General features: G+C 32.1%; 1 protein-coding gene and 1 long non-coding RNA gene across 9 annotated transcripts; one reads left to right on the top strand and one right to left on the bottom strand.

Moving 5' to 3' along the window:
• The first annotated feature begins 96,048 nt into the window (after window positions 1-96,048).
• On the top strand, window positions 96,049-131,002 carry LOC142327375 (low-density lipoprotein receptor-like). Of its 4 annotated transcripts, XR_012756970.1 has the most exons (5): window positions 96,049-96,152; window positions 106,458-106,672; window positions 115,673-115,898; window positions 124,486-124,614; window positions 125,041-125,174. XR_012756970.1 is itself a non-coding variant. In XM_075370375.1 (4 exons), exons 1-4 carry the CDS (start codon window positions 96,098-96,100, stop codon window positions 118,894-118,896), a joined length of 573 nt encoding a protein of 190 aa, XP_075226490.1. In that variant the 5' UTR covers window positions 96,049-96,097; the 3' UTR covers window positions 118,897-119,220. The 4 variants fall into 4 exon arrangements, 3 of the variants coding, with proteins under 3 accessions (XP_075226490.1, XP_075226489.1, XP_075226491.1); XM_075370375.1 differs by lacking the exons at window positions 124,486-124,614; window positions 125,041-125,174 and adding an exon at window positions 118,820-119,220; XM_075370374.1 differs by lacking the exons at window positions 96,049-96,152; window positions 106,458-106,672; window positions 115,673-115,898 and adding exons at window positions 110,567-110,700; window positions 128,482-131,002 and having other exon boundaries at window positions 125,041-125,175.
• On the bottom strand, window positions 110,541-242,271 carry LOC142327376 (uncharacterized). 5 transcript variants are annotated; one of them, XR_012756975.1, is made up of 6 exons: window positions 242,085-242,271; window positions 221,361-221,480; window positions 159,633-159,787; window positions 136,663-136,840; window positions 135,946-136,023; window positions 126,014-127,102 (listed from the first exon to the last, which is right to left on the bottom strand). It is a non-coding gene; the product is annotated as an uncharacterized LOC142327376 (long non-coding RNA). The 5 variants fall into 5 exon arrangements; XR_012756973.1 differs by lacking the exons at window positions 126,014-127,102; window positions 221,361-221,480 and adding an exon at window positions 110,541-110,655; XR_012756971.1 differs by lacking the exon at window positions 221,361-221,480 and having other exon boundaries at window positions 126,017-127,102.
• Window positions 242,272-288,358: the final 46,087 nt, after the last annotated feature.

Here is a 288,358-nt window from a genome sequence, read left to right as displayed (position 1 = left end):
TATTTTAGTGAATTTAAGACGGATTTAATTGCATTCCAATCCGTTGTTAAACCAGCGTTATCGAACCCATTTCATGGGCCGACCGCGGAAGGCTAGGCTTATAAAGCCTGTCCTCCCGACGTAATTCCCCTTCAGACCGTCCACTGAAGTCCTTTCGGTGCTAACTCTTTAATAGGCTAGCAGGAATACGCCACAACGGGGCACTAGCTATAAGGAGGGAGCAATGCGTCCCCTTTTCCGGAGGAGTCGCAATTGCTGGAATATTTTGTCTTACTGTAAGTTTTTTTTAAAATTTAGACCGCGTTTTTGTTTTATGCGCGACTTACCGTGTTTGACGTCTTCAAACTATATAACTCGCGAAAACTTTTCACTCGCGACCCCGGAAACGCGTCTGACGCACTATTCCGTTTATGGCTCATGCGATATGGAGGCCCCTAAGCCTGGTTTGTCGATTTTCGGCTACCGCACCGCACCATCACGGTGGTTCGTCCAGTACGGCGTGAGGCCGCTTCCTTACAACTGTCGGAGTTGGGTCCTCTCGGCAGATGTCCCGAAGATGACTGTGTTCGGACACAGCCGCTCTCCCGAACAGTCTGCGTGCCTGCGCCACCCCCACCTCGGACACGGATTGAAATCTCGCATCAGATCGGAGAGTGGCGTTCCTGACGAACCACGGAGCTCCAAAGATCGTCCGCAACGCGATGTTTTGGACGGCCTCGATCTTCTTTTGAAGCGAGGAGCTCAACACTGCCCCCCATGCCGGGTAAGCATATGTTAGAATCGGCAGTAGGTACAGCCGAAAAATGAGAAGCTTAGTTGCCAGTGGGTACGGGCTGGCACTGTTCAGCACTGGGTATAGCGAGGCTCTGGCGGCCTTAGCCCTCCGGGTCGCATAATTTACATGTTCGCCGAAGGTAAGCCGCCTGTCCAACACCACCCCCAGGTACTTAACTGTTTTCTCAAAAGGGATTTTCTCCCCTGAGATTTCCAGCTCTCTGGTCGGTTTTCGTGTCTTGCATGTGAACATCACGGCCACCGATTTTTCACCGTCGACCCTGATTCTCCACATGTCGAGCCACGGTTCCACTAAGTCCAGCTGCCTTTGGAGCCTCCGGACCGCGTAATCCACATTTGCGGATTCGTAGAAATATGCCGTGTCGTCTGCGTAAAGGGCCGTTTTGACCCCTTCCGACAGCGGCATATCGTTCACGTACAAAGTGTACAAGAACGGGGAAAGTACTGCTCCTTGGGGAACCCCAGCGGCTATTTCTCTGGTAGAGGAAATCGTTTCCCCTACGCGCACGACAAAATGTCGGTCTAGCAGATATGACCGCATCAGTCTGACATAGCGGTACGGGATCGCCGATCGCGCTAGCTTATAAAGCAGCCCGCTATGCCAAACTTTGTCAAAGGCCTTGGCCACATCCAGAAAAACGGCTGCAGTCACCCGTTTCCTGTTCAGGCCTCCGACAAGGTCGTCTATTATTTTTACCAGTTGGAGGGTGGTTGAGTGACCCTCCCTGAACCCAAATTGCTCGGGCCGCACTTCTCCCTCCATGTATCGCCTCAGTTTTTCGAGAAAAATCCTCTCGAACAACTTAGACAATACCGGTAACAGGGAGATTGGCCTATAATTCCGTGGGAAAAGTAAACTTTTCCCCGGTTTGGGTAAACATACGACTTTGGCCGTTTTCCAACAATTCGGGAAATATCCAACGTACAAAATGGACGTGAATATCACCGAAAGTGCTGTAATCACGGAGGCCGGTATGTTCCGGAATGCACGGGCGCTGATCCCGTCGACACCCGGGGCCTTGTCGGGGCTTGTGGCCGCGTGAATTTCAATGAACTGCGGTCTTTTATAGTCTCAGGTCGACCGCTTCTGAGATGTGTGGATGGTTGAAGCCCAGCCGCCGGAGAGCACCGGTGGCCACGGTATGGTGTTCAAGCCCGTATAGGAGTGACTGCCTTTACTGGGATTTGAACCTTGGAACTCTCGAATTTGAAATTAGCTGATTTGCGATGACGAGTTCATCACTACACCAACCCGGCGGGTCAGAGTCCTCGACTGCGTTCAGAGGCAGAGACATTCATCGGTCTAATTTATAAGCTCTCAGATCGTTAAAACTAAATTACTTGATAAAAATTTGGGTTAACCGATTCAAAAATATCGCAGTAAATTGGCTCTTATCAGAAAGCTACCGGCTTGCTTCACGAAATGTTTCGCCTGACACAAGAACGTATCTGGGAAGTATCCATCTGAACTGTAGACTGCTTAAGCTAGAGCTCAATTAGAAATTCAAAGCTGAAGTAATTAAAAAATTGTATAATTTTACAGTTTGAAGTTTTTATATATTTGAAATTAAAATAAATTTCTTACGTTATCTTTATGTTTACACGACTGCCCAAAAAGGAGTGTAATGTATTTAGGATGTATGTATTATTTATGTATGTATGTTCCATCGTAGAAGCTCAACGGCTGAACCGATTTAGATTATGACCCCCCCCCCCCTCCCGAGAGTCAACCGGGCTGGTGTAGTGGTTAACTCGTTCAATTCGAGAGTTCTAAGGTTTAAGTCATAGCGAGGGCGGTTACGTTTGTATGGATTTGAATGCCGGGTCGTGGATGCCGGTGTTCTTTGGTGGTTGGGTTTCGGCTGCCACACATCGTAGGAACGGTCCACCTGACACTGTACAAGACTACACTTGATTTACATTCTTACACGTCATTCTCATTCATCCTCTAAGTGATACCTTACGGTGGTTCCGGAGGCTAAACAGAAAACGAGATATTTGACCCCCCGTTTGAATCCTTACGTTATCGGGAGTATCATAGGCTATATAAATATGCATATATATATATATACACAGAGAGAGAGAGAGAGAGAGAGAGAGAGAGAGAGAGAGAGAGTATACTGTTAACAAGCACATAGTCATGACTATGTATTCATTTTAATGTTTGGCTTTATTTTATAATATTTTATTTTTCTGACGATGATTTGAATCATGAGACCTTGCCGTTGGTGAGGGGGCTTGAGTGCTCAGTGATACAGAGTAGCTGGACCGAAGGTGCAACCATATCGGAGAGGTATCTGTTGAGAGCCAGACTAAGGAATGATTCCTGAAAGAGGGCAGCAGCTCTTTCAGTAGTTGTTAGGGGCGTGAGTCAGGACGACTTAAACGTCCATATCAACATCACTCAGTTCTCTGAGTACTGCGCAGCTGAAAGCAATGGGAAACTACAGCCGCTTTTTTTCCAAGAAAATTAACTTTCTGCATTTTCATATGCAATGATGGAGGCGCCTTCCTTAATAAAATATTCCGGAGGTAAACTAGTCCCCCGTTCGGATTTCCGGGTGGGGACTACTAATGAAGGGGTCACCAGAAAATTAAAAAATAACATTCTACGAGTCGGAGCGTGGAATGTTAGAAGCTTGAAAAAGGTTGGTAGGCTAGAAAATTTAAAAAGGGAAATGGGTAGGACAAATGTGGATATAGTAGGAATTAGTGAGGTTCGGTGGGAAGAGGAAGGCGACTTTTGGTCAGGTGATTTTGGGATAATTAACTCAGAAATAAGGATAAAATCAAAACTTAAACCGACAACGATTGTTAACGTCTATATGCCTACAAGCGCCCATGATGATGATGAGGTAGAGTGTGTATACGAAGAGATTGATGAAGCAATTAAACACGTAAAAGGAGATGAAAATTTAATAATAGTTGGAGATTGGAATGCAAGCATTGGAAAAGGCAAGGAAGGAAATATAGTGGGTGAATACGTGCTGGGCAAAAGGAATGAAAGAGGGGACAGACTTATAGCACAAAGTATAATTAGCAATTGCCAACACCCGATTTAAAAATCATAATAGAAGAATACACACTACGAAAAAGCAAGGTGATACCGGAAGGTATCAGATAGATTATATCATGGTTAAGCAAAGATTTAGAAATCAACTCGTTGACTGCAAAACTTACCCTGGAGCAGACATTGATAGCGACCATAATTTGGTGATAATGAAATGTAGATTGGGGGTTTAAAAACCTGAAGAAAAGGTGTCAGATGATCAGTGGAATTTAGAGAAGCTTGATGAAGACGGCGGTAAAGATTTTTGAGGAGAATATCGCAAGAGGTCTGAGCAAAAAATTTCGGGTAGAAAATGTAGAAGAAGAATGGAAGAATGTTACAAAGGAAATTCTTAAATCGGCAGAAGCGAACTTAGGCGGAACAAAGAGAACCGGTAGAAAAGCTTGGATTTCAGACGATATATTGCAGCTGATGGATGAACGTACAAAATATAAGAACGCTAGTGATGATGAAATTAAAAGGAACTATCGACAATTAACAAATACTATAAACAGGAAGTGCAAACTAGCAAAAGAAGAGTGAATTAAAGAAAAGTGTTCAGAAGTGGAAAGAAAAATGAAAATTCATAAAATAGACAGAGCATACAGGAAAGTTTTGGGGTACATGAATTAAAATCTAATAATGTGTTAAACAAAGATGGTACACGAAATTATAATACCAAAGGCATAGTCGATAGGTGGGTGGAATATATTGAAGAGTTATATGGAAGAAATGAATTATATAGGGAGAAGAATAAGTCGGGAGAAACAATACTGAGATCTGAATTTAAGAGAGCATTAAAAGATTTGAATGGCAGAAAGACTCCTAAAACAGATGGAATTGTGAATTACTGCGCAGTGCAGGCGAGGAAGCGATAGATAGATTATAAAAACTGGTGTGTAATATTATCGAAAAAAGGGAAATTCCGTCAGACTTCAAAAAGAGTGTTATAGTTATGATACCAAAGAAAGCAGGAGCAGATAAATTTTAAGAATACAGAACAATTAGTTTAACTAGTCACGCATCAAAAATCTTAACTAGAAATCTGTACAGAATTGAGTGGAGAGTGGAAGAAGTGTTAGGAGAAGAGCAATTTGGTTTCAGGAAAAGTACAGGGACAAGGGAAGCAATTTTAGCGCTCAGATTAATAGTGGAAGGAAGATTAAAGAAAAAAATCCAAAATACTTGGCATTTATAGACAAGAAAATGCATTCGATAACGTAGACTGGAACAAAATCTTCAGCATTTTAAAAACATTAGGGTTCAAATACAGAGATAGAAGAATGATTGCAAACACTTACAGGAACCAAACAGCAACAGTAATAATGGACAGAAGAAAGAAGCCGTAGTAAGAAAGGGAGTCCGACAAAGATGTTCGCTATCCCCGTTACTTTGTAATCTTTACGTGGGACTAGCAGTTAATGATGTTAAAGAACAATTTAGATCCGGAGTAACAGTATAAGGTGAAAAGATAAAGATGCTACAATCTGCTGATGATATACTAATTCTAGCCGAGAGTAAAAAGAATTTAGAAGGAACGATGAACGGCATGGATGAAGTCCTACGCAAAAGTCCTGACGATTTAGATGTGATAGCGCGGTGATTCGTGTGTCTGCGTTTAGAGTTTTTCGAGATAGATCGATTTATGTAATAATAAGTGTATTTTGGACAATATTAACGTGTAAAAAGTACAAAAATTCAATATGTCAGCCTCAGCCCGCGCAAAAGCCAGTCGGAAATATAAATTACGCATATCGTTGGAAAGTGAAGGTTATGGGCCGCGCACAGGTACCCCAGTGTCCGGTACTGAGAAAGCTAAACTGTTTCGGGAACGTCGCAAAGCCGACACGGCGCGCTCAGTGAACGACGCCGACGGCGCGAGCACCTCTACCGCTGCTTATTATACGTTATGCTTCTTACTTCTCATATCACACACCGATGTTGAACAAAATTGTCGTCGAATATTAATCGAAATAAATATCGTGTAACATTTAGCGTCTGTTTCATGTTAAAATTCAATTTAGTACGCAATCGATGTCTCCTCGTTTTTGTTTCGATCCGATACACTAAAAGCGACTCGCTGACATACAGACCGACTAATTTATCTGTAGAGTCGGCCAAACGAAGGGACTAAAATTTTCCATCGGAGTCTTTCAGTTTTATTCAAAAGATACGACGGTGGCTCTCCTATCGATCGGTCTGTAGCTCGGAGGAACTTCATCCAAGGTCTGTAATGTTTCACATTAAACCAACAGCCGTACGCCCCGACTCAGGTCCACCCGATTTTTTTTAAAGACTTTATATCTAGGGGTGAGTTTATCCCCTTCCTAAAAAAAAATATAAAAAATTAGATTTTTTTTTCAAAATTTTTCTTTGGATATTTGACGTACATTACGATGATGATAAAATCTAGCATAACTGACGTAACCGGTGAAATTCGTCGCGTCTCACCGCAGTTAAAACATTTTTCACGATTTTCAGCTTAGGAATACATCTTATAAGATATTTTTTATAATAATAATTAAATTACATTATAAATATAACTTTAATTTTTGTACTTTTTTACGCGGTACCGTTACGAGAAAATTAAAATGTAAAAAAGAGAAAAAGTATTTAATAAATAAATAATTTACATTTTATGCCAAAGTATAAACTCGGCGTTTGGCAAAGTACAAACTTGTTGCAAACTTTCTCGCGACATTTTTATCGGAATAAAAAACATCATATCGCATATATATATATCTGGGAAATTACGAGGGAGCTGGGGAGAAAAAAGTGAATCTGTTAAAATAACGTAGTCCATTATGTCCAAAACAAATAACAAAGAGGTACAATGAAATGTAACAATTGATATTCACATTAATAAATATCATATACATCTTACAATCTTGTTTAATCGGCTGTTATTTAATCCCTCTCAGCTTTCTTGTAAGAATATACTTTTATTACAGCATATTAAAATGATTATACGGCTGTTATAAAAATACTAATAAAAAGAAATTAACTATGAATAATCGTATTAAAAAATTTCTAAAATATTAATCTAAATTAAAAAATTGTTTAATGGAAAACCGAATAGTTAAATCGATTTTTAACGTTTATAACTTATTTTAAGATTATTTCTTATTACAGGTAAGAAAAAAGTACCCACCGGGTCGGTCTAGTGGTTAACGCGTCTTCCCAAATCAGCTGATTTGGAAGTCGAGAGTTCCAGCGTTCAAGTCCTAGTAAAGCCGGTTATTTTTACACGGATTTGAATACTAGATCGTGGATACCGGTGTTCTTTGGCGGTCGGGTTTCAAAATTAACCACACATCTCAGGAATAGTCGAACTGAGAATGTACAAGATTTACACTTCCTTTACACTCGTACATATCATCCTCATTCATCCTCTGAAGAATTATCTAAACTGTAGTTACCGGAGGCTAAACAGGAAAAAGAAAGAAAGGTAAGAAAAAAGTACGTAAGACCGGTTTAAAACTTATATATTACAGGTAATAAGTTTTCTTATTAAAGGTTTTTAACATTCGTAATTTATTTTAGTTTTATCGTATAATTACTACAAAATTTAGTTTCATTTTCTCTCTTTTTATAGATCGATTGCTACTAAAATATTGTTACAGTACTAAAATTTTGGTCAACGAAGCAAAGAAGTCGGCTTTAAATGTATCATCAGATGTTATGCGACAAGTATACCGTAATTTCTGACTCGTCAGACACAAAATGTATAGAAAACGTTTTACAACTTTAATCGGCGTGATTATACATTTACGCCGATTAAATGTACTTTGCCGCGATTATTAATTACTACTTCTTTGGTTATTATACAGTAATATTTTACAATAAAATTAAAATAAATTACAAACGTTAAAAACTCTTAACAACTGTAAAAATTAATTTTCTAATTTTTTTTAATTTTATTTAATTTACTCGACCGGTTGTTAACGAAGCAAATTTTTATTAATTATTTTTATTTAAATCAAATTTTCTTTTTTACTTTTACCGATATTACTTAAAATTCAGAGAATATAGGATAGAACAGTTTTTGTATACGCTATACGATTCTGTCAAAGTATTAATTAAATAGTTCAAACCGGTACTCATCTCTTTAACGCTGTCTTCTCGTGAAACCGTTACTTTAAATGTATAATGTACTAAATTCCGTTTTCCAATTTAAAAATATCCCCAGAAGTTTAAAATTTATAGTACGCGCGAAGAATGTAGTTCCTAAACGCTAGAAGTTTAATTTATTTTTCGCATATATGCGAGCGTGCCTATGAATCTTAGTTTTCGTACTTGTCTTATTCAGTACTAAATGCAGGTAGTATACAGAGCGTTAATAAAAAAACGAAAATAAATGAAATGAAGAAAGAAACTTTATACTTGCACATGTCAAAACACGTTTAGTTTACAGGCTATCCTTTTTGTATTTTTAACTTAAAATTTTTTTCAGGTACGGGTAGTCATATCGCGATGATGTTTTTTGTACTGCTGGGGTACTTAGAGGTTTTTTTTTTTTTTTTTGTCTTCAGTCATTTGACTGGTTTGATGCAGCTCTCCAAGATTCCCTATCTAGTGCTAGTCGTTTCGTTTCAGTATACCCTCTACATCCTACATCCCTAACAATTTGTTTTACATATTCCAAACGTGGCCTGCCTACACAATTTTTCCCTTCTACCTGTCCTTCCAAAATTAAAGCGACTATTCCAGGATGCCTTAGTATGTGGCCTATAAGTCTGCCTCTTCTTTTAACTATATTTTTCCAAACGCTTCTTTCTTCATCTATTTGCCGCAATACCTCTTCATTTGTCACTTTATCCACCCGTCTGATTTTTAACATTCTCCTATAGCACCACATTTCAAAAGCTTCTAACCTTTTCTTCTCAGATACTCCGATTGTCCAAGTTTCACTTCCATATAAAGAGACACTCCAAACATACACTTTCAAAAATCTTTTCCTGACATTTAAATTCATTTTTGATGTAAACAAATTATATTTCTTACTGAAGGCTAGTTTAGCTTGTGCTATTCGGCATTTTATATCGCTCCTGATTCGTCCATCTTTAGTAATTCTACTTCCCAAATAACAAAATTCTTCTACCTCCATAATCTTTTCTCCTCCTATTTTCACATTCAGTGGTCCATCTTTGTTATTTTTTGTACATTTCATTACTTTTGTTTTGTTCTTGTTTATTATCATGCGATAGTTCTTGCGTAGGACTTCATCTATGCCGTTCATTGTTTCTTCTAAATCCTTTTTACTCTCGGCTAGAATTACTATATCATCAGCAAATCGTAGCATCTTTATCTTTTCACCCCTTGTACTGTTACTCCGAATCTAAATTGTTCTTTAACATCATTAACTGCTAGTTCCATGTAAAGATTAAAAAGTAACGGAGATAGGGAACATCCTTGTCGGACTCCCTTTCTTCTTACGGCTTCTTTCTTATGTGCTTCAATTGTTACTATTGCTGTTTGGTTCCTGTACATGTTAGCAATTGTTCTTCTATCTCTGTATTTGAACCCTAATTTTTTTAAACTGCTGAACATTTTATTCCAGTCTACGTTATCGAATGCCTTTTCTACGTCTATAATCGCCAAGTATGTCGGTTTGTTTTTCTTTAATCTTCCTTCTACTATTAATCTGAGTCCTAAAATTGCTTCCCTTGTCCCTATACTTTTCCTGAAACCAAATTGGTCTTCTCCTAACACTTCCTCCACTCTCCTCTCAATTCTTCTGTATAGAATTCTAGTTAAGATTTTTGATGCATGACTAGTTAAACTAATTGTTCTGTATTCTTCACATTTATCTGTCCCTGCTTTCTTTGGTATCATGACTATAACACTTTTTTTGAAGTCTGACGGAAATTCTCCTTTTTCATAAATATTACACACCAGTTTGTATAATCTATCAATCGCTTCCTCAACTGCACTGCGCAGTAATTCTACAGGTATTCCGTCTATTCCAGGAGCCTTTCTGCCATTTAAATCTTTCAATGCTCTCTTAAATTCAGATCTCAGTATTGTTTCTCCCATTTCATCCTCCTCAACTTCCTCTTCTTCCTCTATAAAACCATTTTCTAATAGAGGTTTTCTAATAGAGGTTCTTAGAGGTTTAAATTTACAAAAATAAAAACGTAATCTCTCAATCCATCGCAAAATGGTGGTATTGTAATAATTTTTATCGTTAATATCTTTGTGACGGCGGTTTTATTTAAACGTTGTAACAAAGAAAGTTAAGGGTATTGCGAAGAAAATGACATCTTATTTATTCAAATCCATTTTACGATGACAAAGTTACGGCAAAAATTCTTGAAGTAACTCGCACTACAAATAAAAAACGGTTTTCATTTTCTCCTAAAGAAAATAAAATAACTTGACGTGATCCCAACCGGAATAATTTTATTAATGTTACTTAGTAATAGATTAATAATTATGAATATTAATACTTAATATTAATATTAATACTTAATATTAATATTAATACTTAATATTAATATTAATACTTAATATTTATCGTGTAGTAGATTGGATTTGTTAAACATATCAGATTGTTATAGCACATCTAGAAGTTATTCAAAAGGCGTATAATGTAACGCGACTTTTTATAAACTACTTTTCAAGTTTCTTCTGATAATCGGTTTTATTTATTATTATATCACGACCGTATAGCATTGTTTCAAAATAATTTAACGCTGTAAAATTCTCATAATTCATCCGATTCAACACCTACCGACCACATAATTAGGAAAAAGACAAAACCGCAACACTTATTACGATTTCCCTATCGGATATACATAATGTATTTTTCACAGCGACAAAAAGAATTTCATTAATTTATTAATATATTGCATCTGTCTCGGTCTTTATTATGTCAGCGACACGTGTAAAATACTTGACGTACAAAAGGTACCGGTCAGATTTACTTTTCTGAACGCAAGTTCCCGAGTTTCTTCGATAAACAGATTAAAATTATCAACCTGTAACGGAATAGGATCGATATTCTGATGGAGAATAGTACATTTGACTTGGAAAATAATGTATCGCTTCTCTTTTTCTAGTAAGCCTGGCATAACCCACCGGGTCGGTCTAGCGGTGAACTCGTCATCGCAAATCAGCTGATTTCGAAATCGAGAGTTCTAAGGTTCAAATCCTAGTAAAGACACTTATTTTACACGGATTTGAATACTATACTAATCGTACATCGATACCGGTGTTCTTTGGCGATCGGATTTCAATTAACTATACGTCTCAGGAACGGTCGACCTGAGACTGTACAACACGACATTTCATTTACATTCATACATATCGTCCTCATTCGTTCTCGGAAGTAATACCTGACTCTGGTGGTTCCAGAGGCTAAACAAAAAAAAAAAAGAAAAAAGCAGATCCCAAAGTAAGTACTGTTATCGTGAAAAATTTCGGTTTTCAGATTTCAACAGAAATATCCATTTTGACCATCCCTGAATCCATTTTGATTAGTTTCGGCACGACACCTGCACGTACATATGTACTTATCTCGCATAACTCAAAAACGATTAGTTGCAGGATGTTGAAATTTTTGATTTAGGACTGTTGAAACAAAAGCGTCAAAAAAAGCCAATAATCCAAAAAAATTGGATTTTGGTTCTTTTTTTAACTGTAGTAATAAGCCCTCATCGAGAGCTTTTCAACTATAAATGTAGTATCATTTTCAGCGGTACTTATTTTCATCGGTTCCAGAGTTATAGCCAAATAAAATTTTAATTAACGATATACTTGGATCTTACAAGAGGAAGGCACATCGGTTCGAATCAGACTTCATCTGGTTTTTTTAACTTTTTTTTTAAATTTAAATATATCGATTTATTAATAATTATTAATCCCTAATTGTAAAAAAATGTTTACGATAAATAATAATTCAAAAATAATAAAAAAAGAATATAAAAAATTATTAGTAAAATAAATAATGTAATAAATAATAAAATAACATAATGGAGTAAGGCAGTGTATAAACGCATACAGTAATAACTATTCGGCCATTGCATATGGAAAAATGAAATTTTTATAAATGCTACAATTCATAACAATCTATTTTTTGATATGAGGCCACCATACTCAAACCCCCGTGGTTGGGACACTAAAATGTTTAAATGGAAAGGGTAAGATTACACGTCATTTTTAAAAAACATAGTAAAACATTTCAAAATACAAAAGATACTGATAAATCGTATTTTATCTTTTATAAAACAGACAGACTGAAAATATTTGCAGGCGCTTACAAATAATCTATATTTAACTTATTTTGAATTTTCAGAACCGTTAAAATCAAACATAAGGTAATGAGGCTTTTGACACTTTTAATCGTATAAAGAATACAATTAAAAGATGGTAATCGTAAAAGCACGGAGGAAAACATTGATACCTGGATAAGTTTCTAATTAAAATCATTCTCTCAAATTTTAATTAAAATATTGGTAAAAGAATTGTTCAGATCACGTCAGTGGTTGTTGAGTTAGGATAATCTGCACACGCGCGTGCCCACACACACATGTATATATATATATATATATATATATATATATATATATATATATATGGTTTGTTACCGATTTAACAAAGTTATTAGGAAGAAATATGGCTGGTTTATGTACATTAGCAAAGAATACTATGAAGCAACTATAAAAAAAAAAAAAACTGTAACCGGAAGAGAGAAATAAAAGCAATGTATCTATCTCTTTTTATAGTAGACAAAACAATGACAACAGTCCAGTGTAATATTAAAAAAAGTCAAGGTTAAAAGTTTCGTATCTCACGTACATGTGTCATACGTTTTAATAAATATATCTGTATACAGAAAGAGAGAGGAGTGAGAGCGCTGTTTCTCGACATAAAGGATTTATTACATATAACTAAGAAATCTGTTCTCTTATTTTATTCTTCCCTTTCGGTTTTGTCTATGCGATCTAATTGTGTGTCATTCTGCTTCAATACAAACACACGCACGCGCGTAAGCAAAGCAAATAAAATGTTTAGCCAGCAGAGTTAAAAGGAAAGGACTATTATAATAATTTTAATACTATACGAATATAATTTTATAAATGTGTCTTGATTAAATCTTTTTAAAAATTTCGCATTTCCAAGCGTACAACGTAGAAGGGATAAAATATTAAAAACCGCTAATTTTAATTAATTTACTCTTTTTATTTTTTATTAACAATATTTATTACGTTTAATTGAGGAAACAAAAGTTATCACCTTGCATTACGGTGCAAATGTGTACGTATATCGGGTTACTTGTTTGCAATAACTCGATTGTTTGTCAACGGAGTTTTAAAAATGGGGTATCATTTTGTTCAAAATAAAATCCTTAATAAATCTTTTAATAATTAAACATTTTATCAAACAAATAATTACAGACATTGAAGAATAAATAATTAAAATAGCCTCCGTTTTGGAATTTTTGACGTGACGTTTTCAGAATATTTTATTTTTTAGAATAAAAAATTAAGTTTTCTAAATTTAATTAACGCAGGTTTACCGCTCCTGAAAAATAAATTTTTTGTTGAAAATCACAGAGTGGCGTCCAGAAGGCAAACAAGGCAATATAGGACTTGTGTCGACATGAACGTTTTTGCTCCTTTTGGCGCCACTGAATCGGTTCTAGAGTTCGGCGATTACGTCCCCCAGCACCGTACGTATGATCTAATTATAAATATAATAGAGAGCTGTATATTTGTTATTTCAGTAGCCGATAAAAAATGAACTGACCTGTGCTCATAATTAATTTACGAATTTTTATATTCCACTGAATATTTTACATTCAATTTATACCGACGTGAATACATTTTTCAAATAAAATACATTTAACTAATTATAAAATCGATTTTAAAACTAAAAAAATAATAATAATAATAATTAAAAAACCGGTAAAATAATTAATAATGAATCTTAATTCTAATATATTTAAATTATATGTAATGTTTATAAAATATAATTTGAAGACAAAAATTATAAAAAAAAAAAAACGATATAACAAATAAACCGTTTTTAGAATCATTTACAGAATTGTTGAAAATGAAATAATATAATATATATATATATATATATATATATATATATATATATATATATATATATATTCCGACACATTAGGAAAAAATAATTACCTACTTTGAAGTAAAATATCAAGGAAATTTTTAAATAAATAGCAAAAAATTAAAATTCTTTACTGTTGAAAAATATAAATAAAAGAAAAAAAAAATTAACCACAATTCTATTATATTGACGGCATTTTTTTCGTTAGTTCCCGATAACCGCAAAATTACTGAACCGGAATAAAAAAATTTTACCTTAACTTTCTTATGACACCTGGAAAGTTAACCGCAGTTAAAATCTCATCTATCTCACTACTATGTAAATCGTAAAATAAAAAAGCTTATAAATAAAAATGTCGTTGTCTATGTTAATATCGACTTCGTCAGAAAACAATTATGTTTTTTACTAAATTTAATTCATCGTCTATAAAATATTATTTTATATCGATATCATAATATAGGTAAAAATAAATTAATTTAAAATAAAATTATAGGAAATGACGACTGTGACCGTTTACAAATTTACGACTGTACAGAGTAAGACTGAATATTTTTAGTTCCCGAACTAAAAATTTATATCAGGGTAAGCCATACCGTAATCGGCATAGATTCGACTTTCAATAACGCCTACGTCACAAATAGAAAAAAACTTGTAGGGCTACTAAAATTTAAAATCGCAGGCAACGTAAAATCTACGCAAGAACGTTCTCAAAGACTTGAAATGCAACGCGTACGCTCGGCTCAAAATCAAATGCAAGCTTTGAGAAATATATTAAGTTTAAATCGGTTTTTGAGTTCTTTAATCACTTCAACGGCGTTCTAAACGCATTAAAAATTTGAATTCGGGAATCTGAATCTTACCTAACATTTTACTTTATCAGGAAATTTGAACGGCGATAAATCATGAGATCAACAGCCCACACATAATTACTAAGAAACTATTCCAAATTTTTCAAGTTCTCTACGCATACAAATAAAATTTGAACATGATGAATCTTTTAAAGAAACAGTAATACTTATAAAATATTCTGACGAAGCAGATACGTCCGTGAAAATACTAACATCGAAGAAAAAAAGTAAATTTGAATACTTTTAACTTCGGAGTCAAGAAATACGAGAAAAAAGTACGGGATGGTGGCTAGCTAATAAAATAATATTACATTTCAGATATATATTTGAATATTTGAGTCGAGCCAATATTTTTCTTTAATATATATATCTCAGTTCAGTTAAACGTATCGTTAATTTTAAAGTTATTTTTGCTGTTGATTAGCAAAAAGGGAATTCAGTAACTTTTACAGGCACTTAAATTATGAATTTCTTTTTTTCTTTTTTCCTGTTTAGCCTCCGGTAACTACCGTTTAGATAATTCTTCAGAGGATGAATGAGGATGATATGTATGAGTGTAAATGAAATGTAGTCTTGTACAATCTCAGTTCGACCGTTCCTGAGATGTGTGGTTAATTGAAACCCAACCGTCAAAGAACACCGGTATCCACGATCTAGTATTCAAATCCGTATATAAGTAACCGCCTTTACCAAGACTTGAACGCTGGAACTCTCGACTTCCACGCCGGTAAGAGTCCGCAGACGACGAAGTCGACGAACTACGTTTACGGTTCTAAACGTGACCTGACCTAAAAGCGAAGTAAAAACGGGGGGAAAAATTAAAAAAATAAGCACGAAAACATTATATTTCAGTTCGATTAGATTTATAACAAAGAATACTTTCAAAATGTACCTCGAATTTTGTCAGACAATTTATTTTTTCATTTGACAACCGCTGCGGGACTCGATATGTCATTTTTTTCATTTTTTAAGGTGACTTTACAATCGCGCCGTTATATAGCAGTACTTGATAGTACTAGATAGCGTACAAAAACTTGACAATGTACTGGAAAAAATAAAATTTAAAAGAAAATATACTACAGCTTGTTTTAATAGTAAATGCTGTTACTTTAATGAAAGTACTGAAGGTGAAACAATTTTTTATAATTCCAATCGCTTCTTTAAAAAAAAAGTATAAGTTTACAAGAGATTATACAAATTTTATTAAAAAAGGAAAAATACGGTATGAAGTGTCAAAAAAAAAAATTGGCCGAGTAAATCAATAAATGTATATTGTTCTAGAAAGGCGATCAATTTTAATAATGAACCCGTTAGATAATAATAGTAATTCGTAAAAATAATAAAAGAATAATCTTAACAAAACGCAGTGATATCCCAAAAAAATTACAATTTTATTGTAAACCGTACGGTAAGAGTCTCGCAGATACCATTTCTTCCGCTCAAAAAAGAAAAATTTCTGTAATATAAATAAAACTGTTTTTAACAAAACGATACCGATATCAGAAAAGGTAAGACGCTACATTTCTATTATCAAAATCTGTTATTAATTTAGAATTTTGTTTTAAAAAAAAGTTAAATATTTGTAATAGACGACAGATATACACAATAGATAACAAACAATGTTTAAGCGTTCTATATAATAAGCAAAAAATAGAACAATTTGTTACAAAACTCTTACCGGCCCCATTTTATTTATTAAACAACGAATAATACATATCACATTTAGAGAAATTATACAATCAATATCGGTATCGTTTTGTTAAAAACAATTTTATTTATTTTTCAGAAATTTTTGTTTTTTTTAGGCGGAAGAAATGGTATCTGCGAGACTCTTACCGTACGGTTTATAATTTAATTGTTTTTTTTTTCGTATTTTTACGAAAAAAGTAAACGTACTTTTACTCAGGTTTCATTAAAGCTATTTATTTTTGTATTTTGTTGTACAATTTAATATTTTTATTTTGTACTTTTGTAGATCTACAAAGCTCAAAAGAATATTAGGTTTTTGGAATAGGAAATTAAAAAAAAAAAACACTTAACCTATATAAACGAGAAAAAAAATCGTACACACCTCTAATATGAACAGAAATAAACATTTCGTCATAAAAATATTTACTTTAAAACAACAGAAATTTCATTGTCATATGACATTAAAACTCTTACGTAAAATTAATTACGATTAAAATCCTTTACTATCACGAGAACTATGGCTGTCATTTCATCTACATTCGGTATAAAAGGTTGTACGTCACTCAGTAACGACATATTCGTCAAGTGCTGCTCGTGGAGTTTTTCGGCACGATTAATATACTTTTTCCAGCCTCAAACGGTAATATTTTTTTAACGCGTTTAATACCGATTCTTTTACGTCTTTAACCGTAAACCTTTTTACGTTTGATGCCACCTTATCTCTTTCTTTATTTTTCCTGTTTAGCCTCCGGTAACTATTAGATAATACTTCAGAGGGTGATATGTATCAGTGTGAATGAAGTGTAGTCTTGTACATTCTCAGTTCGACTGTTCCTGAGATGTGTGGTTAATTGAAACCCGACCGCCAAAGAACACCGGTATCCACGATCTAGTATTCAAATCCGTGTAAAAATAACTGGCTTTACTAGGACTTGAACGCTGGAACTATCGACTTCGAATTTTGTAATCTTGCCGGTTTTTTCCTAGGTCGATAATAAAAACAACTCGTTAACTAGAAAGCTTGTTTGTAAATCTGAATAAAAAACGGAAAACTCTATAGCATGTGAAATATACTGTATTTAATCAGGATTTGAATCAGGGACGTCCCAGGGTCCTGCCGTGAATATCATCGGTTTGGTATTTGCTTCATGTATTCTGGTCGTGCGATCGTCTAAGGTTTTTACCTTCGATATTTACTTACAATATAAATTACCGATTCTGGGAACCTTAAACGGAAAGTCGACCGTTTTTGCTCAAAAATTACTATCGGCTTCTTTCATCTTCGATTTATTTTATATCGCTTTCTTTCGCATTTAGTCGAACCGGTTAATTTTCAATTCATTTTCTAACACAATTTAAAAACGATATTTTTGGCTTACTTGCTTTCTTATTGTCAATGTTTGTGCCCACGCCACCTTACATCCTTTCACCGGTTGAAATTTTACTGTCCAAATAATATATATATATATATATATATATATATATATATATATATATATATATATAAAATGAGTGCTTTATTATTTTTTTTATAAAAGTACTGGAGATGGACACTGCATTCTCGTCTCGCTTCTTAACTGTTTTGCAGATTTTCTTTTCGGTCTTTTATTTTAAACCCAAGCTACCTGAGTTTTGTTCAGATTATAAATAATTTTAAATTCTCTATATTTTAACTTTATATTCTTTACAAGTTTTTCAGTCTTCTTCCAAGGGATATTTCCAAATACCTACTTAACAAATTCCATGTACGTTGCTTTACTTATATTTATCCTTCTTTACTAGATAGATTTCAATAATTAAAAACGTCTTTGTCTTTTTTCAAACTAAATAAATTTTCATCAAACATCGCATCGATTGTAAATATTTGACGTCTGCTTTAAGTAAATATAAAGTATAAAATAATAAATATTATCAGAAATGTATACGCGATTTTACGTGAAATAAAAATCATCGCTGAAACAATCATTATCAAGATAATAAGGTGTGAAGTAGTTTCCGGTTGCTTTATCGAATAGAAAAAAAATACCCTGTAGCACATCCGTATGTAAAGCCCGCTAAAATGCAACGAGACGTTCGTACTGTATAAGCGACATCTTCATTTTGTTCGCCGCAGACTGACCGCGTAGTAAACATCAATATCTTCAGAGAAAGCGACTTCAGTTGCTTTTTCTACGTTTCAGCCGTAACAATCGATGATACAGATAGTATAAACCAAAAACTAAGCGAGCAGCGATCTTATATAGAGGCTACTTAGTAGGGGATAACAAATCTTACTTTAAAATTATTTCGACTTAATAAAAAAGGGAAGTGGTGACATCGAAGAAGAAAAGCGATCAAGTAGCTCCCGTTATGAAAAAATTAAACCGAACGTCGAGTTTTCGATTAAAATTAATTATATAAAATATCGTTTAATACATCTAAACAAGTTATAGTTATATGCAAAGACTATTTAATGTGTTTTACAGCTAGTTTCGTAAGCGGTCCTGCAATACCGCTTAAATAACTGCTCAAACGTGAATAAAAAAATAAATATTAACATTTGCTTATACGTCAAAAATATTTTTGGACGAGACTACTAATTTAGGGTGTACTGAAAGCCTATTTGGAAACCGGCCTAAAACGATTCGAATCGATCGAATGAAAAATACTACAAAAATAATAGGATTAAATTTACGTTAAATAAAATAATATTAAATAAATTTAAAAGATTTCTGTTAAACAATAACGGCCTTACCCGCAGGCGCTGCGTGTAAGGCTAGAGCGGTAAGGTATGCGAGCATCTTGTGGGAAGATAGACCGATCATTACTATTAACCGGTAACAAACAGGATTCCCTGGGGCGTTGTTTTAGGAGGTACAATGATGTTCTCTTATAATATCTCTGAAAACAATCGTCCGAATTCAAAATTGTAACGGGGCGTTTGTTAGTAAGTCGAAGGCTAACATTTGCACGCATCAGGTAGACTCTCTACCTAACAGATCACGGCGATTCGGAAATGTCGATGTAAATTCCCGCTCTTCCGATTTCCAAACTTCAAACGGGGTATTTCCTCCCGAGATATAAGACTACACTTCATTTACGTTCATACATATCAGTCTCAGTCATCCTCTGAAGTAATACCTTACGTTAATTCCGGAGGCTAAACAGAAAAAAAGTTACAATTATTCTGGATTCTGTAATTCAGTTTCTTTTTCGTGTTTCTGTAAAGCCTGAATATTTATATTGTTACTTCTGACTATTATTCTCACAACCTTGAGGATAAACAACTGAGCAAAGATGAGGGTGGCGGAACCTTCTGGATAGACGGAAATGGCGAGCGACGTCAGCTCTGCGCCGCTGAGATAGGCCCCCGAGGAGCTCCTGAATTGACTCCGAGGTTCGACTGGACCCCGAGGGTCCAGGTACTGGCTAGCCGGGGGGGCTAGTATCTATGTATGTATGTGTGTAAAAACTAAAAAAATGGAAAAAATAAAGCTAGAAGGAAAGTTTTAAATTGCGATAAAAACAAAATTCCTAAAGGTTTATGAATGGACTGAAAAAATATTTTTAATCTAATTACGTTTTCTTTATATTACACTTATCTTTACCAATTCCGCGCGCGCAACAGACACACACACACACATTATATTTATATTTGACGGACATTATTTACGCTTTAGAGCATATAAATCACACAAATAATTACAGCGTCATACGAAGTTAAACAAATTCGACAATACAATAATCTCATTTGATAGATTTATTAATTTTTTTCTCGATGTTTACTATTCCCAATCTTATTATATGACTATTATTACCACATATTTATTTTAAACGAAATAAATAAGATAAAAAATGAACCGTTTAGAAAAATACATACACACTGCAATTCCTTTGTAATCAAAAAACGTGTTTTTTCGGGTTTTTCACCGGAAAAAATTGTTTTTCGTCTGTATTGCATTTGGTAAAGTTGTTAATCTCAAAAAAACACACGACTTTTATTTAAACAATTTTCTTGTACGACTTATCGTTTTGGAGCTGTAGCTTGTGAAAGTGTGAAAATGTCGTGAATCTGGCACGTGTTCGAAACCGGTCTACTCGTTTACAACGTTTTCTTTTACAACTTCAGCGCCACCTAGTATTTCAATTTCAAATTATACGGCATAGCTTCAAAGCCATTAATTGTAGAGGAGAATATCCTCTACATTTTTTGTTTGTAAAACTTTTCTCTAAAACGCATAGATTCAGAGAAAAACGCATTTCAAAAACCTTTTGCGTATTTCGAGTTTTTCAAAAATCTACGGGAGGGGATGTTAAAAATCTGGAGTTAAGCTTCCCTCATCACCCCTAACGCACGGACAAAAGATCAATCGGTAGATAAGGATTTTCAAATACAGCCTTTTTTGATGACAAATTGCCTGTACTAATACAGAAATTCACACGTTACAATATGTTAATAAAATAAAAAATCGTTTTCTCTTATTTAATAATAAATAATATTTTCACATATTTTATACTAGCCCGAGAATCCACGACAGTAATATGCACAATTTATGCCTAACAACCACGGTAAACGTTCTTGTTTCCTCTCATCTGGAAATAAAACTTTCATTCATTTGTTTATACGTTCAACCAACTTTACTCGTATCTTATAAGGAGATTTAACTATAAAAATACCTTATAAATCGGTTAAATTGAAAAAGATGTAATTTGTATCTTAAATTGTTCGTTTCCATCAAATAATATCTGCGTTTTTATCAATTTTTTTCTTAAATTGTACGTATTAATTTTTCTCTAATATAATATATAAATATATATATCAAAAATTATCTGTAAGAGTATAAAGGGATCGATCAACATATCAGCGTAGAAAGAGGAAATAAAATGCGTAACCTTTTTACACCACAAGGTTTTTTTTTGAAAATGAAACGCAGGATATTAAACAGATGATTTCAAAATTAGAAAACATCGAGCGAAAAATGAATCTTCGTAAAAAAAATTAATTAAAAGCGATTGAATATATCCATAAAAGAGAAAAAAATTGAACGATACTTTAATAAAATTGTAAAAAAAATTAAAATCGTGAAATAAAATAATAAAATTAGAATAGCAATAGTTAAGGAAATATACGGCTAAAGTGTGTCCGAAAAAGAATCATCCGATTTAAATCGTATGTATTTTGAAAAATATTGAATATTGGGACGACGGTGCACGGTATTTTTATTTTTTGTTTGAACCACTTACCATCAGCTATTCCGGTATCTCACCGCCTCTAGAGTTCGTAGGCCAAAGCCTTTACCTGCAGTCCTCAGACTCAGACTTTTCGTGTTGTGGCACTTACCACGCTACATGTTCCCCCTTCCGTTATAACTTATCCGAATCGACCTCTAGTAGAGGGAAAAGTCGGTTTTCAAGCGTATCGAGACACGTTGTTCCCACAAAAGTGTTCTCTAAGAAAAAAATATTGACCGTACACCTTTTCCCCCGAAACCGCACAAAAAATATAACTTTGGAAGAGTCTCTCTCATGCTGTCCAAATTCACGCGGCATCTTTCCGTACCCCGTCATTCTAATATCGATCGTAGCGGTTCACCTTCCCGCTTAAATGAAAAGTAGCATCGTCATTAAACACTAAGCGCGTTACAAAATAGTCATCTTCTTCCTCCGCCTTATTAAGGACGAATTCACAAAATTCGGTGATTTTGGTGTCACCTTCATAAAGAGATTGCGCTAACCGAATCCTGTACGGTTTCGTAAGCAAACGACACACAAAACAAACCGGATAGACTTTCTGAGAACGTTTACTTTTCTACCGGCACGGCGAGTTTATTTTCGGGGGCTGCTTGAGAAAGTCAGACGGATTCGTTCCATATATTGGTCTGAAATCCATATATTGGGAAATCAAGCGGACTACGGGGTAGTCCGCTTGATTTCCCTTACGTAGACAACCCGTGTCTTTAAATCGTCTATACGAGCCTAATTCTCTTAGCGGAAGGACGTTCAGCGCCGTACTCGCTATGGAAATCACACCGAACAGTAAATACGAACTCACGCTGTGCGAGAACAAGCGTGATTTCTGTCGTGAAGTCGCCATTTTTTCTAACGTTGAAGCGAACGAAGTTCTGGAGCTACCCGGCGGCAACCTCGTGAAATTCGAGAGTTCCCGCTTTCTAACGGTACTTTGCTCGATCAAAACGGACTAAAAGCTAAATAGTTATGAAATTTCAAAATCGGATGATCTTTTAGAAACACGCATATTATTTAACAGAAACTGTACTTACGTAAGAAGATATTAGAGTTATAGAAGCATCTTATGTAAAGTTATGTTTGGAGTATGCGTAAGTACGGATGAAACACCGAGACTAAGAAAAAAAAGAGGCTTAGGAGATTTCAAATGTGAAATTGAAGAAAAAGACAAATTAACAACGAATCTGAAATCTTTAGATCTGCTGTCTGATGAAATAAGATAACAAAATGCGTCTCAAACTTGACTTCCGTAACAGAAAGATTTAATGAATATCTCAGCTTTTCGTTTGGAAAGTACTGAATTCAAATTCCGGTCAGGATCGATTTTTTTTTCGTATAAAATTTCAATCGTTTATTTTCACGCTTATATAACTAATTAATTTATCGACTAAAAAACTAATAAAATCTTGAAAGTAGAATCGAGAGTAGTATCGACGTGGTAAATTCACCAGAATAATAAGTACAAAACAAATAGCGCAATAATCTTCTTATCGACATAGTAACAAATTTTTCAAAATTTGGGAGATATAGGGGACGGGTCTTTTAGTTTAATGAAATATAATCGAAAAAATAATCGGTCACGATTTATTTAATGTAGAAATGAATTTACAAATAATCTACATAGATAATCTATATTATTTAATCTATAGTATTTAATTTCCGATGAAATATAGCATCTTTCATCAGAAATTCCAGTACCTCTGTTTTGACGCGCTTCATTTCATACAGAAGAAATTTATAAATTGAAATCGCTAGAAATTAACTTGAAGTTTTCAATTAGTTATCATTTTTTATTTTAGCTAGTATTTAACGAAGAATTCGCTAATTAACTAAATTACATTAAAGCGGTTGTTTTTGAGAAAAAAATTACAGCATATATTTAGCATAACACCGATTATGTAAAATCAAAGAGTGCGCCTAAGAAGTTCTGTTCCTATCCCGATGTAATTAAGTATAAAGTTGTTTTCGTCTAGACGGTAAAATTATTTCAGACGGTGACAGGACAACAGACCTGTATTAAATCTACAAATATTTTGCACTGATAATGCATTATACAATTAATATCAAGAAAGGTTAAGGATGGAAATACATCGATAAAAAAATAACTCTTATTATACCGGATAAATCAAAGAAAATAGAGGTAAAACTTTAATTAGAGCGACAAATAAAATAAAATCGGATGCGGTGAGTCTATATTAGTTCTTAGAAATATTAAATATCTGCATCGATGATCGGTAGATTAAATAAAATTCAAAAAAATAAACAGCTAAAAGGCATTGAACGCATATTACACAGCGATGAAAAAAACGAATTAAAAAATCATTGAAAACGGAATATTATTTTTTTCTGTAAAAGAGAATATTTTAATTAAATTAACGGGGAAAAAGATTTAACTAGATCTTATTAAGAACAACAGCAGAAAAATAATTAACTCCTTTCTTGTACTCCAAAGAACAAGTAAACTGTTCTATAGCCCGATTCGATAAAATACAGGTAATTTTGTGTTTTTTTTCTTTAGAATAAGTGACTACCGAATAGTGTGATGTTAAATAAAAATACAAGGATAAATTAGAATTGATCGTACAACGGTAAAGATGTTTGCTACTTACGAGCGCAAAATAAAGAGCACACGGGATACATTTGTTTCTTGAAAGTCTTTCATTTTGATGAAAAAGGAATGAAATAAATTTTAATCGATACATTTAGGTGATTTTTCTTACTCGTCAGATTATTTTTTTTACAGAAAATTCTGCGAAGAGGGTTAAAATTAACGATAACATTTTGAGGCAGATTATTAATAGGCGGTTAAGAAAAGCAAAAGAACTAAGGGGGTTTCCTACGTTCTATAATTTGGAGTAGGGACTACATTTCTATGGATGTTATAACAGAGAAATAAAGAATATCTGATGTCAGTAATGTGTGACCGTAATCGGTTTTAAGTAATTCCTTTATTATCGTAATAGCTATGACGACTTAACAATAAGTCATAAATCTGCGGTAGAGGGACGGCCGAGAAGGTTAATCTTAACACAAATTTTGAGTTAGGAGTTTACCTCCTTTATAACTAATTACCTAAAAGGAGGAGAAAATACACCTCGTATTGTTTGCTTTCATAAGACTATATTTACATTAAATATATTTCCTAGATAGGCTTGACGTTAAGATTAATTATAATTTTTACGTTCGAAGAACCAGACATGGACACTAACATCACAACGCAGTGATGTTTACTAACCCACCGAATCGGTCTAGTGGTGAACGCGTCTTCCTAAATCAGCCGATTTGGAAGTCGAGAGTTCCAGCGTTCAAGTCCTAGTAAAATCAGTTACTTTTATACGGATTTGAATACTAGATCGTGGATACCGGTGTTCTTTTGCGGTTGAATTTCAATTAACCACGCATCTCAGGAACGGTCGAATTGAGACTGTACAAATACCTCATTTACAGATACATATCTCTCTGAAGTAATACCTGGACGGTAATTCCCGGAGGCTAAACAGGAAAAAGAAAGAAAAAGATGGGTTACCCGAAAATGTTCGGTATTTATAACGAATCCTACGATTAGCCGTAGGATGTTGAAATTTTAGATTAGGGCTGTTGTAACATTAATTGTGGACCACACTTTTCGATTGCGATCGAAATTAAAATAATATTTTAATTTATGAAATGTTTGGATCTTAAAGGGAAGGCTCATCGATTCCAATCACACTTCATAACGTAATTCAATAATATATATATATATATGAAAAAAAATCAGAAGTTATTAGTGAAATAAAATTTTATGGAATTTTAAAAACGTGTATATCTAATAGATTTGGTGAAGTGTCTGATTATTTAATATTAATTGAAAATTATAATTTATAATCGTATTATTTTTGGATTTTCTACTTTAATTTCTGTTTAATTTTATCTACATTAAAGTTAATTACAGACTGACTGAAAAATAGACCCTCATAAGAACAACAACATATACACTGAGACATGCATGCCCGATCTTTAATAAGGTGCAAAAAATTTGTATCTTTTAGTTCATTACTCTTCTGATATTGTCGCACAATATTCTTGCCAAGTCGGAGCTGATCGTCATTTCGTTTATTTGTTTTTTGTTGGCGATCGTTTAATCGCTCTTTGATTTCATATAATTCGTTATATTATACTTAAAAATTTACGGGCGATGTACTGTATATAGATATTTTGAAATAAAATTAATAGAAAAATGAAGAACGGCAAAGTTAAGATCGTCCAAGGTGAAACGATAATCGACAGAAAAATATCATTATCGGCCATAATGATGTACCGCAACGAAAACTTAACAGAAAATTTTGAAGAAATGAAGCTTCAGTACATCGGTAACAAACACGCGGATGAAAAATCGCTCGATCAGGAGAGAGAGTTAATAGATACTAGGTCGATAAGGGGAAAAGCACAGATCAGGAATATTCTAACATCAGGGTATGGAGTAGGGAAAATTAGTAATCTCAGTTAATTTTTAAAATTTCAAAATACGATTTTGAGTTCTAAAAATTAAAAAAATAAACGATATATGGGATGTATCTTATTTAGAAAAAGGAGGGCTAAGAGAGTAGGATAATCGACTTTATGAATAATATGTAACTGATATTTTATGCGACTGGAATAGTATCGACAAAAATTAGAATAAGGAAAAACAAGTTTTTTTTGTCTTCAGTCATTTGACGGGTTTGATGCAGCTCTCCAAGATTCCCTATCTAGTCTAGTGCTAACAAAAAGTAATGGAAATATTTATGTTCATTTGAAATAATATCGATCGAGAAATAAATTGTGAAGATTTTATTATTTAATCTAGCGATACAAATAAGAATTGTAAATATGTTTCTTTAGATGTTAATGAAAATTTAATTAAACAGATATAACAGAGATGCAGTATTTTTTGTCAAGTGTGCCGCAAAAGGAAAAAATAAAAATTATTAAGTATGTGGTCAAGGTCGCAGACAGCAACGTCGCCAGCAGTTTTGTCGATTTCGCAATACCGGCTAGAATTTGTCAACAAATGTGAACTTACCAACGAATTACACACGCAAGACTATTATTAATAGTAATAATTGGTGGGGAAGACGATGTTACCAATCTATCGAACATTTCTGTTCGTGAGGCGAGTACATAAACATCGGTTGTGGAGTGTAAATCTTTTGTTATCGATAAATCACCGCGCTAAGCTCTTTACAAGATTTACGTGATATAAATATTTTATTTAATTCTTACTTACGGTTCGCGGCTGTTTCTGGATTGCCGGAATATAATAAAAAAAAGGTAAAATTAGATTTTATTATTTTTGTATTTGCGAATGTAATGTGTATTCCATGCAGACTGTAATATTTTCTGTTTAGTCTTCTGTTCTTGTAGCGTAAATGTTATTTACCGTATTGTTTTCCTTTATTATAGTTGACGCGTAAACTCTTCTTGCGATTCTGGTATATAATTATAAATTTAACAAACTTTAAATAGCGTTTATGCGATTTATTATGTTTTTCTTTTATCTTACGTAACCGCTACCCGATCAGACCATCAAGAAACGATAACGAAAAGACTTTAAGGAATAGGAACGTATCTCATCGACCCCAATAATAGTAAAATTTTATATAGAAATAACCCACTACTGTACGCAAGAAAGAGTTGCAGGAATCCAGATTTTTAGACGTTAGCGAATTAAATTTTTATAAGGGTCGTATTTATGTATTGTATTGTAATCAGCAGCTCCCGGGTATTTTTGGGTGAAGGAGGAGTTAGTATTTAGCATATGCAAGCGTATTCCTGGAATAGTAGTAATTCTAACAGATATTACGTTAAAGTCTAGGTTTTTTATTTTTATATAATTCTTGCACTAACTACATAGCAGTGACTGAGATGCGCAGAGCAGCATGGCGCATCACGTGTCCCCTCTGCACCAATAGCAACAGAGTAGGGAAGCGCAGCTGGCCTGGCAGCACACACACACACACTTAACGAGAAAGATGGCGTCATCGAAGTAGCTATACGTCATTTATTATAAACATTTAAATGGCTATTAAAAATTAATATTAAAATTAAAAACCGTAAAATTCTACAATAAATCACAGAATCGTCCTAAAATTGATCAAATCACTTGAAAATGTTCACAGAAATATACTCTATGCCCTAATACTAATCGAGTAAATATTTAATTAATAAATATTTAATAAAAAACAGAAAACTGAGGGACGCGAAAACACGTGGTTTTAATACGGCCCTCTTACCTAAAATATATCCTTCTTTACACGTGAAAAAGATATTGTTTTAAACGGTTAATTACTTAAGAGTTAAAAACTACATGAAGTTAATAAACGAACCCGTAATTTAAATGTAAATCGGAAAAACAAATAAAATAAATTCGCGTGATGTACATATTATTAAATATATAATCAACTTTTTAATGTAATCCTTAACTGGGCCCGCAAAGGGATCTTATCCACGAGTGCGTGGGGTCGCTTTCTTTCATTAATTAAAATTTTATTGGGGCTATAACTCTGGAACCGATGAAAACAAGTACCGCTTACGATATATCGTAGAAAACCTCTCGATCAGAGCTTATTACTGCAGTTAAGAAAAAGTCCAAAATCCAATTTTTTTAAATATTGGTTTTTTTTTGGATGCTTTTGGTTCATCCGATTGTAATCAAAAGGGGAGGTGCACAACTAGATGTTTTACAACAGTTTTAAATCCAAAATTCCAACATTCTACGGCTAATCGTTTTTGAGCTACGCGAGGTAATTACGTACGCACATACATATGTACAGACGTCACGCAAAAACAAGTGAAAATGGATATTTCCGTTGAAATCTGAAAACCGAAATTATTCGCGATTACAATACTTCCTTTTACGTAAAAATAAAAGTTGTAAATTATAAGTAAAAAATAACTAAAACACTTTAAGGAATATATCTTATCGATCCTAATAACGGTAAAATTATATAAATAAATAACCCACAGTATGCGATAAAAGTCGCGGGCATCCAAAATTATATAATGAACTAAGTTTTGATTATTCTCGACGCACAGAATTTTATATAAGTTTAAAAACATTAGATTTAGATAAAATTAATTTGTTAAAAAGAAAAAAAAAATTATTACTAGTGAAATATCTATTAGAATTTTGTTATCGCTTGTAATTTTAGTAATCGTTAATTGTGTAATGTAATGTAGAATATTTAAATAAAGATCACTCGCTACCAGAAGAACGTTTATTATTATTTTAAAAAAAATGTATTTTCAACGGAAAATGTTAACAAGATTAAAAGATCCGAGCCAGGTTGAAACATAAAGTTCGATTGTTTTATAAATATTTCCGTTTGATATGCAGATTTCTTTAATTTCTAAGGCGCTATAAACATTTTATAAAAACTCGGAATTCGCAAGCAAAGAAATCTACTTTTTTGCACCGCTCAAATTTATTCGTTATTACGGGCAATTTTTCTTGAAATAGATAAAAACAAATTACGGCTTCCAAAAATTTACTAAGCATTTTTCAAAAAATAACATTTCAATGGATATAAAATTTATTTTATTACGCAAAAATAACAAAAAAACTTAAAATATGAATCCGATTTACCTATCTTAAAATAATAATCGCAATCTTGACGGGTAATTTACAAATAATATCTAATTTTTCATCTAAACTATTACTTACAACCAGCTCGAACAATATTTATCGTTAAAATTACGGCTTGTAAACATTACAATTACTTTCTATTTTAACTTTAACTTCATTGTAATTACGGCAGCTATCATATTAATTTTGTCCGTAATTCAAACCTAATTTTTTTTTCCGAATTTAGAAATAATTGCAAATAAAATTACTCTTTACTCGCAGACGATAATAAACCGATGAAAACGTTAGTAATATGACAGGATGGTGGATAAATTGAGAAAATGAAGACGGAAATGATTATAATTTTATAAGGAATACGTTACCGTTCGTAATTTCAAAGAAAAATCTGTTGTTTAATTGAAATCCATCCAAATCGTTTTCAGTAAACGGACCGGGTGTTGCGTGCTGAACGGATTTTGATGTCGGTTTTGCTTGCATTGTTTTATAAAGGTGTGATATTTGTTTGATACGTTTACGACCGTCGCCTATCAGTTTTACGTACCTGTAGTTTACAGAAATAAAAACTTCACTAACTCAAAGATGGACTACTTCTTTTAATATACGGTTATTATCAAAACGATATCCACCTTTTCCTGATTACGATGAGTTAATCGATCTACTGATGTATTATGGATTTATTCTACTGAATGTTTTTTAAAATTACGTTAAAAAACGTAATAAATCTTTTAAAATGTTTAAAATTTCTACATCCGTTTATTGAATATAACGGAATAATTAACGAAACGTTCATTATGTTTTAAGCACGATCTGAAGCAGAGTTCCAAAAATTTTAAGAAACTACGTTAACTGAATAAATTATCGTAAAATACGGTAAAAAATAAGAAATTATGTATTACTCGTATTTTAAAAGTTATTATGCATATAATTTCTTAAAAATGTTGTTGCCTTTTTAGTATTATTATGGGGATTAAAAATTCCACAGTAGGAATAAATGTACATTTTTAACGTGGATAACCTATATATATATATATATATATATATATGTCTGATACGAGATAGTAATAGCGTATATAAGTAATTTAAGTGTTTATTGTGGCGATTTTGAAACCGGGATAAAGTTGTACATATTTATTATGCAGCATTGTATGCTTTTTATATTTAACAAATGTAAAAAAATATTGTGTTCTTGTGAAATAGTTTTCTCATTTTCGAGGTTTATTTATTAAATCGCTCGCTAATTTACGTAACTTATATTGGATTTTACCATAAGTTTCATTAATTTTTTATACTGTATTCACTTCTCTGTACAGCGTTTAAAAACAGCTGTCAAAAATGGGAAAATAGAATACGGGTAGAGTTGAAATTTAATAAAAATAAAATGTTGATACCAGTATTTTTAATAATATTCATTTTTTTTTTCTCTTTCCGTAGGGGGAGGAAAAATCTCTGCCAGCCGCCGTCAGGCCAGCACTGACGGCAGTGCGGGGTTCTCCCCCGCTAAAAATCCTGCCCCCCTATCCTGCCGGGCCCGGATCTAAGCCATATGATATGTACAGTCCCTGCATGATCACACAGGCACTCTACTATCCGAATCCGTATGACCGGAAGGCGTCCCCAGGAGGTGATCGAGGAGCGACGACTCCCGAAAACATCTATGTCCAGACAGGAGCCGGGTAAATTCGTAGCCTGTGTTCCCGTGCTTTCGCTCCACCCAGTTCCCGACGTCGCTTAATAATATTCTCAGTATGTACTGTTTTGATACGGCGTAAACAGTTTAACAAATATGTAACGTTAGAATTATAAGTAAATATGAAAAATTAAGTAATTTCAGCGATTAACATTTCTAGACCGATAACGGAAAAGTCTATTTCGTCGAAATAAAGTTCAAATATAATTTAGGCAGACCAACAGGTCCTTTCGCCAACCGCGCGAGAAACCGAAAAAAGGATATTTTTATCCCTTTATAGGGGATTGAATAATACCGGAAAATATGTTCGCTGGGAAACATTTCTGCCCTTTGAATAAAATTTTGAGATACAGGACCTTAAGGTCCACATCTCCTTGCCTCCTACACCTATCGTGACAAATTAATCGCCGTCACGTACAAAAAATCATCGTGCCGATTTCATCCAAATCGGTCCATCCGATCGAGAGATACCCGGTTTCTGGAATTCTTCATCGCTGAAATCGTGTCGTTTGGTTAGAAACAGACACGAACGGTAGCGGTTCGTAGCTAAATTTAACGAGGTTGATTTTCTTAGCCTTTTCAAGGCCGCGGTTAAAGTTTTCTGTAAAATAAAAGAACCGAAAACAAGAATGAATCGATAGCAAAAAACAGGATAATAATCTAATTCTACACTTTATTAGATTCAAGAATACGGCACACCGTTTCTAAGCACATTACGCTTAAAAGGCCTATTCGGTTTAATCGAATAAATAATAAAATGACAACAGATAATATTTTTTAGTAATATTAGGCGATAAAATGTCCGCTTAAAAACACTATACTCCAACGGCGGTTAATTTCAATTTCTATGTACGCAGAAACAAATACGTTATTAGTTTTTACTAATTACCTTCTCTCTAGCCCTTCTGATTTGGCGATCAAAGAGTCCTTCCTTTCAGCAGTCTTCTGATCGCTACTGAAAAAACAAATAAACACTTTCGTATTCCTTCCGCAGATGATCGAATTAGAGAAGCGAACGAAAAAGGAAGTTTCCGTAAACACGTGGCGTAAAAGAAAACTATTTTCCGCCGGCACGCCAGGGTGGGCTCTGCTTTCTCTTCCTGGCAGTTTCCTATGTGCGCATGCGCACAACAGCTAAACACAACGCCGCTAGAACTGTGAAGCGCACAATTCCTTACAAAGATTTTCGTATCTTTTTCATAAACTGGGGGATGGCTACTGACATTAAGCTTAAGGATTAATAAAAATAACCGATTATTGGGGATTTTTCTTAAGCCAGAAATGCAATACTTGCTTATCGCATTCCAATCACACGGGTAGGCAGCTAGACGGCGTTCCAAGAATCTTCAAAAGGTTTTCAAGCTCTTTTGCCAGGGTAGTTCTAGAAAAGCGGATGAACTAAAAAGAAAAGCGCTACGTCGTTTTTAGTAATAAAAAATTACGCGTATAGAATTTTATTTCGAAAATACAAGTACATCGTTAAATTGTTAATTACATTTTTTTTTAATTTCAGTGCTCCTTTGATCAGCCAAAGAAACATAGTTTTTTGTAATTTTTTTATTTCGCGTCGTTTATTATTGTATGTAATGAATGAAATGAAATTGTAATCGCATAAAAATACCGAACCCAAGTTCAGAATCGAACACAGGACCTTTAGTACATCAGACGATTGTTATAGAACCCGACTACTAATGTGATTTATTTTTTCTCTTAGATTCATTTAAAAAATCGTAACGAAAAATTTCAGTCTACATATTAATTGTTGGATTTACATTTAATTTACACCATTATGTAAGTTATTTGAAGACACAATTAGTTTATCCTGGATAATCTCAAGATTTTTTTTTTTTAACCTCAGATTTTTATTCCTTCTTAAACACATAATTAACTAGATGAATCACGGCTGATAAGAATCGCTAAATTCGTGCCTGGAATCAAACCAGAACCTTCGACATGTTAGCAGGTTGTTTGATCCAGTCGACCTACTAAACCGATTTTTTTATGCCTTATAATACACTTTAAAAGGAAAATTCAATTAAAAGATTATCGGTAAATATTTTTTAAATGTTACGAATAGAGTTTAAAATATTTTAACGCTCGTTCCGAATATTTTCAAGTAAAAATTAATCTTCGTGTAATAAACGGTAAGCTATTTAGGAGTCGATAATTTATTTTGTAAAAATAAACGAGTGTAAACTGATTTCTAACATTTTTAATCTAATAAATATTTAAAAAATGGAATATTTGAGTAGACACTAATTTAGTAATTACAATGACATGTAGTTTTTTTATCGTGTTTATGTGGGTGTAATATCGCACTTAATAAAATCTTCGGTGTCTGAAATTTTATTTAACTTAGCTGTTCATTTACAGTACGTGTCTTTTCAATAATTCTAACCTTTTTACGAAAGAATTTCTGTTAAAAAGATCGTTTAATTTAGTCATATTTTATTTGAATAATACAAACAAAGGATACAAATTATCGTTTCAAAAATTGTAATTATATTAAAAATATATATAAACTCACCTTAATCAGTTATAATAAATATCTCGATAAAAATATGTAAATTGGATGGTTACGAATGGATTAGGTTAGCAACACTTCCCTGGAAGCATTGCGTAATATACCATGACTTCCCGACAACAGTGTTGTCGGATTTCATCAATTTTTTCTCTATATTCACTTTTCTCTGCTTCATCTGAGTACGGCAACGATCTTCACCGATAACATCTTCCAACTACCCTACTTTTAAACAAAAAAAAATATAATGAAAAATTATTCCATCTAAAATTTAGTTTACAGACCATCAATTTAGTTTCATTCACAATCAATTTTTTTTTTACATTTTACGTTGTCTAATATTAAATTATTTTTTCTTATTTTAATTGTGATTGCGATACGTTTCGGTTTCCAGATTTAAATGAAAATATACATTTTGACCATCCCTGAATCCATTTTGACTAGTTTCGGCGTGACGTAAAAATATAAAATATTTTGATCTTTAAAGGGAAGACACCTCGGTTTGAATCGGACTTCATCTCCTTTTATTATTTTTTTTCAACTATTTTTTTAAAATTTAAATATACTGATTTAATAATTATTAACCAGTGATTCTAAAACAAAATTACAATACATAATAATTCAATGATAATAAAAAAAAAATGAAAAAATTATTAGCGAAATAAAATTCTACATACTTTTTAAAATGTGTAAATTTAATTTAATAGGTATTACATACGTGTATATGTAATAGATGTTCGTGAAACATCTGATTATTTAATATTAATTGAAAATTATAATTTAAAATCGTATTATTTTTGGATTTTCTAGTTTACTTACGTAACAAACATCTGTAAATAAGGAATATTTGAGTAGACACTAATTTAGTAAATACAATGATAGGTAGTTAAGTTATCGTTTGTGAACCAACGGAATAAAGACGGTTTTCGAGTGTTACATCGCACTCATTAATCTCAAAGGGGAGGGTTAATAAAATCTTTTGTGTATGTATTATGTGGGTTTACGTGAAATTTTATTTAAGGTACCTTGAAGTGCATTTACATCATACTGAAGTACGTTCCTCTCTAAGTTAATTAAACGAAGTAATAATAATAATAATAATATTTTAATTATTTATATAATTTAAAAATATATATTTACCCGTCGATTTCCGTGGTGGAGTGGTAGCATCTCGGTTTTTTATCCGGAGATCCCGGGTTCGAATTCCCGTCAGGCATGGCATTTTTTATACGCTACTAAATTCCATTTCCATATTCCTATACATAAGCTTCTCTATAAATCGTCGTAGTAAATTAATTCATGAAATAAAAAAATAAGTAATTTAAATAAATAAAAATAAAAAAGAAAGAAATTTTATCTGTGATAGTAATGCATAAATCTTAAAAAAATCCGTTTTATAATGTTATTTTATAAAAAGGTAGTCAGTCGGTAAATATATCTCGAGTAACCGACCCAGAGTTAAACACATGATGTAAAAACAGATGTATGTAGACAGCTTCGGGCTTGAACGAATGTACGCGGAAATTAACGAACGCCGGTTTGAAGAATTTAACCTTCCTAAACGCTTGTTGGTCTGTCAAAACATTACTGTACGTTTTATTAAATCTTGCTTTCGTTTGAAACATTATAAATTGGTATTATTATATTTATTATAATGTGAAATATTATTCAGGTATTCAGGAATATGTTTAGAGTAGTATTACTATTAATTTGTGATTAAAACTAATAATTAAAACCAAACTTGTATGTAAGGTAAGTACATAATCAATTGGGTTTTGACAAAAGTTCAATGCAGCAAATTACCTAGTTTTTATATATATATATTTGTGTGTGTGTGTGTTTTATATATAAATAACCTTTATTTATCCACATGTTGATTACAATTAGTAATACTAGATGAAATGTTTCTTACAACTAAATATTAATACATAAAATAACTTTTTCTATACTATCATCCACATTTTATCTTAGTTATATTTGTAATATTTGTAAAATATTTTAGTGTAACTGCTCATTTTAAAAAAAATCTTGTACTAAGCTTTTAATATTTTCTTAAATAAATAATAATAAATAATAAGCAACCCTCCATGACCCAATGATATGAATGGCATGTAAATGAGGTGACTTAGGCTGACAATTCCCGAGACCTGTGGTTAATTGAATTTCAACCGTCAAGTATTCTGGCATATACTGTCTAGTACTCAATTTCATATAAAAGTAGCTAACTTTTACTAGGCTTTGAATCTCATAACCTTTGACTTTGAGAATCAGCTAGTAAACAACTGATTTGTGGTGAGTTAATCAATATTGTGTGATTTGTGTGCTATCCAATATGAGTTTTTATACAGTAATTTAAAAAAGAAGTTTACACAAATTATATACTTGTAAGTACACAGTATTCAAAATAATTTGTTTACAAATTCTCTTAACAGATTTTTAATCACGTGTAAAATATTCTAATGTGCATATACTTTGGATTTAAATTTCTTTCATTCTAACAAATCGTTTAAATGGAGAAAATTATCATATTTTTTTTTAAACTCTCCAATTAAGAGGAAATATGTGGTTTCACCACGATGGAGCCCCAGCACATTTCAGTCAGTCGGTATCAGATTTCAATAATACTTGTTATATATATATATATAATATATATACACATACACACACACATATAAAAACATGATGTAAGTCATTCATAATGAACGCCCATTAAAAACTACTGAAGATCGTGACGGGAAACACAAGTAAACCAAACAGTTTGTTTGGTTTTATATATATATATGTGTGTGTGTGTGTGTGTGTGTGTGTGTGTGTGTGTGTGTGTGTGTGTGTGTGTGTGTGTGTGTGCGCGCGTGTGTTATGTTACCATTCGTTCCTGATGCGTTCATACTGTTATATGTTTTATAAGTCCGATTCTTTGAGAGAATAAACACGTATAAAATTCACTGGAGCGAATATTTGTCAGATAAATGTATTTCTCTTATTTCATATATATATATTACATACACACAAACACGCACTTATACTCACAGTGAAAAAAAAAATAATCCTTGTTCCATGAAATTAAAAGGAAATTTTAAATAATAATGCTCTTTAAACATTAATAACCAATTTTTTTATTTGGGCTGAACATAAACCACAAGATAAAATTAATCTTGTTTTAATGAATGAGTATAAAAATTGTAATAAATTTACAATTTAATACCATTAAATGATTAAAAAAAAAAAAAAAAATTAATTTATGATTAATGTAAAAATATTATTAATTTTTAATTACATAGAATCTGATGTTGACAACACATGATTTTTTGTACGCCTATTAAATTACACTTACACTTTTTTTAAATGTAAATACGTAAAATTTTATCTGATTAATAATTGTAGACATTTTTTCTTTTTTTTTTTGTTTGTTATTGAATTATTATTCATCGTATTTTTTTTATATTAAAAGGTTAATAATTATTAATAAATCAATATATTTAAATTAAAAAAAGAATAAAAAAATGTAGATGAAAAAGGGGATTTGAACGGATATGCTTTCCCCTTTCAAATATTTCATTAATTAAAATTTTATTTGGCTATAACTGGAACAAATGAAAATAAATACCATTTACGATATATCGTTGAAATCCTTTCAATGTGGGCTTATTACTGCAGTTAGAAACTAGATTTTGGTCTTTTTTGGACACTTTTGGTACAGTGGATTGCAATCAAAAGGGGAGGTGCACAACGAGATGTTATAACAGTCCTAAACACAAAATTTTAACGTCCTACGGCTAATCTTTTTTGACTTATGCCAAATACTTAAGTACATACATACGTACGTACAGACGTCACGCCGAAAGTAGTCAAATTGGATTCACGGCTGGTAAAAATGGATATTTCAGTTGAAATCTGAATATCGAAATTTTTCGCGATCACAATACTTTCTTACTTCGTACAAGGAAGTAAAAATGAACTAAAATTAAAACGTGTATTAAGAAACTATTTTTTTATGCATTTTGAATTATTTATTTATTAACAAAATGGATCACTTTTTACGTTTTTTTATATTTTTTTAAGATAAATTCTCTCTAATGATCATCTTATAAGTTTTTTCGGAAATTGTTATTGTTGTATCTGGCCGGGATTAGAACCCGGTACTCTGAACGAAAGGCCGAGACGCTACCGCTCAGCTACGGAAATAGAGTAATAATTAATTTTATTTTTCACTTTTAAGTCGGTTCAGCTATAATTACGTTTTGATTGTTTTGTTATACATTTACCATAACTAGGCGGGAATTCAACCCACGACTTTCAGTGTAACAGGGGGAGAAGTTATTTTCCCGTTGTTGCATTTTTCATTCGTTTTACTTATTTAATTTTAAATATTTAGTGATATGCGATATCAAATTTCTATTCGCGCGCGTGCGATTGTTTTAACGTGCACTTTTGTATTAATAAAAAGTCACCTGATTTGAGGTTTGTCCGAAATGGAACGTTAAATAAACGGTAACTATCAGTTCTATTTTATTTATCGTAAATACAGGGTGATTTAGGAGGAAAGGGAAATAATTTGGGAACCGATTCTAGATCTTGAAATAAAGGAAAAAGTTCATCTACAAACATATGTCCGAAAACGCTTGTTTGTAAAGTTACGGCTAGCGAAGATTTCGCTCGGATTTCAGTTCCCCTGTGAAATAAGTCATACTGAAATTTTTAAGGCGTTATATAAGGGGTAAAATTGATTGTTTCTTATGTTTTTTGTTTGTTATGTTGTGTTTTGACCCCACCTAGCGGGTGGGTTCGGTGTCGACATATTTACGAAACAAACAAACAAATATACAAATAAACTTTTTTATTCTATATATATATATATATATATATATATAAATGGCTTGTTCGTATGTGTGTCCGCTAAAGACCAAAAAACTAATGGACCGATTTACGCGCGGGAAAAGGGGAAAATGAAAAACGGGGAAAAGGTGGAAAGAGAAGAGGGGAAAATGGGAAAGGCTAAAAAGGGAACTGGGTGAGCGATGAGGGAGAAGAGCGAAAGGGAGAAGTTGGAAAGGGAAAAGGGGAAGGAGAATAAGTGAAAGGTAAAATTTGTGAAGTTCAGATTTTTAATATTTTATGAAATTTTCAATTGTGTTCATTTAAACTCTCTCTCTCTCTCTCTCTCTCTATATATATATATATATATATATATATATATATATAGCAATAGCGAAGCATTGCCGGGTCTGCTGGTATTTTAATAAAAATTAAAAAGCAAAAATTGTAATTATGGAGTAACAGATTTCATTTGCGCGCCGCGTGTGTGTGCGTGCGAAATCTTGCAATGATAAATACATGTAATAAAATAAATTTCTTATAGTAACAAAAAAAAAAAATAGTCAATGATCAATGATAAAATAATAAGATAATTTATAAAATTGTTTAGTTTATACGCCGACAGAGGACTTTTGCTAAGACGAATATTAGAGGTAATTCTTTTTTTATTTAATTTTTTTGGGATGACGTAACAAGTAAAGACAACTGACAACTATCACTGTGACAATGCGTCGACGGTAAGAAGGGTTAGGGGGAGGGGGGGAATGAACAAAACAAAGGTGGCTTCCTTCGCTCTGATTGGCTACCGTCGGACAGTAATGATCACGCGATACAATTCAAATACAACTGTAAACTTGAGTATATGGTGTATATGTGTGTGTTTTGCTGTCCAGCAATATATTAATAATCTCTATTTCTTATATAGACGTTCGATATAATTAAATTAAATCAAGATTTGTCGATTATTTTATATTTACTACATTTTATTTAAAATAATAATTAATCTCCCGTAATATTTATAATTTTTTTTTAAAAATTAAAAAAAAAAAGATTCTAATATTACATAATAACAGATAAAATTTTTCCAGTTTTATTTACCGCCGCACATTTATGCCTAATCATATCTCGAATAAGTATAACAGTAAAAAAAAAAATAATACAATTTAAGTACAATTGTTATTTAATTTCAAAATAATAAAAAGTGTATAAAACATAATTTTATAAGATGCCAAAAAAATTATATGCACAAGGCCCCATAAAATTGTGGAGACGATCATTAATTTTGAAACTTTAATACATTTTTAGTAAAATGCATAAAAATTTTACGACTTCCAAATTACTTTCCTATAATCTTTATTTTTCGAAGGAACTGCCCGAGGATGTAAATTCAGAAAAAATGGAACAGTCGAGGAATCGATTACTATTTAATTTAACGGGTTGGTTAATTAGCTTTATTTGTTACGATTTAATAACTAGTAGATGAGTAAAAGATGATGAAAAATGTGAATCTTTACCTAGCGAAAATATAAAACGGAATAATAATATTTCCTGAATGAAGCTGAGGAAACTCGCACGACGGAAAGAGTAGTAGCGTCAATGGAAAGTTCTGGTAAAAGTAATAAAGTGAAATGCTAGCGCATTACATAACGAATACCTTTGTTATAAATACACACTTGCTTAAATTTGAATCTTGGTTCAACAAACGATATTTTTTTCGGTATTTAAAAAACTATTTTTCTCTTAGATTTGTCATCGCTTTTAAGTCGCAAAATGTTTGAGATATCGAGGTCCGAATAATCGACGTTTTAATAAACATTTATTTCAGATTATATTTAATTAGAATCAAAATTATTTTCCGAATTTTTTGCAAGAAAATATCTCTAATAATTCAAGTACTTGAAACAAGCAATAATTTATGTAAATTTTACGGATAAATAAAATATGTGAGGTCGGATGTATAAAATCAGTCATTATTTTACTAACTGTATTATAACAACATAAAAAAAATTAAAATAAACAAAATAGTTATTAAGTATGATTTTTTTAGTTTTTAACACTAGTAATTAAAACGAAAAATATCATAAGTTCATTAATAGAACAAAACTGTATTGTCAAATGGAGAATATAACATCGATTTCAAATATTTTAGGAATTTTTATATATATATATATATATATATATATATATAAAATATAAAATAAAAAGTAAAATTATAATATATTGATTCGTTAATAAATTTAAAAAAATAAATAAAAAAATTTTACCGTAAAAATTAAAAATTGTTTTTTTTTTTTCTATCTTCTTACCGGTTAGTTGGAACCGATTTATTCTATGTAAGTAAATAAGTCAAACGCAATGCAGCGGATGATGCCAAATTTGGCGGGTAACAGGGCAAGGGAGAAGAAAAAGTCAGGTTAAATGGCAACAGCGTCAGTCGGTCACTAAATGTTAGAATACAAAAGCTCCCTATTGAGTCTCTGTACATAACCGAAGCGAACGATTCTTAAATAATTTTTAGGTAATTTTCAGTTTCAGTAAATATTATTCTCTCTTATAAATAATATAATATATTAAATTATTTATTTATTTGTATACTCGCACACGCGCGCACAATTTTTAATTTTAATTGTATATAAATATTGAAATATACTTTTCTATATAAATATAATTTTTTTTCTCACTCAAAATCTGTCATATCAAAACCTTTGCTATAACAAATTTTACTAGATAATAAAAATATGTTTTTATTCTCTCTCTCTCTCTCTCCCCCCTTCACACACTCTCTCCGTTTTCTCTCTCTCTCTCCCTCCCCCCGTCAATCACTCTCACATAGTTTTTTGTAATTTCTTTATTTCGCGTCGTTTATTATTGTACGTAATGAATTAGATGAAGTATAACCGATAAGGAATGCCGAACGATGCCGAGATTCGATCCCAGGATTATCGGTATAAGTCGGTTAATTTACCAACCGATCGATCTAAGGAAGGTCGTTAATCTTTTTTAAAAATAGTTTTCCTCTAAAAGAACGATCGACTAAACATTTTCAACAATTTTGTGATGTTTTTTCAATTTATCTTAAAAAATATAAATTAAACCACGGGAAATGTTAAATATAAAAATTTGTAATGAACTATTTGTCGTATATATGTCGTTGTACTGTTTACGAATAATTTCTGCTTAAAATATTATGTAGGCATAATTATTAAGATATATGATTATACAGAGTCCTTACCGGGTGTCGAATTCATATTATAAAATATTGGTTGCCTTCTACAAACCCACGACCGATGTTTTTTTCCTTTCTTACTTATATTATTAAATATATATGTTAAATAAAAACTACGCCGATAAATTTCTATAGATATTTTTACAAATTTATTAAAGCAAAAATATATGCGTGCTCAAACTTAATATATCTAATATAACACTCACGAAATACCCATTCCTTATATCAGTTTAGTTAAATACGATATAGAATGTATTTTACTCCGTTGTTAACTAATGGCCAAATAACCTAACATATAACTTGTGTTTAGTTTTTCGGTATTGTTTAATCGCTATTTAGAACTATAAATTATTAAGAGATAAATGCAACAAATTTATTTATTTATTATTATTAAATTTATTAATTTATTTTGTAAAAATAGACGAGAGTGAATTGGTTTCTAACATTTTTAATCTAATAAATAATTTGAATAATATATACACAGAATAAAACCACTGCCAATTATTGTTTCAAAAATTGTAATAATATTTTTATTTATTTATTTTTTATTTTTTTATTTTTTTTAATTACGTGTGTATTTTTCACACGTATCTATATTCGCCTAGGTGTGTCGGCGTGTTTTAAGCTTAATAATTTTGAACCGGATAAACCGATTTTGATGATATTTAGAATAGAAACACAAAAGGCAATTTGTCGGTAAAGGTTTAGGCATCTCCAGAGGATGAAAATGATTGTTTCTTTGAGGGAAATTTTCTCAAAATTTGCAAACGTAATCCCGCCTAAATCAGTATATGCGGTACGTGCTTATCTTAAAGAAATTTGTTCCTATATTCTTCCCTTCCCGATAACAAAAAAAAACTATCTTTTTATTTATCGCATATTTTAACGATTTTTTAATGTCTTCCTAAGCGTAGATATATTGCAAGTAGAAAAAAAAAATACCTCGGGGACGATATTGGAGCGATCAAATTTTAAAAACTTTTTTTTTAATAAAAGGAAAGAATGTGTTTCTTTTTAAAATCAGATTTTAATTTTACCAGGACGCGTCTTTTTGGTATGACAGAGAATAAAGGAAAAATAATTAAATTCTACGAATATACTACGATAAATGAAAAATTAAATTTTTATCCTGTTTCTTATTTACGAGGCTCGGTCGATAAATTTTTCACACCGGTATGTTACAGGGAGACAAAAGGTATTATCAAGTATTGCCAGGCGGCGCGCGATAGCTAAAATCTCCCTTACAAACTTGCGATAATGCGTTGAAATCCTTTAACCGTTTGTTTTCAGTAGCAGTTAAAACGGATCGAGTACGGCGAACATCAATAACCTCTGTTTAAAACAGCGCGTATCGATGGAATTTTTAACAACAGAACGTGTGAATCCGACGAATATTTTTCATCGTTTAAAAGAGATTTACGGTAGCGAAACTGTCGACAGCAGTAATGGGAATAGGTGGGCGTTGTAATTTCGCGAATGGAAAGCTGCCAAATCGAAATTTGAGGACGTAACTTGCAGCGGATTTCTGTGACCGACGAGAAACATGGAAAGCGGGTGAACGATTTGCTTCAAAGCGACCGGCGAATCACCCGGCAACGCATCGCTATTCAGTTAAGCGTATCTAAAGAACGAGTAGGTCATATTATCGAGCGACTGGGTTACCGTAAAATCTGTGCACGACGGCTCTGATGGCTCTCCGCAAGCTGAAGTTTGAGCCCGTTCCGCATCCGCCATACTCGCCGGATTTGTCTCGGTGAGATTTTCACTTCTTCCCTCATCTCAAGAGGGATCTCAGAGGTAATCATTTCACCACCGACGAACAGTTGAAGGAGGCTGTAGCCGCTTGGATCCGAGAAAGACCGCCAGTATTTTTCAGTTCCCATTAATATTCTTTGAATATTAATGGGAACGCCATTACCGTTATCGAAGATAGAAATCATTCGTGTCATCGGATTTTTACTAAGAAAGTTGAGAAACGAAGCGGTTTCCTATTATCTCCTGTACTCGGAAGAAGATACTTATAACATCGGTTATCGATTCGATACACTGAATTACAGCTGTTAATGAACCCTACTGACCAGTACGGTTCATCGCTATCACTCTATTCCCCGCAAATGTTACCCGAATATTAAAAATCATTACATTCAGAGAAAACAGTTCTGATTGTTGTCTTTCGTACTATAAATGTTTTATACTGTTTATAATCGTATAATAATAATAATAATGATTAAGACAGATTATAGTTATAATCTGATATACTATAGAAATAATATTATCTATTAATAGTACAGGTCGACAAAAAAAAAAAAAACAATAATTTGGAACCGAGATAAAAGTATATGAATGAGAAGGTATTGTTATGCTGAATCTTAAAATGAAACCGGTTTTTCTGAATGAAAAACCGATGTTTAGTTATGACCCTTTAAAATATTGAGAATTTTCTTAAATAATAGAATAAAAAAAATAATAATTACAATTAATACCTTTATTTCCAGATGTTTACGCTTATCTTAATTTCTTTTTTCTTATTTTTTTGTGTTCGGTGTAGTCTTCTCTTTTTATGATCCAGCAGCATTCACCCGTCGTAGATTCATCTCATCTGCCTTGAATAGTTGTTCCATTTGCAATACCTATATCTGGCGGGACATTATACATATAATCGAATTTCTTTTAATCCTTAACTGGGCGCGCAAGAATATATATTATAGGTATTATATATAACGTATAGGTTACTTATGTTAAAAGTCGTCAAGATCGGTAACAGATTCTATATCCGATGATTCGCCGCTGTAAACATAACCTATAGCGCGAAGCGTATGATGTACGCGTTCTTTTTAGACCGAATACTACCGCTTAAACATAAACTCCGCCAACTGTCCAATCAGGTGGTGTTTCGTGTTTCCAAATCTAGGTATTTTCCCCTTAATTTCACGCCAGAACCGTTCAATGTGTCGCGTGCGCGCGTCTGTATCGACGAAATTATAACCGATTAACAGTCGCACGATTAAAACCTTCAAACTGAAGACAGTTGTACGTCTGTCCTTATGTCGGTTGTACCTGGCAAAATGCATATCTTTATTGTAGGCGACAAAGTCTCGCGGCCTCGAATCTGGACAGGAACTAAAAAACTTTTTTTGGCGTCACGCTTTATTCCACCGAACACCCGGCTTCCTTTAATAATACGACCTCAATTGTACTTCCTTTTCCCTACTTTCGCTTCGTAAATCTCCACCGCTTTACTAATTCTTCCGATCGTTTGCGACCGTTCACAAATTATAACCGAACATACTTCCCTCAAATAACTGCGTGGTGGGAGAAGTCATTAAGTAGCGGATTACGTCTAGGAGGTAAGCATCGATAAGCCGTCAAACGAGAAATAGTTTTTTTTGTTACATTGCGGTTTTCAAAGAAAGTGAATTTATCTTGCGATACAAATTTAACGTACTTAATTTTTCTTCCTCCTCATTCTGTCGGTTTTTCCTACCCGATTGTAACATCGAAAGCCGCCTTTATATTTGTCATAATGGAAAGTATTAAAAGAGCCTCATACCGTTCACAAGCCACAACCGATAAATTTAAATCCATTCTCAAGAACAACAAACAAAACATACCGGGTTTATCTAGGAAACGTCAGGAATGAACGATTCCTTCGTTAAGCTGATTACAGTGCTGTATATCTGCGTTGAACTAAAACGCAGGTGATATTCAGCTCTCCTAATCGCATATTCTCTCCGTTCTCACTACGATCGCGGATGTAGTGAACATCATTACTATCAGAAAAAGTGATTCTGAATGATGCTTCTTTTGCCTCGTATGTTTTAAATGTGTTCATTGTCACAAGAAATACTGTATAGATTATAAAACTATTTAAAAATCTAAAATATTCTGTATTTACTGTAATCGCAATTGAAAATAATCAAATGCAATAAAACCGTGGTGACTGTAAAGATCTCTTCTCGGTTATAAAATTATATATCCTTTTTCAGTATATATTTGATTTAAATATGTATTCGGATGATACAACAAAAAATACAAAGTAGTTTGTATAAAACTATTCAACGTCTATTAATTTCTTCCGCGATTTCTTTTGTCCTTACAGCTTTACAAAGGGAGAAAAATTTAATTATTATTCATAAATTTAACAAAGATTCTTTCCAGCGTAATATAATTTTAAGTTATTATTCAAAAGGGATACCGGCAAGAAGTTATTACGCGTCTAATCTTTGTGTCGATTAATAAAAATTAAATTAGGCCGACAAAAAATTCATCGTAAGTAAATAAAAATCTATTGATATACATCAATAATAACCGCTGTAACCGTTTTATTCATCAGAAAAAACCACTTAATCACCAATAAATATTATTTACTGAATTACTTCAAAAACATTTTCTCCCCGTTCGTGCATCTTTAAATAACTCCTTTACAAGTAACATCTTTAATTTACTTAAGAATCTTTTGATTTTTTTTTTTTTTAATAAAATTTGTTAATTAATTAAATAATTTGGGGCTAGGTAACAGCAAAACCTTCTCTAAGATTCCGTTGTCGATTACAACAAGAAGTTATCGGTTGTTCTTAAATTTTGCCTATGTACATTTATATCTCCGTTGTTTCTATTCCGCTCATAAAAAAATATTTCAAAACATTATTTACGAGTAAATACGATCGGTGTAAAACATTATATTTAACAAGTGAAGGAAACATTTGTTCCAAAAATTTCTTCTTCGCTGTTAAACGTATAAATTTCTAGTACTTTTTGTTTCTCCTCCCCAAAACGGGGGGTTGAAATATATAAATAGGGATATTTCTCCGACCTGGTTAGTCAATATTTCGTGATATTCTCAGTTTCTTCCGGCTGAAAAACTTGCAAACTTTTACGAGGTGAAGAAACGAAGAAATACCAAATTTCTTATGTAACGATAACGGTAATGTAATATCGGCAAAATAAATACCGCTCAGACAATTAACACTGCACGTATTGATGCCTGGAATTAATGAAACCTGACCTGCTATAAAATTACGGGTGGACAAATTATAATAAAATTTCTTATATTATAATTCAATTTTTGCACGCTTTTTCCCAGGATAATGCGTTAATCATTACCCGATAGGGTACACTTGCGTTGAGAAAAATTAGGCCAAACAAAGCCAGTCCGACTAACAATTTTATGACCCGGCACGTGTTGTACCGGGTCATAGGCAGCACTGATGTGTTATCAGTGCTGCCTAGGCTTTTCTTTTAAGCTACAAAACGTTCAAATTATCTGTCAAATTTAACCGATTATTAATAGCGATAAATTGTACGCTATTTTATAATCTTACATCGTGCCACTAGTCGATAGCAAATTTCATTCAAATCGCACATTTTATGCAGTCAGAATTTTATGAAAAATAAATGAAAAAATGTACAACATGTAGGTAGATTGAATAAGATTGAACATGTAATACGTTAAATGACGCGTTACAAAAATTTAATTAAAACAAATATGTCGCCGGGAAAGCACGGCTTCATCCAAGAATATATTATTTTGTAAGCGGCAAATAGAATTAAATCGCAAGAAAATTACATCGTTACATAAAATAACCGAGCCTAGTTATTTTAAAGAATACATTTTTAAATAAGTTTCAGAATTAGTACGGTATTTTTAATTTAGAATAAACATTGCAAACTGCTAACAACCACGTGCTGGTGTTTTTATACGTTAATTTTACCTTAATTCCTAGTAATGTTTACGTTATATCTACAACGACGATGTCATCCCGTAGAAAGTTCTACGAAAAACAGAGGAGACGTTAATACGTCGTGTGAAAAATCAAGTAAATTGTCACCGCCGACCGTTAGCTAACTAACTTTTGTGTAAAAACCGTTAAAAAGAAATGAAATGAAATGTAATAGAATCCTTAAATAAAATTTGGTCAAAACAACATATTAATATATATTTTTTTAATTTTAGCGGTACACAATGATGAAAATTCGAGAATTAACTCTGCTATGAAGTTAGAATGATATCGTATGTTTCGCACTAATTCGGTTTTTCCAGTTTGTCTTAATTAGAAGATAGCGAAAAGGTTATTTATATAAAAACAAAATTGATAGTTTCAGCGCTACAATTAGATTGAAATTTATTCTTACCGAAATATCAGAGTGTGGATGATTTTAATAGGCGTTTATATGACTGAGAAATATCAAAGTGAAATAATATCTCGTTAAGTAATTTTTGTAACGATAACTACAAACTATCGCACGGCTCTGGTCAATGCTACTTGTTTATTTTCTGAAATAAGAGGTAATAATAAAAATAATATTCAAGACTTAACGAATCGGTAGTAAAAATGTTCAAAATTGAGTAGTTTCAACCGTGACTTAAGGTAACATAAGATGTAGTTAAAATTACAATATTTTGGTCTATCTAAAAGAAAATTTATTTACGCCCCTTCAATATTTTCTCACCGCATAAAAAATATAACAAAAACAGTCGTAAACTACTAAACAAAATCTTAAGACTTGCTGTCATAGACACCTACACATACAATACACATAGAATTATGTAATATTATAAATAAACACAAAACATAAAAAAGTATAACGATACAAGAGACGAGATCATTTTGTTTCTGTTGGCGGTTCACTATCTGTTATAACAGTTTGAAAAGTTAAAGATAAAAAACTACGATCTATAAATTAAGTAGAAGACTTATAAATCCACTGATCTGCGGGGTCAATTTTTCATTTGTTTAATTTGAGACAACTTTTGAAATAAACCATAAAAAATGGATTTAAAATTATTCTGAAAGAAAACATACCTTTTATTTTCTGCATTTTAGGAAACCTCAGCAGACAATCTAGGAAAAAATTAGAATTTTCATCTAGTAAACTATAATTTCTTAACTTCCGGGACCTCAGTTAACCATTTTTTATTCGCAGAGGATGACATGAATGCTTTGTAGCGTGTGTGAAATATGCCATGCCTGACCGGGATTCGAACCCAGGACCTCCGGGTGGAAGGCCGAGACGCTACCACTCGCACCAAGGAGGCTGGCGATATATTTAACCTATGTTTTATAATCTGATTCTTTGCGTTTTGAAAATTTTATGTATGCTTTCCCGCGTATGAATTTAATTTTTTCATAAAATTGCATTTGTAAAACTGTTTTTACTTAGAGATTAAGAGTAAATGACTATTATAAAATTTCATTTTGATAAGAAAAAAGAGTTTGGTAATTATAAGCTAGGTTTTTCCTTGTAACAAATTTCCCATGTCATCTTATTAATTTTTAAATAGAATAGTAAAATTCTTCTTTTAATTTTAGGATCTTTTCTATAAAGAAAAACAAAGTAAACTCTTAATTTAATTACCTAGAAAAGTTACTGAATTCCGTTTCTGCTAATCAACAGCAAAAATAACTTTAAAATTGGCAATATTTTTAACCGAACTGAGATATATATTAAAGGAAAATATTGGCTTGACTCAAATATATATCTGAAATCTAATATTATTTCAGTAGCTTTACATGTGAAGTAGATTTAATCGGTCGGGCTTTGTAAGTAGTTGCAGCACTTTTATTTTACTTATCGTTAAATCTACAACAGAAAGAAAGTACTGCTCTACTAGTAAAAATGACACCATCACGTATTTTTTTTTTTAATCGTATTTCTCGACTCCTGAGTTAAAAGCACTAAAATTTACTTTTTTTTTCTTCGACGTTAGTTCTTTCACGGAAGTCTCTACTTCGTCAGAATATTTTATAAGTAATACTGTTTCCTTAAAAAATTCATCGTATTTAAATTTTATTTGAACTTCAAAAATTAGGAATAGTTTTTTAGTAATTATGTGTGGGTTGTTGATCTCAAGATTTATCGTTATTCACAATTTCCTGATAAAGTAAAACGTTTAGATAAGATTCAAATTCCCAAATTCAAATATTTGATGAAATCACAACGAAGTTGAAGTTATTCGAGAATTATTTTGCTCCCCGCGTAGCAAAGTCAAAGAGTTTAAGCGTTCCGTTTTTACTTGTCTGTTTGAATATCTTCAAAATTTAGGTAGTCAACTTCAGCTTAGTAATCAAAAACCGATTTGAAACTTATCGTATTTCTCAAAGTTTGAATTTGATTTTGAGCCAAGCGTATGCGTTGTTCTTCAAGTCTTTGAGAACGTTCTTGCGTAGATTCACGTTGTTTGCGATCATAAATCGTAACACCCCTAGAAATTCTTCTTTCTATCTGTGACTTTGGCGTTACGAAAATATTAATACCAAATTGAATGTCGAATCTAAGCAGATGACGATTATGGCTTACCCTTATGTAAATTCTTAGTTCAGAAACTAAAGATATAAAGAGTGCTACAGTCGTAAATTTGTAACGGTCGTCATTTCCTATAATTTTATTATCAAATTAATTTACTTTTACGTATATTATGATACTAATACAAATTGATATTTTATAGATAACGAATTAAATTTAGTAAATCACATAATTACTGTCTGAAGAAGTCGATATTAATATAAACAACGCATTAAATTTTGTTAAAGGAAGTTATCGATTTTTATTTATAAGCTATTTGTTTTATGATTTACATAGTAGTGAGATTGATTATTTAAACTGCGGTTGGTAACCTTCCAGGTTTCATAACAAAACTACAGATAAAATTTCGTAATGACTGGTTATCGGGAACAAACGAAAAGATGTCAATATATGTAGAACCGAGGTTAATTATTTTGTTTTCCTTCTGGACGCTACTTTGTGATTTTCAACAAAAAAAATTATTTCTCAGAAACGGGTAAACTTACATTAATTAAATTTGGAAAATCTAAATTTTTATTTTACAAAATAAAAAAAATTTAACATCTTTACCTATTAAAAAATTTATTAAGCTTTTTAGTTTGAATAAAATGACAAACGATCGAGTACACAATGAACCCGGCAGTACGCGTTTTTATCCGTTTCTATTTCCTCCATCAAATGTAATAAAAATTATTAATTACAAATAATAATAGTAAATTAATAAAAATTACCCGCTTTTAATATTTTAAAAACCATCGTGTCCCTTCGACGTCGTACGCTTGGAAATACAAAAAATTTGTAAATATTTAATCTAGAACATTTATAACACAATATTCGTATAGATAATCTAGTATTAAAATAGGTCTTTCCTTTAGCTCTACAGTCTTAACATTTTTTGCTTTGCTTCTACGCGTACGTGTGTATGTATTGAGACATAATGGCGCACAATTAGATCACATATACAAAAAACCAAGAGGGTTAAAGAAGTGAACAGATTTGTTAGTAACTCATAATAAATCGTTTCTACTCGCTCAATCACTGTTCCTTTCTCTCTACACAGATATATATGTATGTATATATATATATATATATATATATATATATATACATACATACATACATACATATATATTAAAACGTATTACACAAGAGATACGGAATTTCAATCCTTCTTTTTTTTAAAAGATAATTTTTTTGGACAGTTGTCATTTTAACTACAAATAAGAGATGATTTATTATTGCATTTATGTCGAATGCTTTGTCTTAGATCAGTTCGGTTTCACTTCTTTTTTTAACGGTTTTTTTGTATTACACTAGTTTGCAGCTGTTTTATATCTTTGCTAATGTACTTTACTATGTACAGGTCATATTCTTTGTAATAAATATTATTTATACCATTTCTATCTAAAATTTTCCTTCAAAGATATTTCCACTCCCGTTTGAATTATAAAAAAAAAACTACGTAATCATTTCTTTATTTTTTTTCTCTAAAATATATATATTTTTTCATTTTATATATTGATTTAGCTATTTGTCAATGCGAGCATTAATTACCGGACGATTTACAATCGCTGTAAAAATATGTTTTATATTAAAATTAATTAAGTATATTAGTTCTTTCCACGTCAAGAACATTTGCACAGATATATACCTTATCAAAAAAGTTTTTTAATACTTGTACGACAGATTAATAACAGAAAGTAAATGTTAAAAATTTTATGGTATTTGTTTTTTAGTCCTTTAAATAAATATCCGCTCTCCTAATATTATAACTAAACTATTATTGTTGTACTATATTTTTTAAATGCAGATTATGGATGCCGGTTGCAAACCGGTAAATAAGTACTTATGTTTTATTTTTTATGTTTTAGTATTTTTATGTATTTTAGATTATATATCACGATACAAAAATCTTGTATTTTTATTTAGATAATTATTGTTTTTAACCTTTTCTGATCATGCAGCCATTAAACTGGATATGTACGGTGTCAGTTTTAAAACGCTGTTACAAAATCATTTTATATATCTTTGTCGGTTATTCTGTTTTATATTCACAAAGGAATCGGTTTTATTACACACAATTTGAACGATGTAAAATGTTTTATTTAGACTAGAACGAATATGACCATTTTTCTCTCAGAAATCTGCTTGTGTGTGTGTGTGTGTGTGTGTGTGTGTGTGTGTGTGTGTGTGTGTGTGTGTGTGTGTGTGTGTGTGTGTGTGTGTGTGTGTGTGTGTGTGTGTGTGTGTGTGTGTGTGTGTGTGTGTGTGTGTGTGTGTGTGTGTGTGTGTGTGTGTGTGTGTGTGTGTGTGTGTGTGTGTGTGTGTGTGTGTGTGTGTGTGTGTGTGTGTGTGTGTGTGTGTGTGTGTGTGTGTGTGTGTGTGTGTGTGTGTGTGTGTGTGTGTGTGTGTGTGTGTGTGTGTGTGTGTGTGTGTGTGTGTGACTTGTGCATTATAATTACTATGAGGGTTAGGGATTTATTAAATAGCTCTTACTAGCAACATACCGAAAAACATATGCTGCACACAACAAAAAAGTCATAAATACGTCACTTTTACTTGATGTCTATAAATATATTTTCCGACAAACGATATCGGTAAACATGTAACGCATGTTTTTTTTTGTGAATATGAATAGCCTTTTGGGTGGCGGGAATATTTATAAAACGTAGTTTTCTGAATCTTCTTTCATTTATACTAAGATATATTACTAATCTGTGATTTATGACACGAGTTTCTCATCATATTTTGCCCAATTTCCAACGGATTTGCTTGAAGTATTATTTTTAAAATCGGCAAACTATGTTTCAGAAACACAAAGCAAAAAAAAAAAAAAATAGCGCTCAAGGTTTCTTTCGCTACCTGCGTCAAGGATAAATATGTTGAATAAAGTTGTATATGTAATTTTCAATCGATAATATAGATAAATATGAAAGCGAATAATGTAAAAATTCTTAGCGATTTGGAGTTGTGAGGAGTAATTTAAAATGACAGCGTAATAAAATTTAAACTAGTTTAATAAACAGTATTGATATTTTTCCAAATTTTTTTGTGGCTTTCAAAGTTAAGATGCGATTACTTTACTTCCAAACGGATTTAATTCACAATGAACAAGCAGACGTTTAAATGCCGAGGGGTTGTAATCGTGATAAAGTTTGAAGTTGTATAGTCGACATATTATATGGACAACATACATCATGTAAATTATTAGCGGCTTGAATGTAGATTTGAAAACAGACAGGAGACAACGTTTCAATCGGTATCGGTTTGTAATTGTGATTACTGTAAAATATTAGTGCGGTGTTATCAGCAGTCACGTGAAGACCTTGTGTAACATTATTTACGAGTTTACAAACAAATAATTGAAAAATGTTCTATCTTAAATGAATTTACCTTTTGCTTCTTTTTGTGTCGATAAATGCAATTATTAACCGTTTTATTTATTCAAGTTATTTATTTTAGCATTAATTTTTATTTACTTTAAAGATGTTTATGCGTTTTTAATTTATTTCGCTCGTGGTAAAACCCTTAAATATTTACATTGTATTGTCATACAAACCTTCTAAATTCTCGTCTTCCAAGTAAACGTTTACCTTCTGTGTACTTTTACAAAACCGTTTGGCGAAATAAGTACATTTTCTGCTAAACATCTACTATCCCAGAAACAATTCGTGGATTTCGTTAGTTCAACTACATTATTGCTAATTATTATCGGAAAGACACGATTCTCATTTCTTTATCCCCTTCCCCTTCTAAATTTAACGCATCAAGATTTTGTTATATTTAACAAACTGCATTATACGCTTTTTAAATTTCAGGTTTATCTCGTTCTCGATTATTATAATACACAAGAAAGAGTGTAATGTATTTAGGGTGTATGTTTGTATGAATGTATGTTCCACTGTTGCGGCTCAACGACCGAACCGATTTAGATGTATGACCCCGCGTTGGAATCCTTTCGTTACCGGGAGTTACATTTTGTAGACGATATATATAACGAATTATTGTGCTCCGATCGGAATGAAGGTTTATTTATAATTAGTTTTGTAATATGAGAGTTGCCAGTTCAAATTCTACCTGCTGCGAGAGGTTAAAATTTGTAAACCGATCGATACCTATCCGACCGACTCATAACGGGGGTACATCGATGGTAATAGTTTAAGGAAATCGGGCATGTTGCTAATGAAAATAGTCCCTTGTGTACCGTCGACTATCAAATTAGGCTAATTTTACCGTGATGGCTTTCTGGTTTTTATTTTTTCTCGAGAACAACCGTTCGGTGTTTTTGTGCCGTCAAATCTTTATTTATTAATAAAATGTTACTTTTTAAAAGACTCGCTTGAAAAGTTTCAATAATATTTTGGGCATTTTTGCCAGGGTATCTTAAAATCCAAGAAAGTTTAGTCTGTTATGTTCTATAATCAAACGGTAGAAGGTGACACGATTTAAAAAATTTTACTTGAAGAAAAACTTAAGTATTCTCTAAAATAATATTTAATACCGCGGTTTCCAGAAGAGTAACACGTGATTTTCTAGTTCCCTACTCGTTTGCCGAATACAGAATCAAACCCCAATACACCGAGAGTTACGATACGTAATTGGCCGCAAGTAATCTTTTATAACGCACATCGTTACAGTTTAAGAAAGTCGCTGTCATTTTTTTATTTAGATCAAATGATTTACAGGCGTTATAGTTATAAAAAAAAATAGAAGACCGAACAGTATAAAGCTTTCTTTTACGGTTAAATCAAAATTCCATCGATCGGTGGTGAAGAAATATGATAACGCTAAAAGCTTTAGTAAAACTCGGATACAAAATGAATCGTGGATTTTATATTTAGAAAATTAAATTTGTTAACTTATCCTTGTGTTTATATTTATGAATATGCAATCTTTGCCAATAAAAATAATTGCTTATTCGTAAAAAAATAACAATATCCATCTTTACTAAACCAGATGGATTTACAAAAAAGAGAAGCTTATAATGCTTCCGTTGTAATCTTTAATAATTTGCCAAACTATCTGAAAAATCTTTCCTTCAAAAGATTTCTTTACAAACTAATTTTACAAAAAGATTGTTCAAAAGAATTCCGATATATTTTGAAAGTATGAGATTTATTATTGTTTTTATTTTAAATAATTTTTATGTTTGTCTTTTTTTTTTAACTCTTATTACTTTACAAAACATGTGCTGTATTTATTATGTTGCTGTATTTATTATATAATAAATACATAGATAATCACAAAAATAAATTCATAGCTAATCACAATGCCAAATTTTGTTTTGTATATTACATCTTAATTCAGTTTTTATTATTTCCGTTCTACTACATTTATTATACTTTTTTCTCTATTTCTTTCTTTCTTATTTATTATTATTAAAATTTAAATAGCATAAACTTGAAATAAAATGCTAATAGCGTGGAGCAGAACTGCACTTTTACGCTACTTATGTTATCTTTGTAAAACATTTTTAAACTTTTATTCTTATTTCCAATATTGTTCATTTTTTAGGGTGCTATTTCTGATAATTTTATGTATACATGAACGGATCAGGTTATAAGGGATATTTTCAGTTTGTTGAGGTATTTATAATTAAATATATATATATTTTTTTTTATTAGTTTTCCAGTTGATATAAAACAACAAATGTAAAAATCTCAATTCAGATATATGTGTATTTTAAAAATACAACAGGTACTAAGTATATAATTCATAATAAAAATTTTGTGGCTAAAATATCAAAAATAATCTAATAATTAAAAAAAATAAATAAATAAATAAAAACAGTATTTTTCACTACCTCCATTTTGGATTAACAGGTTAAATATTAATAAAAAGGAACAGTGAGTAATTAACTCATGGTCAAATAATGGGCAGGCAGGAGTAGGTTTCGTAATGAACAAGAAGATAGGGAGGAGAGTGGAGTATTTCAAGACGCATAGCGATAGAATCGTACAACGATTGTTAACGTCTATATGCCTACAAGCGCCCATGATGATGATGAGGAGGTAGAGTGTGTATACGAAGAGATTGATGAAGCAATTAAACACGTAAAAGTAGATGAAAATTTAATAATAGTTGGAGATTGGAATGCAAGCATTGGAAAAGGCAAGGAAGGAAATATAGTGGGTGAATACGGGCTGGGCAAAAGGAATGAAAGAGGGGACCGACTTATAGAGTTTTGCACGAAGTATAATTTGGTAATTGCCAACACCCAATTTAAAAATCATAATAGAAGAATATACACTTGGAAAAAGCCAGGCGTTACTGCAAGGCATCAGATAGATTATATCATGGTTAAGCAAAGATTTAGAAATCAACTCGTTGACTGCAAAACTTACCCTGGAGCAGACATTGATAGCGACCATAATTTGGTGATAATGAATTGTAGATTGGGGTTTAAAAACCTGAAGAAAAGGTGTCAGATGAATCGGTGGAATTTAGAGAAGCTTGAGGAAGAGGAGGTAAAGAAGATTTTTGAGGAGGACATCGCAAGAGGTCTGAGTAAAAAAGGTAAGGTAGAAAATGTAGAAGAAAAATAGGAGAGTGTTAAAAAGGAAATTCTTAAATCAGCAGAAGCAAACTTAGGCGGAATAAAGAGAACTAGTAGAAAACCTTGGGTTTCAGGCGATATATTGCAGCTGATGGATGAACGTAGAAAATATACAAATGCTAGTTATGAAAAAAGTAAAAGGAACTATCGGCAATTAAGAAATGCTATAAACAGGAAGTGCAAACTGGCGAAAGAAGAGTGGATTAATGAAAAGTGTTCAGAAGTGGAAAGAGAAATGAACATTGGTAAAATAGACGGAGCATACAGGAAAGTTAAGGAAAATTTTGGGGTACATAAATTAAAATCTAATAATGTGTTAAACAAAGATGGTACACCAATATATAATACGAAAGGTAAAGTCGATAGATGGGTGGAATATATTGAAGAGTTATACGGAGGAAATGAATTAGAAAATGGTGTTATAGAGGAAGAAGTGGAAGTTGAGGAGGATGAAATGGGAGAAACAATACTGAGATCTGAATTTAAGAGAGCATTAAAAGATTTAAATGGCAGAAAGGCTCCTGGAATAGACGGAATACCTGTAGAATTACTGTGCAGTGCAGTTGAGGAAGCGATTGATAGATTATACAAACTGGTGTGTAATGTTTATGAAAAAGGAGAATTTCCGTCAGACTTCAAAAAAAGTGTTATAGTAATAATACCAAAGAAAGCAGGGACAGATAAATGTGAAGAATACAGAACAATTAGTTTAACTAGTCATGCATCAAAAATCTTAACTAGAATTTTATACAGAAGAATTGAGAGGAGAGTGGAAGAAGTGTTAGGAGAAGACCAATTTGGTTTCAGGAAAAGTATAGGGACAAGGGAAGCAATTTTAGGACTCAGATTAATAGTAGAAGGAAGAACAATTGTAACATGTACAGGAACCAAACAGCAACAGTAACAATTGAAGAACATAAGAAAGAAGCCGTAAGAAGAAAGGGAGTCCGACAAGGATGTTCCCTATCTCCGTTACTTTTTAATCTTTACATGGAACTAGCAGTTAATGATGTTAAAGAACAATTTAGATTCGGAGTAACAGTACAAGGGGTGAAAAGATAAAGATGCTACGATTTGCTGATGATATAGTAATTCTAGCCGAGAGTAAAAAGGATTTAGAAGAAACAATGAACGGCATAGATGAAGTCCTACGCAAGAACTATCGCATGATAATAAACAAGAACAAAACAAAAGTAATGAAATGTACGAGAAATAACAAAGATGGACCACTGAATGTGAAAATAGGAGGAGAAAAGATTATGGAGGTAGTAGAATTTTGTTATTTGAGAAGTAGAATTACTAAAGATGGACGAAGCAGGAGCGATATAAATTGCTGGATAGCACAAGCTAAACGAACCTTCAGTAAGAAATATAATTGGTTTACATCAAAAATTATATTAAATGTAAGGAAAAGATTTTTGAAAGTGTATGTTTGGAGGGTCGCTTTATATGGAAGTGAAACTTTTACGATTGAAGCACCTGAGAAGAAAAGATTAGAAGCTTTTCAAATGCGGTGCTATAGGAGAATGTTAAAAATCAGATGGGTGGATAAAGTGACAAATGAAGAGGTATTGCGGCAAATAGATGAAGAAAGAAGCATTTGGAAAAATATAGTTAAAAGAAGAGACAGACTTATAGGCCACATACTAAGGCATCCTGGAATAGTCGCTTTAATATTGGAAGGACAGGTAGAAGGGGAAAATTGTGTAGGCAGGCCACGTTTGGAATATGTAAAACAAATTGTTAGGGATGTAGGATGTAGAGGGTATACTGAAATGAAAAGACTAGCACTAGATAGGGAATCTTGGAGAGCTGCATCAGACCAGTCAAATGACTGAAGACAAAAAAAAAATAAAAAATAAAAGGAACAGTGTTCAATTATATTTGTATTTCTGATTTAATAAAGAGTAGAGAAGCTGAAATCCTTACTTATTATCACTTTTTAAAATTTTTTATGATTATGTGTTAAAAGACATTTTTTTACAATGTATGTTATTTTATTTATTTATTTTTTTTTAACAGCGGTAAATAGGGTTCTGATCCTTTAATTTCTAATTTTCAAATTTAATAGCTTCTGCCAGTCAAACCATATAACTTAATATATAGTAAATAAGATGGTAAACTGCACTCTTACAATCCTGTAGTTCTGCAATGCCTTGAACGTCTCTTGAAATCAAATTCATTAAGATGGAAAGCGAAACAATAAACCATGTTCAGTGAACTTGTTGCCTAGAGATAACTGAAGATGTAAATAATGCTTATTACACTTCACTCCATAACATTGATCATTTTTGTAGATAATAATGTAGTACAGGACGCCAAGGCTTTTTAAGGGGTTTAACTAAGTAAATGTCTATCCCCGTGGCAGAGTGGTGGCATATCTCTGCTTTTTACCCGAAGGTCCTGGGTTTCAATCTCATCCATGGCATGTTTCTTATACTACAAAAATTACATTTCCAATTCTCATGCACAAGCTTCAAGCTTTGTAGTGAAATCAAGGAAAAGAAAAAAAATGTTTATACCATTTAAAAAAAAAAGAAATGGTTATTTTGTTATGTTATAGACATTTTTGACTATTCAAATAAAAAAGATTTGCGCTTTACAATTAAATTCACTTGTTTTAAGCGGTTGATGTAGTTGTTTTTCATTAATTCCTCCACAAATATAGAAATAATCACGCTTTTTGTATTTTCTTATTACCTATGTATTATAGAATTATAAATAAATATTTCTATGTAAAAGTGTGAAAAAAATGAATTCACAATTTTGGTTATTGTTTTTCAATAAAAAGTAATTATTTATCATTCATCAAATCATTTATCATAAAGATGCAAACTGAGCTTAAAATGATTGAATTGAAAAATGGATTACATAACTTGACCGACTAGGAAAGTTATGGAATTCACTGCTGGCTTTTTTAAACTGTTGTAAATGCGTTTATTTTACTTAGGTCATTTCATAATTTTATACAGAGCGAGTCAAGAGAAATATTCGTACCATTCGTGTCATTTATTGATTATTTGCATAACTTAATTTTTTAAATACCACACAGATGTCCTCCACCATGTTCTACATACTGTTTTAGTTTGTCCCACAGATTTTGCATTGCTGCTTTCATCCTTTTTTCTGAGATCGCTCCTATTTATTCTTGTATGGAGGTATTGAGTTCATTAATCCTATTAGATCTGCTAATGAAACACTTTAGACTTCAGGTATCCCAGAGAAAATAGTCGCATACTGATGGCAGGCCTTTAGAAAATGTTAGCAATACATCTCCTCTTCTGGAAATCACATGACCAACATCTCACAAATCATCATCGTGGATGCTCTGGCAATACAGTCAATTGCTTCACACTGCATTCAAGTCGATCATACAACAAGGCAGTTCAAGAGCAAGTAGATCTTTCAACATCACTAGATATCAGTTAGATTGACTGTCACCACTTGTAGTTCCTAGTTCCTCTTTAAAGAAATAATTCTCTATGATTCCAAAAGCTTGCCAGAGATCACCAGATGGTTACACATGGGCTGTTCAGAGGATGTATACGAAGCTGTTAGGATTTTTATCAGACCGATAATGAAAAATTTGTTTGTTCACTCTGCCCGATAAATGAAAATGCACTTCATCACCCATCAGCAGCGCCATTTCACTGGTAAGCAAGTTAATAAATTTTGCACAATATGTCACCCAATTTTCTCATTTTTATCATACTCAATTAGATTTTGCACCATTATCATTTTATAAGGATGAAATTTCAAATCCTAGTGTAAAACAGTTTTATCAATGCAGTGGGATAAACGAAGGGATACAGCATGCATTGATCCCTGAGGGCTCCACTTCATTAGCTGGCTGATTCTGACATCATTTGGAGGAGTTCTAATGGAACGAACAGGAGCTGGTGGTTTGTTTTTCATAGCAGAAACAGTAATTCAGAGTTTTTTTTACCCATGACTTTATCATATTGCAGCTAGGAACAGCACCATAACATGGAATATTGAAATGCTAATGGAATAATCACTTTAGTAATCACTTTAGTCACTAATTTTAAAATATGTTTCCACTATAAACAAACAGTATTCAGCAATCTACTGCTCTATTGTTACTGAAATGACATGGTATGCAAGGTCACAGCCATTCTGATTACCACTTACACACCAGGGTTACTGATTCAGTTCGTTAACCATTATCAGGCTCCCATGATTCACCCATCTATATGTCATGCATTAAAAATGAAATTCGTGAAAAATGTTCAATGATTTATGATCTTGAGATCAATTTACAATTTGGAGATTCACAATGGCAACACTCAGATTTAAAGGGGAAAAAATCAACCTAAGCAAAACAAATAATCCACGAGATGCTTCATGGTTTAAATTAAAAGTATGAAAATTTTACCAACAGTGGACCAGTTTTTAGAATGCAAAATATAAAATTTGCCAATAATGTAAGATAAAAAAGTTTTATTTAAAACAACACTTAGCTATACGATAGTTTACTAAGCAATTTAATTGAATGATTGTTTTATAAATATATTTACTTTAATGTATTTTAGCTTGCAAGTAAGAATGTAGTTTTTTTTTTGTCTTCAGTTATTTGACTGGTTTGATGCAGCTCTCCAAGATTCCCTATCTAGTGCTAGTCGTTTCATTTCAGTACATCTACATCCTACATCCCTAACAATTTGTTTTACATATTCCAAACGTGGCCTGCCTACACAATTTTTCCCTTCTACCTGTCCTTCCAATATTAAAGCGACTATTCCAGGTTGCCTTGGTATGTGGCCTATAAGTCTGTCTCTTCTTTTAACTATATTTTTCCAAATGCTTCTTTCTTCAGTTATTTGCCGCAATACCTCTTCATTTGTCACTCTATCCACCCATCTGATTTTTAACATTCTCCTATAGCACCGCATTTCGAAAGCTTCTAATCTTTTCTTCTCAGATACTCCGATTGTCCAAGTTTCACTTCCATATAAACCGACACTCCAAACATACACTTTCAAAAATCTTTTCCTGACATTTAGTACTATTACATATAAAATATTTTTTTTTTTAACCACCAGAAGTGATATATAAGCTATGCTATAAAATTCATTTGAATAATATGTTAGGTAATTTTAAAACCTTTTTACAGATGTAACTAGGCTTTCTTTAAGATTTTTTTACTTTAGCCTCCATGAACACCACCATTAGGTATTTCTTCAGAGAATGAGGTGAAATGGCAATTTTGTAGCGTGTAGCATGTGAAAGTGCCATGCCTAACCGGGATGAAAGGCTGAGATCCTACCACTCACGCCACACAGGCTGGCTTACTTTAAGAAATAGCAAGCATCTAACTGTACAGAGAAAAATGATCAATCACTTGGGATATTATGATAAACTAATTTTGCTATAATTTTTCATCATTGGCCTACAGCCCAAATTTGATTGTATCAGAGATGCATTGTATAAACATAGAGAGAATGGCTTTTTCAGATATGCCAAAGAGAATCTTAGTAACTAGAACAGATAATTGTAGTTATTGTTGAAAAGTAAATTAACTAATTTTGAAAAAGATTTACATAAATTCCTCCTTCGATTATTAAATACCAAATATTTTGAATACTTTTATTTAGAAAATTACTAATGAACATATACTAAATTTGTTAAATTGCATTTTTATACATTGAAAAATATCTATTTCATAAAAATAATCTATAATTACTTTAAAAAAATTAAAAAGTAATTTTAATATTGTTCCACCACTTTCCTAAAAAGCTGGAACCAGTCTATCAGTCTTCAATTAACGACTTGTATATATTAACCCAATCTCTGACAAATGTCCCATAGTGTGTTACAAAACCGGCAGCATCCCAAGGCAAGATGGTTTGTTTTCTCATTTATTTAATACCTTGAATGCCTAGTAGAGTACAGCAGTTACGTTATATCGATAGGTTACATTTCATTTTAGATATTTTTCACACATACGATAGATTTATCTAACAAATTTCCCTTTTATAACCCTATTCTTTGTAACCTTGTAAGTTTGGTTATGTCCGCCATATGTCATTGTTATTGTCTACTTCGTGCATGTTTGTGTTTGGTTATTCTACTTATCTGTAATATTACAGATAAAAATAACGTAGTGAACTTACGTTCTACTTACCAAGATTTATGGTTTCTGTGGGGAAAAGTAAGTGATAATTAAAAACTACTAATTTTTTGTTACTTTAGAGTCAATTACATCGTATTGCAGCAAGAGTTTTGAGACTTGTTGCCAGGTGAATTGTGCTACTTACATTATATGTTATGTGTGATCTGTTGGATATCACATTGATATTGTTGGATATATCACATTGTTGCAGGGGATTTATCATGTAAGTTATTTGTATGTCTGTTACGTTAAGTGATATATCCATAATGGTTGTAGGTGACTTGACTTGAATTTTAAGTTATTCTTGAAATTGATGTAGCCATCTTCAAGTATAACTAGGGAAAGTGAGGAGTGTAGTTGTTTCCCAATGATTTTTCTGAACCAAATGTGTGATTGCTTAAAAGCATGCCAGGTCTATTAAAATGCAGGCAGTAAGTATTAAGCCATACAAATGACACTTTCATTCTGTTCATTACGGAACTGACTACAGTGAATATTGTACTCTCAGAGTACAAAATATTGCTAATGGTGCATCTTTTACATCAGGTCGTTTATATATGTCTCGCTTAAAAGAAAAACTGGGATAGATAATATAAAGAAACTAATTAATTACTCCTTTTTATAGCTATTATACTTACTCCTCACTATATTATATTACTCCTTTTAAGCTGGAAGCTTAAATATAAATTAATCAATGTATTATTTATATATTATATTCAGTTTATGAAATAAATTATTGTAATACAAAACTAACTTCCTTGACACAATAACAAAAGAGAAGTTAGCTTCAGAATCAATGAATTGCTAAGGAGGATTTATAGAATTCAAAATTCTTCTAATTTTTATTATTGTTTACCACTTGATTTGACCCATGTGTTTTGCCTATATGTTTGTTTAATTATAACTACAAGGCCAAAAAAAAAGCGTATATATGATCCTAAGTGGATAAACAGTATTTTCAGTATCGATTTATTTTTATCAAAAATAGTTGTGTTTTAAGATCTGCTACGAAATTGAATGAATGAATTATAGTAGTAAAATTTATTTTATAATTATTGTTAAAATTATTTTAGTATTTTAAAATACTATATTTAGTATTTTAAATATTTTAAAATTTAGTATTTTAAAATTATTTTTAAGTATTTTCAGTATCGATTTATTTTTATCAAAAATAGTTGTGTTTTAAGATCTGCTACGAAATTGAATGAATGAATTATAGTAGTAAAATTTATTTTATAATTATTGTTACTGTTCTTATATATTGTTTATAAACATTTAAGAAAAAAATGGACGATTTCTTTACGGGCAGTATGTTCGATCAAGTAAGCATGTTCTCAGCTGAGGGGGACAGACACACATACAAATGCCCTTCAGTAGGGTAGAATTAATGGAGAAGAAAGATATTAATCCAAGTAACTTAAATGAAAATTAAACCGAGTAACTTAAATGTTAATTTCATTCAATGTGTAATGATATAAATTCAATAATTTGTGTGATTCTATGTAATTATTTATTGACAGGTTCATGCAGTTGATCCTAGTAATCAAAGAGGTATCGATATATTAGCTGCTTTATTAGCAAATTTCAGAAATGGAAAGACTGATACCTGTTTCTTGGACTCATGAGGAACATGGTCTCCAGGCATGGACTGCTCTATCATATTTATTATATGTAAATAATAATTTATCACGCGCTGCATATTTAGCACAAAAAAGGTAATGGAAACAAATCAACAGTTTATTCATTATTAGCATTTATTTGATATATATGTTTATTTATATATGTTTATTCATTTTAAATATATATGTTTTTTTTTATAGATTTATAGATTAGCTTAACCCTATCACTGGTAATGTACTACTTTTGACTGGCAAGCAGTTTTTAAGCAAAAAATAACCTATTGAAACAGTAATAAAATTATTTTTAATGAACCGTCAGTTTTAACTCATTTTATGTCATTTCAATTACAAAAATATAGGCTGTAATTAAACATAAAAACCAATTTACTTAGCTTTTGCAACAAAATCAGTAGTAAAGTCACACTCAAATTTCCTTTTTTTTATAACTACAGAAAAAATTCATTTTTATAATCCATAAAAAAGTTTAAATAACTTATAATTATATTATAATTTCCAGGCTATACAAAACACCTTATATCCACATGCGTTAATATAGAAACTTGAAGGAAAAAAAACATAATTAGCATATTTACATAACTATATTTATGTTTGGCCTAATTTATCCTTCGTTCCCTATTTATCACGGTCTGTTTCAATGCATCTGTTCTTTTATCATATGTTTTATTGTCAATATCTCATCATCATTTAAAAATCCCATTCTTAAAACTTATAAAATAAATTATAATTCAGTAAAACATACAATAAATGTCACTGAAAAGTAGAATAACCAAACACAAACATGCACGAAGTAGACAATAACAATGACATATGGCGGACATAACCAAACTTACAAGGTTACAAAGAATAGGGTTATAAAAGGGAAATTTCTTAGATAAATCTATCGTATGTGTGAAAAATATCTAAAATGCAATGTAACCTATCGATATAAAGTAACTGCTGTACTCTACTAGGCATTCAAGGTATTAAATAAATGAGAAAACAAACCATCTCGCCTTGGGATGCTGCCGGTTTTGTAACACACTATGGGACATTTGTCAGAGATTGGGTTAATATATACAAGTCGTTATTTGAAGACTGATAGACTGGTTCCAGCTTTTTAGGAAAGTGGTGGAACAATATTAAAATTACTTTTTAATTTTTTAAAAGTAATTATAGATTATTTTTATGAAATAGATATTTTTCTATGTATAAAAATGCAATTTAACAAATTTAGTATATGTTCATTAGTAATTTTCTAAATAAAAGTATTCAAAATATTTGGTATTTAATAATCGAAGGAGGAATTTATGTAAATCTTTTTCAAAATTAGTTAATTTACTTTTCAACAATAACTACAATTATCTGTTCTAGTTACTAAGATTATCTTTGGCGTATCTGAAAAAGCCATTCTCTCTATGTTTATACAATGCATCTCTGATACAATCAAATTTGGGCTGTAGGCCAATGATGAAAAATTATAGCAAAATTAGTTTATCATAATATCCCAAGTGATTGATCATTTTTCTCTGTACAGTTAGATGCTTACTATTTCTTAAAGTAAGCCAGCCTGTGTGGCGTGAGTGGTAGGATCTCAGCCTTTCATCCCGGTCAGGCATGGCACTTTCACATGCTACACGCTACAAAATTGCCATTTCACCTCATTCTCTGAAGAAATACCTAATGGTGGTGTTCATGGAGGCTAAAGTAAAAAAATCTTAAAGAAAGCCTAGTTACATGTGTAAAAAGGTTTTAAAATTACCTAACATATTATTCAAATGAATTTTATAGCATAGCTTATATATCACTTCTGGTGGTTAAAAAAAAAATATTTTATATGTAATACTACTAAATGTCAGGAAAAGATTTTTGAAAGTGTATGTTTGGAGTGTCGGTTTATATGGAAGTGAAACTTGGACAATCGGAGTATCTGAGAAGAAAAGATTAGAAGCTTTTGAAATGCGGTGCTATAGGAGAATGTTAAAAATCAGATGGGTGGATAGAGTGACAAATGAAGAGGTATTGCGGCAAATAGATGAAGAAAGAAGCATTTGGAAAAATATAGTTAAAAGAAGAGACAGACTTATAGGCCACATACTAAGGCAACCTGGAATAGTCGCTTTAATATTGGAAGGACAGGTAGAAGGGAAAAATTGTGTAGGCAGGCCACGTTTGGAATATGTAAAACAAATTGTTAGGGATGTAGGATGTAGATGTACTGAAATGAAACGACTAGCACTAGATAGGGAATCTTGGAGAGCTGCATCAAACCAGTCAAATAACTGAAGACAAAAAAAAACTACATTCTTACTTGCAAGCTAAAATACATTAAAGTAAATATATTTATAAAACAATCATTCAGTTAAATTGCTTAGTAAACTATCGTATAGCTAAGTGTTGTTTTAAATAAAACTTTTTTATCTTACATTATTGGCAAATTTTATATTTTACATTCTAAAAACTGGTCCACTGTTGGTAAAATTTTCATACTTTTAATTTAAACCATGAAGCATCCCGTGGATTATTTGTTTTGCTTAGGTTGATTTTTCCCCCTTTAAATCTGAGTGTTGCCATTGTGAATCTCCAAATTGTAAATTGATCTCAAGATCATAAATCATTGAACATTTTTCACGAATTTCATTTTTAAAGCATGACATATAGATGGGTGAATCATGGGAGCCTGATAATGGTTAACGAACTGAATCAGTAATCGGTAATCAGAATGCCTGTGACCTTGCATACCATGTCATTTCAGTAACAATAGAGCAGTAGATTGCTGAATACTGTTTGTTTATAGTGGAAACATATTTTAAAATTAGTGACTATAGTGATTACTAAATGATTATTCCATTAGCATTTCAATATTCCATGTTATGGTGCTGTTCCTAGCTGCAATATGATAAAGTCATGGGTAAAAAAAACTCTCAATTACTGTTTCTGCTATGAAAAACAAACCACCAGCTCCTGTTCGTTCCATTAGAACTCCTCCAAACGATGTCAGAATCAGCCAGCTAATGAAGTGGAGCCCTCAGGGATCAATGCATGCTGTATCCCTTCGTTTATCCCACTGCATTGATAAAACTGTTTTACATTAGGATTTGAAATTTCATCCTTATAAAATGATAATGGTGCAAAATCTAATTGAGTATGATAAAAATGAGAAAATTGGGTGACATATTGTGCAAAATTTATTAACTTGCTTACCAGTGAAATGGCGCTGCTGATGGGTGATGAAGTGCATTTTCATTTATCGGGCAGAGTGAACAAACAAATTTTTCATTATCGGTCTGATAAAAATCCTAACAGCTTCGTATACATCCTCTGAACAACCCATGTGTAACCATCTGGTGATCTCTGGCAAGCTTTTGGAATCATAGAGAATTATTTCTTTAAATAGGAACTAGGAACTACAAGTGGTGACAGTCAATCTAACTGATATCTAGTGATGTTACAAGATCTACTTGCTCTTGAACTGCTTTGTTGTATGATCGACTTGAATGCAGTGTGAAGCAATTGACCGTATTGCCGTATTCCTTGTAAATAAATTTACAAGCCATAGTAAATTTAATAGTAGGTTATTGTAAGCTTTATTTTAAGTTTTATTTATTGCTATTAAAAGTGCAGTATTTATTTACCTTAGGTTGGCGATGAGAATAAATTCTCTACACAAATAAATATCCATTCATTCACTCATACTCTATTGGCATACATTATTTAATTTGTCATATAAGTTTAACTATTATGGTGTCTCCCTGTTCAAAAATAGTCATATTAAATTGAATAATTAGTATATGTATCTTTGTTAGAGTGTAATGCCCTGGGAAATAATGGTTTTCATCAGGTTGTCATTACTATGATAATTTTCTCCTTAATTGAATATTTTATGATGATTTAATAATTTTACTATATTTATTTCTATGCCAAATTTGCATGTTTTTTGTTGCTTATTTAACAACTATATTTATAAGAAACATTATCTGCTTATTAAAATCCAAGTTTCTAATTTGTTACCTTATTAAAATCATCATAAAATGAATATAAATAAGATCCAATCGGTATACTTTACTTTTTAAGAAAAAGTGGCCTTTTATATTTTAATATTTAGTTCTTATTAAAACAGCTTCATTAATGTTGTGTGTGTTTTTTTAATTTATTTATATCTGTTTATGATATTACTTTGTAGATTTAGTTTATACTTTGTAAATGTTTGTACTTAATCACAGGCTAGGTCTGTGAATCTACTGGATGTACATTTAGAAAGTATTCTAAGTGTCTTACTGATTCTACATTTCGTGGTCATATTGTTTTAATTCTTATATAGCAACTACATTGAATATAATACTGTACCAAGCTATAGCATTATTCTTCTTTATAATACCATATCTACACACATGTAGATACAAAATATGAAGTACACATACATAAGTATGGATCATGCATCACAAATATGTAGTGTATATATATACTCTTAAGTAATGATATATATCCATGCATGATCCTTAAGTAATTTGTTAATAATTAAATTCAATAACCAATAATGCTTTTCCTCAAAGCTTGTATCAAAACCAAATTAGGACTACCAATTTAGTCGATTAAAAAAATACTTCAAAAAATGTTATCTGCTTTGGCCAAACCACCTAAGTCTTATTTCTCTGTATTCTCTTTCACGCCTGCAGAAAATAAATAATGTCCCAATCACATTATTTATGCAAACATGTTGCCCAACCCTAATTTAATATAATATTATAAAAAAGGTCTATAACGATTGGACAAACTAACATGCACAATCCAGTGTCATTTCTTTCACTCACTCTCCAGTAAAGCATTTAGTCGGGCTTACCAGTGTTCTTTATATCTTAAACCATTCTTCAAATAAAAATCATGTTTTTTGAAAGGTGTAGGTAGCCACTCCTCAAACCAACTGACCCGTTTTTGTTATATTCTCATTTAATCTACTAAACTTTAAAGAAAAAATTGCTGAAAAGGATACAATCCTTCTGCATTCTTTTACTCTCTTTTCAGCAAAACAGAGATTTAATATTAAAGTGACAACTTTTTCCATGCATATTTTCAGCAAATTTTGCCATGATAGTACTATCATATCACAGCGTCATATTATGTAATAATATGTATATATAATATGCATATTATACATATATACATATTATGTATAATTTGATGATTCTTTTTCAATGGGCAAATCATGCATTTAAGATATAATGATTCTGTTCTATTATACTTTGTAATTAACAAGAATAATTGTTTTTGAAACACAACATTAAAGAACTAGTCTTGCATTTGGAAAAAAATTAGTTTTCATTTTATTCTTAGAATCCCTGTCAAGTTTTTTTTTTTAACCATAACTGATACATTAACTGTAAGAAAAACCCCATAACTTTTTTATCAGGTTTCTGAATTATTCTCATTCTTCTTCACCTGACAGATTTTGTTGTACTCATTATGTTATAAAAGCGAGGTAGGTATAAATTATTTAATTCTCTTCATAATAAAGAAAAAATAATCTTGATTAGATTAATAAATAAAATTGAAATAAGAAGTGAAATTATATAATAAACTATAGTAACCTGATGTATATTGGCTCTTAATGAACCTGTTGTAGTGGAAGTAAATCACAAAGAAACTTGTGAATAACATGAAAAGATGAATAAACAAATGACTTTAATAAAATGAAAGTATAATAAAATGAGTTAAATGAAAGAAATTACAAAAATAACTGGAAGTAATTGTACTAAAAATCATTCAGTTAGTAAGATTTAGCTTAATGATATTAAGCTAAAGATTAGTATTTTGTATTAAAAGTGATGATGGTGTGTTTGCAGATAAAAATGAGATTTGTTTAGGTAAAGAATAAAAAATAATTCATATTTGCTCTTTATCAAAATATAATTGCTGTGGACATCCTCTTACTGGTCTTTGTAAGAATAACTAAATTTGGCTTAGGGCAGATTGGCTTAGATTTTCTAATTTTATTGAGTCCGGGCTTGAAGTCTTTTCTCAAAGCCTGGACAAGCTCCCATTGGATGACCTGGCAGAAAATTTTACTTCTGTGGTGGTAGCAGCTGCTGATAGTTCCATTCCCCAGGGCTGTGGCCGGGAACATGTAGCAGGCTGGTGGACTCGGTTTGACTGTGATGAAGTGGTCTGTGTGTCAACTCAGGAGAGCTGTACAATATGAAGGCGATCCTGGTTGGTGCATGGCTCTACTAGCAAATTATCGCAGAGAGAGAGCCAGGTACTATCATTATATTAGGTTCTCTAAGCTTAATTCCTGGGGCTCATTTGTTCAGAAGCAAGCAAATAAGGACCCCTGTGATGTTGTGTACAGAGTCCTTGGACATAATCATAGGAAGGAAGTCCTTTCAGCTTAGGATGGTGTTGTGATGGACAAAGATCATGTTCTCCACTTTGTTAAATGAATTACTTCCTGATGACACTGAGGCTGGTCAAATTTTATATCACCAACATGTTCAGCAAGGAATCGCTGAGTTCCATACTGAGGTACAGTCTCTTGAGATTACCAAGGCGGAGGTTCATCAGGTGGTCTGTAGTATGGCACAACATAAACCTCCTAGATATGATTGTATCACAGTAGAACTCCTTGTTCACTCATTGCCCATGATTCTCAGTTCCGTGACTAGGGTTTTTAATAGGATGCTTTCTACTGGATATTTCCCAGCATGTTGTAAGCATGGAGAATTGATATTGTTTTTTAAAGGTAACAAGGACCCTTCTTTTAGTTCTTATCAGCCTTTGATGCTCTTGCGTGTAATTGGAAAGGTTTTTGGGAAAGTTTTGTATCTCCTTATTATTAGTAGGTTAACTACTGAGCACTTATTGATGGACAGCCAATATAGCTTCCGGCCCAGCAAGAGCACAGAAGACACCATATTGAAGGTAATGAATATTGCTTCTTCCAGTGTATGTAGGTATGTGTTAGGTGTTTTACTGGTTATATCCAGGGCATTTAATAACTTATGGTGTCCCTCTGCCGTTTCAAATGCAGAAACGTAGTTGTATGTAGAATGAAATAAAAGATTATCTCAAGTTATATTAGTCATCGAACTGTCTCCCTCCATGATAGCAGCTCGGAAGTAGGGAAGACCCTATCTAAAGGGTGCCTGCAGGGCAGTGTATTGAGTCCCCTTCTTTGGATAATTGAGTTTGATTCTATGTTACAGTTGAGGTTGCCACATTATTGCTTATGCAGATGATGGGCTATTGCTGGTTGAGGGGGGACTCGTGGAACACGATAAAACTCCAAGCTGCTCGTACATGTGAGATTCTGAGGTTGTGGAGTCTCTAGCATAAGAAGAGTTTTGGTCCAGAAAAGACCACGATGATGTTGAAGGGTCGGCTGGCCAATTCACGCTGAACATGGGTTTCAGTAGCCAGCCTTCCCATTAGGTATGTTCCGCTCAGAAACACTTGAGTGTAATCCTTGATGAGAACTTCAATTCAAGGAACACCTTCAATATATTGCCAAGAAGGGCGTTGCTGCCATTTTGGAATTCACAGAGTTATCTATCCCGATTGGGGGTTGAATTTCTGTACCATGCGTATCCTCTTCAAGGGTGTAAGTGAGACTATTATGTTATACACTTTAGGTGTTATAGGAACATTCTTTTGAGAGACCTGCATCTCCTTCTGTTGGCTGTTGTCAGTGGTTACATGACTGTGTCATGGGAGGCAGTCTGTGTTATTGTTGGCATTAAGCTGATAGATATTCTTGCCGTAGAATGTAAGGAATGTTATATTTCCAAACAGGATGGTCTCCTTACTTTGGAACATATGCAGGAAATTGAAGACCAGGGTTACATCTTGGCAGGCCAGGTGGGACAACTCGAAGGTCTATGCCCGGATTGCAGGGTTGATGATACGAAGAACCATGTCCTCTATATCTGTCCTCGTTATGAGGCTGAGCTTACCATAGTAGTTAGAGAACTTGAGAGTGAATTTCTTTCTGGATCTCCGAGTTAATTGGAAGGTTCGTGGAGAATGGTCAATAGAGGTTGGTTTCCTTCTATTACATAAATCAGCTGAAGTTGTTTGAAGGGAGTAGGATCCTGAATGGCTAGGGTTACGGCTGAGACATTTGATTGGCCGGAGGTAGGCATTTTGGCAACGAGCCTTGGTTAATTCAAAAGCAGTGATTATTGAAGTTGAGTGGTGAAGCCACTGTCAGTATGAGGGGGGGGGGGGTGACTACACTACTGAGGGTATGGTTGCAGTCCTGAGATGTGGTACTCTCTTGCCAATAGCACTCTTCAAATGTCACACAGTTAATTTAGAGCAATAGTTGTTAAAGTTGGGTGGTAGTGCCACTGTCGTTGGTGGGCGGGGGTGACTGCGCTACCGAGGGTATGGTATGCCACACCTCACAGCAAGCAGCTGTGAGGTGTGGCATTGTCTTGCCAAGGGCGGTCTTCAGGTATGATGTTTATTGTAGGTGATGGGATGTAGGTCTGAATTTGTTGTTACGTATAACACATTTTGAACGGTATGAGTTTAGCATTGTATTGAGTCGTTACTTTGTCGATTGTCGATGTATATTCTAGACTAACTCCCTCCGTTTGCTGTTTCATACTCAGCTTTACTTCACTATAAATTATTAACTTTTAAAATTATAAATATTCCATTAATATATTCATATGAAATATTTTTATATAAAAATTTAACTACACTATATATACTGAAATTCTATTAAAAAACCACCTAGTACAGAATATTAAGATGAGATGCATCTTACCTTAATTCTTCATGAAAGTATGCTCATTACTAGGTGGTGTATTTAATCAAATTTAAATGTTATTTAACAATATGTATCTTAAAAAGATTAATTTCAGTAAAATAGTAATAAATATATATATATATATTAATTTTTTAAACATGTTATCCTGTGAGTTGAATTAGCATTTACAAATCACCAGATATACACATATAAAGCCTTTACTAATCCTTTAGATTCATCATCAGTTATTAGAAATACTATAATTAACATTAGCATTGAGATACTTTGTCAATATGTCATGATTAATTAAAATTATTAGTCAGAAGTTAAAATTCTATTATACAGGCCTACCAATTTAACAAATTATCTGCTCAAAATTTATATAGGTAAAACTGATAGATCATTTAAAGCAAGATTTTCAGAACATGTAAGACCATTTAAAAATAAAAACAAAATTTTTCAAATATGGCAGATCACTTGATTTCAAATTGACATAAAATTAGAGTTAGTAAATAATCTTAAAATATTAGAAATTCGTAATGTTAAAAACAAATTGGAACATTTGAAGAAATATATTTATAAATATAAAAATTAGAATTTTAACATCAGACTAATAATTTTAATCAATCTTGACATGGTTGACAAAGTATTTCAATACTAATGTTGGTATTTTTAATAACTGATGATGAATCTAAAGGATTTGAAAAGGCCTTATTAGATTGAAGGTAAGATCAGTCATGCTTTATATGTAGTTTTTAAATACTATATATATATAACTGACCAGTTCTCATTAATAGAACATATTTTTATTTGGCTGTTGTTTATGATGGTGTCAAAAAAATGTAATTGTTTTGATTATTATAGGTGCTGTTTATATATGTACCGAAGACAAATTTCCTTCTCCAAGACTACAACAGTTGTTTACTACATTTCCATTAAGTACACATGAAGATAAAACAAAATTGGGTGATAATGTTTTCATAGAACACATTGCAGACGTTGTTAGTATATTTATGTTTCAAATCCATTAGTAATACATAGATAACATTATTTTTATATTCTGTAATAAGTTCTTACACTAAAATGTTTCCTAAACTGTATTCCCTAACAGTAAATCACAGTATCACAAAAGATTTAACTTTACATCCCAATAGTTGCAGTCAAAGTTACTGAACTCTTGTTAGAAGTAAAAAAAAAACTGAAAGTTTTATTTAATTGCTTGTGGAATGATTAAGTAATATAAAAATATAGTAGTCAAAAGAGGAGTAGAACTCCTTGTCTTCATTGTAAGATGTTGTCCAAACATTACATAAAATTTTTATGTATTTAACTTTTATATCTCTTAATCTTCTGAGAAATGTATTCTCAGAGAGTATGCTACCCATAAAATATATATATCTGCTTAAAGTATTATAAATTCTTTAAAACACAATTTAGCTGTATTACAATTTTATAAATAGATACATATATATATATATAGTATAAATCTATAATTAGACTAGAATTTTCATTTTATAATGAATGTTATTAGATCAATTTTTTCAATATTGTTACCAGGATGGTTTAAAACAGTGTGTAATGACTCAGTTGCCACATTTACTTACTCGGCAATCTATTGGTCTTGTAGTAATTGATTCAATTACAGCTGTATTTCGTGCTGATTATGATCAACATGATATGCTACAAGGGCAAAAGATCTTCGTACTGTCGGTCTGCAGCTCCATTCATTGGCAAATCAATTCCATGTATCTGTATTATGTGTTAACCAGGTAAGATTGCTAAAAATATGTATATTTAAAGCTACTAACAGCTTTTAATGACCAGATGATCAAAACATATAAAATTTCTGTAGTAACATTATAAAATAATTTCCTTAGAATATTGTAATTTCTTAATCTGTTTATAATTCACTATTAGCATTCTTCTCAGTCACCATAACTGAGCTCAATATATAATATGTCAGTGCTTCACGTGAATTTATATGCATTTCTACATACTTTTTTCAAACGTTATTTTAATTATTCTGTTATAAATATCAAACAATTTACTCATTCCTCTTTTACTTCTAATCAATTTTCATGAAACCACATTGCATATTCTGCTCCTTAAATCATTAAGAATAAACTGTACAATTGGGCTGCAATGTGTTTAACTTGTCAGATAAATATTAGATTTTTTACTAATAGTTCTCAAGCTTGTCAGTTTATCAATTTTTTTGACCGATTTGGAATAAGAATGTAGAAATCTAAATCATTTGAGAATAAAAAGAAATGATTTAGTTAATGGGAATACTTCAGTAACATGTCCGATCTGTAGGCTAAACCTGGATAGATTATGATGTATAATTCATAATTTTAATCATCTCCAAGATAAATACTTTGCTACCTGACCAGTCATAGAATTTCAAGAAATCCATGGTTCTGTAGATCTTAGCTTCCTGACAGTTGGCATTTGCAGTTAAATGAATGATATTGATAGAAATTTAATTTTCTCTAAAGTTTTAGCTGGATATTTATGAAAAGATTCCTTTTACTTTTTCTAAAATACTAAAAGGAAACAGATTTTCTGCTACTTAACTTAATAATAGTAACTCATCTTTTAATTTGATTAAAGGTATAAATTAAATTGCTTAAACAGCTTTTCACATTTAGTTTTTAGTGTGGATTTTTCATGACCAATAGCATAGATTAAGAAGACAGCAGGAGATTTCACACATGTAGAATGAGGCATGATTAAAAGTACAATGTTTATACTGAGGACATAAATTACTAAAATTTCCTTTTCCTTCACTTTTTTTTACAAATAAAGTGAAGGAAATATTTATCACTGTAAGTTATAACAGTGATGAATATACAAGCAGTTGTAAAAGCCAATAATGTTGATTGTTGCTATTGTGAATATTAGTCAGATCAGGTGACTTTTATGCTAAATGGCTATACTTCAAGTATAATAATCGTAATATTTTCAGTTTTATTAAGTAAGAAAACCTGCTTGGTTTCTTGTGTATATTAGGTCATATTTAAACCTGAATTATAAGACTAGTTAACAAATAAAATAAAGACTTGAAAAATACTCTGTTGTATCAGATTTAAAATTGAAAATAGATTACATAATAGAATTATAATTATACATCACCAACATCTTAATTATTTACACAGGAAAAATATATGTTTATCACTACTTGGTTAAATAAGTAAAAAATAATGACGGAAGAAAAATCTAAATGAGCTTAAAAGTAGTACAACCACCTGCAAGTGCAGTAAAGCTGTCAAATAATTCTACGCCTTTACAGGGCTACTTACCACTGAATTTAAGAAATTGATTAGCAATATTGAACAATGAAAAATTTTGATAATATTGCAATCAAATCGTATTTTACTCCCTTCAACCCAACGAGTTTGATTTATATCCCCAACAAGAAAGAGTCAAGATTGATTATAAAGTTCAGTAAGCTTCTAAAGAAATAAATAAATGCATTTTGATTAAAAGGAAATATTTTTATGACGCTGTAGGAATTCAATCATCATAAATAATGTATTTTCCTTCGACCAGGCATGTAGTTTTATTTTATGAAAATCACCTGGATCGCAAAGGTAATTTTATACAAGTTTTTACTCTAGATGCCTGTACACAATAGTCTGTGTAATCACAAGTACAGGCAATAAACAACATGCAAATTTTACAAATAACACATAGAAACTAAGATAGATCTCAATATATATGGATCATTCAATAATTAAAGAGACAAATGACTAGAAAAGCTATTATTTGTCAATGACAATGAAACTAATATTTCTTTTCAGCATATCTGACTACACTTAGACACTTGTCCCATCTTTATGTGAACTTTCTTATTCCAGTTGTAAAGAATTGTTCACCTTGGTGTATAAACTGTTCTTATATCATGGAACTGTAAAGATGTAGCAACACCTCCCCATCCAACTTTTGAGCTTCCCATGTCTGTTCAGTGGTTTGGGAATGGGCGTAATTATGCCTTTTGAGAGAGAACCAAGACATTTTCTCCATGTTGCAGATTCACTTTACTTTATAGTGTCACAGTAGTTCTCACTTTTCTGCCAAATAATCACAATAAATTGGACCTCTTCATACTCCCAAAGCACCATTAGCATAATTTAACTGGGTGATATGTTGGTTTTGAATTTTTTCCTGGCAGACAAACTCTGATGCAAAATGATGAATCTAAGTTTCAAGATAAATTATTGTGGGATTTAAGAAAGAATTACCTTGCTCTAAAGACATTTAAGACATAAATGTGAATTCAGATATCGCTATGATTTTGAGTCAACTGTCCTAAAATCCACCTTGAACATAGTTTGGGGTAAATTCAGCTTATTATGGATAATGAAGTGGATAGTGGTGATAATTACATTAAAAATTTCAACAATTTCCCAAATTTTTATGAGTTTGTCCTTGCGAATAAGATCATTATTAGAATTTTTGTAAAACATCAGTAAAACTTCCACTATGATGAAATCGGTTATATCTGTCTACAAGATTTAAACTGTTCAATCCTCTTATTAAAAATGTTTAACAGTTAATACTCTTTTTATTATCTATAAGTGAATTTCTGTTTGTTTCAGCTTCAAATGAAGCAGACATTTTCAAGAAAGCAAAAGAGGTTATAATAATAAATATCCTTTTCTAACAGCCAGTATTTTCTACATCAGCGTGGCCAACTTTTACATCAAAGTTGGCCCCACTGACATAGAAAATATCTGTTTATATCAAATTGCAATTAATTCTGTTACAGTTTTTCTGCTGTTGCCATTTATTTCTAATAATTGAATGGCCCTTATACTATAGCAATATGAAATTTACAAAGCCACAAGATCTGAAATAAACTGAAATAAAGTGAACTTAAGATAGATCAAATACATTATTCAGTTACATTCAGATGTGCTTTCTAATCCCTTTAAACTAGATACTATTTACTATACCAGTAGTAATTTCAGTGAAGATGTTTCTAATTAGATTTGAAAAGGCTTTAAAAGATAATTTCCAGTATTTTGGAAGCAAGTTATAGAATATTTTATAATTTTAGTCTTATTTCATTTCATCATGCTCTTCAGTGGATCTCCTTTTTAAAATAAATTGATAATAAAAATTGTTTATTTCACAGGTTAGTTCTCTCATCCAACAAGACAACAATTGTAGATCAATATTAGTACCAGCATTAGGACTTGCATGGTTCAATTTAGTAATTCAAGGTGAAACTGACAACAGAGCTTTACATGTCATTTTTTCACCCGAATTACCACAAACTTCATGCCCTTATAAAATAAGTGCTAGTGAGATTTCAGGAAGTGAAACAATTTAAAATTCATTTTTTTTATTATTTCTCTCCATTTATATTTTTGAAATTCATTTTTGTACATTTTTATTATTAAAAAGATAATAAAGATATTCCAAAATATTAAGAATAGGAGGAAAATTCTTTACTTATGGTATGGATTTTATTTTATTGATTTCTGATAATAATTATGAAAGTGGTGTGATCAACTAAACATCACAGGTGTGTTACATTAATCCTGTCATGACACATTAGACCAAAAGTTGTAGATAAGTTCTTATTTTACATTACACAGGATTTTTTTAAATTAATATCTTTATTATATTGAACGAACTGCTAACAGTGGAAGTACCTCTGAAATGCATAAACAAGAATGATTCAATAAGATAAGAATATCTTCCATCAAGTCTACTATATTGGCAAATAATTTGAATTTTATATACATACATTATTATTTATTTATGTACAACATATATTGTTTTATATATATATATATAATGGTTATATCAACTGATATTATTTACTTTAAATATTTAACTGTTTTTAATTATTAGTTATTGTTTATTATTATCAATGTTGCAGCAATGTTTAAAGTTCGTTACTGTATGCATTATGAATGTAAAATGCAATAAAATTGTTCATGCAATGCATTTTACTTGGTTTTTTTGATTACATGATTTTTCCATCAATGCAACTTTGAATGCTTATAACTCAATAATAAAGGCATTAAAAGAAAAATGGGTTTTACCAGTTTTTCTTTTAAAATGTTTAATGAAAATCATGTCTTATGTCATATTTTAAAAAAAAATTAAGTTCGATTCAATTAGGCTGATAAAAATTAAAAACCCACCATAATGGTTTTTTTAACTAGGTAGAACCCAATTTCAATTTCTTTCTGCCTTCAAATACCTCTCAGACATGCAGTATAAAGCTGTTTCCATACTTAAATATCACCTGTATACACATGAGGCATGTATTTTCAGTAAGTACAGTTTTGATAAAAAAAATAACAAGCAAATTTTTTTTGAAAATATTCATATTCACCTGAAGTATCTACAATTCTACATAATTTCTGCCTACATTAAGGCACTTGTGTTGAGTGATCAATTTCTGCTTTCCAGCTTTATAGTAATCTACCACCTGAGAAGATAACTACTGCTGAACGGCTGTTTTGACACTAATCATCGTCGTGTCATTGACTGCTGAGGTGCTGCTTTAAATGCAGGAACTAGTGATAGTCACTGGGCACCAGGTCAGGACTATATATGGGTGATTAGTTTGTTGCCAGTCAAATGATGCAGTGAGATCTTGGATGACATAAGCCACATGTGGCTGAGTATTGTCATGAAGCACCACGATTCCCATATATTTCGGTTTATCCAGGTCTCACAATATGTATTATCATTATTTATCATTTTACCCGAAGGCAAAAAATCAACAAGCATTTTACAATCAGTGGCATTGTGTATAGTATACACATTTTAAACAAACAGTAAACAGTAAATAAATACTAACAATCACATAATGGCATGTATAGCAAGCCAACAGATGTAGTTACTCAAGGCACATGCTTGAAACAGCAACAGCTGTGCTGCAGCAGTTTTATATCGAAATGGTACTTACTTAAAAAACATACTTTGCATGCATTCATACAATATGTATCATATATCAGTATTGAATGATTAAGGCTTCTTGTGAAGTTTCAGATTTGTGCATTTAGTTACTTGTTTGTGGCAATTGAGTAATTCAAAGTATTGAATTTTCTGAAAAATGGATAAATTGAAGTTTGAGCTGTTATAAAGTACTTTCTTTTGAAAAGTTGAATCCCAACAGACATACAAAAATTGTGATAGTACTTTAAAGGATTCTTCTGCTTTTTTTACAGTAAAAAGTGGGCTGCTGAATTTAAACATGGTCATAAATCCGTTCAACATAATGAATGCTTGGGGTGCCCAAAAACTGCTATAACCAATGAAATCAAAAATTTTTTTATAACAGTAGATGAAAGATGGACTCACCATCAAATGCCAGAGACCAAACACTGGATGGGAGCAGGTGTTAGTGCACCAAAGAAAGCAAAACTGTTCCATCTGCAGGAAAAATCATGACTACATGTTTTCTTTTTGGATCTCATGGTGCTGGAAAAGGCAGGTCCATCACCAGGGAGTATTTCACTTCAGTTCTGGACCAATTAAATTGTCCTATTCAGGCTAAGTCCAGATCTGGGCAAAAAGAAAATGCTCTTTCACTGTAATAATGCACACACAGGTGTTGGGTTGTTGCTGCAAGTGCTTTCCCAGTGATTATTTTCTCTTCTCAGTTATTTTTGTCTTAGTTTGCAGTGTTGAAGAAATCATATTATACTGAGAGTATTAAAACATAGATAGTCAATCTAAATGTATAGAATTGCAAGATGACTATATTGAAATTTTAAACAATTCTGAAAAATCTTGTGTTTTCTTTGTCGGGTCGAGAACTTTCCAAATGGCCTTTGTAACTAGTTGAATGAACATCTCAGGTAGTAGCATTCTGAAAACCAATGTCATGTTAAATAAACTTATGTTACTATTTTGTCATCAAAAGCCAAATTAAGAGCTTTAGATTTTACAATTGGCAAGTATTTATTATAAGTTGATCATAAAGAGCACCTAACTGTAATTAGTATGCCCATTACCTGACAACTGATATAAACAAATTCATTATCTTGATCCCAAGAGTAAATTGGGAAAAAACTTAAAAGTGACTACTGAAGAAAGAGCCCCTCATGTTTTATTCAGTATATTGTGTTATTTTATTTCTTATAAAGATCTCAGGACCTCCTAAAATGTTAAAAAAAAACCTTTTTTCATATAAAAACCACTACTTATGGCAGGAAATTCATGAATCAAATGTTAACAACCACTAAGCAGTGGGACAATTGTTACAATATATTACCAACGTTTGTGAGAAACACACTACACTTTATCTACAATTCTATCAACTAAATTCTTAACACATGGCCAATTCGTAAATAATCACAGTAAGATTAAAAGTGCAGTTTATTTCATGGATCTGTTAAGAAGGATTGTAACTTTTCTACAATAGCAATAAAGTCCAGTAGAAAATTTTAAAATAAACTATAACCTATAACCTAATTCAAGGTTAAAGACATCTTGTAAGTTTTATATAATCGATTTTTGAAATTATTTGTCAAATCTGAACAGATAAGAAAGGTAAACAAAAATTGAAATGGCATATTTATCAGGAATTACTAAAATACAAAAATGTTTTCTATGTGCAGGCAACATTAATAAATTATATTATAAGAATATGCACAATATTTTAAATAATTTACAAATTTTACTAAGTTACTAAATGATATAGTATTCATTTATACAACAAATACTTTTTAATAAATTAACTTTCATAATTTGCATATAAATTACTCAATATTAAATAATACCAGTTTATTTTAAACTAATTTTAATTTCATTTCTAGATGAAATTAATACACTGTTTGGCCCATTGTGTGTTTACGATCCCAACGATTTTCAAATTAAAAATGAATACATAATTATTTAAAATAAAAAGTTACTTAAAATTGAACATACTTATTCAGCCCAATGATTCAAATTGGAATTATTGCTTTTTGAATTAATATCTCTGTTAGTAATGATAATTTGTTGGATACTCTGTCATTCCCTCCACTAGTGAAATAACATTCACTAGCTTTAAAATTTTTCTAGCCTAGAACATCTGTGTCTAAAGGTTAATTTCTGTCTGTTGTAGGTATGTTTTGCCAGTATTGAAATATCATATATAGCATGAAACAATTTTTTCTTGTTACAATAATTTATTTTGGCCATTACTTGAATAAGTTTAACGATATATACTTATTACAAACAAAAAACATTTTTGTGATTTCAACTGGAATCATCAGGCACCAGCTACAACTCATACTATTAGATTTGTATTAGGAATTTGAGGATTTATTTTATTTACATGTAATAGTTCCTCTGTCATTTTTAGAAAAATAGTTAAATTAAAAACAATTTTAAATTTGTGGTAGATTGTAATTTATAATAATAAAAAAAACTGAACTGTAGTTTGCTGTAAAATATTTTTAATTTTAAAAGAATGCCATCACTAAAAATAATGGTTAATTTTCTTGGCTCTTCATAAGTATAAAGAAAAAAATTTTTTGCCTGATAATTTGAAATAATGATTTTTCAAGAGTAAATCATATTATACTGAGAGTATTAAAACATTGATAGTCTATCTAAATGTACAAAATTGTAAGATGACTGTATTGAAACTTAAAAATTTTTTTAATTTTTGACGTTTGCTCTAGAGAAAAAAAATTTGTACATTTATACACATCAGGACACAAGTGGTGCATTACCTGATTCTTAAATAATTATACACTACAACTGTATTTATGAATGAATAATTTTTATGTTATAATATTACATTTCAGTAAATTTAAAATAAATTCTATTTTTTATGTCTAATTATCATTTCTCCCTCTATGAATCATGAGACCTTGCTGGTGGAGAGGGGGCTTGAGTGCTCAGTGATACAGAGCAGCTGGACTTAAGGTGCAACCATATCGGAGAGGTTTCTGTTGAGAGCCAGACTAAGGAATGATTCCTGAAAGAGGGCAGCAGTTCTTTCAGTAGTTATTAAGGACATAGGTTAGGAGGACTTAAACGGCCATATCAATATCACTCAATCTTTCGAGTACTGCGCAGCTCAAAGCAATAAAAAACTACGGCTGTTTTTTTTCCAAGAAAATCTAGCTTTCTGCATCTTCATGTACCAAAAATAGAGGAGCCTTCCTTGGTAAAATATTCCAGAGGTAAACTAGTCCCCTGTTTGGATCTCCGGGTGAGGACTACTAAGGAAGGGATCACCGGAAAATTAAAAAATAACATTCTACGAGTTGGAGCATGGAATGTTAGAAAGATTGGTAGGTTAGAATATTTAAAGAGGGAAATGGATAGGTTAAATGTAAATTAGTGAGGTTTGGTGGGAATAAGAAAATGACTTTTGGTCAGTTGATTTTAGAATAATTAACTCAGTATCAAATAATGGGCAGGCAAGAGTAGGTTTTTGTAATGAACAAGAAGATAGAGAAAAGAGTGTAGTATTTCAAAAAGCTTAGCGTTAAGACTCATTGTAATAAGGATAAAATCAAAACCTAAGCCGACAATGATTGTTAACATCTATATGCCTACAAGTGCCCATAATGATGAGGTAGAGTGTGTATATGAAGAAATTGATAAACCAGTTAAATACATAAAAGGGAATGAAAGAAAATTTAATAATAATTGGAGATTGGAATGCAAGCATTGGAAAAGATAAGGAAGAAAATATTGTGGGTGAATACGGGCTGGGCAAAAGGAATGAAAGAGGGGACCAACTTATTGAGTTTCGAACAAAGTATAATTTAGCAGTTGCCAATAAAATTCATTTTTCAGGAATTAGAAGATGCTGATTTGATTGCTCATATGAATTTTTGTCAAGAAATGTTGCAGAATTTAAATGGTGATGAAAACTTAATCCATATGTTTCTGTTGGATGAAGCTTATTTTCACTTGAATGGCTATACAAATGTACAGAATAATTGATATTAGTGCCCTGAAAACTTATTTCTGATACATGACAATCTATTTCCTGTGTGGGAGTCTGAAATTACCAGTTGTTATCAGGTTGAGTCTCGAAGAAAGTTACAACTTTAAAATTTGTTTGAAAAATGTCTGATTAAATGCAATGGTAAACTATATTAAGTTTATATATTGTGCATGTGTTTCTTCAGATAAACTTGTCTGAGCACTTTCAATCACCTTCCCCCCCCCCCCCCGTATATATATATATATATATATATATATATATATATACACAAACCATCCCAAATTTCATTTAAATCGTTTCATCCAGTCTCGAGATATCAACCAAAACCAGGTCGATAAATATACATTTCTGGAATTCAGAAATGTAATTTTTCTGTTAAAATTGTGTTTTTTGATTAGAAGGGATCATGAATTGTCTGCAAATTAACCTGACATGCAGAAAATTGACCCAATTAGAATACTTTCCTTTTTGTAGTACATTATATAACTATAAAGGTGGGAAAGTAATAACATGGCTATTGTTGGTTTTATATATATATATATATATATATATATATATATATATACTGTTGGTATTAATTTTGGATCAAAAGTTATTTAAACTACAATTCATTTTTTCAAGGAAAAAAGAGCAATTTGGTGAAAAAATTTAAAAGCTTAGTTATTCATTTGATATTAAGGAGAGAGTAGTGAAAATTTGATGATATATTATCAGCCAATAAATGTCATCCACTAAGCAGTGTTCAGGTGCACATCATGCTTTCTGTGCTAAATCACTTTATAAAAATAATGACCTCAAAATAGGATCAATAATCTGCATAATGGGTGGATATTGTCTGTTCAAGTAATTAACTTATGGGTTAAAAAGTTTGAGGAAACTAGTCCACATCAAATTTAAAACATAAAAGTAGCAAAAAAAGTTGGAATGTCAGAAAACATTGATAAGAGTTTGAATGTTGTGATATGTATGCAAAATGTTCTGATTAAACATGCATTATATCAGTGAATCATCGAATCTTACATAAGGACTTAATTTTTCATTCCTATGAAATTCATTACTCAGAGATTAAAAGAAGCATCTTTTAATTCTTGATTTGGTTGCTCGTAAATGTTTTGTCAAGAAATGCTGCAGCATTTAGATGAAGAAATCTTAATCCACCATTCTGTCATATGAAGCTCATTTTCACTTGAATGGCTTTGTAAATAAGCAGAATTGTTGATATTGGAGCACTGAAAACCCACTTCAGATACATAAGAAACTGTTGAGTAGTACAAAGGTCACAGTGATGTGCACTTTTGTTTTCTGGCATTATTGGACCATCTCTTTTTCCTTGAAAAATAAACTATTAGAGAAACACTGCAACACATTACACAAGCATGGTCACAACATTTTTGAGGTAAGAATTAGTTCAGTTTCCACAAATTACCTGGTTCCAGAAAGATGATGCCACAAGTCATAGCACTGTTTTAAGAAAATTTTTTCAAATCATATCTTCAAAAATAGGGACAATGCCTGCTAGATTGTAAGAAATATTCACGTTAAAATAAAACCTTACTTAACTACAGAAGTTTTAAATTCTCCTGCAACACTGACTTATCCTTTATAAAAGAAATATTTTATTAACATTTAAGTGATTTTTGGATCCCAGTATCCAAACTCCCAATGATTCTAATTTGAATTACTAATTTTATCTTTTATTACAAAAAGAAAATCTCAGAATAAAAACTAGGTTTATTTAGGGCAAAATAAATAGATTATTCATTCTGGAAAGGGTTAAAACAATAAGTAGAATTAGTTGCATTTACAAATGCATTAAATATACACCAATGAAATTATCATCACAGATAAATCTGTAACAGTGTTTCTTGCTTCATTATAGCATGCCAGTTGCTACTTTTTTTTTTTAAAGTTGTTGATGTCCAGTATTTTTACATTTCTGGATTGTTAATATATTCTAATAAATATACTTTTAAAACGCACAACAAAATTTAAGATTAATATTTCATCTTTTAAAAAATGTAATAACTTAGTAATGCATAATTTGATTATTTATTGATATTGCATTATGTGATATCTTAGCTAGATATTCTTATTTTCTTTCTATAAAACTTCACTACATAATCAACTAACTTTTCTTTCTAATGTACTCATTTTGTGTATTAGTAAACAAAATTAATTCATATGCATATGGCGTTAAATTCAACCATATAGATTTCTAATACGTTCACAATTATAGTTTACATTTTATTGTTAAACATTTTTAACTGGCTTTATAACTTGATTCAATTCACTCGGCTCTTTTAGTTAAAAGTAACCAAAACGTACTCTTAATATTACCTAATGTCTGATAAAAAAATATGTATTTATCGTTTACACTGAATGCTTTCTATCAAGTAACTGTTCATAAGCTGCAATTTAATGTAACAAATAGTGATCTTTTAATATTGAAATGAATTCTGTAGAATTACTAAGAGATGAATATTTAACTTCTAGACTCATGATCATTTTTATAAATAAAATAATACAATATGTCAGTGTAACAAGCATTCAAATCGCTTGTATTTTGTAATCTAATTCTAGTCATTAATTTTTTTTTTAGACCGACTAGTAAATGATTGAACACAAAAGTCATATGCAACTGATAACATTTGATTTTACTTGAGTAGCAAAAACCAGACACTAGATTAGAAGACTGATTCACATTATGAGTTGAAATATCAATTTTAAGTTTGATATGGCACCTGAGTAACAAACAAGCATATAAAAGGTTATTTTGGTCATGGTCTTTAGATTAATAAGGTGTTGAGATAATAACTTCATTTATTTTATTCAGAGTGTCAGGGCTAAAGGTATCTAAAAGTAATGGCTTATATTTAGAAAACCAGTTGCCATAATCTCTTAACAGAAAATATCTCCAAGATTTCTTCTGTAAACTCAGAAGTGGAATAGCACATGTACAATAGTACATGAGTACAGTAAATGTAACACATGAACAGGCAAGCTGACACAATGCAGTTGTAGTCAGTTGAGAAGTAGAGCCCACAACAGAAGCTTCAGTGCACCCTTTGGTTACTGGAGTCTCAATCAGTTACGTGTGCAATGATGTGTACAAACTGAATGGAATATCATCAACCTTCCAACATCCAACCAAGTCTATTCATTAGTGGGATACAACTTTAAGAGAGATTGAAGCCTTCGTTTCACAAACCGGAAATCATACAAAAGTTTCAGTAAGTGGTAAGACTGTAGATTGTGTTGCATTGCATTCACTGCCAGTCCTAGAAAGTCAATTAGGCAGGTTACTTACAAACTGAAAATTCCTCATTCCATTGTTCACAACATTATCATCAGCAGTTCCAGTTGTGACGCTATCAGTTTGCTGCAGAGGTAATCCACTGTCGAAGACAATCCTAATTATCTTTATAAGTGGTTATTTAGTGGCCTTTCATACGTGAGGGGAAGTTAACAGGCACAGTTGTCAAATTTGTGTTATAAAAACCACCATACAGTAACTGAAAATGAAAAGGAGATTACAGAAGTCAATGTCTGGTTAGGACTGCACAAAAATGGTGTTATTGGTCCATTTTTTTTTTCATGAAGCCCTCTGTGACAGGACACATGTACCTCGATATGCTTGAGAACTTTACTGTCCCTCAGATTCCTGCAGACTTCAGTTTCCAACAAGATGGTGTTCCACCAGTTTCATCAAGATTTTACTATGTTCTTCAACAACACTTTCTCTGTATGTTGGATCAGATGAGGAGGTCAAACTGCATGGCCACCTAGATCTCCGGTAACACTTCTTTGGATTTTGTTGCTTAGAGATTTATTAAAAGTTGTGTGTGCCAAAGAAAAGTTTGAGATTTGAACGATTTAAAGAGAATTCTTCAAATCTTTTATAGAGAATTGTTGAAGCTGTAATAATGCCACAGATGCTTCTTAACAACTTGAAAGAATTAGATTATCGTCTAGTCTGCCAAGCCGCAAAAATTATATTAACTGATCTCTTAATATAAGCTGTTATTTTTGGATACCTCTAACTTGATCACCCAGTATAAAGAGAAGTCTATATTGTAATTAACTACTGTATTACATTCATCAATCAGTCTACCTTGACATTACTGGTTTCCATAATTGGTTCTCATGTACTAAATTAAAATTTCCAGTTTTAAATTTCAAATTATAATAATTAATGATAAAGTTCATTATTTTTATAACAGAGATGTCAATTATTATGGATTATCCATTAATATAATTCCTACTGATTTTTTTATTTAATTAAAAAGTTCTAGATAGCCCTACTTTTATTATGGACTTCACAGCTACATTAATGTTAATAAACTGCTTAATAATGAATAAGTGGCATAGTCTAAGCAAGAACTTCACAAGAGATGATCCTGGAAGTTTTTTTAGAACATAAATTGATGTCTTATTTGTATAAGATACATCTTAACCCAATGATGTCATATTTAAATTCCCTGGCAGTATGTTGGAGAACACAGTAATACATAAAAAATCAACCAATAAATATTTTTCTCTGAAAATGTCCCACAGTTTCAATTATATTTGTTTTTCTCTCTGTTAGCCTTCTATATAAATATGGAAAAAATTCCAATTATCTTAAAACAGTGTGTGACCTTGGTCCAACAATGGTTCACACATGTCATTCACAACGTTAGTACTGGCAGGAAGAGGTACTGAGGTAGTACTAGCATATCATCACCTAAATAAATTTTGAAACATAAACAATAGCTTAAACTAGATTCACAAATTTTGTAAAATTTTATTCCAAATCTTGTCGTTTAGATCTACTACATTGCAAAAATGAAAGGCGACCTCTGAATTTCATTAGACTTTCATCCAAACCTATTTTCTGAGAAGGGAGATGTAATTTGGAAAATTTTGTATGGTAGGCTTAATTTTTTTTTAGTTTATAATTTTCATTGTTGTTGCTAGTGAAATGCAAAAAACTTGAAAATAGATTGAATCTCTCTCTGCTCATTGTTTCGCGAAATATGGGTGTGTCAATGCATCTATTTTTACTACGAAACAATTGGATATGCGATTTTTACACTTACAACATCAAAATAACATATATCATAGTTTGAAACCATTTATTATCATCTTTCTGTTTCTTAATGTGATTGTTCAGTTGCTTCGTAGCATATTTAGCTTCGTCACAAATTTTATTAAACAAAGGTTCCATATATTCTGAAAAAATTTTTAATTCTGAAGGTGGATCTGACTCAAACTTATTCAATATATCTTCATAAACGCCACTATGTTTAGTAAAAGAATATATAATGGAGTTATTTTGAGTTTTTATCCAATTCCAATCACTTTGTTTTTTCTATACAATACTCCTTGCCAGATTATACTATCTGAAGAGAATACAGCTAGAAAATCAAACTTAGTTTATGGTTTCAAATGGTATTGCCAACAGCTCTTCTATGAATGCTAACATTATTCATGTACAGTTAAAAAACATAAAATAATACATTTTACAATAAACAACATACAGGTGAATTACGTCGCATATATGGTAAAACAATACTTAAAGTTAACATATAATTGGACAGGATTTACAAAGGAAGATATAGGTTCCAAGTTAATATTAAATGCATACATATATAAAATGATATAATAAAGGAATTTATGTAATCAGTTTAACTGTATATAGTGATAACTCTTTATTACTCAAATTAACTGAGAAAACAGATTAATTATATAGACAAAAACTCTGATAAAGACTTAAATAATTAAACATACTGCTTTAATAAATAAGGAAATTAGAATTTTTTGCTTATAGAACTACTCTGCAGTACATATTTTCTTACTGTATGCCAATTAAATGTGCTTAAAATAAAGACAGTATAATTTAATTATGTAAATCCAAATGGTTGAAACTAAAAAGGTGGAGACCCAATTTTATTGTTATTTTTGTAATTTGATAGTGTTAATGATTATTTTTGTACATTTTATAATAGAGGTATAAGATGACTGATTACAAATCTGTGGTAAAAAAAAAGAAAATAATCACTATTAAAACAAAATTAGAGAAGATAGAAACAATATATACAAAAAATGATGTAGCAAATGAATTGGGGGCTTGTAAAATTTAACTAGTACAACAATAAAAAACCAACTCAATTTTTAATTTTTGCAGAAAAATGCTACTTTCAAAATTTTATAAAATTTATTAGAAAATATTGAACATCTTTAAAGAAGGTGGTACTCAAAAACATATCTGTACTACATATTTTTTTAATTGATAAAATATATTAAACTAGCACCAGTTTCTACATCCAATATAAACCATGCTGATGATCAAAACTTTTCATAATAAGTAAAGTATGATTCTCAACACAGATATTGTAAATTTAATAAATCTAAAAAATTTTTAAATAATGTTATAGTTGTCATGGGAAAGAAACCTAAGCATCGCAACAACTTATTCAATGGTGATATCATTTTTATTGGATTCTGTGGTTTTCAAAATATTTTAAGTAAGAAACCCTTCAGACTTCAACATAGGAGAAACCAGAAAACAAATTACAAGAGAGTATGTGGTCAGGAATATAGCAGAACTAATAATGTGGTCAGAATATAGCAGAATCAATAACATTTGAGGAATCTGAATAAAGAATTAAAAACATAAATAGAGACCTGTAATATGACTGACTACCTTTCCACCTCCAAGAGATAAATTCAGATGGTGGAAATAACTTATAAAAATGAAGCATGTCAATATTAGCAGAATCAGTCAAAGAATCACAAGATGTTGGTTTAAATAGTAATGATCCACTTGATAAAATTTTATAAATACCTTTCTTTTTCCTGTTTAGCCTCTGGGAATTATTGTTCAAATATTACTTCAGAGGATGGATGAGGATAATATGTACGAGTGTAAATGAAGTGTAGTTTTGTACAGTCTCAGGTCGACCATTTCTGAGATGTGTGGTTAATTGAAACCCAACCACCAAAGAACACCAGTATCCACGATCTAGTATTCAAATCCGTGTAAAATTCAAAACCTTTAGATGGACTTGAACACTGGAACTCTCGATTTCCAAATCAGCTGATTTGGGAAGATGCATTCACCACTAGACCAGCCCGATGGGCAAGTTTATAAATACTGCATGACTGTAAAACTACCTTCTACGCCACGATTAACAGTGAAAGAATTATCAGAAGTTTTGAGACTCATTAAAAAGTTTGTAACTGTTGTTCCAAATAATCCTGCACATGATCCAAGTATGAAAAATAATAGACTATTTTAAAATGATATAAAATTAAACTTTGTGAACTACAACAAACAGTAGAGCATTAAAAACCAGACCATTTATTTTAAAACCCGAAAGTTTTTTTATAATTTCAATTCTAATAAAAGTAATAATTTTATTATTCAGCAATATTTAACTCAATATAATTTAGTATTTTGTATTATTAACTTTATTCAGTTATAATAAATAAACTAAATGATTAGCACATCACATTCTAAATAACAACCTAAAATTCTTGTTTCCTATGAATCAAACTGACGTCGAATATTAAAAATTAGGTCTCTCATAGGAAAATTATCAAGTAATTAAAAACACATAAATCAGGGGATGCCTGCATGTTTAGAAATATAGCATTAATATAATGTTCATAATCATTACAACCAAAATAAGCATCAGAAAAAGCAATCACTCAAGCTTATTAATTGTGAAAACTAGTAGTTCAGTACCTGAAAACAAAATATAATAATTTATAGAAATGACAATTAATTTTAGATGCATTTAATAAAACCCTTTATTGTTCACTAATATAACCATTTGGTATAAATATATTTATTTTCAAAATTATTCAATTATTTAATGTTTATTATTTTTTTTATAACAGTCAATAAAATCTATTATTAATTGACACATTCAGAAAATTAATTAAATAACATTGTTTAAATTACAATGATTTTATTCAATTATTACATATAAATACGACTTAAAAAGAAATTAAATGCAGAAATTTAAAAAAAACTCAATTTAGTAATTATCTCATTCATAACATTTAAAAATAATACTGTCCATTATTTACAGATGACAAAATTAATTGAGACTTACATAATCTGACATGGTAAAGAGCAAAGAACTAAAAAGAGGAGAATAAGATTTGGTATAAACACAATCAGAAATAAGGAAAATGGCTTCTCTAGGGAAAAAAGATTACTAAAAAACAATAATGTAAAAATGACAAATTAAATAACAGTTAAATTAAAAGATAAGATGAAATGAAGTAGATTGCACTGGAAATTGATATTCTTTCTTTTAACCATAATTGCTGATACAGTTACTTATGCTTAACATACATCTAACCTCACTAACAGATTCTTAAGACAATAAACTGCATCAGCTTACAACCTGATAGTTCTGTAATGAGTGGATGTCTCAGGGATTAGCATTCTGGAAATTGAAAGGTGTAAAGCAAGTTAAAAGTCAATGCCCTAAGCCACATTTAACCGCTTCCCAGCCTCTGATATAATCATGCTGTCATAAAATGTTCCAATATAGTATTAAGCTGTTACCTTTTGGCCAAATTGTTTCTCTCAAAAATGACATCAGGCTGTGTGTTCATAGTTCCTCTTAATCACTGTTCAGAAGTGATGTATTGACTATCAACAGAAATAATATTTTTTTAAATTTTACATCATTACAGTAAAATAGTGTTGACATATTAAACGTTTTAAAACGCGTGCCACTTTCATAATAGGATAAAATGTGATACCACAATTGTTAAAAAATAACTTTGACTTCTATTTTTATGTTTTGATAAATTTTTATTTTAAAAAGAAATGTTCTGTTTATCTTACATTTAGTGAAAAAGTAGTTTGTTATATTTTGTAAACTAAAATTACCAGAAACCAATATTTGTGGACTTATAGTGTTTACATTTGTTTTAGATATAGAAAATTTTTTAATTAATAATTTATGGAAAAATTGAAATTTTGAGTGAAATAAAATGAAAACTGGAAAGGAATTAATAATCAAATTTTTACTAAAAAATTAAAACACAGAGTACACTTTTCCTGCATGTTGTTAGCATTTATTAGTGGCTAATGACAATAAGATGCAACTTAATTTATTTAAAAAGAACTCACTACTGTTAAGAGTTTTCTGGAGTTACAAAAAAAAAAATATTTGAAATTGCATTATTACAACTCAGTACAGAGGGTTGTAGGAGAAATAACTGTCACTTTTTGGCCGTCAAATTTCTCTAAAATTGTATTAAAATAAAGTTAAGACAGCTACTCAACAAGTGATTTTTAAAACATTAAAAATCCCAAGCGACACCAAAAAGGATATATCTTTCAGTCAACACACTTTTACCTGTCAGTAAGAAAAAATTACCCTGTAAACATTAACATTGATCACAAATAACTATTGAAAAAATTAATGAGCAATAAGAATTAATCATAGCGAGTTACTTTATCTCGATCTCATACAAATTAAAATCTATTGTTTACTTTTTTTAGATAATATTCTATTAATGACTGTCTCAGTTAGCCAAGAAGGAAGAATATCTTCATATAATCTGATAAAAAAATAGATCATTTCTGATGACGACAGAAAATAGGCCAATATCAGGGTTAAACTTCAGTATCTGTTAAATAATGACAATTCATAATTAAAACGGAATGAAAATAATACAAATAAATTTAGAAGAAAAAAATTGGTTTAAAAACACACCAAACAACTCATTCACATGTCCTATTTGTCAACTTCAAATACATTTTAATGCATTTTTTTTTTTTTTTATAGTTTTACCTGTGTGATTTTAGGTAATAAATAAAACTGCATAACAATATTAACACATTTATTTTTGGAATTGTCATTTCATTTAATTTCTGGATTGTCCCTCCCACAATCATCTAATTATATTCCTACTTTGGAATACTCCAATCTGAAACCAGTATGAAGCTGGCTGGACATGGCAAAGATACACCAGTTGGAATCAGTGGTATTATTAAAAGGATGCCAACAGATTAATGTCAGAAGGGAATATTATTAGTAGTATCAGCACTTTTTAACTTAAGTCTTATTCTTGAGTAAAATAAAAGTAAACAACACATTTATGTATGCCTACATAAACTTTACCATCTACTTATACTACATGTGTCAGGCATGTTTTTCAGTAAAACAAAAGGAAAGTAATGGTATATGTGCAGTATTATGGACGACTATAAATAAAAGAACAAGAATTTCATAAAGTAGTAAACGAAACCGTTATAAAAGTAATTGCATTTTTTATGAAATACATGGCACTTTAAATTCAAGTGAAGATATAATTAAATTACTGCCAGATTTACAAAATGAGATAATTACAAAAATGAGAATGATAATTCATAAATTTTCACAATCAGATGTATTAAAATTTGTTTAAACTTCATGAATATTACTTTTCAGTTATGTGACATAATCTTACATATTTTAGTGGAGTAAGAACTCTCGTGGCGATAAAGGATGTAACTTATTGCTCCGCTGTGTTGGTGCTTTTTTTTTCTTTTTGTAGGATGAGAACTGAAGGTGGTAATTTTATTGGTTATCTCTATATGATTATTGTGTTTTAGTTTACGGACAAATTTTTTGTGTTTGATCTTATTGCCATAGGCAATAAGGACGATAGTTGACATTACTTTGCTGTGCAGACACAGACAAGTAGTCTGGACGGTAAACAAACACTTAGAAAAATCACTCGCCTCTTATAATAGAAAAATTGAAGAAATTTTTCTAAGCCCTCGTCCATTCAGAAAGGTGATTACTTTTCCTCTGTTTCTCCTCTCCTATCACCGCTATCCCCAAACTCCTTCAGTTTTATGGAAACATAAGCCCTTCCCTTTTGGTTGACTTTTTTTTTAGAAGGCAGATAGTGTTTTGGAAAAACAAAGCTATAACACAGCAATACTCTGATTTTTATTAAGGGTGCAGGAAGGAGGCTATAGACTTACTGGAGCTTAAATCACCGGGTTAGTCTAGTGGTAAATGTGTCTTCCAAAATTAGCTAGTTTGGAAGTTAAGAGTTCCAACACTGAAACTAGTAAATGCAGTTACTTTTATACGGCTTGAATACTTGATCATGGATACCAGTGTTCTTTGGTGGTTGGGTTTCAATTAACCACACAGCTTTGAAATGGTTGAACTGAGACCATACAAGACTACACTAATATATATCATCCTCTTCTTTTTTTTTTCTGTTTAGCCTCCGGTAACTACCGTTTAGATAATTCTTCAGAGGATGATATGTATGCGTGTAAATGAAGTGTAGTCTTGTACAATCTCAGTTCGACCATTCGTGAGATGTGTGGTTAATTGAAACCCAACCACCAAAGAACACCGGTATCCACGATCTAGTATTCAAATCCATGTAAAAATAACTGGCTTTACTAGGACTTGAATGCTGTAACTCTCGACTTCCAAATCAGCTGATTTGGGAAGACGCGTTAACCACTAGACCAACACAGTGGGTTAATAGGGTTAATAGGAGTGTAATTTATATAGGATCCATGTATGTTTGTTCCACAGTAGCAGCTGAAAAATTGAACCAATTTAGATGTATGACCCCAAGTTGGAATCATTTTACCAGGAGTCATAGGTTATATATATACACACGTTTCAAAAAATTATACTATATACAAAATTATCATTCACACGCTCTTTAATTAACCTATATTAAAGAATTGTTAGTTGTTTTTTTTGAACAATCGTTTTATTTAATATTTTTGGTACTGCAAATAATTCAGAGGAAGTTTATTTTTGAATAATTTAATTTTAACCACCGTTAGGTATTGCCAATGTATCTTTCCAAATTTATCTTATGCTTCGTAATTGATAGTAGTTTAATGGTATGTTTAGTGGTGGCAAATTTAGTAACTTATTTTAATTTTAATTTAATTTTTTTTTCCAAATTTAAGTATAATTTTTCAGATATACCTAAATTACAGCTTTGGTATCACAGTTACTGATTTTTATTCCTCCGAAAGATTATCTTGCGCGTATTTTAGTATTATCTCTGAATAATATACAATATTTTTATAATTTCTAATACTGACTTCCAGAGAGCTATTTTACGTTAAAAAGAATTAATATTTCATTTTTTGAATTTGCAGCTAGAATTATTATTGCAGCTTCAAGTGAGCACTGGATGTGAATGTTTAGTGATAGTTTGAGTTTATCGTTCGCTTGTTATTTTGCTTATTTTGTTAACTACAAAAAGTCCTCAAACACCAAATATTTAGTTTAAAAACTGCAACTCGTCCAGGAAGATATGAAAAAAGCACGTGCTAATATAGAAGGAAGTGCTGGTTTATTTTTAAGTTCAGGTAACATTTGTAGGTTATGCCAAATTTCAAACAATGTTTTTCTAATTTAACATACACACATTTAATCATATTAATATGTCGATAAGTTTAACCCACTGTTTTTGATATTACTGTAGTTGTATATAAGAATATTTTACCTACAAACCAAAAGCTTGATCGTAGGTAGGGTTATCACATTGTATTTAGAGAAAAAAAGAATAAAAACTATCTTCTTGCACACCCAGATTTCTTCAGTTATCTCTTCCAGTACTCCCCCCACACAGATACCTACAGAACACAATATTTACACCAATCATGTATATTATCATAATATTTAATATTGACTACTCTATCATTTAAACTAAATCACCATTGAATACAGTGCTTCCATCTCTAAAGTAGGAAATCCATTCTTTTTAAGTTAAATTTAAATTAAAGTTACAGGTACTTCTTACACTACTTAGCAGGGAGTTAAAGAACTTAGGTGTTAAAGATTTTTGAAACGGTGCACAATAAGGCCTTGGAAGAGTAACATTTACAGCACATGTCTGCCTAGTTATATAATAGCGTTCCCCTTTAGCTATCACCACCCTGTTTTTACCACTTCATTGAAAAAGGTTAGAAGATCTTATAAACAAAGAAATCCAATGCAAAATACAGATATTTACTGAAAATAAAGGGAAAGAATGTTTACCTACTTGCACCACACATTACCAGTACACTAGCATTTTGTAAAATTATAATCAAATCAAGAGAGCCAAAATGTTGATCTGTAGCAATGCAATCCAACCCATAGTTTAATTTTGAATGAATTAGAGAAATGATTTGTCAAACATCCATAGAAAAAATATTTTTTAATATATGTAAACAAATATTTCTTATAAACTACTATCAACCATCAACCCTCATCTACCATCAACCCTTAGTATTTAATAGAATTTACCCAAGATATTACTGAAACTGGCATTGTAGTTGTATAAGAGCACAGTCAACACTGGTATGTTAATGGAGCTAATAACCTGGAAGCATATTATAAAGAAGAAATTAGATATTTGATTTTTAACGCATTCCAGATCAATCTACAACCTATCACTATTCTTAACATCTGCAATAAATATTAGCTTTCTCTTACCATAAAATTTATGTGAAATAGGTCATTAACAAATTATAAATAGAATAGGTTCTTAATAACTGGGCCCTGGGGAATATTCAATTAACCTGAAAGTTATTGCTCACACTGTCGCGCATAATTATGGAAAATAGGAAAATAATTCTTGAAATTTTGTCGCATCTGGGAATTACCTTTCAAGTATTACTTCAGATTATGTATGTATGAGTGTAAATGAAATGTAATTTTATGCAGTCTCAGTTCTACGATTCCTGAGATGTGTGGTTAGTTGAAACCCTACCACCAAAAGTGGTAGCGTTTTGACCTTTTGTACAGAGGTCCGTCCCGGTCAGGTATGGCATTTTCACACACGCTACAAATCATTTATCTCATCCTCTGAAGAAATACCTAATGTTGTACCCATTAGACCCTAACTTTGGACCACCAACACTGCTATCCACGGTCTAGTATTCAAATCCCTATAAAAGTAACTGCCTTTACTAGGACTTGATCGCTGGAACTGTGGAATTGCCAAATCAGCTGATTTGGGAAGACTCGTTCACCATTAGACCAACCCAGTGGGTTGAGATGGAAAACCTAAGCTAAACAAACTCAACTTTACTAAATTAGAATTAAATATTCTTTTGTTAAGTAAAATTTCAAAAGTGGAATGACATAAGGAAGGTATCAAAAGTAAACTTTTGCTTTTTTTCAAAATCAGAGGGCTAGTGTTAAAAATCAATTTTGGAATAGGAAAAAAATTCTTGAAATTTTATCTTGGTCAGAATTGGAATTTTTCATATTCAAATTTTCTCATTTGTAGCTGTAGTAGGAAGACATTCTGTAAGCTTAAGGAAATAAATAAAAACTATTTGTTTGATCGACTGTATGGTTGGTGGTAAATAATATTATTTATCAACGTTTAGAAAGCTCATTTTTGAGGGATTATAGATGGATGGTTTCAAACTTCTTGCTACCTATGGTGTCCAGTCACAGTACTCTATCCCCTCGAAAGTTCTGTTAGCAGTGTCAACAACTCTACATCAGATACCCCTTGTAGAAATAGTGAATATTATATGTTAACTTTTTGTAAACTTTACTAAAGTGGTTTTGATCGACTGAAGAAATGTAATTGATCTTGAAAAACATATGTGTAAAAAAGAGTAAATTTAACTTAATCCATTTTGATTCTGTTTAAGTTCTGCAATGAAGGAATAGTGGGAATAAGTTAAAACATTTTTACTGTTAGGATTCCTGTAAGGGAAGATGACAAACAGTCCTGGCTAAGACGATAAAATATCCAGACCTTGTAAGGAAATACCTTTGTGGGTTGATCATTTCTTTTCTTCATTTGTAGCGTTTAATTAATTTTTTTTCTGGATAAGAGGACAATAGGAATAAGGTTACCTGCAGCACTGCATTATTTGGAGACAGTTGGTGAAATTGTTTCCTGAATGATTAGAAAATTGACTCTGGCAGTGAGATAATAACTAGAAATCATAAAACAGATTTACATCCCAACCCCTGTAGGGGAAGACGCCCATCTTGTTACAATTCCAGTCACCATACCTCCTCCCCTTGTCTTAATGTAGGTAGGAGTCTGTCATACGATTTCTGGTCATGGTACTATGTTGTAGTGTAATTTTTCTATATTGAGGACTTCTTTTCGTATACGGGCCATATTAGTTTCTGTGAAAGGTCTGACCTTATTGATTCTATACTTGATTGTTGGTTTTTCATTTGGTTCTTGATATTATCTCTCAGATATTCTTTTTGACTATCAGTTTATTCTTTATGATTGGTATTATTTCAGCCGTTGTAGGTCCAAGGTTTGAATTCCGGTTAGGCATGTCAATTTTTATTCGCTGTTACATACCATTTTCATATCCCACATATAAGCTTCATGCTTATGGGGCGAAAGCATAAAATAATAAATATAGAAATTAACATACTAAAGGTCTGGATGAGTTTTAACAAAGCCTTATTTTACTACCTGCAATTTTTAATGAATCATGTATTTGCACTAAATACTTGGTGTTTTGGGGGTGGCTATAATTTTTCAGATTCTACTTGCAAAATTAAACAAAATATATACTTAGGAAAAGTGGCAGAAACGTTGCAATTTCACCTTCATTCTCACTGTCGATGACTCTAAGAAATACCATTTACATATCCACCATAAATAGGAGAGTGTCGGACTAGCACTGTCTGCAATTTAGTTAAATCACATTAATATTTTGAAAACGTCTTGTTAAAACTTTTTAAAAATTAGGATTCTAAATACCTTCGCAAATTACAAAATGGCGGCCATGTTTATTGTTATCTCTGTAAACATTAACCCTAATGTAATATAAAATATTAACCCTTTTCTTTTGAACAACATGACCTAGCATAAACAATACTTGATAGTATTTTGAAAAAATTCCCAATTTGGGTCAAGATAGTATAAAATAGTAAATAATACTTTATCCATAAGTATAGGTGAGGGTACAGATGACCCTCAAATCCGCTAACCTGATGATAGAACCCATCGTGTAACGTTTTTAAATTACAACCACTTAAATTTTTTTCATCATTCACGGAACAATTAAGAAATAAGTTGTTGGACCTGTATTTGATACCTAAGACGAATGTCATTTCATATTGAACCAGATGTGAAATAAATAAATGACGTTCTAAATGACAAAATGAAATTACATTACAGAAGAATCAAATACTGACCCTCAACATTACTCAAGCAGAACTGAGGCGACCTAATTTGTGAGTTGTGAACCCAGGAATTTGCACGTTTCAACAAATACTATGTCAAAAAAGGGATTTATTCTCGGGTCACCAAAGTGGCTTTACAAAATGTTACACTGGCCAAAAAATGTTTTTACCATCTCTACTCATAAAACTAGGCCTGATGAAGAATTTTGCTAAAACATCATATGCTTTATGATTATTTAATATTACTTATTGATATTTTTTAAATATGAAATATTTAACAAGTTAACAGGTCACTTATTTAGCATAACAATTTAGTGATTTTTCAGTTCCATTTACTAGGTAGAACTTTCGAATAAACAAAATGTTGATTCAGCAGCCTTTTTTCTACAAGGTAGTGCTAATTGGTCTTTGAGTTTGATATATTCAACATGAAAGTTTTTTAAAAGGTACATTTATTACTGATTTTTTATGAAAGTCTTAACATATAGATCAGGAAGAGCTATGTGACAAATTTCATCCAGTTTATCTGGAATAGTTTGAGAAAAAGATACCTTAAATTTACGGTAATGCAAATTTACAGTAATTTGAAAAATCTGTTACTGATTTGAGTGAAGCATGATATCATTATTAAATTTACAATTCAAATGAAGACCTTCATCATACTCAGGTCTACTAACACTTCATTAAAAAGGCCTCTTTTTACATTTCCTTTTATAGTTTCTTTCACTAGAGAGTAGTCTAATGCACACCGCATACACCGAAGTGCAATTCTCAGTTGATCTATTTTTTCAGTCCCAAGATTTTTTTTGTCTTCAGTCATTTGACTGGTTTGATGCAGCTCTCCAAGATTCCCTATCTAGTGGAATCTCAGTATACCCCTTACATCCTACATCCCTAACAATTTGTTTTACTTATTTTATTTTATTTAATTTGTTTTACATATTCCAAACATGGCCTGCCTAAACAATTTTTTCCTTCTACCTGTCCTTCCACTGTTATAGCGACTATTCCAGGATGCCTTAGTATGTGGCCTATAACTCTTTCTCTTCTTTTAACTATATTTTTTCCAAATGCTTCTTTCTTCATCTATTTGCCGCAATACCTCTTCATTTGTCACTTTATCCACCCATCTGATTTTTAAAATTATCCTATAGCACCGCATTTCAAAAGCTTCTAATTTTTTCTTCTCAGATACTTCGATTGTCCAAGCTTCACTTCCATATAAAGCAACACTCCAAACATATACTTCCAACATTTTTTTCCTGACATTTAAATAAATTTTTGATGTAAACAAATTATATTTCTGACTGAAGGCTCGTTTCGCTTGTGCTATTCGGCATTTTATATCGTTCCTGCTTCGTCCATCTTTAGTAATTCTACTTCCCAAATAACAAAATTCTTCTACCTTCATAATCTTTTCTCCTCCTATTTTCACATTCAGTGGTCCATCTTTGTTATTTCTAATACATTTCATTACTTTTGCTTTGTTCTTGTTTATTTTCATGCGATAGTTCTTGCATAGGACTTCATCTATGCCATTCATTGTTTCTTCTAAATCCTTTTTACTCTCGGCTAGAATTACTATATCATCAGCAAATCGTAGCATCTTTATCTTTTCACCTTGTACTGTTACTCCGAATCTAAATTGTTCTTTAACGTCATTAACTGCTAGTTCCATGTAAAGATTAAAAAGTAATGGGGATAGGGAACATCCTTGTCAGACTCCCTTTCTTATTACAGCTTCTTTCTTATGGTCTTCAATTATTACTGTTGCTGTTTGGTTCCTGTACATGTTAGCAATATTTTTAAAATGCTGAACATTTTATTCCAGTCTACGTTATCGGATGCCTTTTCTAGGTCTATAAACGCCAAGTATGTTGGTTTGTTTTTCTTTAATCTTCCTTCTACTATTAATCTGAGGCCTAAAATTGCTTCCCTTTTCCCTATACTTTTCCTGAAACCAAATTGGTCTTCTCCTAACACTTCTTCCACTCTCCTCTCAATTCTTCTGTATAGAATTCTAGTTAAGATTTTTGATGCATGACTAACTAAACTAGACTAACTAAACTAATTGTTCTGTATTCTTCACATTTATCTGCGCCCCTGCTTTCTTTGGTATCATGACTATAACACTTTTTTTGAAGTCTGACGGAACTTCACCTTTTTCATAAATATTACACACCAGTTTGTATAATCTATCAATCGCTTCCTCACCTGCACTGTGAAGTAGTTCTACAGGTATTCCGTCTATTCCAGGAGCGTTTCTGCCATTTAAATCTTTTAATGCTCTCTTAAATTCAGATCTCAGTAATGTTTCTCCCATTTCATCCTCCTCAACTTCCTCTTCTTCCTCTATAACACCATTTTCTAATTCATTTCATCCGTATAACTCTTCAATATATTCCACCCATCTATCGACTTTATCTTTCGTATTATATATTGGTTTACCATCTTTGTTTAACACATTATTAGATTTTAATTTATGTATCCCAAAATTTTCATTAACTTTCCTGTATGCTCCGTCTATTTTACCAATGTTCATTTCTCTTTCCATTTCTGAACGCTTTTCTTTAATCCATTCTTCTTTCGCTAGTTTGCACTTGCTGTTTATAGCATTTCTTAATTGTCGATAGTTCCTTTTACTTTCTTCATCACTAGCATTCTTATATTTCGTACGTTCATCCATCAGCTGCAATATATCGTCTGAAATCCAAGGTTTTCTACCAGTTCTCTTTGTTCCACCTAAGTTCGCTTCTGCTGATTTAAGAATTTCCTTTTTAACATTCTCTGATTCTTCTTCTTCATTTTCTACCTTATCTTTTTTACTCAGACCTCTTGCGAAGTCCTCCTCAAATATCTTGTTTACCTCCTCTTCCTCAAGCTTCTCTAAATTCCACCGATTCATCTGACACCTTTTCTTCAGGCTTTTAAACCCCAATCTACATTTCATTATCACCAAATTATGGTCGCTATCAATGTCTGCTCCAGGGTAAGTCTTGCAGTCAATAAGTTGATTTCTAAATATTTGCTTAACCATGATATAATCTATCTGATACCTTGCAGTATCGCCTGGCTTTTTCCATGTGTATATTCTTCTATTATGATTTTTAAATTGGGTGTTGGCAATTACTAAATTATACTTCGTGCAAAACTCTATAAGTCTGTCCCCTCTTTCATTACTTTTGCCTAGCCCGTATTCACCCACTATATTTCCTTTTTTGCCTTTTCCAATGCTTGCATTCCAGTCTCCAACTATTATTAAATTTTCATCTCCTTTTACGTGTTTAATTGCTTCATCAATCTCTTTGTATACTCACTACCTCATCATCATCATGGGCGCTTGTAGGCATATAGACGTTAACAATCGTTGTTGGCTTAGGTTTTGATTTTATCCTTATTACAATGATTCTATCGCAATGCGTTTTGAAATACTCTACTCTCTTCCCTATCTTCTTGTTCATTATGAAACCTACTCCTGCCTTCCCATTATTTGAAGCTGAGTTAATTATTCTGAAATCACCTGGCCAAAAGTCGCCTTTCTCTTCCCACTGAATCTCACTAATTCCTACTACATCCACATTTATCCTATCCATTTCCCTTTTTAAATTTTCTAGCCTACCAACCTTTTTCAAACTTCTAACATTCTACGCTCCGACTCCTAGAATGTTATTTTTTAATTTTCTGGTGACCCCTTCCTTAGTAGTCCCCACCCGGAGACGTGGGGATGTAGTCCCAAGATATACAGTTTATATATAGACAGACTCCCAACACCATTTTCAATATATCACTACAAAAACTGAGTATGACCTCCCGTTTTCCATCAAATGCAGTAGAAATTTCATTGTATCCACCTTCTTCAATAGCTTCAGCAGCAGCCTGCTTCATTCAAATTTGAGAAACACTTTCTATGGCTGGACCCATAATTTCAGGAGGTGCTAAACCAATCATACAACATTCTACTTGCAGAGCTACTACTCTTCTATTAATATGCAGGGTATATGCTAATTGTAACACTAGTTTTATAATATTTTTACTCTCAAAATTACAAAACAGTTTGTGTACCACAATTTTTGCACAAAATTTTAAATGAAACAGCTAGGCCAAATCAAGTAGTAAATTCGCTTAGGCAATATTTACAAACAAGAATTAAACATTGCTCTAAGCAAACTATCTAGTTAGTTGGTTTCACATCTTTAGGATCGAAACAGAATATCTTCATCTCTGTTCAATCAAAGACAAACCAGTGAACGTCATGACAAACTATGAACATTTTCTTCTGCCTGCTGCAGTAATGAGTATGAGGCATTTTACTTTTCATAATCTAGTTAATCCTAATCTCTTGAGGATATTTGCTTCATTAAACTCGGAGCCCAAATGAAATGAGTCTTTTTAATAAAAAATAAATAAAAATTGTGCATAACCTAACATTTCAGTGGTAAACTGAAAGTTTCTGAGTATGTATTCCGAAATAATCGGTCACGATTAACTTACACCTCTTAGATTTGTTTCATTGTTCGTGGAACAAATAATACTAGTTAGTTCATCTGTATATTTGATACACAAGTTGAATGTCATTTCATTGTAAGCCAGACATGTATGTCAGAGTCAATAAATAATTCAAAACTAATGACAGAACAACTCTTGTTAATTTTAAGTTTGTGTGTGTTTTAAGTAGTGAAGTATTCAGTAGCAGTTTTGAGGATATTTGTATCCCTCAACTGTGAATTAGTTCAGTAGGTTTTGAGTCTTATTCAGCCCGTTAGACCATATGGTTGAATAATGGCTTTGTTATGATGAAATGAAAGTAAGTAATCCAAGGGACCAGTTAGGCTGCTTAACCCGGGAAATTTTCCTACAAAGATTATATATGTAGTTTTACCTTCTTTATGAAGTTGAAATAAATTACAAATTATCCTTGATGAATTTTATAACTTATATAAAATAACTTAATTCAGTTATGTGGTATTATAGTTATGATATTTTTTTTGCTCGTGTTAAAATTTGGCTGATACCACAGGCAATTTTTTGTTCATAGGCCTTCACACAGTAACCAAATTAAGAAACTATTGGAACAAAAAATGACCCATGTGAATTATCTTCCACTAATGATGGGTTCTACAAATGACAAAACTGGGAACAGACTGCAAAATTCATCATCGTACAATTTAGACGCATAATTTTTTGTCAATTCAATTAAAATATATAAAATGTGCCAAAGATTTCTATACATTGAGCTATTATATATATGCTTGTAAGGAGACACTTATGAAAGGAGACATTTAAGAAACTCATAGAACCATATTTAAATTTTGGTCACACATTAGCAGCAGACAACCAGTATAATAGCGTAGGTCAGGCAGAAAAATTAAGGAATGTACACACTGCAGGAATCTGAGAAGTAATAGGGTAGTTATGTTGTACAGATATTACCGAAGTATTTGCACTGTAAATTTGTACACATGTGGTAGCCTTGAAATGGAAGGCTGCAAAAAAGGTCGTACAACAAACCTTCCAGTACCATCTACAAAGCATGGAGAAGAAATATTTGATGTAATTAAGCGTGGTGGTAGTATGAAAAATCGTGAACCTGAATTTGTTGTATATTTGTTATTTACAACAAAGGGGCAGGATTTTCAAATATTAATATCCTCAAAAGTTTGATGTATAAGAAAATTATGGGTCCAGCGATAGAAGTTGTTGCTCAAATTTTAATGAAGCAAAAATTTTAATTCAGAATTTTGAAAATTTTCAAAGCAGAAATTTCAAATTTCAGTAATTTTCAAATGGCAGAATTTTCTCATTATCTGTGCTGCTCAGTTAATTGTACAGAAAGGTAGCCTTCGATATGATAATTGGAATATGTGTTGTAAATGCATACTCATTGTTTGAGGTCACCCACAGAAAAAGCCAGAATCTGTAAATTTTGAACGTCTGATAAAATCATATTTTATAAAAATATTGTAAAAACAGCGAATATTTATTTTCATGTCAGTGTGGTTAGACTAAATTGTCTTTGGAAATAGACAGAAAACTTTTACACTTGCAGTTACAGTTCTGGGAAGTATTGTATCCTATTTCCCAGCTTAAATTAGATATAAAACCACCAACATTTTTCCTTAATTTGGATTCCAGAAATTACAGTAGGACCTTTATTAGAAGAGTTGAAATCCGGGTGAAATTTTTTGCTAGCCATAACTCGAAAACAAAGCATTTCCAAACCTATGTTTATATGAACTTTTTTCATTAGTTTCACCAGTAGAACATGTCCTTAAGTTTCTCCATTTCTTTGTGGGAATTCTGTATAAAATAGATTTATTTTAAAAGAAATTCTTTTAAACGTTCTAAAAATTAATCATGCTGTAATAAATACCATTCATCCTGAATTTCATATTCGTTTAAGTTCTATTTTGGAAGAATGAAACACCACTCTCTTTATTCACAGGTTTTAACTCTCAAAAAATAATAATTAAATGACCTAACTTTTAACATAACTATTCATTTTTGTATAGGTAATGGAGGTTGTGATCAACTCTGCTTTTCATTCCCACCTGATTATTCATTAAGTACATTCCAATTCAAATGTGATTGCGCTATCGGACAGTTAGTAAATAATGTTGGACATAAATGTGAAAACGTTGATGAATATTTGTTATTCACCACTAGAACTGAAATACGTGCTATAAATCTGGATCCAAAATCAACTAGTGTACCTATCAGACCAGTTGTAAGTATATTTTATTCATTTTTGAGATTGATGTTTATAAATTGTTACTATTTTTATTTGTCATTTTCAATTAATTTTGTTTACTTCAGGTTGTAACATTTTCCATATAACTTTTTCATGCTTTGTTTAAAGGAAAGAGTAATATAATCATAAACATTTCTGGTATTGACATTTTGCATGGTTTATGCAGTTTTGTCATCCCTAAATCTTTTCAATTAAATTAAAAAAAAAAACAATTATTCATGCATAATAATAAATTTTTGGTTCTTAGTTCTAGGAACCAATGGATCAATTTGGATAAAAATCTCTTGTACATGTTTCTTACCATAGATGGTCTTATTGCATTTGAGTACAATAATTGAAATTCTTCTATTGAATGGTTGATTTATTTGCCTGATATTCTGGAATTTTCTAAATATCTAATGTTGCATTGTTGATACAAAGCTCACAGGCAGCTGGATCCCTTGGTTGTGTCATAAATATTATTTTACTTGTTATATTTATGGATCACCAAGCAAAGGTGTGTTAATTAACATCTGGCAACAGATGTACACTAAAAGACAGTATTGACAAGTCATTAGTGTTAAAATATAACTGGTCCAGCCAAGTCTCAAACATTCTACCTCCTGGAAGGAAGACAAGTTAATCCATTTCACCACCTCAGTACACTGTGTTGTTAACCTAAGGTAATAAAAATTGTACTATTAATAATATTGAAAAAGAAAAATCTAGAAGGAACTAAAAGGGATTCTTTTCTTAGAATAGCAGGTCCATTTAACAATTTGTTCCTTGTAATACAGACAATGGCATCACCAAAAGCTTTTGTTCGACCAGAAGAATTACCAGATCGGGAAAAAAATTTATAGAAAAATGTAAGGGCACGGACAATGAAAATTATTACACTACAACAATTAAAGGGACGAGTCAGGTACTGATTTTGTAGGCCAGGGAATATAAATACTGCCAGGGATCAGCAGATAGAATCAGTAGTACTGTGAGGCCACATTCGGTGCAGTTGTGATAACACTGACAGTATTCCAATGTGCGCAGGAGTTGTTCGTTGTGTTATTGGTAACAGAAATGAAAATGACAGTATTATATTCATTCATATAGGGTAGTTTTTTTATTAAGGGTAAAAGTAATAATGGTTGCTGAAAGTGAATGGTATGAACTTTAGACTTTTCTATTGTTTTCTAGTTGTTAATGCAATATTAGCTTCTAGCAGTCATTATAACATATGTAGTAAATTTGACTTTATTTTGGTATTTATTTATTATTATTTATTTGTCTTTTGGATAATAAATTGTATTTGCAAAAAATTTTACATTGTTACTCTATCCTTGATGAACCATAAACACGCGACAATATTTTCATGAAAAAAAAAAATATGTAACTTTCTTTACATTGGTTAATTTAAAATAAGAATAAATTTGGTTTTTATACATTTTTATTTTCACTATTAAAGTAAGGCTACTGACTGCTAAGAATGCCAAAGATAGCTACAAATTAGATAACAAGCTAATGTTTTCATGAAAATAGAAGAGAAGAAAATAGAGCTACGTGACTATCCTTCTCTAGTAGGAGTTTGAGGCTTGGTTGAATCAGGTGTATCTAAACACTAATGATTCATTGTTTTTGTATCCAACCAACATTATTTTCTTGGGTTCTAATTAATAATAAATTCTTATCTGGTGACTCATAGATGTAAAAAGCTACATGAACAAGGGCTGATGCTTCTTATAGGCCCAATCAAGAAAAATGTACAAGGTATCTGGATGCTAACAATATAGCATACAAATCAATCAGTCTTGATTGGATGGAGTCTTGTACAATAGAAATCATTCTGATTTCTATGTTGAATTTTAAATCCAATTCGCCAATATTAATTTTAATTGAATCTGGATGCCATTGTTAGCACTCTTTAATATTTTAGTTGTTGTAGTTCGGTAAATGGAACAGTTGTAATCAGCCAGCACATGTGACTCCCTCCAGAAGGGAGAGTGCTTTGCTTCCTCCAAACATTAGGGTTCCTGGAAGATGTATTCCTGTTAGGCTAAAAGACGATAGCACCAAAAGGACTTCAAGGGATGAACTAAAGGGGAATCATTCCGGGAGTATGAAGCTATATGCGCTTAGTCTCCCATGATCAGCCCCAGTCAGTGGAATACACAAGGGGGAGTTACCAGGTTTGAACCCGCCCCCTTGAAGGTTCAAGTACTTTTCAATATTATGCCTATATAAAATAAAAATACTATAAACTTACACATATATATTGGAACATCTTTTTAAAAATCCATTGCATTCTCTCTAATTTCTCACTGTCAGAGTAACAAAATCTATTAACATAAGATCCCATTCCTTCTTTAATAATGTAATCCCTGTACTTGGAGCTGCGTCACATACAGTACATCACTTAACATATGACACAGTAGCCGTCATTCAGCATTCTGAAAAGGCGGCAGTGCTGTCACTGGCATGGTTGGTGTCAAAGCGTATACCCCTCCTGGTCTACTGAAAGAGAGGGAAGATCATCAAAGAGAGGGAAGATTAATAAGAAGGTATGATTATAATACCAACCTTGTATTAAAATTAGGCTGACACCATATAAACTTACTTGTAAAACATATTGTTAGGACAGCTCTGCAGTGGCAGCAGTGCATATATGAAATATTGTGCATTGTCAAATGGTATTCACTCATTAGTTTGAGTTCAAATTTTGTTGTGGAATGTTTGTTTAACATTGTGTGCATTTCACACTTCATATTTTTAAATAGAAACTTCACATTATCGTTCCGTGTTCTTTAATATATTTAAGTGACCTCAAAGTTCAATTTTACAATTTTTTAGGAAAAGTGGCATGCCAGTAGTGATTCTTGTAATGTTAGTGAAAATTTCACATTGCCAAATATTTCTTCGCTGACGCAACATGTCGATGCTGTCGCAAACATTCTTCTCAAAACTAGTTTCACACCCTCTTGTGTAAACTTGGCTGGTATTGAATGTACATTGACATCACTCAATAATGTTAACATGCTCGCTGAATCATTTAGAAGTGATAAGTGTATTGTTCTGGTTCTGGAAGCTTCAACATCTTCAAGTTCCAGTGGACTACACACTTATGATATTAGTGTTTACGTGTTTCTTGTCTAATGAACAAGAAACTGGATGTTTGAGCAATATCTGGGAACCAAATCCAGGGTTTGTTTTTCCAACAAAAGGAAAGAGAAATCTGCGATTTTTGTTTAAATGGCTTTACTGCTGGAAGTGTCTTACATATTCTGAATTTAAGGGAGGGAGTTTTTGTAAATTTTGTGCACTTTTTGCTCCAAGAAATGGTGTTGCATCTAGCATGCAACCCTTAGGTAAACTTTGTAGTGAGAAATTTAACAACTGGAAGGATGCCATCATCGATTTTCAGAACATGAGAAGTGTCTGTCTTTGACAAAGAAAGTTTGGAGGTAGCCGGTACTTTGACTGAAATTTCATGTGAGACGAAAAAAATGATAAACCTTTATCAACTGCAAAAAGTGCAGCTTTAGTACACGTAAATAGTAATAAAAATAAATATTAAAATACATATAAACGTTTTTATAAGTAATTCAAAGTTTGTCCAAGTTGCATGAAATGTGTTTTGGATAATTATTTATGAAATATTTACAAAATGGTCATATCTATCATACAAAAATTATATAAGCTTTTGCATTCAGTTTAGAAATTTTTATTTAGATTTATATATCTATTCGTTCTGTAATATTTTATAAGTATTTGAATTAGATAACTTGAATTAAAAGCATGAATTATTAATGAAACTAAACAATGGTTTTTAGGTTATTATACTGGATTGATTATGGTCATATCCACGTATCGGTAAAGCATATCTTGATGGCAGTCACTGGCAACCTATGGTTACATCTGGTATTGGTACACCTCGTGATTTAACTGTTGATATGTTAACACATGATGTTTACTGGGTTGATGTAAAACTGGATAACATACAAAAAGTTTCATTCAATGGACAAAATAGACAGGTAATATAATATAAAGAAAGATCTATGCTAATAACCTATTGAATCCAAAATTACAAGTTGTTTGAAACAGTTCACAAAAGATGTTGTACATGGTTCCCAGTAAAAATACAGCAAAAAAATCCCATCAGACTAAAAGCAAAGTACTGACCATTATATTTTAGAATGGCAATTTTATCAAAAGATTTTATATAAAAGAATATCTGGTATTCTATAGTCATTATGTGGAGATACACATATTATCTAGTAAATGTTTACCTTTTTATAAATATTTACAAAAAATGGTTCTTTGAAACAGTTTTTAATATTTTTCATTTTTAAAATTTAGGTAAGAAATTATATCATCATATAATGATAATTATTATTTCAAATTTTTACTCTTTCTGTTTAAATGCCTTATATAATTTGATGTTCTACACACTTTCTGGTATTGTAATAATCATAAACTGTTGAAACAATGAACAATTTATACCTACACTACTATTACTACTATTACTTAAGCCACCGGGTTGGACTAGTGGTTCAAATCATCGCAAATCAGCTGATTTCAAAGTCAAGAGTTCTAAGATTCAAATCCTAATAAAGGCAGTTACTTTTATACAGATTTGAATACTAGATCGTGGATATCAGTGTTCTTTGGTGGTTGGGTTTCAATTAACCACACATCTCAGGAACAATCGACCTAAGACTGTACAAGACTACACTTCATTTATATTCATACATATCATCCTCATTCATCCTCTGAAGTAATACCTTACGGTGGTTCCGGAGGTTAAACAGAAAAAAGAAAAAAAGAACTACTTCTGTTACCTAATCTTTTATATTGGAAGATGAGAGTTTGCGTTATTTTCTTTTTTTTTTTTGTCTTCAGTCATTTGACTGGTTTGATGCAGCTCTCCAAGATTCCCTATCTAGTGCTAGTCGTTTCATTTCAGTATACCCTCTACATCCTACATCCCCAACAATTTGTTTTACATACTCCAAATGTGGCCTGCCTACACAATTTTTCCCTTCTACCTGTCCTTCCAATATTAAAGCGACTATTCCAGGATGCCTTAGTATGAGGCCTATAAGTCTGTTTCTTCTTTTAACTATATTTTTCCAAATGCTACTTTCTTCATCTATTTGCCGCAATACCTCTTCATTTGTCACTTTATCCACCCATCTGATTTTTAACATTCTCCTATAGCACCACATTTCAAAAGCTTCTAATCTTTTCTTCTCAGATACTCCGATTGTCCAAGTTTCACTTCCATATAAAGCGACACTCCAAACATACACTTTCAAAAATCTTTTCCTGACATTTAAATTCATTTTTGATGTAAACAAATTATATTTCTTACTGAAGGCTCGTTTAGCTTGTGCTATTCGGCATTTTATATCGCTCCTGCTTCGTCCATCTTTAGTAATTTTACTTCCCAAATAACAAAATTCTTCTACCTCCATAATCTTTTCTCCTCCTATTTTCACATTCAGTGGTCCATCTTTGTTATTTCTACTACATTTCATTACTTTTGTTTTGTTCTTGTTTATTTTCATGCGATAGTTTTTGCGTAGGACTTCATCTATGCCGTTCATTGTTTCTTCTAAATCCTTTTTACTCTCGGCTAGAATTACTATAACATCGGCAAATCGTAGCATCTTTATCTTTTCACCTTGTACTGTTACTCCGAATCTAAATTGTTCTTTAACATCATTAACTGCTAGTTCCATGTAAAGATTAAAAAGTAACGGCGATAGGGAACATCCTTGTCGGACTCCCTTTCTTATTAGGGCTTCTTTCTTATGTTCTTCAATTGTTATTGTTGCTATTTGGTTCCTGTACATGTTAGCAATTGTTCTTCTATCTCTGTATTTGAACCCTATTTTTTTTAAAATGCTGAACATTTTATTCCAGTCTACGTTATCGAAAGCCTTTTCTAGGTCTATAAACGCCAAGTATGTTGGTTTGTTTTTCTTTAATCTTCCTTCTACTATTAATCTGAGGCCTAAAATTGCTTCCCTTGTCCCTATACTTTTCCTGAAACCAAATTGGTCTTCTCCTAACACTTATTCCACTCTCCTCTCAATTCTTCTGTATAAAATTCTAGTTAAGATTTTTGATGCATGACTAGTTAAACTAATTGTTCTGTATTCTTCACATTTATCTGCCCCTGCTTTCTTTGGTATCATAACTATAACACTTTTTTTGAAGTCTGATGGAAATTCCCCATTTTCATAAATATTACACACCAGTTTGTGTAATCTATCAATCGCTTCCTCACCTGCACTGCGCAGTAATTCTACAGGTATTCCGTCTATTCCAGGAGCCTTTCTGCCATTTAAATCTTTTAATGCTCTCTTAAATTCAGATCTCAGTATTGTTTCTCCCATTTCATCCTCCTCAACTTCCTCTTCTTCCTCTATAACACCATTTTCTAATTCATTTCCTCCGTATAACTCTTCAATATATTCCACCCATCTATCGACTTTACCTTTCGTATTATATATTGGTGTACCATCTTTGTTTAACACATTATTACATTTTAATTTATGTACCCCAAAATTTTCCTTAACTTTCCTGTATGCTCCGTCTATTTTACCAATGTTCATTTCTCTTTCCACTTCTGAACACTTTTCTTTAATCCACTCTTCTTTCGCCAGTTTGCACTTCCTGTTTATAGCATTTCTTAATTGCCGATAGTTCCTTTTACTTTCTTCATCACTAGCATTCTTATGTTTTCTACGTTCATCCATCAGCTGCAATATATCGTCTGAAACCCAAGGTTTTCTACCAGTTCTCTTTATTCCGCCTAAGTTTGCTTCTGCTGATTTAAGAATTTCCTTTTTAACATTCTCCCATTCTTCTTCTACATTTTCTACCTTATCTTTTTTACTCAGACCTCTTGCAATGTCCTCCTCAAAAATCTTCTTTACCTTCTCTTCCTCAAGCTTCTCTAAATTCCACCGATTCATCTGACACCTTTTCTTCAGGTTTTTAAACCCCAATCTACATTTCATTATCACCAAATTATGGTCGCTATCAATGTCTGCTCCAGGGTAAGTTTTGCAGTCCAGGAGTTGATTTCTAAATCTTTGCTTAACCATGATATAATCTATCTGATACCTTGCAGTATCGTCTGGCTTTTTCCAAGTGTATATTCTTCTATTATGATTTTTAAATTGGGTGTTGGCAATTACTAAATTATACTTCGTGCAAAACTCTATAAGTCTGTCCCCTCTTTCATTCCTTTTGCCCAGCCCGTATTCACCCACTATATTTCCTTCCTTGCCTTCTCCAATGCTTGCATTCCAATCTCCAACTATTATTAAATTTTCATCTCCTTTTACGTGTTTAATTGCTTCATCAATCTCTTCGTATACACACTCTACCTCATCATCATCATGGGCGCTTGTAGGCATATAGACGTTAACAATCGTTGTCGGTTTAGGTTTTGATTTTATCCTTATTACAATGATTCTATCGCTATGCGTTTTGAAATACTCCACTCTCCTCCCTATCTTCTTGTTCATCACGAAACCTACTCCTGCCTGCCCATTATTTGAAGCTGAGTTAATTACTCTAAAATCACCTGACCAAAAGTCGCCTTCCTCTTCCCACCGAACCTCACTAATTCTCCTACTATATCCACATTTGTCCTACCCATTTCCCTTTTTAAATTTTCTAGCCTACCAACCTTTTTTAAGCTTCTAACATTCCACGCTCCGACTCGTAGAATGTTATTTTTTAATTTTCTGGTGACCCCTTCCTTAGTAGTCCCCACCCGGAGATCCGAACGGGGGACTATTTTACCTCCGGAATATTTTACCAAGGAAGGCGCCTCCATTATTGTTATGTGAAAATGCAGAGAGCCACATTTTCTTGGAAAAAAAGCAGCTGTAGTTTTCCATTGCTTTCAGCTGCGCAGTACTCAGAGGACTGAGTGATGTTGATACGGCCGTTTAAGTCGTCCGGACTCACGCCCCTAACAACTACTGAAAGAGCTGCTGACCTCTTTCAGGAATCATTCCTTAGTCTGGCTCTCAACAGATACCTCTCCGATATGGTTGCACCTTCGGTCCAGCTACTCTGTATCCCTGAGCACTCAAGCCCCCTCACCAACGGCAAGGTCTCATGATTCATAGAGGAGGATTATTGCGTTATTAGCAGTTATAATTGTGTTAAAAATAAATTAAAAATTCCCTTTTATTCAAACAATATTAATGCACTGATGAGGTTTTAAGAGTATTTTGAAAAAGCTAAATTTGTTGGATATTCATTTCATATTTATTATACATTTTCAAATATTTAGAAAAAAAATGCATGAATTTTTTATTATTATTATTTGCTGATTATACTTATTTATTATTTTTTCATAGCTGCTCACTATTAATTTATAAAATTAATATTTTATTAATATTTAATAAAATTTATTAATATTTATTATTTTTATCCACTAATGTGGATTATTACTACCTCTGTTTTTTGTCTATAATTTTGAACTGTGTGATGGTGCTTTCAGATTTTTCCATCTGATTTCCTTTAACAAATGATAAAGCAGTTCCTTTTTGATATTGAAATGCAAAAATACTATACCTGATGTAATTTATGTGATGTTTAATTATGTTATGACCTGACTAAAGTTTTTGTTTATTTATGTCTGCTGATCCTTTAAGGTACAAGTTAAAAATACTATTCCTTTTAATTGGTTTTAATTTCCCTTGTTACCAGTGTTCAATGGATTCTCTTCACGGTACTATCTAAGGTAAAATCAGGCTATTTAAATTTACAATCCTTTGAGAATTTAATTTAAAAGAAAAAAATAAAATAAATTAGCTGTTATTGTCTACAGCTCTTTTAAAAACCTAATTATATAATGTTATTGTGATTCTAGACCTAATATTTAAGTAAATATATGTAAAATTTGTTTACTGATAGAAGGAAATTTGAAGTAGTGATATATTTTTTAAATTTGAGTCTTTGTTTATATTTTAGATAATTAGAAGAAATCTCCCAAATCGTATGGGGGTAGCAGTTCATAGAGGTGAAGTATACTGGGTTGATAGAAATCTACAGACTGTGTTTAAAGCATCTAAAATAATAGAAGAAAATGCAACTTTACCAACACAAGTAAGATCAGGATTACAACGTCTTCGTGATATTGCAATTTATGACATTAGTAATCAACCAACTGATGAAAATAATCCATACAGACGATTAGGTAATTAAATCTGTCAACTGTTTTATAGCTCTTAAATATTATATTTTTTATTTTTATATATACTTAAAATATACCTGATGTCTGATTAAAAGAAGTATGTATTTAATAGAGAATCTAAATTGCTCACAAAGTAAGTAATAGAAGCTCTTATACTAACATAAAAGTAAAGGTTCGAGAACTGCGTGAAATTCTGTGTAATATTAATAAGTCATTAATAACTTATATAAGTGTCCCAGGAAGAAATGGAGAAACTTTCAGGACATATTCTAATGGTGAAAATAATGAAAAAAGATTCATATAAACATAGGTTTGGAGACATTTTGTTTTCGAGTTACGGCTAGGGAAAGATTTCACTTGGATTTCAGCTCTTCTAATAAAAAGAAGCGCTACTGTAATTTTTAGGACCCTAAATAAGGAGTAAAGTTGCTGGTTTCTTAAGTAATTTCAGCTGGGGAATTGGAAATGTAAAATAAGTCCGAGAACTGCAACTCCATTACTTTTTAAGATTCAGACACAAAATTTGGTGTTGAAAAACAAGTTTTTTTTACGTTTGTAGTAAAGCTTTGTTAAATGACTTATAAATGCAGAATATTTAGTAACAAAACTTGTAGAGATTTAATTTTGAGTGAATTAATGTAAATACAACCAATAAAACTTAGATAAAAACATTAAAGATTTCTTTTGAAATCATCTGAAAAATCAAATAAAATCGGTTCTAGAATTGTATCTTCAGTAGCTTTTGAGAAATCTACAGTGAAAATCAATAAATTCTGGTAAAAAAAAACTTTTTTTTTATGTTTGACATACAATAGTTAGTTAACACAAAAAACTTTGAAACAAAACTTGTAGAGAATTTAATTCTAAAAAACATGATGTAAGATAACTTATACATGCTTCCCACAGGCAGGAAATATAAAATTAGTCAGGAATACTCAAGAATTTTTAGAAAAATATCAGGAAAAAATTTCAGAGAATTGGATTTTTGTTACCAAATTAAGATTGTGTTAATTATCTATTGATAATTAACACAATCTTAATTTTATTTAAATTTTAATTTAATTTTTAGTTATGCCAAAATATATTTGATATACTTTCCTGGCATTGGGAAGTGGTGATCCCATCGCCCAGCACATTGCAACTACATGCTTCAAGCAACCATTAACATGTTCTGTTCTCTTACTTTCATACCCCAATTATCCTTTATATTAAAGGTGGAATATTCCAAATTGCAGTTAATTTTTTCACCAGTGAAATTTTAACAAAAAGTTATTGAAAAATTTATATGTTGTTTTCTTGAATTTCTCCCAAACCACCCTGAAATTTTTTTGTGTTTTGGTTATTAATTGCTTATAAATTTTATCTTAAAAGACTATTTAATCAACAGTGGTTAGATATAAACTTACACCTAGAATTCAGTCGGTTGAGAAGAGGTAGACATATGTATCATGCTTTCTGCAATGTGTGTAAAAAACATCTTCGGACTGGGCAATATGGGCCAAAAGGCATTGTCTTCGCACAATAAAGAAAAGCAGTATAATGAAATAATTAAGATAAGGAATTCCAGCCTTCACTGAAAACATTTTTATCTCCCAGTGGTACTTCAACTCGGTGGACTAAAATTTTGATCATCTGTTGTGAGAACAGTGGTCGTGATACATCTGTGTGTCCTTTGCCTGGATCTTCTGATCAGAGTTATAGCATTTCAGCAGCAAATTATATATTTGAATCTTAGATTTCATATACACAAAATGACAACAAAGTTACTTTTTTTTCTTAAAAAGACTATGTTTCTAAGGCCTAGATTAAGTGGGTTCTCAATGTTGTATAAAATAAGTTATCCTTAAATTCGTGTGAAGATATTTGTGCATCTTTTAAAATTGTATTTCCTGATATTTGTACAGCATCAAAATTTTAGCTTGGAGCTACTAAATACTCTTATGTCATTAATTGGCACCAAACTGTGATTGCATTCTGCAAATAGGTACACATTCGTGCATCGATCTGTCGTGTTCAGCATTCTTACTGTCGTAAACGGCATGTTTCCAAAAACATTTTTGGAAGCGATCACAGACTGGTTGTTATCTTGGTTGATAGTAAGGATTTGCCTCAGATGGGTGGTTGGGTAAGCAGACTGGATCGGATACAAAGATACAATTAGCCATTTCAGTTGAAGTGGTGATGCGATCCACCAACTTTCCAATTTTGCACACCTGATATTTGACAGTGCAAGTGAATATAATAGCAGGTGCCTTGACTTTCCAGATGGTAGAAGAACAGAAATTGGTGGAACAAAGAATGCAGAAGTGCATTAAAGGATCGTTGCAGGGCTTTATGTAATTTCAATCATGGCCTATGATAGAAGTGCTTTGCGCCTACCACAGTGTGAAAGCTGTGCGCTATCGAATGTTGCAGTGTGCTAAATAGAAATCATGGCTAAATTATGTCAATACCATTTTTCGGACAACTCAATCATTGTTGTTTGGAGAAAAGTATAGGCCATGTGTGGGTCAGGACAGTCACCACTGTTGAACTGAAAAGCAATGGCATCCTCGTTATAGCATCAATTGATGTGGTGACATTTTTAATTACTCTTTTAGGTCAGTTTCACTTAACATCATCATACTGTCCTGAGTTTATGAGGTATAAGTTGCAGGTAAAAAGTGTGCCTTTTATTATCGGAGAATCGCATAATGTGTTAAATGTCCTTTTTCTTTTCAATACCTGAGGTATGCCTTGAATATTTTTCATGATACTTCCACTGCAAATGGTAATATCATGTTTAGTATAACTTATCTAACCTCCTGTTTACTATTTGTCTATTTACAATAAAATATTCTCTGACCAGGTGTTTCCCACTTCTTGATCAGAAGCATTGGTGATTCCTGTACTAAAACCTGGTAAAGATAAATTTTGTTTTTCAGGTTGCCATCTTATATCCTTGACCAGTACCCTGTGCAAGTTGATGAACAATAAACCAACATCTAGTCTGGTACCTTGAGATAAACACCCTAATTGCCCCTGAACAATGTAGTTTCCGGCAAGGTAGCTATCGATCATTTAGTTGCCCAGGAATCTGTTATTCAAAACATCTTTCTACTTTGCCATCACCTGGTTGCTGTATTTTTTGATGTCCAAAAGAAGTATGACATGGCTTGGAGGAGAGGAATCCTAAATACATTGTGTGAATGAAGTATACAAGGAAATCTTGAATTTATCAGTGGTTTCATCAGTAGTCAGCCCTTTTGAGTTGAAATATGATATCCGAAAGTTTCACACTAGAAAACTGAATACTACAGGGAAGTGTCCGAAGTGTTACTTTTATTTGCCGTAGCTATAAATATTAAAACAAAAAGTATGAAAACTAGTCATGTGTTCTTTATTTGTTGATGATTTTTCAGTTTACATAGCATCTAGAACTTTTTATCTATTAGCGAGAGACTTTCTTTTCCTGTTTAGCCTCTGGGAATTACTGTACAGGTATTACTTCAGAGGATGATATGTATGAGGGTAAATGAAGTGGGTAGTCTCAGTTTGACCATTCCTGAGTTGTGCGGTTAATTGAAACCCAACCACCAAAGAACACTCGTATCCATGATCTAGTATTCAAATCTGTATAAAAGTAACTGCCTTTACTAGGGCTTGAATGCTGGAGCTGTCCCAAATCAGCTGAATTGGGAAGACATGTTCATCACTAGACCAACCCAATGGGTACTAGTGAGAGACTGCTCTTAAAATAAAATAACCCATTTAGAATCGTGGAGTAAAATGACTGGATTTGCGTTTTATCTGGAGAAGATGAAATACATCTGCTTTTCATGTTTGAGGAAAAATACTGACTCTCAACTGTTTGCATGGTGAACCAGTTGAAATATGTACAGAGGTTAGATTTTTAGGAATGTGGTTTGACCAATGACTAATGCGTGTAATATATTTAAAGGAGCTGAAAGTAGAATTTAAAAAAATGATAGACATGCAGAGAGAGTTTTATCTAATACTCAATGGGGAGTTGATTGAGTATGCATGTTGCGCTTCTACTGTGTTCTAGTCCATTCCTGCTTGGAGTACGGCAGTGTTGCTTATTCATACACTTGATCCACCGCTGTTAGAATGCTAGATGTAGTTTATCATTCATTCATCTGTCTTGCTACAGGTGCATTTTATTCAAACCCTGTGGAAAATGGTGAGATGACTTTGGAAGACAAACCAAATGATCTACACTTACGTAGCAATGAAGTCATCTAACTTTTGATGCAGTGTTCTCTAACACACACATCTGAATCAATACGAGGAACAGTCGAGATCTACTGCTGGTTTTATTTTACTTTTGGGTTTTTAATATTTATTTACATACTATATGAATTTCCTAACAGGGAATGAAAATTACACTTTGTTGTGTGCCCAGGAAAAAAGAAAATAGAAAGGATTCCAGAAAACAAAAAATCTTTCACTACAGTAACCCATTCCATCAAGGCATTTTAGAAAAACACAACACAGGGAAGGAAACTTAATGAACCAAAGAATGAACAGTTTAAAACTGACAACAGTAGATTCGTGTTATAATGTACATAACCAATAATGGTGCTAATAGAAGCAACCATTGATCATGAAAAATCATGATAATGAAGTTTCTATCAAAGGTTTATGAGATAACAAAATTAGTCATCTCATTTCACAAAACTTGAGTGTGAGTGTGCTGTGCTGAAGCAGTCAAGACGAAAGAAGGCATCGCACACAGAACACTTTGTTGTCACACTGACAGTTTTTGCTGAGCTTTTTTTATCTTTGCCTCTTTACTTTACAGCAGCCACTGCACCTCCGTCTTGCTGTTGACTTCTTAGCTCTTCATTGATCAGCCTAGGTACTGATGCAGTCTTTTGTACATCCAACTTGACTGATCCAGTTACCTGTACACCATGATCAAACATCTGTAGGAAATGAACCCTCTCTTCTGTTTTGTTACTGTTTCATCTTTGTCATGTTGAAATCATAACAGGGATGTGTTATCCCTGTTTTTTTCCATTTCAAAACTATATATATATATATATTTTTTTTTTCTTTTTTAACCTCCGGGTCTACTGTTAGGCATTACTTCAGAGTATGAGATGAATGATTTATATTGTGTATGAAAATACCATGCTTGACGGGATTTGAACCCGGGACCTCTGGATGAAAGGCCGAGATGCTACCACTCACTCCACAGAGGCCGGCTTGCTATTGAACATTGGACTGTAACTACTTTACCTTTTTTCAGTTTGGTCTGTTACTTGTTTTGGATTTAGCATTTTCATTGACCCTTAAGGTACCAACATGTGTACATCAGTCAAGTACCTGAGAAGCCAACAATACACTTATGTAAAAATTGTTAACGATAAATTGTTCCTCCAGCTCAAGTAATGGTCTAGCAAGCTTCAACACATAATTTTCTGCATTCCCTTTGCCTGAAATTGCTTCTTTTCCAGCATTTATCATGAGATTCCATGTGTAGCTACAGACAAGGCATAATTTGAAAAGTTTCACCCCATGGTGATGTCTTTTGCTTGTATTGATTAAAACAAGCTGTACTGTGAAAGGAATTATTTTCACATCTCTTCCTGGGAATTCATTACATTTTGAATGTTTGGGAGAAGCTAGTCAATGAGTTGTTGAACTTTGTACAGTCTGTCACCTTCTGGTGCATTCTCATTATTTGAACCATGAAGTACTCTCAGAAGAATCTCGAATCTGTTGTGAGGCATTAGCTTACTATCCTGGTTAGAATATAACAGACTTGTAGAATATAACAGACCTTTTTATCAAGACCCATCCAAAAAATTATCCCAAAGAAATTTTCATTTTATTTATATTGGTTGTATTGAATCTTTTGGTCTGCATAACAATTTGTTTTGTTGACTAATAAATTGTAAATGGTATAATTGATGAAAGTGTATTACACTATTCTTGGGGGTTTGCGTCTGTACTTTTGCTGTTATTTCATCATTAACTAACAATGAAAAGGCATTTGGAAAAATAACTGGTTTTCAGCAGCAGGTCCCCATAAAATGTCATCTTATATATAAGTTATTAACTGCAGTTAGATTAGATTAATTGTCTCACTGTTATCATTGTCTAGTGCATTGTTGAAAACATTGGAGCGTTGGAGGCTCCAATGATGCATACTTGTCTACTTCAAAATACTCTATTTGATCAGGAATACAATAAATCTTGAGTATTGCTGCCATTACTTATATCAGCTGAATTACCAACAGAATCAGACAAATTCATATTTCTATCATAACTTTCCTCTGAATCACTCTAATTGTTTGTCCTTTCATTTATATCTGGTTTGTCAAATTTTGATCCGTATTCAGAGTTTTCATCAGAATCGGTGCCAAATTAGTATTATCACTAAAATCATTTAAAAATAAATCACTTAATACGCAAGGTGATTACAAATTGCACAGCAATCTCTTGGAAGATGATTATATCGCCAAAAATATGAAAAAAGTTCATAAAAACATAGGTCACAAAACTGTTCATTTGTGAGATTTGCCTCACAAACATTTTGCTGTACTTTCTGCTTCCTTTGTGAAATTAAACTGTACAAAAATTTTTGTGCTTCCTTATGGTGTTTGATGTAAGAAATTAGGTAATTGTAATACACCTCTCTTTCACTTAGTTTTTAAGAAGAATGCGGTAAAACATGAAACATTTTTATCAGAAAGTACACTTGTTTTAGGTTTGGAATAAAATAACTTTGTTAATTTACCAATAAATAAGGAAAGATTTCTAGTTAACTTTGCAGAGAATTTGCGTCTGAGAAAATTTATGTAAATAATGTCTATTAAATTTAAATACAAATCTGAAAAGTTCAACTTTAATTAGAAACAAAACACACAGTCTTGATTGGGAAAGTGATTTGATGTTAAATAGAACAATTTTCAGCAATGTTTGGACAACATAATGTAAATGAAAACAAATAGAAAACTTATCAATAACAGAAAAAAAGAATAAAAAATAGATTTCAAAAAATAAAAACCACATATTTTTTGGTTTTTTTCTAAAAATTATTGAAAACTTGCTAAATTTGCCAACGTTTCTTCAAAGCAGTTGTTTAATGTGACCGCCATTCTGTTCAACGCATAGTTCAGCTCAACAAATCCATACTAGTCGGGCATGTTTAATATCATCATCATTATTACTCCCAATAGTAGCTCCTGCTTCTATCTCTATACACAGAGCTCAAGTCGATTTGAAGTAACTGAATATCAGCTAGATTTGTAATAAGCTTAAACAATTTCATATCATCCGCAAATAATTAAAAAATTGCAAATAGCTTATAATTAAATTTGTTAGATATTTTTCTTATGTGTGTGGTGTGGTGGGCGTTCTCCCCCTCCCTTGTTTATGTGTGTTGCTCGCTCAGTGTAGTTGAGTTGGATTCATGTAGTGGACATAACATCATTGGTTATAATCACAGTTTCTTTTGTGTAATGGTGTACAATAGTGTCAGTCTATACAATCAAAATGTCAATCAGTGTCAGTTTCATTCAAAATGTGTATTTTATTATACAGTCCACTTAACCGACTTATAACCAGCATCCAAGACTAAACTCATTTATAAATAGTAGGAAATTTGTTGAAGCCAAATGCATGCCTTGTCTTACTCCAGATCTAACATAAATAGGCTTAGAAATGAAATTATCAATTTTAACTCAGAGAATTCTGTTTGTACAAAATGAATGTATCTAAGACAATAATTTATTATTAAATCCACACGCTGCAAGTTTTCTAATTAATTTTATATTAACTATATCAAACGCATAATGAAAATCTTTATAGATTGCATGAATATAAGATCATTTAGCGCATCAACAATATCTTCCATATGTGCACATAAATTCTATTTGCGTAGATTTACTTTGTAAAAAACCATTTCTTTTAGAACTATAAATTTCTGTACGCAAGATCTAATTTTCATACAAACTTAACTTATCTAAGAGTTTGGCAAAAACCATTTGCTGATAGGACAATAATTATTGATATCTGAATGTCACCACCAATAAATAACTATTATTTGGAATCAAACTTTCTTTTAGTAAATCCTGAATCTTACAAAATTAATATTTTTATTGTCTGGCATGTATTTATCCGATGTAAGAGTAGAATTCAAAATCTTAGGTAATGTTATCTCTAAAGGTAAATGATATTTATCGTGATAAAAAATTTCATCATAAGCAATATTAACACTAATGTCAGTAAGATTAAATCAAGAGAATTACCGCGACAGTTTAACAGCTTATTTGATTGTAAAAGATAACAATTTGTAGAAAAATTTGAGGTGAATAGCAGTATTTTTAAATTTGGATAACATTAAGCAAAAGAAACATTTTCTAGGTTTTCCTATACAAAACCTGACACATTAGTCACCTAATAATAGTAATAATTTAACTATGGCTGTACTGTTAATATATGTGGTAAGTGAATTGGAAATACAATTTATCTTTGTAACATAAATTATCCAAAAATCATAAACATAATTACTTTGTAGCATTCATTTTTTGTTTTTGTGTTGCAGCAAAAAGATTCATTTTTTGTTTTTGTGTTGCAGCAAAAAGATTTAGTACAACTTAAAGAGGAACCGCTTGATGTTATTAATGATGATATTCCAAAAGATCCTTTAGCAATTGAAGAGACCAATTTAGTTAAATCAGAAAATTTAAAAGTTGAAAATGACGAGGTAAGGGTTTAGATTTTTCATACAGTGGAACCCAATTATCCAGATGGACCTTTGCAAGGCAAAATCTGGATAATTTAGAAAGGTTTTATCATATATATTGAACTAATCATTCTATTTTTTAATGGGTAACATTCTAAGTAAAAAAAAAAATAAAATATTTCAGTAAATTTAAAAAGAAACGTACATATTACAAACATATACATTACATAATTAAAAAGAACATACATACATAAATAAATGTAGAATCAAACTAGAATAGAATAGGTTTTGAAAGTTCCAGCAGAATCGTGCGTGTGCGCAATTGCATGCATGTTTCTATTATTAATTTATTTTGTGATGTGTGATTTTTATATAATGGTATTATTAAGTTTATCAGAATAAAAAAAAAAAAATTATTAACTGTATATAATTTTCACATTTTTCAAGGAATCTGAGATCTCATTGAATAATGAAGTTTCAACACCGTTTAATTTTAATATGAAAACGAATGAACTTCAAATAAATGATAAGCATTTACACACGGTGAACACAGAAGAACAGATCAGATTTGATCCAGGTCATGTAAGTGTTTAAGAATTTTTTTTTTTAATTCTATTTAGTTCTGTTTAATTAATTCATACTTAACTAAGGTGTGTGAATAATAAATGGTCAATGTGTGAGAGCAAAAGTGTTGTTTTGAAACTTCAGTGATAACTAAAATGTGTGCATTTTTATCTTGTTCATCGAATTAACATTTTAATAAGCTTTGGGTGATTTGTTGTTAATTGCATTTGGTTATTGTATTTGAATATTTATTAAAAATTTGTTAAGCAATTTAAAACAGACCCCGATACATACTAAACATCTTCAGTTAGTGACAGAGACTCTAAGTCTCAGTTAGTGACAGAGACTCTAAGTCTCTGTCACTAACTGAAATGTTTGGATGATTTCCAATTTGTGAAACCAAGCTTCAGTCTCCATTAACACGTCCGTTCAGTGCTAATGGGGTATCAAGAAACCGATCAATGTGGCTCTTTTTTTTTAAATTCACTTCTTTCAGACCTTTATCAATGCTAATATTGGTTTTTTTTAAATTTAGTAATGCTTTTTTGGCCAGAAAATGACGAAATATTTAAGACACCGTAGTGAAGTTGCCCGCCACAGAATACAGACCTAACATCATCCTTTCTTCTGTTATATAGTCTGCTATTATTTGTAAATAATATTTATTGCATTGAAATAATTTATATTCTTTATCAAAATAATAGGCCTGTTTATTAAATATAAATTATTGTTATATTTTCATTTGTTTTATTCATACTGCACAATCTACAGTAATAAAAGCATATTAGATATGAATTTTATAGACAAAACTGAGTGTAAATTGTTATACTGGGTGAGATGTAAATTAAAAACACAAATATCAGAATTGATTGTTATTAATTTTATTATAATCAAACAGTATTAATATTTTATCAAATGCAATTATAATACAGCACAGTACTGAAAAAGCAGTCCAAAGGAATAACATAAACAGTAGTAAATATAATACAATACTAAAATGGAAATAATAACAATAAGAAATTTTAATTAAATGTAAACTAGCCAATTAGGCTAGTTTACATATAGTAGATTTCAAATAAGGAGATTTCAAAACAAAAAGCTGATTGCGAAGGACACAACGAACAATAACATTGGGATTCTCTGTGGTTTTCTATCAGATTCATTCTTTTTTATTTTCTGTGGAATATGAATTTGGGTCTTGCCAGTCCCTCTAAAACTGCTGTTTCTGGCTTTATTTTCTGTTGGTTAATGTAAATTAATTTTTCATTAAAACGTCCCAAAATTTTAACAATGTCATTTTCTTGTTAGGCCTATATGTTTTATACAGTAGATATGCGTTATTCATAATCACATGAATAGCAACTTTTGCATACCATCACAAAGTTTTTCTTTCCAGGGACTAGTAAGCCACGAGTTGATCTGCTTGATCAATTCTGTCCATACTTTGTTATATTTTGCGATAGCCTTGGGCTTAGCTTTTTGTTTTCCAGATCTGATTTTGACTGTTGTTATTTGTGTACTGTGTTGAAAAGAAATCATTATTATCTGGCATTGTCGAACCACTTAAATACACAGATAGCTTTTTTGGTGTAACCTTGCTCAGTTTCTCTCCTTGAAATTTTTTTATTAATATGAACTGGATTTCCTTTACGGTTTGGCTTCAGGGTCCCCGTTATTTAAAGTTTTCTTCCCAACAATTCATCAGAGGTACACTATTATAAAAATTATTCGTTTATACACTGTGCCCTACATCTAAATAATCCTGGAGCAGGTGTTTTACTCTACCTTTTCTACATGGCCCTTATCACCTGTTATCTTTGATACCTGAATTCATTAGGAAATTAAACACTTCTTCTGATTACAAGATTTTTTCTTGTGCGGTAATGGACAGGTTTCTTTTATTTATTCCTGAAGGGCCTGGGAGCTCAGAATTGTCATCATATTTCTAAAAAAAGAAGTTGAAATAATCAGGAATGTTAACAAGGAAATAATCTTATATATTTTTATAAGAAATGATTACAAAAAATGATTTTATAAAAAAAAGCATTTTATGAATTCAAAGAAAAATATGTAAAAGTGATAAATCAATTAACATAAAGGAATATTTTCAAAGAAATTGAAATCATGTACATGCTTATGTGATATAAAAATAAGAACTATTCTCATTATGTGACAGATTTTTTAAATTTAATTTTTTATTAGTTTCAAAACAGTGTATATGTGATTATGTGGAGTTATGTATTAAAATTGTTTAGTATTAATACTAAAATAAACATTGAAAAAATACAATCAGGAGATGAACTTACCCTTTTTGATGTTATTGCTGGGGTGATTTTCAATGAAGAGCTTATTATATTCAATATTCCTATGTTCTACTTATATTAAATTCTAATAGAAAAAAATTAAAAAAGTAAAAACTATAACAAAAATGGTTAGAAAATTTAAAGATTTGTAAAAAACCTTATTTAAGAAAGGAATTGTAAACTAAGCCGTGAATACGCAAGTCAAACCTTCCTTGAGGTAATAATGAATTAATTGTTGCTGATAAGTATTGGTGTTTGTTCAGCCCTGTAGCTGAACCCATGATGATGTCAGTGAGAACGTCTCGCTGACGTTCCAAGGTTAAAAGGACTGATTCCAAGGAACACGGATAACATATCTGTGTTCCTTGGAATATGAATAATCTTGGATGTAGGAGACTGCGTCAAGGCGTTGAACATGTGTAACCAAGTGAAACGCCACTGACCAAAACGCATACTAAACTTTTTATTAAGGGGTCCACACCTTAACTGATTATAATTGGATTGGAGTCAGCATGTCTGCACATGCATATTCAGCTGAAAGAGAATACTGAACAAATCTTGGAGATATCCTGTCATTTGAGCGTACATTTAAGAAATTACAATGACTAAATATAAACCATTAGTTTTGGATACCTTTAGACCAGAAAATGTACATGTACATATGTATGGAAAATGTACATATTTAAAAATATGTGGGTTTGTAAATCTGATCAACATGGATATAGAACTAATAAATATATTTATGTGCTGTTATAATTTGCTAAATAGTTTTGCTGGTTTTCTTAAAATAAGGATATGATAATAATTTCAGCCAAGTGTATAAACATACTACAAGAGATGTAAAGTTCCTTATTTTAATGATGATTAATATTCAAAACCATGTTGATTATGAATATAGTATATTTAGTTGCTTATAGTTTATTAGTGGCTTTTTACAAGATATAACACTTAATGTTGTAATTGATATATTACATTAATTCATAATTATCTTTTAATTATTAGTTATTTTTAATTTTTACAGGTTACTATTGATGAAGAAATCATCAAGGGAAGTACCAAGAAAAATTATATTTGTAACTTTTGTCAAAAGTCATTTAATTTCAAAAGCGGTTTAAAGAGACATCTTATTATTCATTCAAAAGAGAAAAATCATGTTTGTAACATTTGTCTGAAGTCATTTAATCTAAGTTCTACATTAAAAGTACATTTAAATATTCATACTAAGGAGAAAAATTATATTTGCGACTTTTGTCAGAAGTCATTTAATTTCAGAAGCGGTTTAATCAGACATCTTATTATTGATTCAGATGACAAAAATTATGTTTGTAATTTTTGTCAGAAGTCTTTTAAACAAAGTTCTGATTTAAAAATGCATTTAAATATTCATACTAAGGAGAAAAATTATGTTTGTAACTTCTGTCAAAAGATTTTTAACTGTTATTCTAATTTAAAGGTTCATATTAATTTACACACCAAAGAGAAAAATCATGTTTGTAACCTCTGTCAAAAGTCATATAATCGTAAATATGATTTAGAGAGACATTTTAAGACTCATAAAAACGAGAAAAATTATGTTTGTAACTTTTGTCAGAAATCTTTTAATGAAAATTATACTTTAAAAGTACATTTAAATATTCATACTAAGGAGGATAATTTTATTTGTAACTTTTGTCAAAAATCATTTAATTGTAAAAACCATTTAAAGAGACATCTTAATATCCATTCAAAAGAAAAAAGTTACATTTGTAACTTTTGTCAGAAGTCCTTTAATCAAAGTTCTACTTTGAAATCACATTTGAATATTCATACAAAAGAAAGAGAATATGTTTGTAATTTCTGCCAAAAGGTTTTTAATCATCGTTCAAGTTTAAGGTTGCATATTAATTTACACACCAAAGAGAGAAATTATGTATGTAAATTTTGTCAAAAGTCTTTTAGTCGCATCTATGATTTAAAAAAACACATTAATATCCACACTAAAGAAAAAAATTAATGTTTGTAATCTTTTTAAAAAATCTTTTAACGAGAGTTACATCGTAAAAAGACATCTTAATGATATCATATTAGAAAATCGTGACCTTTAAAAAAGTGTAAAATATGCATAAACTAAAACAAGTATAACCAAATTTATATAATGTTTTTAATTTAACGTTATCTCATTTTTGTATATATTACAACTTTGCAAGGAGGTTTCTACCTTGTACGCCTCGAAGACAATTTAAAAAAATATATATTAAAAAAGTAATAAAAATGTGCAATTAATTTTATATCTAATTGATATATATATTTATTGAGTAAAAATAATACTATTAAGTTTTTTGACCAACACAAAAAGGTAAGGAAAACTGATCAGTCAAGGTATCGCTAAACGTGATAATGGTAGGTAGTCAGTGGTGTAAGGGATAATTATTGAAGTATTATCTGAAATTAAAAATCGAGCAGTTTTGCATTAAAAATCGATTTACCTTTTGTATGTAATGTTTACCTTTTCGATTAAAAATCGAACAGGTAAACATCAACAAATAAAATACATTAGAATGGAATAAAAAAAACTATTTTTTGGCTTATAGTGATTTTAACCTGTAGGACCATTGTTAGGTATTGCATCAGAGGATGAGATGAAATGGCAATTTTGTGTAACGTGTGAAAAATATTACGCCTGATTGGGTTTCAAACCCAGGAATCCAGATGAAAGGCCAAGACACTACCACCCCAAGCCACAGAGGCCGGTCAAGGCTACAAACTACTTGAATAGAATTTTTTAATTTGTATTACTACATTAAAAAAAAAATTAGATTTATATATTATTCTAGTTATAATATGCAGGTGATATTTATGAACCAAAAATATCTTATCTTGCAACCATGCCAATATGATAATTTGTAGGCGGTGAGAAATTCCACGAGTTCAGAAAAAGTGCTATATAGAAATGTGTGTAAAGTTCACAAGTGAGACATGTTGTAAAAATCTTAAGTTGCATGTGTTTTTCCTGAACATGGTTTTCTCAGTCAGATTCTCAAATACATTTTCACAAATAACGCTGATCTTGAATCTAAAGCACATTCTGATTTTGTGTTAAAGTTTACTTAACATCACATGTCTAACCATTTTAGTAATGTTTTCAAATATTAAAACCAGACAAGAAATATATAATCTGATATTTGTGCCTGTTATCAATATTAACCTCAAAATCTGTATTAGTTTTTAATTTTTTACAAATACACTTGAAAATAAAGTAAATATTTTGAAATTTATGTCTCAAATTATTTAAATAGTCCTATTACATTTTCTGTATATATTCTGTAATATATTCTGTTCGCAATAGAAAAAGGTTTTGGAAAGTGTAAGAGTTGCAAACCTTAAACAATATAGGGCAGCGACTTGAGATGCCAGGTCTCTCACTGTGCTCTGAAATTCTGTACTACTTTAAGTTGTTATAACTGAGCAAATATAATTTATGCTTGAAAATTTACAAAGATATTTTTGAAAATATATACCGCCAAAATGTAAAAAAAAACTTTTTTTTACTTGCGAAGGTAAAAGCCTCTAAAAAAATTAAGAATCTTTTAAATGAAAAATCTACTTTGTTGTCACTTGTATTTGTGATAGATTTTTTAAATCAATCTTTTTATTTTTATATATAAATAAAAAGATTCTATATATATATAAATAAAAATATTCATATTGTTTACGCCATGCATAAAGTTCTGTTATTTCCAATGAATTCAAAGCTAGGGTTGGGTCATGTTGTTTGTTACAGGCATGATAAATTTTACTATGTTTCGTATTTTGGGCTTGTCATTTGTACCTGTTTGATTATTTGTTCTCGTGTTTGACACTTCTGGTGCCGGCCAGACTGTCTGCTTCTGTCATCCTTAGTGACCGTGTGTATTCATTTCTCGAATTATTTATGGCTACTTTTCACACACCCGTTATTCATTCGTTCCCATACTAATACATGCACACATCTCTTGTTTTTTACACACACTCTCTCCTGTCCACTACCTAGGTTTGGTTTCCCCCTCTTTTCTTTCACGCCATCTTTTCGGCAGAGTAGATCCAACATTCCTCCTGTACAGTCGCCTATGGCCATTCTCTCTCAAACTTTATGATAATATTTTTCATCGCATTCATACCCGCATAAACGTTGCAGTATTTCTCTGTCAAAATATTCTCTAGCTCTACTCGGCAGTGTCTCGTAATTTCACCGATCTCTATGATTTGTTTTTGCCTCGTTTCTTCGTTAAGTTTTTCTTCAAATTCTACATTACGTCTCTGTGGAAAATGTTTCAATCACTACAAGCTGCCAATTCTATCGACGCCGAATCTACTCGAGCTGCTGATTACATTTCATCGATGCAGAATTTCTCCAAACTCGCTGCTACATATTTGAGACGCCACGTCCTGCTCAACCTCTAAAACACGTCTCACCCCTGTATTCCTGATACACCACTGCAGGCTACGCCCAGGATTACTGTATGTATTCATTTACCTCCATTCTCTCTCAAACTTTATGATAATATTTTTCATCGCATTCATACCCGCATAAACGTTGCAGTATTTCTCTGTCAAAATATTCTCTAGCTCTACTCGGCAGTGTCTCGTAATTTCACCGATCTCTATGATTTGTTTTTGCCTCGTTTCTTCGTTAAGTTTTTCTTCAAATTCTACATTACGTCTGTGTGGAAAATGTTTCAATCACTACAAGCTGCCAATTCTATCGACGCCGAATCTACTCGAGCTGCTGATTACATTTCATCGATGCAGAATTTCTCCAAACTCGCTGCTACATATTTGGGACGCCACGTCCTGCTCAACCTCTAAAACACGTCTCACCCCTGTATTCCTGATACACCACTGCAGGCTACGCCCAGGATTACTGTATGTATTCATTTACCTTCATTCACGAGTTCGTCTCTTGCTAATATTTGTATGCTACAGGCAAGTTCAATTTTCATTATTTATTACGTTAAACAGTTCTTTTATCATTAAAATTTGTGGAACATTCAGTTCATCATACAAAAATTCAAATTTGTATTTCATGTTTAGTTTAAAACCCCATTTATTCACTTAAGTGCAGTCACAACAGGTGACTTATATAAGGTTGTGTCCTTGTTCAGCTGCAACCTACTTTACGTGCTTAATTATTTCAATTTGTTGTTATGGTAATTAACTGTATAATTTAATCTTGTAACTTGTTAATCACCGAGATTAATCCTTTTCTATTCATGAACTGTATTCATAATACTTCTCTAAATTAACCTAAAGCAAATTACTCATGATGTGCAGTTATGTTTTAGGACTTTGTAATTTTATATTTTCAAGAATGCTTATTTACCAAAATGAACTCTATTTATATTATTACTTACTTTAATGTGATTATATTGTAATTAACTCTTTTTTTATACTGAAATTATTGTAATTTATTTTTCTACGTTAATGACATCTGTTCATTGCTAATTTTTCAATATTACAGCATATGACAGTAATGTAATAGTTTTCCAGTCATACTATGTTTATTGATGTTTTGTTTTTCTAAGTATATAGTTGAAAATAAGGTGTTTTATGTTCTCTTGTTTTCAGGCTTTGTTACATTGTGTATTTAAAAAATGTATATTCATGTATTTTTGCATTTAACATCATTGTTCATGTTGATTCAGCTGATATTTTAAGTATCATTAAGTTATGTTAATTTCATAATTTCTCTTTATGTTTTAAGGTTATGATTTTAACATAAGTTCATTTGTTTTATTTCCAATTAAAGTCCAATCTCTTTTGGCAAATACTAGCTGTGTGTTTTTTGTTAACTTTACTCAACACAAATTCTTTTTTTTACTGATGAATTAATTCACCACAGAAGCTTACAAAGAAGGTTGTGCATGGGAATATGAAAGTGGAAATTTGTAATGTATGAAATGTAATAAAGGCAAAACAATCTACTCCTTGTAACCTAAACTTATTGTTTCTACCACATTTAATAATCTTGTTACCTTGTTTTTTGTTTTTTTTTGTTTATTTTAATGGCTCTAATAATTCCAAATAAATTTAATTTTAGAAAAGGCATTGGAAATTGATTGTTCAGTTAAAACATTTATTCTCATTTCTACCCGCAGAATCATATACCTCTTTGAATTTGCAAGAATTGCATAATTCTTGCATTTCACCATTCTATCTCAGATAATTAATTCTACACAAACTATTTGTTCCGCACAAGATCTTCCCTTTCTAAACCACCCTGATATATAAGTTACTAAAAGAAAAGAAATTCCTCTGTATTTATTTAAATAATATTTTCTCCTTTTTTGGGTAGAGGATGAATTAGGAGGACAGACTGCCATTTTTGTGTGATTTTTTTCTGTCTTGTAAATGTTTTCAAATAATTTTTCTAATAGATCATACTTTATAAGCTGCACAGTTATTGAATCCTCACCTGAAGCTGTTTATATGTGCCAGTGAAAGGAAAAGTGATGAAAGTCATGCTTACATGGTTTTGAGATATATAGTCCTTTATAAGAAATGATACTATAAATAAAAAAATTGTTTTGGAATATTGTTATTTATTTTAAATATTTCCAAACTAATGGTTTTATCTTGTTAATTTTTTTAAATTTGAATTTTCTTTAATGTAAAACTAAGTTGCACCACATGTACTTGTGGTGCAACACATGTACGTGTGTTGCACCACAAGTACTTGTGGTGCAACACATGTACGTGTAACAACACTGCAGGAAAAATAACTTACATATTAAATTTTAGAATAATGTACTATAATCAAATAAAGTTAACGTAAACAAATATAAAATACTTCTAATCAGTAATTAAACATAAAAGGGGACCTTCTGCTGTATCCCAGTCCTAATCTGCCATGAACTGGTGGTATGAAATGTAAACTTTTTTTTTTGCTTGCTGATGGGACGATGTTAAGTTCTAAGTTAGTGCTATCTTTAATGTTTCAGTTTTAATGGCAACAATCGCTAAACATGATTGTAAATGTTTAACGATGCAGGAACCTATTTTCTTGAGACCCTCTTGAGGCTACTTGTTCATCTCAGACATACGAGGTGTGATCAAAAAATACGGTGAATAAATTTTTATAGCGGCAACTGCCGACGCTACATCCATATGTTGTAATTTGTCCAATAGCTTGATCAACTGAGACAGGCAGGGACAAGTTGTAACATTCGAGCTTGCCAGTCAGCTGCCAGAGCCGCTAGAGTGAGGTTGTGTTTATCGTGTCAGTCACGCAACATGGATTTTGAACAACGCATTAACATTAAGTTTTGTTTTAAGTTGCAAAAGAGTGCCGAAGAAGCTCACGAAATGTTAAGAGTCAGTGTACGGCGATAATGTGGTAACTTTGAAAACTGTGTACAAGTGGTATGACCGATTTAAAAACGGAAATGAGTCTGTTGAAGACGAGCAGCGTGCAGGACGTCCAGTAACCTCAAAAACAGTTGAAAATGTGCAAAAAGTGGAAACAATGGTTCGTTCAAACAGACAAATGACTATTCGAGAGCTATCAGAAGACCTTAACATCTCGTACAGATCCGTTCAAAGCATTTTAACTAATGAATTGCAAATGAGACGAGCGAGTGCAAAATTTGTTCCCAGACTTCTGAGTGATGAACAGAAGGAAAATCATGTGTCAATTTGCACGGAGTTGAAGGGTCATCTTCATGCAGATCCGGACTTCATGGCCAAAATTGTAACTGGAGATGAAAGTTGGGTCTATGGCTACGACCCTGAGACCAAAATGCAGAGTTCCCAATAGAAAACCAGTTCATCTCCTTGCCCTAAAAATGCACATCAGTCAAAATTCAACATCAAGGTCATGCTCGTTGTTTTTTCAATGGTGAGGGCATAGTGCGATCAGAGTTCGTTCCAAGGGGAACAACTGTAAACTCTGAATTTTATAAGGGTGTACTGCAACGTTTACGAAACGACATATGAAGAAAGCGACCAGAAAAATGGACCAATGGCTTCCTTCTTCACCACGACAACGTGCTGTGTCACTCAGTGGCGTATAAGCCACTGAGCATATTACAAGTGTAATATGTTCTTTGTGTACATAATGCATCAACTGAATTTTCAGTGTCTGGCTGGAATTGTCTATTTGAATTATGAGCTCTCGTATAGTGTGACGGAAAACAAGGAAAAAAAGAAGCAATATGACCAGCCATCAGATATTTGAAATGCTTCTAAAAAATGTTTTTTACAAAAATTTATATTGTCATGGAGATTCCGTTTAGTACCTCTACTACCATCTCTTAGACAATGCATTTTTGGCACAGTTTGACGACAAATTTCAGTAATGTAAGCAGTTTGAGCTTGAAAATTTCTCATTTTGTAAAATGCATTGAACATGGAATTTCTCTGCACTTCAGTAATTTTCTCACCATACTTTAATTTATGCAGGCATGGTGAATTAAAAAATATTTTATCACAATAATTTTCCTTTAAGTAAAATACTCTTTATCAGAATTACATTTTCGCTTACGCTGTTATTTGACATTTATATCGCTTTGCTGCTTTTGGATCTTCACATTCAGATAATCTACATTATCTGTAACAAAAATTGTTAACATAAAGGCTGTTAGAATTTTTATTTAAATAAATAAATTTTAGTAAAATTAAAATACAGTAGTTTGGGTATAAAGATTAATTTATAAGATTGACACATTAGCACTTGATTTATTCCATAATAAAGACAGTACACAGATGCTCAAAATATTTTAAAGCTGTTACTAGCTCAAAATACTGGTGTAATAAAAAAATATTTTAAAATTAATAGTTTTAGCATGTTATTGAAACTTTTTTCTTTTAAACTCTTATCATATCTTCATTGACACAAACGGGTGGGGCCAATTTGTCCTAGTCTACAGAAATATAGCCTACTTTTATGGTTATAATAATATTACTGTAAAACTATTATCTTTATTAATATACTGTTCATTATGAGAATCTGTTTTGCAGTTTATTTTGCCATTTGAAGTGCAGTTGCGTAGTAATTTAACCTATTTTGTTTAACATTAGCCAGGAAAATCTTTGAGGTCGACTGCATTAACGCATTCACAAGTTAAATAATTATTTTAGAGCTACAAACTTTTTACTCACATTGTATAACAAAACATATTGGATTGTAAAGCAAAGTGCTTACAGTTTGTGAATAAGTTAGTGTCAAAATATTTTATTAAAAACTTACCTGAATTGTTATTTTCTGATTATTTATATTCTGAGCCAGAATCTTGAAGAATAGAAGGTTCAGACTCGCTACTGTCCATAAGATCTTATACTATATGTTTATCAGTTTAGGCAGGATGGGCGAGTGGGGTTTGTTGTACTATCTGACTAGATGACATCATCCGATTACTATCACACATCTGTATATAAAATGCAAACACAACAGACAGTACAGTACAGTGACTAGTAGTCACAGTAGTTTGTGAGGAAAAAACTTTCAGCTCATGTGTTAATAAAATACCAATTATATGTTCAGATTTTATAATCTGTACAATTTAATACATCAAAATAATAAATAAAAAATGGGGATTAGATATTTTATCTCTTACAAGTTGTGTAATACATACTTTTTTCAGCTAAAGTGCTGACTGTTATAGGTCTTCCTTGTTATTGTTATGAATAGCTGCTCATGTGTAGTACTCAAATACATTATGTTGCTATTTAGTTGATTTTACAGTAGAATAATGACGTGCACAAAACAGTTTGATTGAAAACAAACAATTTCACGTATAATTGAAATATTAATTATATAATAGTATATTTATTCATTCTAAAATGCTTGTGCTTATCATATTTCTCTATAATCACTCTTATTTTCTACATTTTCAATTTTGGTGGTATTTTTCTTTACCATGTCTCTTTTCATGAGTTATCTTTAAAGTTTTATTGTACAGGTGATTCAAACAAACGGGAAATTTACAAATTAAATGTTAATGAAAAATTTTTTTTAGAAAATGAATTTTATTTCATGTAATTGTACAAATGTTGCCATTTTAGGATACATACATTTTAGTTTATTTTTTTAAGATGACATCTTCCAGGTGACCTCTTCTACGTAAACACTCACGAAGTCTCTTCGTTAAATTGTTCGTGGTTTGACGTAACATCTCAACTGGAATTTGCCTTCAGTTCTTCTGTTGTAGCAGATCTACTGTGGAACACTTTGCTTTTAAGGTGACCCCACAAAAAGTAATCGCAAGCTGAGAGATCAGGCGATCTGGGAGGCCATCTAATGTCACCGTTTCGTGAAGTGACACGTTGTCCAAACAATCGGCGTACAGCTGCCATCGATATTCATGCAGTATGTGATGTTGCTCCGTCTTGTTGAAACAAGGCTGTGTTAAGAATCGGTAGAAGTCTCTTTTGTTGTTCCACAACAAAGGTTTCAAGCATGGCTACGTAACGAGCCGACGTCACTGTAATCGCAAGACCGTTGTCATCCTCAAAAAAATAAGTGCCTATAACACTGTAAGATGACATAGCACACCACACGGTCACTTTCTGGCTGTGCAACGGACGCTGGTGTAGCTGCGTAGGATTTTCTTGTGCCCGGTATCTGAAATTTTGCTTGTTAACAAATCCACTGAGGTGGAAATGCGCTTCGTCTGACATCCACAGTTCATGAACAAACTCTTGGTTATCATTTATCTTCTGAAGCATTACATTACAGAATTGTGCTCGCACAACTGCATCGTTCGGTTTCAGTTCCTGAATGATCTGCAACTTGTATGAATGTAATTGCAAGTCCTTCACTAACACTCTTCGAACACTTGAACTGTGCAATTGTAAAGATGCTGAGAGACGACGGATTCACCGACTTCGTGTGACAGCATCTTGCAAAGCTTGAAAATTCTGTGGTGAACGGACGGTTTACTCACGGCCTGGAGGTTTCTTTTCTCATGTGCTGATGGAACACGGTCGTGCCATCCCAGATTAAAATGGCGGTGAAATTCTCTACGCGCTCCCTCCACACTGTCATTGTTTTTGTAAAACGCTTTGATAGCAAATGCACATTGCGCACCACTCCAAGGATCCATGACAACTAAATGGCAGATTAGGTTAGAGAGGCTGGCGCCACTTATCAAGTGGTACCAATCGCCCACGGTTACCAATACAACTTTCAAAATTCCCGTTTCTTTGAATCACCTGTATATATAAACGTTTGAACTGACGGTGGTTCTGGGGTCTCGGATATGTGAAATGCAAAGATATGTCGAAAGTTTCCTGAAATCGAATTATGGTACCCATTACAATAGGTAACTTTCTTATGAAATCTACCTTAAAAATAATTCTGTTACTTCATTATATTTCTGTTGCCATGGTGACAGAAATGTAATGAAGTAAAAGTACCAATTTTTTTCTTAAATTATTATCTTTAATTCACAACTTCATGCCCAAGGGTGCTAAAGCCTCGATCTATGGTTAACTGATACTTAGGGAAGATCATGAACAGCTTCACTTTTAATGTGTTTGTCTGTTATCATATCTCCCCTTTTATCTAAGGATGGTGTGCTTGACTTTGATTCTATATTCTTTTTTAAATATAACAAAGAATATATTCTTTGTTTTCACCCTTTCTCTTTTGTTTTCTAAGCCAGGAATAATCTTAATGTTTTAAAAAATTTCCTGCAGTTTTTTTTTATTTTCCTACAAGGTGAATCTACTTTAATAATAATCATAGATTTTCTACTTTACTACACCCTTACATCAACCAGTTTTACTTTGCTGTTATTTTCATTTTATTAATTATATTTCTAAAGAGCTGATATAGTTTCCTACCTCCATTTTTATACTTTTTATAGCATGCTGTATCTTTTATTAGCCAAGGTTTTTGACAAAATGTTACATTTCTACTTAAAAATTTCTCTTTTAATTTCGTTTTAAACTGATCAATTAATTTTTAGTTGAATCAACATTTGTATTTAGTTCTGTATACATGATTTGATTGTATTTTCACTTCTTGTTATTCTCTTTTAGTCTTTTTGTATTCTATTTCTTAGTCACTTTTTTTATCTTCTAAAAACTGGTAGTCTACAGTTTCTTATAATTAAATTATGGTCAGAATCAATATCTGCTCTTGGGTACATCTGCTCTTGGGTAATTTAAGAATGTACAATTTTTTTTTTTTGCTTATATTACAAAAAAAGCATTTAATTTCGTTCTGATATTTTTGAATACTGAAAACTATGTAAATTTACAAAATGAAAACATATCTACAACACTTTTTACAAACAATCATGCAAACATGGACGACAACAATAAATTTAATTTCAGACGGACAAGAAATTCAAATCAAAGATATCAAAATCAACAGAGGAATATTCCAGGGTGACTCCGTCAACGCCTTACGGGTTTCCCTACCCGTCGATCCTCTTTCAAATATGCTGAACAATACATCAAAATAAAACATCAGAACACTTCGCAACACACGATTAACCTTTTGTGCACGGATGACATCAAATTATACGCACAAAATAGAGAACACTAGTAACTACGTGTGTTCTCGTAGAAGAATTCACACAAGATACGTACACGGAATTCGATATTAACAAATGTAAAATACTTCACGTAACCAGACAAAAGTTCAGACAAGTAGGGGCAACAGAAACACTAAACAATGAAACACTTGAAAACATGAAACCACAGGAAACATACAACTACCTGGGATTTTAACAAAATTCAAACATATATCACAAAATAATTAAAGAATGGCTCAAAAACAGATAAACGCCAAAAACATCAAGGCAATTAATACATTCGCATTCCCGGTTTTAACATATCCCTTTGGCGTAATTAATGCGTCAGACACAGACCGTGAACATCCAAACCGTCTCAATAGGACTAAAATAGTCGTAAACTACAAGCAAATTTGTGCACTGAAAGAAAATCAATTAGCTGGAAAGAAGGAAGAAGAATCATAAATCTAAAAATAATACACAGCAAGCAAATAGAAAACCTAAGATCGTATTTCAAAAACTAAAACTGTCACTCCACAAAACAGCTATCAAAGCTGACAAGCAATACACACCACTCAATCTACAAGAAAAAGACACTCATATCATCCATACAACCACAACACAACAAACGAAAGAATCACGGGCAGGAAAAGAACTCCATGGTAATCGCTACAATATAATGCAAAACCCAAACGTAGACCGAACGTTATCGTATAAATGGCTCACAATAGGACAACTATTTCCAGAGACTGAAGGATTTGCACTAGCCGCACAAGGTAAAGTAATAGCCACGAAAAAATACATAAAATACATTATGAAAGAGGACATACGTGCAGAAAATGCCTACAGTTCAAAGAAACTATCGAATATATAACAGGAGGTTGTAAAATATTCACTGGAACAGAATACACTAAAAGACATAATAACAGAACACAGCGAAATTAATTCGTTCTTGGCGAAATTAATTTACCAAGAACTTGCAGTTAAATATGGACTTAAACATACATAATCTGAATAATCACTACGGTGAGAAACCTCTGCACAATAATTTTTTTTTGTTTGGCGGGAAGGTAGGTGGAAATGTATTTACGCAGGGAGTGTCGGTCTCCCATTAGGGATATTATCCAACCGCCATCAGCAGACTACCGACTAAAACCACCTCCTTTTCTACCAGTAATCTATTCGGAAACCGTTTAACACATTACTTCGGGCCGATTCCTCCTATCCTAGCCTGTAAAGGCCGCTACTTAATTTTCACGACTATCCAGGTCACCGTTCTTGTTCCTGAGAATGCTGCCGACGAATCGGCCCACGCTCTCCAAGCTGCTCTGGACATGTAGCATCATCACTACGAGATCCTCCTCTAGTGTCCTCGATCTGCCTCCCACTGAGTACATCTGAAAAAGGTGTACCCGGCGTCGTCCCGTACACAGAGGCAATAGAGGCAGTCGGAGGACGGCACTTCCCCTAAGGCATGGAGATAAGCGCAGAAGTACCCGTGACCCGTTAAAAACTGATTCGCGTAGTTCTTCACCTCTTCATGCCGCCGCTCTGTCCAGAAGGATAAGCCTTGAGGTCCATCGTCCTCTAGACTAATGGCCAGTTCTCGTGCCATACGAGAAACGTGCAAGTCCGTTTCTCCTCGGCGATAGTCTCCCGGTCTTCGGCTCCTTTAGGCCGCCTGGCGCTCCCTTGCCGAAAGACCGAAGGGCGAGTATCGCTATTAGGTAAGGTTTAGGTGCTATTTAGGACACTGGTCGCTAAACTGTTTCGAGGCTCAATAGCCGTTTGTGGCACAGACATTCGTTCTTATGCTTTAGGACGACGAATGGGGTGGGAGAAATGCCAAACCGATGACGCCGGCAACCAGAACATTAGGCTCGGAAACCGTCCGTTACACGGAAGCGAGTCGCAAGGCCGCGACTCGAGCCGCTTCCGATATCTTTCGAATCTTAGCGACTGCCCAGACTTCCGCACCGTATAACCCGTGGACATCAGCATTCGCTGTCTGCTGTCCTTCGGTCCACCGAAATTCGCCTTGAGTCGGCTGAGAGCGGTTATGGCTTTTGCAGCTTTGTCGGCGGCTCTCCGAAGCTTCTCAGCAAAGTTGAACTTCCGGTCGATCATCATACCGAGATATTTCGCAGCCGGCTTGGTCTCGACATCCTAGTCCCCGACCGGCAGAGGGAGGAGAGTGTCGATACGCTTCTTCGTTAGAACCACGATCTCCGTTTTGCTGACAGCTCCCTCTACACACCGCCCTTGCGGATGTGGAGATGTCCGTTTGAGGCCTGCGTGAAGGCGAAATTTGATATGTAATTTACCGATGCAAATGTTGCCGAGGCATTTACATCTGTGACATCCGGACCGAAGCCTGGCTGATGACTGTGAAATGTAATCGGTTAGAGAATCTAAAGATGATCCTCAGGGTAACGCCCCACAGGGCTCGGAACGGAGGGGGTGGTGTGGCAACCGGTAATGTCACAAGGTGAGTGTCTTCCCCCTACGGGGTTGGGATGAGGGCTAGAGAAAACCCATCGTCGTCCAGCTAGTCACTGACCTTGTTCATAGCTCGGCTAAGCCACAGTTGAGCGCGCTCCACGTCGCGGTCTGGGACAAGTAGCTCATAGTCGTCAGCGTACCAACCAAGGTCGATTCTTCAGGCATTTCCAACCTTAGCAAGTCGTTATAGACGGTATTCCAAAGGTCGGAGCCGAGAATCAACCCCTGCGCCAGCCCTTAATCATAATAATATTTTTTTTTTAGGTGGCCTCTGCATTTCCCCTTACAGCTGTACCTGAAAAAAAATCAAGGGACATATGAAGCAGGGGAACGTCAAAAACAATAAATTAAATAAACAAATACACAAAAATAACACAAAAAAATATATTAACCTAACGAGGCACTAACAAGAAATCCTACTCCAATAAACTTATTATGTTGCAGGGTTTAAATTGAAACACATCGACCACACAACCGATTTCATTTAGCCTGCTAATGCACCAAGATAAAGGTGTTGATCTACAATTTTTACACAATTTGAACTGCCAATGTCTATTATAGAGCGAATAAAAGAAACACGTTCCTTAAATCGCATTCAATAATCCCCATTTGTACAGTGCGCCTGACCTTGAGCGACAGCATCTTTAAAAACATCACTCCTCCTGATATCTTTCAAAAGAAGAGATATTACAACGAAGACGCAACATATAGAACAGTCACTAGGATCGAATTTTATAAACAAAAAGAACCAGCAAAACCCGCGTTGATGCAAACACCAATCGATATCGTGCGTAGGAATAAGGAGAGATCTGAAAAAGCCAAAAACAACACTTCTTCGACCAGTCATAAGACGAAAGAAGATGTGGCAAGGGCGCAGAAAAAGTCTCACGTTAGCGGGATGCAGGTGCAAGTAACAATAGAGAAAGCTCCGGATATAAAGATCATACAACCGGCACCTATGGAACCTCCAAAAGCTCAGAGGACACCTAAGGAGAAGACGAGTACTTCAGCCGCCAGAAATATGCCATCGGAGAGCGCATCAAGTTTAGATTCAATAACAACCGTGCTAACCGCACCATCTAAGTTGTTGGTCGCGGCCTGATGTTAGTCGCGGAACATCACTGGTATATGAAAGGGAAGAAGATATCATGTCCGAGATCTCAGTTACCTTGTCTTTAGAGGTAGAGGTCGTAAGGAGGATGGGAAAAAAGTTGCAAGAAAGGATGGCCCAAAAGAAAGCCTAGGCGGTAAATAAATGTGATAAGTTCAAGAATCAAGATTCTCATAGAATAAGAATGAATTAACGGTCTTCAGCTTCATGTAAAATGTAAAAGAATTGAGCCTTTTTGCTTTTTTAAAGATGTACCTATCAAATGATTTATTTATGTCAGCTGTTACTATGTAATAATTTTATAATAATTACTGTGTAATTATTTACTAGCTTTACTATGTAATACACCGTAAAATTTACCCGTACTGATTCTAAGATTTCTTCTTTAATCAATCTTACCGAAAAAGAAAATAATCTTCCGTAAAAATAATTATTATGAGGTGATGACGATGTATATTTCTTAAAAAATGTTTCCATTTTAGATCACTTAATTTTGTTTCCTTCTTAAATAAATTTTTGATAAAACTATTTTCATTTTTAATATTCAATTTATCGATAACATTATCCATATTTTCAATGATATCGCTTAAAAGTTCCAATTCAAAACAAATATAAATTAAAGAACACGTTAATAACAACACCCATATTGCAGTCAATATAGAAGTTATTGTAAAAATTATTAGCATAATTAAATTTAAAATCAATATTATTGTTTTATCGTCATTATACACTGTAATCAATGAAAGCGACGAAAAGGGTGTAATTACATCAATTAACTCAATTTTATCAGTGTTTATCACATATGAAATACATGCTAGCGTTGGTAAAACGTACAAAAATCCCCAGTACATTACCATACCTACGGACATGAACCTGTTAATAAACAAATTGAAAACAAAAATTACTATCGGTTAAGATTTATAAATATACTTTTCTTCAGTATGCTCAGTTATCTTTGGAAAAAAAAAGAATTTTATATAACGTTTGAAAAATATTACGTTCCATCGGGATTCAAACGCATAACATTCTGGATGAAAGCTGAGACGGTACCGCGTTCTCAAAGGAGCTTGATAAAGGACTACCAAACAATAAAATCAGATTTATTTTTACTCGCTCATTTCTCATGTCCCAAACATCTTTCTATCGACCGGCCGAGGAATTCTCTTAATTTTGTCTTCGATTAAAAATCACAAATGACAGAGTAACTCATTATTTTGCCCTAAAGCGTTCAATGTGAGCACCTTATGTCACGCAGAACACATCCATCCGACCGAAAACTTCTCCCTATACTTTAATCGGCATGTCTGAACTAATGTAACCGATCTATCGTGTAAAAACCAAGTCTCTTTTATAAAATCCAAAAGGAAAAAATGTCATGGGATTAGATCGGGTGATCTAGGAGGCCACACCAAACAAGTTGTATCATTTGATTCGTACGGACCTATCTAGTGATCGGGGAAAACGTCATTCAACCGTTTTTGTACAGAGTTATAACGGTGAGAAGCCGAACCATTAAACTTTCCAAGTTGAACTATAACTACAGATTCAAGTTTAGCGTATAGAAAACACAGAAGGCTTTGTGTTTAGAAGTCTCCGACTTAGCTAGTGGCTCTCTCAAGCCAATATATGGGGAATCATTCTAAGGCCATGCGCGTAACTAAAACTAGCCTTTTGGCTTTTTGATTCCAGCCTTAAATCAACGTTCTGCACCTTATCCAGAAGTTATAAGAAAATAAAAATCCCATATTATTTTTTGAATACAGAACAATTAGTTTAACTAGTCATGCATCAACAATCTTAACTAGAATTCTATACAGAAAAATTGAGAGGAGAGTGGGAGAAGTGTTAGGAGAAGACCAATTTGGTTTCAGGAAAAGTATAGGGACAAGGGAAGCAATTTTAGGCCTCAGATTAATAGTAGAAGGAAGATTAAAGAAAAACAAACCGACATACTTGGCGTTTATAGACCTAGAAAAGGCATTCGATAACGTAGACTGGAATAAAATGTTCAGCATTTAAAAAAAATTAGGGTTCAAATACAGAGATAGAAGAAAAATTGCTAACATGTACAGGAACCAAACAGCAACAGTAATAATCGAAGAACATAAGAAAGAAGCCGTAATGGAGTCCGACAAGGATGTTCCCTATCCCCGTTACTTTTTAATCTTTACATGGATCTAGCAGTTAATGATGTTAAAGAACAATTTAGATTCGGAGTAACAGTACAAGGTGAAAAGATAAAGATGCTACGATTTGCTGATGATATACTAATTCTAGCCGAGAATAAAAAGGATTTAGAAGAAACAATGATGACATAGATGAAGTCCTACGCAAGAACTATCGCGTGAAAATAAACAAGAACAAAACAAAAGTAATGAAATGTAGTAGAAATAACAAATATGGACCAATGAATGTGAAAATAGGAGGAGAAAAGATTATGGAGGTAGAAGAATTTTATTATTTGGGAAGTAGAATTACTAAAGATGGACGAAGCAGGAGCGATATAAAATGCCGAATGCAGAAGCGAAACGAGCCTTCAGTAAGAAATATAATTTGTTTACATCAAAAATTAATTTAAATGTCAGGAAAAAATTTTTGAAAGTATATGTTTGGAGTGTCGCTTTATATGGAAGTGAAACTTGGACGATCGGAGTATCTGAGAAGAAAAGATTAGAAGCTTTTGAAATGCGGTGCTATAGGAGAATTTTAAAAATCAGACGGGTGGATAAAGTGACAAATGAAGAGGTGTTGTGGCAAATTGATGAAGAAAGAAGCGTTTGGAAAAATATAGTTAAAAGAAGAGACAGACTTATAGGCCACATACTAAGGCATCCTGGAATAGTCGCTTTAATATTGGAAGGACAGGTAGAAGGGAAAAATTGTGTAGGCAGGCCACGTTTGGAGTATGTAAAACAAATTGTTGGGGATGTAGGATGTAGAGGGTATACTGAAATGAAACGACTAGCACTAGATAGGGAATCTTGAAGAGGTGCATCAAACCAGTCAAATGACTGAAGATAAAAAAAAAAATTATTTTTTGAATACCCGGTACAACCCGGTCGAATTAGTTTTATTTTCTTAATTTTCTTCGTTTCTCTTATTTTTCACTGTATCTGTCATTTGTTTTCTACATCTTTTTCCATGTCCGTATTTAGAAAGACATCAACTTTTTTTTTCTATATCTTCTTTTACTGGATCTGTTTTCAGACATACAGACTTTGAACTAAGAAAGTACAGCTTTTTCAGATGGTGATCGTAAAAATAATTAAAAAATGGAGAATTCAAAATATTTGGTACGGAAATAATTTGTTTTTTAGTTACGGCTTCCGAAATATTACACCCTGATTTTGTTTCTCTGTATATAATACGCAATTTCTTTTTGAATATTGTTTATGGTAAAATTTATTTTTTATTTTTTTAATTTGACCTAAAAATTACAGTTTTAAAATAATTCCAGAAATGTGCCTCTAATATCATTCGAAAGAAAAAACTCAAGTAAAAAATTAGGTGATATCGTTTCCCAAATCGTCAATTAACTAGTTAAAATATCGTTAATATAGCAAAACCCTTTGCTTAATATAAACCGCAATAGTGAGATTTGATTTACCCAAAAATGATGTAAAAATTATGGATTTCAATTTTTTTTTAAATATGATTGCCGTATCGAAAAAATGCCAAATATTTTAAACGCAAGTATACAATTTATTTTTAATAAAACATTAAAACGATAAAAAAAAAGTCCATAAGATCCCGATGATGGAACATTTAAAATTAACGCTCTGCATATAAAAACATTGAATTTCTTTCACTTATTTTTGATTATGATATAAATAAATCGACGTGGATCAGTTTACGGTAAAGTTTTATTAATATAACTATTTTGAATATTACATGAGGGAACCGCCATGAATCTTCCCAGAGTAATGGCGAATACGATAGGTGCTCGACAAAAAAAAGGAGTGCTACTTGCGAGAATAATAACCTCCAAAACTTCTTATGCGTGCAACGGCGTGATGCCCTGGCTGAGGACAGGAATAGGATAACACTTAATAAAGTCCAGCGGCGTATCGCATTGCGTGTGGTAGCAGGCTACAGAACGAATGTCGGCTGAGGCCGCATTTGTTATATCCGGAATCTCTGTTACACTTGAAGATCGGGAAGCTGTTGGAGAGAAGGAGGGGAGCTCCGAAGACGGTTGCACTGTTCGCCTTGTTGGACAGACGGCAGGAAAGTAGAAATCGAACAGCAGGTGGCCGCTGAACCTACACGCTGATTCCTGATACGAAGAACTGGATCGACGGGAAACAGGGTGAGGTGGATTTTTAGACGACCCGGTTCTTGACCGGACACGGGTCGTTCGATTCCTACCGGGCAAAAATTACGAGATTTTATAGGGATGCGTGTCAATATCGTGGAGCTATAAACACACCCACGCATGTGATATTTTCACGGATCCGATGAGAAAAGGAAAAACGGCTCTGATGAACATCACCGAATCACTCTACGAGGGATGCTCCTCTCAGAGTTCGGTTGGAATGCTGCATCCAAGATTATTTACAACATTCTAAAACTGAAGATGACTCAAGAAGACCGGCACGGACGTGTCTCTGCACGAGGAGGATTTGTCGGACCGCTTGAGGGAGGTAGACAACCAGCTGAGGCACGGGGGATCCTACAGGGTCGCCTCAGTCGAAGAGGCTATCGGGACTCCACTGAACTCGGGCAGAAGACAGAAGACAACCAAGATGTGAATGAGTGTGTTCGAGTGTACGGGTATGCAAATGTGTGTGGAGCGAGTAAATTTCGACTGCGGTCGAGCCTTACTGGCCGTTATTCTTTCGGAAAACAGACTTTTAATCCTGTACTAAGCTGCGTGAGACCTTGGACTACTTAAGTTCTACCTGTAACCTACGGGCCGGTAAAGTGGTGAACGCGTCTTCGAAAATCAGCTGATTTGGAAGTCGAGAGCTCTATCGTTCAAGTCGTAGTAAAAGGTTATTTTTATATGGATTTGAATACTACTAGGTCTTGGATACCGGTGTTCTTCGGTCGGGTTTAAATATTAACCGCATATCTCAGAAACGGTCGACGAAAGACTGTACAAGATTACACTTCATTTACACTCGTACATATCATCCTCTGAAGAAATAACTGACGGTGATTCCCGGATGCTAAACAGGAAAAAGGAAAGGAAAGTTCTGCTTCTGTAACGGAAGAAAGGCTTGTTCAAGTGTAGCTGTTAACGTATCTACGCTCTTACATCTTTCCTTGTGATGCGTCTGGGTAGCGGGTTACCTGGTCGCCGGGGTCGGGGATTATTGTCGTTTCCCTTCTCCTGAGTCTGGTGTTGCAGCGGAGCGGCATGCTCCGAGCGATACCGAAAGGTCGGTATCGTGCATGTCCCTTACAGGGGGGAGATTTAGTCGGTCCTGTTTGATCGACCCGGTTCGATCAGGGTAGAACCCGATATAACCAAATACGGGCGCGTTGTGGTACCTGCGCGCAAATTTTTTGAATTCCTCATACGTAAACCCTACCGAAAAAACTCTATCGACTAGCGTACATTATTTTAAGCCGCTTACCGTATTGCAATCCTCGAAAGCGAATCGGCTTTATCTATTAATTTATCGATATCAGTTTTACTCGTATATTTATACTTTTTAAACGCAGAATGTTTCATTAAATCGATTAACTTTTTGCAATTACTCGGTGTAAAAATAAAATCGTACACAAATAGTAAACAAACAGAAAATGCTAGAATGTCTTCAAATATGAGTCGCCTGTAATTTGAATCGTTCCAATATACGTAAATACTAATAATACTATAAAATAATAAAATAATTGCCGATATTAATAATATTTTTCCCTTTAATGGTGTTTTTTTAATATTTTTATTTTTTTGATTTATCAATAATCTATTACCGAAGAATGCTAATATTGTAGTAAACATTTCAGCCGCTGTATTATATTTACTCATGTTTGAATATTAAAAAATAAATTACCTGAAAATTATAATAAATTTATTAGTAAATAAATAATATTTTAAATCTGGGAATAACGGATAATATAATTAGGTTTTGCAATAAATTCTTTATGATTATAAAAAAAAAAACGGTCCCGAAATTAAATTTTTAAATAAATTATAGAGCGTTATTATTTTTTTTTAATTTTTAAATAAAATTTAGATGTTTATGAATATCTGTGACTTAATATAACATGATGATGTTTTCCACCACTTCTTATTCCGTTTATACAATATACCGGTACCGATGTGCCTTCTCTTGTAACTTCCAAATATTTCAATAATTAAAATGTTATTTGGCTATAACTCTATAACCGAATAAAATAAGATATCGTTGAAACGATCTCAGCGAGAGCTTATTACTGCAGTTAAGAAAAAGTCCAAAATCCAATTGTTTTTGGAGTTTGATTTTTTTTGGACACTTTTGGTCCAATCAATTGCAATCAAAAGCGGAGGTGCACGACTAGATTCACGGGCTCCTGGTGCCTTCCGGGATCTTGGACATCCGCACAGCTTGCTTCGGTCGCCATTTTCATCTACCTAGAAGCATCCACCCCTGAACTATTACACAAAACGTTATCCTCATCGTTGTGAGAATAATAATAATCGATATAGTATTCAGGCTTTTTAGGACCCTGAAAAAGAAACTAAATTACAAAGTACAGAATAATAGTAACTACGGTAACTAAAATAGACAAGCGACCGACGATTAATTATTCATAATCTATTTCTTTGCCACGGTGGCAGAAATATAACAACCGCGTAAAAAGATTAATTTATATTTTCCTCGTGAATATTTTTTTCACAACTTCACCCTCCTTGCGCATGAAAAAATTTTTTTGTTTCTTAACCTACAAGGGAGCTAGGGCGTCCGTCGATGGTTTAAAACTTTCCCTGAAATAACACGAATATATCCTGTAAATTTGAAAGTAATCGATCGGTTGATTTTCGCATGATGCTATAACAAACGAAGAGACGTATATATATATATATATATATGTGTGTGTGTGTGTGTGTTGTGTGTTAGTTCTAGAATATATCTGATGCATGTAAAAATTAACTTTCAACCTACTAACGAATACCCCCTTAGAATTTTTGAAATAGTACGATTATTTGCAGAGGTATTATAAGAGCACCCCGTTTGTTATCAGTTAATGGTGATAATCGGTCTCGCCTCTCACGAAGTGCACCACTCCAGCCTCACATGCAATTCTCACGGGAAAAACGTAATTGTTAAACAGAAATTTATTTAATATTATTTTATTTTATGTAACATAAATTGAAGTGTATTATTTTAGTAATATGGCTCACAGTTCACAGTCCAGTAATTTAATTCTTTAATGTTTGCGCTTCAACCGGTAAATATCCAGTACCACACACCCGTATATATATATATTTTAGAGATTTTTCGAGATGAAACATATCTAAAAACTACTCGCTTATGTCAAGAAACGTGGGTAAAAATTTGGTTTTTACTTCCTTGTACGCAGTAAAGGAAGTATTGTAATCGCGATAAATTTCTGTTTTCAGATTTCAAGGGAAATATCCTTTTGATCATATCTTAATCCATTCTGACTAGTTTCGGCGTGACGTCTGTATGCACGTATGTATCTCGCATAATTAAAAAACGATTACCAGTACGATGTTGAAATTTTTGATTTAGGACTGTTGTAACATCTGTTTGTGCACCTCCCATTTTAATTGCAAACGACTAAATCAAAAGCGTCCCAAAAAAAAACCCAAAATGCAAAAAAAAAACCGGATTTAGAACTTTTTCTCAACCGCAGTAATAAGTCCTCATTGAGAGTTTTCAACCATCCGTCATAAATACCAGTTCAGTTCCAGAGTTATAGCCGAATAAAAGTTTAATGAATGAAATATTTGGATCTTACAAAGGAAGGCTCATCGGTTCAAATCGGAATTCATCTTCTTTTTTTTTAACTTTTTTTTTTTTAATATAAATATATTGATTTATTAATAATTATTAATTTCTGCTCGTTAAAAAATATTTACGATAAATAATAATTCAACAATAAAAATAAAAAAGTTAGAAGTTATTACTGGAATAAAATATTATAATGTACTTTTGAAAATCTGTATATGGAATTTAATAGGCATTATCACATATGTGTATATGTAATAAATTTATTGAAATATCTGATTATTTAATATTAATTGAAAATTATAATTTCTGTTTAATTTTATCTACATTAAAGTTAACTACAGAGTGACTGAAAAATAGACCCTCGCAAAAACAACATATACACTGAGGCATACATGCCCGATCTTTAATAAATGGCAAAAAATTCTTATCTTTTAGTTCATTACTCTGATATCCTCGGACAATATTCTTCCTAGGTCGGAGTCGATCATCGTGTCATTTATTTGTTTGTTGCCATCATTTAATAGCTCTTCGGTTCGATATAATTCTTCTGATCATAATTTGCGTACACGTTCTCTAGTTTCAAAAATCGTGTAATTGTCCGCTTTATTAAAGAATTAGAGGATAGTATCTCGGTTTAAATGAAGTGCAACAAAAAATGTGTATATGCAATTTAATTGGCGTACAAAGAAGTCAAGTGGTTCAACATCAGAATTTTTGTTTATCTCGAAAAAAGAAACACGCTGTTCTACTTTATATAATTGTGTAGATATGTATATGAGTGTTTAAAAATAGAACTGATATTTTGTTTTGTTTTTTCCCCCCCCCAAAAAATGACCAAATATTTTATAAAAATAATTAAAAAATTATCGATTTTTGAAGCAGTATTAAGATACAGTAGTTACGCGCATAAGAATAATTTTAATTTGGATTTCTTAAATCTGAGAAAGTCTAACTACCGAGGGCTAGGATAAAAATAAAAAAATTATTTACAAAAGTGATTCCTTCCTTTGAGCAAAATTTTAAGTTACGGGACTCACGGTCAACGTATTTGACTATCTTCATTAATATTATTTAAAAAAAAAAATAAAAAATAAGCTTATTATCTCCCAAAGGCATGTCTTAAAATTTTTTTTTTTTTTTAATCGCTTAAAAACTCTTGGGACCGATAATTTTAGAATTATTTTTAATAATTTTAATATTATTTATTTAAAATTTTAAAAATTTCATAATTTTATCTTTCTTTGGGAAAAATCCAAAACAAGAAAAAGTATTTAAAAAAATGTTTTTAATTAAATTACTCGATTTATGCACCGGCAAAGTCTTAAAACTACAAAAAAATAGTAATGAGTTTTTTTTTGCGGGGGTTTGAATAAGATCAAGAAATATCTTAATTACCTATAAAGATGTAAAAACTACGTAAAAAGGGTTTCTGTCTGTTCTTTTGATCGATTGCAGCCACAAATTACATGACATTAATACCCCTATACAGAAGCGGTGCAAAATTTCACCCTAATCGATTCATCCGGTCTAGAGATATCAATAAAATTTAAACAAAATAAACAGTCCACTGTAACAAATTCCAGACGGATGCATATATACTCTGTCGGAATTTTTCTGTCTTAAAATTATAATTTTTTTGTTTCTTTCTTTTGAATCGAAAAGATCTATAAAATGCCTTACGTGTAAAAATTTGACCCGATCAGCTTTATTATATAATATACAATATACTGCAAATACGCGTAAATCACATACAAAGTAAAAATGTAACGCTTTAATTTTATTTAAAAAATGAGAATATTTTAAGTTTAAAAATCACTCAAAAATTAAATGTTTAAAAAGTCATTTAAAGATTAAAAAACATAACGATAATTTATAAAAGAAATTTAAAGAGCTTTCACTAATAAAGAAAGAAATATTATTTTTTTAATTATTATTGACTTTTAAAAGGATTAGTATTAAAAATTTAAATAAATATTTATCTATTTTAAATTTATATTAATTTAAACAAAAATAATTGTTTCTTATTTTTATAAAAAAATTAATATTTGTAAAATGTTAGTTTAATAAGCAAAGGGTGCGTTTTGTAATTAAATAAAAATCTTATCGTATTACTTACCCGACGTACGATGCGTATATTTACAAATAAAACGAAATGTTCTGTACGGGTTTTATGTATCATCAAACATATCGATTTTATTTTTTTACTTCTTCCTTTATTCATACTTCAAAAAATAAACCTTTTCAGAGAAAAATACTCTTCATATTTAATTAAATATTTCAATACTTTATTTGATGTCAGATATTTTCGTAAAAATATGAAATTTTTTATGAACGCTTCAAATAGATATTGCAAGAGATATTTAAATTTTTAAATATAAATTCTAACTTAAAAAAAATTTATTTAAATTTTTATATCCGACAGATATTTTTGTCGCGTAAAAGCTACGCAATGATATCAACCGATGGCATCAACTTTTTAGAATATTTTTTTAATGAAAAATAGTTTTACGCACTAAAAAAAAAAAAATAGAAAAAATATACTATATGTAATATTGTCAACCGCACGCCCTTTAATTATCCTATATTAAATAGCATGTTTTTTAAGGCAGTAGTGTTTTTTTAATTTTTTATATTTATTTCTTTTTTAAGTACACGTTTTTAGATTTGACGTTAAATTGACACTTAGAAATAAAATTCGTGTAAAACATAATTCTGAGAAATCCACACGGATTTCTCAACTTCTTTATTTGAAGTTGTTTATGCGTACACGCGCATAAACTACTTCGAATAAAGAAGTTTTGAAAAATTTGACTTTTATTCATTTAACAAAAAGCGGCAGAAAAATAACGTATTAAATTTTTGTTGTATTTTGTTGGTATTAAAGAGTATTACAATATCGTAAACAAATAATATTCTTTTGAAAAGTAATTAATTTTTTCTTTCGGTTTATGAATTTTTAATAAAAAATGATTTTGTTTTTTAATATTTTGCAATATTGATAATAATTCTTGTTTCAATTTAATAATACTATTATATAACACAAACAGAAAAACAAACCAACATACTTGTCGTTTATAGACCTAGAAAAGGCATTCGATAACGTAGACTGGAATAAAATGTTCAGCATTTTAAAAAAATTAGGGTTCAAATACAGAGATAGAAGAACGATTGCTAACATGTACAGGAACCAAACAGCAACAGTAATAATCGAAGAATATAAGAAAGGGAGTCCGACAAGGATGTTCCCTATCTCCGTTACTTTTTAATCTTTACATGGAACTAGCAGTTAATGATGTTAAAGAATAATTTAGATTCGGAGTAACAGTACAAGGTGAAAAGATAAAGATGCTACGATTTGCTGATGATATAGTAATTTTAGCCGAGAGTAAAAATGATTTAGAAGGAACAATGGACGGCATGGATGAAGTCCTTCGCAAGAACTACCGCATAAAAATAAACACGAATAATAAAAAAGTAATGAAATGTAGTAGAAATAACGAAGATGGACCACTGAATGTTAAAATAGGAAGAGAAAAGATTATGGAGGTAGAAGAATTTTGTTATTTAGGAAGTAGAATTACTGATGATGGACGAAGCAGGAGCGATATAAAATGCCGAACAGCACAGGCGAAACGAGCCTTCAGTCAGAAATATAATTTGTTTACATCAAAAATAAATATAAATGTCAGGAAAATATTTTGGAAAGTATATGTTTGGAGTGTCGCTTTATGTGGAAGTGAAACTTGGACGATCGGAGTATCTGAGAAGAACAGATTAGAAGCTTTTGAAATGCGGTGCTATAGGAGAATGTTAAAAATCAGATGGGTGGATAAAATGACAAATGAAGAGGTATTGCGGCAAATGATATTTGCTGATGATATACTAATTCTAGCCGAGAATAAAAAGGATTTAGAAGAAACAATGATGACATAGATGAAGTCCTACGCAAGAACTATCGCGTGAAAATAAACAAGAACAAAACAAAAGTAATGAAATGTAGTAGAAATAACAAATATGGACCAATGAATGTGAAAATAGGAGGAGAAAAGATTATGGAGGTAGAAGAATTTTATTATTTGGGAAGTAGAATTACTAAAGATGGACGAAGCAGGAGCGATATAAAATGCCGAATGCAGAAGCGAAACGAGCCTTCAGTAAGAAATATAATTTGTTTACATCAAAAATTAATTTAAATGTCAGGAAAAAATTTTTGAAAGTATATGTTTGGAGTGTCGCTTTATATGGAAGTGAAACTTGGACGATCGGAGTATCTGAGAAGAAAAGATTAGAAGCTTTTGAAATGCGGTGCTATAGGAGAATTTTAAAAATCAGACGGGTGGATAAAGTGACAAATGAAGAGGTGTTGTGGCAAATTGATGAAGAAAGAAGCGTTTGGAAAAATATAGTTAAAAGAAGAGACAGACTTATAGGCCACATACAAGGGCATCCTGGAATAGTCGCTTTAATATTGGAAGGACAGGTAGAAGGGAAAAATTGTGTAGGCAGGCCACGTTTGGAATATGTAAAACAAATTGTTACGGATGTAGGATGTAGAGGGTATACTGAAATGAAACGACTAGCACTAGATAGGGAATCTTGGAGAGCTGCATCAAACCAGTCAAATGACTGAAGACAAAAAAAAAATTTTATAACAGAGTTTTTCTGCTATGTTTCGAGCTGTTTTGTTTAAATAAATAAAAATAAAATTTCCTAAATTTTTTTTTTTTATGTTCAGTTGATGTTTACTACGTTGATTTTCTCAGAATTTAATTCTTTACACATTTTTTTAATGGAAATTTAAAAAATACGTCCAATTAAATAACGTTTTTGATGCCAATTTTTACGTGTTTTTTGTTTTGTTTTTTTTTATAGCTAGCTATTTTCTAAAATATTATTATAGATGCAGTTGTAGAACCGAATTTATTCAATTATTTGGGGAAAAATTAATTATTCATCCATAACATAAGATATGTTAATGGAGCCAACATATATTATGTTGGCTCCATTTTACCTAGATTTTCGTAAGGTATGCTCGAAAACTTAAAGTTTCCAGATTTAAGTATATGAAATTTTTGTTTATTTTTCGCTTTTAGAACGTGTCCTGAAATGCTTTCCGTTCCTTTATGAGTCAACTTCTGTATACGATCCTGTAAAAGGTGAAGATTTTCGTAAATAAAATTTTTTTTGTAAAGTTTATCCGGACCGATTTTAATATCTTCTTTTTGTTCGAAAACTTTTCTCGAGTGTAATTTTTCTGGTAAACCGGAAAAGAATTCATCTAATTCCTTAAGTTTTGAAATTATAAATTTTTCCCCCTGTTACTCGATGTCTTGTCTCTAAAATACTACAGAAGTTTTACTACAGTACCGGTTCGACGTGGAATGGAACAGCTATTAAGCTCTAATTTTTTTGTTTTCTTTATTTCAAATACGCATTTGATTTTGTTTGTAGAAATTTTTAGATTCGAGCGTGATTCTAGTTTCGGTTTAAAATTATAATATTGCCGCATTTCAATCCGTTTTGATTTAATAGAATTCAAATCCGATTTATTTAACTAAAACATAAAAAATCCCTTTCGGCACGCCGGAAGGCGGAGGTAGATTTTGCCGGTGCTAAGTAAGAGATAACAAAATTTCCACCATAAAGTTAAGAAAAACTTCAAATTTATTCAATACGACAGTGGTTGCATGTGAAACATATTTCCACATGTTCAGCATACGACAAGCCCCGTCTTCCATACAAATAGGATACTTACATGTACATCATTTTTCAACATAGTCCCCTTGCATTTCAACGCACTTGGTCCATCGTTGCACAAGCTTCCTGATGCCCTAATAAAAGAAGGTTTTCGGTCGAGCTGCGAGCCAGGAATGCACCGCTTCTTTCACTGTTTCGTCCGAGGTAAATCGACGGTCCCTTAATGCCTCTTTGAAATGACCAAACAAGTGGTAGTCAGAAGGGGTAAGATCAATACTATACGGAGGATGATCCAGTACTTCAAAGTCGAGTTTCTGGAGCGTTTCAGCAGTGCGGGCAGCAGTATGTCAACGGGCATTGTCGTGCAACAACACAACACATTTCGACAGCAGTCCTCGACGTTTGCTTCAAATTATAGGCTTCAGCTTGGCAGTAAGCATCTCACTGTAACGCGCACTGTTTATTGTCGCGTCCCTTTCTTCATAATGTTCCAGTACTTGGCCTTGTAAGTCGCAAAAAAACGTAAGCATCAATTTTCTTTCGGTTGAGCCTTGAGCTTTCTTTTACAGGGCGAATTTGGATGTTTCCATTCCATACTCTGCCGTTTACTCTCCGGGTCGTAATGATGGATCCGTGTTTCGTCACCGGTGATGATTCTGTCTAAGAAGGTGTCCCGTTCGTTACCGTAGCGATCCAAATGTTTTTGGCAGATGTCAAAGCGCGCTTCTTTATGCGACTGTGTGAGTCGTTTTGGGACCCGTCTTGCACAGACTTTATGAAACGCAAGTCTGTTGTGGATGATTTCGTAGGCAGAACCGTGACTGATTTGCAGACGATGTGCAGCTTCATCGACAGTTACTCGTCTGTCTAAGAAAACCACGTCACGTGCACGCTCAATGTTTTTCTCATTGTGACGGTAAACGGACGTCCGGCTCCTTCGTCGTGCGTAACACTTGTGCGACCGTTTTTGAATTTTTCAATCCGTTCGTAGACACTCCGTTGCGACAACACACTGTTCCCGTACTGGACCGAACGTCTACGATGAATTTCGGTCCCTGATAGACCTTCCGACCACAAAAAACGGATCGCTGAACGTCGCTCTTCTTTGATGCACAGAAAGCGGAGCGGCCACGGTTAACAGCAGGGCAGAGATAATGAAACTAACCTAGCGGCATCAAACCTGCACAGACATAACAACATTAAACCACGCACGGGTCATCTACGCAACACGACATTACTACCGACATAAACAAAAATATAACTAAATTGCGGATAATAATTGACTTACCCTCGTATATATTGAGTAAACTGAACATCCCATTCCTAGCATTTCTAAATTCATGATCAAATGATCACACCAGGGCTGTCCTTCCACTATTTTCCACCAAGATGTTCCCTCTACTGCCTTGTAACTAGATGCTTTATAAATCGATTTAAACAAACGACTAATAGATAAAATACCCATAAGTTCATCCTTGACTTTAGTGTCATTACTATTTCTCCATTGTAATTTAGGTTATAATGGAAGAACTTCCCTTATTTCATTTCAATCCCCGCACTATAAATCTAACATGATTGGCCTACAGTCAGAAGTATGTTTGGAAAGAACCGTATCCGTAAATACGCTTAGTACCTCAGCAGATGCATGAACAAAATTTATCACTGATGAACCCTGGTTCTCAGGGTAAGTGAATTCACGATTCCTATCTCCCTGAGTCCTCTCATAGAGTAAATACAGATTAAAATATTCAAGTATCTATCTTTATTATTTTTCTCCCTTTTCTATTTAACTCTACATTTTTTTAACACCTCCTCTTATTAAATAGATCCTCCAGAAAATTCAGGGAATATTTTACAAAAAATAGGTGTAAAATATTCCCTTAGACATATAACTCAAAAAACTAACAGAAAGGGCACAAGAGAATTGATTACTTATATATTAATAATATTTGAAAAAGAATTATAACGAAACAGAGTGGGAAAAGGAAAAAGTATGTACGTAAAATTAACGAAAACAAAAATATAATAAAATCAACAAAAAAATAAATTTACAAACAAAAATTCTAAGATTTCAAAGTCAATGCCAACTATAATCTGATCAAGAGACTGAGAAATTAATAATAAGAATTTTAACCTTATCTGTTTTTTTTACATGTTGAACACTTTCTTACTAGACAGTTGTAATTAACTGAACTAGTGTTTGTAATCTATTAACTGTTCAAGGCCATTATATCCGTCGATTTATTTTCTAAGTTTATCTATTAAATCGGTTTTAATATATGGTATCAAATTAGTTTCAAAGCGAAAGGAAAAAATACTTAATGGTTTTTTCTATCGCATAACATAAAATGTACATCAGTACTTCATCTTTTAAATTATGTATAATTCCGCTTCAGACACCGCTTTTTTCCACTTCAATTTTAAATAAAATCACAGAGACAAAAAACTTCATTCAAATTAAATCAGTATTGCCAGTTACCTTTAATAAGAAATTCAAATCTAATATATATACACCAGCCGGCTCCATTTTCAATGATTTTTGTGTACAATTAAGAACATTTCGATGGCACGTTTAAACCATGATGATTTACTTTCCCATGGGTTTGAAGCTATTACATTCCATAGGTTTTCACTCTAGAACAAACAAAAAAATAAGTATATTTACACTCGCTAAATCTCATACACATATTAATACTAATTTAAAATATCTTTCATTTCTATTTAGCATCTGGAACCACCTTAATGTATTACTTCAGAAGATGATATTTATGAATGTAAATAAAATGTCTGGTACAATCTCAGGTCCACCGTTCCTGAAGTGCATGGTTAATTGAAACCCAGCCACCAAAGAACACCGGTATCCACGATCTAGTATTCAAATCCGTATAAAAATAAATGCCTTTACTAGGTTTTGAACCTTAGAACTCGTGATTTTCAAAATCGGTTGATTTGCGATGAAATTAAGATATCCAGAATTATCTTATCGTGCTTACTATGTATTGTCCCATCATACAAATTATTCCGTAACAGTCAACTGTCGTTAAAAATGCAATCGCATATTTTCCTTTGCCAGAAATTTCATTATTCTGAAAGGAATTGATTTTGATATTTAAATATATAAATTAATTCACAAAAATAAATTTTACATAAATTACTTTTCAGAATTAATAAATATTATAAGTGTGAAATTACTATTTTACCGATAAAAGAAAATTTATAAAATGCTAATACCGGAAAATATTCTATATTTTTGGTATAGAATACCCCAACTCCTGCCAATCACCTACATGGGCAGAGCAACGTAAACATTTTAAATGAAAAGGGTTAAAAGTGTGATATATCGCTTTAAAGGGTACAAAAACAAAAATATTGATATAGAAATCTTCCAATAACAAAACCATCCAAATCAAAATGGGGGCCATTTAATGGTTTTTTCAGTTAGTTTCAAGATTTTTTACAGCACCTCTTAAATAACTCCTAAGAAGGAAACACAAAAGAAAGATGAAATTAAAAATACTCGTAAATCAAATTCATCTATTTCTTAGTGTGACAATTACATAGGGCTTACTGTAGAACACTTTTGAAAATACATAATAACTAATATTAAAAATCTGTAATTTTTTTTTTGTTCTGCTCCCCTTGGCCGGCCTCTAATCGCTAAGGCCAGGGACATCAGGTTCTGCTATGTTGTTCCCGGGCCCTGCCCCAGCAGGCAGATCTCGGTCGTTATGTTTTTTCTTTTCTTAAATTAACTCCTCCCACTTCTTGTAATTCAATTCACTTTCTTCGTTCGTATAACTCAACCACGAATCTCTCTATTGTCAGCCATTCCTCTTTACCTCTCTACATATAATTTGTACTACTTTCCAAGGTTATCGCTTTTATTTTATATTTGGCTATTAGATTCTCCTAATGTACATATTCAAAAAAGGTGCGAAAGGGAGTGTCCTCTTGACCGCAGTGCACACAATTTGGGAGCTCCCTTCTTTTAAACCCGTGTAAGTATATTCCTCTCCGTGACCGTAGTACCTTAGGTCCCCGTGTTTCCTCTCCAGCAATCTCATGAATAAGTTTCTTTGTCCATCCCCCAGTTGTAGTGAGGTTCCGCGAGATTAGTGGCATCTGTAATTTTAGTTAGGGTTGTCATAATTAATTTTTTTTTTCTGTTTAGCCTCCAGAACCGACGAAAGGTATTACTTCAGAGGATGATATGTATGAATGTGAATGAAGTGTAGTCTTGTACAGTCTCAGGTTGACCACTCCTGAGAACTGTGGTTAATTGAAACCGAACCACCAAAAAACACCGGTATCCATGATCTAGTATTCAAACCCGCATAAAAGCAAATGTCTTTATTAGGATTTGAACCTTAGAATTCTCAACTTAGAAATCAGCTGATTTCATGGCGAGTTAACCACTAGACCAGCCCGGTGAGCAGGGTTGTCATAACGTGAAATTTTTATATCAAAATTGTATTTTTATTCAATACTCTCTATTGTGTCTCAATTCTACTGTTTCTATTGAGAGAATAAGGGATTGCCCTCCCTTGAATACTTCTACTGTGATGATCTCATATTGAAAAAAGAGATCAATTTTAAGTCGTTATTGTAGTTATTAAGTATATTTAAAACGGTCATATGTTCGTTTTTATAGTCGGATTGTATATAACCAACATATCATTCGCATATCTAATCCGCAACAATATTTGATGCTTGTTCAAAATATTAACATGTTTTCAAAATGTTGTAAGAAAATTTCGTTTGTGAAGAAATATTCTATTGCGGTGGGCGAAACGCGACCAAATAATAACGGTAGAGAATGTACAGGCCTGAGATTAGTAAAGTTCTGAAGAACTAGTAATGGAGAACGATTGTGAAGAACGTCACGGTAATCGCTTCTTTCTGTATACTTTTACCGAGTGAAATTATTTAAAAAAATGCTTTATAGAGAACTACAACGCATGTACATACACAAACTTATATTTTAACTCGCATACTCTCGCGCGTATACACGAACGCAAGCGTAACTTAACCAGAAAAACCTCCCATCTCTCTCGCAAATGAAGAAAAACGACATCCAGATGACAAGGGACTTTAACGCTTCGTCCAACAATTAACGAAAAATGTTTTGAAGGAAAAGGGGAATTCCAAGATGGCGGTGACGCGCGGCTAAGGTATCGGAGGGAAGAGACAAAAATAGTAGGCGGACAGAGGAAAGGTAATAGGTCTAATAGTGGAGAGGCGGGGCCAACGTCAGGTGATCGCCGAATGCTGCAACGGTTTCTCACGTATGAGCCTATTTTCTCCCTTAAAATCAATTTCTACGAATAACGTATTTAACAATTTGCAGATCTTTTCCGTTTTTCTTCTTTTTTTTAAGGACGTCTATTAGATCATATTTGGACGATAATCTTTTTTTTTATTACTGCGGTCGGTTTGTAAATTCCTGGTTTTTAAAGTTTTAAATATTTAGACGTCTTTTGTAAACATTTTCCCCTTAGACGATCGTAAGAACTGAATGTCTTAAATTGTAAAGATCGAGGATATTTTCATCTAATACGTTTTACATGCGATAGCTTAAAACAATTCCAAACGATTAGCCGATTTTAATGTCACGTTAAGAAATATACAGTAGGACCCCGGTAATTCTTTACCTATGCGACTGACGGGGTGATTAATTAAGGAAAATTACGAATTATCGAATAGCGTAACAAAAGTCGAATTACATAAAAATTAACGCTGTATTGCCTAATCGTTATCAATCCCCACCGTTAATAAACGTGTCATAAAAAGACTGCAAACCGATGAGATTTAACTACAGTATTCTACTAAACATTTAGTATTTTATTATACAGCAACATGCAGTATACTTAAGTAAGTAACGCAAACATTAACATAATTTTTAATCAAAATTTAGTATATACTGCACTATAGTTAAAAAAAATCACTACAAATACTCCACTATAATACGTAAGCCAAAGACTAAGACACAGTAACTACAGAAAATTGTAGACCTACGTTTTGTTATTTAAGCACTTGTATCTATAAAACCTAAAAGGTATTGTATTTAAATTTACGTTTACATATTTACCCTTCATTTTACTTTCTAAAAAGATCTTTTATTTTTCTTTGTACTTTAAGGTTCTTTTGTTTTTCTAATGCGAATTGACGAACTTGTCGCATAGTAATTAACTTCACCACCTGTGCTTCTTTTTGATAGAAATACCATTCGATGCATTTTGTCAGCACCTCTACGACTTCTTTGCACCTCAATTTACTCGCTGGATTATCATCAAATTCTTCATCTTCGGCATTTTCTTTAAATTTTCTTTATTTTTAATATCATTAACGATTTCTTCATCGTTAAATATTTCCTAGCCTAAATCTATGTCGTCTAATTTTACCCGTTCTTCTGTCTCCTCATTTGTAACATCATTTAAACCGAGAATCCTGTAATAAGTTTCTTTCGATTTAAAATTTTCGTCTGAATTTTCTTCTTCAAGTTCTGATAAACCGGTCAGGACACAGTTTATTCCAGCTCAAGGAGCTCAAAAAAAATCTCAAACGTTTGTCAATTCTAAACTCTTATAACTTTTTTGCTAGATTTTTTTACACGTTGCTAGACATTTTTCCTAAGTACAGTATACAGTAATAGGTACGTCACTAGTACAAGCGACTGACTCGCACGACGCAAAGTTCACTACTGTAATGAATTTCAGAAACCGAAAGGAATTTATGAGATACAATATTTTTGATACAGTACTACGCCGTTTAAGAAATATGTAAGTACCGATTAGATAATAACGCCCAAATGAAAATTATTATATGAATGAAAGATATGTAAAGTAATTTTATCAGTTCTTTTCTCACGTAATTACTGTAATTAACACGTAACATACAGTAGGCTCATATCAAAACATCGGTTGCAATTAAGGGTGAAATTTTTTTTATGATGTAAGCCTAATCAGATACGTGTTTGTATATCAGTATTGTACTTATTAAAGTGACGAGATATTGAATGAGACGAATTAACGGGTAACGAATTATCGGGGTTCTACTGTATTAACAAATGAAAAGTTTATAAAATTTGGCTGCAAAGACGAATGGCATAGATTACAACCGTATGAATATATTAAATTTTTCCTTATAAATCCGCTAATAGCAAAATAATTCGCTATGATATACTTTTATAAAAGGGGCCATAACGTTTAGAAAAAATCAGAAATAATGTATTCCCGACTTTTTAACCGTGTAAAGTGCTGTCAATTTTTAATAAGTTTATACTTTTGGATTTTACCGAACGAATGCTACGATAGAAAAATCCGGAAAAAATTTAAACGAATAAAATCTACTTTTGTTCTTCCAAAAGCAGATACCGTGCTCATAAAAAGAAATCATAACGATTGTAAACAGATTTAATTTTAATTACACGGCCTATAATCGGTTAAAACAAATTGCTCACTTGTCAACGATAAAAAAAGCGCGTAAAACTATTCTATTTAACTATTACGTCAAAAACTGCATGGATTTAAACTAAAAAATTTTCACAAATTCAGACATTATGCTTTAACTTCAACGATAAGTACAGTTGTATATCGCTGAACGAGATTGATTTGTTTGTTGCCTTTAATCGTACTCCTAGAATATCACCTGTAAAATAACATTTATTCTCAGTTTACGTTCTACTTCATCCTAATTACACCAGAAATCTGAATAATTTAAACGCTAAACGCATCAGAAATGTTTTACTGCTGATTCTCTGACACAGACTGGATAGCTGCAGGCAGCGGACGGTTAAGAATCTAGTTGAAGGTGAACTGGCTAGGGAATACATGTTATATGCTATAAGGATATAAAAATAAAAACCGTTAATGTTTACGAAATTCATTTTGAAAGTAACGGTTTGAAAATCGGAAACAGATATGCTCATTTTGAATAAGACGATGGAATTTTTGTAGCCGATACATGATTTTAAAACGCGCGCGAATCATATGAGTTCCCTCTTAAGAAAGATCCCGGTTAACACATATACAGATGGATCTAATCTCAGGAATAGTCGATCTGAGACTGTACAAGACTATACTTCATTTACATTCATACGTATCATCCTCTGAAGTAATACCTTACGGTGGTTCCGGAGGCTAAACAGAAAAAGAGAGCTGCGCTACTCACATCCATCAATGTCTTTAACGACACTGTCTACAATCAGTTATCCGATAAAAATGAACGAATGAATTACTTATTTTTAATTTAACGATTACAAATAAATACCGGGTGATTCAAAAAGGTCTTCGCAACTCTCAAAGCGTATAAAAATTTATTGAGAAATTTAGAGATTCGGTTGAAGTCTTTTTGATAAAAAAACACATCGAATTTATCACCCGAAATTCTCTTTTGTTCGGTACGGCTTCCATTTGTAATGCGACATACATCTTGCCCGAAGTCGATTTTATTTCAGACTGTAGCCGGCAAATCCGGGCATTACCTCTGCAAACTTAACTCGACAAGATCAGCAAGCAAAGGTAGTATAAAAAACACAATCTTTAATGAAACTCTCCAAGAAAGGATGTAGCGAAGTTAAATCTGGGTCATTCAATTGGAGGATCGATCCATCGACCTGCGAATTAAATATCGATAAAATCTCGGACTTCTAGGCGATAGTAAGGTGGTGTCCCATCTCGCTGATAGTAATGGCGTCTATCATCTGAATGAGGAATTAAGAAATTTTGAAGCGTGTCTAGATAAACGATACCGTTTACGGTCGCCTCCTGGAAGAATAACAGGCAGTTTTGTTTGGAAGGAGAACAACAAAGATTTGTTGCCACGAGTAAATTGTATGCCTACTAGGAGGCTCTCAACCGTATTTTATACGAAAATTATGTTGAACTGCAAATCGTGAAAAAAAGAAAAACATAGCGAGCACGTTCCGCACCAGTAAATGTATTCATTTTTAACTGGTTGGTGACAGCGCTGGTGGCCGAATTCTGTACTAATGGACTACGGGAATCAAAACTTGATGTTCTGTTATTTAATGTGTTCTCAGAAGAATCTGTAAGTTATCTTAATACATTTTTTATGCTTTTAAAACTGTCAAGTCCTAACTAAAATTGTAGTTAAACTACAAACGAGTGAGTAAGGCGGTATCCGTTTTCGTTTTTTATTAGTAGTCATCTAATATCATTAAATATATTTTATATTAAAGCGCAAAATTTAATTTGAATGCTTCCTTATAAGGATATTATACAGTGGGATTTTAATTTTAAAAATTTAATCGGACAAAAGAGGTAGAGATTTTCTTTTTAATTTTTGTTTAAGTATTTCAATAAAATTAATATTTCTACTGTAAATTATGGACATCCCTCGGTAAAAGAAAGCAAACTGGATCGGAATTTTTTTGACGTTAAACGTCTTTAAAATCACACCGAAACATTCGGGTACCAGAACAGAAATTTTTAGCGTAACGAAAAGGTCTGTATCGCCCTTCCTTAATAAATGTCTAACTATTAGTCTCAGAGACGTAAATGCGGTGTCATTTTATAAATTATACGGTCAGCTCCCCGATACGACTGAGTTTACGTCACTGATGAGCGTGTTGGGGAGGAGGAAGCACAACGAAGATGGGCCAAAATTGGCGGTCTCGCTCATTTCCATTTAGCGTAGCTCACGACTTAGACGTGATAGCGCGGTGATCCGCGTGTTTGTGTTTAAAGTTTGTCGAGATAAATCGATTTAAGTAATAATAAGTGTATTTTGGATAATATTTACGTGGAAAAAATTAAAGTAAACGTGTAAAAACGTATAAAAATTCAATTTGTCAGCCTCAGCCCGCGTAAAAGCCAGCCGGAAATATAAATTACGCATGTCGTTGGAAAAAAGAGGTTATAAGCCACGCATAGGTACCTCGATGCCCGGTGCCGAGCGAGTGATACTGTATCGGGAGCGTCGCAAGGTTGGCACGGCGCGCTCACTGAACGACGCCGACGGCGCGAGCACCTCTACCGCTGCTTATTATGACTTCTCTTACTTTTCATACCGCAGAGCGATGTTGAACATAATTGTCGTCGAATATTAGTCGAAATAAATATCATGTATTATTTAGTGTTTGTTTTATGTTAAAATTAGATTTAGTACGCAGTCAATGTCTAGTTTTTATTTTGATCCGATACACTAAAAGCGACTCGCTGACATAAAGACTGACCGATTTATCTGCAACGTTGGCCAAGGAACTAAAATTTTTCATCGGAAACTTAGTTTTGCTAAAAAAAAAAAAAAAAAAAATACGATGGTGGCTCTCCTATTTAACTCTATAGATAAGTCGGTCGGTGGAACTTCTTTCAAGGTCTGTAACGTTTCATTTTAAACGAATGGCCGTGCGCCCGAACACAGCCTCACCCGATTTTTTGGGGTTTAAAAGCTTTTTTGAACATAATGGTACCACCGCGAAAACCAGCTGCGTCGATTGGAAAAATATTTATTTCAATCGGATTAATAGGAAAAACGTTACGTCCAAAAAAAACGTAAAAAAAATACACATCGAATACATAACCTCCTAACCGCCGACCAGGAAACTCTACTTGCTTAATGAGGCGAACAACCTCCGACTTTCTCTTCCGAACCGGGGGAAAGTTACATCGACGTCACCTTGGTGACGGGCGAATAGTTGGACTGTCTGGCCCGAGGCTAGTGTGAGTGATCGTAGATTTAAAACCTATGAGATCGCTTACGGTGGTGGTCCAGAGCTTCAGATTTGGGTGGCTATAACCTAAGGAGCCTGGATCAGCACAGGCTGCGGCGCGAGTGTGCGGCTGCCTTACAGGGGTTAAAATGGCGCATGGAGCACAGAGAGGAGATGGCATTGATGGCTGAACAACTCAGCCGGGCCATCAAGACTGGCTGCGATAGAATCGTACGGCGTCCTCGGCCAATGGACGGACCCTTAGGTAGTGGCCGGACCGCTGATCGGAGAGTGCCTGGAGTCGTCATGACCACTGCTTCCGGAAAGTCGTCTGTTAAGAGCAGGCGGAAACCCGGGAAAAAGTGGTGGTCCTTTGACCTTAGAGTGCTGCGCGCAAGAGCTACGTCCGCTAACGGGGATTATCGTTGATGACGTGGGCGCTGACGGTCTGCGGATCAACCGGCGCACTCGTAATGAGGACGTTCATGTCGTCAAGAAAACCAAACTCAAGTTTTGGCAAAACTCCATGCCGAAGTCATGTTACCGGTACTGTCCAGTGTTCGATGCGGGTTTGGTGGTCGTGATCACAGGCGTTCCTGGACACTCTGTTTCCAGATGCTTTGGAGGGTGAGACACCATTCTCTGACGTACGGGCTGTGGAACCCGTAGATACAGACGAGTGGTTTCTCGAATAGCGCTGAGAAAGGCATCGGGGATTGACCGACTTGACCCGGATATTTTCTATCATCTGCTGCCTGTCATAAGACAGCCGCTTGGCAGACTGTTCTCGGGATGCCTAAACCGGGGTTGCTTTCCACTCCTTGAAAGCTGGCTTTGGTGAGAGTGCTCTTATCAGGAGAGAATCCGAGTGAGGTCAGTAGTTATCGACCCATCGGCCTCATGCCGGTAATGGCAAGATGCTTGGAAGGCTGGTTGTGAAAAGGCTTTTGGAAAAGCGTTGAATGAACTCATTTTTAAATCGAGGCCAGTATGGCTTCATGAAAGGGGTTGGCACCGAGGATTGCATCTAAATGCCTTGCCTTGAGGTGGAAAGCGCCGACTATAAATATGTTTTGACAATTTTTATTGAAATAGAGGCAGCATTTCCTTCCTTGTGTTGGAGTTCTGTTCTCTATGAGTTGGAACGACGCGATTTTCCTGTAGCCCTGCAGGCCGTAGTACGTGACAACTTGTCTGATCGCACGGCTCTGTTTAAGGATGCGCCCCTAGTTGTGGAAAACACCGTAACCAGGAAAGCCCGCAGGGCTCCGTTCTTGGTCCCTTGCTGTGAAACCTGGTATTTGACGGATTTTTTGGACTGACATTCACGGAAAGGGTCACGTTCCAGGCTTACGCCGATGCCTGTCTCCTGTTTGTGGTAACTCACGAGCGCAGGCGGCTTTCTCAACCGCAGGGGGCTGGATGGAAATTCAAAATTTAATGATTTGTGTGCCCAAGACGAAGTTTATGCTTCTCAAGGGTGCAGACAAATTATCGTGCACTGGTAACCCCCGTATTAAGTATAAAGGCTGTGTAATCAGCCGAGTTCGAGTTCATAAGTACCTAGGTGTTTTTTTTGATGTTAAGTTGCTGTTTAACAACCGCATTAGGCAAGTAATTGCGGACGCCGTCTCTGTGATGCAAAAGCTTAGAAGGATTGCTCCAAAGGATTACGGACTGTCGAACTGTCTTTTCTACATGGTGTCTTCGAAAGTATGACATCTTACGCGACGTCCGTTTAGGCGCATAGGTTGGAAAGAAATCGAACACTTTTCCAAATTTAAGGAGTGCCCAGTGCAGAGCCTTAATTATATGCATTGGTGTTTTTAAAACAACCTTCTACGAGGCTACCACCGTATTGGGAAATGCTCTCCCAATCGATTTAGTGGTGAAGTTCGGGCGGCCATGTGAAAATTGCCGCAGGCAGGGAGGCCGAGGAATTTGGGATGCGGTTTTGAGCCGTTCTTTTTCTATTAGAGCCAAAGAGCATATTAACCACATACAGAAAGGCTACTTGGATAAATCGAATTACGCTAAACACATATTACAAAATACACACAACTATAACTCCGATAATTTTAATAAATATTAGATATTTCTAACGACTTCTATAAGTCCAGTATCCTCGAAAAATTCAATATATACTTTTATAATAATAAATTAATCAATGAAGAGACCAGATTCGAGGACGAAATTTTATTTAAACAAATAATTATCAGGATGCCTAACTGTCTCCCTCCAACCACTAATATTCATAACCACTCCGACATTCGTACATAACAGACAGAAATAATGCCATCAGTGACTTGTATTAAGGAATCGTCTTACAAAATTTCATAAAATTCTGTTGATTCTCATCGAAGATATCGAACAAAATAATAGCTGACGAAACAAAAAAAAATATTTGCTAAGTGTGCCTGAATAAAAACTGAAATACCTAACCAAAATGACATATATCATTCAGAACTCCATGGTAATCGCTACAACATAATGCAAAACCCAAACTTGAACCGAACATTATCATATAAATGGCTCACTATAGGACAACTATTTCCAGAGACCCAAGGATTTGCACTAGGCGTACAAGGAAAAGTCACGAAAAAAGAGTGTGTATATGAAGAAATTGACGAAGAAATTAAATACGTAAAAGGGGATGAAAATTTAATAATAATTGGATATTGAAATGCAAGCCTCAGAAAAGGCAAGGAAGGAAATATTGTGGGTGAATACAGGCTGGGTAAATGATATGAAAGAGGGGATTGACTTATTGAGTTTTGCATGATGTATAATTTAGTAATAGCCAACACCCAGTTTAAAAATCATAATAGAAGAGTATACGCATGGAAATAGCCAGGCGAAGTTGCAAGGTATCAGATAGATTATATCATGGTTAAGCAAAGATTTAGATATCAACTCCTCGACTGCAAAGCATATCCAGGAGGACACTGATAGTAACCATAATTTAGTGATAATGAAATTTAGATTGGGGTTTAAAGACCTGAAGAAATGGTGCCAGATGAGTCGGTGGAATTTAGAGAAGAGAAGGTGAAGAAGATTTTTGAAGTGGATCTTGCAAGAGGTGTGAGTAAAAAAGATAAGGTAGAAGAAAATTAGGAGGTTGTTAAAAAGGAAATTCTTAAATCAGCAGAAGCAAACATAGGCAGAAGAAAGAGAACTGGTAAAAAACCTTATGTAAAAAAGGGTATATTGCAGCTGATGGATGAATGTAAAAGTATAAGAATGCTAGTGATGAAGAAGATAAAAGTAACTATCTACAATTAAGAAAAACTATAAACAGAAAGTGCAAATTAGCAGAAGAAGAGTGGAATAAAGAATAATGTTCAGAAGTAGAAAGAGAAATGATCATTTGTAAAATAGACGGAGCATACAGGAAAGTTAAGCAGAATTTTTTGGTACATAAGTTAAAATCTAATTTGTTAAATGAACGTGGTACATCAATTTATAATACAAAAGAAAATGTCAATGGGAGGGTGGAATACATTGAAGATTTATATGGAGGAAATGAATTAGGAACTGGTATTATAGAAGGAGAATAAGAAGAGGTGAAAAAGGAGATACTACACTGAGATCAGAATTTAGTAGGGCATTAAAAGTTTTGAATGACAGAAAGGCTGCTTAGATAGACAGGATACCTGCAGAATTACTGCGCAATGCAGGTGAGGAAGCGATAGATAGATTATGTAAACAGGTCTGTAATATTTATGAAAAAGGGGAAGTTCCATCAGACTTCAAAAAGAGTGTTATTGTCATGATACCAAAGGAAGCAGGAGCAGATAAACATGAAAAATGTCGAACAATTAGTTTAACAACTCACTCATCAAAAATCTTAACTAGAATTCTCTACAGAAGAATTGAGAGGAGAGTTGAAGAAGTGTTAGGAACCAAACACCAGTTTGGTTCCAGGAAAAGTATTGGAACAAGGGAAGTAATTTTAGCGATCAGTTAGTAGTAGAAGTTAGATTAAAGATAAACAAACCAACATACATGATGTTTATAGACTTAGAAAAGGCATTTAATAATGTAGACTGAAAAAAATGTTCAGCATTTTAAAAAATTTAGGGTTCAAGTATTGGGGGATAGAAGAATTGCTAATATTTACAGGAACCAAACTGCAACAATAATAATTGAACAGCATAAGAAAGAAGCAGTAATAAAAAAGGGAGTGCAGATTAGAAATATTAACCCGCCGGGTTGGTCTAGGGGTGAACGCGTCTTCTCAAATCATTTGGAAGTCAAGAGTTCCAGTTTTCAAGTCCTATTAAAGGCAGTTACTTTTATATATATTTGAATACTAGATTGTGGATACCGGTGTTCTTTAGTGGCTGGGTTTCACTTAACCACCCATCTCAGAAACGGTTGAACTGAGACTGTACAAGACTACACTTCATTTACACTCATACATAATATCCTCATTCATCCTCTGAAGTAATACCTGAATGGTAATTCCTGGAGGCTAAACAGAAAAAATAGAAAGACAGATCAGAAGTGTCAATGAAAGGTGAAAAGATAAAGATGCTATGATTTATTAGAAAATGAATTTAATTTCTGATAAGAGGGAAGGTTTCAGGTAGCCAATATTTAACTTGATTGAAAAGTAATTTGTTTCAAATGGCTGTTCTGAATTGCTGGATCGTTTTTTAGGTACAGGAAGAGATAGCAGTAGGATTAGGTGAAAAGTCCAGGCTGTAAATGGGTGGCGGTGGTCAGGAGTTCCCGTTCACATTGATGAATCATTTTGACTGTGGAGGTGTCAAAAATGAGACCAATTCCTGATGACAGATTCTGAATCGCATAGTTTAACATTGTAAGTATTTAATAGTACACATCTGTAGTGATTATTATTGCTGGCTGAATGAAATCCTTTGATAGTACACATTTTTTGTTGCAGAATAAAAGTCATCATAATCTTCTACGCAGATGGAGTTTTATTTAAAATTTCTTGTTAGGTTTGGTGAATTTTTCACTGAACTGTATGGATTGTTGTTTGGGTTTGAGATTGATGTCTGAAATCTGCGTTCCATTACCAGTTATGACATAGGAAAACAATTCACTCTCTTCTCCATCTTATCGGTTCAAAACTACGTGTCAATGCCATCTAATTGATTTTTCTGCGCATCATTTAATATTTTCAGAACTAAATTAACATTTAGTTTATGTTATGCTCGTAGCAGCCTAGTAATACAGTTATAATTTGGTACGTTGATCTATTTTCTGATATGAGATCATCATTGCATAAGATTTCAGTAGACACCAGTCATACAACTTAGAGAGAATAAGTTAAGACACATTATTTTAAAGAATATGAATTTAAGAGGTAATATAAACCAGTTTTGAAACTAGCTGAGAAAAACGTTAAATGTCAGCCATTTTGGTTCCGGTTGTAACCAGAAGTTTCTAAATCAGAATTTTTGTTTCCAGTGCATTTGTAGCACTGGATTGTGCTACAACTTGGATTGTGCTACATCCAAGTGATGTAGCACACTCCTATCCTTTCCATTAAAAATGTTTAATTTGATTGCCAGGAGTTGGGATACTATATATGAAAAACACTATTCTGTGATAGGAGCATTTGATAAATTCCCCTTTTAATGACCAAAAGTAATTTAAGGGTTCCACACTGAAAATTTATTTTTCACATTCTTATTTAGACTTTTCCCTTTAAACTCGAGTGATATGAGCAATGAACAAGGAGAAAGTTTCCACCAAAGTATACTGCAGATGGAACAACTTTATCAAGGCAGATGGGATGAATCTATGATGAGTCCCATCTGCTGGACTATGATGATTCTATCTGTCTCACGGCTGGACGATAAGAAGAGAAGACTTCACTGAACACAAAAGGTAGATAAGAAAAAAGAGATTAAGATAAATGTAAATGTCTGCAAAATAAAGGTAGGAATTTTAATTGTGATTATTATTATTTTTGAATTCTATTAATTAAGAAGTTTCTCAATATTTTAAAGGGTCAAAAATAAAAATCTGAAGATGATGAAGAAAAAATGATTTCCTTGTAAGATTCACCATAATAAAATTCTAGTTCACCTACTTTTATCTCGGTTCCAATATTAATTTTTTTTTTACCTCTATTATTAATAGACTTGAAAAGTTACATCACATCACATACTAGAACAAGAGGACGTAAACAGCATTCTGAAAACTACAAACAAGCTGAAAGGAACTTGACGTACTATACTTAAAGATTTTGCAATGTAAGTTAGAATCAAGTGTGGGAAATTGTAGGCTCTTTGCTAGGAAATAAACAGATCTAATCCAAGTATAAATACAACATTGATCGATTAGTTGTTAAAAGAACTTCATACTTTCTATCGATCAGTTTGGGTTGGAATCCAGTGGAAAAGAAGATATTCAGAGCTTAACACATCTGTTGGGGAGTAATGTAGTAACAGTTATGAGGGTATAGCGGAGCTAGACAGGTAAAGGTAAAATTGAGATAAGTAACAGCACAAGGTTGTCTGTCAGCAAGGGAATTTCTTGTTATAAAATGGATAATGGTACCGGGTAAGAATCGATTAGCGTGTAATATTTGTGGTTTGAATAATACAAGAAACCGACCTAACATTTTTAACTTTTAATAATGAATTTGCTGTTTTCTTGCTTTTTGAAACACATGTAGAAAGTGATTCTAGAGGGAGTCGGTAAGTTTTCTTTCCTGATTATAATGTAGTATGACAACCTGCAATAAGTAATTCACACTGGAGTAATGCAAAGGAAGGATTAATTATTGTACTCAAATACGTTTGGGAAGGTGTGTAAAAATTTTTAATTTAGATGAGAGGGATGTCATAAAAATTAATATCGGGTGTGAATTGTAAGTGTTGTTTCCTGTATACATTAGTGGTGAAAAAAATGGGAGTCTGATTTTTTTAAATTTATGGGATGCGATGAAAAAAGTAGCATATGATGGTAATTACATTCCCCCAACTAGATTTTAACAGAAGGATTGCTGATCATCAGGTAGTACCAGAGGAAAATTTTGTTGATGGTCTGTTAAATAGGAAGAGGTGTTCAAAAGATGTAGGGATAAATAGAAAAGAGAAAAAAATAATGGAGATAGATATTTTAAATCTGTATTTACTCTACGGGACTCAGAGGGAAAAGATTGGTGAATTAATTTATTTTGGGAGCCAGAGTTATGCATGGACGTAGCAAATGCTATCGGGTTTAAATATTAATGAATCTTTTAGCGGTTTATTTAAGACGTTTTACAAAGAAATTTGTTATATAAGGCAATAGAGGGAACATGTTGGAGAAGAAGAATAATGAACACTTTGATGAGTCGGTAAAGATCATAGAGAACTCTAGGACTGCTCGAGGAAAAATCATTCCTAAATTGAAGGAGCTTAAGCCGATCATGACTGCCCTGGCAGAGGTATATGTGCAGTTAGCTTCTAAGCCGGCTGAGATTCGGGAGGTTGTTTCTGTTTCGGTCCTGGCTCAATAGCAGGTTAGTTTCTCAGCGTAAACGATACGCAGATATTCTGAAAGAAAATCGCGAGACAAGTCTGTCTCGAAAACAACAGGAGGTGATCTTCGTAAATTTAAGGGAAGAAGCAACCGATAAATCCAGCAAAGAGATGAAGGAGGAATTTCAGGTGGTCCTTAAAGAAAAGAGGTCGAGCTTGAAGATTCGTAATGTTAAGGAAACAAAAACGAGGTATGATTGCGTGTTGAACTCAACTTATAACCTATCGGGTAGGTACACGTTTTGAATTTCGATTCCTTCATGTCACTCGGTTTTGTTAAAGACTCTACGTAGATGCGTTTAGCTTTTTTAGAGTTCGTTTACTAGTTTCACACCCGTGAGAATATCACATGTGGAATTCGCATCGGCGGCATCCTGACCGAGACAAGAACAAGGCTGAGACATGCCGAGGTTCTGAAGATGACCTCCGGTAAAGGCCGTAGCCGTTAGGTACAGAGGGGGTGTCGCGGCGACCGAAACTGCCACATGGTGGGTGTCTTTCCCTTCGGACAGGTCACTTTTACGCAAAAATTATTTTTAGGATTACATTTTAAGGAGAGAATATCTACGGCCAAAAATGTACTGAATAGTGCACGCTAAAACTTTTTAATTAAAGATAAAATTCTAATGTCGATCAAAATAGCTGTTTTTCAAGCAGCTTGTAAAGAAAGAATCACGTATGGGAGCGAAGTATGAGGTCCTGATATAGCGATGAAGTAGAACCGTTCCGACGTTTCTTTTAACAAAAAAAATATGATAAATGCCTCGGACTATTCCTAACCGCATTTTGTATACCGGGTGAAAGTCTACGCTTTTATATTTTCAGACGTTAATGTTAAATTTCAAATAAATTATACAATTTTTATTCTTATCCGACGATTATTACCGAAAAAATTAGCCAGGCTAGTAATAAAAATTTCTTGCAAAAGTATCGGGTGGATTTGGTGGAAAAATACGTGTGTGATTTGAATTTCTGAAAACTAAGTAACGAAGGTAATCTTCGAAAAAATGAAGGATGAAACGAAAGCTACCTGAATGGAACGTGCCAATAGGTCGCAGTATCGTACTATTTATTACAAGTTAGATATTCTTTCTAAAAATAAAGATTAAGTGTCTAAAAAGTATTCAAGTCATGTTATCAGTGTGACTCAGAGGAGGTAGATAGTACAATTCACTTCATAGGCGGATGTTTGGTTTTAGGATAAATTCGGAGAATGTATCTTGGGAGTAGAGTATTAGAGAAGCTGAACATTTCAGCCCTTTAAACGAGGATAATTGATACGATTAATACAAGATAATAATTGATAATCGATACAAGATTCTTAACGAAGAATTTAATTATTAACTTGTTTGTATTAATTACTAAAGGGGGTATATAACTTTCAAAACTAAGCCGATCTGGTAAACTACCTTAGGGTTACGTCAAATGCGTTGACGTAACCGCTTTGATGCAAATCGGTTGAAAAAAGAATGTCGGAATGCAATGTTCACAACTATCGAAAGTTTTATATTTTAATTTTCAAAATAACAGATTTAAATTAAGTACGCTATCGTTTATAAAAATATCAAATCACCTTTATCTTACAATTCTAAGTCTGGCACCTATATATGAACTCCAGTTTTTTAAAGTACAATATTATTTTTAAAAATATCTCATTTTATCATAATCTAAGCGTAGTAATTGTAGCAGTTATTCGGAAAAGTTCGGGAAATTTCGGAAAACCCCGAAGCACGTGTTTCTTAATTTTTAACGGGATACCTATACACCAAATTGCACTACTATATCTCTATCGGTGCCCGAGATACGAAGGCTCCATATTCCTAACTTTCACCATTTTTAGTTTATTTTAGGATTTATTCGGAAAAGGTTGGGAAATTTCGGAAAACCCCGTATTTTACTAACTCAGAAATCTTGCCTGGCATGCGTCCAACCGTTCCCCAAAGTTTCATCGCTATCGGATGAACGGTTTAGGAAGGCATAAGAGACATACAGACAGAGACAAACATTCATTTTTATATATATAGATTTTCATCTTCAAATTAAAAAATCAAAATCAGAAATTACGATTTACTAAAGAAACAAACTTACGTCCGAAAAGTTATGAAGAGGTAATTTTGTAGGTATAAAAATTCTCCAAACACGTCTAGGATTCTTAATCTAAAAACTTTCAAGAGACAAGAGATGCAGCCAGTCTGTCATAGTGATCAGTAGAGAAGCAATTTTTTCTTATCAGAAATATCATTTTGTGCACATTATTTGCAAGAAACATAAAACATAAGAATCCTGTATCTTGATGACGATGCGTAAATATTCTTTATTCTTACCTCTGATATTATTTTATTTCTGACTAATTTTTGCGTGAAAATACTTTGAATCAGAATGAGATCAGCTTAACACACGTAAAACAGAGTTTCCCTTTCTGAAATGTTTCATTTGTTTTGTAAAGTCGTACTGAGGGACGGTGATAAAAATCTACATAGTTATACGGAGTTAATACACAAGAGTTAATGTATTTCATCTGCGATCGATGTTTATTTATTCGTATAAGTAAATATAGGTTATATCAGTAGCTTGTAGCGTATAAAATATGCCAAGTCTGACCAGGATTTTAATTCAGAATCTTCCTGATGAAAGACACGCTACCGCTCCATTATAGAGGCCATTATAAATTAACGCAAAATGTTTTATTTGATTCACCAAGCTGTGGGAAAAATCAACTGTCGGTAGTGTAATGCACCTGTGTTACATGGTGAGAACTAAAATAATTTATTTTAAAATAAAGATTTCAGGTTATTTAAAATAGAAAGTAATAAATCAAGCGGATAAAAATACTACTGCGATACGATTTCAATATGGAAAAAATCTTTAATCTTTATTTACGAATATAAATCTTTCATTGTTGTATTAAAATTTGTATCAAAATATTTACGGTATATTATTTTAAGTAGACTGAAGATAAATGATTTATCTACCTTATCAAACCGACCTTTAGTGGCCTAACTAGGATTTGAACCCAGAACCTGTAGGATCAAAGGCAGGCTAACTTGTTTTAAAGCTAACTTGTTTTATTATTCGTTTCTACTGTAATAGCGTCAATAAAATAGAATTTATTATTAAAAAAATACCTCTGACTCAGATGTTGAAAGGGTTACACAAAAATGAAAATAAATTTGTCTGTTATGAATATGAATAACAGTGTTAGGTTTATGATACTAAAACCATTTTGTGATACTAAGACCGTGTATCTAAATAAGTGGATCTGCTTCACTTATTGAAATGATAGCGACACTATGACAGAACTACAAACTTTTGCATTTATATATAGAATATATAGCAAAATTACTGATGTAGATGTCCCTCGGGGCATCTCACGAGGCCGGACTGATGGAATGTGATCAGTTTGAGGGCATGAAGATGACCTCCGATTAAGCCACACTTGGCTATGAACGGAGGGGGTGGTGTGGCGACCAGACACGCTACGAGGCGGGATCTTCTCCCCTCCCCGAGGGATCAAGTACTACTTTTTGGGGCAGGAAAGGAATTTAGTAAAAGATTGTTCGCAAAAATATTTAAAAAAGAAACACAATGCAACGAAAATCACTCCTTGTTTACCATCTTATATAACCCTTCAAAATTAACACCATTTTTAGGGACGGGGTGAAATTTAGCAAAAAATTTTTTACAAAATTTGTTTACTTTATTCATATCCTCAAAATTATAAAAAAAATATATAACCTTAATTATACAAAATCTGGAGATGATTTTGTTTTCCCTCTGTATCCCCCACCCATTGACCTTCTGAATTGAAAATTTAATAGCAACGATGTCCCTACTATTGAAGTGTTATAGCCAAGTTTAGTGAAAATCGGTCCGGTCGTTCTGGAGATGTACGGTGATTTACGCCGATATACATAAGCCCGCACATTTTTTTGCGAAAATTTCGATGACATTTTTCTGTTTTCAGTCCTTAGGGGTCAATTCGGCCAGATTCATTGAAGACCGGATACGCCTAATTTTGACCGATCTCCAGATTCTCCCTTTTATATAGATATAGCTGCTATATAGAGGAAAAGTAAAACGTAAACAAGTGTGTTTGAAATAGCAAGTTTTTGAGTTTCACGATTATTATTGAATAATTAAAAATATTACCTTGTCGTTTGTGTAGTGTTGCTAACCGATCAGGGCTTTGCTTCGCTCGCCCTTTCTGCCTAACCAGGTCGCTGTGCCAGCCGGACCGACTGTAAACCCACTGTTACGAAAATAATAATGATAAATAAAAATTAAAGCCTGTTCAATGTACAAAAACTATCGATGTGTTATAATTTCTTTAGAGCGACAGTTTGATCGGTATATGATCCGAAACGCTGAGCGATTTTAAGATTCGGATTTCAAAAGAATTGTAGTTCTAGCCGGTTACCTGTCCTTTTTAGGGTAAAAATGCATTTTTCCGGTTCTTAGAGTTACCCGACAAACGCCGCTAGCCGATGACCGTACTTCGTATCCATCTTTTAAAAAAGATTTCATTTTATGTTTTTTAATCGAGTAACCGGAGGCAGGTGCAACCGCGCCGTACCGTCGTGAAAATAAAAATATTGAAATTTAAAAAAAAACCGAAAACTGTTTTTAGATATTTATTTAACCGGCCTCTGTGGCGCGAGTAGTAGCGTCTCGGCCTTTCATCCGGAGGTCCTGGATTCGAATTCCGGTCAGGAATGGCATTTTTACACACGCTATAAATCATTTATCTCATTCTCTGAAGCGATATCTAACGGTGGATTCGGCGGTTAAAAAAAAAGGAAAAAAATTATCTGAAGAATATTTCTAAGTGGAAATCCAGAAAATATCTTGTTTAGTGTAGTCGGAAACGGGGAAAATTTACAATCGTTGTTCAAAATATTTTTCCTTTCTTTACTCCATTCAAGATCAAATTTTGACAAATCAAGAAACCGGTTTTAAATATTCCCACGAGGATTACACACAGTAAAAATCAATTCGATTAAGTAATGAATAAACGAATAAACCTTTATTTCCCTTTTACAGAAAAAGAATTTTTTGTGCGTATATGAGCCGCTTTATATATTATCTCTAAAACGGGAATTAAAAAATTAAAATTATTTAAAAAAAGTACTTAAATAAATGAAAGTACCGACAAACAAAAACTTAATCGTTAAAGATTGAGATCGATTTAAAGTTAAACTTAAAAAAACGACGAAAGAATAAAAAAAAAAATTAAATACAAAAATTTATTAGTTTACCAGAAACATACGTGAAATTTCTGCAGACCGACAGGTCATTTCGGGATATTAAAATAGGTGGTACTACATGGCGTCAAACTATATAATGAATCGTTGATTACATTAAATTCCCAGAAATCTGGGCTTTTTTTAAAACCTAAGGCTGCTTTTATTAAGTGTTTTAAAGCTAATACGTTTATTATCGTTAAGTGATTTGTGAATTTTTTGCCGAAAATTGTGACTTCATTATACTCGTTACACCGTCTGCATTTACACCGTAAGTATAACGCGTGTACAAATTTTCATCAATTTATCTTCAGTAGTTTTTGCAAAGCACTGATTATGAATGTATAAGGATATGTTGTTTTATAATGTAAACTAGGAGACCCGGCAAAAGAGAGAATTTAAATGAACACAATTGAAAATTTGATAAAAAAATTAAAAAACGGAACTTCACAAATTTTACTTTTCACTTATTCTCCTTCCCCTTTTCCCTTTCCAACTTCTCCCTCGCCCGTCTCCCAGCTTCCTTTTTACCCTTTCCTGTTTTCCCCTTTTCTTATTCCACCTTTTCCTCTTTTCCCCGTTTTTCCATTTTCCCTTTTGCACGCGCGTAAATCGGTCCATTAGTTTTTTGGTCTTTAGCGGACACACATACAAACATGCCTTTTATATATATATATATATAAACAATAAAAAAGTCTGTTTGTTTCGTAAATATCTCGACACCGGGCCCACCTAGCGGGTATAGTTTTTGCAAAAATATTTCTTTTCGCGTAACTAATATTCATATTCTGAATACGAACTAAATCGGTCCATAAATATAATTTTTCGAAATATCTCGACGCCAGCGCCACCTAGCGGGTCCAAACTAATTCAGAAACCTATCCTGGCATGCGTCCAACCGTTCCACAAAGTTTCATCGCTATCGGACGAACGGTTTAGGAAGGCATAAGAGACATACAGACAAACATTCATTTTTATATATATATAGATATGTTACGTCAACCGCATAAAAACTACAACTGACAACTTGTAACTTAATATGAAATTAATTTATTTATATAATCTGATAAATATATTTTTTGATGCGTTATTTATTACCTTTAAATTAACAAATATATTATAAAATAAAATAAGCGATAACGTCTATTAATTGACTGTGTGGGATGAACGCGTTATACTTATGAACGCATAATAATCGCTATAAAAGTAACTGTACTTAAAAAATTTCAATATCCACCTTTAACAAACCACCGGACAACAAAACGACACAAATACTTAAATTTTTGAAAAAGTCCTTGTAATTCTTTAACAAATTACCGTTTAAAATTACAACGGTAAACTTTTTAATAATACTAATCGTTTAAATTTTTAAAAATCCTACTTTTTTGGATCGGCTCAAAAAATTTCATTACAACCTTCTGAATTATGAATTACTTTTTATAAATAATATCTTCGCGTACTTAATTTCATATTATTCCACGTGTTTATGTTTTATTCGATTCTACTTTTACTTTCCCGGTTTTATATCTGTAACATATAAAGGAAATATAGTGACAGACCCAAATTTTACAGGCCGGTGTTGTTTCATGTCTGCCCCCGCTCACAAAAAATAAATACAATTTTAGTATTAAATAATTTCAGAAAGATGTACTGTATCGGGTTTTCGAAAACTTAATTTCGGTGTTTTAATGTGAAATAAAACTCTTTTTTTTATACGTAGAATGATATTTAATCGATCGTATCTGTTCACTTTTACCAGATAATTTTTTTCCATCTTTCTGGAAACTTCAAGATTCCACGCTCGTATAAGTTTTGGTCCTTATCAGCAATAAACCGAACCGAGTAGGATTATAGGTTATCATAATCGGCGAAAATTTCACCGTTCATCGAGTTTTGCAGACTTCGAAATAAATGATAATCTGATAGTGCAAGATCAGAGCTAATTAGGGGAAGAGATATTTTCCGCCAAGCTCCAATAATTTTCCACAAGTTACTAAACAACTTCGAGGCCTTGCATCGTCATTTTGAAACACGGTTCCTCCTGTCGATTTTCTTCGATTTCTTTCTACAGTTTTACGTTGACTTTATACATCTGAATCGGTCGTTTCATTCCTTGGAAGTAGCTCAAAAAGTACATCTTTGTATCCCGTTGAATTGACGGCACGATCTTTTTTTGATGGGATTTGATTTATTGCCGGGTCATCGCGCTCGAACCGTGATCTTTTTCGATCTATGTTATTGCAGAACATCTGTTTTTTATCTACGGTGATAATTCGTTTTAAAAAACGGTCGACATCAATGCGTTTGAGATGTATATCGAAAAAATCGATTCGTTATGTTTTGAAACGTTGTTCGACATTTTAAAACGTTCATTCGAAGCGAATCTGTTTGAATTTGGGTGGAACCGCATCCAAGACACTGGATGTAGTTTTAAATCGTTGCGTGTGATACGTTAAATCTATCCTACAATTATATGACGATCGATCGGTTCTTCATCGACTTCAGTAGTTCGACCAGAAAGTCGGTTACATTCGAATGAAAAATCTACAGAATGGAATTTTTTAAAACGATTCTGGCACACGTGCATTCTGTAGGCGATCAACATTGTAAACTTCAGATATCTGCTAGTGAGCGTCAGCGACTTTCTTGCCTTTACGAAAATAAAAACGTAAAATACTTTGAAAATCTTCATTTTTGCACTCCATGATAAAATTGACCGTAAATTAACAGGTGCAAGTAAAATTAAGCGGAATTTGCTTCAAAAGACGATAAAAGGGACAGCTATCAAATACCAAATAAAAAAAAATTGTAACGTCGACAGAAATCTTTTAATACCGACATAAACCTTTAATTTAAATATAATATTAAAATCAGTTTACCGTCAGATTAGTTAATTCCCTCAAAAATTTTAGATTATTCTACCATCTTCAGGATTGATCTTATAATAATTTAGAATAAAAATATAAAAACGTACAAAATTGACAAGATAAATTGTTAGAATCATTGTTATAACGAAATAATTGTGAGAAAAATCGTAAAGCTATTTATTTGTGCAAACCAAAATTATTTTGACCGATTTGAATGAAATTTCACACTATAATTTCTGAATCAGGTACATTTTTACCTTTTAATTTTAGTTACAAATCGAGGACAATACATGGATCTTGTAAGGGTCCCGTACCTCAATATTTACGTAAAAATTTTTTTTAAATTTCAGGCCGCCTTCTTAACGCAGTGATGTAACCGATTTCTAAAATTCACCTTCCCACGTTCCAACACGTCCAACAGAATTTAGCCTGCCGAACAACATTCTTCACCCGAAGCAGGTTTGTGAAGAGATGTTGAAAATCTCTGTGTTCAGGTATTCTCATAAAAAAATCACAGGGCGTTAGATCGGGCAATTGCGCTGTCCACGGGGTGTTACTTCGAATCGACACGATCCGTTCGAGGAATATTGCCTTCGAACTATCAGCGAAACTTCGGTTTTACGGGCCGTGGCGATATCCTGTTGGAAGCAGAAATTTCTTCGATGCATTTCTTCACGAACCGGTTCGAAAACGTTTTGAATCGTGTCCGCAAATCGCTGTGAATCGATAGTAACTGCTCGATTACCTTTCTTTAAAAAATAAGGAACAACGACTGCAACCCTCGATAACGGACACCATAATGTCATTTTATCACTGTAAAGAGGCCTCTCATGAGTTTCTCTAGGGTTTTTACTAACCCGATAGCGCATATTCTGCTTGATGATACGTCCGGATAGGTGAAAATTAGGAAAATTTTAGCGACCAGGCGCATCACTAACGAAAACAATTTTCTCAAGGGGTAACGTTTCCGATAAAGTTTCGAGCAATTATCCGGTCCTGGAAATCACTTCGTGACGGTTCTTGCACAACAAACATCTTTCCGAGATGAAATGAAGATGTTCGTAAGAATTCGACGCGTCGAACGGTCGGATATTCCTAGGTTGACCGCATGCTTAAAAGAGAGCCGTCTTGGAAATTTCAAAATCAACTATCGAAGCGGCTCCACATTTTTTTGGGCCGTAACGATCCATCTTTATCCTGGGAATTTTTCACTCCCGGATGTGTTGAAGCACAAACAATCGATATCCGATCGGGAACCGGACCTCCGGGCTGAATTTCAGTTAGTTTGGAAAGCACGTTGCACCACAACGTAGGAACGGTTGTTCGAAAAGTAGGCTTCGACTATAAACGAACGCTACTTCCTACCCTTACTGTACCTCGTATTTTCTACTGAGTGTTTTTTCATGTGGGAAACTTACGATATTATTTTTGGTTAATTACATTCAAGGTAAAATAGAAGTATCAAAAGCAAATTTTAAAGAAGATTTGCGTTCGCATTCGCTGAGCCCAACCCCACTTTTTTACGATCTCTCACCTTTAAAAAAAAGGAATATTCCACCCTATATATATATATATATATATATATATATATATACACACACACACACACACACACACACACACACACACAAACTTTCTGGAATTTTTTTATGCTAAAGTTGTAAACTGGTTGTTTTTAATGGGAGAGGTCATAGGACGTAAAGATATGTAAAAACTCCGACGTGTAAATTTTCAACCGATTACTATACTTTACTTACAAAGTTTTTATATCATTTCCATTGAACTACCCACGCAAATTTTGAAGCATTTTCTTTTAATTTTATTACTTTATGTATTATTATTATTATTATTATTATTATTATTATTATTATTATTATTACTACCGATCAAAAATAAATTTATTAATTTTTTTTTCAGCGAACTACCGGAGAATACTTCGCATATTATTTTTGAGCATTAATGTACCGGATTAAATTCAAACGTAGATGAAATAAAAAAAAAAAGAGCTATTTGAAAATTTAAAAGTACGATATAAGAAACGTCATACGATAATAAAACAAGAAATGTTTAACGTATAATAAATAAGAGAAATTTTACTAAAAATATTCCGATACAGGTTAACCTTAACTTTTTTGCTTTAGTAATGGTTTCTCTAAATCTAATAGTCCGGGAGGCCGTGACAGTCAAAAGTGACTCATTTCGCACCGCTTCATCTTTTGCCTATTGAATGCTTTTTATACACGTACATTATTAGTGCCAGTCTGCCGGCGCGCTTGTACAACAACAAGCGACAGGAATTTTGCAAAACTCGCAAAATTTTGTAAAATTTGACTTATTTCGCCCTTGATGAAACTTTGAATACGTTTTGTCTAGATCATATACGAAGATATTTTGACAGTCTGCCGATCATTGTGTACAACATAAGCAGTCTGCCACCCCTTTGAATACGAAAAAATTAAGCAAAATATAAACTTATTCCGCACCACTTGTAATTTTGATATTTTGTATTTGAATATATTTGAAAGCGTATGATAACAGTCTGCCAAGATTTTTGTACAACAAAACCCGTCTGCCAAGCCGATAAAGGTGTGATGCAGCAGCAGCGTTTCAGCATACATGAGTAGCGGCGCTTCACCTTTATCTAGCTGACAGATTGCTTTTATTGTATTGGATTTTTGGCAGACTGGCATATTAGTTTTTCACATTCATTGAATAATTGTTTATAATAATTTGACCGATAGCATTATGAGCCTACGTAAATTTTCATTGAAATAACTGTTGAAAAATTTTGAGTCGTTAAACTCGATCTAAAATTACCGTTGCTCTTGCATCTTTTAATTAATTTGAATAATTATAAAAATTTCATAAGCATTGATTATTATATTGAATATAACTTTCAAATGTGGCGCTAGCTGTGCGCTTGGTCTAGTTCAATAAAGGTTAAAATAAGAAAAACAAAATTTTTGAAAAGACTTTTCTGCATTCTACATCGGGGTGTATATTTTTTTTTTAAATCAAGACATTTCTTGATAGCTCTATACATAAAATAAACTTTACACGAAGTAGAAAAGATTTTGAAAAATATTCAAACGTACAGGAGATTGAACAAAAAACTTATATTTTAATTTTTAAAGGAAGGGATTGATTTTTTTTAAATTTTTTTGGAATTATTTATTTATTTGTTATAGGTAACCGATTCGCTTTAATAAAGTTTTCTCTAAAACGTATCTTAAGAAAATCAAAACAGGTTTCTTAACTTCCTTAACAAATTTTGAAGCGATAAATACGATCAACGCTCCCGTATATTGAATTTTTTTTTGTATCTCAAATTACAATTACAACGGTTTCGTAGATTAGAAACCTTAAGTAAATTTCGTGACATTAATCAAGATATAAAGAAGTTTCCCTTGAAATATCTCAGTTATTATTAACATCAACGGTAAATGAAAGGTAGCATAAGCACTGATAAAGTCCTGTCGATAACGAACGAGAAATTGTAGTAATATGCGGTACTAGAAATATAACTTAAAAAGGAAAGTAGTATCGGACGAACAGATAACATTAGAAATATAAGCGATCGTAAATTATCTGATGACGCACAACTTAAGAAGAGAGGCCTCGTCCTGAGTATCACGGTTAGGTTCCAGATCCGATACGTGAACCCCCCTTTAACCGTCTTACATCTTCCCCGTTGTCTAAGAGCTTTTGTTTTCCGTACGGGGAAGAAAATCGACTTCCACACGAACGCCCAGTAACCCTAAATACTCGTACATTTTGTTGTTCCATAGGAACCGTGGCGACTGTGCAATAGATCTCACAAATTTATTCTGAAAACTCTAAATAATCTGTATATTACTGTAACCAGAGTTGGATTCCGTACGTTGAAATCGGTTATAGAATTACTTTGTGCAGAAGCGGCTTGTTTGATAGGGATAATTGCGGTTTCCTGCCTAATAACCGATACAGCTCCTTAAATCTGATATCTAGTGGTTTCCTTTTTTCCTTAATACGAACCTTCTCCGCGTCAGAAGAAGATCTACATGAATACATAACTACGTACACTTTCGGCTTGCGGGAAGTAACCTCGATCTAGTCACCTCTTCTCATCGCGAATGTCACACGAGTCGATTTCGCTCGATTGACCTTTGTTTAGAAATATTTGAGGAAATAATTTAAGGAAAATCGGTTTAGTCAGTTCCAAGGTGCAAGGCCAAAAACAGTGCAACAAATACATACATATATATATATATATACTGATTGTTGTCTACATGAACAAATTTGGTCCTAAAACGTAAATATTTGCAAAAAAAAAACCGTTATTAGATTTTCGACATGATCACCGTACTTCCCTTTTAATACAATTATTCTAGCTGTATTCGACCAGACAGTAGTAAATTTTAAGAAATATATTTACTTCGTACTATTGTAATCGCGAAAAATTTCGGTTTTCAAATTTCAACGGAAATACCCATTTTGTCCATCCCTGAATCCATTTTGACTAGTTTCAGCGTGACATCTATACGTAAGTACGTATGTATCCCGCATAACTAAAAACGATTATCCCTTGGATGTTGAAATTATGGATTTAGGACTGTTGTAACATATAGTTGTGCACCTTCCCTTTTGACTGCTATCGGCTGGAAAAAAGTGTCTTAAAAAGCCCAGAATCCAAAATATTTAAATTTTAGACTTTTTCTTAACCGGAGTAATAAGCCCTCATCGAGAGCTTTTCAACGATATATCATAAGCGGTACTTATTTTCATCGGTTCCACAGTTACAACCCGATAAAATGTTAATAATAAATATTCGTTGAATAATGAAATATTTGGTTCTTAAAAGGGGAAGGCACATCGGTTCGAATACGACTTCATTTCCTTTTTTTTGAACTTTTTTTTTTTAATTTAAATATATTGATTTATTAACAATTATTAACGTCCATTTATTAAAAAAAAAATTACAATAAATAATTTAATACAAAAAAAAAAATCTAATACAAAAAAAATTTAATACAAATAAAAAATATATGTAATGTAATCAGGGTGGAAGGAAGTCATATGGTGTCCACATCAGATTTTTTTCTAATAATGTTCACATATCGGTTAAGTTTAACAAATTTTCTCGAGTAGAGATTTCTATAACTCTAACAAACCCTTCGATAAAGGTTAAAATAAGAAAACAAATTTTCAAAAAGATTTTCAGCATTTTAAGTCTAGGATCAATAATTTTTAAAAAATTCTCGACAGATTGCTTATATGAAGAATAAACTTTAAAAAAAAATCTGAAAACTATTTGAACCGAAATAGAACGAAATAATAAAAAAATATACATTTCATTTTTAAGAGACGGGGGTTCGTTTTTTTAAAAAAATATTGTTGAGATTATTCATATACGTATTGAAATTAACAAAGTCGCTTTAATAAAGTTTTCTGTAAAATACCTTTAAAAAAAATGTAAATCCGTTTTTTGACGATATCCCGACTCAACGAATTTTGAAAAAAGATAAATGCCTCTAGAAATATTTTAGCCAAATTTTAATGAAATCTGAACAGTGCAACACACAAACTTACATAAACGCACAATATATATGTGTATATATATTTTTGTTTGGTCTAGATGAACTAGTCGGACCGTGAAACGTAAATATTTGTAAAAAAACTCGTTACCCAATATTTGATACGATCATACTTTCCCCTTTAATATACGTAATTTTACTATACTTTTCGGGAAAAAATAACATATTAAAATATTTCAGTCGTCGTTTTTATATAGAATTATTTTTCGCTAAAATTTTATTCAAAAAATGCGGATACGTGTAAAACATCCCGGTCGCGAGTTCAGAGAGTAAGGAAACATTAAAAAGATTTACGGAAGATATTACATCAAAACTTGTCAAAGGTTAATTTTTCTTTGTTTTCTGTCAGTATACATTGAAAATACACGGGAAGGGATGTAAATCGATTTCATAATATACGTAAAGATTTACCGACCGTTAAAAACTTTTAGTAATAGCAGAAAAATTCAGTAAAATTCTCAAGAAATGAATTGACCACGTACCGGATTAGTTTCTATTAGTTTTCTATCGAATAATACCATTCAAATCTATCGAATTTTGGTTATAATTAGAGAAAACTTGAAAAATTAGAAAATTTACTATCGTTGAGAATGTCACAACGATTAAATAAATATAATATCTGATCGCGATCAAAAAATGTAAAATCGATTACAATTTACATTTTCTTAAATCGTTTGGTAAAAACAGTAAATAGATAAAATATTCCGTACAGGTAATTTAAATCGAATAAATAAATTACAAACAGATAAACACTCGTTTTTACTTACCGCTAATTTCACTGAAACCGGTGTCATAATTTTGAACCCATATTAGAACGCCTTTTGTTCCATCCATACGCGGATTTGTGATGCTCCATTATTCAAAGGAAGTAACATATTGCTTTATTCGGGATTTCATTCCAGACCCGTTCCGGTATTTTTGAAAAACTCGCCGGTTTTTTATTTTCGGGAAAAACTGATAAAATAAGCGCGCGCACATGTACTGAGCTTAACGATAAAGTGGAATTACCTTTGCAAAATTGAGAAAATCGACCCCAACATTTTATCAACAGATTGCCCCGTATACAAAACTGTACAAAATCGGTTCATCCGTTCAAAAGTTAATAAGCATCAAATATCCCGACACGGGTACATAAAATACGCACAAATATTTCCCCCCCCCCGCTTTTTTTGTTTTGTGTTTTGGGGTTCCTGGTTCATGAAATATCAAGAAATGCAAAATAAAACCCGCACCCCATTTTTTTCACTTATCGCTATACCCCGTAACTTTCACCTTACAGCAGAGCTATGAAATTAAAACTAAGTGTTCTGAACCGATGTTTACGCGAACTTCTTTGTTCATATGTCCTACAAAAATATTTCATAATATAATAGATGACGAAAAAAAGAATCTCTTTCTTCGGTCATCTCATAAGGACACCGCAAACAAGACCGTCAAGAAATATCATTGAAAAGCTCTGGTTCCAAAAGCTAGAAGTAGGATGGATCAAAGAAATTAGAGAAGATATGAAAGAATCGGGAATTTCCCTGACCGACCTACAGAATAAAACTGGAAAAATTACAAAGCTAAAAGATAAAAGCATTAGATTTAAACAAAAGACAGACAAACGACAAAATACAACGAAGAGGGTGTTTACGGATGAAGAAAAGAAAGCAAGATCTGAACGGATGAAGAAATACCGGGCAGCTCGAAAGAGTAAAATAGCACGCTTTTCTCAGAAAAGATCCAACTAAAATTGACTTAAGTGGTCCTATGTTGGCCGTAAAAGCATAATAATAATAATAATAATAGATGACGGTAAAAATATGACGTTTGCAGTATCGGTGTATTAAATAGCCTATAATAACGTATACGAACGAGCGTAGGGGAAATTTTATTATTACATTTCCGCAAACAGAATAGCACATAAAAGAAATGATTAATTTTTTAAAATCACAATTAATAGAATCCGTGTATTTTACAATACATTATATATAAATATGTATATGAGACGAAAAAAATTTTTCTTTCTTGCACGTGCTTTTATATACGCATTTATAATTTTGTTTCTCCTTTTTAATAATTAATTTGAAGTATTGAAACGAAACGACTGATATTTCAAACAAAATATTTTATAAGCGAATCTGTTTTTAGACTATTAACCACGAGTTTTAAATACATAATGCTGAAAAATATAATATAACGTACGAATCCTTATACAGTGTCCCATATAAAACGCAACCCGACCTTATATCGGTAGGTATTGAAATAATAAAAAGGCATCTGTAAATGTAAATGTAATTTTTATTATTACCATCAATTTCGCATTTTAATGAGAAACTCTTTTAACATTTTGTCGGTATACTATCGTTTTTATATAACCCCAAATGAATTAATGTAGCGGCGTTAAGTCAGGAGATCGTGGTGGTCAATCGATCTGTCGACCGCGTCCGATCCGGTTTAAGAAATTAGCGTTCGATCGATTTCTAACGACTAAAGAAAAAAGCGGTGTTGCACCGTCGTGCTGGAAAATCATTTACGATCTAGTTTGGAAATGTTTCTCCAAAGAGCCGGCCGAAAATTATTTTTCAACAAACGAACATCATTAATTCATTGAACATGAACATTTCATTAATGTGAAATCTACGTTCTAAACTGGTTTTCACAGTACCAAGTGAGCAGTCTTCGCTCTATAAATTACTACATTTAAAATTGAAGACTCCGTTTATCGTAAAAGTAGCTTCGTCAGTAAATAAAATTGTATTTAACGGTGTTATCTAGAAGCTTTTAAATCCTCTAAATAACTCTCGTTGTCTTGTCTTTTTACCGGTCGATTCACGGGATTTAGGCGGTTCACTTCGTTTTTTCACAAATTTATCCGTTTTACGTAAGAATTTAATCGAAAAAAAAGAACAGTTTACTCCGTCTGACCGCACAGTAAAAAAAAAACGGTACCGTCAGTTATTATTATCTTCAATGAAACTACGCTTTTAAAAATTTAAATAGATGCACCGAACGCACGCTTCGCATTCGAAACTACAATCGCGTTCTGCAATTCCTTACGCCTCTTTTATACCGGTGAGAGCATGACGTGTGCAGATGTATCGTACGCGTATTCCAACATAACGCTCTCGCTGTGAATATTACGGAAGCAGACCAAATTACAAGGAGCGCGTACGCATCAAGTCCGAATCTGAAATTTACTCGCGTTTGTATACTTCATATATGGATGTTCATACGCGTCGCTATCGACGCAGATAAATAGTTTTAACTAGATTTTATTAAGGGGTCGCGAAGTATTCGTTATATATATATTTTTTTACTATTTGGGGATCGTGGAGGTTGAGAATCGCCGTCTTAAACGAAGGAAAATAAACGTATACTACAAAATATAAAACCCGTAAGAATCGCGACGTTTAAACGGTCTAACCGAAGACAAAACACATTCGTGATGCTTCAAAGCAAAAAAAAAATTAACATTTTTTTGAAATAATATTAATAATAAAACGGTTCTAAACGTATTCAAAATTAAATTAAAGTTCCAACATAAGATCGTATTACTCTTTAAAATTTAATGTACAGAGTCGATTTGCAGAGTGCAGTACAGTATCTCCTCTCCATTGTACTATTGACAGTTCCAGCACATAGTACGACTCAACGCATCTGCACGTATACGCTTTTTAAGCTTTAAAGTGAATTATAATTTGCAATTTTTTAACTATGAATGATAAATAAATTTTGTATCAAGTGTTAAATGTCATGACCGACCGGGATTCGAACCCAGAACTCCGGATGAAAGGCCGAGACGCTACCGTCAACATACCTATGTTGTCGGTAGACAACACACGGTTGTGGTTTAGGTGACATATAGGTATATGTCACCTTTTTGTGGTTTTTTTTTTACACCGGGAGAATTTAAGGAATGCTTTGTACGCATGCGGTTGGATAAATAAACCTGATCGGTTTAAATAAGCGTTACTAATTATAACAATACGCAAATAACAAACCGACTGAAATAAAACCGTTTGGTTTAATCGTTCTAAATTTAAGAAATTTCGGTGCGGTAACACATTAAATTTATTATTTTTATAATTTATACAGAGTGTTCATAAAGTCGTGTAACCCGATGAAAAAAAAAACTACAACGACAATTCAATTGTACGCAATAGAAAACTAAACGGACCATAATTTTTAGTTTATTTCTTTTATATGTCGCAGTAAACGTTCAAAATATTCGGTTTGATCGACACGTTTCTTCATTTTTGGTATAAATTTACTTATTTTATCTTTCAATACATCGTTCGAAGCGTGCGGGTTATTCTTTTGAAAAAGTACGTTTTTAAGGCGATCCCGTAAATAATAGTCTGGTGGTGAAAGATTCATTAAGATCATAGTCTACGTGAGATTAGACGAGTATCGACGGCAGTATAACTGTCTTGTAATCGACTATTTTCACTCAAAATTATGAAATCTACAATAGTATCTTAATAACGTTTTCCGATTAATGTTTCTGTGAAAAATCCGACGACAAAATTGTAATACGTTTCTGCTATCGGTTTATTCTTATATAACAGATAAATTATACGTGAAAATAAAAAACGGGTTTTAAAAATTAAAAAAAGTTTATATTTTTAAAGTTTGATCGGCTTCCCCGCCCCGATATTAACTCTAAAGTATTATTTTGAGTCGCTTACACAACTTTATGCCCAGAAAAACATTTCTAAAAAATCGATTATAAAAAATGCGATGAATAAAAAGATCGATTTTTCGATTTTTGAGGAAGGGAAGAATTTTTGGGCAAAATTTTTTTTTTTAAACGGTGAGAGAAGCACGCGCGCAAGTACTAATCTTAATATAAAGTAGAGCTATATTTGCAAATTTTGAGTCCGATAAAATATTTTCTCTACCCGTTGGAGATATTGAAACTCAAAATTTGACCGAAGAATGCCTCATATACACGAGTCTGTACAAAATATCATCAAACTCGATTCATCCGGTCAAAAGTTATTAAGCTTCAAACACCCCGACAACAACCTTAGATACGTACGTACGAACATTACCCCCAAATTAGTTTGTTTTTTGGAGTCCTTCGGTCGTGAAACTTAGAGAAATGCAAAAAAATCCTTACCCCGTTTTTTGATTAATTACCGTACTTTAATTTTTTTCAGCACAACTCTAAAACTACGATGTCAGGAAAGAAAAAGAAGATTCGTCCGGTTTCACTTTTTCACGAAATGCGCACCGATTTTTTAAGAATGTGATGGGCCATTGACGATACACGTGAAGATTCTCAGAATTCCTTACCGTACTGTTTCGGTCGATGATGTACCCAAAATGAAATGGGAATAAAAAAAATTTTGTCCAGAACATGCGCACCACCTGGAATGAAATATTTGAAATAGTCAGGTCATTGTTATAAGTCGTCAGGCTCTCCTAATTCTTACATTACTAGAAATCTATACGAACGTAATTCGGAATGTTTTTGTAGCCTCGTGATACAACCCGGATGGAAAGTCGAATTTGTAAAAAAAGTACGGTTTCCAGAGCGGCTTTCCTTTTATCGAAGAACGTAAAAGCGAATAATGAATTTCGTGCAATTTAATAACGACAAACGAACATTAAATTTACCGCCGGATACGTTCCCCGTTTAAAAAAGTTATACTCTAAACAAAAAATAACAGACTTTTCCGGTAAAAGCATTCTGTCGCTCGGAATACGATCGAATAATTATTTAATGCGTCACAATAAATAAACGCGTGTAATATTTTCGTAGATGGAGGATTAAAGCGTGACTTTATGAACGGGCTGTATATGTAGCTTCTGATATTATTTCCAAATCAGCAGGAGTAGTCTATGTTGATAAAGAGCAGAAAAAATAGTAGAACTGTAAAATATCATAGCCGGCGGTATAAAAAGGGGTGATGTATTTACATTATCATTACTATTTTTATTTTTTCTATTATGTTAATATACTTTTGTATTTAATCAAATATTAAAACGTATCTTTTCCTGTCTTATAAATAAAGCTTACTGGAAAATGTTTAAGGATCGATCTAATAATACTGTTAATTGCAGGAGTATACAAAATTAATTTTTCTACATACGAAACTTCTGGAATCCCCTGTTTGGTTTCGTAACTAATTTCCGAATTAAGGTGAAGCATGTACATTACCAAACCTATTTATTAATTTTCGAAAATATTACTAACATATGATCAACGATTCTGTAATATTCCGACGGTTTAAAGAGAAAACCGAACGCAGTTCGATTCGGAACAGCCTTATCGAAAACAAATGAACTTTATTAAAGTTTTACTAATAAAACTATCGATAATGTTTAGAAAAGAAGAGATCGAAAATATAGAGAAATAACTTTATATTAAAATAATATAGAACGTATGAATAAAAAAAAATGCAATTTCATCTCGGAAATTAGTCTTATCCTAGGAAATGCTAAAGATGAGCGTCGAAATATCAGACGATGATAAATAGATTAGAAAAACAATAATCGTTATACATAATCGCAAAGCAGCTTGCGTGCGAGGTCATCCTCGAAAATGTCCACCGGGATGCCATTATTATTTTAAGTGACGAGGCGCATTTTCATCCGTTAGGATTTGTGAATAAACAAAATTACCGTTATTGGGCTTCGTATAATCCACGGAAAATTCTTGAAAAACCACTTCACAGTCGATATGTTACAGTGCGGTGTGCGGTTTCAAAGTTCGGCATAATCGGCCCGTATTTTTTTGAGTTAAATCGCAGAGTAACAGTAACATCTCATCGATACGTAAACATGTCGGATGAGTTTCTGCAACCGAAACCGAATGACTTTCAAGGACGTGAAATTTGGTTTCAACAGGACGGTGCCCCGCCCAAACGGCGAGAATCGCAGTGGATGTTCTGCGAGAAACTTTTCCTGGACATTTGATTTACCGATTTGGCGAAATTCCTTGCCCGGCGCGTTCACCTGATCTGGCTGTTTGCGATTTTTTTCTGCGAGGGTATCTCAAACGTAAAGTCTTCAGTAGTCGACCGCAGTCAATCGCAGAACTCAAGGAGACCATTCGACGAGAAATTGAAGCGGTTCCACACGTGATGATCGAGTGAGCAATGTCAAATTTTAGAATGAGGTTAAGCGAGTGTGTGAGGAGGAAATGGAAAACATTTGGACGACATAATATTCAAACAAAAAAAAAATCTATGTAATTCACTATAAATTGCAAAAATTGATCTTTAATTTGATATATTAAATGTTTTAATAGTACGAAACACAGTTTAATTATTACCCCTCAAACATCATCAGGTTTATATGCTCCTGTATATGATACGTAGACCAAACTAAAAGAAACATTGAACCAGAATAAAAACGGGACTAATGATAATAATAAAAGATAAAATAATACCTAAATATGCACCTCAGCGTTGCCTGGAACCTTGTAACAAAAATAATTTCTTACGAAGGTTAGTAAATGTAAACGTATTAAAAAACATAATTCTTAATCAAAATAACATTTAAACAATTATCGCTTTCCTTTAGATTTTATTCGTAGGAAGGAATATCTATCTGATACACATTGCGTTTGGAAAGTAGTTGTACAATATGCTTCAGAATTACAAGATGCATTCTAATCTTTCGGCGTTAGGTTTGTTGCCCGGTGAATTCACTGGGCGTTGTTCAGTAATAAACATCTCTTTTTCTGTTTAGCCTCCGGAACCACGTAAGGTATGACTTCAGAGGATGATATGTATGAATGTAAATGAAGTGTAGTCTTGTACAGTCAGATCGACCATTTCTGAGATGTGTGGTTAATGGAAACCCAACCATCAAAGAACACCGGTGTCGACGTTCCGGTATTCAAATCCTTATAAAAGTAACTGCCTTTACTAGGATTTGAACCTTAGAACTCTCCACTTCGAAATCGGCTGATATGCGATGAGTTTAAGACTAGACCGACTCGGTGGGTTCAGTAATAAACCAAAATGTCAGCTGTTGAGTTGTCGCTGAACGATGTGCTTCATTTCGTTCGTTTATCGGAATCGTTAGTTCCGAGAAACGTAATGGTTTTTTTCGGTAGAGGAACGCATTTTTCTCGTTGAACACGTCGTTCGCGAATACTACACTGATATAGTGAAGCAGAATGTTTTTGAAAAGTTTACAAGTACACCTGTTCTTCACCGCAATACGGTTCGAAATCTTATCGAAAAATTACGGGCAACAGGATGTATTGAAAGACGCTGATCAAAGTAGAATATCACCTAGACTAAACGAACAGAAACTGCTTGATATTTCGAACGCTATGGCCGAAAGTCCATCGATGTCAACGCGTAAGTAAGCACAGCAGCAAGATATCGGACTTGCTACAGATCATAAATCTAACAAAAGAACTGCAACTCCCCTACAAAGCAATGTGCGTTCAAGAACTGAAGCCTAAATTACTGGTAATAGTTTACACGTTTATCGACTAAAATTCCGCTGGTATCCTCGACACGACATTTTTTACAGATGAAGCGTGGTTTCATATTAATTCACAAAATACATTACTATGGTCTGCAACTAACCCCCGTGAATTACACGAAGCGAAAATTGGAGTCTGGTTCAGACTATTTTTTTACCTCAAAAATTGAATAAAACATGTTCCACAACCGTAACTGTTAGAAAAGTAATGTAAAATACAAAATTTAAATCGCAACACACAGTGTTATACGTCTTACGTTAAACTGCTGGAAAAGAAATAAACTTTCGAAAAAATATATATGTACATTATTTAATTTTAAGAAAATTTATGTAAACGACTGAATGTAAAGGAAAGTATAAAAAGATTGACCGAACAAAATAGAACGAAACGTGGAATAAGTAAATTTTATTATAATATTATTAAAGCAGACCAAAAACCATTTTATTATTAGTAAACATCTACGGAGAAAATAGCTCTATTAAAAATAAATAAAAAAAGCTGACAACACAGTTTTAGGACTTTTCCGTCACGCGACTTTTTTCTAATGCAAGGCTTACGTACAACAACTTAATTTAAAATATTTATCGTTTTATTTAAATATAATATTTCTCCGTTAATTTAATTCGATTATTCTAACTAAAGCGCGCGTGCATACCGTATTTCATTCGCGCATATGTGGCGGTACTAGCGGCTACTTTAAATACTTTACTACACTTTAAATATTATTAATTTATTTAATTCTACCGCTCACCTGCGACGTTACAACATAGCAGTCGTCTACAAAAAACCCACCGGGTTGGTATAGTGGTGAATTCGTCATGCAAATCACCTAATTTTGAAGTCGAGCGGGCCAAAGTTCAAATCCTAGTAAAGGCAATTACTTTTATTCGGATTTGAATACTAGATCGTGGATACCGGTATTCTTTGGCGGTCGGGTTTCAATTAACCGCACACCTCAGAACGGTCGACCTGAGACTACACAAGGCTGCACCTCATTTACATTCATACATATCGTCCTCTGAAGTTATACCTTACGGTGGTTCCAGAGACTAAATAGAAAAACAAAGAGAGACGACTACAGCGGCTGTATGTCAGTGCTACACTAGCGCTTCTTATGGTGAGAGGAGTACTAATATTGAGGGTGACCTTGCTCTACAGCCTCACCTCTTTGACCTTTTAAACTGAAATTTTAATGTCATCAATGCCTCATATATAGGTGTAATCTAATTAGGTTGTGAAAATCGGTTTAGTAATTCTAGAGATATAAGGTGATTTAGGATATGGCACCTAACACCGAACACGCACACGCACATACGAATTTTCGGAAAATTACCATCCGGTTATTTGGGTTCCTTGGCTGTCTAAACCTCAAAATTTGGTGAAAACCGTATATGCCCAAATTAGGCCGATTATCATAATTCCCCTTCTATAGCTGTAGCTCTGCTATAGCGCTAGTCTGGAAAGTAAAGGAGAAATTAAGTAAGGTGAATCGGTTGATTTCGAAGTCGAGAGTTCTAAGGTTCAAATCCTAGTAAAGGCAGTTACTTTTATACGATTTTAATATTAGATCGTGGATACCGATGTTCTTTGGTGGTTAGGTTTCAATTAAACAAATATCCCAGGAACGGTGGACCTGACCGGTTCACGTTTATGCTCCAAAGGGAAAGAGCATAAAAATGACTACACTAAAACAATAGCTCTGATGTTGAGCCGTATGACCTTCAAAAAAGGTCCAAGGTGATACGTATGATTATATATTTCAACGTACAATTTTCTACTCCTTTCATCGGCGGGTCAAAAATAGGTCATTCCGTGTAAAAAAATTACATTGTTAACCTTAAAATAAGGTAAAAGTCACGTTCAAGGTAAAATTCAAGGTTACTATGAGATGTCTCTTTCTAATCTGAGTAGCTTTTGTTAGGTTTACGTAAACCATTAAAAATAAAAAATCTAATGCGAATAAATAAAATTCTAATTCTGAAACTCTTATTTACGTACGTAAATTTTATTCGAATTAAATTTTCTACACTTTACTTCCTTGTACGAAATAAATATTGTGATCGCGAAAAATTTCGGTTTTCAGATTTCAACGAAAATATCAATTTTGATCATCCCTGAATCATTTTGACTAGTTTTGGCGCGACCTCAATACGTACATACGCATAACTCAAAAACGATTAGCCGTAGTAAGTTGAATTTTTTTTTTTTGTTTAGGGCTGTAATAAAATCTATTTGTGCATCTCCCGTTTTGATTGCGATCGACTGAACTAAAAGTATCCAAATAGCCCAAAATTCGAAAAAAAATTGGATTTTGGACTTTCTTAACCTTAGTAATAAACTCTCATCGAGAGCTTTTCAACGATATATTATCAGCAGTACTTATTTTCATTGATTCCAGTGTTATAGCCGAATAAAAGTTTAATTAAATATTTAGATCTTACAGGGGAAGGCAAATCGGTTGGAATCAGACTTCATCTCATTTTTTTTTTTCTATTTAAACATATCGATTTATTAATAATTATTAATCTCCGATTGTAAAACATTTTTGCGATAAATAATAACTCGATAGTAACAATTAAAAATATTAGAAGTTATTAATGAAATAAATTTTTACGTACTTCTAAAAATGTGTAATAATAAATGTACTTCTAAAAAGCTCTTACGGGCGTACAAGGAAGTCAGGTGGTATCAACATCAAATTTTTTTTAGGTTAGACGTACAATAACTTTGTAAAATTAACATTAAATATTGTATTCGTTCATCTAATCGAATATTATTTTATTTTATTCAGGTTTTTAGGTCAAAAAATCGAACTTATCCTCCGACGTACGTTAAAATGTCTTCGTTTTATGTTTGGAGCACAAATTTTGATGTTTTAGCATCTATACCTGAAAAAACGAAGCGTTTTGTTGTTTAATGATCTCTTTAATTTCTACGTAATATATATATATATATATACAAGAGAGACAGAAGTGTGTGTGTGTGTGTGTGTGTGTGTGTGTTTTACAGAAAAATGAAAGAATTTCAGGAATGCTATGCCCATGTAAGTAAAAAAGAGATCGTTAAACAACAAAACGCTTCGTTTACAATTACGTTAAATAATATTAATGCGTTAACACAATTACATTTTAAAATATAAAATCTTCAAACGTAAAATCTTATCTCGTTTTTATGCCTGAAACGGGGAGATTATTTTTAACGAATTTAATTTCTAAATTTCGGGAAAATTTATATGCGCAAAAATTTGCCCGGCTATGAAAATGACGATTACCACATATGTCATCGGTGTTACCTGTGGTTCTTGATAAAAGTGTATCTTCGTTTGCCTGGTTATTAAATAAACAATACGTATTACTTTCAAGCTTATTACTACGTAAATTAAAATCATTAATTCTGTCCATGTGAACGAGTGTTACTTTTTTGGTACAATGGCCTTTATTTAAAAAAAAAAAAAAATATGCCCCAAAACATTTTTGCGTTCATCGATGGACAAATCTAAGAATTTTTTACATTGTTGTAAATGATGCTTTGACGTACAAAAAATATCGCTATTATTAGAATTTAAAGTAAAACGTTTGGTTGAATTATTATAACGCTGTCCTTCGGTTTCGTCACCTGCATTCACTCGCCTGTTTGAAGTGAACGCACTAATACTTTCAGAAGTTGTCGAATTAAGAAATTCGATAAAATCTTTGAAGGTGGGAAATCTTTCATTTGGCAATTTCGCCTTCCGTAATCTTGAAGTATTGTAATTCAATTTTGATGTTAGAAATCGGACGAGGATAAATTCATACTTGTTTGCAAGAAGTCGCATCGCTTCAAGCGAATTCACATTTGCGGAAAGTTCATTAATAAATTTGGATAAAGTATCTACGGAATCTTTTTTCATAGAATCTCATCTTAAACTGCGCTCGGCATTTTAAAATGAAATTATTATATATTTGTTGTCAGATCGTACGTTTTATAATTCTAGAGCGATAATAAAATCGGCATATCTTTTAACGTTAGCTAAAACTTTTCATCCTTCAAAGAAGAATGTATATAGTGAGATTTTTTTACCGTCTTCTTCTTCTCGGTAGTTCCTGGTAGAGGTTCGCGATAGAATAGATTTTTCAGCACCGATGAATTACATAAACAGCCGCCTGCAAATGACGGAAGGGTTCCGCGGTCGGCGAGGAGAAACGCCCGTGCAGACGCGTAAGCGAACTGCAAGTTCATAATATTGTACGTTTATCTATTTCCGATATGAGTTCGCTAAGGGAGAGCGATCAGAATTTTTAATAGAAGTTGAAACGCGTTTATTTTCAAGGGTATTGAACAAAAACACAATTTTAATATAAAAAGTCACGATACGACAACCCCGGTTGCAATGACAGTCGCATAATTCGCTATTACGTAGTTTCAAAAGCGTTTTACAGTAAATTCCAAGTAATTTCACACTAAATAATATTTTTATATATTTATATTTTAAAATCTATTCTTTTTCAGAACAATGAAATGTCTGGCAAAGGAAAATATGTGATCGCATATATAATATCAGTCGGCTGTTATGGAGCGATTTGCGTTACGGGACAATATCTAGTAAACAAGGTAAAATAATTCTAGACATCTTATTATTGAATGTGTGCGCGTGGTACTTAGCATTTTTTATGTGTAAAAATTATTATTTTTTCTATAGTGAAAATCTAGGGAATGCAATAGCTTCAAACCCGTGGCAAGATAAACCGAATCGGTTTAAACACGGCGTAAAATGTTATTAGTTGATGCGCAAGAACCGTTGAAATTACAACCGACCGGTTTATATGTATCGGATTTAAATTTTTTACTGAAGGTAACTTGTACTTAAATATTAACAAATTCATTTCTACTTGTAGCAGAATTAAATCTATTCGTTTGAAAGTGAAATGAGGATAAGGAAATGATTATCCAAAATTAAATTTGAAATAAATATCAATAGTATTCGAGTAAATAAAATAATTTTACGACGCGATCCCTTTGCTTTTCAATACGCTTTTCTATCGTCGTACAAGCTACTTTACGCCTAGAGAAAAAACAAAAACAACATTGAGATCCACATAATTGTGTTCTTCAGTTCTTGATCTGAGATGGATTAAATAAACGGTAGTCTGATAGAAAAAAACTGACAACACAGTATTAGGACTTACCCTTCCGCGGCTTTTTGTGATGCACGACTTACACACACGACTTAATTAAAAATACTTATCGTTTTATTTAAATATAACATTTTTTCGTTTATTTCATTCGATGATTCTAACCAAAGCGCGCGCGCATACCGTATTTTATTCGCGCGAGTGTGGCGGTACTAGCGACCACTTTAAATAAATTTTTACGCTTTAAATATTATTAATTTATTTAATACTAGCGGTAACCTGTGACGTCACAACATAGCGTCGACTGAGCAGTAGGCCGGCCAGTAAGTGGAACGTCGGGTTTGTAGGGGTTGGTTTAAGACCCCGCTTTGTTGGGGAAGAAATTTACGGATTCAACGAGACGCTAATAGAAAGAATTGCAACGAAAAAGACCCGCTGTACTGCCTTCTACAACGTTTCAAAATTATTACTATTTTTTGGAGTAGGGGTACTATTTAGAAAAAAATTGTTCACAAAAAAATAAAGAACGAAACGAAAATCACCCCTTGAATTCCCTTCTGTAATTCTTCAAAATTAAAATCATTTTTACGGGTGGTGGTGAAAGTTAGCAAAAAGTTGTTTTTTCAAAAATTATTTATTTTATTAATATTCTTCACACTATTATGAAAAAATATATAACCTTAAGTATGCAAAACCTGGAGACGATTTTGTTTTTCTCCCTGTATCCCCACTCAGACCTTTTGAACTGAAAATTTAATAGCATCAATGTCCCTACAATAGAAATATAATCGTAAGGTTTGTTGAAAATCGGTCAAGTTGTTCTGGAGATAGAAAGCGATTTACACGCCAACATACATGCGTACATACACGTACGCACATTTTGTGGCGGAAATTTCGATGCCGGTTTTATCTGATAAATTTATCGGTTTTCTGGGATCCTTAGCGGTCAATTCGTCTAGATTCGGTGAAAATCTGATATTCCAATTTTGACGCACAAGCAATATAAAACAAAAAGCAGTAAAAACTCGCAAAAATCACAAAAAAAATTAATTCGCACAATTAATTCGCACAAGTCAGACCCTCTGACCTTTGCTGACACTCGTCACGCTTGTGAACATCGTCACCATAATGAGCACAGACAGCAGGATAACTACAGAACTTAGCCCTCTGACCTCACTTGCAGCACCACTGGACATCTAAAAACTTTGAAACGGTCTGGTCGAACCAGGATTCAAACCTAGAACCATTTTAATAAAAACTATCGATGATACCGCCAAGCCGCAGACGTTTGCATTGTGCAGCGCTGTACTACAGATTTACTTTAAAACAGAAACAGTGAAATGATTTTTAAAAGGTGATATTTCTAAAAATTTGTTTGATTAGAATAGTTTTTCATATCGCCTGTATTAGGGCACCTTTAAGTAAACAAAGGTTTAAATGGCCAGACCCGTTCAAGTTACACGGGTTTTGAATATTTTTACGAACATTACTATTCAATTTTTTAGTTTTTTATATTATTCATTAAATTGTATCTACTATTATTACATTTTTTTGTTTATTTTATTATCGCTAATGAATGACAAAAAATTTACAGTTTCATCTCTTGATTTTCTTACAGTTTGGTTTCATATTTAATAAAATTTTCAGATTTACCGGCGTTTGGGTCTTTCTAAACTACTAATGAAGAATGATTTTTCCTTAGAGACTGAAATGTATAGAATTCACAAAATACATGGAATCCTTTATTTCAGAAAGCCAAGCCAAGTCAAATTTTGTTTTTGTGAAATCTCACTATCCCCCAACAATCTGTAGCTTGACAGCTGCTCTTACTCGGTCTTGGGCTGATAGATTTTAACAATTTCATTGCTGCAACACCAACGGCTTACTCTTTTGATATTCAGAGCCGATTAAAAGTAGTTGTTGAACTTGAGTCCTGCAACATCATAGAACATGTTAAAGGATATTATTAAACTAGTCGGTTTGATGACCATATAGTTACATTTAGATGTAAACAGGAACCGAATTAGCCCCGTGCCCCTCACTTTGAAAAAAATGAAACAATGTAAACAAACATTTCCCTTTCAGATATTAATATAGGTAGATTGGCGGGATTCACGATGTTCAAAAATTTTAAATTCCTCAATTATACCAAGAACAGATGCAAAGTTCTTCTATCTGCACAGATCGAATCTTATAGTATGAAAAGTCATGAGCAAAAAATTGGGATTAAAGTTTACTGCATAGAATGAAATAAAAAGAATAAGTTTTGTTGATCTCACCGTCTCAAAAAGTAACCTGAAAAAGACACTTTGAAAATATGAGAAGTGATCTTAGGTATTCGCCAAACAATAAGAACATAAAATAGCAGCTTTAGAAGTTTGATCCATAGACTAAATAATACAATAATGTTACCCGATGACATAATAGTATAACAAAACATTAACAGATATCATAACATACTCATTATCATCACACTCCTACACAAAATAAATAAAAATAAAAACAAAAAAGAATAGTTAAACTGAATTGCTCTCAGTGCTTAGGTTCTAAATCAATCAAATAGAAAACGGTTTGAACAAAATTCAATAAACACAAAAGTTCTCCTAATAAGATAAAAGTTAATATTAGTCAACCATATTATAGAAACATATATGCAGATTAATAACAAGTTTAATATTTTAAAAGTACATGAAAAAGGACCATATGTTAACAACACAGAAATACTATGTATTATATAATATTATTATATAATACTACATAATAAATAAACAAACAAAAACTATATAAAATTTAGACATAATTCAAATGCAACATACTTTTCAACCGCATTTTAAATTTGTGTGCCTAATTAAAAAAAAAAAAAAACTGTTTACAATAACACTAGCTGATGCCGGAGATGAAAACAGCATCACCAGTTAGTTGCAAAGGCAATTGAAAATGTTTTGAAGAAATTCGTACCCGGGGCAGAAATATAAGATGTGGAACACATCTTCAGTGGCCCTAACGCTCTGGACAAAACCTTAATTAAGCAAACCAAATCTGGCTAACCTATCTCAACTATCTGCATACTTCTCGCATCAGCAAAAATTACATGCGTGTAAAGGCCATCGAGCGATTCAGTTCACCTGACCTGCCGTAAATGGAAACCCTGGACATCTATTTCTTTCATGTGCCCAGAGGCAACTGCCTGCAAGGATATCGATGGCTTAATACTAGAAATAATAAGGACCGACTCTGGAGAGACATTCCTACAGGCACTAATCACAGATAACAATAGGAGACGCTGGGTTCTTGACAAAATATTCCCGTAACATTTGCACCTCATTCGATGAGCCAAGACAGGTGCAGCATACATCGTTATAGCTTCTTATACAGCAGCATTATATAGAACGCACATGGTTCTGAATTTAAGCACCCGATCAGGGTAACTAGTCTCCAAACACCGAAGAAGGCAGAATAAGCCTTTTTGGCGGCATATTCAAAGCGCTTCTTGAATTGAAGATTCTCATCAAGGATAATACGTAGATACTTCTGCAGCAGGACATACCTAATTCGATAACCTGTCATTTATACATGAAGTCGTCTTGAAGCAGCTAGTCTGCTCTTGAGCAACATTATCGTTGTTTTTTCTGGGGTAACCACCATCTTTTGTTACAAACACCATAAATGGAGTATGTTGCAAGCCTGGGCGGTTCCGAATTGAATTTCATTCCTCTTTAATCGGCAAACACCCACCATCAGTATATGCGATGACATGGCATCCACCGGGTAACCTCAACCGTGTCAAAGAATCGAATTCAACAACCCAGATCAGGGCTCCTAAAACACTACCCTGCGGACAACCTTCATTTTTTTGCTTGCTTCTGAGATGCCGTCTCGAAGAACGTCTCGATTGCTGAAATAACTATATAACTCATTCTGCGTACAATCACGTTTCTGGAGCGTGATTGTAAAACGCTTAACATTTTTTTGTAATAACATAATATTTAAGTAAATCAGCGATCGCAAAGATATTAACAATTAAAAGGTTTACGTGGCTGTCATCTTGGAATGGAACGAGAGCACAGGTTCAATGTTTTGTAAAACAAAATTTCTAGGTTACTCAAGTAGTACACAAAATTTCAGCTCAATACGATTAATGCATTCCTAAAAATAAGTTTTAAAGGAATTTTATCGTACAAATAATTAAGCGTAATTAATTAATAATAACCAAATATCAATTAAAAGAAATTTTCTTGAAATAGCGCTACAACCGTTTATTTTTAAACAAACATTCTTTAAATAATAATTTTATCAAACACGGCCCATCGGTATGACTATACAATAAATAATTAAAACATAAAACCCACTTACCAACAATCGTTTGATGTGTCGCAGCACTTTTGGAAAAAAATTCCATCTTCAGGAACTTAAAATCTTTTTATCGACTAAAACTTTGTTGTCATGAGTAGAACTGTTATGCAAGTGTGTAAAATATAGATAGGTAGTAGTCATGTGTTAAATTGTGTCGACTTAATGTCTTGTCATAATGAGTGTCTCTCCCATTTTACCACCGTTATGGTAAAACGGGAGAGAAATTCTACGGTCAACTCACTGTATAGTTATTGTTTAGAACTTGTTTGTATAATATATCATTTTCAAATTTGTTCATTTATTAATTTATTATTATTAAGATATATATGCACGGGGTCCTCTCCTCGCATAAGAGTCAGGGTGAGGACCTCCACATCCGGGTGTGGGTCGACAGTAGTGCTGCTGAACGGATAAGCAAGTAGGATATTTCTGCAAAGGTCAAGGACACCACTACGGCTCTGACAGGGAGGAGCGGTAGGAGGGTGCTCATCCTCATTAAGGATGCGGATGGACTTACCACTCAGGATGAGTTCATTACGGAGGAGTCGGTGTCGATCAAAGTTATGTCCATGCGACCGGCCTACGGTGCCAAAGCAGGTAGTCACTGCGGCTGTACCACCCATCCTTGCGCATAAATTATCGGTCGATAGACATATCCGTATCTGACGGGTGGCTTGTAGGGTTATGAGACGTCCATCTGACAACCTTTGTTTTTACTGCTGGAAGCCAGCAAATAGGGCCAATTTGTTGTACCGGACCGGATCATAGCGGCCATTGTTTCACCTGCGGTGAGGCCGATCATCTACAGAAGGGCTGCCGACGAGAGGCTTTGTATCCTTTCTATCAGTTGCACGGACATACACCTGCGAGTAGGGGATGCAAGTTATTTCTAAGGCGAAACAATTCATCTGTTCAAATAAGCTAACAGGATTCTGTTCAAAGACAAACATTTAAAGGAACCATTTTTATATCGCATGTCATGTTTGATTACTTGTCATAAGTAAAATTGTGTAAAAGCGACTGAAATATCAAGATTTAAAAATATAAATACGCTGTACATGCAGAATTATCATTGAAATTTTACGATTGTATTCAAGACATTAAGTAAATAAAAAAATCTTTTATTTCTGATTAATACATAAAACGTTGTATAGATCACAGGAATGAATAAATATGATACTTAATGCGCGATAAAAGGAACTGTTCGAGCAATTATCTGGATGAGTCAAGGTAAAATCTTGATCAAAGCAGTCATAAAATACATAATTATTAAATCAAAAATAGATTTGATTAAAATTCATCTTAATTATTAAATATACATACATATGAAATAATATTTAAGATAAAATACTACTAAATATTCTTGTTTTATTGTATTCTATCGAGTCGTGCAAAAACAGTTCTATTGTCTAGTTTGATTGAGGGAGATACTGTTCTAAGAAACACTACTGAAAAATCAAAGAGAATATCTTAACAAAGTTACTAGCGGATTATAAAAATAATAGAAAATCAAGACGGTAGAATTCAACGGTAAACTGCCAGTTTGAAAAATGGATAAAAGAGAGAGAGAAGGGTGGGAGAATAAATAAAAAAAAAAAATTATGACCAAAGTAATGTTACGGACATGGCTACTATAAAATGTTTACAGCATGAAGTGAATTACATCCAACATTTTTAACTTTATCATTAGAGATTTAATTTCTTAAAATCATAGAAATGAAATGTTCCCCGAAACATTCCACGCGTTATGGAATCATCAGGTTGTGCGGGATAAGTTTCCATCGATAAACAAATAAAAATTAATGTACCCTTATAAAAATAACTTAAATATAATTAAAAATATTATATTTTTATAAAAAATCTAAAACAAATAAATAATAAAAAAAAACATTTTTTTAAAGTATCTATATTTGATTTTATATCTTTTTAAACTAAAATAAAAACATAATTTTTATTAATATATTAATACAATGAAATATTTACTTTTAAATAATAACTATTCATTTTGTTCTAATAAAATGCTTAACGTTTTGTGAAAAAACACGAAATATGATAAAAACTGACATGGTCGTTATTAACATTAATACAGTGAAATACTAAAATAAATAAATAAAATAATCCGCCGTTAAATAAATAATTAATACGATGAAATATTTTATTTATTAGACAATGTTATTAAAAATTTGTATAAAAAATATTATTGTTGACTTCTCAATCCGATTTTCGTAAATAAATTTGTCATTGATAAATACAAAATGTCGAAGAGAAGGAACAACCAAGAGGATATCGAAATTTTTCCACAGCACACTTTTTGTTCACTTTTACACGTAGAATCCGTAATGTATACCGGCCTACCGTTTTACATACAATATGTATATGTTGTGCGCCAGTTTACGATCGAAAATCCTCTAGAATGTCTTAACATCACTCCCAAGTACAAAATAAAATTCATTTCGCGACAGAAATTCTACAAATAATTTTAAACGACAACAGAAATAAATTAAATTAATTAAAACGTTTAATAATTTTTTTATTCGAAGTTTTCCTATGTCGCGGGGAGACCCGAAGGGTTAAGTCCTACAGGACAATTTATAGAGGGGCAGTCAACTGCCACGGCATCTTGGATGTGCTGCTTAACGCCGGTTCTGCTTGCCCCGGGGATGCTTAAATAGAATAAGGGAGAAAAAAGGAAATTTTGATATTGTGAAGCCGGTATTTTTCATTTATATTTGTGTTTTATATACTTTTTAAATTTTAATATCGGGGCCCTTTACACCCTATAAGTATTTTCAATGTTTGCGTTTAAAAGTTCTGTCTTATTTATTTTGGTGTTTTTAAATAGAATGTAAGGGCCCTTTACACCCTTATATAAGACGAACCTGGTGATAATTTAATCCCTATTTTAAAGAGTGTGACGAGGGCTCCGTAGAAGTCGATGCCCATATAACAAAAAAAAAATAATAATAATAATATCCTTGACAAAAGGTTATATTAATATTATTTTACAATTTAATAATAAACATAAAACGGGTATAATTTCATAATTAAAATAATAAGGTTCAAACTGCACGATACACTTAAAAAAGAATAACGAATGTAACGGCAAATTTAAAATTAATTAAAGATGTCAATTAAATTCAAATAATAGTCATATATTCTAACATTTATTGATGTGAAGGAACTGAATATGGACGAAGTGCAACACTGAATTATCAACAGACCTTAGAACGTAGAATTAAAAAAATAAACTTAAAACAATTTTTCGACGGTCAGGAAAAATAATATGGTCACAGCTGATATATCGATTTGGGTAGTAATATTATATTGTATATCAATTGTAATTGTTGTTATTATTGTATTGTATATTGAAATATTTATAAGAAAATACACCTGTTCCAGATAATCAACCATACGGTGTTTTATTTGTAGATGGGGGAGTTATGTTACAGTAAAATTTTGACGCATTGTATTCTATAAGCCTTCTATTGTATTCTATAATATTGTAATTTTTTGCGCGTATGCTTCATATCACATTTAAAAATGTACCGATTCAACTGCATCCTGTACACACACACACGCGCGCGCGGTTTATAACCCATTTAACAAAGTAATTAATGGCACTGTAAGTAGTGGTGATTCTTACCTGAAATTGCTACACGAAGTAGTTTTACCTGAACTACAAAATAATCCTTCGTTTGAAAATATTAATTTAATTTTGCAACATCATGGAGTTCCATTCCACCGCATTACAATTTGTCGGTAAGAGAATGTATTGGCAGTAACTCTGACGAGCGGGTCGGAAGACGTGGTATAACTGATCGTGTGACGTTACACCGTTAAACTTTGGGGAATTTCGAAAAATAGTATTTTCTCTCATAAGCCTAAAGATTTGCAACAGTCGAGACAAATAATCGAATATGAATATAAACCGTCAAACGGAAACAAACATTTATGTAAAAAATTGATACGAGTGTGAAAAACCCTGTACAAATATGTTGAAGTACGAGTACGTGGGGAGCATTTTTAGCAATTCTTGTTCGGTTTTTAAAAAATGTATAATAAATTTTACTATCTATAAATAATTTACTGTCGATTTAAAAGCACAAGTATTGTTTTCGGCTTTTGAAATACTGTATTTCTCGGTCAAGCTACTTTAGGGACACTATATTTTCTGATTCGGGGTAAGAAACGGTAATACGTACTCGTTAATCTTTTATTTAAAAAAATTATCCCCTGAAATCAGTTAAGAAATGGTCCGCAAATGAAAAAATATATATATATATATATTTTAGTGAAAAAACTGAGGAAAGGATAAACTAGTATAATACAAAACATTACCGTTAAATATAAGTAAAACGCAAGAGAACTGATCAAAGACATACATTATTTAACATAAAAACAATATATCATCTTTTACAGTGGACAGTTGTCCAGTGTAATATTAAAAAAAAGTCAAGGTTAAAAGTTTCTATCTAATGTTGTATGACACACGAGTGCGTGTAGAAAGAGAGAGAATGGTAGTGAATGCGCAGCTGTCCAATATAAAGTAATTATTATGAACGACTAACAAATCTGTCGTATTTTATTCTTTCGGTTTTTTTGTCTATGCGATCTCAATACATACCACGCACGCGCGTAGACAAAGCAAATAAAATGTTTAGACTGCAGAATTAAAGGAAAGAACTATCATAATTTTAATACTACATTTTCTATACGAATATAATTTTGTCCTTGATTAAATTTTTTGCATTTCCAAGCATACAATGTAGAAGGGACACGAGAGCAAAGCTGATAATTTTTATTAATTTACTATTATTAATAATTTTCATTACAGTTATTGGAGGAAACAGAAACAGACAAATCAGCTTGCATTATGGGTCAAAAACGTACTGCCGGGTTAATTGTCCGCAATAACTCGATTGTTGTGTCAACGGAGTTTTACAAGTGAATTGTCATTTTGTTCAGCATAAAATGCTTAATAAATTTTGTAATAAGTAAAAATTTTATCAAACAATTAATTACAAAGATATGGACGAATAAAAAATTAAGATGGCCCCATTTTGAAATCTTTCAAGTTGATGTTTTCAAATTTTTTTTATTTTGTAGAATAAAAAATTAAATTTTCCAAATTTAATTATTGTAGGTTAACCTGTTCCTGAGAAGTGATTTTTTTTTGTTGAAAATCACAAAATTGCGTCCAGAAGGAAAACAAAGCAAAGCAGGCTTATGTCGGTTTGAACGTTTTTGCACCTTTTGGTGTCCTGAATCAGTTTCTGGAGTTCGGCGAATACGTCCCGCAAACTCTGTACGTATGTTCTAATTATAAATATATTAAAATTACAGAGAGCTGTATGTTTGATATTTCAGTCGCTGATAAAAAATGAACTAACCTGTGCGCATCATTGAAATATGAATTTTTATATTCCATTGAATATTTTACATCCAATTTATACCGACGTGAATATATTTTTCAAATAAAATACATTTAACTAATTCGTCAATCGATCTTAAAATTAAAAATAAAAGGATCGGATAAAATAATTAATAATGAATCTTAATTCTAATATATTTAAATTAAACGTAATGTTTATAAAATATAATTTGAAGATAAAAATTATTAAAAAAAAAAGATATAATAAATAAACCGCTATCAGAATCATTTACAGAAGTGTAGTTAAATATAATTCATTAATAGATTTTTTTTCTGACACATTAGGAAAAAATAATCACATACTTGTGAACCAGTCATTACGAAATTTTACCTGTAACTTTCTTATGACACCTGGAAACTTAACCGCAGTTTAAATCTCATCAATCTCACTGCTATGTAAATCATTAAATAAAAACGTTATAAATAAAAATCTATAACTTCCTTTACCAATATTTAATGTCGTCTATGTTAATATCGACTTCAAACAGTAATTATTTGATTTACTAAATTTAATTCGTCGTCTATAAAATATCAGTTTGTATTAGTGCCATAATATACGTAAAAATAAATTAATTTGATAATAAAATTATAGGAAATGACAACAGTTTACAAATTTACGGCTGTACAGAGTAACATTCTGTATATTTTTAGTTCCCGAACTAAGAATTTACATCATCAGGGTAAGCCATTCTCGTAATCGGCATAGATTCGACATTCGATTCGGTAGTAATATTTGAATATGCCAAATTATGCATATAGCGCGGACGAGGGATCCTAGTGATAAAATAAAATTTGAACATGATGAATTAAGGAAACAATATTACTTACAAAATGTTCTGACGCAGCAGAGACGTCAGTGAAAATAGTAAAATCGAAGAATAAAAAATAAATTTTAGTCGAGAAATACGAGAAAAAAATACAGGATGGTGTCATTTTTTTACTGATAAGAGAAGTACTTTCCTTCTGTTGTAGATTTAACAATAAGTAAAATAAGATTGCTGCAACTACCTGTAAAATTGGAATAAATAAACCTACACCACATGTAAAGCTACTGAAATAATATTAGATTTCAGATATATATTTGAGTCAAGCCAATATTTTCCTTTTATATATATATCTCAGTTCAGTTAAAAATTCGCTAATTTTAAAGTTATTTTTGCTGTTGATTAGCGGAAACGGAATTCAATAACTTTTCTAGGTATTTAAATTATGAGTTTACTTAATTTTCCTTTACGGAATGGATCCAAAACTTTCTTAAAAACTCAACGAAGAATTTACTATTCTGTTTAAAAATGAATAAGATGAAATGGGAAATTTGTTACAAGGAAAGCCTACATTATAACTGCCAAATTCAGTTCTGTTATCAAAATGATATTTTATTTAAATTTTATAATAAAATAATATACTGTTAATCTATAAGGAAAAACAGTTTTACAAATGCCATTCTATTACAAAAAAAAAAAAAAACAAACAAAAAACAGTACACACGCGCTAGTATATATAAAATTTTTAAAGCGTGAAAAATCAGATAATAAAACATAGGTTAAATGTATCATTAAATATTTTATTAGTTATCTGTTTGAGAATAGCTTTGTAATTAGGAAAATCTTCAAAGAATCACTCTTCTATCTCGCCTTAGAAGATCCCCCTTATCAGGAATCGAAACCAGGACTTTTAGTAAAAATGTTTAAAACTAAACCGTTCATCTAACGTGTACTTTTTAACGACTGACAATGAAAGAAAACAGTAACGTATACATTTTTATAACATCAACAGGATATTAATAACTGCTACACAAAGCTTAGACAGTATTAAAACCGTGTCCTCAGTCGAGATTTTGGTTACAAATATAATAGTGAATAATTAATAATAAAGTTTATTTTACATAGACAAAAATATTGTAATTTAAACTCATTTCAACTACATCTTATGTTACCTTAAGTCAGGGTTGAAACTACTCAAATTTTGTAAATTTTGACTACCGACTCATTAAACCGTGAATATTATTTATATTATTATCTTTTATTTAAGAAAATAAACAAATAGCATATGTTCAGAGCCGGGCGCTAGTTTCTACTTATTGTTAAAACAATTTAATACAACTCATAAAGACGATAATATTTAGAGAGATATTTTTCACTTCGATATTTCATTAGTTTATTAAAATCATACATAGTCTTTTAATTTGGTACTAATAAAATTCAGTCTAACTGTAGTACTGCAATTATCAATTTTATTATACAAATAACCTTTTCGCTGTCTTCTAATTAAGACAAATTGGAAAATTAGTGCGAAACGTACGATTATTTTAACTTCATAGCCGAGTTAATTTCTCGAATTTCCGTTATTATATCGCTAAAATTTTATTAATACGCTGTTTTAACTAAATTTTATTTAAGGATTCTATTTCATTTCTTTTTAATGATTTTTCCACAAAAGTTAATAAAATTTTAACTGCAATTTTTTTTTCTTTAAATAAACTAACAAGAGTAGAATTTTCTGAATAACAAACGCCAAACAAAAAATTACAAACAATTTTAACAATTAAATTAATAAACAATACGGTTTTTTTTTTTAGTTGCCGACCTAAATTTAACGAGTAGAAATATATAATTAAATAGTCCCCAGACATAAATATGAATAAATAAAAAAAAAATTGTTAACCGATTAAAATTATGACTTTAATTAACGAAATTTATTTAGTATAATTTTAAAATATGATGTTTACTTAAGGTTAAAAAACAGAAATTAAAATATGAATTCAAGTATGAAAAACTTAACGGCTGGCGATGAAAATTTACTTGATTTTTCACACGACGTTTTAACGTCTCCTCTTTTTCGTCGAACTTTCGAAAGGATGTCATCGTCGTTGTAAGATATTACGTAAACATTACTAGGAATTAAGATAAAATTTGGATAAGCTTATTTGAATGCGACGTTTATTTATGCGAGAAAAACATTAATACACAATTTTTAAAAGTTCAATTAATTGTTCAGTTTTAGTGCAATAGCTTTTTTGTGTAAGACGAGTCTAGTGAATTCTAGTGAAAATTTAACTTATACCGAATATCACCAGGTATTATATTGTAGACTATATTATCTATAGACTATATTGTTTATTATTATCTTAGTACTGTCTCAAGAAAGAATATTTTTATTCGGTGTCGTTTTTAAACAAGCGACATAACCATCTATTGAGCGTTGCTACGGACCAGCTACAAGCTATTATTCCTAGCAACAGCGAATCATCGCATGTAAACAATAACCTACTTTCTTTTTCCTGTTTAGCCTCCGGTAACTACCGTTTAGATAATTCTTCAGAGGATGATATGTATGAGTGTAAATGAAGTGTAGTCTTGTACATTCTCAGTTCGACCGTACCTGAGATGTGTGATCGCGTACTTACTTTTGCTGTTCTACATCAAATAAATTTAGTCTTCTTGAAAACACTGGTGACAACGAAGGTAGTCGTGCCGAATTATTAAAACCTGAGCCTATTTTTGAAACAGGCGTTAATGCGATAACCGAATTGAAAAATTTTCTGTCACAATTATTTCCTAACTGTAATGTTATTAAATATAAACTGACAACAATGAAATCGGGCCACACGGTAAAAGTGGACTTTTGATGAATCGTCTTGAGAAAAAACGAACAACTGTCTCAGACTAGCAATCTGGAATGATAACAGGTTGTCTGATAAAAAACTAGAATCAAAAGCTGTTTTAAATATTATTAAGATAGACATAATGCTTATATCTGAAACAAGGTTTACTAACAGACATTCTGTCAAGTTTCATGGCTATACAATATATATTATGCTAACTGTTCGATCTCCCACTCTGTTTAATAAATTGACCAGTAAACGACGTTTTCGAGATTTTTTAGTCCAAGGTTACAAGGTTTAAGTACAAGGTTTGGACGTGTCTTTAAAATCACCCGCCCATACGGATAATGTAGTACACGAATTGACCAAATTTATTCAGTCAGCGGTATGGGCCCTCAATCCCAATCTGGATTCTGCTCCCTCCCCCCAGCTCTCTTTTTTCCTGTTTTGCCTCCGGGAATTGCCGTTCAGATAATACTTAAGAGGATGAATGTAGTCTTGTACAGTCTCAGTTCGACCACTCCTGAGATGTGTGATTAATTGACACCCAACCACCAAAGAATACCGGTATCCGCGATCTAGTATTCAAATCTGTATAAAAATAAATGCCTTTACTAGGTCTAAACGCTGGTACTCTAGACTTCCAAATCAGCTGATTTGGGAAGACGCGTTCACCACTAGACTAACCCGGTGGGTTAACTTAATATGTAACCTATAATATCTTTTTTTATCGATAAAGTACTGAAGTTACCTTTGCTGTTATAACAAAATGCAAATCTGTGGTGGTAAAAAAGCATATGAATTTTTATTTTTTTTTTTTTACTCTAATCTGTTGTATTATATTTTACTTTACTTCTCTTTTCGTAATTTATTGTATTTCAAATTTTTCATTACTACGAAATTAGTAAAATAATTAAAATCAGTGTTTGTTAATTAATTCTTATAGGATGTTAGTATATTTTTTCCTAATCTATAATTGAATATTTTTTATTAAAATAGGAATGCAAGATGCATTTTTATTGCTAAATCTAACCTTTATTTAAAATAAAGTTAATTAACTTTTTTTCTTTAAATTATTTTCTAAGTCACTTAGTTTTGAAAATAATGCATTACATAATGCATTACAATATTGCAAACGATTTTTAAAATCGTTATATTCATTTTAACTGTGTAAAATCCATTTTGACCAAAACACAAAAATATTTAAAAAATTTAATTGTAAAAAAAAAACTATAAAAATATTCAAAGTCGATAAATTAAAAACTTTAGTTAAAAAAATTTAGCACCGTAATTCAGATTCTTTTCTTACTTTATTTTAAATATATAAACTGATTTCAACGGATTAAACGCTTTTTCAAATAAAACAAAAACAAATATTAATTTTAAAATAAATGATTTATCTTTAACAATGACCAGTGTTTTACATTCTCCCTCTTGCCGACATGAACAGTGGTCGTGTACAAGCGTTATATAGTTTTTTTTACATTTGTCCTTGAATTGTTTACATACAATAGCGTTTGCGTCTTTGTTTTAACTACTGTCAGTTTTAACTGAATTTTTTTTTTTTTTAGCACAAGCGGCAGTGTAATTATAAAAAGAATTTTAGACTACATATATCTTACAGTTCTATACTTGTTCATCCATAATTTTATGTATATACAAAACTCTTTTGACCGAACAAATACAAAAAAATTTCAATAAAAAATCCTTTTTTCACGCTTACTAGGGAATATAGAATAAGAAATGAAATAATTTCCTGTCTTCACAAAAGACGAATATATATTTTAAATATCGATATACCGATTCAAAATGTTCATTACGATCGCTAAATGGATTGTCTAGTTAATAAACATCATTACTTTTATATTAAATATTACTCTTACTTAGTAATATTAGTGTAGTAGATATTTTACTTACATCACAGTCATTAGAAGAATAGAAATGATATCTAAAACAATAAATTAATATAAGATACGTTTTGCGCAAAATCTTTTAACTAAAAGAATGACATTAGAATATGAATTATAACACTACAACAATCCAATGATGAGCCGATTACCTTACGTTCACATAAGTTATAAGAAAACTTTTCTTAGGATTACCAGAGGAATTTCCGCTACAAAATACATGAAATTATCATTATAATCATTCAATCTAATGATCAGTACGCCTTGAACATCTATCATTTTTATTTTTTTCCGGGAAACTGGTCAGATTTGACCTCCATGATCAAATTATGCTTTTAATTTAAAAATGATGCGGTATTAAAAGCACTAATATGAAAAAATATGTATTTGTAATAAAACATTTTGCGTCTCAGTTTTCCTTTTTACCAAATGAGGTTTTTACCGTCCAAATTACATTGTATTTAAAATTTAATTGCCAAAAGAAAAAGCTGAGAACACAGTTGTAGGACTTTCCCGTCACGCGGCCTTTTTCTGATGCACGGCTTTACGCACAGACACACACACGCGTGCGCTTAGCGTATTTCTTAACGCGCTTACCCTATTTCACTACATTATTAAATAACTCATTTCATAGAATCTTTAAATTTCGACCTCTTAAGTTCGGCTGATTCAGAAACTTTTGCAAATTGTTTATTTGGCGGAGATTTTTTTATTAGTTTTTTAAGTGTTAATCAATTTTTTAAAAGCTTTATCATTTTTATGTGTAATATGAGCGGTACTTCAAATAAAATTATCCGTACAGCCCATTCTCAAGAAATGTAAAAGTGAAGCGAGCGTTCCGTTTAAAATAAAAAGAATATTTCTAAACGTAGTCGATTAACTTGTAGTAAACTGTAAAAAAGATTTTCATAAAATGAGGAAATATTTATTATTACTTTCAAACAATTTTTTTTTTTAACTTTCCCCAAAAAATACTTTTCTACCAGGGAAGACAGTCGAAGTCGAACTGAGAATCTATTTTTGTTTTTTTTTTGTTGAGATATTTAAACGAATGGTATTGAAAAAATTATATATAAAAGAGAAAAAACCCATTTACCGAAAGTTAGAATCGTTAATCGCCCCAGTAGTTCACAAAAAAAATTAAGTAAAAATAATATATACATATACACACGCGCACCCAACCCTTCAAAACACAGTAGATTTACTTCGGAGCAAAAATAATTCAAACTTCAAAGAATCTCCTAAACTTAATCACAAATAAAATTATTTTAACACGAATAGAAAGCACGTAGTTTTCTTAGTGTTGAAATTAAACATTTAATTCAAGGAATTTAATTTTAAACTCGCCGTAATAACTGAAGGATATTAATTTTTTTCAAAAATTAATGCAATTAATTCCTCAAAAATTTCTAATTAAGTAAATTATAACCGAACAAATATACATATAAAAAAACTTTTACAACAGTACGAATAATTTTTACGATCTTCGCAATTTTATTATGTTAAAAGAGTTTCGTGGAGCGCGCGGTCGGGTAGAAAAAGAGATGAGAAGAGAAGTCGCAAAATTTCTCTAAGTTCTCACCTGTTAACTACAGAAATGAAAAATTGTAACATCGATAATTCATAAAAACATGTATAGATCCATCCACAAAGAGGAGGCTTCTAGAAAACTATTATTCTTAATTATGACAAAATATTTCTGTTTAAAACCACAAAATCTATAGTTTTACATACGGACGTATAATATGCAATTTAAAACGATATCGGTCCAATTATTTTAAGTCTTCCGTATAAAACAGAAAGTAAAATATGAAATATAATATTTTCGTTATTACAAATTTTAGCAGAAACAAATAAACGCCATTATTATGCAGAATAATAATTAGACGAATGGTATATAAAAAAGCATAAATATAAGAGAAAAATCACACTTGCCAAAGCTAGAATCCTTAATGCCCCAATAATTCACAAAAAAAATGAAGTAAATATATATATATATATATATTCAGGCAACCAACCAAATACCATATTATTAGTAAGTACGCCGTATCCCGCCAATATTTCAATACGCAATCAAAATTGTATAAAACATTACGAATCATTCTAAGAAAAAAATTAGAAATAAAAACTTAATACAAAATAATTCCAAATAGTAATTAAACAATAAACTATACGAAATACTGAACAGTTTAACCGTACAAATTACTTTAAATAACCGCAGGTGGAAGACAATATAATAGCTGTTGCTATGGCAACACAAAAAAATTCCATGAAATTTAAAAAACTTAATCGTTATCTTAGATAAGAAAAAAAACATATTTAAATAAAATCAATTAATACCTTTTAAGAAGTGTTTTATGTCGCAAAAGGTTTTTCCCGTTTTATGAAAAACCATTACATACGTAAAAGAAACGAACCTTTTAATTAAAATATTATTTAAATTTATACCGGGGAATCGAGTTAGAGCATTTTAATCGCTATCAAAAATATCATACGTTCACGTTTAACGATGAAATTTAAATGCAAAATAATAATATACCGATTTAAAAAGGAAATTTTTAAAATTTTGAAAAGATGAGACATTTTGTAAATATTTTACCGTATAAAAAATCGGATGTAGAAACCACATAACTTCCGTGTACGTCTATTTAATTACATATACACATTTTTTTAAATGAAAAGTACATAAAATTATATTTCATTAACAAATTCTAATATTTTTTTATGATTTTTTTTATTGTTTTATTTTTTTAAAATCAGAGGTTAATAATTAGTACTAAATCAATAAATTAAAAAAAAAAAATTTTTTTGGCTATAACATTGGAACCGATGAAAACAAGCATCCTACTTATGATATATCGTTGAAAAGCCTTCAAGGACAGGTACACAACTAGATATTACAAAAGTCTTAAATCCAAAATTTCAACATCCTACAGGGGAATCATTTTCGAGTTATCCTTTTCGACTAGGATTAAAGAACACATCAGCTGTATAAAGGACACAAAGAACGATCTAATTTTCCCACACAGAATCCTAATTTTATTAATATTTTCGAGTACTCTAATAATCTTTATAAAACCAATATTTTAGAAAATTTTCATTTGTGCTGTAAGTCGTCACACCTATTAAAAAATACCGAAAACTGTTTTTTCCATATATATCTGAATGAGTATTTGGAAGCCCCAATCTAGTGAATACGTATCTCGTTTAACATTGTCGGAAATGAGGAAAATTTGCAAGGAATGTTCAAATATTCTTTTTTAATTTTCTTAGTACTTTAAATGCTGATTTTCAACAAAAAAATGTAGAAACTTGTTTTTAGATATTTAAATGAAAATTACATTCATCAAAAGTAAAGTTGATATCTTCATTTGTTACCGAAAAATTAAAAAAAAAAGAGAGAAATACTAAGTTTCATTGTTACTCCGTTTTAACTCTTTATATTCGGAATGTTTAAAAAAATCCATTTTATTGAAATGGAACACCGCAAGAAGAACATATACTCACTCATTTTTGCTGGACGTTGACGAATCAGTCGATCATTCAGGACATGTTCTTTTATACACACCGGGTGATATTTAAGTTCGGGAACAGCTTTTTGCTGCGTATCTGAGAAGTATCTGGAAACTGAAAGAAATGGACATAATTACAAATAAAAAAATTGTTGGGTTTTTTTTTAATTTTGTCCGCCGTATTGAATCAAACATAATTTTTTTAAATAGGATGGTGACCCACGATTTCGATTTAAAATTTTACAGGAAAAACAATCGTAAAACCCGTTTTTCTGTTAATTCCTTCGTTGTCGAGCGATAAGCAATCAAATTTGCTATGACGAAAAAATCGTTTCAACAATAAAACGAGGTAAAACGCGCTTCATGAACAATTTTATTGTATTTTAAATTCATAATGTATACAATAATAGTACATGCCTTCCGATAACTTGATTAAAAAACATAAAATTAGAAAAATTGACCGCGTCGGGAAACGCAAGATAGTGGTGGCGAAGCGGTATGGGGATACTAGTATATATATATAAGCTGTATTTGTATGTGGAAATAAAAAGCCAAAATGAGAAGTTAATAATTCGCATTGTTGTAAAATAATAACCGATTTACCTTCTAAATCTGTAACAAATTTTTAAATTTCAAAACCGTTTAAATTTTTTCAAATTTTGTTGTGTTAAGTAATTTAGTACTGAAAACATTTAACAAAATTTTAAAATTAAATATTGCGATAATTAAAGTAAATAATACCTAGGTTGTCCTAGCCGTTTAATTTGTAGTAGTATTGCAAATTACGTTATTTTTTATTATAACTATTGAGAAGGCTGTTTTTACTAGGGTTTGGGCCATAATTCCAACATTAACTGTTTAAAGTTTGTTATCAAATGTAATTCTGAACGGTATACGTAACAAAAAAGTTACTACGGGGGTTTTAACTCGTTTTACTTCTATCGCGATTTTTCCGTTGATTCAAGGCGTTGATGAGAAATCGTTATTACAATCGTGTATTGCTTCCTATTTAAAAAAAAAAATTGATTCAATATGGCGGATCGAAGATGGCTGACAAAATACAGACGGAAATTTAAACACGATTGAAAAAATAAAGCACGATAATATTTTGAACAAACTGTTATTTTAGTAGAAGAAATTTCTTTTATACGCATCGAATGTAAGGGCAACTAATGCTAAAACTGCTAGAAAATCTTTCTAAATGGAAATAATTGTTTCTCGATAAGGAAAACTAATCGAAGATAATTTCCCAATTTCGTATTACTGATAATAACCGAAACCTTATCGACCAGTGATTCCCAAACGGTATGCTGCGGCCTCTTCATAGGGGCGCTTCGAAATATTGTAAAACCTCCATTACAAAGATGCTTAACAAATGTTAATGCGATTCGCCTATCCGAACCTGAGATAAATTTTTGATATAAGAATAACAAAACGGTGGACAGGAGCGAGAACGAAGGAGAAAGTGTCTCCTTCGTTCGAAGGAGCAAATTGAAATTAATTTTTATCGCAGAATTCTTCAATTCTACGATGAATCGTATTCATTTAAAAAGGATAGTTTAATTTATCATAAAGAAATGAATTTGTTATTTTGATTATATTTTTTGAGTTGACAAATGGAAATCGTACTCATACTTCAGCAATATTTCCACTGTTCTGTCTTACACGAACGAGTTGAGTTACTTATAATCTAAATAGATTTGATAAGATAGGAAGTAGTGGGGCTACTGCTGTCCATAGATATTACCTCCTATCCATAGATAGATAGATTCATCTATTTTGTAGAGGAAATTCCTCTGGTAATCCTGAGAAAAGTTTTTTTTATAACTTATGTGAACGGAAAATTATTTAGTCTAAATAAACGATTTGAAGGGTTGTAGAGTGATTTAATGTGATTCTTTTATTTAAAGGATTTTGCGCAAAACTCGTTTATTAATTTGTTTTACATATCATTTCTATTTCTTCTAATGACTGTACGCAAAATATCTTATAAACTAATATTACTTATTAAGAGTAATATTTACGAATGTAATGATGTTTAATAATTAGACAATCCATTTGGCGATCGTAATAAACATTTTGAATCGGTATATCGATATATAAAATATATATTCGTCTTTTGTGAAGACAGGAAAATATTTCATTTCTCATTCTATAATTCCTAGTAAGCCTGAAAAAAGGATTTCTTATTGAATTTTTTTTTGTATTTGTTCGTACAAGAGTTATGTATATAAGATAATACGTACTGTAAAGTAAAACTCTATATAATTACACTGCCGCTTGCTAAACAAAAAAGAAATTTCAGTTAAAACTGGCAGTGTAGTCAAAACAAAAATACAGACGCTATTATATGTAATGTTTTCAAGGTCAATAGCATATAAAAAAAAACTATATAACAAATTACTTGTACGTGACCACTGTTCATACTTATTTGATACTAGCAGAAGCGGCAATGCTTTTATAGAGAGAGAGAGAGAGAGAGAGAGAGAGAGAGAGAGAGAGAGAGAGAGAGAGAGAGATATTGATAGAGAGAGAGTTTAAATGAACGCAATTGAAAATTTGATAAAACAAATTAAAAAACTGAACTTGACAAATTTTACCTTTCACTTATTCTCCTTCCCCTTTTCCCTTTCCAACTTTTTCCTTTGACCGTTTTCCCTCACCCCTCTCCCAGTTTCCTTGTATAACGTTAAGTCAATGCCCCTCCCATTATTTGATGTCATACCTTATCGGACCTTCCTCTTCCTGTTTATTTGTTATTATTCACAGTATTTATCTTTTAATTTTATTATAATATAAAAATATATACCGTATTTATTCGAGTACCCCTCGCCACGATTTTCCGGACCGAAAAGCTAAAAAAAAAATCGAGTACATACCGGTATTTTAAAGTGCAATAGATGATAAAAAAATACGAAAATATTCAGAAAGTAAAGCGTTTAATTCGTTCATTTAAACTACAATATTAATATTACATTCATAATTAATTACCGTAAGTACTAGTTTAGTTCAGAATCAGTAGGCCAGTAAAACGAAAAGAAAGTACCACGATGAAAAAGATAATTCAATTCGCTTTTTAATATGGGGTTTTATTTTTAATTAATCACCGTCTGCAAAGATATAACATTGCTATTGTAATTATGTAATGTTAATGGCGTAAAATAATTAAATATAAAATGAAATCTATTAATTTTCATTACGCGTTTTCATTTGACGATGTAAAAATATAATTGACAACATTTTGTCGTCGATGTCTATCTTTTTACTAGTTGGAGGGTTTTAAATAACATGTAAATCAATACCGGATAAAAAAAGACAAATAAAAATGATTTGTTATTAAAATTTTAAACAATTTTTTTTTCAATAGACTTTTCTGTTCCACACCTATATTAAAATTGTACAATTTGAACATTCCTCAAATAGCACATTTTAATAGGTTAATATTAAACCGGTGGGTAATATTTAGGAAAAAGGGTAAGTTACGTCAGACTTCAAAAAAAGTGTTATAGTTATGATACCAAAGAAAGCAGGGGCAGATAAATGTGAAGAACACAGAACAATTAGCTTAACTAGCCGCGCATCAAAAATCTTAACTAGAATTCTGTACAGAAGAATTCAGAAGAGAATGGAAGAAGTGTTAGGAGAAGACCAATTTGGTTTCAGAAAAATTATAGGAATAAGGGAAGCGATTTTAGGCCTCAGATTAATAGTAGAAGGAAGATTAAAGAAAAACAAACCGACATACTTGGAAAATATAGTTAAAAGAAGAGATAGACTTATAGGCCACATTAAGGCTTGCTGGAATAGTCGTTTTAAAATTGGAGGGAAAGGTAGATGGGAAAAATTGTGCAGGCAGGCGACGTTTGGAATATGTAAAAGAAATTGAAACGACTGGCAATAAATAGAGAATCTTGGAGAGCTGCATCGAACCAGTCAAATGACTAAAGACAAAAAAAAGATATTAAAAGTAAAAATATAAAATAATAAATAAATAAATAAATAAAGTATAAAATATTAAAAGTAAAATCGGTTTCATATATTAAATTGAGGGATATTAGAGGGAATACAGAAGTGCGCGGATCTATATAAAATTTAAATTATACCACTCCTTCGGTCACATGTCGGAGTAATAGTGCGTCTCAGCCATTTATTCGGAGGTCCCGGGTTTCCGTTTTATATTCCCACGCAGAAGTTTCTATCTTATATGGTGAATTAATCATAAAAAATCTGATGCGGACACTACATGACTTCCTTGTTCGCCTATTGAATTACATATACACAGTTATTTAAATGAAAAGTACGTAAAATTTTATTTCATTAATAACTTTTGAAAGGTTTTCTTTTTTTTTTTATCTTATTGTTATTACTGAATTATTATTTATCGTAATTTTATTTACAATCAGATGTTAATAATTATTAACAAATCAATTTTTAAAAAATGATAAAAAAAAGGAGACGAAGTCGGATTCGTACCGAATTTAATTATTTCATTAATTAAAATTTAATTTTTCTATAAGTCTGGAACCGATGAAAATAAGTACCACTTATCATATATCATCGAAAAGCTATCGATGAGGACTTTTTACTGCAGTTAAGAAAAAGTCCAAAATCCAAATTTTATTGATCTTGCGTTTTTTGAACGCTTTTGGTCCAGTCGATTGCAATCAAAAAAGTAACTAGACGTTACAACAGTCATAAATCCAAAACTTCAACATCCTACAGCTAATCGTTTTTGAGTTATTCGAGATACATACGTACGTACAGACGTCACGCCGAAACTAGTCAAAATGAATATTTCCGTTGAAATATGAAAACCGAAATTTGTTCTGATCGTTATACTTCCTTTACTTCGTACAAGGAGTAAAAATTAGAAGGACACCTATGTGTCACGATAAAAAATGATTCTGATCAAACTACTTTAATTTTGCAACCGACAGGTCTAAAAAGGCGAATAAATAAAAAATTAAAGCTTGAATAATCTTCTTGACCGTATACTTCAGATTTAAAAAAATAATCAAATTAAAAAAAAGATCGGCGAGAAAAAACATTTAAAAAAATTTTAAAGTATTTCTCCGCGTTTGATCGAGCCCATAGGGGAAATAAAGTTTATCAGCGACTGCAATAACCCACCGGGTTGGTCTAGCGGTGAACGCGTCTTCCCAAATCAGCTGATTTGGAAATCGAGAGTTCTAGCGTTCAAATCCTACTAAAGTAAGTTATTTTTACACGGATTTGGATACCGGATCGTAGATACCGGTGTTCTTTGGTGGTCGGGTTTCAATTAACACATCTCAGGAACGGTCGAACTGAGACTGTAAAAGACTACATACACTTGATGTACACTCATAAATATCATCCTCATTCATCCTCTGAAGTATTATCTGAAAAGTAGTTACCGGAGGCTAAACAGGAAAAAGAAAGAAGTGAACTGCAATAAAATAGTTTAAATCTTAAAATTTTACATTTAATTTCTTTTTTTCGATTTTGCTAAACGGAAATGTTCCATTTTAAAGGTAAAAGGCCACTTTTGTCTTTAACGCTGCATATCTCCCTATCTAAGCAACGTAGCGATAAAATAAATAAAAAAAAGGGTTTTCATCTAGACGATTTAGCTTTAATGATAAATTGTGAAGTCTTTAATGTAGCGTCACAGTTTTTGGCTTTTCTTCATTTTGTGCCGAGGCATTGAAATCTATTGAAAGACTGTGACCGGACCGAGTATCATCCGCTCTCAGCTTAACCTAAGATATGCAATGTTTAAAAATAATAATTGCAATTGCCGTTTAGAAAAAAAGCATCTTAAAAACAGTAATTGTAATTATTGTTTTTAACAGATGGTAAATTTAAAAATTTTAGGAGGCTCTCTAGTAACACCGGAACGGCCAGCAAAGCGGTTCCTGACCGTCTTGTTATATTTTTTTATGTGCGATAACACTTGCATCATAATTTTTCATCCTAGTAATATATTTATATAGCTTCGTTTCCTTCCCGTAAAGATTTTATTACAATCTATTTTTTTTTATTTTAATGGATTTATTTTTAATAAGTTAAATAAGAATCTTTTTTTTTTTTAATTACTTTTCAAAACAGATAAACTTTATCGTAATATTTAAAAAAAAAAAATTATAAATATTAAGGGAGATTAATTATTATTTTAAATAAAATGTAATAAATATAAAATAATCGACAAATCTTGATTTAATTTAATTATATCGAACGTCTATATAAGAAATGTCTTTATAAGAAAACGTCTATATTAACGTGTTACTCGCACAGCAATACTCATACGTACGCACACACACATGTACACATGTTTACGGTTGTATTTGAATTGTACAACGCTTGACCAGTACTGTCTGACGGTAGCCAATCAGAGCGAAGGGAGCCACCTGCGTGTGTTAAAAACCCCGTCCCTCTCTCCCCCTCGTCGCATTAGTTAGACTGACAGAAGTTTTTACTTATGCCTCATCCCAAAAAAATTAAATAAAAAAAGATTTACCTCTAAAATTCCTCTTAGCAAAAGTCCTCTGTCAACGTATAAACTATACAATTTTATAAATTATGTTATGGTATTATTTTATCATTAACTCTTGAAATATTTATTTTTCATTTATTTATTTTTTTTTTAAATCTAGCACAAATGAAGTATTACAATAAATAAATATACCTTCAAAACTAGATACGGTGATACAGATGGGGTTGATGAAGCTTTCTATTATTTAATCAAATCTAATGTTCAATCTTGTGTAATGTCTTTATCAGTAATGCAAGATTTCGCACGCACACACACACCGCGAGCAAATGAAATATGTTACTCCATAATTACAATTTTTGCTTTTTAATTTTTATTAAAATACCAGTAGACCCGGCAATGCTTCGCTATTGCTATATATATATATATATATATATATATATATATATATATATATAGAGAGAGAGAGAGAGAGAGAGAGAGAGAGAGAGAGAATTTGATAGATTTGATACACAATTGAAAATTTGATAAAAAAATTAAAAATCTGAACTTCACAAATTTTACCTTTCACTTATTCTCCTTCCCCTTTTCCCTTTCCAACTTCTCCCTTTCGCTCTTCTCCATCATCGCTCACCCAGTTTCCTTTTTAGCCTTTCCCGTTTTCCCCTTTTCTCTTTCCACCTTTTCCCCGTTTTCCCGCGCGTAAATCAGTCCATTAGTTTTTTTATCTTTAGCGGACACACATACGAACATGCGTTTTATATATATATATATATATATATATATATATATAGAATAAAAAAGTCTATTTGAATATTTGTTTGTTTCGTAAATATGTCGACACCGGCCCCACCTAGCGGGTACAGTTTTTGCAAAAATATTTATTTTCACGTAACTAATATTCATATTCTGAATACGAACCAAATCGGTCCATAAATATAATTTTTCTAAATATCTCAACCCCGGCGCCAACTAGCGGGACCATTTTTTGCGGAGATAATTCTTTCCATTTAAGTAACACGTATTCTGAATACGAGGCAAATCGGACCATAAATACAATTTTTCAAAATATCTCGACCAAAGCGCTACCTAGCGGGTCCAAACTAATTCAGAAACCTTCCCTGGCATGCGTCCAACCGTTCCCTAAATTTTCATGCTATCGGATGAACGGTTTAGAAAGGCTTAAGAGACACACAGACAGACAAACATTCAATTATATATATATATATATATATATATATATATATATATATATATATATAATTACTTACTTAATAAACTTCTTATCAAATGTTACAACCCTCAGTATCGATGAACTGAAGGCGAACGTTCGACAGAAATCAATGCCCTTGACAACAATGTGCAAAACGTTGCTGTCAAAGTTCTTGCGACACCTGACGCAAATTCAGGTGAGACAGTCAGTATCATCGCTTGGAACATTTTTTACAAATATAAAACATATATTACAAAAATATAGTATATATCCCCAACGACAAATGTTTTCCAGCGATTCATCTCAAAGCTACCTCCAAAAATTTTAATAAATAATAATTACCTCTAAAGGTTTTTTTCTCTATTTTCTTTTTATATGATCTCTTTTAATCATTATGTAATTATTTCAACGAATATTACACTACTGGCTTTTTTCATCTACAATACTAACCGGTCACTACACCGAATACTTAGTACAGGATTCGAAACTTTTAATAATTTGAAGTATACGGGTTTCAAAAAAGTCGGTTTCCATTTTAAAAATGGTAGTTATAGTCGGTTACCTGTCCTCCGTACGGGTAAAAAAATATTTCCTACTATTTGAGATATTTCCATGCAAGAAACTTGCAAACTTATGGATGGAAGGGCAAGAAACGAAAAGGACCTAATCCGGTTGTTACCGTAAGTTAGTTAATCCCCCACAATTTTGAAACGGTGAAACATTCGTGATGACAGTAATCATATGGTCCTTCCAGGTTACGTAACATTTCAGAAAAGTCGGTTTAGTAGTTTTTTGCGTGAAAAACAGACTCTCAGAAACTACTAGATTTTTAAATACGGTATAATAGAATTTAAGTTAAACTCTACAAGTTTGTTTAACAGAGTTATTCTACTTCAAACCTAAAAAAACGTGTTTTTCGTCACTGAACTTTTCTGTTCTACGCTGGATATCGTGAAAATAAGGGATGATAGTACTGTTTTTTTTAAATTCTATTTTACAGGTCAACAAACATAAGAAACCATCAATTTTAGCCCTTATATAACGCCTTAAAAATTTCAGTATGACTTATTTCACAGGGGAACTGAAATCCGAGCGAAATTTACGCTAGCCGTAACTTTACAAAGAAGCGTTTTCGGACATATGTTTGTACGTGAACTTTTTCCTTTATTTCAAGATCTAGAATCGGTTCCCAAATTATTTCCCTTTCTTCCTAAATCACCCTGTATTTACGATAAATAAAATAGAACTGATAGTTACCGTTTATTTAACGTTCCATTTCGGACAAACCTCAAATCAGGTGACTTTTTATTAATACAAAAGTGCACGTTAAAACAATCGCACGCGCGCGAATAGAAATTTGATATCGCATATCACTAAATATTTAAAATTAAATAAGTAAAACGAATGAAAATTGCAACAACGGGAAAAGAACTTCTCCCCCTGTTACGCTGAAAGACGTGGGTTGAATTCCCGCCTAGTTATGGTAAACGTATAACAAAACAATCAAAACGTAATTAATAGCTGAACCGACTTAAAAGTGAAAAATAAAATTAATTACTCGATTTCCGTATCTGAGCGGTAACGTCTCGGCCTTTCATTCAGAGTACCGGGTTCTAATCCCGGCCAGATACGGTATATTTCATACGCTACAAATTTCCATTTTCACGTTCCCGCTTTAGAAGTTTCTTTGTAAGATTTTGCGGTGAATTATTTCATCGATCGAAAAAAATAAATAAATAAATGAAATATAAACATTTTATAGATAGATGGTAACAGTGGCGGATTGAGTCATCATGCACGCGTATCAGGAAGTTGTTATTACGTCTAATGTTTGACATAGCAGAACTGCGGTTCAAATTCAGTAAGTTAAATTAGTAAACAATAGTGAACCGTCTCTTTGTAATAGCGAAACCAAACGATCTGCTACTATGTACCTCATATTAAAGCGCAAACAAATCATCCAAATTTTGAACCGGCATCCGGGTTCAAAACTTTTTTCTTTTTTGAAAAGCAACTATCAATGGAATAGTATGATTTTTTCATACGTTCATAAGTACGAAATTTACTTCCCCCCCACCCTCAAAACACTTTATCTTTTCTTTTTTGGGATTCCTCAGACGTAAAACTTCGAGAAATTAAAAAAAAGACCATACCCCTTTTTGACTGATTATCATACTTTTCCTTCTTGCAGTATACCTTTAGATCTATGCCAGGAAAATAGAATGAAAAATATATTCGATCGGTTTATACAAAATTATAATAAAAAGTCATTTAATAAAAATTTCCGAAAAAACTTATAAGATGATCATTAGAGAGAATTTATCTTAAAAAATAAAAAAAAACGTAAAAAGTGATCCATTTTGTTAATAAATAAATAATTCAAAATGCATAAAAAAATAGTTTCTTAATTCACGTTTTAATTTTAGTTCATTTTTACTTCCTTGTATGAAGTAAGAAAGTATTGTGATCGCGAAAAATTACGATATTCAGATTTCAACTGAAATATCCATTTTGACCATCCCTGAATCCAATTTGACTACTTTGGGCGTGACGTCTGTACGTACGTATGTACTTAAGTATTTGGCATAAGTCAAAAAAGATTAGCCGTAGGACGTTAAAATTTTGTGTTTAGGACTGTTATAACATCTCGTTGTGCACCTCCCCTTTTGATTGCAATCCACTGTACCAAAAGTGTCCAAAAAAGACCAAAATCTAGTTTCTAACTGCAGTAATAAGCCCACATTGAAAGGATTTCAACGATATATCATAAATGGTATTTATTTTCATTTGTTCCAGTTATAGCCAAAAAAAATTTTAATTAATGAAATATTTGAAAGAGGAAAGGACATCGGTTAAAATTTCCTTTTTCATCTACATTTTTTTATTTTTTTTTAAATTTATTAATAATTATTAACCTTTCATTATAAAAAAAAAATTACGATGAATAATAAATCAATAGCAAAAAAAAAAGATAAAATATCTACAATTATTAATGAGATAAAATTTTACGTATTTACATTTAAAAAAAGTGTAAGTGTAATTTAATAGGCGTACAAAAAATCATGTGTTGTCAACATCAGAATCTATGTAGTTAAAAATTAATAATATTTTTACATTAATCATAAATTTTTAATTTTTTTTTTTTTTTAATCATTTAATGGTATTAATTTGTAAATTTATTACAATTTTTATACTCATTCATTAAAACAAGATTAATTTTATCTTGTGGTTTATGTTCAGCCCAAATAAAAAAATTGATTATTAATGTTTAAAGAGCATTATTATTTAAAATTTCCTTTTAATTTCATGGAACAAGGATTATTTTTTTTGCACTGTGAGTATGAGTGTGTATTTGTGTGTATGTAATATATATATGAAATAAGAGAAATACATTTATCTGACAAATATTCGCTCCAGTGAATTTTATACGTGTTTATTCTCTCAAAGAATCGGACTTATAAAACATATAACAGTATGAACGCATCAGGAACAAATGGTAGCATAACACACGCGCGCACACACACACACACACACACACACACATATATATATATATATATATATATGTGTGTGGTTTACTTATATATGTGTGTGTATATATATGTGTGTGTTTGGTTTACTTGTGTTTCCCATCACGATCTTCAGTAGTTTTTAATGGGCGTTCATTATGGATGACTTACATCATGTTTTTATATGTGTGTGTGTGTGTGTGTGTGTGTATATATATATATATATATATATATATATATATAACAAGTATTATTGAAATCTGATACCGACTGACTGAAATGTGCTATGTAGATAGTAAATACCAGAATACTTGACGGTTGAAATTCAATTAACCACAGGTCTCGGGAATTGTCAGCCTAAGTCATCTCATTTACATTTCATACATATCACTGGGTCATGGAGGGTTGCTTATTATTTACTCGTTGAACATATTGTATATACATATAATGTACACTTTAAGAGAAAAGAGTAAATTATACATTAGAATATATTTAAGAATTGCATTATAATAGGAAATGTACGTTACATAGACTATATTTATACTTAAAGTGTAAGTTAAGAAAATATTAAAAACTTAGTACAAGATTTTTTTAAAATGAACAGTTACACTAAAATATTTTACAAGATTTACAAATATAACTAAAATGAAATGTGGATGACAGTATAGAAAAAGTTATTTTATGTACTAATATTTATTTGTAAGAAACATTTCATCTAGTATTACTAATTGTAATCAACATGTGGATAAATAAAGGTTATTTATATATAAAACACACACACACAATATATATATATATATATATATATATATATATATATATATATATATATATATATATAAACTAGGTAATTTGCTGCATTGAACTTTTGTCAAAACCCAATTGATTTTGTACTTACCTTACATACAAGTTTGGTTTTAATTATTAGTTTTAATCACAAATTAATAGTAATACTACTCTTAAACATATTCCTGAATACCTGAATAATATTTCACATTATAATAAATATAATAATACCAATTTATAATGTTTCAAACGAAAGCAAGATTTAATAAAACGTACAGTAATGTTTTGACAGACCAACAAGCGTTTAGGAAGGTTAAATTCTTCAAACCGGCGTTCGTTAATTTCCGCGTACATTCGTTCAAGCCCGTAGCTGTCTACATACATCTGTTTTTACATCATGTGTTTAACTCTGGGTCGGTTACTCGAGATATATTTACCGACTGACTACCTTTTTATAAAATAACATTATAAAACGGATTTTTTTAAGATATATGCATTACTATTACAGATAAAATTTCTTTCTTTTTTTATTTTTATTTATTTAAATTACTTATTTTTTTATTTCATGAATTAATTTACTACGACGATTTATAGAGAAGCTTATGTATAGGAATATGGAAATGGAATTTAGTAGCGTATAAAAAATGCCATGCCTGACGGGAATTCGAACCCGGGATCTCCGGATAAAAAACCGAGATGCTACCACTCCACCACGGAAATCGACGGGTAAATATATATTTTTAAATTATATAAATAATTAAAATATTATTATTATTATTATAAGTATTATTATTACTTCGTTTAATTTTATGTATTTGTTTGAAACATTATGACGCGTAAATTTTATTTACTTTTTTAGGGTTCTATTGAACAATTTTTTTATTTATTAAAACATTTCTTACTATAAAAAAATATTTTATTACGTTTATCCATCATTAAACATATCGTTTTAAACGTAATTCTAAATGGAGTGCATTTATACACATTATTTCTTTTAAATTACTTTTTTCTTATGATAATTAAAAATCATACAATGGCTGTCATCGATACCGCCTCTAGAATAAAACCTCTCAACAAGACGAAAATTTTCTCGAATTTTTAAGTGATAAAAATTCTTCATCAAGACCATATTTATCAAAGATTTTGTCGTGTAATATGAGATGTAAAATTTTGCAATTATCATATCATAATCGTTTGCCGACCTACATTTAAAATTGTTCAATATTTAAGCGTTTTGACCGTCCATGTCTCTGTGACATAACAGCACTGAAAACCAAGAAGACGAACCGTTCGCATTCGACGGTAACGGTTCGAGATAATGACCGCATAAGTGTTTTCATCCTTAGGAAAATCGCTCGAGATTGTTCGGTTCAAATTTTAATTTCTGCCAAAGATTCCCGGTTTATTAACACATATGTTGTTGCAGTTAAGATATACAAATTTAGCAAATTTTTCCACGAGTATACATCTTTATCATTCTATCGCCCCGAATATCACTTCGCTTACTGACCGTTTAATTAAGTTTGAATAAAAGTTTTCTTTTTCCTGTTTAGCCTCCGGTAACTATCGTTTAGATAATTCTTCAGAGGATGATATGTATGAGTGTAAATGAAGTGTGTATTGTACAGTCTCAGTTCGACCACTCTGAGATGTGTTGTTTAATTGAAAATCCAACCGCCATAGAACACCGGTATCCACGATCTAGTATTCAAATCCGTGTAAAAATAGCTGGCTTTACTAGGACTTGAACGCTGGAACTCTGGACTTCCAAATCAGCTGATTTGGGAAGACGCGTTCACCGCTAGACCAACCCGGTGGGTCAATTAAGTTTGAAATTTGTTACACGTAACGATATTATAATTAGTACCAAGGAATCTTTACCGGAGTTACCGTTAATTATATCATCAGCAAAGATTATAAAAGATTGTAAAGAAGAAAAAGAAAAGATTATATTATACGTAGTCGATTATAATCGTTAAATATTTTTCCTTCAGCGACCTCAATCAGCCCCTTAATAAATATCTCATTAGAATAGTTTTAATGTTAACTTCATTCTATTATGACAGATTTTTCGTTTGCTGCTACTTTACGTCGTATCAATTAAATAACAACCCTTGTGAAAATGAAAACGAGCTTGCTATTTATTCGATTTAAAAAGGCTATAAGTTAAATAAATAAAAGATAACGGTTAAAAGAGATATTTAAACTGAATTTTTGGATTGTTCTACGTACAGCTATGGAAAATAAAAATTATTAGTTTCGATTTACATTACAATATATTTAGTAAAAGATTAAGATTTTTTTTTTGTTTGTGTATTAAAAAGCTTTCATCCTGAGAGAAAAAATTTCAACAAATTTATTTTTCTTATTTAAGGACAGATGGAAATACGTTTAATATTACAACTTGTTTTTATGTGTTTATATATCTATTTATCGGATATATTCTCGTAACTTGATCCGAAAAATGAAGTATTATTTTTAATGAAATACTAATATTAAGAAAAAAAGGCTTTATAGTTTAACATGGAAACAAAATGTTTCATCGACGTACTGAAACTTAACTATTTTTTTTTTTTTCAGTTTATATATTCAGAAACCGATTTTTTCTAAATGATTTATCGGTATTCTATTTTTTAAATCGTACATAAGTAGATATTTTATAAGTATTTTTATAAAAGAATAATTTGTTTTTAAAGGTATAAACGTTATAGCTGCAGAAAAAGAAGTCGCATCTGGACTTGAATTTCTGAAGCAAGCCCTGGAAAAGCTTTGTGTAATCTTTGCCGTATATCAATACCTTATGCCGGTGCGACGACTAGTAATCTATCTCGTCATATTAAAGTTAAACGCCCGGGAATTGATATTTCAAGACAAAAAAATTCTTGTCCTTGTGATTATCGTATTTCAGAAACGCATTACGATTTAAATCTTACGTCTATTGCGATATTTTTTTTAAGAAAATATTCATAAATAATGAATATAATTTCCTTATGGCTTTTTTTTTAAATATAAAAACTTAATAATACGGCTCAAATTTTGCGTGTCTGGATTTTTGAAAATCTTTGTGTTTTATGACCAGCGGCGGCTCGCGTATAGGCACTGTGGACTGCAGCATTACCTGTTTTCGCTTAATATTATCGATAACATTTAATATAACGAGTCCTTTTTTCTTAAATTCTTTCTTTATACTTGTACAATATATAATAATCCTTAAGCTTAATGTCAGTAGACATCCCCCAGTTTATGAAAAAGATACGAAAATCTTTGTACGGAATTGTGCGCTTCACAGTTCCAGCGGCGTTGTGTTTAGCTGTTGTGCGCATGCGCACATAGGAAACTGCCAGGAAGAGAAAACACAGTCGCTCCCACAGAGCCCACCCTGGCGTGCCGGCGGAAAATAGTTTTCTTTTACGCCACGTGTTTACGGAAACTTCCTTTTTCGTTCGCTTCTCTAATTCGATCATCTGCGGAAGGAATGCGAAAGTGTTTATTTGTCTTTTCAGTAGCGATCAGAAGACTGCTGAAAGCAAGGGCACTTGATCGCCAAATCAGAAGGGCTAAAGAGAAGATAATTAGTAAAAACTAATAACGAATTTGTTTCTGCGTACATAGAAATTGAAATTAACCGCCGTTGGAGTAAAGTGTTTTTAAGCGGAGATTTTATCGCCTAATATTACTAAAAAAATATTATCTGTTGACATTTTATTATTTATTCGATTAAACCGAATAGGCCTTTTAAGCGTAATATGCTTAGAAACGGTGGGCCGTATTCTTGAATGTAATAAAGTGTAGAATTAGATTATTATCCTGCTTTCTGCTATCGATTCATTCTTGTTTTCGGTTCTTTTATTTTACAGAAAACTTTAACCGCGGCCTTGAAAAGGCTAAGAAAATCAACTTCGTTAAATTTAGCTACGAACCGCTACCGTTCATGTCTGTTTCTAACCAAACGACACGATTTCAGCGATGAAGAATTCCAGAAACCGGGTATCTCTCGATCGGATGGACCGATTTGGATGAAATCGGCACGATGATTTTTTGTACGTGACGGCGATTAATTTGTCACGATAGGTGTAGGAGGCAAGGAGATGTGGACCTTAAGGTCCTGTATCTCAAAATTTTATTCAAAGGGCAGAAATGTTTCCTAGCGAACATATTTTCCGGTATTATTCAATCCCCTATAAAGGGATAAAAATATCCTTTTTTCGGTTTCTCGCGCGGTTGGCGAAAGGACCTGTTGGTCTGCCTAAATTATATTTGAACTATATTTCGACGAAATAGACTTTTCCGTTATCGGTCTAGAAATGTTAATCGCTGAAATTACTTAATTTTTCATATTTACTTATAATTCTAACGTTACATATTTGTTAAACTGTTTACGCCGTATCAAAACAGTACATACTGAGAATATTATTAAGCGACGTCAGGAACTGGGCGGAGCGAAAGCACGGTAACACAGGCTACGAATTTACCCGGCTCCTGTCTGGACATAGATGTTTTCGGGAGTCGTCGCTCCTCGATCGCCCCCTGGGGACGCCTTCCGGTCATACGGATTCGGATAGTAGAGTGCCTGTGTGATCATGCAGGGACTGTACATATCATATGGCTTAGATCCGGGCCCTGCAGGATAGGGGGGCAGGATTTTTAGCGGGGGAGAACCCCGCACTGCCATTAGTGCTGGCCTGACGGCGGCTGGCAGAGCTTTTTCCTCCCCCTGCGGAAAGAGAAAAAAAATGAATATTATTAAAAATACTGGTATCAACATTTTATTTTTATTAAATTTCAACTCTACCCGTATTCTATTTTCCCATTTTTGACAGCTGTTTTTAAACGCTGTACAGAGAAGTGAATACAGTATAAAAAATTAATGAAACTTATAGTAAAATCCAATATAAGTTACGTAAATTAGCGAGCGATTTAATAAATAAACCTCGAAAATGAGAAAACTATTTCACAAGAACAAAATATTTTTTATACATTTGGTAAATATAAAAAGCATATAAATGCTGCATAATAAATATGTACAACTTTATCCCGGTTTCAAAATCGCCACAATAAACACTTAAATTACTTATATACGCTATTACTATCTCGTATCAGACATATATATATATATATATATATATATAGGTTATCCACGTTAAAAATGTACATTTATTCCTACTGTGGAATTTTTAATCCCCATAATAATACTAGAAAGGCAACAATATTTTTAAGAAATTATATGCATAATAACTTTTAAAATACGAGTAATACATAATTTCTTATTTTTTACCGTATTTTACGATAATTTATTCAGTTAACGTAGTTTCTTAAAATTTTTGGAACTCTGCTTCAGATCGTGCTTAAAACATAATTAACGTTTCGTTACTTATTCCGTTATATTCAATAAACGGATGTAGAAATTTTAAACATTTTAAAAGATTTATTACGTTTTTTAACGGGATTTAAAAAACATTCGGTAGAATAAATCCATAATACATCCATAGATCGATTAACTCATTCCAATCAGGAAAAGGAAAGGTGGATATCGTTTTGATAATAACCGTAAATTAAAAGAAGAATTCCATCTTTGAGTTAGTGGCGTTTTTATTTCTGTAAACTACAGGTACGTAAAACTGATAGGCGACGGTCGTAAACGTATCAAACAAATATCACACCTTTATAAAACAATGCAAGCAAAACCGACATCAAAATCCGTTCAGCACGCAACACCCGGTCGGTTTACCGAAAACGATTTGGATGGATTTCAATTAAACAACAGATTTTTCTTTGAAATTACGAACGGTAACGTATTCCTTATAAAATTATGATCATTTCCGTCTTCATTTTCTCAATTTATCAACCATCGTGTCATATTAGTAAAGTTTTCATCGGTTTATTATCGTCTGCGAGTAAACAGTAATTTTATTTGCAATTATTTCTAAATTCGGAAAAAAAATTAGGTTTGAATTACGGACAAAAGTAATAGGATAGCTGCCGTAATTACAATGAAATTAAAGTTAAAATACAAAGTAATTGTAATATTTACAAGCCGTAATTTTAACGATAAATATTGTTCGAGCTGGTTGTAAGTAATAGTTTTGATGAAAAATGAGATATTATTTGTAAATTACCCGTCAAGATTGCGATTATTATTTTAAGATAGGTAAATCGGATTCATATTTTAAGTTTTTTTGTTATTTTTGCGTAATAAAATAAATGTTATATCCGTTGAAATGTTATTTTTTGAAAAATGCTTAGTAAATTTTTGGAAGGCGTAATTTCTTTTTATCTATTTCAAGAAAAATTGCCCGTAATAACGAATAAATTTGAGCGGTGCAAAAAAGTAGATTTCTTTGCTTGCGAATTCCGAGTTTTTATAAAATGTTTATAGCGCCTTAGAAATTAAAGAAATCTGCATATCAAACGGAAATATTTATAAAACAATCAAACTTTATGTTTCAACTTGGCTCGGTTCTTTTAATCTTGGAGATGGCAGTACATCGTATCTCATTAAATTTATTATTTTTATTTATGTTTTTTTAGTAAATTAACCGGAGGCAGGGGCAATTTTTTTTTTTTACCTTTCTTCACCCCTTTTGAAAAATCGAAGTCTGTTGTTATTTATTCGCGTGAAAATTACACACATCAGAGAACCAATAGATTTACCGCTGAAAGAAAAATCTGAAAAATTATAAATACGGATTCTATTATTTATTATTAAAAAATGTTACGCGCTTTTTAAGTGTGTTAACATTTTCCGTTGAAAATACATTTTTTTAAAAATAATATAAACGTTCTTCTGGTAGCGAGTGATCTTTATTTAAATATTCTACATTACATTACACAATTAACGATTACTAAAATTACAAGCGATAACAAAATTCTAATAGATATTTCAGTAGTAATAATTTTTTTTTTCTTTTTAACAGGTGACAAATTAATTTTATCTAAATCTAATGTTTTTAAACTTATATAAAATTCTGTGCGTCGAGACTAATCAAAACTTAGTTCATTATATAATTTTGGATGCCCGCGACTTTTATCGCATACTGTGGGTTATTTATTTATATAATTTTACCGTTATTAGGATCGATAAGATATATTCCTTAAAGTGTTTTAGTTATTTTTTACTTATAATTTACAACATTTATTTTTACGTAAAAGGAAGTATTGTAATCGCGAATAATTTCGGTTTTCAGATTTCAACGGAAATATCCATTTTCACTTGTTTTTGCGTGACGTCTGCACATATGTATGTGCGTACGTAATTACCTCGCGTAGCTCAAAAACGATTGGCCGTAGAATGTTGGAATTTTGGATTTAAAACTGTTGTAAAACATCTAGTTGTGCACCTCCCCTTTTGATTACAATCGGATGAACCAAAAGCGTCCAAAAAAAAGCCAATATTTAAAAAAATTGGATTTTGGACTTTTTCTTAACTGCAGTAATAAGCTCTGATCGAGAGGTTTTCTACGATATATCGTAAGCGGTACTTGTTTTCATCGGTTCCAGAGTTATAGCCCCCAATAAAATTTTAATTAATGAAAGAAAGCGACCCCACGCACTCGTGGGTAAGATTACCCTTTGCGGGCCCAGTTAAGGATTAAATTAAAAAGTTGATTATATATTTAATAATGTGTACATCACGCGAATTTATTTTATTTGTTTTTCCGATTTACATTTAAATTACGGGTTCGTTTATTAACTTCATGTAGTTTTTAACTCTTAAGTAATTAACCGTTTAAAACAATATCTTTTTCACGTGTAAAGAAGGATATATTTTAGGTAAGAGGGCCGTATTAAAACCACGTGTTTTCGCGTCCCTCAGTTTTCTGTTTTTATTAAATATTTATTAATTAAATATTTACTCGATTAGTATTAGGACATAGAGTATATTTCTGTGAACATTTTCAAGTGATTTGATCAATTTTAGGACGATTCTGTGATTTATTGTAGAATTTTACGGTTTTTAATTTTAATATTAATTTTTAATAGCCATTTAAATGTTTATAATAAATGACGTATAGCTACTTCGATGACGCCATCTTTCTCGTTAAGTGTGTGTGTGTGTGTGTGTGTGTGCTGCCGGGCCAGCTGCGCTTCCCTACTCTGTTGCTATTGGTGCAGAGGGGACACGTGTGCGCCATGCTGCTCTGCGCATCTCAGTCACTGCTATGTAGTTAGTGCAAGAATTATATAAAAATAAAAAACCTAGACTTTAACGTAATATCTGTTAGAATTACTACTATTCCAGGAATACGCTTGCATATGCTAAATACTAACTCCTCCTTCACCCAAAAATACCCGGGAGCTGCTGATTACAATACAATACATAAATACGAGCCTTATAAAAATTTAATTCGCTAACGTCTAAAAATCTGGATTCCTGCAACTCTTTCTTGCGTAAAGTAGTGGGTTATTTCCATATAAAATTTTACTATTATTGGGGTCGATGAGATAGGTTCCTATTCCTTAAAGTCTTTTCGTTATCGTTTCCTGATGGTCTGATCGGGTAGCGGTTACGTAAGATAAAAGAAAAACATAATAAATCGCTTAAACGCTATTTAAAGTTTGTTAAATTTATAATTATATACCAGAATCGCAAGAAGAGTTTACGCGTCAACTATAATAAAGGAAAACAATACGGTAAATAACATTTACGCTACAAGAACAGAAGACTAAACAGAAAATATTACACTCTGCATCGAATACAATTACATTCGCAAATACAAAAATAATAAAATCTAATTTTACCTTTTTTTATTATATTCCGGCAATCCAGAAACAGCCGCGAACCGTAAGTAAGAATTAAATAAAATATTTATATAACGTAAATCTTGTAAAGAGCTTAGCGCAATGATTTATCGATAACAAAACATTTACACTGCACAACCGACGCTTACGTACTCACGAACACAAATGCTCGATAGATTGGTAACATCGTCTTCCCCACCCATATTATTATTAACAATAATCTTGCGTGTGTAATTCGTTGGTAAGTTCACATTTGTTGACAAATTCTAGCCGGTATTGCGAAATCGACAAAACTGCTGTCTGCGACGTGTGTCCTTGACCACAAAATCTAATAATTTTTATTTTTTCCTTTTGCGGCACACTTGACAAAAAATACTGCATCTCTGTTATATCCGTTTAATTAAATTTTCATTAACATCTAAAGAAACATATTTACAATTCTTATTTGTATCGCTAGATTAAATAATAAAATCTTCACAATTTATTTCTCGATCGATATTATTTCAAATGAGCATAAATATTTCCATTACTTTTTGTTAGCACTAGACTAGATAGGGAATCTTGGAGAACTGCATCAAACCAGTCAAATGACTGAAGACAAAAAAAACTTGTTTTTCCTTATTCTAATTTTTGTTGATACTATTCCAGTCGCATAAAATATCAGTTACATATTATTCATACAGTCGATAATCCTACTCTCTTAGCCCTCCTTTTTCTAAATAAGATACATCCCATATATCGTTTATTTTTTGAATTTTTAGAACTTAAAATCGTATTTTGAAATTTTAAAAATTAACTGAGATTACTAATTTTCCCTACTCCATACCCTGATGTTAGAATATTCCTGATCTGTGCTTTTCCCCTTATCGACCTAGTATCTATTAACTCTCTCTCCTGATCGAGCGATTTTTCATCCGCGTGTTTGTTACCGATGTACTGAAGCTTCATTTCTTCAAAATTTTCTGTTAGTTTTCGTTGCGGTACATCATTATGGCCGATAATGATATTTTTCTGTCGATTATCGTTTCACCTTGGACGATCTTAACTTTGCCGTTCTTCATTTTTCTATTAATTTTATTTCAAAATATCTATATACAGTACATCGCCCGTAAATTTTTAAGTATAATATAACGAATTATATGAAATCAAAGAGCGATTAAACGATCGCCAACAAAAAACAAATAAACGAAATGACGATCAGCTCCGACTTGGCAAGAATATTGTGCGACAATATCAGAAGAGTAATGAACTAAAAGATACAAATTTTTGCACCTTATTAAAGATCGGGCATGCATGTCTCAGTGTATATGTTGTTGTTCTTATGAGGGTCTATTTTTCAGTCAGTCTGTAATTAACTTTAATTAATGTAAATAAAATTAAACAGAAATTAAAGTAGAAAATCCAAAAATAATACGATTATAAATTATAATTTTCAATTAATATTAAATAATCAGACACTTCACCAAATCTATTAGATATACACGTTTTTAAAATTCCATAAAATTTTATTTCACTAATAACTTCTGATTTTTTTTTCCATATATATATATATATATATATATATATATATATATATATATATATATATATATTATTGAATTGTAATTTATTGTATTTATTATTGTAATTTTTTTTTTTTTTAAATAATGGGTTAATATATTAAAGCAATATATTTAACCTAAAAAAAATGAAAGTTAAAAAAATAAATAAAAAATTAAAATAAAAAAAACGTATGAAGTTTGATTGGAATCGATGAGCCTTTCCTTTAAGATCCAAACATTTCATAAATTAAAATATTATTTTAATTTCGATCGCAATCGAAAAGTGTGGTCCACAATTAATGTTACAACAGCCCTAATCTAAAATTTCAACATCCTCCGGCTAATCGTAGGATTCGTTATAAATACCGAACATTTTCGGGTAACCCATCTTTTTCTTTCTTTTTCCTGTTTAGCCTCCGGGAATTACCGTCCAGGTATTACTTCAGAGAGATATGTATCTGTAAATGAGGTATTTGTACAGTCTCAATTCGACCGTTCCTGAGATGCGTGGTTAATTGAAATTCAACCGCAAAAGAACACCGGTATCCACGATCTAGTATTCAAATCCGTATAAAAGTAACTGATTTTACTAGGACTTGAACGCTGGAACTCTCGACTTCCAAATCGGCTGATTTAGGAAGACGCGTTCACCACTAGACCGATTCGGTGGGTTAGTAAACATCACTGCGTTGTGATGTTAGTGTCCATGTCTGGTTCTTCGAACGTAAAAATTATAATTAATCTTAACGTCAAGCCTATCTAGGAAATATATTTAATGTAAATATAGTCTTATGAAAGCAAACAATACGAGGTGTATTTTCTCCTCCTTTTAGGTAATTAGTTATAAAGGAGGTAATCTCCTAACTCAAAATTTGTGTTAAGATTAACCTTCTCGGCCGTCCCTCTACCGAAGATTTATGACTTATTGTTAAATCGTCATAGCTATTACGATAATAAAGGAATTACTTAAAACCGATTACGGTCACACATTACTGACATCAGATATTCTTTATTTCTCTGTTATAACATCCATAGAAATGTTGTCCCTACTCCAAATTATAGAACGTAGGAAACCCCCTTAGTTCTTTTGCTTTTCTTAACCGCCTATTAATAATCTGCCTCAAAATGTTATCGTTAATTTTAACCCTCTTCGCAGAATTTTCTGTAAAAAAAATAATGTGACGAGTAAGAAAAATCACCTAAATGTATCGATTAAAATTTATTTCATTCCTTTTTCATCAAAATGAAAGGCTTTCAAGAAACAAATGTATCCTGTGTGCTCTTTATTTTGCGCTCGTAAGTAACAAACATCTTTACCGTTGTACGATCAATTCTAATTTATCCTTGTATTTTTATTTAACATCACACTATTCGGTAGTCACTTATTCTAAAGAGAAAAAAAAAACAAAATTACCTGTATTTTATCGAATCGGGCTATAGAACAGTTTACTTGTTCTTTGGAGTACAAGAAAGGAGTTAATTATTTTTCTGCTGTTGTTCTTAATAAGATCTAGTTAAATCTTTTTCCCCGTTAATTTAATTAAAATATTCTCTTTTACAGAAAAAAATAATATTCCGTTTTCAATGATTTTTTAATTCGTTTTTTTCATCGCTGTGTAATATGCACTCAATGCCTTTTAGCTGTTTATTTTTTTGAATTTTATTTAATCTACCGATCATCGATGCAGATATTTAATATTTCTAAGAACTAATATAGACTCACCGCATCCGATTTTATTTTATATGTCGCTCTAATTAAAGTTTTACCTCTATTTTCTTTGATTTATCCGGTATTATAAGAGTTATTTTTTTATCGATGTATTTCCATCCTTAACCTTTCTTGATATTAATTGTATAATGCATTATCAGTGCAAAATATTTGTAGATTTAATACAGGTCTGTTGTCCTGTCACCGTCTGAAATAATTTTACCGTCTAGACGAAAACAACTTTATACTTAATTACATCGGGATAGGAACAGAACTTCTTAGGCGCACTCTTTGATTTTACATAATCGGTGTTATGCTAAATATATGCTGTAATTTTTTTCTCAAAAACAACCGCTTTAATGTAATTTAGTTAATTAGCGAATTCTTCGTTAAATACTAGCTAAAATAAAAAATGATAACTAATTGCAAACTTCAAGTTAATTTCTAGCGATTTCAATTTATAAATTTCTTCTGTGTGAAATGAAGCGCGTCAAAACAGAGGTACTGGAATTTCTGATGAAAGATGCTATATTTCATCGGAAATTAAATACTATAGATTAAATAATATAGATTATCTATGTAGATTATTTGTAAATTCATTTCTACATTAAATAAATCGTGACCGATTATTTTTTCGATTATATTTCATTAAACTAAAAAACCCGTCCCCTATATCTCCCAAATTTTGAAAAATTTGTTACTATGTCGATAAGAAGATTATTCCGCTATTTGTTTTGTACTTATTATTCTGGTGAATTTACTACGTCGATACTACTCTCGATTCTACTTTCAAGATTTTATTATTTTTTTAGTCGATAAATTAATTAGCTATATAAGCGTGAAAATAAACGATTGAAATTTTATACGAAAAAAAAAATCGATCCTGACCGGAATTTGAATTCAGTACTTTCCAAACGAAAAGCTGAGATATTCATTATCTTTCTGTTACGGAAGTCAAGTTTGAGACGCATTTTGTTATCTTATTTCATCAGACAGCAGATCTAAAGATTTCAGATTCGTTGTTAATTTGTCTTTTTCTTCAATTTCACATTTGAAATCTCCTAAGCCTCTTTTTTTTTCTTAGTCTCGGTGTTTCATCCGTACTTACGCATACTCCAAACATAACTTTACATAAGATGCTTCTATAACTCTAATATCTTCTTACGTAAGTACAGTTTCTGTTAAATAATATGCGTGTTTCTAAAAGATCATCCGATTTTGAAATTTCATAACTATTTAGCTTTTAGTCCGTTTTGATCGAGCAAAGTACCGTTACAAAAAGCGGGAACTCTCGAATTTCACGAGGTTGCCGCCGGGTAGCTCCAGAACTTCGTTCGCTTCAACGTTAGAAAAAATGGCGACTTCACGACAGAAATCACGCTTGTTCTCGCACAGCGTGAGTTCGTATTTACTGTTCGGTGTGATTTCCATAGCGAGTACGGCGCTGAACGTCCTTCCGCTAAGAGAATTAGGCTCGTATAGACGATTTAAAGACACGGGTTGTCTACGTAAGGGAAATCAAGCGGACTAACCCGTGTGTCAGACCAATATATGGAACGAATCCGTCTGACTTTCTCAAGCAGCCCCCGAAAATAAACTCGCCGTGCCGGTAGAAAAGTAAACGTTCTCAGAAAGTCTATCCGGTTTGTTTTGTGTGTCGTTTGCTTACGAAACCGTACAGGATTCGGTTAGCGCAATCTCTTTATGAAGGTGACACCAAAAACACCGAATTTTGTGAATTCGTCCTTAATAAGGCGGAGGAAGAAGATGACTATTTTGTAACGCGCTTAGTGTTTAATGACGATGCTACTTTTCATTTAAGCGGGAAGGTGAACCGCTACGATCGATATTAGAATGACGGGGTACGGAGAGATGCCGCGTGAATTTGGACAGCATGAGAGAGACTCTTCCAAAGTTATATTTTTTGTGCGGTTTCGGGGGAAAAGGTATACGGTCAATATTTTTTTCTTAGAGAACACTTTTGTGGGAACAACGTGTCTCGATACGCTTGAAAACCGACTTTTCCCTCTACTAGAGGTCGATTCGGATAAGTTATAACGGAAGGGGGAACATGTAGCGTGGTAAGTGCCACAACACGAAAAGTCTGAGTCTGAGGACTGCAGGTAAAGGCTTTTTTTTCTATTCGATAAAGCAACCGGAAACTACTTCACACCTTATTATCTTGATAATGATTGTTTCAGCGATGATTTTTATTTCACGTAAAATCGCGTATACATTTCTGATAATATTTATTATTTTATACTTTATATTTACTTAAAGCAGACGTCAAATATTTACAATCGATGCGATGTTTGATGAAAATTTATTTAGTTTGAAAAAAGAGAAAGACGATTTTAATTATTGAAATCTATCTAGTAAAGAAGGATAAATATAAGTAAAGCAACGTACATGGAATTTGTTAAGTAGGTGTTTGGAAATATCCCTTGGAAGAAGACTGAAAAACTTGTAAAGAATATAAAGTTAAAATATAGAGAATTTAAAATTATTTATAATCTGAACAAAACTCAGGTAGCTTGGGTTTAAAATAAAAGACCGAAAAGAAAATCTGCAAAACAGTTAAGAAGCGAGACGAGAATGCAGTGTCCATCTCCAGTACTTTTATAAAAAAAAATAATAAAACACTCATTTTATATATATATATTATTTGGACAGTAAAATTTCAACCGGTGAAAGGATGTAAGGTGGCGTGGGCACAAACATTGACAATAAGAAAGCAAGTAAGCCAAAAATATCGTTTTTAAATTGCGTTAGAAAATGAATTGAAAATTAACCGGTTCGACTAAATGCGAAAGAAAGCGATATAAAATAAATCGAAGATGAAAGAAGCCGATAGTAATTTTTGAGCAAAAACGGTCGACTTTCCGTTTAAGGTTCCCAGAATCGGTAATTTATATTGTAAGTAAATATCGAAGGTAAAAACCTTAGACGATCGCACGACCAGAATACATGAAGCAAATACCAAACCGATGATATTCACGGCAGGACCCTGGGACGTCCCTGATTCAAATCCTGATTAAATACAGTATATTTCACATGCTATAGAGTTTTCCGTTTTTTATTCAGATTTACAAACAAGCTTTCTAGTTAACGAGTTGTTTTTATTATCGACCTAGGAAAAAACCGGCAAGATTACAAAATTCGAAGTCGATAGTTCCAGCGTTAAAGTCCTAGTAAAGCCAGTTATTTTTACACGGATTTGAATACTAGATCGTGGATACCGGTGTTCTTTGGCGGTCGGGTTTCAATTAACCACACATCTCAGGAACAGTCGAACTGAGAATGTACAAGACTACACTTCATTCACACTGATACATATCACCCTCTGAAGTATTATCTAATAGTTACCGGAGGCTAAACAGGAAAAATAAAGAAAGAGATAAGGTGGCATCAAACGTAAAAAGGTTTACGGTTAAAGACGTAAAAGAATCGGTATTAAACGCGTTAAAAAAATATTACCGTTTGAGGCTGGAAAAAGTATATTAATCGTGCCGAAAAACGTTACTGAGTGACGTACAACCTTTTATACCGAATGTAGATGAAATGACAGCCATAGTTCTCGTGATAGTAAAGGATTTTAATCGTAATTAATTTTACGTAAGAGTTTTAATGTCATATGACAATGAAATTTCTGTTGTTTTAAAGTAAATATTTTTATGACGAAATGTTTATTTCTGTTCATATTAGAGGTGTGTACGATTTTTTTTCTCGTTTATATAGGTTAAGTGTTTTTTTTTTTTTTAATTTCCTATTCCAAAAACCTAATATTCTTTTGAGCTTTGTAGGCCTACAAAAGTACAAAATAAAAATATTAAATTGTACAACAAAATACAAAAATAAATAGCTCTAATGAAACCTGAGTAAAAGCAAAATACGAAAAAAAAACAATTAAATTATAAACCGTACGGTAAGAGTCTCGCAGATACCATTTCTTCCGCCTAAAAAAACAAAAATTTCTGAAATATAAATAAAATTGTTTTTAACAAAACGATACCGATATTGATTGTATAATTTCTCTAAATGTGATATGTATTATTCGTTGTTTAATAAATAAAATCGGGCCGGTAAGAGTTTTCTAACAAATTGTTCTATTTTTTGCTTATTATATAGAACGCTTAAACATTGTTTGTTATCTATTGTGTATATCTGTCGTCTATTACAAATATTTAACTTTTTTTTAAAACAAAATTCTAAATTAATAACAGATTTTGATAATAGAAATGTAGCGTCTTACCTTTTCTGATATCGGTATCGTTTTGTTAAAAACAGTTTTATTTATATTACAGAAATTTTTCTTTTTTGAGCGGAATAAATGGTATCTGCGAGACTCTTACCGTACGGTTTACAATAAAATTGTAATTTTTTGGGGATATCACTGCGTTTTGTTAAGATTATTCTTTTATTATTTTTACGAATTACTATTATTATCTAACGGGTTCATTATTAAAATTGATCGCCTTTCTAGAACAATATACATTTATTGATTTTCTCGGCCAATTTTTTTTTTGACACTTCATACCGTATTTTTCCTTTTTTAATAAAATTTCTATAATCTCTCGTAAACTTATACTTTTTTTTTAAAGAAGCGATTGGAATTATAAAAATTGTTTCACCTTCAGTACTTTCATTAAAGTAACAGCATTTACTATTAAAACAAGCTGTAGTATATTTTCTTTTAAATTTTATTTTTTCCAGTACATTGTCAAGTTTTTGTACGCTATCTAGTACTATCAAGTACTGCTATATAACGGCGCGATTGTAAAGTCACCTTAAAAAATGAAAAAAATGACATATCGAGTCCCGCGGCGGTTGTCAAATGAAAAAATAAATTGTCTGACAAAATTCGAGGTACATTTTGAAAGTATTCTTTGTTATAAATCTAATCGAACTGAAATATAATGTTTTCGTGCTTATTTTTTAATTTTTCCCCCCGTTTTTACTTCGCTTTTAGGTCAGGTCACGTTTAGAACCGTAAACGTAGTTCGTCGACTTCGTCGTCTGCGGACTCTTACCGGCGTGGAAGTCGAGAGTTCCAGCGTTCAAGTCTTGGTAAAGGCGGTTACTTATATACGGATTTGAATACTAGATCGTGGATACCGGTGTTCTTTGACGGTTGGGTTTCAATTAACCACACATCTCAGGAACGGTCGAACTGAGAATGTACAAGATTACACTTCATTTACACTCATGCATATCATCCTCATTCATAATCTGAAGAATTATCTAAACGGTAGTTACCGGAGGCTAAACAGGGAAAAAGAAAAAAGAAATTCATAATTTAAGTGCCTGTAAAAGTTACTGAATTCCATTTCTGCAAATCAACAGCAAAAATAACTTTAAAATTAGCGATACGTTTAACTGAACTGAGATATATATATTAAAGAAAAATATCGGCTCGACTCAAATATTCAAATATATATCTGAAATGTAATATTATTTTAGTAGCTAGCCACCATCCCGTACTTTTTTCTCGTATTTCTTGACTCCGAAGTTAAAGGTATTCAAATTTACTTTTTTTTCTTCGGTGTTAGTATTTTCACGGACGTATCTGCTTCGTCAGAATATTTTATAAGTATTACTGTTTCTTTAAAAGATTCATCATGTTCAAATTTTATTTGTATGCGTAGAGAACTTGAAAAATTTGGAATAGTTTCTTAGTAATTATGTGTGGGCTGTTGATCTCAAGATTTATCGCCGTTCAAATTTCCTGATAAAGTAAAATGTTAGGTAAGATTCAGATTCCCGAATTCAAATTTTTAATGCGTTCTGAACGACGTTGAAGTTATTCAAGAACTCAAAAACCGATTTAAACTTAATATATTTTTCAAAGCTTGCATTTGATTTTGAGCCGAGCGTACGCGTTGCATTTCATGTCTTTGAGAACGTTCTTGCGTAGATTTTACGTTGCCTGCGATTTTAAATTTTAGTAGCCCTACAAGTTTTTTTCTATTTGTGACGTAGGCGTTATTGAAAGTCGAATCTATGCCGATTACGGGTATGGCTTACCCTGATATAAATTTTTAGTTCGGGAACTAAAAATATTCAGTCTTACTCTGTACAGTCGTAAATTTGTAAACGGTCACAGTCGTCATTTCCTATAATTTTATTTTAAATTAATTTATTTTTACCTATATTATGATATCGATATAAAATAATATTTTATAGACGATGAATTAAATTTAGTAAAAAACATAATTGTTTTCTGACGAAGTCGATATTAACATAGACAACGACATTTTTATTTATAAGCTTTTTTATTATACGATTTACATAGTAGTGAGATAGATGAGATTTTAACTGCGGTTAACTTTCCAGGTGTCATAAGAAAGTTAAGGTAAAATTTTTTTATTCCGGTTCAGTAATTTTGCGGTTATCGGGAACTAACGAAAAAAATGCCGTCAATATAATAGAATTGTGGTTAGTTTTTTTTTCTTTTATTTATATTTTGCAACAGTAAAGAATTTTAATTTTTTGCTATTTATTTAAAAATTTCCTTTATATTTTACTTCAAACTAGGTAATTATTTTTTTCCTAATGTGTCGGAATATATATATATTATTTCATTTTCAACAATTCTGTAAATGATTCTAAAAACGGTTTATTTGTTATATCGTTTTTTTTTTTTTATAATTTTTGTCTTCAAATTATATTTTATAAACATTACATATAATTTAAATATATTAGAATTAAGATTCATTATTAATTATTTTACCGGTTTTTTAATTATTATTATTATTATTTTTTTTTAGTTTTAAATTCGATTTTATAATTAGTTAAATGTATTTTATTTGAAAAATGTATTCACGTCGGTATAAATTGAATGTAAAATATTCAGTGGAATATAAAAATTCGTAAATTAATTATGAGCACAGGTCAGTTCATTTTTTATCGGCTACTGAAATAACAAATATACAGCTCTCTATTATATTTATAATTAGATCATACGTACGGTGCTGCGGGACGTATTCGCCCAACTCCAGAACCGATTCAGTGGAGCCAAAAGGAGCAAAAACGTTCATGTCGACACAAGTCCTATATTGCCTTGTTTGCCTTCTGGACGCCATTCTGTGATTTTCAACAAAAAATTTATTTTTCAGGAGCGGTAAACCTGCGTTAATTAAATTTAGAAAACTTAATTTTTTATTCTAAAAAATAAAATATTCTGAAAACGTCACGTCAAAAATTCCAAAACGGAGGCTATTTTAATTATTTATTCTTCAATGTCTGTAATTATTTCTTTGATAAAATGTTTAATTATTAAAAGATTTATTAAGGATTTTATTTTGAACAAAATGATACCCCATTTTTAAAACTCCGTTGACAAACAATCGAGTTATTGCAAACAAGTAACCCGATATACGTACACATTTGCACCGTAATGCAAGGTGATAACTTTTGCTTGTTTTTGTTTCCTCAATTAAACGTAATAAATATTGTTAATAAAAAATAATAAGAGTAAATTAATTAAAATTAGCGGTTTTTAATATTTTATCCCTTCTACGTTGTACGCTTGGAAATGCGAAATTTTTAAAAACATTTAATCAAGACACATTTATAAAATTATATTCGTATAGTGTTAAAATTATTATAATAGTCCTTTCCTTTAAACTCTGCTGTCTAAACATTTTATTTGCTTTGCTTACGCGCGTGCGTGTGTTTGTATTGAAGCAGAATGACACACAATTAGATCGCATAGACAAAACCGAAAGGGAAGAATAAAATAAGAGAACAAATTTCTTAGTTATATGTAATAAATCCTTTATGTCGAGAAACAGCGCTCTCACTCCTCTCTCTTTCTCTATACAGATATATTTATTAAAACGTATGACACATGTACGTGATATACGAAACTTTTAACCTTGACTTTTTTTAATATTACACTGGACAACTGTCACTGTTTTGTCTACTATAAAAAGAGATAGATAAATTGCTTTAATGTCTCTCTTCCGGTTACAGTTTTTTTTTTTTTTTTTTTTTATACAACCGGTCGAGTAAATTAAATAAAATTAGAAAATTAATTTTTACAGTTGTTAAAGAGTTTTTAACGTTTGTAATTTATTTTAATTTTATTGTAAAATATTACTGTATAATAACCAAAGAAGTAGTAATTAATAATCGCGGCAAAGTACATTTAATCGGCGTAAATGTATAATCACGCCGATTAAAGTTGTAAAACGTTTTCTGTACATTTTGTGTCTGACGAGTCAGAAATTACGGTATACTTGTCGCATAACATCTGATGATACATTTAAAGCCGACTTCTTTGCTTCGTTGACCAAAATTTTAGTACTGTAACAATATTTTTGTAGCAATCGATCTATAAAAAGAGAGAAAATGAAACTAAATTTTGTAGTAATTATACGATAAAACTAAAATAAATTACGAATGTTAAAAACCTTTAATAAGAAAACTTATTACCTGTAATATATAAGTTTTAAACCGGTCTTACGTACTTTTTTCTTACCTTTCTTTCTTTTTCCTGTTTAGCCTCCGGTAACTACCGTTTAGATAATTCTTCAGAGGATGAATGAGGATGATATGTACGAGTGTAAAGGAAGTGTAAGTCTTGTACATTCTCAGTTCGACTTTTCCTGAGATGTGTGGTTAATTTTGAAACCCGACCGCCAAAGAACACCGGTATCCACGATCTAGTATTCAAATCCGCGTAAAAATAACTGGCTTTACTAGGACTTGAACGCTGGAACTCTCGACTTCCAAATCAGCTGATTTGGGAAGACGCGTTCACCACTAGACCGACCCGGTGGGTACTTTTTTATACCTGTAATAAGAAATAATCTTAAAATAAGTTATAAACGTTAAAAATCGATTTAACTATTCGGTTTTCCATTAAACAATTTTTTTATTTAGATTAATATTTTAGAAATTTTTTAATACGATTATTCATAGTTAATTTCTTTTTATTAGTATTTTTATAACAGCCGTATAATCATTTTAATATGCTGTAATAAAAGTGTATTCTTACAAGAAAGCTGAGAGGGATTAAATAACAGCCGATTAAACAAGATTGTAAGATGTATATGATATTTATTAATGTGAATATCAATCGTTACATTTCATTGTACCTCTTTGTTTTTGTTTTGGACATAATGGACTACGTTATTTTAACAGATTCACTTTTTTCTCCCCAGCTCCCTCGTAATTTCCCTGATATATATATGCGATATGATGTTTTTTATTCCGATAAAAATGTCGCGAGAAAGTTTGCAACAAGTTTGTACTTTGCCAAACGCCGAGTTTATACTTTGGCATAAAATGTAAATTATTTATTTATTAAATACTTTTTCTCTTTTTTACATTTTAATTTTCTCGTAACGGTACCGCGTAAAAAAGTACAAAAATTAAAGTTATATTTATAATGTAATTTAATTATTATTATAAAAAATATCTTATAAGATGTATTCCTAAGCTGAAAATCGTGAAAAATGTTTTAAGTGCGGTGAGACGCGACGAATTTCACCGGTTACGTCAGTTATGCTAGATTTTATCATCATCGTAATGTACGTCAAATATCCAAAGAAAAATTTTGAAAAAAAATCTAATTTTTTATATTTTTTTTTAGGAAGGGGATAAACTCACCCCTTGATATAAAGTCTTTAAAAAAAATCGGGTGGAGCTGAGTCGGGGCGTACGGCTGTTGGTTTAATGTGAAACATTACAGACCTTGGATGAAGTTCCTCCGAGCTACAGACCGATCGATAGGAGAGCCACCGTCGTATCTTTTGAATAAAACTGAAAGACTCGGATGGAAAATTTTAGTCCCTTCGTTTGGCCGACTCTACAGATAAATTAGTCGGTCTGTGTGTCAGCGAGTCGCTTTTAGTGTATCGGATCGAAACAAAAACGAGGAGACATCGATTGCGTACTAAATTTAATTTTAACATGAAACAGACGCTAAATGTTACACGATATTTATTTCGATTAATATTCGACGACAATTTTGTTCAACATCGGTGTGTGATATGAGAAGTAAGAAGCATAACGTATAATAAGCAGCGGTAGAGGTGCTCGCGCCGTGTCGGCTTTGCGACGTTCCCGAAACAGTTTCGCTTTCTCAGTACCGGACACTGGGGTACCTGTGCGCGGTACCTTTCCGACGATATGCGTAATTTATATTTCCGACTGGCTTTTACGCGGGCTGAGGCTGAAATATTGAATTTTTGTACTTTTTACACGTTAATATTGTCCAAAATACACTTATTATTACATAAATCGATCTATCTCGAAAAACTCTAAACGCAGACACACGAATCACCGCGCTATCACATCTAAATCGTCAGCTACACCGTGTAACGCAAACTCAAAGTCGTATCGGCGAGCTGACCGTGTAAGTTATAAAATAACACCGCACGAGACTAATAGTTAGTTAGGGAGTTATTAAGGCAGGACGATATTGACCTTTTCGTTACGCTACAAATTTCTGTTCTGGTACCCGTACGTTTCGGTGTGATTTTAAAGATGTTTCGCGTCAAAAACGCCAAAATATTGTATAAATATATAAACAATATCAAAATCGATCCGACTGTTAACGCCAAAACTCTGTTTCAGTCACACGACTTTGTGAAAACCTTTTTCTGAATATCTAAAAGGAATTTTTAAATAAAAATATAGGCGAGTAAATACAAAATAAAAAAATATTACGGTAATATATAAAATTTTTCTTTTTTGAGAAGACGGGCACCGACTGCTTTGATCATTTTGTCCTATGAAAACGGAATGTTGTAGAGTATGAAAAATACTGTTCCCGACCGGGATTCGATTCAAACCTGGGACTTCCGAGTGAAAGCTTGTAACCGTACCGCACCGCTACGGAGATCGGCAAAAGATATTTAGAATATAAAATTTTTTTTTTATTCTAAATACGTCAGTTATAAAAAAAAAAACTATAAAGATTTATTCAAAATAAACGATCGGAAATTTATTAAATTAACTATTTTACGTTTTAACCGCTAATTAATTTTTTCTTAAAAGAGGTCTAAGTTTATCCCAGCAGTTATTCTGTCCAGTTGTAAAGAACACGAGTCGGTATACAAGTCAGGTCGACGGTGTAATTAACGCGTAAAAATTATTGCGGTAATTAAACACTAAAATATCCTCGTTTCAAATTATGCGATTACATCGTTAAAATTTTTAATATGTAATAAAGTAAATAATTCTATAAAATAGCAAACAAAAGCGTATTATCAACTAAACGTAACTATATATAATTAATGCCCTTATGAAGTAATAACGTTATTCACTCTACGCGTGTCTGCATTAGAACGTTGTTAAAAGGTAGTTTGTTGTTGTTCTTTCAAATCCGGCTATGAACGCTGTTATTTTCGTGATTACTCGGCAATATTCGGGTCGGTAGATGTCTAGCACTGCGTACGTTTTAATTTCAACTCTCGATGAGTGTAGTCGGTTTTTATTAATGTGTTTCTGCTTCGATATGAACACACGCGTTATGAATCTATTATATTGTAAGTATATATTTATTTTATATTTGTTAAATAAAATTAATTTATTTATCGATAATAGATTAAATACGCTTTATTTGTAATCGTACATTTCTGTTTAATTCGTCGTATGAATTTTCTTATATACTATATTAAGTATAAAGAATAGCGGGCAATTTAGTAGACGTTTAGACATATTTAATTACGTATCTTTCTTTGTCTTATTTATTTAATTTCTTAACTTTTGAAATTTTTATTTTAAAAATCATCTTCGAGTAGAATATTTATTTCGATATAACGTTAATAACACCCGTTCAAAAATTACAAATGCCGTCTTCTGTTTTGAAGAAACTTTTAAAATAACATTTATACATGTAGATTTAAAATTTATCATCGGCAAAGATTTTTATTACGTTATATCAAAACGATGTCTAGTCATTTTAAAGTAAAAATGATTCTATAAAACGGCGGTTATTTGTATAATATAAATTCACATATTAACAACACGCCTTCAACGATTGTTTTATTTGTTAGGCACCTAAGCAGCGGAGGCTCGCGTATAGGCACTGTGGAACTGCAGAACTCCCTATTTCCATTTGTCATTATCATTAATACTTAATATAACGAGTCCTTTTTTTCTTTATACTTTTACAATATATAATCCTAAAGCTTAATGTCAGTACTCATCCCCCCGTTTATAAAAAAAAAAAAAAAAATACAAATTCCCAAAACGTCAAAGCCATTATAAAAATACAAAAAAGGCTTACTTGTTAAAAAAAAGAGTAGCGAAGCGGTTTCCTCAATACCTTCTTTTCAGAATTACACGTACCATTATATCATCGTACCTAGCTAATTTAAATCGAATATGACACTTCCCCTGTGAAATAATTTATATTTTACCCGTACTAAATTACGAAATTTTTTACCAGCGTATTATGTGAATTTTGAGAGCCATAATTCGAGTGAAAGGCCTTTTCGACGCATAATTACAATTTTAACGAGTAACTTACGTCAAAAATAAGGTATATTCTAAATTTCATCAAAATCGGAGGCGATTCCATAATTCTTTATAATTTATCGATTTATTTAAAATAAAAAATAATAATTATTGTAATTTTATAATTATATTTTGTACTATTAACTCTCAACTATTAACGTAAAATAATTATAAATATTTTATTACACATAATCGATTATATAATATTATAATATACATTTATATATATGTAATGTAAAGAGAGAAAATCAAACTAATTAAATTAATCGAATCGAACAGGACTTAAATAAAAATAATTTTAAAAGTTACTATAAACTGTTTTATAATCGGTTACAAAAATACGAAGCTCCAATATTAACGCTTAAGGATAAATCTGGTAAAATTGCACATAACAATAAAGAAAACGCGTAAATCCTTGCAGAAGCTTTTAATAAGATTTTGAACTGCGAAGAACCGAAAGATTTACTAGAAATAAGTGTTAATACAGAAATTAAAACGCCAGAATCAAACAGAAAACCGCCGACTTATAAAGAAGTAGAAAATGCACTTAAAGAAGTTAAAAAAAATAAAGCGAGCGGAGAAGAGCAAACAGTGGCAGAAATTTGGAAAAATGCATATGTGTGGGTCTGTGGGCGTGCGCATGCGTACTTGTTCTGTTTAGTTTGTAAGAGGTGCTTCAATATAAAATAATCCCTCAATATAGTAACGTGCATTAATTTATTAAATATTGAGGATTAAAATTAACGTCATGTACTTTATGTTTTGGTACGGTTGGTGTTTTATTTTTGCATATTCAAACACACGAATGAATTAATACAGCTGTTATTATTTATAGATTACATAAGTTAATTAAATAAAAAATTCACTAAAGAATTTTTACTACATATATTAACTCCTTTATTTTTAATTTTTTAATTTTGAATTATTATATAATGTCCAATTTATAATCATTATTACCAAATTATAACTTTTAATATGATTGAAAATAATTTTAATTAGAAACAAAAAATTTAACTGTATTTGATGTTTTTCGTATCGATTTTTCATTTAATTACGTGAATTCTAGGTGCGATAATCAAACGATTGCAGGTGACGTGATATGTGACCTATTAAGAAGATATCGTAATACATTTTAATTTTCAGAGAAAATTAAGTTTAATGATTTATCATAGGGTATACCTGCCCGATTTACTTAACAGCGTGTCTCAAAAACAATCATCCGATTTAAAGTATTTATGTATTTTGAAAAATATTGAATATAAACGCTTATTAATTTTGTATTAATTATTTATTCAACAAGTTTTTTTTTACATACCAAGTCATAGATGCTAAATATGCCTGCCTCCCTTGGGATACACGTCATACGTCCACAGGGTAATCGAATTCGTCCCGATAAGCAAGCGTTTCTTTATTCGCTGGTGCCGCGGCTGCTGCTATGCGGTTTCGTAATTAGACCGCTGCAGCTGGAAGGGGAGACACATAGACGGAATCTTTTGCAAAAGCCCACAAGTAAAAATCGCACACGGTGAGGTCTGACGATCTTGGAAGCTGAATCGTTAATATCCATACGGCCGATTCGTAGTTGAGGAATACTATTATTCAAAAATTGTCGAACGTATAGACACCGGTGAGATGTTTCTCCATCCTGCTGAAAAATGAAATCTTCCGAATCGTTCTCTGAAAAGCCAGTTTTCAAGCAAATCGAGATACATTGTTCCCGTAACAGTGTTCTCTAAGAAAAAAAGGGACCTTATACCTTTTCCCGAGAAATTGTACAAAAAAATTAAGTTTGGGAGAGTCTCTCATGTTGTATAAATTCATGCGACTTCTCGGAACCCCAAACCTAACAAAATTAAATTCTACAAAATTCTCTTTTGATGTCATCCTGTTAAGCAGAAAACTCCACACGTCGTTGTTTGTCATACTCATAAAGAGCTTGCAGTAACCGAATCCTGTACGGTTTCATAAGCGAATGTCGACGCAAAACACGTCAGATAAACATTATGGAAATGTTTAGTTCTCTATCGGCACGGCGAGTTGATTTTCAGGAGCTACGTGGAAACTCTGACGGATGCATTCCACATCTTCGTGTGACACACGGGATCGACCGTTTGACCCCGTGTGACACACGATGACGATATAGTTTTTTAGATCGATAGGTCAAAAACTATAGTTTCACGTATAATAAACCTTTGGTTTATTAAAAGAACCAAGATTTTCGATTAGAAAAAATAGCACAGTCGATTACGAATGTAATCGATTCTTTGCACCGCATTCTGCTGGACTGCGTATGTTATGCGACGTTGCGTCGTCAGTGTAATATACCCAGAAACATCTTGTGCATCGACAGCGGGATTTTGGAACGAGTTTTTCTCTTTTTGCGTAGTACCGGGTTACTGCAAAGGATTTAATATGCTCATATATGTTTTTCTGTAAGGAGAGTTTTAATTTAATTTTACTATCCGGGGAGAGGATTTTTGCACAACCCATCGGAGTTAGGTAAGTTTTATATACTTTCTTTAATCTATTATTTTAACTTTTATATTTTATCAACTTTGTCTGTAGTATTGGTTTTGAGTTTTATACGATAGTTTAATACGATAATGGTTACATGTGAAAAAAAAAGTTTTTCATGATTAGCATATGACAACCCCATCTTCTTACAATTCCAGCAACATTTTGTTCATCCCTTGCTGTAAGGCTTGGTCATATCAAAACTTTTTTCTGACAAACGTTTTAGGTAATGTTTAGTGGACTAACGACCTCTTTGAACCGACTCGATACTGCGCTATTAGAGAGGTATGATTTTCTGTCTTAGAAACACCATTTTTTCATGATTGATGATATCAAAAAACTTTATCCGAAGAATAGTAGAAACTTTAAACGAATTCAATATTTTACTTAATAAAAAAGGTTTTAACGATATTTTGTTTTTTAGAAAAAAACCCCATTTTTATCTTCATGGCCGATTTTGCCCGTTAACGAACTCGACCGAGATTTGGAGATCGTTATATTTTATGTATCAATTTGAAAGTGATTGGCACAGAATTACGGCAGTTATCATGTCCAGAATAAAGTGAAATAAATAAATATATATATATAACTTTTGAACTGACGGAGGTTTTGAGGTCTGTGGGATGTGAAACGCGAAGATATGTCGAAATTTTCCAAAAGTCGAATCACGGTACCGATTACAATAGGTAAGCTTTTTCATGAAATCTACCTAATATCCGGTGGTTGATATTGGAAAACCCGTGTTTGTTTCACGGTTAATAGATAAACATAACATCATCTACTATTACGCAGTAGATATACATTTAAAGTAAATATGTGAATTAATTACGAAACATTCTGAATAGATGATATTTTTCTACAGTAAACGGTATATAATAATGATAAATTATAAGTATCGATCAAAACATATTCCCTAAATTTCCATTTCTCTTAACCGGTCTCCAAGGTCCCCTGATTAACACCTCGGAACTACTACCTGTGGGGCAATAATAACAAAAAAAATTAAAATAAAAATATGAAAAAATATCAGAAGTTTTTATTGAAATAAAATTTATGTATTTTCATTTTAAAAAATGGGTGTAATTTAATAGGCGTACAAGGATGTCCTGTATTGTCTACATGAGATTTTTTATTGTTTTTAAACCGTTATACGTAGTAGTTACAGAAAATCCATATAAATAAAAATGTAAATGTTTGTTTGTTCAAAATCTTAAATCTCCGAAAGTTCACCGATTCCTCTAAAAAATACACGTTATACTAAATATTTTACGATTCCATTTCAATGTTTCCGATATGTGTGTCCGCTATGGGCTAAAAAACTACTAGACCGAGGGAAAAGGGGGAAAGAGAAAAATCTAAAAAAGTAAAAGTGAAGAAGGGAAAAATAAAAAAGGAAAAGGAAAAACTGAGAAAGGAAATGGAAAGGGGAAAGGAGAAAAAGAAAAAGGGAAATGCGGGAAGGAAAGTGAAACCCGTGGAACGGGGAAAATGGGGAAACGGAGAGGGAATATGGTAAAAATGAAAATGGAAAAAGGAAAGGGGAATGGGAAAAGGGTAAAAGGGAGATAGGATAAAAGGGAAAGGTTAAATCTTGTGAAGTTCCGTAATGTTCATTTTGTTAATATTTTATCAAACTTTCAGTTGTATTCATTTAATCTATACATATATAGTACTCAAATCTAGTAATAGTGAAGCATTGCCGGGTCTGCTAGTTTATAATAAAAATTAATGAAATACATTTACCAAAAAATAATAATAAAAGTAAATAAACAAATATATATTAAAAATATTAACCGTTTAAGTTTTAAGTAATATTACATATGTTTGATAAAAGTGATTAAATCTATAAGAATCTTTTTTTATCAATTTTTCGTTAATAATATTGTTCCATTTATCATGATATTTTTATTTTGTAGCGATATCAGATTTGGAAAAAGTTTTAAAACCTCTGTGTGTTCGGAATAGTAAATCCTTTACTTCTAAAAAATCGAAATTTTAAAAATGTAAACTTTTTTCTTAACTTCTCACAGTTTTAACTTATCGATTTTTAAGTTTACGTATTTTCTCTAAATAGCACAAAAAATCAGTGTTTAATTTTGGTTAGTCCTTAATAATACATAGAATACGTAATTAAAAGACGAAATAATTATACATATACAATTTTTTTTTTTTGGTTGAAAGTATGATATAAAATTTTTAATTGTGAAATAATTTTTTTTTTTTTCATTTCTCGTCTTATCACTTGGATGGTTTGGCTATCTATACGACGCTGCAAGCTTTTTAAGTGCTAGATAAGGTTTAGTTAACAATTTTAAAATGATTAGTATAAATATTTTTGCGTATCGATTACTGAAAGTTAAAAATTACACCTATTTATTTATTTAAATTTTGATTTCACTAAATTTTCATTTCCGTGTTAAGTAAATAGATTCAAATAACAATTTAATTTTAAAATTGAAATAATTCAGAACTATCTTTAAAAATAGCTTTATAACATAGCATGATAGCAGTAATCCTTTATGAACAACAAATCTAACAAAATAGATCGTGAGTTGCGTTACGCATACGGTTTACCGATTCAAGTGAAATAGACAATTAACCACAAACGAGCACTTGAATTAACCACAATGAGTGTGACTGAGAGGAAATTAATTCCTCTTACCACACACTAATGTTCTGCGTTTCACACATTTTGCACCCCATTTCCCACGGACAGGTGTTAGTAGATTATAACTATAACCAAATCTTCCCTTTTGATAACCATACATATATTCAAATATAATATGAATACTTTCGTTATTAATTTATATATATCTCTATTTGTGTGAATAGCAATAACTGTTCTTTTATTTTAAACTTATTAGTTATCTATAATTTTTATAAAATCAAAGCTATTATTTTTACATGAGTTAATAAGGAGAAAAAAGTTTTTAATTGTTTATTTGTTGGTTGAACCTATAACTCAGGATAATTTGAAAAAGAAAAATATTTTTGTAGTCGTTTAAGTCTTCTTCTTTTCTTTAATTAGAGAATAAAATTAGTCTAAACAACCGATAAAAATATTATGTAACCGATTCCCTCTTTGAATTTAAAAAATACATACTAAAAAATATCCCATACTTTAAAAAATAAATTAAAGTTGATATGCTTTGTATGGGGCATGGGGTGACATATATCGCTTGATCTCTCTTAGCATTTCTTCGATTAATGCGTTAAGTTTGAAATTAAGAATTATCTTCAAAAAACAAAAATTCATCTGACTTTCACCAACATTTTCCGAAATAATAGTCATACTATACTGAGTAATCGATTTCACAGATGATGGCTTAGAACAACTAGAAGTATATACAAGATATTTTTCTCGACGTCTAACAAATTCTGACCCTTACAAAGTTTTCTTCACTCTGAACAAATTTTGACATCGTGATTTCAGAATCCTGATTTTCGCCAAAAGTAAAATAATAAAAAATATATATATTATAATTCTCCTTACCGACCGATGTAATATTGGTTAGCTGGCATTTCTCCCGCCACCACCCCATTCGGTCGCCCTAGAGCATAGACCAAATGTTCCGTGCCAAAAAACGGCTACTGTGCCTCTGAAACAGATTTGCGACCTCGTTTTCTTAATGCTCCTAGTGAGCTCCTAACTTGCGTGAGCGGTTAAGCTGGGTGCCGTACAGCACCCGCTTTATGTGTCCCTTCCGCTCACTTGTTACATTAAAACTAGATCGGGGAGGCGCACCCCTTGTTACAAATTAAAAACTATAGAGTTATACATTAAAAAGACGGCAATCTAAGGCGCCACGCCTCGGTCGCTGTTTGCCAGCTAGTGCCTGTCCACCATTTAAAGCGCTTGGAGCTTATTACTGGCTGATGGCAGCCATTATTTCAAGGAAGACTTCTCACAGACACGCTACAGGAATCAATAAATCCCATTTAAATTAACCAATCTTAACGATGACGGTTGAACATCGCAACCTCATCGAGGAACCCACACGGTCCGACAATGCGACTCACGCCACATTGACTCGCCGTTTATGAGCGGCCAGTTTTCCCCCTGACCTCTAAGTTCCAGGGTGGCCCGGTCTCTGCCCCCCCCCCCCCCTAAGAGCAGGGCAGTCGAACATTCGATGTTCGTTCGACTGGACCTCCCCGCAGACACACAACTCATCAGCCGCTAGGCGAAACCTGAACAGATATTGCATCAAATTCACATGGTTGGTGAGCACTTGGGCACCCGCCGCCCTTAAAAATGAATTCGAGGCATACCATCCCCCCCAGATCCTGTATAAATCTATACAGAGATCTTCCCTTAGTCGTGGTGGGCCATTCATGCTGCCATGCCTCCATCCCGAGGCTCCAAAGCCTCTTCCATAGGCGGGAAATGGGCAACTGTTCGAAATTTAGACCCGGTGGATTGTGATAGCCGTTCCGTTCCGGTTCTAGCCCGGCCCGAAACCGCATACCTCGGTTTCCCGACCTCTTCGCAACTTCCACATCGCTGCTCGAACTTTCACCACTAAATCGATTGGGATAGCCTTTCCCAATACGGTAGTAGCCTCGTAGGAGGTTGTTTTAAAAACACGAGTGCATACAATTAAGGCTCTGCGCTGGGCACTCCTTAAATTTTGAAGCAGTGCTCTATTTCTATCCAACCTGTGCGCCCAAACTGGCGCCGCGTATGCGATCATACTCTCGAAGACACCTCGGTACACCAAGTACATTTGGCGACCAGACAGCCCGTAGTCTTTCCGAGCAATCCTTCTAAGTTTGTGCGTCACAGAGACAGCGTCTGCCACACCTTGTTTAATGTGGTTGCTAAAAAGCAACTTGTCATCAAACAAAACACCTTGGTCCTTATGAACCCTTACTCGGCTGATTACAGAGCCTTTATACTTAATCTGGGGGTTTCGACTGCATGATAATTTGTCTGCGCCCATCAGAAGCATAAACTTCGTCTTGGGCACAGAAATCTTTAAATTTTGTACGTCCATCCAGCCTTCGGCGGCCGCCTGCGCTCTGCTTTCTAGCTGCGGTCGTGAATTTCCACGAACTAAAAGGAGACAGTCATCGGCGAAAGCCTGGGCCGTGACTCCTTCTGCGAATGTCAACCCCAGAAACCCGTCGAACACCAGGTTCCACAGCAGGGGACCGAGAACGGAACCCTGCGGGCTTCCCCTGGTGACGGATTTTTCCACAACTAGGTGCGCATCCTTAAACAGAGCGGTACATTTAGACAAGTAGTCTCGTACCACGGCCTGTATGGCTTCAGGAACATCGCGGCGTTCCAAAGCATAGAGAACAGAACTCCAACACAAGGAAGGAAATGCTGCCTCTATATCAATAAAAATAGCCAAAACATATTTGCAGTCGGCGCTTTCCATCTCAGTAAGAGCATTTAAGATGCAATCCTCGGTGCCAACCCCTTTCATGAAGCGTATTGGCCTCGATTTAGAATACAGCTCATATCGATGCTTTCTTCGAGCCGTTCCACAACCAGCCTTTCATGCAACTCGCCGAGAACCGGCAAGAGGCTGATGGGCCGATAACTGCCGACCTCACCAGGATCCTTTCCAGGTTTCAGGAGTACCCTCACCAAAGCAACCTTCCAGCAAGCCGGAAAGTAGCCCCGGCTTAGGCATCCCGTGAACAGTCTGCCGAGTGGATCTCTTATGACAGGCGATAGATGATGGAAAATATCCGGGTCAAGTCGGTCAATCCCCGGTGCCTTCTTTAATGCCATTCGAGAAACCACTCGGTCTATATCATCGGGTTCCACGGTCCGAACGCCAGGGAATGGTGTTTCACCCGCCCTAACGCCGATTTCCGCTTCACCCTCCGGAGCATCTGGAAACAGAGTATCCAGGAACGCCCGGTTGATCGCCACAGATGTTAAAGTGCGATCACGACCGCCTAACCCGCACCGAACACTGGACAACACGTGCAATGGCTTCGGTCGGTAGCAGGTCTTCGCGAGCTGCCAAGGATCGCGCTGCAACTCGCGCATGGAGTCTTTCCAAAACTTGAGTTTGGAGTTTCTAAACAGAAATGTAAGGAACAACAGAAATTACACCGATGTAATTAATTACATCGGTTACCGACCGATGTAATTAATTATTATATTCTAGCGCTTTCGGAAGTTATTTTTCCATCTTCAGGAACATCTGATAAACTTTTATATAATTATTCACTTCGCATATTAATTTTACGTAAATTAAAATAAAATTTCCATAAAAAATACTAAATAAAAAATAAATGTATAACAATCGATCGTCAAGTTCAACAATCGATCGATAGTAAGTTATATGTATGGAAATTTTATCGATTTTTATTTTAATCTACATCAAATTAATATGTGAAGTGAATACTTATGTTCAAGTTTATCAGATGTTCCTGAAGATGGAAAAATAACTTCCGAAAGCGCTAGAACATAATAATTAATTATATTAGTCGATAAGCGGGATTACAATTTATTTATTTTTATATTACATATACAAACGGGCCGTGCTAAATAAAGTTGTTCTAAAATAATAAACTCATTCTGCTGCTAAATTCTTAGTTTCTATCTGAATATTCGCTATTTTTGAATTCGTCTTCACAAATTATTTACACGTTTATTAAAAAAAAGAGAATTTAAAGATATAAGTACTTTCAATATTTTTTTTAAGTTTGTGTCATATGAGCGGGTGTGACATTTTAGGCCTCCCATTTTTGTATCTTCTTCTAATGCTTTTCACTCAAGTCAATAAAGAAAATTATCTCCATACTTTTACCAAATATATGTGGAAAATATGTTGTTATGAATTAAAAATTTTATAGTTATAATTTATTTATTTATTAAAATAAGGTGACTATCACATTATTATTTTACTCTCATTGTATTGAAGTGCAGTCTTTTGAATGCTCAATAAGCTACTTGATTATAATTGAAATTTGCCTTTTGAACATTTATTAACCCGTTCTTGTACACCGTTAATGAACTGGTACTAGAAGGATTTTTTCCTTCTATAAAATGTAAATAAAAATTTATGTTTTATATTTAAATATCCGAATCGTACCGTAAAAATTATATTTTTATATTTTTTTTAAAATAACTACTACTTTAAAATAACGGTTTTAAAAACTTTGTATTACAGAGGTTATCTTATAATTGGAGTCTAAAACACATCCTACAATTCCAAAAATAAGAAATATATTTGTCCCAGATTTAAATTTGGGTTTTACTTATTTTTGTAGAGGTAATCTTCAATCCTACCATTATATATTTGATTTTAGGCTCAGGGGGTAAAATAGTGTACCCGTGAATTCATCACGATTATTAAAGATTTCTTACAACAACCGATTTAATTTCTTTACGTCCTGTGTTTTTTTTTGTCTTCAGTCATTTGACTGGTTTGATGCTCTCCAAGATTTCCTATCTAGTGACAGTCGTTTCATTTGGGTATACCCACTACATCCTACATCCGTAACAATTTGTTTTACATATTCCAAGCCTTGCCTGCCTGCACAATTTTTTCCTTCTACCTGTCCCTCCAATATTAAAGCGACTATTCCTGGATAGTCGCTTAATATGTGACTTATAAGTATGTCTCTTCTTTTAGCTATATCTTTCCAAGTGTTTCTTTCTTCATCGATTTGCCGCAACACCCCTTCTTTGGCACTTTATCCACCCGTTAGATTTTTAACATTCTCCTATATCACCGCATTTCAAAAGTTTTTAATCTTTTCTTCTCAGGTACTCCGATCGTCCATCTTTCACATCCATATAAAGCTAGGTTTCAAACATTTACTTTCAATAATGCTTTCCTCATATTTAAATTAATTTTTGATGTAAACAAATTATATTTATGACTGAAGGCTCGTTTCGCCTGTGCTATTTGGCATTTTATATCGCTCCTGCTTCGTCCATCTCTAGTAATTCTACTTCCCAAATAACAAAATTCTTCTACCTCCAGAATCTTTTCTCTTCCTATTTTTACATTCAGCGGTCCATCCTCGTTATTTCAACTACATTTCATTACATTCGTTTTGTTCCTGTTTATTTTCACGAGTTAGTTCTTGCGTAGGACTTCATCCATGCCGTTCATTGGTCCTTCTAAATCTTTTTTACTGTAAGCTAGAATTACTATATCATCAGCAAATCTTAGCATCTTTATCTTTTCACTTTGTTGTACTGTTACTCCGGATCTAAATTGTTCTTTAACATCATCATTAACTGCTAGTTCTATGTAAAGGTGAAAACGTAATGGGGATAGGGAACATTCTAGGTCTCCTTTTCTTATTACGGCTTCTTTTCTATGTTCTTACATTATTCCTGTTGCTGTTTGGTTCCTGAAAATGTTAGCGATCATTCTTCTATCTCTGTATTTGATTCCCAATTTTTTTTAAATGCTGAACATTTTATTCCTGACTACATTATCGAATGCCTTTTCCACGTCTATAAATGCCAAGTATGTCGGTTTGTTTTTCTTTAATCTTCCTTCTACTTTTAATCTTAGCCCTAAAATTGCTTCTCTTGTCCCTATACTTTTCGTGAAACCAAACTGGTCTTCTGCTAACACATCTCCCTATCGCCTCTTAATTCTTCTGTACAGAATTCTGGTTAAGATTTTTGATCCGTGACTAGGTAAGCAAATCATTCTGTATTCTTCATATTTATCTGCTCCTGCTGTGTTTGGTATCATGACTATAACACTCTTTTTGAAGTCTGACGGAACTTCCCCTTTTTCGTAAATATTACACACCGATTTGTATAATCTATCTATCGCTTTCTCACCTGCACTGCGAAGTAATTCTACAGGTATTCCGTCTATTCCAGTTATTCTATTCTATTTCAGTCCTGCTTATATTTTCAAAAATTTCCCGAGTTTCCTTAATTATTAATTTGCCAATTTTCCCGGTCGATTTCATAATAGTTTCATTTCATTAACGAGCATACCGGTCATTTTTAGTACTTATCTAAGTTTTTGTCGATGACTTTACCATTCATAACACTTTGGAATGAGAAATATATAATCGTACTCAAATCTCATACGAATCAGAAAATCTCGTTTGTAAAAAACCGGCAATTTGTTGCAATCCATCACAAATTTCCTGGCTTTGTCATTCGTAGATTTTTATTTCAAGAACGCCGTAGAGATTTTAGATGTTAATGATTTAGTTATGCGATATTTAAACGACGATTGTAAAGAAAATTTAAATGTTCATTAAAATAGTTTTAATGAACATTTAAATTTTCGTGAAACTCACGTGAAATCACGTGAGCGATTTGAAATCTGTGGAAGCAACTATAATTGGAAAAAATAAAATTTTTAGTAATATATTTGGGTTTCATTTTAATATCCTTGCTCGATAGCTACATTTCTCATATAACATTTTTAATAACAACCGCAAGTTGAAAAACAAGTAAAGTCAGAAATTAAAAAAATCAAAAATATATAACAGCTTTTAATATTATTTTTCACTTCATATTTCGTACACTAATACAAAACACTGTTGGAAATTTTCAATGTTGAAAACTAAAGTTAAAAAATTGGTATTTTCAGTGCGGATCTTAGAAATTAAAAGTTATTTTTTGAATTAATTCTTTACTTCAATTATTTGTTCCGATTTTGTGCATCGTTATTCAGATAATTAAAAAAAATTATATTTTACTAAAAGAAATTTTGCGTACCGAGATGTCCTCTTATTCGAGGGTTGAAAATCAAAACAAAAGTAGGGCATAGATACCCAAATATTTTTGCCAAATTTCTACTATTTCAATCGACGAGTTTTCTAGTTATAATGCTAAAACTGTTTAGAACTAATATTGAATATTCCTCTATATTTAAATCTGTTCGACCTAAAGTTTTAGGTAATTTTAATTAACATAAATTCAGTCGCTGTAATAAAGCTCAATTTTATACGACCGCAATAAAAAAAGTTAAATATTAGAAATAGACGATAACTACCTTTTTAATTTTGTAGAAAATTTAACGCTATCGATTCCTCACATATAGAAATTTGACGAACCGTTTTCGAAGATAATTATGTCGAACGTGTACGGGAACATTAGGTCAACACACAGTACAAATACGTACATACAAATATACATTTATAGGAAATTTCTATAATTTCTTTTCGCGTTTACCGGGATATGCGGCTCTTGAACATCGATACTTGCAAAACCCTGATATCAAAACTTTTGGCCGATCATTAGCCCTTTACGGTTAGCGTGCTTCAGCTGCAACATAGCTAGAATCGGGAAAGTTAAATATAGATCGATTATTGGAGTTTGAAATGAAAATTAATTTTAGAAGATTGAGGTTTACGACAGAGAGTTTTAAACGGGTTTAGTTTATTGGATTTTTAAGCCGTCCAGATTTATTTAATTTATTAATTTTTATTTAATTTTATAAACATCTGAAAGGAATTTTAAAGGTAAAGCCTAAAGATGAATTTCAGAAAGATTTAATCTCTTATTTGTCTGGGTAAATGCTATACTCGATTCTCTTCTTCTTCTGACCGCTATAGAAAATCTAAAAAATTTAAAACGATGAATAATCATTCTCTTTCCCTTCTTTTTAGTTTAGTTCAAGATTTAATTTTATTATATTTTATAGAAAATATAAGTACGAACGTACATCTTTCGAAAATTTTTCTAACTTTTAATAGAGTCTTGAAACGTTGGCGTTTGCAAAAACCAGGAAATCAAACATTTTTGCCGATTTCGCTGTGCATACTACCTTTATAACTATGCGGCTCTAGCTGGGAAAATTAAAATGTAATAATAATTTGCCTCGTAATACAACTGTGTAATTCCTGTTTAAACGTGCTGATTATGGACGGCAGATGAGAGAGAAAAGTGTAGAAGATGTAATTAATGATAATTTCAAACGTGCAAGTACTTAAATAAATCGACGAGTTAATATTTTATTTTTCCTTAAAATAGTACAATTACTAATGTTACAACAAATATACATTTTAAAGTATACAAACCGGTCGCTTTACACACAGGATTACATAATTAATTACAATAAATTTCGATTAGGGATCACTAGCGGTAAAGAACTAGAGCGCTAATGATGATGCTATGAAGCGGATATAATTAAATTTATTCTATTGTTACCTCTCGTTATAAAAGAATTATAAATTAAACATAATGTCGATCGAAAATTTTGGGTTCAATTTCACACGACATTACAATCACCCAGAATCATTAATTTGAAATAGATATTCGTAAAATAAGTAATTACAACATTATCAAAACTAGTTTAAATGCTGACAAAACAGTCGTTGGACTTTCCAGCTACGCTGCTTTTTCTAATTCACGACTTACACACACGATTTAAAATATTTATCTTTTTTTTTTTGTTTTAATATAATATATTTTTCTCTATTTAATTCGACGACTTTTCTAATAAATAAAAACCAAAAATTTTTAAATATATTTTAATATATTGACAAGTTGAATAAAAATTTTTTCATTCGACTTTTTTCATACCGTATTTCATAGCGGCCACTTTAAATACTTTTTTATACTTTAAATATTACTCGTTTATTTAATTCTACCGTCGCTCACCTGTGACTTTACAATACAGAAGACTACTACTGCATCTGTAGCTCAGTGCTACTAGCGTCTCTTGTGGTGATAGAAGGTACTAATGACACAATAACCCGTTTAGCCGCTACATTATTTAGAGCACTTTTTTTTTGGTGTGGAGTGGGATTTTACACATTTTCTTTTTAATATTATTTTTTAATCGTTAACAAATGCGCCTAAGAAAAAAACTTAATTAGACAAATCTCGAGTTACTGAGGATGACTATGCTCTATAGTCTCACCCCCTTGTCCTTTTAAAACAAAAATTTAATGGCATCAGTACCCCGTATATATATAGAAGTAATCTGACCAAGTTTGGTCGAGTAGTTCTGCAAATATAAGGTGATTTAAAGGCCAAAACCCCGAACACACTCTTGTAGATATGAAGATCCGGAAAATTTCCATCCGGTTTTTTGGGTTCCTTAGATATCAGAAGGTAAAGAACCGGTGAAAAGCGCATATGCTCAAATTGGACAGATTACCAAACTTTCCCTTCTGTAACTGTAGATAGCTTTGCTATAGCAAAAGGCGGAAAGGTAAAAATGTATTTTGAAATAAAAGCTGTCTATTATCCATTCCACTATTTTCGTAAGTGTTGAACTACTTAATCTAGAAAATATAAATTTAATATGTTAATTTTACCCGTTTGCGACATATATAATGAACCTACATATAGCCGTAGTCATGAAAACCCTTGGAACATCAAAACACACTTCACGTCGTAAATGATAGGATACGATTTTTATATAAAATTCTTTTCAGTTTATATTAATAATATACCTAATTAAATACTTTCCTTTTATTTAATGAATCGATGTCTACTTTGCACGTATTATTAGAATATAAAAATTTCAATTTATATGAAACCTCTTTTGTGTATATTATTTTAATAACTGCGAGAAAATTTTGTTTTTACCAACTTTTCGAAGAAAAGTAAGGTATTACTTTCTGTCGCATAATAAGAATTGGGGATAAAAATTGTTTATTTTAAGTTTTGAGGTATGAGAAGTAGGAAATTACCATTAATTTAAAATGGGTTTTCCGTTTTTAATTATTTATATATATATATATATATATACCTAAGTATAAAATTTTCCAGCTCGACAATATTCAAAACTACTATATCAGTTTCATTTAAATTTAGATATGCTGAAGTAGTGTATTTAAAATTTTACATTTTAGAAAATTCTATGCTCAATTTAATGTCGAAAAAATTTGAGCAGACAAATTAGAAGCGTGGTTCATTACGATGATGCAAGTTCGAAAGTTGACGTTTCTTTATTTGGGATATTTATCGTCAGTAATATTATTCAGCGTATTCAGTTAGCGTTACCTACTTTGAGTGTAATGTTGACCGGGTGTATATTGGGCGGGGTAAAAGAAACAAAACAAAAAAATGACCAAAAGTCGGTCTTCTTGCGAAGAACTGCACAAGATTTTCTTTAGGTAATTTTTTTTTTATTCTCATATAAGAAAAGCGATATTTTATTATAGAAAATTTATGTTTTATATAAAAATACGAAAACGATCCCGTACAAATTATTATATTATTTTTAAAATAACCACGTTTAAAACCCTTTGTATTACAAATACGTTTACTTATTTTACGTTTGTTATTTTGAAGTAACTTATTTTCTTTTTTATTATTATTACATTTTTTTCGTAATCCTAATAGAAATTTTCATTACACGCGAAATAAAAAAGGAATATAGATACTAAACATTTGTTTTATTCACGCTGTGCTTGTAACTTACGTCTGTAAAGTCGGTACCGCTGGGGTGTACCGACTATTATAACTGTTGGTATAATACAGTAATGCGCTTCACATGTTGCGGTGCGGCTGTGTATACCTTTATATGTTTTGATGGGCGTTGTTTCACAGAGAAAACAGGAAATAAAAACGCAAACCAAATATTACCATGTACTGTAACACGATTTACGTTCTGGGATCGGCATGTTTACTACACTTGTTAATATGTACAACGTATCTCTTTTCTGGTAGTTTATAGAAATATACGTATACGTACGATAATATCGTCACTCGTGTTTTACGAAGGAATAAAGATGGTTATTAGGTTTTTCTCGTTATGTAACGAGAAAATTTTTAAAAAATAAATAACCGTTATGAATATTTTTATGGGATTTATTAAAACGTTTTATGTTTTGCTCATACTCTTTTATATTAAAAAAAAGGTATACAAAATTAAAATATTTTTTTTTTTGTAGACGATAAAAGAGTAATTATAATTATTACTGGTAAATGTTGCAGATAATACTACTGTATTTGTCTCATAATACTTAATATTACTTTATCTGATTATCAAATGTAAAATAAATATCAGGTAAAACAGATGGGAAAATTATGCTTAAAACATAAAACGGTTCTCAAGAATTCTCAAAATTTTCTCAAAGACAGGGATGGAAGACGTTATAAAAGAAACATATAAAACGTAAAAAGGTTATAATTATTTAAATCATATAACATAAAAAATTAAGGTCATATCTTAAAATGAAAAGAGACAGTCGATTAAAACAAACATAACATAAATGTACATTTTATTTCCGACTAAAAGTTGAATATACTTTTTCATTTAACGATTATACATTTCTCCAAACCATGAACCGGTCTACTCATTCCGTCAGTGAAGAATGCTGGCGGTCTTTCCTTGATCCAAGAACTTATTGTGACATCGGTTCCTTTTTTAACCTCTTAATTATTTTAATATTCCTCTTTAATTACTGAAGAAGTGAAAATCGTAGGGGACCAAATACGGTGTGTATGGATGATGCGGAATCGATTCGAGTTTCAATTTCAGAAGAGCCTTAGCGAATGAACTAAATCTGTGTGGCCGAATATTATTGTGTTGTAAAAGTGTCGGATGCGTGGAGTTTTGAAAATGACATACACACCTCCTAAACATAGAGACATTATACAAAGAGGTCTCTACGTATTTCACAGAATTTACAATCGATCCGGCTTCTAGGTAGTCAGTCATGTAGACGTATTTGGAATCGCAGTACAGTGTCAAGAAAATTTTTTTGGTAGTGAATTTAGTACTGAATTATTTTTTTATGCGGTGAACGGTATTCCTTGTCTACGCGCAGCCTCCGCTGTTATTATTTTTATAAAAAGCTTTAATGGCAAAACCACGTTACGTATCGCTACGAGTTTCCGTGATAAATAAACGGCAAAATGGCACGAACTGGCTTCTGAAAGTTACTCGGTTCTGACACTCGCCCAGGGCTACTTACACTAATTTCAAATTTCCCATTTCCCTGAATCACTTTGTAGAAATTAGTACAAAAGTTGTATCTTTTTAAACGTGATGTTGTATAACTAAAATATATTTTATTTCTGAAATTTATATGTTACGCAACGTGTAGTACATGCACTTACTACGAACCAGAAAGTGAGTGAACATTAAATTATTATTATTTGTCCAGTTTATCTGTCAAAAAGAGTATGTACATACATACATATTTAATACTAATAATGTAATTTGTCAAACTTTTGCTCGTTTGTGTAATAAATCGATAAACTAAATGCGACAACTACACCGGACGACATGTGGTCAACAACTGCAAATTGACTTATAATCAGCAGTAAGTGAATGTTTGCGTGTACCATATGTAATAGTTGTTAAATACACTGTTTATGTTATTATTTTTCACAGCTTGAATGTAACATATCCGTAGATTTTATGTATAAATTTCAATATTTTTCATTTATTTATTTTTACTGTATTTTAAAATTCATTATTTCATTCATCGTTTAATATTAAAATGATATATATATATTTTACATCTTTTGAACTACAAGAATAAAATAAGCATTTTCTTTTTTTTTAATATTGAAAAATTATTAAAAAATTGGATTTTTAAGATAACCCTTTTTCATTATAGTTACCAAATATTACCTTTTTATTTTTATCTATTTAATTATTCTGTGAATTGAAATGAGTATTATCAATGAATCAAAAAATGTCAATGTTTTAATCATTTTTTCATACTAACACTGAAGTTCACTAATTCCCAGCAATATTAGTAAATTTATGGGTCATTTGTATCGCCGGTTTGGATTTAAAAAATGTAAGCATACATTTTAAAAAAAATATCGAAGAAAAAAAACTTCTTCAATATTTCCGTAGTACCAATATTAATACGTTACGGGGAAATGAGTACAATAATGTACAAAATGAGGGTGTGTGTAAGAGTAATGGAGAATATTATGTTAGAAATTACACGGAACTATAGGATTATACTAAATATTTGATTGTAAATCAGACTGAAATTGAAGTTATTGGAAAATCTAACGAAAAAGTGAATGTAATTGAGGAGGCTGTGTAGGAACAACAATTTACGGCAGATGATCCCTAAAAATACGAAATTGTTACTCCAGTATAATTTAGAAACAGAGATAAATCAGCAAATAATAGGGAAGTAGATTTCAAAAATGTGCCGAGGAACCGTGCTTCAGAATGGCAAGAGAATGATGAGTGTGGGAAAGAATGAAATGCTATAAAATTATTTCAAACTTTATAATTTTTAAATTTAAAGAGTTTATAATTTAATTTAATTAATAATAACTAATTTATAATTTAGTTAAGAGTTTAACTTTAATTTCAGAGTTTATAATTTTAAATTAACAAAGTACTAGTTGTTCTCGAGTCTGTACACGAACAATGTTTTTGATTGATTTACATTTACAGATTTCTTTCTTACTAATATTATTCTTTGGTACATTAAAACCGTGTGTACACAAACCGATATGCTGTAATAAAAATTAACTATAGTTTATTTTCTGTCATGTTTCTAAAATGGGGACCCTGCATGTTCTCTCTCACACTCTCTCTCTCTCTCTCTCTCTCTCTCTCTCTCTCTCTCTCTCGCTCTCTCTGAGTATGAAACAGACGTTTTAAAGTAGAAGAGAGACACTGCAAAACAAAATAATCAGATTTCTAATTTTGATTATCATAGAAATTGAAATTTAACATAAATTTTTTTACCATAAGAAATGTAAACATTAGTTTGCTATAATGTCGACAATTTACCTACCGGTGGTACATTTTAATTTCCTATTAATCACTGGAAAAAATAAATTAATATTCTAATGACGTCTAAAATCCTCATATTTCTAATAAAATTCGTAAATGAAAACGATTTCTTATACTGGGAAAACGAAAATCAGAAATAATTTTCCAAAATTTATGCAGCAGGTTTCCTAATAAAACAATTAGTTACGATATTATGTTTGAATTTTTACCGACCGATCAACAAGTAAGGTATGTACATTTTAATTCAATCGGTATCCCGCTTTAGAAACGTGTCGAGAATGTATTATTTTTAAAATTGTTTAATTCATATTTAGCTTATTATAAATATATTACCGTGTTACACAAGTAAATATACAACCTTCAAGATTTGAATCGATTTCCGAAAATCAATAAAGATGTTAATAATTTTCCTGTCGTTGAAGGAAACATATATTTTGTCATTTTTTATCGTTAAGATAATAAAATCTATAAAAATCGTATAGTACAGTTTCTGTTTCACCAAAATTGCTAAAGTTTGCAGAAATGAACTAAGTATTGTCTTTTTATTTAGTACGGGAAAATAAGTTAAAATATTCAGCCTCCCATAATAATAAAAAATAAATATTTACGTATACTCACTCCATCACTGAAGGACGTAAGTACTCGATAAATATATAAAGTAGAAAGAAGTAGGTGTTAAGGATTTATGTAATACAAACAATTTGTTAGAATGTTTTAGCCATTAAAACAAAAAAACACAGTTCTAGGATGACACAGGCAGAACTGGCTCCACAAAATCATGTTAGTATATGATATACAACACAAGAGCCATATTATAGAAATTAATAGAAATTCTAGGTATAACAAATATATTGTTGAATAACCGTATTCAGCAGTTCAGTTTTCCTCATTATTCCGTTTCCGGCATTATTTTGTAAAAAGAAATTGTAAACATTGGATATAAACTGCTGTACCTTTTCCACCTAACTTTGTCATTTTAAAAGAAATTGATGTGTATTGAAATATTAAAAATTTACATGACAAAGCCTTAAATGAAAACAACACCAAATAGTAAAAATTAATCACTTGAATCGTTTTATATATAAATGACTGCTATCATTACAATACTAGCTAATTTTACTTAAAATTCATTCACTTCATAAGTAAAATATACACCGCAATAAATGTTTTTATAATAACTACTTCTAGAACATACACGTGATATATGTCACATATGCATATGTCATATATCATAGAAGCGCAATGATAGTAGATTAAATATAATCGAATGAAATTATTGGAATTGTTGTGTTTATAACAATTCATAAATTGCCCGTTAGTCATGTACGATTCATGAATGTTCTACTATTATTAGTTGCTATACAACAGGAAGTAGGCCTACTCACAACATATATAATTTCGAATAAAATTCAACAATCGCATACGCTACAGCACGTTTATGAAATTCGTTTTTTTATATTACCATAACACAGAAGATGACCCTGTTATAAGTTTGCTTATAACAGAGAACAGTGCATGCAAAATGCTAGTACATAGGCTTCAGTCCCTGCGCCAAAATATAATTTATCTTATTGCTTTAGTCTAATTAACGTATATCTTTTTTTACTTTATTTTTTTCAAAATTAAGAGAAGTACCATCAAATGAAATTTTTTGAAACGGTTATCAAAATTAATTAATGTTAATATGTAATTTTTGCATATCCGTTTAAGTTATATACATTTAATTCCTTATAAATGAAAAACTAAAAAAAATGTATTACAACCCTTTATTCTGAGATGTTGTTATACCATTTCGTCTGGACGTTTCCAACGAAATTATAAGTTCTCGTTTATTCTACGAGCAGCTGAGAGTACTAATAGAAAAAAGGTGGTAAAGTGATATTAGATTGAATATCAAAAACGATTAACCTGAAGAGAACAAGACTGTTGTTATGGTAACCATCCCCTTCTAGTTCAGCTCTACACTGTAACCCGTGTTAACTGGAGTGCTTCAAAGCAGCGCTCGAAATGAATTTGGTTAAGCTACTCGTACTGTATCTCCCTCTGAAATTGATTAGCATCTCTTTTATATACTTTTTTCATACTTTTTACTTAACACCTTCCCTTTTAACATGAAAAGAATTTTAATTGACAATAGGAATTTTATTTTTTGTAATATTTTATAACGAAAATTCATCGGATTATGATGATAATTCTTAAAAGTGTCAGTAATATTTACTTATTCAAATTTATTTGGTAGAAATAGAATATAACTTTGATAAAACTTGGATGCCGTTAAAATAATCTTCAAAATTAATGAAAATGAAATACGGGCCGTAATAATTTCTTAATAATAACGATTATATTTTTTAAAACGTTTATCGATAAATTATTATAATTTACAACCTGCTTATAATTCATTTTAAAATTAAATGCGCTTAATTTTTTTTTGTATTATTTGATTTTAAAAACTACTAGCTCATTTTATACAAAATGTTTATTTGTGGTACTATTCCATTAAATTTCATTAATAAGTGTCAGAAGACTTGTTTAGATCCCACAAAAAAAAAAAAGGTGTTGCGACACTAAGAATAAATGGTATTTATTCAGACAATTACAGCTATACATTATGTATAACTAGCTATACGCTAGTTGAGATCTTGTTCGTCGCTATGCAGACCAACGACACGCGGGCATGATTTAATGTCGCCTTTCACACAATTCTATCGTATTACTTTATACTTCGTTAATATTATAAGTTATAATATTTGTAAATACTATTGCAAATGTAAATACAATTATTATTATTATTAATATTGTCGGTGTTGTCATTTTCATGTATATTTTTATTTTTACAACTATTCACAATATTTCTATCAAAGGCTCAAATGTATAAAAAGAAAATTATAAAAGATTACAAAAAGCCGTTAAAATCGTATAAGTAAACATTATACGGTTTATTATAATACTGAAATTTAAAAATGTATTAACTGCTTACTCACCATTTATTTTTAATATTTTGTTCCGATTGTGAAAACTCTTTCATAGAAATTCAAATAAAGTTAAAACTCTCAGTTTAAATCGTACAAAAATTCGTAAAAGTTGTTTGCAATGATTACTTACAGTACTCGGTTTGGAAGTCGTTCCGCCAAGGCTTCATCCTGTTCATTTTTGTAAGTATTCTGTGTAAGTATGAAAATCATTTTCGTCAGAGTTTTGAAAAACAGAATCTACGTCAGAGTCTATTTATTGAAGATTAATGATGAATCTTTCTATTAACTCATCTCGCATGATTTCATCGCAGGAATCCTTTTCGATATTTTTTTCTGTATGCAAACGCATTTTTCCCAGTCCTCTGCCGTAACGTTTTTTAATCGGTCATTAATTAATTTCCCAATATCAGTCGGCAAATTTCTCGATCTAAATCAGCAAATTTCCTTGTCGCTTCCAGCTATATAAGTTCTATCGCATTATATCGAGAGTGATATGGCTGGAAACGAATAACAGAATGTCCTTTCTCGGTGGTTATAACATGAATATCATACGGTTTACGTTTATTCTTATACGGGAGTAATAATTTCAACAGCTGTTGTTTAGTTTCACTTTCGTCGTAAGGAACCGATTTTGCTTGAAGCCATGACTGGATTTCAGCTTTCCTCCAGCGGTGGAGGAAGTTACCACCTGTTGGTGGGAACTTAATTCATTGCAACAGACTGATACTTGGGTTATCCGTAATTAGTACGCTTCCTTTTTGTAATTCAAAAAGTAATTTTCAAAACTATCTTTGTTTTAACTGTCATTTTGTGAATGATAATCCGAAACGGCTTTCGATTTTTCTGCGGAAAACTCATTTACTTACTTTAACGAACCCTGTTTTAGCTGAACTTCCACGACAAACTATTAAACGATTGGTATTTTAATCCCTCTGTTTTTTCAAATCTTGCTATATGTATTTATGAGAATGATTTTCATTAACCCAAGAAGTCTCATTTATCTAAAATACGGGTCGATTATCACCTGAAGCTTTTAATTTGTCGACCGGAAAAAGAAACTGTTTCATCTCGTTCATAATGCTCTAAGTTAGTCGCAGAAAAATTAAAAAAAAAAAATCTTTATAACCGGATAAAAATCGCAAATTAATATATTATTCTAAACCGTTTTAGATAAATCACGGCACCGTTAAATAAACTCGCTAAGAAACTGACACGAACTGAACGTATGGAAATCCAAAATCCAATTAACTTATTAGATATCACAACTGAGGACTTAAAGAACCCGTAAGACTGAAGACTGGTATTGCAGTAATTTATACTAATATACAATTACATCGTAGTATGAGAAAACAAAGTAAGAACGTAAACATGTAGCAGTAATAATATGAGTTCTGGAACTTTGAGTCATCTTACTATAACATTATTTGAGATTGCGTAACAATCTCTTATCCACGAAGAGGGGACTACATTCGCTATCCATTATCCATTAATTCTATTAGTCCTACATCAGTACTAAAATAATGATTATTAAGTCAGAAAATAACAGTTAAAAACAACCGTGTTTCTTAACAATTTCATTTTTTTATTAGTTATCATTAAATTAATCGTTCATGAAACTAAAGTAAGGTCCTTTTTTATTTCATTTATGACTTGAAATATACACATAATTTTTGTAAAATATTTATTTACGTATAATATAATTAAATAATATAAATACTAATTAACGCATGTATTAATACAAGGGATTCATGAATAGAACACAAACAGGAGGTATTACATAGTCGAGACTGTACCGCTTGCTGAGACGGCTTCTTCAGTCCATTATATATCGCTACCTTTTTAAATCGATTTTTATGATCCTGTAAATAGACCTCACCGTAAAAAGCAAATGTGTTGCTACAAAACTAATGTCTGATATTAGCGAAAATTTATTTTTTCTACACCTAAAATTAACTGAAATGTTATGGTTTTACTTGAAACGACCTGTCGCTTAAATAATTCTAGTTTCGGGTTAAATCTTAATTATAATTATTAAAACAACAATCTTTTAATCTAACTCTGAAAGTAGAAAATTTTTACGTCGATCAGTTTTTATTTTATGTTAATTCAAATTAACGTTCTCAAAAAAAAGTTAAAAATCACGAGTTTTCAGATTTTCACGCCATTAATTTTCAAAGGAAAGACAGTAACTAAAATCGGTCACATTCAGTTAGAGTAAAAATAATTACAGTTTTCGACGATACATTCCTTTTTAATCTGTGATTTTTTTTTTTAACTAAGATACAATAGTTTAAATACAAGCGCCATCTTTCTTGGCGACCACTATAGTATTTCATTAACAGTATAAATAAATTAATGGAAATACAGGGGCGGTCGATAAAAAATGTTACAGGTTTATTTTAAAATATTAATTTTATTAATGTTTATTAACTAAATATTATGTAAATTTATACAATAACAATCAGCTTATACACTATTATATACAATTTTCAACGCTGTATTGTTCGATAACGTAAGATTTATTGTACTTTAATGTTAAGACCTTGTAACAAAAGAGTTGAGAACTATCGCATAATATATACAAGCATTATATCAGAAAACAACACCTACATTAATACGTTGCAATACATAAACAGTACACGAGTTAAATTAATCGTAAACAACAACTAACAAAGTCACACCTCTCAATTTATCATTAATTTGTCATGAAATTTATGCTCGCACGTTACAAGCAAATTTAATAGTCATTTTGCAGTTAAAAAAATCATAAGGAATACCAAGTAGAAAAATTAATACGCACAGCTTATTTTTATCGCTGCTATAAACCGGTTACTCGTTTAAAATAAACGATGTAATTTTTGCAAAATAATGCAATTTATTCGCACGATCTGTATCTTTAATCCGATATATATCTTTCATTCTGATTTGAATATAGTAATGCGTTAAATAAATCACTTCCATTTAAAAGTTAAATTATAAATAAATAACCAAATTTTAAGAAAAAAATAGATAAATTCAAATTCATATGCTTTATTCCAAAAATTTAAACTCGTGAAATAACGTCAAGGTTCTAAATATAAAAAAGTACTACAATATAATTCAAAATTATTTTGAGCAGATATTTATGTATACGTTGAATACATATATATACGGGACGTATATCTATTATCGTTTAAAAATTAATCTACAAAGTAATATTGTTTCCGTTAAAGAAAATATTTAAATAAATTGGTAGGAAGATTTTTTAAACGGTTCATTAATTTATTTTTACTGTTTAAAAACACAAAACAAAACAGAATTACATAAAATTGTCAATAACAAAAAAAAAAACAATGTTCACAAGACAGAGAATAGCACATCAAAAAGAAGCAAACACAGCTGACTCACGCCAGACGGCGACAACATTCGTACACAGCTCTCAGAACAATAATAATAAACAGCAAAACTTTGGTTTCCCGAACAACGTCGCGTCCGCGACCTTGACCAAAATTGAACAGTATGAATAAATTGTAAAAGCAGAAGTACTGTTAGGTTTTTAATTCTGTTTCAAGTAATAATATGAACGGTTTTTTTTTTACTCTTAACCGTTGAGGAAATCGAAATAACAGAAACCGAACTTTATTGATAAAATTTGCTGAACATATGGTATTTATAAATAATACGGGTATATATTCCTAACGAAAAAGTTATACAATTTTTTTTTATATTCACAATTGTTTTCCGAAATGTCTTTTTGTATCGTTTCACTGGTACCATGGATTAGGTAATTTTTTTTTCGTTAATTTTTGCATTACTCCTTATTCGTATTGAACAATATTTGAATTATATTTTCTTTCTTTAATCAAACTAAATTTTGTACCCCTTCTCATTAGCTTTTATAAAAAAAAAAAAAATATATACTCTGTTCGTCTTATTTTGAAAAAAAGAACATATTTTAAGTAACGTAAACTCCTATAAAAAGAAGATATTTGATCCCATTCGTTCTGTTTTCTTTTTCATTGTTAAAAGTATGTGTTTTCGAATTTAATACTCTTACATAAGCGGGTAAGTACCTTGAATCATTCGTAAAAAAAATTAAAAAATATGTGCTTTTTTATACCTTCAATCCGATATCTTTTGTACTTTTATTTCTGTAGTCGCAGAACTGTCATTCTTTATCCCGTATAGAACTTACCTTCTATTCATTACTTTTTACGTATTAAGTTTTTAATTGGGAATATTAAAACCTGACAGATTACACGTACACACCTACTGTATGAAATATGAATACGTGTAATTTTTTCTTATTTTGTCATCAGTAGCTTGAATAATTTGATGCGTTTCTCTTTTTTATTTTATTCTTTGCCTGTCTTTTAATGCCAACGTATTTGTTACACCGTGCATACTCATTTATCTGTTTTATTTATCTTCCCGTACAAATCATCCTGTACGCTTCCTTTCATTTCAAAACTAAGATACTAAATATTCTTTAATAATACACGTTGCAAATCTCTTTCTTTCTGAAATTTAAAATAAAAGAATTTACGAATCGTTTTAAAAACTTCCTCGTCGTATTCTATAATAAACAACTGTGCTTAATAAATTCTGCTGCTCAAATTTATATTTTATTTGTCGTTACTAGTGTACACGAGTATCTAGCAAACAAAAAAAATTACTTTTTATGTATTTATAATTCTAGATATAAATGTAAGCGATAGGTTTTTTATTTACAGAATTTAAAAAATGAGAAGATTTCCCTTATTTTGTACATATGTATGAGATTAAGCCTTACTCCTTAATAAATAACTGATTTTGATGATTCCTTTTTTTTGTTATTATACAGATATTTTTAAGTGGATCTTTAAAGCAATTTAGTTTTAAAGTTTAAATTGAACATTATTTAAACATTAAGTTAAATTTTGTACATGAAAAGTTAAATTGAAAATTTTTTTGTAACCATTACTTCTAAGGATTAGATTCTTACAACTTAATGATATACAAGTGCTGTCCAGAAAGTAACTTACGTTTCGCTGTTGATCACAAAAGACGGGATGGGTATCGGCGCATTCTTGATTGTCTTTGCTAGTCTGACTCAGTAGGAATCGAGTTATATGATGGACTCTGATTCTTTTTGTTGATTTTTTTACAAATTTTTAAAAAACACTTGTTTTTTAATTTAACATTAAAGAAAATTCCCATTTGTGAAGTGAGATCGGGAATTAAAATTCTTTTAAAAAAAATATGCAGACCCATTGAGATTTATCGAGGAATATGTTATGTTTATTTTATTTTATTTTTTTTTTGTCTTCAGTCAATTGACTGGTTTGATGCAGCTCTCCAAGATTCCCTATCTAGTGCTAGTCGTTTCATTTCAGTATACCCTCTACATCCTACATCCCCAACAATTTGTTTTACATACTCCAAACGTGGCCTGCCTACACAATTTTTCCCTTCTACCTGTCCTTCCAATATTAAAGCGACTATTCCAGGATGCCTTATTATGTGGCCTATAAGTCTGTCTCTTCTTTTAACTATATTTTTCCAAATGCTTCTTTCTTCATCTATTTGCCGCAATACCTCTTCATTTGTCACTTTATCCACCCATCTGATTTTTAACATTCTCCTATAGCACCGCATTTCAAATGCTTCTAATCTTTTCTTCTCAGATACTCCGATCGTTCAAGTTTCACTTCCATATTAAGCAACACTCCAAACATACACTTTCAAAAATCTTTTCCTGACATTTAAATTCATTTTTGATGTAAACAAATTATATTTCTTACTGAAGGCTCGTTTAGCTTGTGCTATTCGGCATTTTATATCGCTCCTGCTTCGTCCATCTTTAGTAATTTTACTTCCCAAATAACAAAATTCTTCTACCTCCATAATCTTTTCTCCTCCTATTTTCACATTCAGCGGTCCATCTTTGTTATTTCTACTACATTTCATTACTTTTGTTTTGTTCTTGTTTATTTTCATGCGATAGTTTTTGCGTAGGACTTCATCTATGCCGTTCATTGTTTCTTCTAAATCCTTTTTACTCTCGGCTAGAATTACTATATCATCAGCAAATCATAGCATCTTTATCTTTTCACCTTGTACTGTTACTCCGAATCTAAATTGTTCTTTAACATCATTAACTGCTAGTTCCATGTAAAGATTAAAAAGTAACGGCGATAGGGAACATCCTTGTCGGACTCCCTTTCTTATTAGGGCTTCTTTCTTATGTTCTTCAATTGTTATTGTTGCTGTTTGGTTCCTGTACATGTTAGCAATTGTTCTTCTATCTCTGTATTTGAACCCTAATTTTTTTAAAATGCTGAACATTTTATTCCAGTCTACGTTATCGAAAGCCTTTTCTAGGTCTATAAACGGCAAGTATGTTGGTTTGTTTTTCTTTAATCTTCCTTCTACTATTAATCTGAGGCCTAAAATTGCTTCCCTTGTCCCTATACTTTTCCTGAAACCAAATTGGTCTTCTCCTAACACTTCTTCCACTCTCCTCTCAATTCTTCTGTATAAAATTCTAGTTAAGATTTTTGATGCACGACTAGTTAAACTAATTGTTCTGTATTATTCACATTTATCTGCCCCTGCTTTCTTTGGTATCATGACTATAACACTGTATTTGAAATCTGATGGAACTTCCCCTTTTTCATAAATATTACACACCAGTTTGTATAATCTATCAATCGCTTCCTCACCTGCACTGCGCAGTAATTTTACAGGTATTCCGTCTATTCCAGGAGCATTTCTGCCAATTAAATCTTTTAAAGCTCTCTTAAATTCAGATCTCAGTATTGTTTTTCCCATTTCATTTAAAGTCTTCAACTTCCTCTTCTTCCTCTTCAACATCATTTTCTAATTCATTTCATCCGTATAACTCTTCAATATATTCCACCCACCTATCGACTTTACCTTTCGTATTATAAATCTGTGTACCATCTTTGTTTAACATATTATTAGATTTTAATTTATGTAACCCAAAATTTTTCTTAACTTTTCTGTATGCTCCGTCTATTTTACCAATGTATGTTCATTTCTCTCTCCACTTCTGAACACTTTTCTTTAATCCACTCTTCTTTCGCTAGTTTGCACTTCCTGTTTATAGCATTTCTTAATTGCCGATAGTTCCTTTTACTTTCTTCATCACTAGCATTCTTATATTTTCTACGTTCATCAGCTGCAATATATTGTCTGAAACCCAAGGTTTTCTACCAGTTCTCTTTATTCCGCCTAAGTTATCTTCTGCTGATTTAAGAATTTCCTTTTTAACATTCTCCCATTCTTCTTCTACATTTTCTACCTTATCTTTTTTACTCAGACCTCTTGCGATGTCCTCCTCAAAAATCTTCTTTACCTCCTCTTCCTCAAGCTTCTCTAAATTCTACCGATTCATCCGACAACTTTTCTTCAGGTTTTTAAACCCCAATCTACATTTCATTATCACCAAATTATGGTCGCTATCAATGTTTGCTCCAGGGTAAGTTTTGCAGTCAACGAGTTGATTTCTAAATCTTTGCTTAACCATGATATAATCTATCTGATACCTTGCAGTATCGCCTGGCTTTTTCCAAGTGTATATTCTTCTATTATGATTTTTAAATTGGGTGTTGGCAATTACTAAATTATACTTCGTGCAAAACACTATAAGTCGGTCCCCTCTTTCATTCCTTCTGCCCAGCCCGTATTCACCCGCTATATTTCCTTCCTTGCCTTTTCCAATGCTCGCATTCCAATCTCCAACTATTATTAAATTTTCATCTCCTTTTACGTGTTTAATTGCTTCATCAATCTCTTCGTATACACACTCTACCTCATCATTATCATGGGCGCTTGTAGGCATATAAACATTATCAATCCTTGTCGGTTTAGGTTTTGAAACTACACACAATACAAAAAAATAACCTAAACAAAGGTTACTCAGATTGGAGAGGAAAACTCGTGGTAACCTTGACTGTTATTTCAAGGTTAACATGATTTTTTCAAATGGAATGATCTAATTTTGACTCCACCAATGAAAAGAGCAGAATCTTTTACATTGAAATATGTGATCACACATATGACAGCCTTTTTTTGTAGGTAATATGGCTAATAGGCATTACTACCAAGAGCATTACTAACCAAATACATTTTTCTTCCTTGGTACATTGGAGGGAAAAACAACACATTTTTATACAGTATTTTTTTGAATAATTCTAAATATTATTTGGATTTATATTTAATTTATTCGTATGAAGAAAACTAAATATTTTACAGCCATAAAGAAATATATGGACTGATTAATTCTCCACTGCAAAATATTCTATGTGATAAATGGAAATTACACTCGCTGATAATTCTGTTTTCAAAAATAAAATCATGGAGTATTTTTTAATCCATATTGGTTACTGAAATATATAAATTTTAATAATAAATTAATTTTTTTATCAAAAAGGTTTTTGAGACATCT

The sequence above is a fragment of the Lycorma delicatula genome, chromosome 7 (genome assembly GCF_047948215.1).
Source record: "Lycorma delicatula isolate Av1 chromosome 7, ASM4794821v1, whole genome shotgun sequence".
Taxonomy (NCBI): Eukaryota; Metazoa; Arthropoda; class Insecta; order Hemiptera; family Fulgoridae; genus Lycorma; species Lycorma delicatula.
Note: the sequence above shows the minus strand (reverse complement) of the source record. Positions and strands in the feature narration are given on the sequence as shown.

Excerpts from the sequence above, each read along its gene's own strand:
- LOC142327375 (XM_075370374.1), top strand. The coding sequence starts at position 110,575 with ATGGTTACATCTGGTATTGGTACACCTCGTGATTTAACTGTTGATATG. Across the intron at positions 110,701-124,485 it reads TCAATGGACAAAATAGACAG|CAAAAAGATTTAGTACAACT; the intron begins GTAATATAATAT and ends TTTGTGTTGCAG. Across the intron at positions 124,615-125,040 it reads TAAAAGTTGAAAATGACGAG|GAATCTGAGATCTCATTGAA; the intron begins GTAAGGGTTTAG and ends ACATTTTTCAAG.